Source organism: Phocoena phocoena, chromosome 4 (genome assembly GCF_963924675.1).
Source record: "Phocoena phocoena chromosome 4, mPhoPho1.1, whole genome shotgun sequence".
Lineage (NCBI taxonomy): Eukaryota > Metazoa > Chordata > Mammalia > Artiodactyla > Phocoenidae > Phocoena > Phocoena phocoena.
Genome location: NC_089222.1, coordinates 67,405,610 through 67,693,967, shown reverse-complemented (window position 1 = coordinate 67,693,967; position 288,358 = coordinate 67,405,610). Strand labels below are relative to the sequence as shown.

General features: G+C 39.8%; 1 protein-coding gene and 1 pseudogene across 1 annotated transcript; one reads left to right on the top strand and one right to left on the bottom strand.

Annotated features, from left to right (window-relative positions):
• The first annotated feature begins 102,030 nt into the window (after positions 1-102,030).
• On the top strand, positions 102,031-109,299 carry LOC136121994 (abasic site processing protein HMCES pseudogene; annotated as a pseudogene).
• A 3,628-nt stretch (positions 109,300-112,927) lies between these two features.
• Positions 112,928-223,558, bottom strand: TPRG1 (tumor protein p63 regulated 1). The gene is given in 5 exon segments (XM_065875833.1): positions 112,928-113,140; positions 125,483-125,636; positions 185,808-185,984; positions 214,146-214,237; positions 223,337-223,558. Coding segments are annotated over 5 exon segments (858 nt in total).
• Between the last annotated feature and the right edge of the window lie 64,800 nt (positions 223,559-288,358).

Genomic DNA, 288,358 nt, shown 5'->3' with positions numbered 1-288,358 from the left:
ATGGATTAAGGACCTAAACGTAAGGCCAGACACTATAAAACTCTTACAGGAAAACATAGGCAGAACACTCTATGACATAAATCACAACAAGATCCTTTTTGACTTACCTCCTAGAGAAATGGAAATAAGAACAAAAATAAACAAATGGAACCTAAAGAAACTTAAAAGCTTTTGCAAGGCAAAGGAAGCTATATACAAAACGAAAAGACAACCTTCAGAATGGGAGAAAATATTTGCAAATGAAGCAACTGACAAAGGATTAATCTCCAAAATATATAAGCAGCTCATGCAGCTTAATATCAAAAAAACAAACAACCCACTCCAAAAATGGGCAGTAGACATTTCTCCAAAGAAGATATACAGATTGCCAACAAACACATGAAAGGATGCTCCATATCACTAATCATTAGAGAAATGCAAATCAAAACTACAGTGAGGTATCACCTCACACCGGTCAAAATGGCCATCATCAAAAAATCAACAAAGTAAATGCTGGAGAGGGTGTGGAGAAAAGGGAACCCTCTTGCTCTGTTGGTGGGAAGGTAAATTGATACAGCCACGATAGAGAATAGTATGGAGGTTCCTTAAAAAACTGGAAATAGAACCACCATATGACCCACAATCTCACTACTGGGCATATACTCTGAGAAAACCATAGTTCAAAAAGAATCATGTACCACAACGTTCATTGCAGCACTATTTACAATAGCCAGGACATGAAAGCAACGTAACTGTCCATCGACAGATGAATGGATGAAGAAGATGTGGCACATATGTACAATGGAACATTACTCAGCTATAAAAAGAAATGAAACTGCATTATTTTTAGTGAGGTGGATGGACCTAGAGTCTGTCATACAGAGTGAAGTAAGTCAGAAAGAGAAAAACAAATACTGCATGCTAACCCATATATATGGAATCTAAAAGGAAAAAAAAATGCTTCTGAAGAACCTAGTGGCAGGACAGGAATAAAGACACGGATGTAGAGAATGGACTTGAAGATACGGGGACGGGAAAGGGTAAGCTGGGATGAAGTGAGAGAGTGGCATGGACATATACATTACCAAATATGCAATAGATAGCTAGTGGGAAGCAGCCACATAGCACAGGGAGATCAGCTTAGTGCTTTGTGACCACCTAGAGGGGTGGGATAGGGAGGGTGGGAGGGAGACGCAAGAGGGAGGAGGTATGGGGATATATGTATATGTATGGCTGATTCACTTTGTTATAAAGCAGAAAGTAACACACCATTGTAGAGCAATTATACTCCAATAAAGATGTTAAAAAATAAAGATTTCAAGGTAATTTATAATTAATAGTAGTTATGTACATATTACAGGCATTTACAATTTGGAAATCATGTTAACATCCATTATTTTCAAGATTAACAATAACCCTGTTAATTACACAGGTCAAGAATGATAAATTTGATGGGGAAACTGAGACCGAGAAGGATAAACTGTTCCCCTCAAGGACACATAGCAAGTTATTTTCTCCATGTCTATGTCAAATGGATTTTTCATATTAACCTTAATTCTAAAGCTCCTTCATTTGAAATTTTCCAGTACATTTTACTTTAGTTTTAGTAGCCAGAGCAGGGTTGCATGCCACTCCAAACCAATTACTGGCAAAAGGGAAAGACACTAGCAAAAGCCTTAGCCTTAAACTAATAAAGGTTCACCCTTAGATTATTATTGAAGATTGGGAGCCACATTTCTTGAGTACATTGCTACTGCAATCCCCAACAGAAGCAAATTTTGTTAACAGAAAAGAAATAGAAAAAAACCTGCTATATGGGCAAGCTAACAGTGTCTTCCACAGCAACCATACTGTACTTTTATTTCATTTAAACCATTCCTTTGTGCTAGATGATGTCAGGTAGAAAAAAGAGTCCATGAGGCAAATGCTGTTCTCTGAGTATGTTGATGAGGAGAAGATGTCCACCATTCCCTCAACTGCTTCAATTTTGGTCAACTTATTTTAGCTCCTTTGAGCATACATACCAGAAAATACATGTTAGTGCAGCTAGAATTTTGCATGAAATGAGAGACATTACACTCATTTAGCTCAGTTAAATTTCATCATCTGATTGTGAATTCTTTGAGGGCAGGAATTTTCTTCACCATTTTGTTCCCAGAGTCTTAGTCAGTGCCTTCTACATAATATGTGCTCAACTTGCATTCTAAGTTGTTAAATCTTGTTATTTCATACCGTTTCTCATCATCTTCTTGTCTCCACTGAAACTCTCCCCTCTAGACACTTTGTTCCTCCATAAAATGTGAAAAGTAATAACCAATACTTATCTAGTATTGATTTTGTGCCAAGCACTATTCTATTTTATTTGTAGTATGTATAGTCCCCTAGTTAAATTAATCAGAATAATCACTCAGAAAATCCCCAGCCACATCTAAGCTGAAAGTCATGAAGTCACATATTCCATGCAACCTTAATCTTGGAACTAGCAATCACAGAGAGAGGAAAACAGAGCACCCTACCAAAATATCTTATGTATAAATTTCCATCATAGTGAACAGATAGTACAGAAGAGAAATAAATGTTATTAAGATACCATTTACACCTAAATTCATAAGCCCTGGAACTCACCCCTTCACCCAGTGATTTGAGTCTAGAGAATTAAGTGGGTCAGGAAGTTACCTCACACCAGACACAGGACACCCATGGCTGTGGAAAGTCCCCTGAAGTCACCGGAACATACACAGAAGTGTGTGTCTATGGATCTAAATATAAAATGCTTCACTCACCTCGGCCCCCAAATCAGGCCTTATTTGTCAGTACTACCTTGGCTGGGTCTGGAGGGCAAAGGAAAGAAGAATATCTTGACCAGCTGATGCTTTGACAGATGCAGAAAAGGCATGTGTTCTCGAGATGTGGAGGAAGCTGGCATGGTGTGCCTGCATCTTTACCTTTGCTGCCCTCAGCGTCGTATTGGCAGATGAAGCCATACCGACTCAAGTGGCCTCTTTCTCCAGGAAGTTCTAAACACTTTCCGTTCTTATTTTTCTCTCTAGCACAATTGCTCCTTGTAAAAAGAACATGATGTCAATTTTTAAAATGGTAATTAGAGAAGAAAAAGGAACATAATCGCCACCACCGAGCATGATCATTCTAGCACTTAAAAAAAAATTCTTTAGTCTTTTCCCTATGCTTTTAAAAATGGAATTGTGTTTTGTCTCTAGTCTTTGTTCTGGATATAAAGCAGCAATATGGAGAAATCCCTCTGCTACATCTAGGGTAATTATAAAATGTGCTCAATCCAGGGCAATTTTGAGAATAAAAGGGGAGTTAAAATTATGAACATTTTTAAAATCTTTATTTATCGATCCATAAAATGTTATATGATAGCAATGTACTTACAAATAGTACTATTCAAAACCTATATTCAAAAATAAAACTGAAAAATTTTTTCACTAAAAAATTTAAGTTACATATATCCATGTACATTAAAACTGGAAAAAAGTCTTCCTATTAATTATCTGAATTCAGCAATCTAACTGAATGACCATTGTTTGTATATGTTCACAAACTTTACTAATTTTCTTAGTTACATCTGTTTCTAATGCCATGACACTGGTGTTTTTTGAAGAATACATTTTTTCAATAGATATTATTTTAATTTTTTCAGACATTTGACAAATATTTCTTTAAAGTCGCAATTTACAATTTTTTAGCTCCTTTGAACATACATACCAGAAAATACATGTTAGTGCAGCTAGAATTTTGCATGAAATGAGAGACATTACACTCATTTAGCTCAGTTAAATTTCATCATCTGATTGTGAATTCTTTGAGGGCAGGAATTTTCCCTCAAAATTTATGACAATAATTTGACATATTTGAAATTATGTCAGTTTCAACTGACTCTTTTCTATAGACATATTTTTAATTGAGAAAATACTCTCTTCATAGCAGCTGAAATATTTGATATACTCAGTGCAAAGTTTGTAAAATGGAAGATATTTTCTAATATAGTTTATATAAAAATATATAAATATTTCAGTCCAAATATCTTCAAAGATATTGTCTTTTGCCTCTGTTTAGAATACCTTTCTTTGATAAATATTTTTACAAGTCAAAACTCATTAAATAAGTTGTCTCTTTTTTCATTCATTTGAAAATTTCACCAAACCTCGATACTACCAAATAAAAGAACTTCTCTATTTTATTCTGCTCTAAAACAGAATATAAATTCATCTAATATAAACAGGAGCTTCATTAAAATCCTCTTTCTACAAGTTTACATATTCTAAAACACAAATAATTTCAAAATTAAATTTTTTACACAGTTTGAACTTTCATTTAATTTGTTTTCTCTCTTGCTTTCATAAGGATAAATTTCAACATCTTCCTGTTTGTAAACTTTATTTTCAATACTTATATTTATCTAAAATTTCAAAGCTGAAGTTTTATATTGCTTCATTCACTGAATACTTAGATCAAAAGTTTCCAATTGATTTTGAATGAAGTGCAAACAAAATGTATAGTCCTCATTTACAAATAGTTCAATTCTGTTGCAAAATAGATTTATCTGCAAAATAGATCTTAAATATTAAAATATTTCAAAAATCAATGGATGACAAGCAGAGCAAGGAGAAAAAGCTCAGATTTCCATGCTATCGTATTTTTTATATTCGAAGTCAGCTTCCTCACAAAACTCTCTGTCAAAAGAAGGGTACCTCAGTTTATTTAAACCTTTCTTCATTATCAGACATGGAGTCTACGTGGACCTTTTTGCCATTGTAAGCAGTATAGTAATGGACACGTCTGTGTCACCTTTGGCACGTTGACCTTCCTGGATCATCTCATCCTCATTGCTTGCACAATCTTGGAGATGGCCCTAGTCTGAAGGCTGGAGTTCTTTAGTGCTTTAAGCTCCATCATGCTCTGAATATGAAAGCAGGCCATTATCCCAATTGTCTTTGGGTTTCTCCCTGTTTATTTGGGTATTTCTAAAGGAACCCCTAGATCTCTTTGCACACGTCAATATAGTTGGTCCTTTGGATGGGGAAGAGAAACATGGTGCCTGATCTTGGTTTCTCTTCTTTCTCTTACAATCACTCAAACTAGAAGGAATGGGCTGGCCCCCCTTTCTCTTCCTTACATGACTAGTATCTTCCTTAAAAAGTAAGACCAAGTCTTTCAAGACTTAAAGTAGAAGGTGGGGGAATTCAGGAAACCTTTCTCTCTCTTAATAAGCCTTGCTTTAAATTTCATTACCTTTCTGTGGACATTTAATTCCTATTTTAGTTTGCCAGAAAGTGAATATTAACTTTCTCTCTCTCTTTCTTTGCATTCCTGTTATACCAACCCTAATTGCTCTCTGTACTTCCCCACTCTGCATCCCCATAAAAAGTAAAAGAGTGCTTCAGGCTGACTTGGGTTAAAGTCAGGTATATGAAAAGGCAAAAGAGACAAGCATATTCATATATTTCCAAAATGATCACCCTTTCTTACTAAAGAAACTACTTCATTACTAAAGAAACAATTAGTGGGTCAAAAATATGTGTACAAGAACACTGTCATCTGATAATATTGATAGGTTGAATTACAAAAGATTTCCTATTGCTACAAGCTATATATGAGAGCACTAGTTTCACTGTATCCTGGTAAGGATTATCATTTTGAAAAATTTTGCTAACTTAATAATTAAAGAATAATCAAGGGTTAATCTTTAGATTTTCTTAGTTTTATTCTAACTTCTTTAATTCTATAGGCAAGTAAACTTGAACTCATGAGAGACACAATAGCTTGTTCTAGGGATGGAAAATGGCAGGGCACTGAGAAAAACCAGGATTGAGAGATTTTTGTTACTGAGAGATCAACAGCTTTCAAATTTCACTCTCATTTGAAAGCAGGATTTGGTAACCTGGGCTACTACACTGGTTATTTAATGATACGATAATCTCTTAGATTTGCTTAGCTCTTTCAGGTTTCCAAAGTTGTGGCTGTTTTACATATATGATTTTAATATTCTATGAATGCTATGAAGTATTATTAATTCCATTTTACAGCCAAACTGAGACCCAGAAATCTTAAGTGCTTTGCTCAGAATGGATGGAAGGAGAAGTGAGGTATAATAGGAGGTCAGTCTGAACTGGGATTCTGCTTCTACCACTGACTGGTTCTATTACCTTGGAGAATTTCTTAGTATCCCCAAGCTGCTTCCTCGTCTGCCAATCAAAATTAACAAAGTTCACCTCAGGGTTGTAACAAGGGACAAATATCTCCATGCTCATAAAGGACTTTTGGTCCAGAGTTTGAAAGGTAAGAACCTTTTAATGAATGATCACTCTCATTCAATGATAGTGCAGTGCTCTTCCTCTTCTATTCCACTCCTTTTTTAAAAAAATAAATCTTTTCACATTTAGAACAATGTCTGACTAATTTACATCTTGTTGTGTCAAGGATCAGTAGAGATAAAGAAAGAGAAATTGAACTAAAAGGGATTTTACATTTGAATTTACCTAACAAAATAACAGAATCACAGAAAGCAAGAACTAAGAGAAGAATACGTATTAAGCCCTCTAACCACCTACAGAAACACAGGAGTGGCAGGGCATAGGACACTGGCACAGAGTGCCACAGGGAGTAAATTGCACGTCTGCATTTCTTTTAAAGCCCTGGTCTCTGAAATCATCCAAGGCTTTCAACACGACGTGCATTTTCTCCTTCTCCAACAGGGCTAGAAGAGCCCTAGGTCTTACCAATGAAAAATGAAGAGGGCTGCCAAAATTCCAGCCAATCCTGCACACTTACTGGGCATTACTGAGCTCCAGGACTCTGGGAGAGCCAGTTGAGAGAGGCACGGTCACTGCTCTCTCGTCTAGTGGTGGAAGAAGGCACACACACACACACACACACACACACACACACACACACGTAACCTGATTCCAAGACAGACTGATAAGTGTTATCTTAGATCAGTGGAGGAGACAGGTCACACGACTGGAATAGCATGAAGTCAGGCCCGAGTCTGAGGCCATGCTGTTGTTTAGGAAGCCTATCAGGTTCATCTTGCAGCTTGGCAGTGATCCAAAAACCCTGTAGCTTCTTGTCCTGGGTGTACTGGGTCATGGGATGCTTCTACCGCCTAAATGATCCTAGAATGCCTGGCATTATAGAAAAATGGCCTGCTCCAAGGTGACCTTTTTCTCCCCTAGCATGTCATAGGAGGTGCCAAACATCAGAGCTTCCAGGTTTCTATCCATTCAGGAAGTGAACAAAACCAAAAATATTTTTTGTTTCTTCTTTGACAATTATTTCCTCCAGCTTTGCCTTAACTGTTTGCACACCTGTCTCCCCGACGGGGCCCGTGAGGGGCTGGAATACAGAGCCCCTCTGACTCTCCTTGTGTCCCACAGCACCTAGAAAATGCATAATTGTATTAAATTCTCAATCCAGGTCAGTGGAATGAAATTCAGTCTTCCGCTATTCCTTCGACTCTTCCCCAATTTCCAACTTGTTGGCAACTTTTCCAAAATGCCCTCAAACTTAGAATTGAACATGAAAGAGAAAGAAAATGACTCCTTTCTCTACTAAATAAGATGTTGTGTTAAATAGATTGCAGAACAGCAAGGGTGGGGAGAGGAGTTCACTTGGCTGAAAAAAGGAAAGAGGACCTGACTGAAAGCCTGATGGTTTGAGCGCTACCCCTGGCTCTGCTAGACATCGGGCAAGCTGTTCCCCTCCTGGTCGCCTCAACTGACAAATGAGGGCCTAACAGGCTTATTGCTAAGAGTTTGTTTTTTTCGAATGACTTAACATTTTAATATGGTTCCTCTTTATACTATCTGCAACAAAAGTAATAACGGTATAATTTATAATTTACAAATCATTTATAGATGCATTATTCATATATATACATATATATATGTATATATATGAAACTGTGCTTTCAACTTTGTAATTCTATAATTGGGACTTGACCATATTGAAGAGAGAGCAAGGTGAGCTGAGGAATCTTCCTCTCCATGACCTCTCTGAAGCAGAGTTGACCTGTAGACCTTACTCTGGCTGAGATCAGATGCTTGTGGTCACACTCTGATCCAAACCAACTGCTGGGGCTTTGGGATGGACTAGTCATTGGTGTAAATGTAGCCAAGAAACCCACAAATCTGTGCTTGTATGTGTGCTGGCCAGATCCGCCCACCAGAGTTCAAGGGAAGCTTCAGGCAGAAGCCATTTCTTCCCTTTCTTCTTTACTCAGTTATCACTGCTCTCACGCACACTTATGGTTTCAATCACCACCTAACAATGATGGTAACCAACTCAGGTATTCTAACCTGAACTGGGGTTTCAGCTTCAACTCCCTTTCCTAAGTAACTAACCAACATCTGCAATGCATCCTTGAAGCTCAAGGTGATCTGCTCTGCCTTTACTCCCTTCCGTCACAGCAGTGCCTCTTCCCAACCTCCCTGGCTCTTCCAGCATCTGCCTTGTTAAGTTGGCTCAAAACTTACCGTTAAGCTCTGATTTCTTTTCTTGGACTTCCATTGCTAATCACTGGCTGAGTCTGGCATATTTTCCCCTTGCAATATCTACCCTGTAATATTTAGGTATCATCATTTCTTACTTAGAGAAATACTTAATTTTTTAAAGTAGTCTTCTGAGCTATTTCACCACGCACATGTTTTTTGTTTTTGTTTTGTTTTTTGTTTGTTTTCTAATCTTGCCACATTTCTAATCAGAAACATTCAGAGGCCTTCTATTGCCTACCACATAGGCCATATTTTTAACCCTGGTGTCCATAGTCTTCCGTGATCTAGCACCATTAGCTAGTCCAGTAAGTCAACGGTGCACCATTCTCCATGCATGCCTCCCCCATGCCTATACCTTTGTAACATTGTTAAGTTCAGCGTGCCCTGCCTTATTTCTCCTCACCATTCTTATTAAAACACAATGCCATCCTCCAAGGTGCAGCTTGAATGGCCCCTCTCCCATTATACCTTTCTCAGGCTGAATGTGTGTTCTTCATCTTCTGAACGCCGCCGTCTTTCTGCCTTTTTCCTGGAAAGAAAGCGTACTCATCTTATTCTGCTTTATTATTTGGTCTTTTGTGTACTTATTTGTCATTGCTCTTCTGCTGGACTCTCAATAATCAGAAAGCAAGCTTTATACTTCACTCACCAGCATGCTCTATGGTGAGCGAGAGGCAATTGGGCTGGAATAGAAGCAGACTGACATGGGTAGCACATAGTCAAGCAGAAAGAAACTGGATAGAAGATAAAGGGTCAGCTTCTGAGTTCCTGGTTTACTTGTGGGAGCACACTTCCGGAATTGTTTTTATTATTCCAGGCTGCATGTCAGTGGACATTATTGGCGAACATGACACACAAAATAGCTCAATACAGCCTATATTTGAATAGGGTTACAGTGAGCAATCAAAAAGGTAAGGAACAAGAAAGAGAAGAAAGAAATCAAGGGCCATCATGGTCTTTTACCTATGATTTCAGCTGGGAGGATACAGTTGTAACATGGCTACACTTCACTGACTCTCACAGATATGCTGTTTGTATGAAAATAAGAAAATGCTAGAACTGGGTGGAGATGAAGAAAAAATGAAATTTGGTGCAAGGGAGTAACTCACCCCAAACCACAAATTTCAGTCAGCTGCTAAACCTGGATTAGGACCACTTACCCAGTATCTAGTGTATCCTATATCTACTATCATTCTTTTAACTATCTTTTTACCAACCTAACTACACAAGAAGGCAGAAGGCCAAGTGTCTACATTTAAGTAGTATTGATCTTAGAGAAGTGGGTGACCAACTGGATCTCCAAAACTCACCCCAAGGTCTCCCTTCACTGTTGTCAAATTGTATGAGCTGTTTATATGTCTGTCTCCTGGGCAGGAACTGGAAAGTCCTGGAGGACAGAGTCCCTGTTTGTCTCATAACACCTAGAAGGTGCTTTGCCATATTAAATACCCAACAATGGTCAATTGAATTGATGTAACCTTCTACTGTTCCATAGCTCTTCCCCAGGTCCCAGCTTTCACTGTAGTCACTAAAGAGTCTCTGACTTGTGCTGGCCAGGTAGAATTCCTCTTGCAAAATAATTAATTTGTTCCCTGCATTCCTAATAGTCATTCAACCCCGCAACACAAGAATCTGGCTCCGTAAACCTAAAAGTCTGGCTTTGGAACAGGAAGCGAGCACACTGTGTCTAGCCAGCCTTCATTGCAGGGACAGCATGTGCTCTGGGGCAGGGCCTGACCCTCTACCCGGAAGCTGCACCCCAAGCCCCAGGACCAGGAGCATGGCCACCCGGTGCTAATCCTCTCGTTCCACCAGACAGGAAGATGGTTTAAGCTTTCTCTTGCACAGTGCACTGGAGGCGGAGGGGGCAAGCAGACAAAAAGAGTGGCTCATGTGTATTTCATCAGCCATAGCAGCAGCTCCTCAATATTTCTTGGCGAGAAGATGTTTGGCAGCTAAGGCAGTGCGTGCTCAGGCAGATTCCATTTACCAGGACACAGGAGCGCTCTTCAGTCTCCTCCTGCCCTCTTTCACCTCTCTTCTTTCTCCTGGCCCTAGGCAAGTGTTTTTTTCTATTGGGGGGGTAGGCAGGGGTAAATCAGATGTTAACAAGCAATGTCTATGGATTTAATTTCAATTAACGTGTACTTTTCTTCAATACCGAGTGCTCAACAGTAGATCTTTAGAAATAAGTACGCAATACATTCTCCTCCCTTTTAAGAATTTTTTTTCCCTAGACACAAAAGTAATGTGCAAGCTGTAGAAATTTTGGAACTTTTATTATATATGCATGTATATGTATACAGATATAAATATACATGTATATGTATACAGATATAAATATACATGTATATGTATATATATAAACATACCTGTTTACGCATACATACAAGTATACATGTATGTGTGTGTATGTATATACATACATAACATTTAATGGATCATTTGATATAAACACTTATAAATTTTTAATTAAATATATATTTAAAATATTTTTACGCTAGTAAATTCTCTTTCGCAGCATAATTATTTGGTCACATAGTACTACATTGTAGAGCTACAACAAAATTTGTGTTTCTACTCCATAGGTTCTATTTCTTGGTTACTACATACAACACAGGGATAAATACCTAGTACACTATCTTCTTCTGTCATGTGTATTCATGTTGATTTTCTTAGAATGTGTTCTCTTTCCACTTTGTGAGTCACGGCACTGAATCTGGATTTTCAAATTTAGCCAACTGATCCAAGATTGGACCATGAGAGGTTTGAGAAGCTCAGGAAGAGTGAAAAAAGGAAAGAACTGAAACTACAACCACCAGCTCTCTGGGCTCATTCCAGCCCACAGTCTACTGCTGCCAAAATTCCTGCTCATTAAACAAACTACCCCGAGACTCTCTCAGACTTTAATTGATCCGCAGTTTCACTCATCCCTTTAATTACAGTCCTAGAGCACACAGAGACCCATGTGGATCAGTACATGAGCCCTGTCAAGTTCAGCCAGCATAGTTCAACAGGTGAAGGCAATTAAAGGCATTCCATTCTTTACTTTTATCCATATATGGACTTTGGCAGGGCCCCAAATAACCAATCCAGAGCAAAGCTCAACACAATTTTAGCCACTTTCCTTAATCTTGCAACTACTATAATACCATTCTCTTAGCCTTTTATTGCATAGATCAACTTAATCTCCTTCTCAGTAGAAGAATCTTTCCTCATAAAAGAGAGTAAAATGGGGAAGGGGAGTAGAGGATTCTATTTGGTGGACTAGGGTGAAGAAATGAATGTTAGTGAACATTCACTTACATTCAGTTCACATTCAAATAGTGAACTATCTGACAAGAGGATTGGTCCTCCATTACAGAAAGACAAGGATTATTGAGTTTTGGTGCCTTGTCTCTGTTGATTCAAATTGGGGGGGACACACCCCAGATCTTTAATGTCATAAACATCATTTTATTTAATAGATGTAGGCAAGGAAAGCCCTATGGAGGGTGCAAACACACTTGACTAACCTCCAGAAATTTATAATCTAGTTAGATAAATGATAGACTTACACATAAAATGGTGAATAAGCAGTTATTAAGGGAATTATATAAGCAGCAAGTGTCAACATCTTTTAAAATAGAAAGATAACGTTTCTTGTGGGGTTGGTCAGGGAGGGTTTCAGGAAGGGAAATGGTAGGAAACTGGACTTTGAAATTTTTTTCCTTCTTTGTTGTTTAAGTAGAGTTGCTAGGGGATATCAAAATGGAGTTGCCAGGATTATCTTGAGGTAACATTACTCTGTAAAATGAACTTGGACTCCATTTAGTTTTCTTATTTCACATACGTTTGGTAAGTATCTAAGATGAGTGATAAGATAGGTCAAATTCTAGTGATATGACGATTCATAGACATGAAGCTATTCAAGTTACTGTGAAGGAAAGACAATTGTTTTTGTATCCTATTTTACAGTTTACAAATCTTATTCACACATATTATTTCAAGCTCAATAAAAATGTTGTACGGTTGGTATCACTATCTCTATCTTACCCATGAAAACAAAACATACCACATCAAGAAAACCCTCAAGACCAAATAAACAAACAAAAAAACTAAGTCAGGGTTTGTCACTTGCTCTAGATTACACAAGGCTCCAAATAATTTTATTTATCCTATACTATAGCTACTGCTGCAGAATGTTTTGTATAAACAAAATAAACTTTGGTTTTTTTTTTTTTTTTTTTTTTTTTTTTTTATGCGTTACGCGGGCCTCTCACTGTTGTGGCCTCTCCCGTTGCGGAGCACAGGCTCCGGACGCGCAGGCTCAGCGGCCATGGCTCACGGGCCCAGCTAAACTTTGGTTTTTGATCAACCATGATTAGTTATTCAGCTTAGTAACTGCACTGATCATTTTTATAGTTTATTCCTTAGATATTTGTCTTTTCCTTACTTTAGAAAGTCATTATTCCAGAAATTAGATAACAGAGATCCTAGCATCTGAGAATAAATTGTCTGCTTTCTATGACGTTTACTAAAAGTCGAGGAGTTAGTTTAGCTCATTAGTCATCCTTGCAAAATTTTCCATGTATTTTCATTAAATTTTGTATTGAAACATTCATTTAAATTTATTTTTTCTAGATTTTATAACTTCAAAGAAGTTTTAATCTCCTACTATTTTGATATTAAAATATATTGATACATTTTATTTACTATATATTATATACTTTAATAAATTATTAATAATACAATATATAAAGAGATTATTATAATATCCTAATGTTTGTTGTAAGGTATAATGTGAGTAATTTTCTTTTAAAAATACATTTTTATTAATGTCTGATAGAAATCAACTGACTATAAATGTATTTTCCATATTTATATTAAAACTTGAACAAGATCTATGATATCCAAAGATCTTGCAATTGCTATAAAATTTAGGGACAGACAGCCACACAACTTTTAGGAAATGTTTTTGGAGAAACAATTGTGCACCAGGTATCGTGCTCAGTGCTTTTGTACACCTTGTTGCCTTTAATTCTCAAAACTAGCCTCTAAATTTGAAGTACTAGTCCCTATTTTACGCATGAGGATATGCTCTCAGAAACATTATTTGTAAGCTCAGCCAAGATCACATATCTGACAAGTGAAGGAACCAGGATATGTCCAAATGAATGACTTTTATCCAAGGACTGGGAAGTGGGAAAAGAAGGCATCCAAGACATTATTTTCTTTTACTGCTCAAGCTGGTCACCATGACCAGTCTAACACTAGGAATGAAATGTTAGCAAACCCCATCTATTAGCTTATTTGCTAATAGAACTCAGTTGTGGAATTGCATTATGGAAAAAGCAGTAAGTCCATAGCTACTGTAACAAACTTCATTTTTCTTCCTTATGGATTTGCTTTAACTCTGCAACTGATTTGCTTTAACTTTGTGACTTTTCTCATGCAAATGACCTCATCATCCTGGCCACCAGTAATCTCCTCTCACCTTCACAATTTCCATGCCCACAATGTACTCATCTTCAATAAAAACAATGCCCTAACAGAAGGTACTTGTGAGAATTTCATTGCAAATAATATTGCTGCCCGAAAAAATAACAACTTGTAATAACTTTAATGAAAAAGAATCTGAAAAAGAATATATAACTGAATCACTTTCCTGTAAACCTGAAACTAACACAACATTGTAAATCGATTATACTTCAATACATTTTTTAATTAAAAAAATGACTGAACGTAAGGGATTCTTGCAGACATTATTGATAACAATCCTCACAAAATACTTATGACATGACACTAGAGGAAGTGATAGCTACCATTTATTAAGCATACACTATGCATTTCAGGCAATTCTCTTTTAATTGTCACAGCTGGGTATCACCAAACAGATAAAGAAAGAAAGCTGAATTTGAGCTGAAAAGTAACTGCCCCAAAGTCATACAACTAGTCAGTGGTAGAACCACGCAATGTCTGATCCTAAAGTTAGGCCACCACTTATTTTTTATAAGAACTTAAGGCAAGGCTATTGCTTAATTTTTCCAAATTTCAAGTTCCTCCCCTTTAAAGGAGGGTGGGTAATAGCTGTCCTGTCTACTCTACAGGCTGTTTGAGGACCTCAAAGGAGTTAACAGATGGAAGTAAGAATACTTTCCACAAAATATAATGCAGTACAGAAATACTTGGTTTTGTCAGTCTGTCTAATGCATCTCTCCTTTTAAAAAAAAAAGAATAGATATTTATTAAGTACTTATTTACAGTAGGAAAGTTCTAGGCTTTGGAACTATGCTCAAATATCGACCAAATATATAATGCTCTATATAATAAAAAAAGTTTGAAGTTAAGCCAAACATGGAGAAGTAAGAGTGAAGTCTAATGCAGTTATGGAGGTTTGGTTCAGAATATCTATTCCTATTTTCTTCTTGCGTGATCTCTCTTTTCTGTGGAGAACATAAAGCTAAAAAAGTTTTCCTAATTCATTTTCAGCTGGTGACCCAAGTTTGATTCAGGTTCCATACCAGATGTAATCACATGAGACTTGAAATTTGAACTGAGATAAAAGGGATATTGAGCATGTGTTTTTTCAATATGCATTATAGCAAATAGGGCATGGCTCTGATGCCTAACTCTGTCCCTGAGGCTTGCTGATTTAACAAAAATGGCTTCTTGATAGTAGAAAAGGTGGCATGATGGGGAACTCTGAAACTCTAGTGGCAGTTTCCAACTTTGCACAGGAGGTTCCCTGATTGGACCACAATGATGCTGTTCTAGAATCAGTAACTCTAGCTACTTTAGCAGCTCAGATTGAGGCATTCCTACATTCATATATGTAATAAGGGTGCCTCCTGATTTGACAAGCAGCTTCCTGATCATGGCAGGAGAAGCAGCTCTTTTGACAGCCTGGCTCTGCCGTATAGATTAGAGAATAGATTCTGGAATCTCATCCTACAATTTTTTTATCCAACTATTTAGTAATTCTGTAAGCTATCTGACATGCTATAATAAATTCTTTTATTCAACTCATTTATAGTGAAATCTGTTTTCTGCATCACAATACTGACCAATAGAAACCCTAAAGAGTATATATGGAACACATAAAAGGATAATTTTTAAAGGCGCTTTTTTAAAGTAAATCAAGTCATTAAGTTGAACAATAGTTGACCCTGACAATAGGTCTCCCATGGTGATTCCTCTCCTTTTCACTGCCAGTTATTTCCTGCTTCCTTCTCTCTATTCCTCATCTGTTGTCTTGCCATTCAGAGGAAAGGTGAGATAGACTGTACTTAAACTTGTAGCATCTACAAGGAAATGTTCTTTTGAAATGCAATGTCATATTTCTAAGTTGCATTGTTTGATTCCTCCTCAATTTGCTGCAATGATTTTCATTCAAATCAAATTCATTTTTCACTTTATCATCAAGAGTACATTCTCTTAAAAACCCTTCCTGCTAATGTATCTCTCATATAATTGAAGAGGGGCTTTGATGAGTAGAGACATTGTTTTTCTTGGATACAGCCATGTACCTTTCAAAGCAGTATTGGGGCTGCAGTTTCGTTTCAAGCTCAGTGTAAGGATAAACAGCAATGCATAATCAGATCTGTCCCATCCCACTCGCAGTGGCTAATCTTAAATGAGGTGGTGGTATTGTTCCAGACTAAAGGCACCCAGTGTTTCCCACACCTTAATTTAATTCTGTACAGTTAACTGCATCCTCATAGGAGATGGCGTTTTAAAGAAACACTTCTCGTATAATTTGAAAATACTAAGGTGGCCTGGGCTGTTAGAAAGTGTGCTATAAGACTCAAAAGTTAAATTCTGTACATGGCTTTGCTACTAATTAGTTGTATAAACATAGACTTGTCATCTTCCTTAGTCTCAATTTTTTCATCTATAAAATGAGAAGACTGAACTGGATAATTTTTGTGTCGTGTTATTTAGCCATCATTTGTTGGAACCTACCAAATGCCAAGTCATATGCTTAGAGCTGATGTTATAGAGATGGATGGCACTATGATCCCAGCTTCAAGGACTGTGACATCTGGTAGGGAGACAGACATAAACCAATAATAATAACTCAATATGATGACCTCTAACGGCTCTTCCAGTTATGAGTCAAATGAAAGTTTCCCTTTTCTTCATAACGTGTGTGTGTGTGTGTGTGTGTGTGTGTGTGTGTGTGTGTAAGCTCATGCACATGCTCACACAGGAGCAAATCAATTGCAGAAAAGATCAAGCAGAGATAGACTTTACATGGATGATTGTCAGTTAAGGAAGGGCTATCACAGAAGGCATAAGAATAATCCTATTTACTCTTTGGATTTTATTTAGTTACTTTTCCATATGGAATGAGGCAATCTGTGGGAGGTTCATAGAAGGCTGGATGAAATTGAGTTATCAGAGTGAAAAAATGTGTCCACTTAGTTTCATAATTATTAAGTCATTCCTGAAGTCACCTGGATTCTCATGTTCTGGGATGTCTTCCACCATCAAAGCAACCCAGGACGTGACTTTCTTTGGTTTCCTGATATGCAGGAAGGAAATTTGAGGATTCTCTGATAATAATCATATAGGAGGGTATCAAGTCCCAGGACTCAAACTCAGAACATCTGAGTACTGTGTCTGCTATTTACTAAATACATGTCTGGTCTAAAAAATGACCATAGACAAGTCAATTGACCCATCTTGGCACTTTTTCCTTTGTAATTGAAAAGTGGTGACCACTTTTGTCTACCTCATAGGAGGACTGGGACATTCAGAATGCTTGCAGTCTTTAAAGAGGTTCACAAATGTTAGATGAGGCTATATATTTTGTGAGATAAAATGGGAAAGAGTGGTGAGTGTTGGGAATGGGAAGTTTCAATAAATAACATATCCATATCCGTTCAGAGCTATCAGAGCCTTGGAGATAACTTGGTCCGTATTCTCATTTTGCAGTTGAAGAACAAGAGCCCTTTCAAGGAAGTGAGACCTGTACGTATTCTACTTGCACATATTCCAGCCAAGTACTAAGAATTAGAAGTAACAATTAATCATACAGATATTTCATGAGTTCAGGAACGTTTAGGACATTGACCGTTTCAACAATTTTTGTTTTGTGCTTTGATATTTCTACATTGAGTACCTTTCATATTCTACTAATTCGCTGGGCTATTCCTTTCTAGATTGTGTTTCTGCTCTAAAAGTATACTCTTTCAAGACAAGCTATTGCTCAGGGCAATGAGGCATTAATTTTTGAAGCTTCAAATCTGTAAATAGTGTTTTGGAACTATCTAGGCTTCTGAATTCTGATGACTTTAAGCGTTTGCTCTTGGAAGAGTGCTATCTTGGCTTTGTTTAGGGAAAGAGTCTGCCTCTACACCAAATCAGGCATTTCCAACCTGCCCTTATTCACTCTAGTCATTCATAGACAATTTTAAGATAGAAAAGTTGCAGCGGTTGTTAGGAGACAATCATCCCTGGGTCTTTCCACATTTCTGTACTTCCTCTGAGCAGAGACACTAACAACTCCATTCCAGAATATATCGTCAAGGGTGTTCATGTGGTGAAGAGCCTTGGAAGAGAGTGAGAGTGCCTCTTTTTCAAAAAGGGGAAGGCAGGTTTATAGGTCATTATGAAATATTCAAGTTCACTAAACTCAGGACTCTTCTCCTATAATGTACCTAAGTATGTCCAGGTGTTACCTGGCACTTTTTTGGCTGTCCCTTAGGACGTGGGCCTCAGGGAACCTGTACAAAATTGCTGACGCTCAGGCTGCTTCTCTTGCCATGAGTAAGAACCTGTCCTTTGCTGCTGACCAAATAGGTTTATGTCTTCTACCAGCACCCATAAACTGGGGCAGGCTAACTTAATAGCTTGCAAGTAAAATCTCAGACCCTTTCCAGTTCTCAATAGTAGTTATGGTGACTCATTCATGAACATGACTTCCATCAGAAAGAATTAATTGAATCCCATTCCTCTTTGATAAAAACGGGTTCACAAATATGCATGTGATGCCAAACTAGCCGAGGCAATGTGTGGGGGACTATGGGAGAAGTCTTCGAGAGAGAAAGCCAAACGTGATCCTTGTAAACCTTACAGCAATCTTACTTCAACCCTGGGAATGACAAAAACCACACGTGGAAAAATGCGGACACAAAATCGCAGAGATAAGGAACCATCCCTGACTTAAGGAGCTGAAGTCAAGTCACCTAACTGCTACTATGTTGGAGAACATATTTTCTTATTGTTTAAGGTACTTTGCTTCAGGTTCTTCTGCTTCCTCTTAACCAGATGCCCTCTGCTAATATGGCAGTCCATGAGCAATATCTCACAGTACTGAATCACAGTACATTTCCTCTTTGACCCACTAAAATGAGACTTCTGCTCCCACCCCTATGCTGACATAGATCTCCAAGTACTTTATTTTGTTTTAATTTTTGTTATGATATACACAGAGAAGAGAACATAAAACTTATAAGTACAATTTAAAAATTAAAAATAAAGCAAACCCAAACCACCACCCATGTTGGGTAATAAAATACTGACAAAAGCTGACACAGGGACCTCTTCACAAGCACAGTCCCTCTCTGCCCCACTAGAGATGACCATTCTTCAAAATTTGCTCATAAACATTTTTTCTGCTTTTCTTTATAGTTTCACCCTGTACAAATGCATCCCTAATCAATTAATTTAGCTTTGCCTGTTTTTGAACTTTATATAAATGGAATTGTACTCTACATATTATTTTTTGTCTAGCTTCTATGTGACACAATTTGTTGTGTAAAGCTTCCATTCATTTTTTGCTTGCATTGTTGCTCAGCATTCCATTTCATGAGTATGCCACTATTTATTTATCTATGCTATGGTTGGCATTTAAGTTGTTTTTATTTGGGGCAGAGAATAAAAATTCTGACATCTACATTCTTGTAAAGATATCTTAGTACCTATCTCCAAGACACCTTCTAGGTTATATACATAGAGGGGAATTTCTGGATCATAAAATGTGTATATTTTCTATTTTACTGTATAGTGGCAAACTTTCTTTTTAACGCCATACCAATGTATCCTCCCACTTAAAGTATATGAGAGTGTCCATTACAATATATTCTTGAAACACTTGGTGTTGTTAAACTTTTGAGTTTTTCCTAAACAATTGAGAAGGTAATCTTGTTATGTTTTTAATTTGCATTTTTCTGATTATGAAGGAAGTTAAAGATCTTGGTATATCTTTATAGGTCATTTGGCTGTATTCTGTTGTGATTTGCATGTTCAAGTGTTTTGCCCATTTCTTTATTGTGTTGTCTGCTTTTTCAAGTTTATTTGTAGGAGCTCTTTACATATTCTGGGTCAGACACTGTGGTGCAATATTTCCTTCCAACATCTGTGCTTCCTTTTATTTCTTTATGCTGTTTGAATGATATAAGTTCAAAATTTTAATACAGATTCATCACTTTTTCCTCTATGATTACTACTTCCAGGGGACTGGTTTAAGAAATCTTAAATCTTTGTGAGGTCACAAACACATTCTATGTTCTCATGGAAAAGCTTAAAACTTTGACGTCTACACTTAAGGTTTTAATCTGCATGAAATTCATTTTGTACATGTTGTGTAATAAAAGCCTTTGTCTCAGCACCATTTGTTATTCACTTACCTGTGATGCTATCTCTGTTATAAATCAAGTGTCCATTTACGTGGAGATCCATTTCTGAATTCCTCACACAGTTCATCCAAAAGATGATGAGGTCATCACTCAACATAAAAGACAAAGCTGTGTTTTTTATTTACTAGAGTAGGGGAGACATCTGTGCTCAGTGCTTTTGGAAACTGTGGACTTTCAGAAATGTAAGCACATTGGAAAGTGCGGACTTTCAGAAATGTAAGTACATTGACATAATCTGGAAATGTGTGCTTAACTCATGTAAGACTGCTATTGACAGATTGGCATTCAGAGGCGGGTTTATTAGAGTATGTACGTCACTGATTGGCTGACTTCCAAATGAGAAGGATGATATCAAATTGGTTCTCTTACGAAGGTGTGCTCACTAGGCAAGTTATTGTTGTTTATTTGGACAAGCTCGGAATTGGTTCTTGTTATGGCTACCGAATAATCAACCTTTTCCTTCATGGAAACTTTTTAAAACATCAGTTCCTTTGTTCTATTTGTCTAACCAGGTACCAATATAACACTGTGTTAATTACTGTAAATTTAGATGAGTCTCAATATCTGGTACCACAAGTTCTCCCACTTCATTCTTTGTTTCTTCAAGAGTGCCTTGAGTATTGTCTATTTTACTTATGTATAAATTATAGAAAATGCTTTTTAAAATTATACACACACAAATTTGTGATGTTGCTTTTATTCTATTGAAACTCCAGATCAATTGTAGAAAACTGACATCTCTACGTTATTGGCTCTTCTAATCCAAGGATATGGTGTATTTTTTTTTTCATTTGTTGATATCTTCCTTCACGTCACTCAAAAATTTTTAGGTTTTCTTCATCTTGTGCATCTTTTGCTAGCTTTATTAGCAGGTACATCCTATTATTTCATAGTACAGTGAATGGCATATTTATTTCTTAACTGCTTGCTTCTGGTAGTGTTTTGCAATTGATTTGTGTACATTGATTTTGTAACTAGCAACGTTGTTAACTTTTCTTACTTATTTTCATTATTTGGGGAGATTTGCCATGTACACAATAATGTATCCAGTCTTGTTTCTTCCTTTCCCATTCTTTTAACTTTTATCTCTTTATCTTGTCTTTTGCTTCACTGGCTGAGACCTCTGGTACAATGTTGAATAGAAGTTGTGAGAAGCAGAATTGCCCTGGCCACATTTTGGACTACATTTCCAAGCTTCTCTCTGTAATTACAGGTGGACATATGACTGAATCTTTATCAATGGAATTTGGGGAAAAATTGTGGCATGCTACTTCCAGGATTTATCCATCAAATAATTACATGTAATATTTCAATTTCCCCCTCTCTTTTTCTATTTGCTAGAGGGAGAAGGCTCTGAGAACCTACAGGAGAGCAAGCTACAAGATGAAAGGAGCCTAGGTACTTGAATGCCATATAGATTGTCACCTAATCAGGATACTCATGCTGCATTGTCAGATAATGAGGACTGAATTTTATTAAGTTACTTAGCTTTTGGATTTTATTTGGTATATGAACTAGAAAGCATCGCCTTAATTACATACATTTAGTTTATTAATTTCAGCCTTTCTTCCTTTCTAAAATATGCATTTTAAGGCTAAAAGTTTCTTTCTAAATACTGCTTTAGTCACATTCCACAAGTTTTAGTATGTAATGTAGTATTTTCATTTGCTTAGTTCAAAATATTTTCTAGTTTCCATTTAATGTCTTCTTTAATTTCTAATATAGAAATGCACTTTTCATTTCAAACATGGATATTTTCAAGTTATCTTTAAAGTCTGTATTTCTAGCTTAATTATATTGTCTTCAATGTTCTGTATATATTGAATCCTCAAACAATTGTTAAAACCTACTACCCAAATTAAGGTCAATTTGTATAAGCAGCTATAAGAATAGGTACCAGAAAGAGTGTTCTGCAGTCATCAGATGCAATGTTCTACATGTCCTTTAGGTCTAGTTTGTAACAATAGTGCTTAACTATACTCTCTCCTTACTGAGTTTTGATCTGATTTGCTTGATCTACCAATTACTCAGAGAAATTTGTTAAAATCTCCCACTGTGATTGTGGAATTCTTTTATTGCTCTTACAACTCTGTTGGTTTTTTGCTTTCTACATCTTGAAGCTGTGTTATTAGCTGAATATAAATTAAAAATTGTAATTTCCTACTAATTAAAATGCCTTATCATTATAAAATGACTCTCTTTTACTTTAATAATGTTTTTTCCTTATACTTTATTGTCTGATATTAATATAATTTTCTTTCAGTTAGTAATTTCATAGTATATCTTTTTCCATTCTTTTAGTTTCAAGATTTCTGTGTCTTTATGTTACATACATAATTTTTAAAGAGTATTAATTATATATTTTTCTAATATAATATACCTTTATGTTTAATTATACAATTTAATCCATTTAAATTTCAGTGTTTTACTAATACACTTTACTATCTTCCTTCATCCTTTCCATTAAATACTTTCTCTCTTCTTTTTGGCTTTCCATTGGAATTTTTTCTAATTATCTTTCGCTATTGACTTGTTTGGAAGTCATGCATTCTATTACTATTTTTCAGTGGCTATTGAGAAAAATTAAAACATAATTAATATATCAAAGTCTACATTTAATTAATACACTTACCCTTTTTCTGAATAGTTTAGGACCTTAAAACTTTCTTTACCATACCCATGACTTATATGCTGCTGTTTTAGTGTATGTTAATTGTCTTTTATTTAACTCCATGATAATTTATTTCCCTAGATCTCACTGTTGCAATTCTTCTGCACTCTGGCGAAGATGAAATGTCTCACTATAGGGCATCATGTGATCATGCAGCCAGAGCTGTCCGTCATAAGCTGGGTTTCATCAGACTCACAAATCATATGGTCAGGTAGACCTAATAATGGTCCATCATAACATGGAGATTGTACACTTGTGATTAGACACAAGCAAGGCTAGAGGGCATGACTAAGTCACATGAGCGAGTAGCTCAGAAGCCCATGCTATTTATCACGGTTGCACCAACACTTCTTCTTCCACTGACACCTCTGGTTGCATGGGAATTTTTCCGACCATCTCATAGAAAAGGGGAAAATATGAGCTTGGTTTATGGATAGGTTGGTTCCATATGTGGATGCCACCTGAAAATGGAAAGCATCTGCACTAAAGCTCCACTCCAGAGTAACCCTGAAAGCTAGCTGTAAGTAGAAATCTTTCTAATGGACAGAGCTTGGGGCTACTATACCTAGTCATCAGCATTGTGTGGAAAACAAGTAGTCTGCGGAAAGAGTATATACATATTCACAGTCAGTAGTAAATGGTCTGGTTGACTGATCAGAGCCTTGGATAGAGAAAGATTGGAAAATCAAGACCAGGAAGTCTGGGGAAGAAGCTTGTGGATGGACATATGAGAAAGGACAACAAGCGTAAAGAACTTTGCATTGCATGTTAATGCCCACCAGAGAGCACCTGTCATAGAAGAGTCAATAAACAACCAAGTAGACCAAATCACCTGGCCAGAGGATATCAGCCAGAGGCATTCATTGTCCTCTACCTGCTCTGCTCAGTGACACCATGGGTTCATGGGGGAAATAAAAGGGCCATGGAAGTAAGCTTGGAAGCAATGGATGGACCCAATAGTATGGGGTCTCCCTTACCAAGTCTGATCTAACTACTGCTACTGCCTAGTACCCAACATTCCAGAAGAGAAGATCAAAGCTGAACTCCAAATATAACTGCATCTCTTGAGGAGACCAAATCATCACTTGGTCGTAAGTAATTCCAACTTGGAAAAGGCAGAATTTCATAATGGTTGGAACTGACAAATGTGCAGGAATATATTTTTCTTTTCCTGCCTGTAGGGGCCTCACTGACATCACTAACAAGGGTTTACAGAGCATCCAATATACTGATACATGATCTTATCAAGCAACAACCCATGAAGGAACAAAGGATCCATATTTGCAGCAAGTGCAGTGCAGTAATCGGTACACAATCAGTGGTCCTATGGATACTGCACGACCCAAACACTGCTGGCATGATGAAACAATGACATGTTCTTTTGAGGATATGGCTCATACACCAGCTTAGAGGTGATACCTGTGAGATTGCACTGGCATCCTTCAGGAAGTGTGTACACATATGAACGGCTATTACATGGTACTGTCTCTAGTAGGTAGAATATAGGAGTATAGGAACCATAGGGTGAAAATAAGAGTGTCCTCGTTGCCAGTGACACACCCGAGGAATTCATGCTTTATGTCTCTGCAACACTAATCTTTCTAAGTCTAAAGATCCTCTTTAGTGTCAGGCAAGGGGTTATCTGAAAGAATTGGTAGACAAAGAAGATACTATCTCTCACAGTTTACAGTGATGGAGAGAGAGAGGGAAATTAAAATATTGCTAGTATAATAGTACAGGTTATTATGAAAACACAGAGAAGAGGATTCTAAGTCAAATATATATATTGGTGGGCAAGGATGAGGTAGGGATTGAAAGAGAACTAGGAAAGGCAGAAAAGACTTCCAGGGAGAGGTGGTGATTGAATTGGATTGTGTAGAAAGAAAAGGCACTTAAACATGTAGATGTGAAGATGAGAGTCATACGGGCAAATAACAGAGAAACTTACCTGAGGACAAGGAGATGTACAGATTTCCATTGCAGTAAGTGGAATAGAGTTTGAAAGGGAAAGGGATGTGCCAGAAGGTTAAGCTGCAGAGGAACACAGAAGTCAGAGCAGAAGCCTTTAATGCCAAAGGTGCCTGGGGGTAATAGAAAGCCATCAAAGGGTTTTAATCAGGAGAAGGAGGTGGTTCCCTGTGCACTGAGCAAATTGAACTGAGAACATCCATTCACGCATGTCTTGTTCTCATCCCGCTCAGAAAACAATAACCCTCCCTTTGACAAGGAACCCATATCTTCAAAAGATTTATAAACTTCTGGAGAAATTCCAGTGTAATACTTCAAGTTCAGAACCAACTGTTCTTTTGAGAGAGAGAGAGAGGAGAGGAAGAGAGAAGAGAGAAAACTGCCCTTTTGAGAGTGTGTGTTTTTTTACTTTTTGGAGGGGGGAAGAGATTACTTCAGATTTTTGGATAATCACGCCCTGATTACAGAGGCAGAGGGTATAATTACTTCAGTAATGAGTTGTTTTAGGAACTAGGATTTCCATTAAGAAAAGAGGATAAGAAAAGCTACAAGAAAATTCCTCCTGAGCTGGAACACTGTGTTTTTAGTTTTGCAAAGAGTCACGAATGAGTTACATCAAGGGCGACACTTTGCTAAGAGATTACTCTCAGGAAATAAATTAATTAATTAATCAGTTCACTAAAATGCACTTGCTAATTGGCCCTCAGTTAAAACTGACTCCATCTGGGGAGCCATTAAGGAACATCTCCCTCATGGAGAATACTTTCTCATTGCCTTCGGGGTTTCAAAGTTAAAGCCCTGATGCGTTAGAAACCTTGTTCCATGGAATATATGCTCCTCTGTGTGGGCCAGCCTCCCTTTGGACTTTTTATATTTATCACTAATTAGTCCTTTCTTGGCATTCGTGTAGCACTTTTTCACAACCAATCTTTTCATCTGTCTCAACTCGCAGGATTGTAAACACACTAGTCAATAAGACTGCGGATTGCAGGAAGCATGGAATTTTAGTCGGAGGGACTTTGAATTCCAATCCTGTCACTTGCTAGTGGCCCAAGACAATGGAACCTCTCTGGGGCTCAGTTTGCCCACCTGTGAATTGTAGACACGAGGCCCCTGATGGAATGTTCTTACTGAGTTCCTTTGACAAATGATTCTCAACGCAAGCCAGACATTAGCATCACTTGAGAAGCTTTTTGAAAAGAACTTTGACAGGGTCCCATCTTCAGAGATTCTGCTTTAATGGACCAGGGCATTAGTATTTTTCAAAAACTCCTCAAGTGATTCAAACATACAATACAGCAGACACCCACTACCTTCAAACAGGCCATCCCAGCCACACACAGGGAAACAGCGCAGAATAAAACGGGCGTCAGGCTTCACTGCACGGTGCTCTTCACCCTGACCTAGTGAAGAGAGCAGAGGGGTGGGCTCAAGGCTCTCTTTCACCTGTCTGTTGGTGGCATTCGAATGGCTCAGCAATAGGAAGGAGAGAAGAGTCTCCATTTCAGACTAGCAAAGCATTATTCACCTGAGAAGAGAGTATGAGAACAGAGTCAGGGTGGATGAAGTCTGATCCCTTTACTCCCTGTGTAGTGGTAGAACCTGGGAAGAATGCAAATGAAATACAGACTCCTGAGTCTCTCCACAAAATTCCTAATTCAGTAGGTCTGTAGATGGGCTCTGTAATTTGCAGTTCTAACAAGTTCTCAAGTGAAGGTGAGGCTCTTGGTCCGGGGACCACACTTTGAGGTCCACTCTTCTGTGGCACTAGTACAGCAAGCTCCTTCCAAATGGGTTATCAAGGATCAGATATGTTTGCTTCCAAATCTCTTTATGATTCTCTTCTTTTTGACATGCTTTAATTAAATATTAGGTAAATAATGAAATACAAATATAAATAAAAGAGTTCTGTTTTTCTCTGAATACTAAGTAGCATATTTTGGAAATACCCCATAAAGAGGGTCACTTTAAAAAAATGTCAGGTTAGGTGCCTGTCAGGTGAAAGATTGGGGGTGGCAGGTAGGGAGAGAGACTTATAAAACTCTTTAATTTCTGCATTCAGGGTGTTTCACAGGTGTTTTATAATTTCTTTGTTACACTGTAAAGATATTGAAACTACAAAAAGCCCCAGCACTACATCAAAATATGATCAATTAAATGTGTATGTACATACATTAAATTTAAAAACAGTGTTTCTGAAAAACCTTCTGAAAAGATGTGCCTAATATTTTTATTCTCTTTAATTCATACCTTTTCTTTATTCTTATTCATGTAATTAATTCAGAAATCAACTGACCAATTATTGATACCTATAATAACTAAACTCAGATCATACTAATTTTTTGCCTGAATAGGAATTATGGAGATTTCTCTTCATTTTAAGGCAAATAGAAACATAAATTAACTTGGAAGGTATGAATGGATTCTGCAGCAAAAGAGAAAAAGTGACCATGTTGTGAGGATTTGGAACACACACACACACACACACACACACACAAGCATATGGTGTATCTCTGTATCTCTGTCTACATCACAAATATTGTTACGTAGGTTTTTTTAAAAGATAAATAACTTCTTTTTCCTTTAGCCAATATTTAATTACATTAAAGACTTTTATAATTTCTACATTTTATATTTGTTTAACATAGTGCAGTTTCTCTTTTAAAATATTATTATTAATATTATTATAAATGATCCTTAAAGACTTCATTCAGAAAGCATTTTATTTCTTGTATTCAAAGTAGGATATATAAAAAATTAAAGAAAAAATAAAGGTGCCTTAAACTACATGGAGGGAAAATAAACTTAGAACAAAAGGGGAAACAAAGTTAGCTCTCAAACATGGAAATAGGTTCCTCTCGCTAGTAATCAGAAAAGGCAATTTAAAATGAGACAGTTTTGAGCTACCAAATTAAAAAACGTTTTCATGACAATTCATAAGATCATCCAATGTGCAGTGAAATTGGCACTCCTGTCAATTACAGTTTGAACTCTTGGGGAAGTAAATTTCAATGATGTTTGAAAATACCCATTCATAATTCTTTATATTTTGGGAAAATCATCCTAAATAATTTAGTAATAAATGTGGATTTATGAAGGGAAACCTAGCTGTGTACCCAATATTCATGTTTCCTTTCCATAGGGTGGAGTTGTCACTAGAAAGTGAATTCCCAGCCGTTTTGCATTTAGATGAGCCATATGGCTATCTTCCAGTGAACAAAATGGGGGTAGATTTAATCTAAGCTACTCCCATTACTGTCCAGACTTTCTAGGTTCCAAGCTTACATTTCCTCATGACTAACACTTTGTGCTTCAGTCTCCTCATCTGTAAATTGTGTTTTATAATAGTGGCTACCTCATAGGGTTAAGCATTAAAAATAAGTTAATACATACTAAATTCTTAGAGCAGTGTCAGGAGACCAGCAGCCCAGAGAAGTAAAAGCATTACCAAATGCATCAAGAATGTCAATATAAGGTGTCAGCCCAGAGCAGATGTTGTCTGCCTTGGTCCATAGGGAATGGGCCATGGGTCTCAAACTGAAGGAGACTCAGACTGCCCAGAGTACGCCCTCCCTTCTCCTGAAAAGTCAGGACAGCAGTGTTGAGATCATTAGGCAGTGTTCCCAGTGGTGTGGAATCTGTGTTTCGATCCAGCAGACCCTCTCAAGTCCATCTGGTCACCATGGACCTGGGAACACCAGTCACCCTAGCCCCTTCAGGGAACCAAAACAAGGGTCATCTGGTTGCAGGTTTCTAGGGAGTTTGGGTGAGAATTCATGTAAGGTCTCTGGAGGTGAGATGTTATTTATATAAGTAAAGGTCTGTGGCTAGAATTGGGATAGGAAGACAGCTAAAGGAAACCGCAAGAAAATACCCCTATTGTCCTGAACATACATTAGCCTTGAAGTAACCAATATCTTTTTAAAAATTATTTATTTAACAACCACTTATATAGCACTTAGTATGCAAAAGGCATTAATCTAAGAATGCCACATACATTAACCCATGTTTTAATCTTCATAGCAAAGCAGTGGGGGATATTCTGTTATTACCCATATTTTGCTGATGAGTTTAGGTAACTTGCCTAAGGTCACAAAGATTGTAAATGATAAATCTGTAATTCAAACCCAGACAACTCCCCAGTCTTTTGTCTGAGTTGCTAAGCTCTCCTGCCTCTCTCATTATACCAGAGAGATGGCCATTAATGCTATTCTTAATACTACTTCATATTAGTGTAGGATAATTTTAAATTTACATAAAGCAGTTACAGTGATTAGCCACAGATTCTCACCATCATCCCAGGAAGTAGATAAGACTATTATTAATTCTCATTTTCCATAAGAAAAAATTGAGGTTCAGAAACGTTCAAAGAAACGTTCAGAAGAACACATATCTGAAATTCAGATCCTGGTTATTTGACTACTGATCCATTATTTTTTTCTCCACTCCACATCTCAGTTCTCTATTTTCCCTTAGGGAGAATTTAAAATCAGAATTTTTTTTTTTTTCCATTCCCTCCTATGTTGGCCCAGTGATTAAATCAAAGAGACGAACTTTTTTTTTTTTAAACCCAGAAACTTAAGCAATTCTCAAAATTACTAGGAATGTTTGATTTCAATCTTTTCAGGTAACCCATTTACTTATTAAGAGTCAGGAGGGCTTTTGAAGCTTGATACAATTGTACAGGATGACTGGGTAGAACATGGCAGTCACTTTTCCCCTTCATCTTCAGCCAGCACATTGAATTGCTTTTTTTGCCAGCTAGTAAGGCAGGCATGTTGGGACAGCGTAAAGGCAGGAACAGAAATATTGGTAGAGGAAACCCTGGGGCTGCAGGGAGAGGCCTGAGTTCAAGTCCCATATGAACTCACCATGCACTAGGGAAGCTTCAGCAAATCATTTACCCCTTTAGGCCTCATTTCTTTCATCGGTTGAGTATGGGTTTTGGCCCAGGTAACTGCTGAGATCCCTCCTAACTTCCCAGTTCCTTTGGTGGCTTTAGCTCTTTCTGGCTTTCCATGTGACTCTGGACATGTTGGGCCTCAACTGCTTATTTTGTAAACCAGGAGTCATGATATTTATCATGATCATCTCTCTGGACTGATGAATGAGTCTGAGAGGATGCTAAATACAAATGCCTTTAAATACAAAATATGCTTTAAAACAGGCAGATACTTACCACCATTAACTAAGTAGAAAAAAAGTTGCTTAATAATTCAGCAAATGAAAGCATTGCTACTGATCTTCATAAAGCCCTTAATGGGTTAAAGGTTTGGACATCTGGTGAAATACTATCCTCAGCTATTTAAGTGACATCTTTCTTGGGTCAAATTTCTCTCCTCTCTCCAGTCCATCTGCTCACAGCCTGTCATGATAAACACTTCGGAGTTACAAAGCAAAGAGTACACAGCAACAAGAGAGGGACAGCATCTTGGATCTTAACTAGACAATAATATCAGAGCAAAAACAGTACCCAGTCAACTACTTTTCATTGCCCCAGCTCCACCCCACGCTACCCACCTCTGCTCCCCACTCTTCTTTGCTTCATGTGTCACAGCCACATGTCAGGCTGGAAGGTAAGAAATCAAAGCCACCCATGAGTGACTAAAGAAGAGAGACAGGCTTAATGGGTAAGAATAATGCCAGGTTTAAAATCTAGGTGTCACTTGCCCTTGGTTCAATGAAAGTAGAATGTGTTGAGTGATTGATACTCCCTAGAATAGAATTATCCCGGTGTAGTGTGCTGGGGATCAGGGCACTTGGCTTACCCAGGCACTGTGGTGATTTGTTCTGAGACTTTAAGCAAAAAGTGCTGAATGTTCAGCCTCAGCTTCTTCGTTTGTAAAATCAGATGGTTTTTTGGTGGTAGCGATAAACAACGGTATCACTGTTTTCATTAGGCATGAATAGAGAAGTCTCTGACCGAGCTTGGCATGTAGTAGGTAGTAAACATTTTTTATTGACTGAATGTTTCATACTGGAAAGAGCCCTATACTAAGTCCTTGCATACCCAGCTGAAGACCTGGACCTCTCTTCAACTCTTCAGGAGCACTGAAGTTTCAGAGCAAGGACGTGTAATCATTATTGTTGGGGTTAATAGTCTTGGGGAACGATTTAAATGTTCTGTAATTCTCTCCTTGCTCTAATGTTCTGAAAGTCCATGCTACTGCTTTGAATATCTGATTACATTTAAAACCAAAAAGCTGTGTCATTCCATATGCATTCTGTGTGAGTAAGCACATTCCCAAAAGCTAGTTCCTCTAGCCTTGAAGTCACTAACATCAAAGTGACCTCAGTAACAAACAGATTACGATGCGACCATACAATGTTAATAGTGGTTATTTCATAATGATTCGATTTCAGATGGCAATGTAAAAAAAAAGTCTTTAACTCTAGTTTCTTATTCATCTCTCATGAACATGCATTCCCTATGCACTAAAAATGATAAAAGAGAGAGTGTTGTCCAGCCAGGAAGACAGGAAGGAATAATGTTAGCAAGAAGCAGAGCACAAGCTGGAAAGTGACCCAGCACTTACCATGGTAGGTACAAAAAATAGAGTTTTGCCTACGAATACCTTCTTTAGCAATAAGGTTATCTGTCTCTTCCCACTGGAAAAAAGGTGTATGTTCTATAACAATCCCATCTTTCTCTGGCTTTGCTTAAGTATCAGCTCTCTTCATTCATTCATTTGACCAACAACCATTACACTGTACCCACCATGGTCCAGGTGTTGTGCTAGGTGATCAGGACACATAAATGAAAATGATGGCTTCTATTTTCAAGGATATGAAGTAATGGAAATTGTCACACATTGCTGGTGGGAGAATAAATTGGCACACCCATTTTGGAAAAGCAGTGTGATTAGTTGTTACACTTCAAGACGTGATTTTATGTTTTAGGACCCAGCATTTTCACACCTAAATGTTCTTGAACAGATGCAAATATTGCCTGTGTGCACCTAGCAGTCATATGCAGGCCTGTACATAGCAGCATTGTAATAGAAAGGAATAAACTAGAAACAACTCAAATATACATGTGAATGAACTACAGCTGCATGAATCAATAGTAATGAATTTCAAAAACATAATGTCGCATAAAAAATAAATCACAGAAGACCATGTATGATATGGTTTCATTTATAGAGAGATCAAAAAGCTAAACCATATATAATTAGGGACACATGTATCTGTGGTTAAACTACAAAAGAAGCAAGAGAATAAAGAATAATTAACATTCAGGATAGTGGAAACCTCTGTAAGAGGAGAAACAAGATTCTTAATAGATGAAGACGACTGGGGGAATTTCAAAGATATTGGGAGTGTAATGGATCTATGAGTAATAACAGTGCTATTATTCTTTAAGCCGTATAAATATAATGTATATAGTCTTTGTATACATAATATTTTGATTTTAAAAATAAAGTGCACAAAAATGGGATGAAATACACCTCCCTGAAACAATCTTTTCTTTCAAAGCCCAAATCAAATATTTCCCCTTTGTGGAATCTCTCCTGACTTGATTGATATTTCCCCCTGCCTTTTGATTGCTTTTTCTATTTTTTAATTGTACTTGTCTTCCTACAGCTCTCAATTTCTACCTTATGTGAGCACACTTTAGGTAAAGATCTTATATCCTAGAGACTGCACACATCTTGAGTATAGTATCTGTGTCTCACTATCTCTGCTTCCCCACAGAAGCTCTCTTGGGAATCACCTGTGGTATAGTCCACAGAAATTGGGATTTTCCCTCAAGAGTTTTGAGTTCAAATCCTGACTTTATGACCTAAATCATATGAGATGTTGAACATCAGTTTCCACGTCCATGAAATGCTGATAATGTCCACCTATTAGCACCACAAATTCAGGATTTTTCTGAGAATTCATTGAGATACTGTTTGCTAAACTGCATTATAAAGCATTATATAAATGTTTATTCGGGCCCTTGAAATAGAAAGTTCTCAACAAATATTTGTGAAATGATTTTGATACAGTCTTACTTTATTATGTCCCAAGCCCCTACAGGGAAGAGACGGGTCTCACAAAGGGTGAAATAACTTGCTCAAGGAAGGTAGTGAGTCACTCAAGAATAACTCACTCAGGAATATTGACTTTTTCAGCATTGAACCTTCTAAGCTAGAAAAGGCTTTTGGTCACTTTGTTTCCCAATCTTTTACAACCAGGGAGCTGTCAAAGGCTACCACACTTTGAGGTCATGTAGCAATGTAAACTATACTCTAAGTCTAAGTCATGAAGAAGAGTGGTTATGAAGCTGATGCATGACAGATTTGATAGCAATTAAAATATCTGAACCTGCTTTTACCTTGAAATGAAGTCATTATTTATCAACAGTTTTCTTAAAATATAAAATTGGAAATTTTTAGACTCACTATTATAGACAGTGCTAAAAATGTTCACAAATTGACTTCCAGTTTGTTAAAAATATTTTAAAATATGTTCTAAAGGTGTTTATTAATGTTTTTCTAAACAAAATTGTTTAAAGAGAATAAATAGGCAAATTGGTTTTACTTCATTTTGGATCTTCGTATATTAAAATGACTACTTTGATTAGCATTTTCTTATTTCCAAAATTCTTTAGGATATATTGTTTTATTTAAACACCTGTGAAGTGAATATTATAAATCCCACTGGACACAAGATAAATCTGAGGACAGACACAGTAGACAGTAAGTGACAGACCCAGTTTCAAACCTAAGTTTACTGACTCAGGACCCCAGGCATTCTCCATACTATTACATACTATTCTCCATACTATTACTATTACGATTACATTACCCCAGGCATCCTCCATACCATTTACCTTCAACAGTTACCTTGGAGAGATCACCTCTCTGACACTCATGTATTTTCTTCAAATGTAAACTCTATGCCTAGCACACAGTAAGCATGCATTATGTACTTATTGAATAAACAAATTCTTTTTTTATTCAACATCTTCCAATTCCTACTATACGTATGACATTGCGTTAGGCACTAAGGCAGAATCACAGGCTATCCCTACCTTCACAAATATAGCATCACAAATATTTTCATCTTTTGTGTGCATCTACTGTAAGCAAGAAACTGCTCAGATAGTTAAAATTTTAAAGGTAAGACATAAGTTTTAGTTCTTCACCTAGAAGTTGGGCCCTTTGATTCCATTCTACAAAGGCAAAGATACCCGCTTAGCAGATATAAGTGGGAAATTATAAATAACATTCATGTCTTTCTTAAAATGTGACTGTTTATCAATATAAGTTGAAACATCTTATTGATCTTTATATCCTCCAAGTTTCTACCACCTTTTCTGGCACATAGTAGGTGTTTCATAAATATTTATTAAAGAAGTTTAAGTCTTGACAATTCCTATAAAATGGCAAAGCCAAGAAAAGAAACAAAGGGAATAGAGCTCTGTATGTGAGTGTGTGTAGTAAATTTTATCTTGAAGTAATTTTAGATTTAAAAAGAAGTTGAAAATATAGTAAAGAGTTCCCATATACCTCTCAACCAGTTTCTCCTAATGTTAATATCTTACATATCTGCCCAAACCAAGAAATTAACATAAATACCTTACTATCACTTAAATTTGAGATTTTTCTTGGATTTCATTAGTTTTTACACTAATCTCTTTGCTCTGTTCCAAGATTGAATCAAGGATATCACATTGCATCTAGGAATTTCTAGGTTCATCAACCCAAATAACAAGTTGAATCCTAATTAAATCATTCACATTTATCTAGAATAGAAACAAAGTAGCACAAGACCTGTGGGAAATGCCATCAAATAAAAAACAAAGATGAACAAAGAAAAACTGACCCCAAAGACACAAGAATGACACAGGAAATAGGAATAATGTTTATATTTGTAATTATATTGTTAGAGAGATTTGAGTAAATAGTTCACCTATTAAATAAGAATGAAGGCAAAAAAATATACCAGCAATCAAAGAATCAAAAAGGCCTGTTGGAGATTAAAAATTCATAGGAATAGAAGCTTAGAAAAGTATTTGAAGAATAGTTTGAGGGAAAAAATTCTTAGATTGCAAAGGTAAAGAAATAGGGATAGAAAATATGAAAAAAAAAATACAAGTGGCAGGGCAAAGCAATCAGGAAGCATGGTACTCATCAAAAAAGTTTCAGAAAGAGAAAAAAGAGAAATGATGGGAACATATTCTCAAAGAAATAACAGAATAATGTTTCACTGAAGTAAAAGTGGACACCAGTCTTCATACTTCAAGGGCTCAAAGTATAGAGAGAGCAGGGATGAATGAAATAATATACATACTACCTACCTCTTCAGAATTTGAGAATATCAAGGATAAGAGAAAATCTTAAAATCCCAAAAGCAGACAGAGGGAAAAGAAAGAAAAGTATACCTATGGAAGAAAGCATGAAACTGGTCTCAGACTTCGCATCATCTAGCTTTATAAACTAGAAAGTAGTGGAAAAATAGCTTCAAAACAGTGAGGGAAGATTATTTTAACATAGAATTCTCTATCCTGACAAGTTGTTAGTCCAAGTTTTTGTTACAAAATAAAGAGCTTTTCAGACGTGCAATAACACCGAAATTTGTTTCTTATACATCTAAGCAAGTCAACAGGTAACATACTCCAACAAAACAAGGAAATATTAAAGAGAGAAGAAAATATGGAATCTAAGAAAGAGAGGTTCTGATCTGGGAGGACAGTGAAGCTCCAGGATAATACCCTTGCAAGTAGGCACAGAGGACAGGCAGTCCTGATTGTAGTGGGGTGTCAGAGGGTCTGGGAGAGAGGATTTCAAGGAAAAAAAAAAAGGAAGAAAAAGGGAATTCCATGTAATTGACCATGTGATTAAGAGCCTGAAAAACTGTGGGGATATGGTGAAGCCATGCTATTGATTTTTAAAAATAAAGAGATGTTAATTAAAAAAAAGAGCTATGCAGAGTCATGGTACAAACATAAAATAAGTTAAAATGGACTATGATTTTGAGCAATTGATGGGGTATAAAAAAGCAAATCCAGTTAACACAGATTCTAAGAAAATTATACACCAAGTAACAAAAAAGGATCATTACATTAGATTTTTAGAAAAGGAAATTCATCCTAAAACACGTCAGCATATTTCACTCTGAAATGACCAAGATTTATCAAATCGTAATAGTGCTATCTGCTTATTGTAGTTACCTTTTAGAGTCAATGTATATATGAAGTAAAAAACTCATTATCTTTAACTTCAGAAGACAATGCAAATGCTAACCTTGAAAGTTATGGTCAACGGGAATTGAGAGCTAGAAGGGGAAGGTTGTGTAAAAATAAGGACAGGAATATTAATTTCCTTACTTTCCATAGCGAGCAGCTAAACAGCACGGTCTGAAGTTGCTGAAATGAGAAACAGAGGTGTAAATACTATACTTATAAGTAGTTTAACTTACATTTAAAGTTACAATCAATAGGAGAACTAAAAATAATATGAAAACAGTTTAAATATTGGGAAGAAACGAGAAATAGTGTAATAATGTTAAATTCTCATCTTGTAAAATTAGAGAGTCAAAAGATGTCACAGGACAGGAATAAAGACACAGACCTACTAGAGAATGGACTTGAGGATATGGGGAGGAGGAAGGGTAAGCTGTGACAAAGCGAGAGAGAGGCATGGACATATATACACTACCAAACGTAAGGTAGATAGCTAGTGGGAAGCAGCCGCATAGCACAGGGAGATCAGCTCAGTGCTCTGTGACCTCCTGGAGGGGTGGGATAGGGAGGGTGGGAGGGAGGGAGACCCAAGAGGCAAGAGATATGGGAACATATGTATATGTATAATTGATTCACTTTGTTATAAAGCAGAAACTAACACACCATTGTAAAGCAATTATACTCCAATAAAGATGTAAAAAAAAAAAAGATGTCACATAACATTTTCAAATAAAAATAATAGAGGTATAAGCACATCATTTAGTGTTTTGGAAGCAACCAGCAGATGAACTTAACCCATAAAAGGGGAAATGTCCTAGACAGTGTTAAAGGCTAAGACATTGGAAACGTTTGCGTATTTTATTTTTCATGATGTGCATATAATTTTTAAATATTATAAATATATGGCAATTGCAGAATTTTTTAAATTAAAAATCTTTTAAAATAAGTCCATAACATTTACAAAAGGATGTTAGTTGCAGTATATTCATAAAGTGTCAAATTGGATTTAAAAACCAATAGATCAATGGGAGAATATTGTATGGAGTTTAATATGGAGTTTAATGCAGCATTAAGAATAATTACGTGGGGACAACTGTACTGCCATGGGTGGATTTCTAACAAATGTAGTTGGTGAGAGGAAGGAAGCTACAGAATATGTTCAGTGTGATAACATGTATAAGAAGCATACGGTTCCATTTCTACAGATAGAAATGCATAAAGGATTTCAGGGAATAGGTCTGGAACTGACAGCAGTGTGGTGTGAATTATAAGGGGAACTTAAGTTTTACATAGTTTTGTTTTATTTTCTTTTCCCCTATGACTTTCATTCTTTTTTTAAACTCTGCACATTTTTCTACTTTTTATTGTGGGAAAGTAGAGAGACTAGTATAATGAACCCCCATGTATGCATCTTTCAGTTTTAATACGTATCAACTTAAAGCCAATCTTATTCTATCTCTACTCCTACCCATTTTCACTGTTTATAGATAATTTTGAAGAAAATCTCAGACATAATATTACCTGTAAATATTTTCATGTTACAAGATAATTATCCAGATTTTAAAAATTAATCATTTCATGTCATCAAATATCATGTTCAATATTCTGAAAGATTCATATGTGCACTTTTTTACAATTTGTTAAAGTCATTATGCTTGATTTTTTAACGTTTTAATTTGTGTCATGAAATATTTAAAAAACAAAAATATGGAAAATAATTAACAGGCATGCGTATACATACCAACCAGATTTATATGTTGTTATATTTTACCATTTTGGCTTCAGAATTTTCAAGAAATAAAAACATATTTTGGGGAGAAAAAATACAATCATTCTTTAAGAAATACAACATGTTTTCAAAGACAAAAAAATGCTAAGGAATAAAAAGTTCATGATACAAATTTATCCTATGCTTCCCTAAACTTCTATTTCCCCCTTCTTTCTCCCCAGAGATCATATCTGTTCTATTGTTAATATATATCCTTCCCATCATATGATTTATAAGTTTAATACATACATAAGCACATACAAATAATATCTTTTACTAATTTAAAAAACTTTAAATGGTACTATATTGTATGTATCCAATGATATCTTTTTTTTTTTTTTTTTTTTGCGGTACGCAGGCCTCTCACTGTTGTGGCCTCTCCCGTTGCAGAGCACAGGCTCCGGACGCGCAGGCTCAGCGGTCATGGCTCACGGGCCCAGCCGCTCCACAGCATGTGGGATCTTCCCGGACCGGGGCATGAACCCGTGTCCCCTGCATCGGCAGACAGACTCCCAACCACTGCGTCACCAGGGAAGCCCCATAATGATTATTCTTGAACATATTTCTTCAGGTGGATATGTGAGTGTTTCTCTAAGTAATATTCCTAGAAATGAGTTTCTCAGTCATAGAATACGGTATTTTCAAATTTATTTGATATTGTCAATTTGTGCTGCTAGTGATTTTCCCAATTTGTTCTCCCCCAGCAGTATATGAGCTTCCTCTTACCACACCCTCATCAATCTTTGATATTTTCCAAGTTTTCAATTTGCTAGTCTGAGGGATGTGAATTTCACTGTGATTTTAATGAACATTTCTCTGATTGCTAGAGGAGTTTCAGACACTTATTGACCTCTCAGGTTTCTCTTTCTTCAAAATTCCTATATTTAACATCTGGTCATATTTCTATTGGCTTATTTGACATTTTCCCATTAATTTTAGGAGTTCTTTATAAATTCTGGACACAGTTTTCATCATACATTATCATTTATTTGAGTTGCAAGAATTTTTTTTCCATCTTTGACTTGCTCTTATTCAGAGTCCTGTCGTAAAAAAAAAAAGTTTAAAATTTTAATGTAGTCAAAACTATCAACATTTTTCTCTTATGGTTTGTGCCTTCTGGGACTTGTTTATAAAATCCTTTCTAATTCCAATATCCCTAACATATTCTATAATTTCTTTAAAAATTTTTAGGGCTTCCCTGGTGGCGCAGTGGTTGAGAGTCCGCCTGCCGATGCAGGGGACACGGGTTCGTGCCCCGGTCGGGAGGATCCCACATGCCGCGGAGCGGCTGGGCCCGTGAGCCATGGCCGCTGAGCCTGTGCGTCCGGAGCCTGTGCTCCACAACGGGAGAGGCCACAGCAGTGAGAGCCCCGCGTACAGGGAAAAAAAAAAAAAAAAAAAAAAAAAAAAAATTTTAAAGTTCCAAGTTTCATATTTTGATTTTCATAATAAAAATATATTCATCTATTACTTCTATAATAATTAATAAAAAGATACAAAAGTAAAATTCATCCATAATTTTAGCCCTCAGAAACCAAGTGCTGTTAACATTTATACCACATAATTTCATTTCTGTACACATATCCTTTGTGATATAAGTAAGATGACACATTACCTATGTTTTTATACACTTTTTTTCATTGAACAACACTTACTAATATTTTTAGATGTATAATAATTCACAGGAGAGGTTGAGGCTGGAGTACTGGGAGATGCAAGGTTTGGAGAGGGAACCTGAGTGAAAATTTTCCTTTACAGTGTGCGTGTGGGATACAAGCAACCCAAACCATGTACACTAATTAGCTTTTTTTGTTTTTACGTAGCCTCTATGTGTCCCCCCACTGCAGAAACTTACATAGTCTTCTAGTGATTGTTACTCGTATTCTGCTTCCTCAATTAAATCATACACTCCTTTAGGTCAGAGACAGCTCTCACTCATCTTTGTATGACTAATTGGACCCAGCAAATATTAGGTGCTCAAGACATATGGAAAGGAAGGTGGTAAAGTGAACAGTGAATTAGGAATGAAGAGACCTAGATTCTATCTAGTTCAGTAAGTAGCTACCAAGAAGCGTCTTAAACAAATTTCTTCTGAAACCCAGTCTCTTCATCTGTAAATTGAGGGGAGGGGATTAGATCACCTTTAAGTTTCCCATTTCCTCTGACATTCCAGACTCTCTTGTTTCCTTAAAAAGGGAAGTATTCACAGGGCCCATAAATATTCTTTAAAAATTTATATTTCATGATACTATTAAGTAGCCCAGGCTTTCAACAACTTATGACATCTAACAGTAACAGGTGTTTACTTAAACACAGATGGAAATTGTGGTCCCTTAAGAGTGCCAATTTTTCAGTAGAGATGTCCTTGCAGGTTTGGATGGATGAGCTGTTTTCTGGTAAGTAGCCATCGGAATACCAGAGAGTGAGCTTAATGTAAGATACCCATTGGAGCTCTGTTACCACTGAGATTTCTGGCAGGATATAGGGCCATGTCATTTCCTGGCTCGTTTGCCTTTCCATCTGTCCCATGGACTCCAACCCACTAAAGGGAGTTTGTGATTACATCTCCCTCTAGTGACAAAAACTTTTGCATAGTGCAAAGTCTCCTGTGGCACATGAGAAAGAACATTTGGCTGGAAAAATATAAATGAAAAGAGAATGTACTGGTCATTTGATAATTCGAGGAACATTTTCTCACTGTTGCTCTGTGAGAGGAGCAAAGTTCATCATATATTTCGCTTTGCATTGAGAGAACTAACAGTCAGCAAGCTGTGGGTTTTTTTTTTTTGCATGTCTGAGAACCAAATAGTCAGGAGTCTGCCCCATTAATATAATGCACCAGACCAACCATCAACCAAAGTCTCTTATAAACATATAATAGGATAATCTCCAGTGCAAATATACACAAAAATAATCTCTCTTCTATTCATTCTATGTATAGTGGTCCACAAAACTGGTTTTGGTTGAAACAGCCATAGTATAATTTTTTATACTAAGGAACTAAAAATATCAGGAATACAAATTTTTACCCTAAAAATATACATTCATAAGAGAAATTCATAATAATAGTTAGCCAAGGTTAACTCAAAACCAATAGTTGGAGAAATGAGATAGACCAGACGGAAGGCAGTTCATCTTTTGGGACATGATTTCTCATAAGAAAGCTGGTAGAAATGGCCTCTTGTGTATTTGCACCATCCCTTCAGCAATAGTCCATTGTGATTCAAGGGAAAATATTAGGCAAACAAACAGCTATTTTGTTTTCTTCATATTTTGTTTGTGATAAGTGCTGTTGTGACTGTCCAGTACTTATCACAGACCAAATAAGGAGAAAATCTCCCCTGCATTGGCAAAGAACTTGCTTGTGGTCTCATAAGCAAGGGGCCAAACCAGTGACATCACCTCAAGACTCTAACCTCAGGATGTCTCACCTTTCACAGCAAATACCCTAATCCCTCTATTCAGTACAACTTCAGGTCAAGGGATTAGGATGTCCTGGCTCTTTAAGAATTTGCCATCACAAACAGATTCATTTCAGGAGCCTTCTTTTCATTGAAACTGTTATATCTGCAATGGAAGCTAGGAACTGGGCTCTGGGGAAGAAGGGATTTTCACCAGCTCCCTGGGAAGTCCCTCTGGTTTCTAAGTTCCATCTCTCAGTTCATTTTATGAAGCTCTTTATACAGCTGGTCCTGTAATTTTAAACCAACATGGTCAGTTTTTTTCACCATTGACCTTGCAGATGGACAACTGAAGAAGTCAAGTCTGTGATTGCTATACAGTTGTAGACACTGAATTGACCCAGGTGTCAGAAACTAATTGGTCAGAATTCTTAAGTTTACAGCACAGAAAACTAAGTCCTAAAGTGGATAAGACTTCCCAAAATCACACAGAAAGAGTAAGACTAGAAGCCAGATCTCAGGATTCCAAGGACTGAGTCTTTTGCATCTTGCCATACTGTTTTTGTTTTTTTTTTTTTCAAAACAGACCAGAGATCACATTTCCAAATAAACATAGATTTATTTTTGCCCATTCAAAATAGTCTTTTAAGAAGCTTATGGATATTTAAATAATGGTACATTTATGCAAAACATATTTAGAATTCATCTTTGGGCATTACACCTAGTCTATGGCACATTATTAATGATTTCCTTAGCTACCAGGCTGTTAGCTCATTAAACGCCCAGTCTTCAGTTTCGCCTGTATCTCCAACACTTAGCATATAATTGGTACACTGTAGCTCATCGCAAATATTTTTTGAATAAAACAGCTCATCACTGTTTATTATTTGATAAAATATTTAATTATTAGAAATATCCAATATCACAAAGAAAAAAATCATGAAATCATAAAATCAGTGGTTGGATGGATACTCTGTATCATATGATTGCGTCCCTGTCTCTCCCCTGCAGGGCTAGAGTAATTTGAGGGCAGAAACCATGTCTTATTCACCCAACATCTCACAGCACCACTGCCAATTCTTGCACAGAAAAAGAACTCGCATAGATAATCAATACATATTTAATGAATAATGGGGCAGCAGGTGGGAATTTGGATGAAGGTGGAGACCCATTGTTTCTAGGTTACTGCAACAAGAATGTAATGGTAATATTTCTTGGTTGGAATACAAAAAACTTGAGCTATTGCCAAAGTTCTAACCCTTAACTGGCCCCTTTGAATTGTGACCTTGGATGAAAAAGCATGGCAAGGACAATAGATTGTACCATAAACTGACATCTAAATGTCTTTAGCTGCCAATATCCTCATCCCAGAGTGTTTCAAAGATTTTTCTCTTTTTCAAAGATCTCATCTTGCTCCTTCAATGCAGTGTGTACACACTGCCAGCAGTACATTAAAGAAGGAGTACATATGACTACTGTAAGTTCTCTAATACTTAGGGCTGGCTGTGATCGGTGTTTGGAATTACATATATTATGCTTGGGAATAATGCAAAATGGGGTATTTTCTGGAAAAAAAACTATGCACATACATAAGTAGTCAAAGGCTGTGTAATAAATGCACTTGGGCAAAACCAGTGACACCTATCTACCCGAGGTTGTCCCTTTTTAAATCCACAGTTAAATGCTGAGGCTCAGGTGCATATTTTCATCTGATCCCATTTTCTTTTAGAAATGAGAGTTAAAGAACCTTCCCTTTTACCACACATTGTCCTGGGTAGAGTAGAAGTGAATTAATATTTGTGGTAAATAAACTTCAGGGCTCTGAGATCCCATGAAGCTTAATTAGATGTATAAAAAATAACTTTAAACTTGGGCGTAACTACTAGGGGACTTGGGCATTTTCCCACAATCCAAAATAATTTTTCTTTATAGAGGAATGTGCTTGAAATATTATGTTTCATTCCTTAAGGGGAATCGTCCCTATTTGGGATTCTTAATATATTCTAGTTTAACACGCAGGACTTATTTTTTACAAAGTGTGTTTTATCACTGAATCAGTTTGTGGAAGAGACCAAGAGCTGGTTGCATTCAGTCCCGCCCATATACAAATAAGACTGTTTGGTTGGCGAGGGAAGGAACTTTGTCTTCCATACTATTCTGTCCTTCTGCTGCTCCTGACCTAAATCTCCATCTAGAGTGGACGAGTTTATAATATTTCTTTATAAATATTCTGGCACATTAAAGTGAGTGTCTGTACATGGAGCAAGTTGGATGGAGATAAAGTGTAGGGCAGGATAACTCTTCTGTTGGACAGCTTGCTGGCTGTTGTCGTGTTCGCTGGATGCCAACATGAAAGACAGGTGAAAAAAATCCCTCAACCCAGGCAATGTACATTTCTCATTCCAGTGAAAACTGAGTGAGTGGCTGTGGCTCTGATGCTACTTCCATGTGGCTCCTGAGCCCCAGCCAGCAAAGGCTCTATCTTAAGTGAGTGCGATGGTGAGATTCGGAGGTCTTCAGCTGCTGATGCTGCTACCGTCTGTGCCACTCAAGATCAGTTTGGACCTACTGAGTTCCCCACTTACCACATCAGCACAGAATCTCTTTCCCCCTGACAACCCAAGGGATCTATTGAAGTCTCCAGAATGGGAAGCATCTCTCTTCTCCCTCACACCCTGTAGTATTCTCTATAATCTGATTTGAAGCATGTGAATCCTACCCAGACCCCTGAAATTAAGACTTTCAAAAGCCAAGGGCTAACTCTGTTTTTCTCTTTTATTTCTGCTATGTCATCTCTCCTTTGAGGCAATACAAAGAATGCCTACCTGGATGAATGGAGGAAACATTAGGAGTAAAAATCACATCATAATGCTTTAAAAATACGATCTCACAATAACTTGTACATGCATGGAGAGAGAAAAAAGGGATACAAGCCCAGAGAAATGCATTCATAGTTTGTTATTTTAAGACCATAGAGACAAATAGAGATCACCTTGTTTAATCCTTCCATTTATAGTGGGTAGAACCAAGGTCCACAGGAAGGAAATGCTTTGCTCAATGTGACAGTATAAGTTATTGGGAAAAAGTGGGATTTTGGACCCATTTCTTATCAATTTAGTTTACAGAAAAAAATACATACTTCAATGTTAGTCAAATCCATATTTTAATTCACATCTGAAAAAGATTTTTAATTAGTATATGAAATAAATTCTGTCATTTATTAGCATGTGTGATCTTTGGCAACCATTAAACATCTCCAAGGGTTATCTGTAAGTGGGGCTAGTATTATACTCTGTAGACTTGTTATAATTAAACTGTAGATAAAGTATCCAAATTTTTGGCATATACTAAATGCTCAATAATTCATAGCTGTGGTATGAAGTATGATGCTATACTATAACTTTCATATTTGTAGTTATAGATTATCATATGAACGTGTAGATGAAAGATGCTAGTTAGATGCTTAAATAAATAAACATCATTTATGCTTTTTGTGCTATAATAATGTGCTATATTGAAGGCTATAATATCCCTTAACAGGCAAGGTTAAACCAAAGTACTTTTGAACCTTTATTATTCACTTCCAAAAGTACGCATTCAATTAGAAACACTGAAGCATTTACAAATAGAATTTTCTGACCTTTTAGTTCAAACAGTTCAGCCAATCTGAATACAGGTCAGTCAAAAGATGTAGGATAAGAAAGCTAGATTAAAGGATTAGTATATTTTTTTCACACAAGAAACTGAGCCTTACAGAAGGGAAATGACTTCCCCAAGGTGGCAGAGCTAGTTCTTATAGAGCCAAGCTTAGAATCTCCAAATCCAGATATCTAAACTAGGTCACATTACCCCCTCTGTCCCATTTGTAATTTAAGAGTTAGGAAACATAAACCTCAAACCTAGAAGTAATCCAGACTCTTCCTCTGCCTTCATACTACACCTTACATCAACCATCAGAGGTACTATAAATTGCCTTATGTAACTCTTAAGATTCACTCCCACCAGTAAAGCGCAGGTTATGAGACAGATCTGACTGCCTCAAACTTCTTATCAATGGATTCCTTATTTCCATAAACTATTTTTTCTTATTTATAATGTTTTTTAAAATTACCTGTTATGGATATATTATTTTAAAACCTTTTTAAAGCCACCTTTTTTGCTTTATTAAATTCCCACAATTCTATTTCTTTGGTATTTTCTCATTTTTATTTGTCCAGATACTCAATTAAGAGAGAGAAAACAAAAAACAAAAAAAACGGGTTGCCTTACCGGAGTTTCAATCTAGTCCTAAAATAAAGGAGAGAGACTAATTTTCTGATTACTCCTTTTACTTAAACAAGTTGAAAAGATAAAAATAAACAAATGCTGGAGTGATTCAGGGATAATAAAGGAATTTTATCTAAACAATCCCAATCACAAAGACACAAAAATACTAAACACACAAAACATACGAAGGACAGTGAAAACTGCCTTTATCATAGACACACCTGAAATATGTTCTCAGACCAGTCATGTTCAATTTAATAATAGTTAATATAAGCTGTTGCTACAGTATTTTTTACTGTTTTTAAATTAAACCTCACCCATTTATAATCCATATAAACAGACTTAAAAACAAACCACAAAATTCTTAGCATCAGTTTCTTGGTCAAAATGCAGTAAAAGAACAAGTGAAAATGCCAACAGTGAAACCCAGGAACAAGTTCAAACATCATAGACACAGTTCTTGAGACTCTAAGAGTTGTATCCCATGGTTAAGAAAAAGGGATGCTTTTATAAATAAGAAAAATGCCTTCATCAGCATAAAGCATAGTCAAACATCATTATAACAAATGTTTTTGATGTGACACTAAAGAATAGGATTTGCAGGTAAGGGAGGGATCTGTGAGGCTGACTATTGTTTACATCTTCTAATTTGTCATAATATATTTTTGCTATGTGACTTTAGTCTTATCACACTTAACCTCCTTGAGTCTCCAGTCTCAAAACAAAATTAAAACAATAACCTACCTCACCTGTCATTTGGTGTAAATTGTGAAGAAAAAGCCCACAGAATTTTTTGACAGAATGAATGTAATGGTGAGAGAAAGAGAGTTGTCAAGAATAACTTTAAGGTATTTAGTCTTAGGGTCTGGAAGGATGGTGTGGCCATCATTTGAATTAGGGAAGCCTGTGGAGAGAGCGTCTGAGAGTCCACACTTCTCCAACAGACGTTACCCCAGCTCACTGATCACAGAAGTCAAGAAATTTGAAGGAATCAGAGTTCTTTACAATCCATTACTTAGCCCAGGCCTAGCACACCTGTGCTATGCTTTGTTGGATTCTATGGCAACAGATTTCTACAATTGGCTGCTCAGGTATTTCAATATGAAAAAAGCCTCTTTCTAAAAAAGATCTTTACTTCCCAATGAGGTTACCTGCAGAAAGGTGGTTCCCAGTTATCTAGATTATATACTCTATTTCATGAGATACTTGCATATCCTGATTATTTTATTGTTTAATACATTTTATATTAGTGGGAAAAACCATTTGGGATATATTAGATATCATATCTAAAATTAAAATGCAATACACTTTTAGACATAATCGGAAGATAAAATTGCAGCTGAAATGGAGGATATAGTGCTTGAGGGACCAAGGTCAAAGGTAATTTTAACATGATATTTTTCTATAAAAAATTTTAAGAACGCACAGCTCCCCCTGTCTGACAAAACCCTTCCTTTAGTAACTGTAGGGAAGCTAAATTATTCATCTTTTCTATTTGGAAGTCTAAAATGTATAAATAAAGAAATAGAAATTGTAGTCTATTATTTAGAATTAGAAAGGTATCTAGCTGGGTAATAGAAAATTAAGATCTATAAATTAGTGAGTCAATGGTGAGAGGGAGTATAATTTTCATAGGAGGGAGTCATTAAATACTGTGCCAGTTGGAGTCTGAGTAGAAAACAGATGGCACACCGTTGTTGAAGAGAGTTTAATGAACAGCAATTTACAAAACTATGGACCATGTTTAGGTAAAACAATCAGGGATGATAAAGTACCCAGATTACATCAAGGGGCAGGTGCAAGAAGCAATTGCCAATACCTGGCGTGACCTGTAGCTGTAAGGGAGGGTCCCTCCCAGGAGCTGTGGCTGACAGGAGTTATAGCCATAGATGGGAGCCACTTCCCAACCATCACCTGATGGAAAGCTAGCCAGCAAGACAAATACCCTCCCTTTGATCTCAAGACGATGCCTCCCATTGGCCAAACCCATTTGGAAGACTCAGGGAATGGGAGCCTAGACAGTGAGATCCAGAGGTCAGCCTCCTAGGTCACAGTGCAGGGTGGAAGATGATGGACAATGGATGCAGAGAAGCACAGAAAATTCCAGCTTGGATAATCTCTAAGAGGGGACGCACGAACATGTTAAAGTTGCCTGGGAAAACACATAGATGTTTACAAAGAAACATCATTATTTTTTAATAGAGAAAAGTTGAAAGAGTAGGGTTAAAAATAATTCTTACCACTCAAAATAACCATTGTTTATACATTATTTCAGATCTTTCTAGATAGACAGATAGGTAATCAAAATAAATAAATATGTAGGTAGACAGAAGGGTAGAAGATATTTAAAATTATATTACATCATAATTTCTTATAAAGAGCACTAAATATAATACTACTTGAATACAATGGAGGATACGTCTAAGATATTTAAAATGTAACTGAAGTGGAATTCAAGGATTTACTGATACATATTTTTTTACCACAAGCTTTATTAGTATAGGTGCCTTAGCACATTTTGCCGTGTTTTAAAATTTACACTTTATGTGACTTATTAAACTTTGCATTTATCATTTATTTATATTTTTATGGATTCATAGATGTGTATTTTATTCTAATGGCTAGAATCCAATCTTATTATTTATTGGGGTGCTTAAGTTGACCCAGATTTGGCCAGTGGGGGCCCCTTCAAACTAGCTTCTCTGTCCTTTTGACATGTACTCATCATTCTAAAAGTATCTCTTTACCCTTTCAGCCTTACAGAATGTTCCAGGCTCATCTCGTGCTTTCCCTGCCCAAGCTCTGGAAATAGCCATTCCTTCAAAGATCCCTGGTTTCTTTTAGTGGAGAATTATATTTCAAAACCAAGACTTAAGTGATATTATGCTCATTTATATAAGCATACCTCTGCTCCCAAGTCCTCTTAGTGAATAGAGCTAGGGAATGCACACACACATTCATTTATGCCTATGCTTATTTATATATCTATTAGTTAATTTATCTATGTATCTATTTATCTATCTAAACTGAAAACCATGAGTTCACATTGATGTCTTCAATTCTAACCTAACACCAACAGTTTCATTTTGTTTTTCCCTTTCCATATTTGCAATGCCCTTCTCTAACACTGAGGCACTTGGCTCCCATGATACTTAATAGTTTTGCTTATTTGATTAACCACTTATATGTTAAAAATCTTCCTCACTGCTGACACATGCCCCTACCTTCCACTGCCAGAACTCCAAAGTTCCATGTTGAGCTGTCCCTCTCCCCACACACAGAAACTTTCCTCACCCCTGCTGGGCTCCAGTGCCCTGTGCTGGGCTCCAAAATCTGCACTTGGACACCTCTCTCACACTAGTTGAGCTCTAAAATCTCACTCTGGGTCACCACAGTTTTTCCTCTCTTCCCAATTTTGATACCAAACTTTCTTTGGGCTGAATTTTTCAGGAAGAAATGGGAATAGAAAGAAGAATAAGAAAACTATTATTTTAAATACCTATGTTAGAAAGAAAAGGGAAGTAAAATCAATGAGCAAACTTTCCACCATTTAAAAAAATCTAGAAAAATAACAAATTTTAGAAATACTAAAAAAATTTTTTAAATAATTGTGAAAGGAGAGAAAACTAGCAATATCAGTAACAAAAGAGGAGACACTACAGGTGTCAAAAGATAATTAGGTGGTATCATAGATGACATTATATCAATAACTTTGACAACTTGGATATAAAGGACAAATTCCTTGATAAATACAACTTACCAAGATGAACACAGAAGAAATAAGAAATCTGACTGCTCATATACTTATTAAGGAAATTGAATTCTTGATCAAAAACCTTCCCACAAAGAGAATTCTGGTCAAAAATGGCTTCAAGATGAATTCTAACAAACAACTAAGGGAGAACTAATATTAATTCTGTAGAATATACAGAAGGAGGAAACACTTTCCAAATTATATGCATAATCCTAATGCAAAAACTTGACAAAGATATCACAAGAAAATAAAATTATAGAACAATATAACTTATGACCAAAAATTCAAAAATTTCTAACAAAATATTAGCAAGTTAAACTTAACAATATTTTTTAAAGACAAGAAATACATCGTGACTAAGTGATTTTTAACTCAGGAATAAAAGCCTGGTTTAATAAGAAAATCAATCAATGTAATTTATCACATAAATAGGACAAAGGGGGAAAATCATACATTATCTCAATAGGTGCAAAAAAGCAGTTAAGATAAAACTCTCAATATCCAGGAATAGAAGAAAATTTCGTCGATCTGACTATGGGCATCTAAAAATAACCTATAATTAACATTATTCTTAATTGTGAGGAACTTAAAGTGCTTTCATTCTTAAGAGTAGGAATAAGGAAAGGGTGTCCTGTTCCTCCTCAACCTTTGCCTTCAGATTTTTAGTGAGAGTCTTAAGCAGTGCAATAAGGCAAGGAAAATAAAAGAAAGGGTAAAAACTGAAAAAAGAAAGTGAAATAGGTGAAATAATGTTAATATTAAAAGCCCAATAAACTTCACAAAAAATACTGTTTGAATAAATGTATATACCAAGTTCACAGGAAACAAAGTTACTAGTCAAAAATCAATTGTCTTTCTATAAGTAAGCAACACATAATTGGAAATTGAAATTTTTAAAATACCATTTAGTATATCATCAAATCCATCAAATATATAGTTGTAAGTATAACAAGATATCAATGCTGAAAACTACAAAATATTGCTGAAATAAAAAAATTAAAACAAATAAAACCTGATGATATTAGAGAGATATACAATATTTATGAATTGGAAGACTGAATATTATTTATATCTTCCCTGTCAAAACTAATCTCTAACTTCACTGTAATCCCAATGAAACTTTCAGCAGGCTTTTTGAAGAAAGTAAGATGATTCTAAACTTTATATGAGAATGTAAATGATCTAGGATGACCAAAACAATTTCACATTTGTACACTGTAATATTTATAAGATCCAGAATCAGAAAGTGACAGTTCTCACAATGACAGAGTGACCTAAGGTAAGGGAAGCCAAGAAGAGGAACTCAAAAATAAAGATTAATAGCTATCTACTTACTGTGTTCCAGGCATTATTAGGACTTCGTATGTATTCTATCTTTTAATCCTCACAATAGCCCTATGAGGCAGGTATAATTAGGACCTCTACTTTATAGATGAAGCAGGTGGTGGAGCCAGAATACAAAGTAAGGGTTTTCAGACATGAATGAAAAGGAACAGACAAAAATGGCATTTACATTTTGTATCCAATATAAACAAGGTGAAACATTCTAAGCTTTCCAATGTATTATTAGTATTTCTAAATAAGAATGATGTTTCACTATAAAGTGACAACTTGCTCTTCATGGTGTAAACTAAAAATATTTCTTTCCAAAATTTTTGAAAATGGTTTAATGAACAATGTGTTGATGCAAAGATTTAATGACGACTTGAAAGTAGGAATAATATTAAGAGACGATAGGGTGGGGCTGAATCCCAAGCAATTATTCCCAGAAGTTATACAGTAAAGAGTATAAACATGGGCATTCTCAGAAGTCCATTTATGCTACAAGTATGGACACCTGAATTAAACAGTTTTGAAGGAACAAACCTTTATTACTAAAAAGGGTCATTCTCAGAAAATAAAAGACACCAACATGATGATACAAGGTTTTCCCTGTATCATTCATTAGAAAAACAAAAAAAAGAATATGAGTAACCTCCCTGTTTGCACTGGGAAACATTTTTTAAATATGTTATTAAATATTTATTCTAATAATATTTGTCGAGTTTTCCTATAGGGAGAAGAGATATAAAAACACAGCTATTGTGTTTGAGAAATTCATTTTAGTGAGTAAACAAATGTATGGGCCAGTAACTGAAACTATAGAGAAATCAGAACTGAGAAGATTGTGTAAATTGCCAAAGGATAAATGGATAGTGGAGGCCTGGGGAAGGGAGCAGTCAGGAATGGATGCAATGAGAAGAAATTTATGAAGAAAGTGTGATAAATCACTTGCGGGGCAAGGATAGTAAATACATTCTGGATAAGGTATCGCTGTAATCAGAGACATGGTGGCCTATAGAGTGTTCTGGAAACTGCAAGAAAGCCAATATGGCTAAATAAATGTGTGGTAGATGGGCAATCAGTGAGGCTCAGGGGGCAGAATGTGCAGGATTTTTACTTTTACCCTGAGGTTATAGAACTATGGAAGGTTTTACACATTGGGGTAATCTATTTGTAGTCTTATCAGTAATCTGGCCCAGGTTGCAGCCTGGATGATGATTAAAACGCTATTGCAATAGTTCACAGGGACAAATCTAAAGACATAGAAATGAGATCAAAAGATGAATTTGAGGACATTTAGGAAACAGGATCAATAGAAATGAACAAGGAAAGCAGAAGGAGAGGGGTCACTCCAGGCTGACTCAGGGGCTGGAGGCACACGTAGCGGGATGAACATGAGTGGTGCTAAAGGATGCCACCTTTGATTTGATCGTCCTTCCAATTATAGACTTCTAGAGCTAAATCGGGGCGGGGGGGCGGGCAAAGCATAAGATAAGTAGAACCCCAGTTTCTTAAAGTGAATTCCACCCATCCTTCTTTTGTGAATTAAGTTTTCATAAAATAAGAGCAATCCTGAATTTTCTAAGCTTTGACTTTCACCAAATGACAGGATGACCGCTACCAACTCTGGCAAGCCTAATTCTACCCAGAACCTGAGATGTCAAATTTCCTTGCCCTAAGGATTCAGATATGTAATTCCTTTCTAAACATTGTGCATGATTCACTCTGTCTAATGACGTGACAGTAGGTAAAAGAAAAAAAGAAGAGAAATTGCCACGGAACAACAAATAACGTGAGACCACGCAAATATATTGAATGCGAACACCTGCTATTCCACACGTAATGAGTTATTTTAGAAGTTTCAAGTTGAATAAGCACCAAAAGCCCCTGCGGAAACAGAAATATCTCCACCCAGAATGATCTCTCTTCTTACCACACTCTGGGACCGTGTTCTGTGCTGCTGAAAGTGAGCTAAGCACAGATATGACTGTGTACTGTTGGTGTTAGGTGCATATGGTCCAGGATGCCATGAACAAAATGAATCTCCTCCACTTGTCCTTCTTCCATCTCTACATTTGTTCACAGCCTGATCTCATCCACCATCTCAATCTAAGATCTGGAAATTCAGCCTCACACCCTATATCTGACCTCAGGTCAGTTCTCCAGGAAAGCCGCTGGCCCTGGGCCCCTTTTTACCTCTGAGGAATCCCAACACTGATTTGTGGTTTCTTGGGAAGGCCCAGGACTGAGGATCAAGGGACCTAAACTACTATCTCACCTCACTTCAAGTTTCCATTCTGTAAAGTGAAAACAATCATGACTCAGCCATCATAGTAGAAGCCAAATCAAATGATGTTGTAAAATGGCCCTTGTAAGCTTAAAATGCTATACACATGTGGGAGATTATAACTGTCATATAGCCTTTCTCAGCTAGCTTATACATTTTGTCTGAATTACATGAACAATGAACTTGGGTATCTTCTTTTGTATTAGGATAAATACACTGCCTTAACAGAGTGGCTATGAGAACAAAATGAGTACACATGTGGAGCATATGGCACAAGTCTTGGAAGCACTACACACTGAATAGAAAGTAGTACTCTTGGTAGCAGTACTGCTATTATTACCATTACTCCTATTGATCTGTTCCAGAGAAATCAGTATTTGATCCCAGCCTATTTACAGGGCACAAATGCAGCACTTGGTGGGGAATCTGCAGATAGATGGTGCAGAGGGAATGGTGAGTGACTTGCTTAGTGCTTTTGTTCTTTTTTTTTTGGCCGTGCCATGCGGGATCTTAGTTCCCTGACCAGAGATCTAACCTGTGCCCCCTGCATTGTGAGTCTCAACCACTGGACCACCAGGGAAGTCCCATGAGCTGCTTGTTTTAAGTGGCAGATGCAGACTAGATCGTGGCCCTTGCTTGGCACTAGTACAGCATTACCACTGTTAATAAATAGGGGTTGTGAGACTAAATTTTCTTAGAATCATGGAATGATTCTGGAAAGATTCATGGAACGAGGGCCAAGAGAGTATGTTGTGTGCATTTTGAATCATCACTGACAGTGAACTTGAGCTCCTGGTCCTTCCCCCGTGGATACAATTGCTACAGGCAAATATCATTATCCTTTCAGGTATGGAAAATACTTGGCTTGCCCTTTATTTCAGATCCTAGAATTTGAGAATTGGACAATACCACAGAAATCATTGAGCTTGACCCACTTACTTCCCAGATGATGAGACTAGGCCCAGAGAGAAGCGACTTACTGAAGGCTGTATACGTTACCAGTGGAGAAACCAGACCAAGTCTCCTGACTCTCAGCTAGGGCTTTCTTCCTCTTTTATTCCGCACTCAGTTAATTTGATCTCTGTTGGCCCCGACCACCTTGTTGTTGGTTTTCTGAGGTTGAGCACCTGGATGGTCTGTTATCCGAGTCTTGAACAGCAACCAAGCATGTGGATGGGCAGAGGTGGCTGACTCAGACTTCGGAACACTTTGAGCCTTAGGGGCCAAGGTACAGTGTAAAGGAAGGGTGTGTCAGTGTGACTGGGTGAATGAGAGGGGAGGAGAGTGGTTTCACCCTGCAGGGCTCCTGCTAATGAGTTCTGGGACATGCAGCAGCTTCGGTTACTCACCCAACTTAAGATATGCTTGGCCCAGGTAAACTGAGCCATGAATTACAGGGGCATCCCTCAGCATAAAACAAATAAAGAGATTTGCTTTTGCAGGGAAAATCATTATCATTTTTTCATGCATTCATCCATTTGTGCAAAAGATATTTATTGATTACCTACCACACGCCAGGAGATGTGCCAATATTCAGGTATTCAATGGCAAATTACATGATCCCTGTTCTCAGAAAGTGAGAGACGGCAGGTCAAGAGCTAAAGTTGATACAGCGAGATATATGCTGTAACAGCGGTAAGCACAAGGTGCGTGTGGAAGCTCCAGGGAGGACCGTCTTATGTGTGTTTGTGTTGTGCATGTGTGCGGTGCCCAGAAAGATTTCCCTGGAAGTGATGCTTGAGCTGAATCTTTAAGGATACAGAAGGAGTATAGCGTCAGAGTGTGAGACAGCATGGCTGTCCTAGGGAATTAGTAATTCCATATGTCCGAAGTACAGAATCAAACACAAGGATTATTAGAAGAGGCTTTTTTAAAAATTTATGTTATTCAAGTATAGTTGATTTACAATATTGTATTGATTTCTGCTGTACAGCAAGGAATTATACATATGTATATTCTTTTTCACATTCTTTTCCATTATGTTTTACCACTGGATATTGAATATAGTTCCCTGTGTTGTACGTTAGGACCTTGTTGTTTACCCATTATATATGTACTAGTTTGCATCTGCTAATCCCAAACACCCAATCCATCCCTCCCCCACCCCCCACCCCCTTGGCAACCACAAGTCTGTTCTCCATGTCTGTGAAGATGCTTGGCATGTAACTATCAACTCGCTGTAGAAATGTCCCATCTCACTTTGCTATCAAGCAAATGGAAGCTCAGGGAGACCAAGCCATTCTCCCAAGACTCAGCAGACGTCACGCACCAAACCACGATTAGACTGGACCTTCATTTCTCATGTGCCTCTTATCCTCAACTTAGAAGGTCATACTTGAAAAAATTATCTTCAAGTCCGCCTTAACATAGAGACTGAGCAGTAGTTTGGAACTGAGATCCAAATTTCCTGTGGAAACCATGGCATAAATGTTGGTTAGGGACCCAGGTTTATCTCACAAAAAGCTACTTAGTCTATGATGCACTTATAACACTGTACAGAACAGTTACAGTAACTGACTATGAAATGTAACCAAGTGTGTGTGGGAAAATGGACTTTAATTCAGAATGCTTGGAAACTCTCACCACCACCTTCCTGAAGTGGGAGATGGAGACTTCAAGATCATACTAACTGTGGGTCCAAGAGGACAGGGAGTGAGAATGCAAAGGGAGTATATGACCACAGGACACTAGGGACCTGGAAAATGTGGGACAGAGTGTCATTTCCAGAACAAATTCCCCATAGACATCTCTCAGTCCTGCAGTCTCCATAATCATCCTCTTCCTCTTCTTCAGGGAACCCTTCCATGATAGCACCTGAGGTGTAAGACCATGTTTTTCTCCTCTCTGATGTCCCATAGATGCTTTCCTTCCCTCCTGAAATAAGCACTAAAAATTTAGAAGTTTCATGAATGGCATTTGTTGCAAGAAACTATGGAAAACTGAGGAATAAAAAACCCTCCAATGTCCTTTATACTTTTTTCAAGTAGATCCTTTGGAGAAAATCAAAAGTGTATAATCAAACCCGCCTTCATTGTAAAGAGGTTAGGAATAATTCTTTGGCCAGGGATCTTGGGCCAGTCTAAGTTTAATGTCCAGTACACAAGTCCTTGGTAGATTTTATTTCATCTTACTTTGAACTTACTGAAAACAAAAAACAGAGGGACGGAAAGTCAGCATGTGGGTGCTTCTCTGTGTCTGGACTCCCCAGCCATCCTGTCACTATAGTCCTGCATGCTCAGAGACAGAAAAAGGGGCAGGGTGGAGAAAACAGAATAAAAAACATGGCAGCCCCTGATATTATAGTCCTTTTACCAGTTTTATCTTCCCACTCTAACAATGACAAAACCAAATATTTGCCTTATGCTTTAGTGTTTCCCAAAAATGTCTAAACACTTTAAAATATTAAGATACAGTTCTTTAAATGTGGATTGCAGACTGAGTTAATATAAATACTGGAAGGAATTCAGAGATGATCCCGTCCAACTTATTCATTCTACACATGAGGAAACCAAGGCACACAGAGAGAACTCAATTTGTTCAGGTTCACAAAGGGGACCAGAGGCAAAGGCAGTTAACTGAGCAGTTTCATATCCGTTATCTCATTTGTTATTCACGAAACTCTGGGTTTGCCCCAAATCAGTTTGGTTAAAGCGATTTACCTAAATCCACACAGTTAATGTGACAGCTGTAAACAGACCCCAGATTTCTTAGATTCCAATTCCAGTGCTTATAAGACTCCATAAAGATGGCCTTGTGGGATTCCCCTAGAAACATCTGACCGGTGGAATAGGTTAAGAACTTAAAAATAAATGATTGCTTTTGGGTAATCCCAGATAGCAAAATAAAAAAGCCCCGAAATCAAAACTGTAAACAGAACTCTTCTCAGAATGAGTGTTAAACGAACCATACCCACCTTTTTTTTGTTTTAAGGTAGTATTTTACATGGCCCATCACATAGCAATTCAGAACACTCTAAAATTTAGGATTTCTATACATTTTTTTTTTTTTTTTTTTGTGTTACACGGGCCTCTCACTGTTGCGGCCTCTCCCGTTGCGGAGCACAGGCTCCGGACGCGCAGGCTCAGCGGCCATGGCTCACGGGCCCAGCCGCTCCGCGGCATGTGGGATCTTCCCGGACCGGGGCACGAACCCACGTCCCCTTCATCGGCAGGCGGACTCTCAACCACTGTGCCACCAGGGAAGCCCTACATTTTTCATTTAAAGAAAATTCTCTCATACCTTAACCGCCATTGTTATTGTTATTGTTATTATTATTACCATTATTACCTCCTCTTTGTAGACGAGAAACTGAAGCTCACAATCTCAAAGGTAATAAATGAAAGCGTAAACCTAGGTTTTCTGTTTCTAAATCCAGTAGGTTAAACATTAATTCTGGCACGTTTCAAACCATTTCTTGTTGTATTTGCTTTAGTCTCATGGAGAAACACATTTGGGCACCCACAGTCCTGAATAGTACTTGTATATTTAAATGTCAGTTTGTTTCTAGGTAAATAGTGACCTATAAATTTGAGACCAATGGATCATTATGTGAAGGTTTTTGCTATAAACACTACTAGTACATATTGGTTTTCAAGATATATTCATAAGTACTCACCTACCAAATATAGGTTTCCAGTTAAATGTTTAATTTTCAATCTGTTTCTCAGGTTTACATATGAATTAATGAAAAACTAAAGTGTATAAATTTCTATACTGTATATTCCTCTGAACAACGAACATAAAAAAGGAGAAATGATGAAAAAATTTTCTTTAAAACTCTGAGTACTTTAGTGTCCCTTTTTAAATCTTTTTCTTGTTTAATTCCCTTTCACTTGGTCAATGTAAAGTTTTGTTAAATTTTATTTGTTTAATTAAGTTCATACTAACTTAGTGCAGAAAATGATTTTTTCTTTCCTTTGGTTCCAAGCAGGTAGATTTATTCTCAGTTGCCTGAGCAGATATATCCCTTGGTAAGTATATGCAATAGATAACAGTTCACAATCAGAACAGTTTTATCTTCCTGGATCCACATGATGAATCTGATAGCAATTCATTGTTATATAGCCTGAAAAAGTACCTTACCAGTGCTGAATATTGCAGTTCATTTCAACCATTGTGACTGAGAACTAGGCTAGGTTGTTTTGTGAAGGTTAAAATTCAACTTCATTCTGGAACTGCTCTCAGAATCAGGGAAGCCAGAATAGCACTCAGAACTCATTTTAACCATCATCAGACAGCAGCAAAGCAAACAATATTTACAAATGAAATTTAACTTTTACACAAAACAAAATCAACTTATAAGTTTAAAAACATATCTCCTAAAAGAAAAACTGTATTTTTATCAGTAACTTTAAAAAACTTAGTTATTTTTCCTGTTAGGGTGTTTTTATTTGCAATAACAGAAAACCAGTCAAAAGTAATTTAAACAATAAGGGGTTTTCTACCTCGTATAAATCCTGAGGTCAGTAGTTCCAGTGAAACCTAGCGGTTCTATGGGGTAAAATCATGATAATCTCACACCACTAACATCACTGCCATTAAAGAGAGCCAGAAGTGAATGTAATAAAAAAATGGTCAATGGAATATTACTCAGCCATAAAAAAGAACGAAATAGTGCCATTTGTAGCAATGTGGATGGATCTAGGGATTGTCATACTGAGTGAAGGAAGTCAGAGAAAGACAAATATCAAATGATATTTCTTACATGAGAAGTCTAAAACAAGGTACAAATGAACTTATCTACAAAACAGAAATAGAGTTACAGATGTAGAAAATAAACTTATGGTTATCAGAGGGTAAGGGCAGGGAGGGATAAATTGGGAGATTTGGATAGACATATACACACTACTATATGTAAAATAGATAACTATTAAGGACCTACTGTTACAGCACAGGGAACGCTACTCAGTACTCTGTAATGACCTATGTGGGAAAAGAATCTAAAAAAGAGTGGATATATGTGTATGTATAACTGATTCACTTTGCTGTACACCTGAAACTAACACAACATTGTAAATCAACTGTACTCTAATAAAATTTTTTTTAAAAATGGTCAATAATATGGCTTATTACAGGTAATTTAATATTTTAAATTGTAAGACATTATGATGATGACATTAAATGGTTTATTTATATCTTTATTAATGTGCATGTCCTAAAATATTTATGAAATTCCAATAACTCATTAGATTTCTGAAATTAAAAATTTGACTTCTAACAAATTTTAAAAGTCTGATGTCAGTTATCTTAATATTGATAAAAAGGATATGAGAGGTATACTTCAGAACTTTATTTTTTATAAAAAGAGTATTAATTAGTGATATTTATTTATGTAAGGATTATTTTAAATCCTTACCCACATACACACACAGCTTGACCTGTGTTATTTTGAATTCCTGGAATTTCTGTTAAGTGTAACTTTTTCTTAAACAAGGAAAGTGATTATGTTCCGAACTTAAAGAGATATTGAGTGAAAGTGAATCAAATGTGAACATGTACCTACCTCCTTCTGATCTTTTACACCCTTAGAAATCACTAAATGTATGTACACATGTGAGTATATATGTGAAAATTATAAATATAGAATTATATATTAAGTACTTGTACCTATTATATATATGAATTTTGAATCAATATAAATGAATTACAGTGCTGAAAACAAGGAAGATTCACCTCCATTTAACAGAAATTATACTAGATCATTGTTTTATATATATATATATATATATATATATATATATATATATATATATATACACATCTCACACACACACACAGAGGATTTGATTCCTGAGAAAATCACAGTTCAATATACTTAAAAGGGAGCACTGCTATAAAAGGTAGAAATGGCTTTGGATGTTTGTTTGTCAAGTTTAAAGGCAATAGATCCTTAAGAAGGGAAGTCTTGGGGCAACCTTCAGGATAACATTCAGAGAGATCTGCTCTTCACACCTCTCACTCCCCAGGCAATAGACAATAGAGAAAAATGTGCTTTCGTGCTAAGCAAAAGCAGTAATTATGAATGCTTAGACCTGAGACACAGGGTAGGACCTTGGATGACTGGTTACATTTAAAAGGAAGAGGAAATTCTCATATTCTCAATGCCAGCTATTGGTAAAACCTGACAAACAGCACGTTTCTCCCTCTTTTACAATTTTGAAGACAGGCTGGAAAACACAGAAATCATATTCTCAAAACATTAAACATTCTTAAATACAAAAACAAAGAGAAAAATTAGAATCATCAGTATCTGAGGAAAACCAATAACATGAGTAATGTTATTGAGTAATTAGTAGTATATATTAGTATAATAATTAGTAGTATAATAATCATTTAATATAATAGTATGCAATAATATGTGTTAACATTTATTATAAGTGCTTTACTTAAATTTAGCAGAAGCAATAGAAAGTGAAATTAATCTGAAGTTGCTGACTTTTTTGTGTTTCTTTGCTACAAGAAATATTATTTTGTAAAAAATTCTTCTAGATTTAAAACAATTAGTATAAAAAAACAGGTGAAGTCATTATGTTTTAACTATGCACTTTGAATGTAGACAGGATTGTGAATCCTTTGGCTAAAAAGATGAGCATATGAGAACTCTGACAATTACTGCATCAAATCCCTCCTCTCAGCTTATGGTTTCTATTAATTTTACACTGCTAATGTTTGTAAAATATACTTCTGTTATCATAATTAGCAAAATTGTTTTGCATTTTTTTCTGTTTTTAAGTGGAGTCACTTACTTAGTCATCTTTATTATTTTTTTAAATCATGCATTTTTCTTTTCTGTATTCTTTGAGTCATCCTTTAATTGACTAGATATTATTGTTAAGAAATGTTTTCCAAAAGGGCTCATGCATACTTATACTCCCTGGATTCTTTCATGTGAGAAAATGTCGACCTGTAACTGTCTTTATACAATGAATGAACCTTGACTAGTAGAATATCCTTTAGTCACAGTTTATTTCCTTAGATACCTGAAGACACTGCTCTGTTGTAATCCAGAATTGAATGTTGCTGGAGTAATGTCTGATTTTGGCCTGGATTTTTATATCTTGTAGACTTGTTTTCTCTAATTGGATGCTGGAACAATTCCTTTATTATTTTTCTTCAGATTTTTTCCCCTGTTTTCTTTCCTTTTCGGAGAGATAAAATATTACAGATATAATTTAGCTACTTATAATTTCCTTCCTGATTTGAATCCCATCCCCTATCTCCACAGAACCTCTATTTTGACTTTGTGTTTTATCAAATCTCTGTAGGCTGCTCTACTTTTACTGTCCAAATTCCATATTATGTTTTTGAGATATATCCGTACTAATATACATGGCTTTTGTTTATAAATATTAACTGCACAGTTTTTGCTGGGTATTGTATTGTTTCTAACTCATCACTAATGCAGCACTGCAATGCAATGAACATCCTAAAACACATCTCTCAGGGCATGAACACAAGAGCAATTCTTGGGGAGAAATTGAGGGGTCAAAGAATATATCTTCAGCTTTATTAGATATCTCTAAAATTGTTGTACAATCTTATTTTTCCACCAGCAGTGTAGAAGAATTTCCATCTTACCACTTACTCTTAAAATAGCATGTAACACATGGTGTTACCAAACCGAACTTGGGTCCACTGTCCCATGTGCAGTGAAGCCAATCTACTGACACTGGCTTGCAGTAAAGGAAAGTTCAGAGTTTATTGCAGGGCACCAAGCAAGGAGTCCAGGCAGCTATTGCTTAAAAGGCTGAACTCCCAAATGGCTTTCAGGAAAAGGTTTTTAAAGACAGAGTTAGGTAAAGGGTTTTAGGGTGTGTGATCAGCTCATGGACTTTCTTCTCGTTGGTGATGGTGAGATAATCAGGAGTCAACATCATCAACCTCCTGGTTTCAACTGGTCTGGGTTCTAGGTGCTTGTGGGCAGCATATAGTTAACTTCTTCCACCTGGTGGGGGCTTTAGTAGCTGTCAAACAGCTCAAAGGATATGGCTCAGGATATGGTCTATCTATAGACCTTGAGGAGGAACTAAAAGTCCTTGACTTTGTTTAATGGCTAAACTATTATTATTTTGTCTTGATTGTTTTCCTTTGTTGCTGCATTTTCTCACTTCTCTGATTAAATTTATCCTTTGAAACTCGGAGAAAGCTTAGGAGGCTAAAGTTTTTCTACAAACAAGAGGCAGGAAGAAGAGACAGGGGATTCTGTCCCAGGAAGGCTCCATAGGGTCCTGCTCAGTTACAATGGTAAAATACCATATAAGTTTTACTGTTATTGAGATTGAGATAATATCTACTTCATAATATGAATTAAGTTGCTTTTTCTATATATTCTCTATTTTATATATGTATTTATGTATGTATAGATATAGACATAGATATAGATATATATACACACATATTCCTTGAATGTGTGGTAAAAATCAACATTAAAAACATGACCTCTGTATATTCTGAAGGGAATACTTGATTATCAAACTAATTTTTATAATTACTATTCATTTAATGCATTTATTATTTTTGTTAAGTCAAATTTAAAATTAATATTTTTCTAGAAAACAGTCATCTCTTCTTTTTATTCCTAAGATTTATTGACCATTTAAAATTATTTATTAAAATTTAATACAAATTAGTGAATATTTATCCAATCCATTCTCTTTTCTCTCTTTTTGTTGATTAGTTTGGATAGAGGTTTATGCAATTAAAATTAGTTAATTTTTGTTTGTTTAAATAATTGGCCTTTGATTTTGTTTTTACTTTTTTAAAAATTATTTTTGGCTCTTACCATTTGCATTTTTTTCCTCCAAATTTCTTTATTTTTGCACAGTTCCTCTTTTGTACTTTCTTCAGTTGAATATGAGTTGCTCATTAACTCATGACTTATTTTAGAGTGTGTTTCTTTATTTGAAAACGTGTTATTGTGGAGTGTCGGTGTGAGCATTCTTTTATGTAGCTGATGTCTAATTTAAATCCACTTTGGTTCAAGAACATGGTATTGATTCTCTGAAACTTGGTGAAACTCCCTTTGTGACTGACTGCTTGGATATTTAGATCAGCTAGTTAATTTTGTCTTCAAATCTTCCATATTCAGCGCTAAATCTTATTCGATTGGTAGATCGGTTGCTGACATGTGTGTTAAAAATTTTCAGCGATTATGAATTTGTCCAATTCATTTTGTGAACTTTGTATTTTGAGACAATATTCTTTATCGACTACAAGTTGATGATTGTCCTCTGTTCCTGGTAGATTGTAACATTTATCATTACCATTATTGCTATTATCATTATGCTGTTTCTGTTATTGCATCTTTCTTAATTCCACTGAACTAAAATAATTAATTTGCATTTTTGTCTTTTAGGAAATATCTACTGAATTATCTGACATATTTTAGCTTGCAGACTCATCAATGTTAGGAGTCCTCTTTCTTCATGAATTCCCAAAGGTGATAAAAAAGGATTTCATATTGCTCAGCAATTCAAAATCATGCTACTAATTAATTAACTGAGGGGGTCCATGAGAGATTGCATTGGATTAGGGGGATGGTAACAGTGGTGCTGCTGGTGTGTGTATACACATGCATGTGTGTATAAATACAACTTAGTGTTGGTGACTAGATAAATAAAACCTGGTGGACCTAAAAGCTTTTGAAGTATGGTGACATGTCATGCTATAAATCTTCACAATTTTAGAAAAAATTTGTTGTTACTGTTGTAGCAGGAAATCACAGCATAATTGTTTTCACACTCAATACAAATGAATTGGCATTAGTTGTCATAGAAAACACTCTTGAAAAGCCCCTTTTTAATCCATTGTAATCCTGTATGTGGTATTAATTTACTTAAATTCTTATTTCTAGACAGTTCAACAAACTTTAGTGATACCCTTGTTGGAGTCTCATGACTTCTAATGATTTTACTTTTTCTGGTATCAGTATGCACAGTGCCATCTAATTAATTAATTTGTTGACTATCCATACAGTGTTCATTTGGAACAGGACCCTGTCTAAGGCTCTGGAGAGAAAAAGACTAAAGGGCAACATTTTGTAGACTCATACTTTAGTAACAAGGATAAATATACAACAATGGTATTATATGAAAAATGTTATGGGAGCACAGAAGAGGTTGTAATGAATTCTGCTAAGGGTTGCTACAGAAGGGCATGGTGTGAGAAGACTTCAAAACGCAATGTCAGGGCTTCCCTGGTGGCGCAGTGGTTGAGACTCCGCCTGCCAATGCAGGGTACACGAGTTTGTGCCCCGGTCTGGGAAGATCCCATGCGCCTCAGGGCAGCTGGGCCCGTGAGCCATGGCCGCTGGGCCTGCGCGTCCGGAGCCTGTGCTCCGCAACTGGAGAGGCCACAACAGTGAGAGACCGGCGTAGCGCAAAAAAAAAAAAAAAAAGCAAAATGCAATGTCACAGGATCCAAAAGCTAAAGCATGAGAACATTTCATCAAGAGGTTAAGTGAAGGAAGTTCATTTCATCAGAATGAATGACTCAAGACCAAGGGAAGAGATGGGAACATGCCTGGTTTGATTGGGAAGAACAGGGAGTCTGGCATAGCTGGTGTATGAGGAGCAGCGTTAGAACAGTGGTTAATGCAACTGAATAAATTAATTAATTAAAATTATTACTATTATATCTAATAATTTTACGATGCTACTGTCTGCCAAGCTGCATTCTAAGTTCTTTACATATGATAATTCATTTAAGCCTCAAAACAACTCTATGAGATAGCTACTATTATTATCTCCATATTACGGATGAAGGAACTAAGTACAGAGAAGTTACCTTTGCCAAGGTCTCAGAGCAAGAAAATAGTAGGAGTGGAATTAAAATCCAGGTATTGGGCTCCAGAGCCAGAGTTCATACTATTCTACACATTTTAAGTAACTACACATGGAGGGAATTTTTGCAAGATCAGCTGCTATCATAAAAAAGCATACAGATTTCATTTATTTTTCTATTTCCGTGACATAAATGATTCCCCTGGGACAATAGTTATTTGTAAGTACCATCCAGATATAAAGGCAGAGGCAACACAGGTAGAAACTGACAAAAACCCTAGAGCCTGGCAAACCTAATATCATATTTTAGAATTATTTGTATTCATTACCAAAAGCTAAACCTTATAATGTGTGAAGGTAAGACAGTGTTAAAACAAGCCCTCAGGAGGAAAATCATAGTAGACATTGTCAGCTGCTCCTGTCACTCTGAAAATGCAAACTTGTGAATTATTTCAGGCCCTTACGCAGCCCTAAAGGTCTTATGGGCAAATGGTTTTATTTTAAAACAATTTAAAACACTTTAAGTTAATTTACCATTGTATTTCTGTGTTCTGGCCTAAAGTCAGCATCTTCCCAGTCCTAATTTGGTACCTAGTTGAATTCAAATTTTAAACTTAATGTTCCCAGTGAAGCTAACCCTGATTTCATTTACCTCCTTAGGGATTCAGACAAAGGTCCCCCCTGTTAATTTCCCATGCTTAGGTGTACTTCTGAAACATGCAAACAATGTATTTTTCCAAACAGGGATCTGGTTAACTTTGCCAAACTTAATTTTAAGAGACGCTTGAGTCCACTGACCTCACACCATTGGTCATTTCCTTTAAACTCAATGACTCCCTCTTCCATGGCAAGGTCCAAACCCCAGGACTAACTTCCAGCCTTGCCATGATTCTGGGTACATCAGTAAAACAGAGATTCCCCCCCCCCCCCAATTTTCTACATTCTCTTTCTTTAAAACTTTATTGATGCTTTTTTTCCACTCTGAAATATCTTTCCCAATTCTTCCTACCCCACGTTTCAGAAAAATTTACCCAAATTTCAAGGCCCAGGTCACATACAATTCGTCTCCCTGAACTGTGCTCTTTTTCAACTTTACATCCAAAACATTTATTTAAGGCTTCTAAGAAAGCTCTCAACAAAGCCCACTTGGAATTGTGTTACCTGATATAATTTTAAAATATGGGTGCTTCTCCCCCCCCCCAGATATGAGCACCACCCCCGACGATGATGACTCACATAGCTTTCATAGCATTCTGTATACAACAGATGCTCAGTAATAGTAGTTGGGATGAACAACAAAGACAGACATGTTGAAATCTGCAGCTTTATAGTTGAAGCTGGAAGGAGTAGTGAAAAAACCATAAACCAAAAAAACTCGTGTTCAAAGCAGGGCTCTACCTCTATCATTTGTAATATCAGACAAGTAACTCTCGGCCAAAGGAGAATGCATTAGATAATTTCTAAAATCCCTTCTAGTATTTGGAATTTGTCATTTTATGATTTCCCCAGTAATATTATATACACAGAACACTGACTACTTCTATCCTAACCCCTAATCCAGTTTGAGAAATTTTATTTTGGACTATGATCCGTGAAACTACATCATATGAGATCAACTAGTGAATCTACATGGTATATAGTTTGATATTCCCTGACATTCTTGGCCACCTGGAGGACAAAAAACAAAATAAAACCCTAAAAAAAACCGCTCTTAAAGAGAATTTGAATGTAGATTTAGAGGCAAAGCCTCGTTTCACTAAAGAAGAATCTCAGCTCCAGGAAGGTAAATTATTTTCACTTGTCACACAAATAGTTATGAGCAGAGCACAGGCTTCAGCCCAGAGTTCTTACCTCCCTGGAAGAGCTTTTCCTATAGGAATTTAGAATTTAAATATTTAACTGACTTAAAGGGCTGAGATAAAGGTAATGAAGAAGAAAAATAGAGAAACAAGGATGTGTTTAGAGCTTCATCCGGGGTCCTAAAATGTGGTGGAATTAATCACTGGGTTTCTGAAAGGCGCTGTAATTGTAGTGTATATGAATTGCAGTTCAAACATGCAGGTGGGAAAAATTTTCATTTTCTTTATTTGTGGGTAATTGAACATACTGTATATGCTGTATTCCCGTTCTACCAGGAGGTAGAAACTTAATCTTGGTCACTTAAGGGATCCTCTCTTTGTCCCAGGTTTTCAGTTCAGTTCCAAAGGATTTATTTTATGCTGAGGCATTAGGAGACATCTGGTCCTCTACTGCCATCTAACCATTCACTGAGATACCCACCATGAATTTGATTCATGTCCCTAGGTCCACACAGGTCACTGCTCAGTCATCCCTCATTCTCATGGCCGAGAGGTCTGGTTCTCTTCCTGTGTTTCCTTGGTCACCTTCTGCTGCTTCTGGGCCACATTCGGCCATAGGAAACTCTGTGAGGCCAAGGTTCTATTTGCACACACCATACACTCAGTTCCACACTGGGTTTTGCTTCTTGCCCAGGCTTTCCTGGGAAGTAAGGCACAGCCCTCTCAGCTCTCTAATTCTACAAATCTATATGAGGATTTGAGTATCCTTCTCAAGGTTTCAATTTGGGATAAAAAAAAAGGGGCAGAATAGCTTTTTCAGGATCTCATAATATCTACATGTTCATTGCTTTGTAACCCAGTTCTCTCCCCAACCTAGGAAATATTTTCTTCTTTTTTTAGACTTTTTAATAATAAAAGGTTGCAAATATATACAAAAATAGAGAAAATATCATGACCCCCATGTATCCATTACCCAGATTTAGCAATCATCTACCCCAAACCAATCCTATCTTATCTATACTCCCACCCATTCCCCACCAAGGTTATTTTGAAGAAAATCCCAGACACCATATTATTTCATTTGTAAACATTTAGGCAATCTCTGAATGATGAGAATTCTTTTAAAAAGCAAGACATAATCCTATCAGCACACAAAAAATAATTCCCTAGTATCATCAAATATCTACTTACTATTCATATATTTCACACTTAAAGTGTCTAATAAGTATTTTGCTTTTGAACCAATTTGAGATCCAGACAAGAAGGGTTTATTGCTACTGATTGATACATCTTATAAATCTATTTTTATCTAATAGGTATGGCTCCATCAATCTTCACACACATCCCTTCCCAAAAAGCAAACAAACAGAAACCTTTTCTTGAAAAAAAAAACAGGTCTTTGTCCTATATATTTTCAAGAAATCTTTATCTGGACTCCAGGTGGGGAAACTCCAGCCCCTGCCCCACCCCTTCCCCTCACATAGACATATTCATCAGATATCCTCTTCAATCTATTTTTCAAGCTTTTTTCCCTGTATTAGTGCATGATACATAAACCCCGAATTGGAGTGGCTTGACACAATAGAAATATATTTCTTCAAGTTTAAACAGGTGTTGCTGATCATCTGAACAGTGGCTCTCTTCCATGCAATGAAACAGGGCTCCATGGTGTCTAACACAACACTCTTGAGTTTGCCAAGCATGTCCTCTCATTCCAGTCAACTAGCCAGCAAGGAAAGAAAAGGAACATGGATTATCCCATGTAGAGGTATTTGTTTTTTTTAATGCTCCCAGCCTGGATATGGTGCACATCACTTCCATTCGTATTCCATGGCAACACCTAACTGCAAAGGAGGCTGGAAAATAACAATGAGCTGTGTGCTATAGGAGGAAGACGATATGGGGTGAGTATAAAATCAGCTGGTCTCTGCCCCTGCTCAAGAGCTATACTTCTAAAGCTCAAAAGCCAAAATTACAGCTCTGCCACCTCTTTCCTCAATTAATGCATTTAGATTTACCTAGTTTGGCTGGGTAGCATCATGGCATTAAAGGGAGTACCAGGGTTAAGGAAGAAAGATATCGGTTATCATTTCAATTTTTTTTTCCTGCCACTCAACATAGTATTTTTAAAGACAGGCTTGTAGTAGGGTCTGATTGAGTTGGAATCCTTGATCTACCCCTATCTAGTTGTGTAAACTTGGTCAATTTAATTCCTCTGAGCTTCGCTTCCCACATTTATAAAATGACACCGTTCCTTATTTCATAGGCTTGTGGTAAAAATGAAAGAGCATAAACAAAGATTTTAATACAATGCCTGATATAAGGTCGAAGCCCAATAACTGACAAGTAGTAATAATAAAGCAAATGATGAATTTTTCTGTAACTATAAGTCATTCCTCATTACTTTAAGCCTGGTTCTATAGATCAAGCCTCTACACAGGTACATCTCATTTTCTGAATGTAGTCTTCAAAATCTACCTGAAAAGTTTTGAATGCCTATCTCCTCATCATGAATACGAATAACCACAAACATCAGAAGCAGCAGAGTTCCAGAACGCTATAAAAATTTGTCAGTCTAAATAGTGTATGTGCTTGATTCACATTTTAAATGGATTATTTCCTTTAAAAATGATGGAATAATTTTTGTTGTTTTTATTCTGTTTTGTTTTGTTTTGCTTTGGACTTGTCAGCTTTTTGCCTTGAGCAATCTTCACAGCTGAATCTCCAAATGCCTGGAAATGAGAATTTGTCAAGGTAGCTGTTGCTCTTCTGCCCTGTCAGGCTGAGGGATCCAGCTGGAAATAAGAGCAGCTGCTCTTGGTGCCCTAGTTTAGGACACTTCAAACACAGCTTTAGCTTTATCCCGTTTTAAGTCCAGACATTTCAAGATCCCATGGAATGGGACACGACCCATATACTTTATATTTGGATGCACTTTTACTGAAGATAGACTGCAGGGGTGGGGGGAGGGGAATGAAGGGATGTAGTGAGAGCCTACTGATGCCAGGTCAATGATATCTGTATTTTTAGAGTACCTTTCATTTCCAAGAATGTGTCCACTATAGCTCAGTATTCTCAGTCACATCAGGCCCTCAAAATTTAGTTTTTTATTTAAAAAATAAAAAAACAGATAGTGGTATTTCACTTGAGTTGAAAAAAATGTGAATCTGGTTGGGAATTGGACCTGTCCACCTTTGTGGTTACTCACCTAAAAGAGACCCTTCCTTCCTAGGGTGGAAGGGAGTCACCATTTCACTGCCGTGCTAACAGCCTATTTTTACGTTCAGGAAGTAGAGTTATTGCAGAATCACGAGAATTAGACATGGAAAGAATTCATGAAGCAATCCATTCCAACGGAGGGCCGCTTAAGAATTTTTAGTCTGTTCTCCAATGAGGTGCAGGCCATCACATTCCTCTGTGTGCTGAGCTGATTTTACCCAAGGCTAAACTTCTGTCACTTTCATAAATAAAAGTATAGAGGTGTTAATGGTCTATTTACAGTTAGTTTTAAGTGGACTTGGCTTCCCATGAAAGAGACTATGTTTCTATAGCCATTTTCTTTCACAGGATAGTTACCTTTGGATAAACAAAATCCAAAATCCCCATACACTGCATTCTATATAAAATACTTAAAGTACTTAATGAACAATGAGACACCAATTAAAATTTGCAAGACATGAAATACGCTTTAAGATAATGGGACTCACCTAGTCATTATCACCCTGAGTATCCATACAATAGCCAAATTTGAGTTATAGAGTCAGAATGTAAGAAAAAAATGAGATCTTTAAACCAGTCTCATAATTTTACTAAAGAAAAATGAAGACCTAGAGAAATCAAGGGACTTGCTTAAGGGCTCCCAAAAAATTATTGGTACGATTCTTCACTGATTAACAGACCAGGGATCTTTGCACTATAGAATACTACTGTCAACAATTGCTTAGGAACTCTGCAAATATCCGATTGAAATTTCCAAGAATCACTGGTCCCAAATAGCTTCGGCAAACTTTGGTACAACATCTGGTGCCCTAGAAGTCTCTCAAGAACTTATGATTAAATTAAGGTTGGGGTGAAATGGTTGGGCCTGGGAAAATTACCTGCTTGAAAATACTATTGACCTTAACTCAGTTACAGAAAATAGCCTCTTAGGACAGAAATCAACAGTGCAATATTTTAGTGCCATCTCTGCCTCGGAATTGTTGGGTGAGTTATGGTATTTACTGATCTTCTCTAAAATAAAGGTATTTAACTAAATCATTCCTAAAGCTCCTCTGAGAGCTCCACTAGTTCACCCAGCATAGCTGTTCTTGCCCAATAAGTATTTATTAAAAGAATTTAGCACATATGTTCAGTGAAAGATTCTTTCATCATGTAAAGTTCAGAGCATGTCTTACATTGGAAACAATGAATGAGGAAATGTTAACCAGGCGTATTGATTTATTTTACAAACAACTATACTCTATATAGTTTTTGTGAGGTTATGCCCTAGTGTTCTATAATAATAAATATACATGTTTAGTTCTGAGAGGCGTCAAAGACTTGAAAGATAATATCAAAAATAAGTAACCCCCCTATTGCAATGGCCTCTATTCACAGAGGAGTTTTTAGGGTGAGAATTTACCAACATGGAAAATATAAAATGAAGGGTAAGAAGTGAAGGCAGGAGAAAGACTAAAATATTGGGGAAATTCTTAAATTAAAAAGTTTCTGCAATGTAGCACAAGTCCTATGAAGGAAAGGTTACCGGCTTGCCATGGTCCAATAGCTCAACATTGCACAGAATGCCTGGAACTGGCCACTTCCTTACTCTTTTTTCAGCAAAATGTCTTCCAAATCATATTCTGAGATGTTTATCATCATGAAACTATGTTTGATTTATAATTTAAATGATCAATTGTATTCGTTTTACAGAAACGGGCATCACAGTCAATATTTCCAGAAGGCATTTATTCTACGTAAATTCTTATTCATAGGCGCTGTACATACTGAATTGTTTGATGTTAAGGAACAGAGTTATAATAAAATGAAGTCTAAATGTTTGTCAGACGGGAAACTTTTATAACTTAGAGATTGAGAGTAAACCGTGTGACTTCCTTTCCTGAAGCTTCCAGCTTTATGCCCCTCCTTGACATAGTACTGTCATCACATCACCTGGAACTCATGGTTGCACCCACTCTTTCACACACTTGACCTTCCCCCCTGAATCGCCTTTCAGGACAGGAAACATGCCTACCTTCATAAGCCCAGGTAAGTCCTATTTCTAAGACATATTAAATGTTCTTAAATTAATTAATGAAAATTAAGTTCTGTGTTTTGGTGACATTACCACACTCACTATCCATGTGAACAAAGTCCATGATCCTCTCTGATCCCAGATCCCAAATTTGAAGAAGGAGAATAACAGTTATTACTTGGCCACCTTATAGGGGGATTGTATCTATCAAATGGAAAAAAGGGTGTGATTGTGTGCTGTAATTGTAATTGGCTCTAACAGATGAATTATTATTTAATGCAATTTTTCATGCTTTTTGGTGGTCACCACTTAGTAACAACAACAACAACAAAAAAAATTAAGGCACTAAAGAAGAGAAAATAAAGTTCACACAGTGTTGCACTTTGGGCATTAAGAAGGAGTTTTTTTCTTTAAACTACATGACAGTAACCACTTCCCAGAAAGGTTACCTACTAATGCAAGAAATCAGTGCAACTGAATGAAAAATTTTACCAGGCAGTATTCGTTATTCATTTCATCCATTAGGTCATTTCCCCACTGCTATCTGCATGACTCTGTGCCTTTCACCCTTCAGGTTGGTTTAGCTCAGAGCATGGATATGAAAGACAGAAGACAGCACAGACTCATAGAATCTGGTCACTTTCATTCTGCATCACACTGATTTTTCTTTCATATCTGTTACCTTTCCTGTATCTGGTCCAGTTCAGTGAAATAAATGCCTGCCAGGTTGCCTCTCTCAAATCTCCTTTAGACATATTACTTGCTGAATAAATCCTCGCTGGTTGATTTATTAACTTATAATGCTCTCCTTGTCCTAGTCTCTTTGCCTCAAAACCCACAACTTTCTTATTTTGCAGTTACCCCAGTGAAAGATTGGAAACCCCCTAGAACCCGACCTGGGATCGCTATGCACAGTATGTGGAATCAACATAGAGAAATCCAACATTCAAGGGAGTCTTCACATTTTTATTACTTAGACTCACTGAGGGCAGGAAGTTACCAAGTGTACTATTTTCAATTTAAGGATGAGAAAGAGAGAGAGAAAGAGAGAGAGAGAGAAAAGAGAGAGAAAGAGAGAGGGAGAGCTCATTGTTCAAGGTCACTCAGCTTATTAGTAGGAGAGCTGGAATTAGGATTGTAGTTTCCGGACTCCTGATTTAGAGCTCTTTCCACTGAACAATTCCATCTCCTTTACTAGTGCTAAAGTTTTAAATACTCAGAATTGTTCAATACCTTTAAATTGTTGAGTGTAAATTCCAAGGACTGTTAGCTTCATTCCTCCTGGGGTCACCCTGACACACAGGCCTAAGCCAGCCATTTTCAGAGCAATCCAGGGACCAAGGAAGGTATCTGTGTTATTGAGTGTGGGTACATTAGTGACTACAAGTAGCTGAAGTTTTAAGGACTCTTCAGGATCGCATTTCCCGGCAAGTTGCACTGCAGTGACCCAGACACAACACTGACAGCTGTAGAGTAAATAAATAAAAACAGAGTATTTTGATCCGAGTGTGGAGGAGGGGCCAGTGAGAAGCTGGGAACAAGAGGAGAAAGAGGCAGACAGAATGAAGCAGCCACAGCTGGGAAAAGAACAGATGCTGGCCAGGAGAGAGGGAGAGCGCGAGAAGGGAGGAGACGGGAGATTAGGGTTCCGCCAATGTCAGAAATGTCGGAGCTCTTGGAAAGGGATACACATACTTGGGACAGGTGGGAAGTGTTTACATTAAAACCAGAATATCAAATGCCTTCCTAAATGCTAGCCAGATCATTAAAGACCCAAGTTGACCCAAAGGAAAAAGCTGAAGTCCTTACCCAGGGAGCCCATTACAGAGGGAGCTTCTAGAATTCTTTATATGCCATTCAAATTACTGGACATCAGCTGTGTGTGGCTGGATATCAACTGTGTGCATTAACTCATTATGCTGTAGGCCAGTGGTGTCAGCATCACTAAGGACATGGATAGAAATGCAATTTTGGGGACCCATTCAGATGTGTTGAATCAGAGAATTGGGGGGTAGGGCCCGAAATCTGTGTTTTAACCAACCTTCTGGGTGATTCTGATGCTCAAGATTGACAACCTCTGCTCTATTTGCCTGACTGCTCAGCTTCCTTGGGATTCTCCGTAAACCCATCACCCCAGGCAACAGGCCTCCCTGTGACCTCACACACGTTGTCTCTCTGGGTTCTGCAGGACCCATGCCCTGACATTAGCAAGCACAAGTCTCCCCAGAGGGGCAACAGAGGCAAGGGACCACACAGCCTGAACCTCCAACGGCTGGGCCAACAAACCAACTAAACCCACAGGACAAAACCCTAGAATCCGTGCATTGAGATTCTATTTAGTAAGTGGTATCTGACCAGAAATTGGCCCCATGCAAGGGCAGCAGGCTCAGTCTCCAGGCCATTTTAAACAGCCTCTGCAGTGTCTTTCGTTTAAAGAATACAAAACATTGTCCATTAAGTTAGGGAACTTGAGTGTCTAGAGGAAATTTGGAAATTTTGGTGGAAGGAAGCTCAGTTTAACATGAAGAAAAAATTATTCTCTATCCCTTGACATTATTTTCGGGCATTGGTGATGTTGTAGCTGGGGGTCAAGAGATCTAGCTTTCAGTGTTACCTCTTCTACTGATCTTTGATCCCTGAATAGTCACTTGTACTCTCTCATCCTTCTTTCCCCCTCCTATAAAATGAGGAGCTTGATTAGAGAGCATACTTAAGATCCTTTTTCAGCTCTCTTAGATAATATCTTTGTAGTGAAGCTGACTGGTTACTAGAGCCAATGAGAGCAATTAATTAGGTGAGGCTTCTAAGTCCAATTCTCTGTGTGGTCTGCAGGGCTTGGCTCAGTACAGTCCATTCTCCTTTAACAAACATGGGTTTCTAAAGGACTTTGGTGGTTCACTGTGTATGGATTGGCACCAAGAGACCGATCGCCACTTTGGACAGAATGACTCAAAGTACGTACTGCTTTATACCCAATAGTGTCAACCATAAGGACATCCCAAAATTATCATTAAAGAAACAGTCTTAGAGGTGGGCTAGGGAAGAGTTTCTCAGACCAGGAAACCATCTCCTGATTTCCTGGGACTTTTTCCACTAGGTTCTGCCTTATGTTAAATACCTCAACATATCTAAGACAGAGGGGTCTCACTTTGCCGAAAGACACATTTCTAAAATTATAGAATATCAGAACTAGAAATTCCTTAAAAAGGAAAGTGGGAGAAAATGACTATGTATTTAGTACTAATCCTGTACCAGAAACTGTGTTAGATGCTTTACCATGACTATTTACCACACTGAGGAACTCTAATCTTACCCTCCCCATTTCACCACTGGGAAACTGGAATTCTTAGAAGAGACGCCTGAGGTGATAGCTCACACTATGACTTAAAAGCAGACCTAGGACTAGATTCCCAGTCTGGTAACTCCTTAATCTGTTTTTTGTTCCCTTTCCTCATATACTGCCATCACCCCCCGACCAAGTTTCACTATCCTCCCAGAAAAATTTAGAGGTAATACAGAAGTAAGAAAACATGGGGCGGGGTGGGGGGGCTTCCCTGGTGGCGCAGTGGTTGAGGGTCAGCCTGCCGATGCAGGGGACACGGGTTCGTGCCCCGGTCCGGGAGGATCCCACATGCCGCAGAGGGGCTGGGCCCGTGAGCCATGGCCGCTGACCGTGCGCGTCCGGAGCCTGTGCTCCGCAACAGGAGAGACCACATCAGTGAGAGGTCCTCGCACCGCAAAAACAAACAAACAAACAAAAGAAAACATGGGAAAGAAAAAATCCTTTTGATTTTTTTCACTCCTACTGCCCACTATAAAAACAGCTGCCTTTTAAAACTTGGGAACAATGAAATTCCCAAGGATAGTTAAGGACTAGCTCAAAAGAGCACCTGGGCAATTGCTTCAGTGTAAGAAATTCTAGTGTGGATTTCCAGAAAGACTTTCTCTTGCAGAGTTTGGGAATCACAGCAGCCACAGTTTGTAGATGTGGTGTCGTAGTAATAGAAACACGTGCCGATTATTTACTGTGTGTCAGCCACCGTGGCATTACCTAATTTAACCCTCAGAGTCATCCACTGAGGGGAGGATGCCTTTACAGAATGAGGAAACTGAGATCTAGCAAAGAGACACAACATGTCTGAATGTTCAGAGGCAACAGCAACATGTGAACAAACTTTGTTTAATTGTAGATCCTGAGCTTCTAAGCATTATTCTACACTCCCCTTGGGAATAGATGGTGTTAGTTAACACCTATGTTGTCCTTCAGGGTTTACAAATGTTAATACCGTCCGTCTTATTTAATCCTCATAAAAATGTGGGAAGGTGTCATGGAGGGAACTATTAAACTCCATGGAAGGGATGAAAACACGGAAGCCCTGTAAAGTTAAGGAACTGGTCTCAGATTTTACAGGTGGAAAGTACAGAAACAGAACTTCTGAGTCGTAGCCCATTGCATTTTCCCTCACATCATAATGACAGACCCTAGCTAACCAAGAAGGGGATCGTGGAAATGTATGACCAAGCTTCAGTCCAAGGCATTGCTTAGTGGGCTAAAGGTCAATCCCACTTGCCCCTGGGGAAGACAGGAAAGGTTGGGGAAGAGCCCAGAGGTCATGGCAGTGATGTAATATGCACTCAGTGCTTGTTCCTCTCACTACCAAATCCCAGGTTATTCCTCTAAATACGAGGCGGAAATGAGAGCGGAAATCATGGAAGATGGCTATTCTTCCTGATAACCAGCAAGCCTCTCTCCTTCTTTGTCCTTTTATTTTTCTGTCTGTAAATGGACCAGAGGATCTTTAAGCTCTGACATCTGCTGATTCCACTGGCCCCGGGCAGTCAGCTTCGAGTGGGAGTTACGAATACTCTGCTTTCCCCTGTGTTACAGGGTCGTGGCTGCCATTCCTGTTGGTTCCCCAACTCCAAGTGCCACTCCCCCCTTCTGGCTGTCTGTGCTGAATGCGTTCTCATCACGCTTTTTGGCAAAATGTGCCTTATGGTCTGATGAGTCCACATCACACATTAAAGTACATTTCAAAAACAGAATATAAATAATCATATTCGGTTTAATCTTTAACTGACAATGATTTTTATACAAAGAGAAAAGTCCCTTTTCTATAAGCAAATTTTACAGATGCTGGACATCTCACCCCCAAAAACAAAACAAACAAAACATATATATACATTAAAAAAAAAGAAAAGAAGGGATTATGTGACACAGTTCTTGACTTATTCAAATGCTGGTTTAATTGGAAAGTTTTCATTGATTTTTAATGGAATGTAAAATTATTTTGCAATTACTCCATTGCTGCTTTAAAATATGTGGAGTCTTACTTTTTCCCCCATATGTCCCTATTTATTGGCCATCAAAACTCTGTATTTTACATTTGTAAACACACAGAGATTTTGACGTGCATACTATTACAAAATGATAAGCTATAAATGCGTACGCACTAATGAAAAGTTCTAAGGGCAAGAGTTGATTATTAACCTTTTCTCTTCTTTGACCTTAGGCAAGACTTTTAATATCTCTGGTCCTCTGTCTCCATGTCTGTCAACTGGAAATAATAAGCTCCACCTTGCCTTCTTCACTACATCACAGAATTTGTATAAAGATTAAAAGAAATCATTTATATTAAAAAATTTGGAAAACTATATGGCATTGCACCTGTGAGGCATTTTTACTGTGATTATACTCATTTCTCTTTTTTAACCTCCTCCTCAAGTGCTACTCCATACAATGTGAATCTACTATCATATTACAGATGTTGCGCTCTTGAGCTGTTTTTATAGCCTAGGAATATATGACCATTTAGCTTGATGATCATATAAACCTTTTCATTATTTATTTTCTTAGTTACCTGTAATTTGTTACTGTTATGTCCTTGTTTCAAAACTTGGGCATGCCAGGTGCCAAGTCTTATTAAGAAGACGCAAGGTATAATATTGTATTTATTTGTTAATGATTAAAATAGTCATGTTTCTTTTCTTTCATTTTTCTATTGTTTTATGATGCTTTTGTTTTTCAATTGGAAATATCACATTCGATATTTTAATCTGAATATTTGTTCAAGGTATCCGATACGGCAACACCCAGAACCTAATAGTAAAGTTGTTGCTACGTCAAAGACATTTTTTTTTTTCTTTTTGTAAGGATTAAAAGAGTCAGAAATCACTGTGGGACACTTTAGATGTCTGCCTGTCACAGCCATCTTAAATCTACTGAATTAGCAATTACACATACATATACACGCACAAAAGGCAACAAAATTTAAATTGTTTTACTTATACAGTGGTGGCAGCTGTAAGATTTGGGGAAAAGTCTTCATTTCTCTGAGCCTCAGTTTCTTATCATTAAAATGAGGTTAGTAATACTCCCTTTACATGTCTTATAGGTAGTTGTGGGGAACAGTTATAACAGTGGTTATGAGTGAAATTGATAAATGGTAGAAAGTGACCAGAACAGAGAGAATGTGTTTCTCGAATTTGTTGGCCCTGATGATGTTTGCAGGTACAGCTAAGCCAGGGACCAGGATCAACATTCACAGTCCATGAATCATCACTCAAATCCTCAGTCATAAAGTGAAAGGCAAGTCTAAGCTATCATTTGATTTGTTGTGGTTTTATGCCCTTTAAAGCCACGCCTACCTATATAAGAACCAAGAACTTATGAGAAATTCATTTGAAACCTTTGTTCTATTGGGTACAGCAAAGTGGGGCCCAACCCTTTCATGATGAACCCAGGTTCATTTAGTTAACGGCTTCCATCTGGTTTCCAAACTTGCCCTTACGTAACCCCGGTGAGTCCTAACTCAGCCTCAAACATTAATGAAGACAGAAACCTCGCACATCAGGGCAAAAAACCCTTGTTCTTACAAACCGCCGATCAGCACAGCTTGAGCGTCCAAAGCTACACAAAAGATACTAGTGTTTCAGGGGTTTAACGAGCCAGTGGAGTCATCCAGATCTCACCCTGAGCTCATTACCATAACCCAGTTTAAGAGCACAGAGACCACAAAATTGCTGTGTGTGCCGAAGCGGGTAATGCAGTAATCCTCAGCTCCTGGATTATCGTAGGGCCAGGGAAATGTTAAAAAGCACAAGGCCTCGGGTAGCCTCTAGGGGAACTACTGGAATGTTGTTTATCTTCAGACCGCAACAACTGGTCCAGTATTTCACAACAGGAAGGTCTGTCCTGGGGCTCAGACGTTGAAGGCTTAGAGAAACAAGGCCTGAAATAACCCCCACTTCTCTTCTACCTTCTATCTCCCCACCCTCTGGGACCCCTCTCCCACCCAACAGTTCAGATGAAAAAAAAAAAAAAAAAAGCACAGCCAGGGCTGAGACCTTGAAATAGATACAGCTTTCTGAGCAACTTGCAGTTAATTTAATACTCTGGCTGGGAAGGGACACAGCCTGATCCAACAGGATTTTAGGTGACAGGGGAACTAGAAACTATGCCTTTTTCTTTTATAGTCTTAACCCCTTAGTTTATAAAACTCAGCCTTCCTTCTACAGCATCTATGTTTTCAGAAGTTCAGATATATTCTCTTAGATCTCTTATATGACAGAAAGGAGAAACTGATCATGATTCAAGTTCCAAAATGATAGTCAATGCCTGGTAACTTCATCTTAGCTCCACGTGATTTGAGAAATTCATTTTTCAAATTCATAATAAGTATCTCTGTGACCTTGGACGAATCAGTTAACCTCTCTGAGACAGTGCGTGAACATTCAGAGGGCAGATGACAAGAGTTTATATTCAGGCCCATGAAATGGAGAGGTTGCATGAGCTTTGCTAGTTCAGGATCCAGGGATCTCTGAATCTCTCTGACAGCATAGAACTCAGAAAAAATTTCGGTGGTTTTATTATTTAAAGAAATGGGAGCAGACTGTTGTTGAGAAAGGAATCTTTATACACCAGACCATGAGGAGGTTCCTGAGCTCTTTGGGAGTTACAGTAGCGACCCATTGGTCTCTAATATTTATGATCGAGTCTCATCACTTCAACTGCTTTTGCACAAACTACTTCAACTCGGCTCTTCTTTTCTGTGATGGAGAGAAGGAAGAAAGCTGGATTCAAGATAAATCTTCTTCTGCAGAAGCACTAGACCTCAAGACAGATGACTAAATGATAATTGTTTAAGAAAAATGTAACTACTTCATATCCAACTCCTTCTTGGTTACATTTAACCCTTAGCATTCTGGCAGGTCAAAGTGTACCTACTTCTGGTATACCTACCACGTCCAGTCTTAGGCATAAAAGATGAACCATACTCACATTGTGCACTCAAGAAAAGTACAGAGAGAATACATAGGTAAAAAAAAATCAACTCTCGCATCAGGCTAAGTGAAGAACAGAGCAAGCAACAAGTTATGGCTATGGGATGCAGAGAAAACACAATTAACTCTGGCTGTGGATGTCAAGAAGGCCGCCGTGAAATCAGTACCACTTGACCTGAATCTCAGAGAATATGGGGGAGAGCTCATTTCAAGCTGAAGTCAAAGCAGCAGCAAAAGCAAAAAAAGTGTGAAACTATGAGTGACACATAAGGGAAGCAGTGAGCGATTAGGGAGGCCATAATGGGTTATTGACTACATCCTCCCATCCTTCCAGAAGGACTCCCACTTTCAAACTGCTCTTTATGGCACCTATGAGGTGGAAAAATTCTTTTCCAGAGCAGCATAGTGAGGAAGTTAAAAACACAGGCCGGGGGGTCCAACTGCCTTGTTCTAAAGCTAGCTCTGTCACTTACCATTGTGCTACTCTGATCTGGTTGGATGACCTCTCTGGACATCAGGTTCTTCTTCTATAAAATGGGAATAATAACATTACCTGCTGTGAGGTTTAAATATAAAAGTGATGTAAAATTCTTGGCACAGTGCCTGGCACATAGTGAGGATTCAGTGTTACTGTTTTTGTTGTTACTTGCCTATTTTAGTTCTCTTATTAAATAGGTATACTTAAAAACCAAAGAATGATCCATTCCTATTCTTGGCCCAGAATTTAGACTAATGTTTTGCACAAAAAAGAGGACTTCTATAAACACTTAAATAAATGAATGAATGAATGAACTCATGTATAATAAGTGAAAGATCAAATTTCAGATCTAGACTTTCCTATCACCAGGATCTGACTTTGGCTCATGTCATTGAGCTATACACTGTCTTAAACTTTACTGTTTTATAGATGCTAGTAGATATTCTGGATGTGGTGATGTGCACTTGGGTGGATAGCTGGAGAGATGCCAAGACATAGATAGGGAATTCCTTGGACCCAGTGCTCTGCCATTGCCTGGTCTTTCTCTCTGAAAGATATTTACTTGGTTTGTGACTAAATGCCATCAACTGTAAGATAAAAATAATTACAGTGACCACTTAGTAGGGCAAAATCATTAGATGACTCAAAAAAAAAACACAACCTCTCTGAAAAGGCATTTGGCTAAAACCTAGCCAGATAACGAGGTGTCCCAGGATGTCAGAGAGAATTGCAAGAACAATACCATTTTAAACAAGCCACTTTAACAAACTCCCCGGGTACTTTCTTACATTCTGAACAAATTCAGAATTAAGGATGAAAAAGTAAAACCAAAGTTTGCAGCTATGGGGTAATAAAAACTTTCCAATGTTAAAAAGAATACGCATATCAATACATAGAATATACAGATATCTAGTTCTTTTGGATGGGGAATTGGGTGCATTAAAAAAAAATGCATTCCTTCCTAAATTACCCTCAGGTCAGCTAAAAAAGTTTAGCACTAGGGAGGAGTAAAAGGTAAGGATGCAACAACAAAACAACAACAACAAAAACCACTGTGGAATGGCTGGAGATTCTAGAGGAATAAACGTAGAGAATTTAAAAAATATGCTTCATACCCATGGCCTTGCAGACTTGTGTGACTATTGGTATTTCTGTACAATAGATTCTAAAGAGTAGACTTGCTAAATAAAAAAAAGGATGGAAATTTAAAAACTAATAGGTGCTGTCAAATTCTCCTTTCAGACTATTGTAGCAAGTTATACTTTGTGCCTGGGGGCCCTGTCTTTGACATCCTGGCCAACAGAGTCTACTGAAAAAAGAATAAGCTGAAAATTGGAAACAATCCATCAATCCATCAACAGTTAATGGATCAACAGTTTTGGTGTAACCCTGTGGCGGACAACTACTGCACAATAAAAAGGGAAAAAAAGTCACTGATGTACACAGCATAATGATAAACTCAAAAGAATATATTAAATTAAAGAAATCATACAAAAATAATACATAAGATTCCATTTGTTTGAAATCCTAGAAAAAACAAAACTATTCATAGTGACAGGAACCCAAGGCTGGAAGGGAGAGTGGATTGTCTACGAAGTGGCAAGAGGAAACATTTTAGGTGGATGGAAATATTCTATATCTGACTGGGGTGGTGGTAACATGGGTGAATATATTGGTCAAAATGCTAAGTATATCTCAATAAATTCCATTAAAGTTTAAAAGAATAAGACAAAAAGAGGGAGGGTGTGAACCCCAGGATTCAAATGTGGTTCTGATTGTATCTGACCCTGGATTCTAGTGTTTTTTTCTCTGTCACAACATCTTCTTTTAGAATATTTTATTTTCACTTTATGCTCCTCTAAAAGTTGAAATCTCAATGGCCAGGGCACTCTTAGACTCTTCCAGGGCTGCCAAGCAAGTAAATTCACTTGGTCTGTAGTCTTTTACATCCAGTGTAAATTTCAAGGAGTCACGTTCTGTATGTATACAAGCGCTTGCTTCCCTGAGACATCCATACCATCCCTGGGCTACTGGAAGGCATTAGGGTGCCTTCTTGCCTCACTATCGTGTGCTTAGCTTGGCTTTGAGTCTCACTGAGCCCTTTCCCACCACGGAAAGCTTTGCACTTATCTCTTTTTACGATCTTTTGATTATATTCTCTTATGGTCCAAGGATTTTCCCCACAAAATTGAAATGACAGAAAATATAAACAGATTTCTAGATACACATGTTCCTACAAAACATTTTCACATGTCTTATCTCATTGGTTCTTCAGCAATCCTGTAAAATAGGAACATCTCCCATCACTTTCAGGATGTAATTCCAACTCTTTGCGTTAGCTCACAAAGTCCTTTAGCATCTGGTTCCCTCTCACCTGGCTTCCCTCATCTCTAACCCGCAATCCCCTACATCCATCCACCTTATCCTCCAGCCAGCCTGAGACACTAAGGCTTCCTATCCTTCCACGCCCCTAGACATTAATACATGTTACTCTTTCTGCCAATCACAATCTTCCATCTTTGCCTTTTTGCCTAAAACCTAATTACCTCTAAAAGTTGGCCTGTGTCAACCCTCTGAAGTCCACCACTGACTGCTCCCAGGACGCTACTGTAATGCAAAGCAGAGCATTCTTATTGTTGGTTTCCTGGATTCCCACTCCCACTGTGAGCTCCTGAAGGCCAGGACATTGCCTACTTTATCTTCTAGCCCCACAGTGACTAACATGACTGACACATAAGAAGTACTAAAAAAGCATTTGCTGAATGAATGGATGTGATGTGAAATTTCTGGACAAAAAGATGACTGTCCAATGTCTAAAGTCTGAATTACAGACTCAAAGGAGGAGACAAGATCCTGATTCTGAGCTCTACCCTGAGTTCTACACATGCCTTAGTGGCATGACTGTAGTCTTTTTGTTTGTCAGAAAAGTCCGAGGCCAACTTAAGGACACAGAGACTGTAATTTCGCTGTGTCGATCTCAGCTGAAACCAAGATATTTTGGCACGAGACAGTAATCACTTAACTGCCTTGCACCTAAGAACACTAATATTTTGGTCTTTCCAGACAGGCTCGGGAATGTGATTAGGAGCCATTTGAAAAATGACACCCCACAGTAAAATGGAGCTTTGTGGCCTCTTCCTCCATCTCAGCTTCTGATCCTTTAAAACCACCTTTAGAAACAATTATTTTCCTCTTCTTGTGTATGTTTATTAAAAAAATGAGAATAACAACTCTCTTCTCAAACTACTCTTAGCTGTCAAATTATCCAGTATTTATTTAGGCAATATTCAAGTCTCCGTATTTAGAATAAACCTGAAATCTTCCTATCCAACCAACTAATGAAAGTCTATGCTAGAAGATGTGGCCAGTCATTATACCTTGCCAAAGGCATACAAGCAGAAGATGACTTCGTGAGTTAGGTCCTTATTTTTGGTCTTCCCCGTATCCTGCTGAACCTTTGAGATCAATTTGTCTCTGTCGATGTTTTCACAGGGCCATCGTTAGCTAATAGAATCTCAGGTTTGGACTGGAACTTGTTGTTTGATCCTTTCTGTACAGTTCTCTGCCAAATGGCTCTGGAATTTCTGTTTGAAAACTCCCTCTAGAAAGAACTCACTAACTCCTAGGAACAGTTCATCCCATCTTTGAACAACACTGGCTACTTCACCTTGTGAAATCATTTTTCCTGGAGCTTCCATAACTTTAGTCCTACTCTAACCCTTAGAGCACAAGTATAATGCCTCCTCCATGCCAGCCCTTCAGATGTATGAAAATGATAAAGATAATTCCATTAAATCTTCTGCAAGTGACTCCCTCATAGGAAGTGGCTTGAGTCATGCTCCCTAAAGATTCCTGTCACTCGAAGGTCTGGTCCCTAAATCTAAGACCTGCCACCCACATATGTTCTGATGAAACACATAGAGCAGGACCATTGACTACCTCCGTCATCGCTTTACACGATCCCCACAGCTCTTCCCTTCATCTTATATTTTCCATTCTGCTTTCAAATTTCCCTTTCAGTTTATTATTTCATGAAGCTCGTACACTCATTATATTGTCCTTCCTTTACCCGTGCTATTAAAAAGTGTAGCACATATGGTATTTCCAATACAGAAAACACAGATACGCAAAGAAAACTGTAATACAGTACATTTGTATATAATCTTTATATATAGATATATATAAAGATATAAATCTTTATATATAGATATCTTATATAATTGAAATCCCAGTTCTGTCTGGTGGCAAAAGTTGTTAGTTTGTTATTTGACTTTGCTTTTTCCTGTCCATGAGATTTTTCCTGACCATGAGATTTTTCCAGATCCACAGGCTGCTATCTCTGAACGCTCCAAGTTGATGCCTGGAGCATTTCCCATACCTTCCATGCCACTCTGAGGCTGCAGACCCTTCTGAGGTACGTCTTTGTTCTTTTTTGCCCAGACATCATGCACCACCAATCCTTGTTCAGCGCCACTCCTCTGTGTTAGACAAAGTATCCTAGAACCTGCTAGAATCCAGACAGGAAGTAAGCTCCTGATCAATAGCTTAATAGAGATTAAGCTCTATTAATCTCAGATCACCTCACCTGGGGAAAGTGTAATACTTAACCACTCACCTCCCAGTTCTTTCAAGTGAACCACTGAGTAGGGGGGAGTCACTTTCTCAGGAACTTTCCTCAGCTTCTCACTAGTTTGTTCATCTCTCTTCCCCATCTCCAGATTTTTATCTAGCCACCATCGATATGAAAACCATTCTAGGCTTCCTTCTAGGCCAAAACCAATCCATGCCAGAACCTTCATTATGAATTTCTAAAAGAGCAAGACTCTGAAAAGTTCTACCGCATTTTCTCTGAACGTTTTCATTTCTGTCGTGGGCTTTGAAAAGCTTAATTTGAAGCTAAAAAATCAAGCCTTTCCCCCTATCTTGTTTCTGTACTTCTGCAGTAACAATTCACCTTGACAGCGTGAGGCTAAAGAGAATAGCCCCAGGATCCAAGAAATTGGAAGGAGGTAAAAATATCAATTAATATCTAAAAATCTTATTCAGCTTTCCAGAAAACAGAACGTTTGGGATTCCTTGCCAGGAAGGAAGGGTTAAAAAGCACTTATAATCCAGAATTCCCATATCCCCAACCTTTCAATCATCCAGGAGCTCCTGCTGCAGGGTCTTAAGAGACAGGCTCAGATGACCCTGCAGGGTATCTTATTCCTCCTACCTTATTAATCTCCTATCCAAGTGAAATCACAGAATGTATCCCTATCTGATTTATCTCCTGTCCAGTTAAAACGCATGTAAGTCACAAGAATTCCTTTTGGCCCTTAGAATCTCAGGTAGCTATTAGAGTCCCAGTGCAGAATCATGTCAGCAAATGGACAGGAGGCCATCCTAGGGACGGCCTACGAGGGGATATAGGCAGGCCCAGGATGCGGAGGAAGAGGGTGGCTGAGTCTGCTCAGAAGGCATCCGTATGTTGGTCTGCTAACCTGGAAAGTGGTGACATCTTCCTGGGTGAAAAAAGAGGGCACTATGAAAAAATGATCACCAGAATGGAGGGCTATTCCACCTCTACTCACGTGCAAGCCAAGGCAGATCTCCACCGTCAGAGTACCTTTAAAAAGTTTTTTAATTGAAGTTGATACATCATTCTTACTCAGTTCCTTATGGGTCAGTCAACTATTCAAATTATGCAGTGTTTTCTAGGTCCTAGTCTCAAAACCAGGTAAGCGCGGGAGTGTGTTGCCACACAGGAAACATCAGGGAAGTCCCAGGACCAGAGTCAGGCTAAGGTGAATGGTCAGAATGGGAAAGACAATATTATGGCTCCGACGAGGGGGAGCGATGCAGAAACTGGCGAAAAAGAAAAACCTCAGTGGCAAGAGGCTTGGAGAAGGAAGAATTAATCCGGGGTGTCATTTTTATTGCGTTTCTAGCACATCTTTCCTCTGCATCCCAATTCTACCATAATCCACTGTGAGCTCAGGTAATGCAAACTCATTTTCATATCAGCAAAAGGGATTAAGAAGGTAAATCTTCAGAGGGAGAAAATAACCACGATGTATTTTAAAGCTGAATGCAGTATAAATGATTTTGTATCCGCTCTTTTGTATTAATCATGCCTTAGCTCCCTGTCACGGCCATGAATAAATGAAATTTAACACATGTTGTTTGGTCCACAGTGGCCCAGAATCACCCTAGAAGCTGAAGATCAGCTGCAACCCCATTCCAGGAGCTCTTAGAGTATGAATGTGTAGGCCTTGGAGATAATCAAAATCAAAATTAAAAGACTTCCTCAGTCTTTTCAAGCTCCCTTTGATAAAAAAAAAAAAAAATCACACACCCACATTTAATTGCATTTGAAATTCAAGGTAAATTAAGTATTGTGACAAAAAGGCAAATCAGGTCAATGGAACAAAGTGTGCTGCTGTGTATTCATGGCACATGTCTCCCTTGAACTTTTACAGACCCTCCTTGGCGAACTAAGATATAGGTCAGTGATTGGTAAACTATGACCTGCAGCCTGCTTTTATATGGCCCATGAGTTAAGAATGGTTTTTACATTTTTAAATGGTGGTGAAAAAAAATCAAAAGAAGAATAATACTTCATGACATGTAAAAATTATATGAAATTCAAATTTCAGTGTCCTAGATGAAGTGTCACTGGAGCCCAGCCACACTCACCCTTACTGGCCGTGGCTTGCTTTTGTGCTATGGCAGCAGAGCAGAGTGTGTGCAAAAAAGATCATGTGGCCCCCAAGCCCTGAAATATCCACTATCTGGTCCTTTACAGAAAAAAAACAAAACTGTCTAGCCTTTGTAAACCAATGCTTTCTTTTAAAGATGAGAAAATTAAGGGCTTCCCTGGTGGCGAAGTGGTTGAGAGTCCGCCTGCCGATGCAGGGGACACGGGTTCGTGCCTCGGTCCGGGAAGATCCCATATGCCGCGGAGCGGCTGGGCCCGTGAGCCACGGCCGCTGAGCTTGCACGTCCGGAGCCTGTGCTCCGCAACGGGAGAGGCCACGACAGTGAGAGGCCCGCGTACCGCAAAAAAAAAAAAAAAAAAAAGATGAGAAAATTAAAACCGAAGGAGAAGAAAGTTCTCAAGGTCGCCCGCCTGGTATTCGGCAGAGACATCTCCAGAATCAACTCATCTAAACTCCATGTGGGATCCTTTCTCATTATACCAAGTGGCCTGGGGTAGAGACGAGGGGGGCTGTCCCCAGGATTACAGACAGCAAGCCCGTGACTGAACAGGCTGTAGGAACCAGAGCCATGGTTTCAAGAGCTCAGGAGCATACGTGAATAATGTGTTTCCTAAGGAGAAGAGAAGAAAAAACAAGACAAAACCACACTGAAACTAATTATGAAGGTGCGTAGCAAACTCGTTTTGGCCCAGCACATGCTGTACTGTGAGATCTGGCCATCTAACCCGGTCTGGACTGAATGCCGCATGCCTTTCGGTTCCAGGCCCCATCCAGTGCTTGTACTTACTCTTACTTTGCTGCTTCCATTTAAGAACCCTCAGAAACAGCGATGTGAAATGCTTCATGTAAGGGAAGGCACTGGGAATAAACAGAAAAGAGAATCTGGGAGTGAGGGAGAGAGTTGAGCTTGGTTTTCTGCTGGAGGCTACATTTTTATTTTTTTCCGACTGGCACGCGTCTTCTTTGTTTTGAATAATGGAGATAATTATACATTCAAGGGATCACACTCTAAACCCCCCAAACGATTAAGAAATCTTATGGCAGGCAATCATGAGAAAATGTAAGGGAGGATTACCCAGAGAGACAATGCAAATCATACATCTTCAAGTGCCTCGCTTAGCACAGAGACCTAATCACCATTCTCCTCTCTTTCCCATGGCTGAATTGTTTATATTCCAGGCCTCTCTCAGGGCACAGCAATGTTCTTTCCTAAACCCTGCTCATGTGTAGTCAAAGGTTCAGATGGGTCCCTCTTGGGAAACTGCTACCTCGGTGATTTTGATTCTGACCTGTAAGCTCCCATTTACCAGCAACTGGGAATAGAACAAAAGCTTGCATTATGTTCAGGCTGCAAGATTCTTTATCTAGGGAGAAAGGAATCCTGTGTATCATTTGCTCAATTCAACAAATATTTATTGGGCAGCAACCACAAAGCAGACATTACTCTAAAAGCTGGGATAAAACAGTGGAAAAAATATAATCCCTGACCTAATGGGTCTATATCTAGTCAAGCCAGATAGATATAGACAAGGAAATAGGAAAATCAAACGTGTGTCATGAAGGATATGAAAAAAGTAAGTCCAGATTGTTCAGGGGTTGCCTGGGTGGAGCAAATCAATTCGAAGAGTACATGGAATTAACAAGGAAAAGAGCTTAGAGGGAGCATCTGTCAGGTGGAGGGGACAAATGTGAAGCCCTGCAGATGAGAGAGGTCATGGATTGTTGACAAAATTAGGGTGGGACTGATCAAACCTTGGGAAGGGGAACAGCAGACACGTGGATAAGGAGGGAAGATGACCAAGCATGGGGCTGGGAATGTCAGCTGATGACAACCAGGAAGGGTCTTGTGAGCCTTATCCTGAGGATGTGGAAGGCAGGCATTTGGAAGGCAATGCAGAGTCTCAAAAGTGTTTTAATGACAGTGGGGGATCGGATCAGATTTATCTTCTTACCATACTTTGCTGTCCAGGGATTACATATCTGACTCACTATGCCCTCAGTTGTATGGTGTAACAATAATAAGAAGAAGAAGAGCTCATACATATTGTGTTAATATGTGCCTGGGATTGTGTTAAGAACTTTACCTGAATTATATGATTTACTCCTTACAACAGTCCTATGAAATAGACATTACTATTATCTGTAACTGACAAATGAGGAAACTGAGGCACAGAGGTTGAGTAGCATGCCCAAGAGTGTACAGTTCTTAAGGTGAGGAGCTGGAATTGAAAGCCAATGCAGTCTACCTCCAAAGCTCAGACTAAACATGGGCCTGTGAGTGAAAAAATCAAATACAACTTCCAGCTCTGATTCTCAGTGTGATCGTGGGCTTTCACTCTCTGGTTTCCTTGTCTTTAAATAAGAAGAATGAGCTACATAACTTTCAATCCTCTTTCTCTTGTCTAATATCAAGATACTGTATTTCTCTTAGATGTCAGCAGAAAAGCAATAGTTCAGGGTAGTCATTTGACTCTTAACTGTTCTTAAGGCAAGAAATAGTTACAAGAAATCAACCCCTGTAGAAGATTTATGATCTCTCTCGGGGATAATTCCAAATCTTTCTTCCTCTCCCCTCACTCTCTCAGTCTTCTTTCCCAAGGTTTGTGATGGAAATCCAGTGACAGAGTGATTTCCATAAACACGTGTTGATTGTCAGTGGATCAGAAAATACACTATCACTGGAACTTCCCCCCCACACGTCACTGTCATCAGGTTTTGTCTTCTTTGTGGTCCATCGACAGTGACAATAATCCAGGCTCTGTTTTCTCTCTGTCAATTACACTTTAAGCTGGTCAGGGTGAGACTTATCATTAAAGAAAAATCAACAGCTCTGAAAAAGCAGGTGTTAAAAGTTAACAAAAGGATTGAATATTCATAATGGCTAAATCGTGTTTGTTGGATTTGGCATGGCCAACGGGTACCTTTTCCTGAATTTGCACCACCATCCATAATATAGAATGGAAGTCGTGACTGGCAAAAAAAAAAACGGTTAGAGAAAGGTAGAGGACCATCCTATTTTAGTGTCTTCAGGATGCCAGGGGACTATCCATGCTCGGTTGGCTTTTGATACTGGAAACATAACTCAGTGGTCTCAGCTTCAGAATTCTTAGACTTTGTGGAACCACAGGTCTAAAATCTTGGCAAGCCTGAGTCATGGCTTCAGTCTCTGTCTCCTTCAAAAAAAATCTGAAGAGCAAGTGATTTATGGTATTTCTTCTTCTAGAAGAGCTCTCCAACCCCTGGCCACTGAATGGACTTTGAAATATGCCCACAGGGATCCTTTATCCACAGACCATCTCTGAGTGCTTATTATTCACTTTACTAGTGTAGAAGCTCTTTAATCATTGTCTCTGCATTTGCTTTAATCTAGAAACTGTCAATTTATTAGCTCATAATGTGCCTGAAGCTTTTCACCATCTTCCTGGAGAAAGACTTGTATAAATCCAGGAGATGACTCTAAAGAAGTCAGATTGATATGAGATAAGGATATGAAGAGACAAAATAATATAGCAATTAGAGTACAGAACTAAAGTTTATTTATGAAAAGAAGCATTCTATATTTTGTTTCAAGAAGAGTAAAATCATTTTTAACTCCACCCAGTGATAACTGATGAGTGAGTAAAAGAATTATTTATTATAAACACGAAATTATCCATCACAAAGGATTTTCAGCACCAAAGTCTTAGGAAGTTACCCAGAGTGCACACTGGAGGGATACTCCTGAAAATGAAAGTGGTTAAGAAATCAAAGACCATGAGCTACAAATATATATATATATATACAGATATAATATATATGTATATATATATATATACACACACATATAATATATATATGTATATATATATATTTCTGAGGTTGAAAAATCTCAAATGTGTGTGTATATACATATGTGTATGCGTGTATGTGTGTTTTCATGGAGAATAATCAGAGCATCAAGAAAAATAATGTTCAGGACACAAAGATAAGTAAGGAGCCCAGCACAGCACAAGAGCAAAGCAGTATAGAGTAGCACATGCTATAGAGAAAATAGCAAAAAGAGTCTAGAGAGAAGGGACTGAAAGAATGACTCCACCTTGAAATAAAACTGTGGAATACTTGGCTTCCAGACGACCTAAAGACTGATCACAGCTAGTCTAATAGCTATGATCACTATGAACTCTACCTATGACATTCCTGATCTGTTGCTGTTTGTCTTCCATCTTTCTCCCAGAGTGGTTTTATTATCAAGTAAAATGTTTGCTTCTTTCTTTTTCCTGACAGAAGAGACCTTTACAATTACCTAGTCCACTTCATTCACTCTACAAATGAGGAAACCAGGACCCCGAGAGGTTAAAGTGAATTGCTCAGCCACCTAGATGGAGAGTACCATAGACAGGACTAAAATCCTGAATCTTCTAATTCCCAAACCACACTTCATTGCAAGAGCCCATTCTTCCTCTGAAATAATTACCACTTTCCTCTTCATCATAGTGGTAATTTCTGCAAAGGCACAGAAATACTGTGGGTGATTCTCAAATATCAGATGTTTAAATTAGCATTTGGGAACAATATATCTACATAGAATTACTGGAAGTTGAAAGGAAGATAAAATCATCACCTTTACTTTTAAGAGGGTCCCAACACAATCTTCCAGCATACTTGCTTAAAATTGGTTCTTCCCTCCCTATCAATTAGCCATCTTGTTTTTATTTTCTTACCAGAGATAGAATTTAATGATTCAAAGGATCTTGGAGATCACCTAGACTTACTTTCTTATCTTATAAATGAGAAAGCTGAGGTTCAAAAAGGATGCCTTACCAAATCACAAAATATTTGAATTTGAAGAAGTAACAATATTTAGTCAACTTTTTTTTTAATTTAGAGAAATAGGAGAAGTACTTAACTATTATAACACCTGTATTTCTCACTACCTATAATTAATAATTCTCCATATTTTGCTATATTTCTTTCAAATACTTTATATAAGAAATAAAGCTATGCAGATACAGTTGAAATACATTTTTCCCAACCCCTAGTCTTACTGACATCCTTATCAACCCAAGGACAGCCAATATTAGAAATTTGTGAATCCTTGTGATCTACTTTGTATAATTTAACATACACATATAGATATCAACTGACAATGTATATTCCCAGCTAGTGCCAGGGGATTAGGGATATTAAATCAAAACCATTCTGATTTTGATTGTGTGTTATTCTTCCTAGAAATATTTAATAGAAAACTACTGTAAGACAACAAAATTGCAAACAGTTTCAATCTAATAGACCCGTTTAACAGGTCAGAGAGGTTAAGTGACTTGCCCCAAGTGACACAATGTCACCATCCAACTAGAACTCAAGATGTTTTCCCCCTACACCCATCTCCACTTATCTTTTCACTAGAAAACCCCATCTGATTGTCTCTTTCCCCTTAAGTCCTCTGGATGTTTTTCTTCATCATTTTCAGAAAGCCGCATTTCTCTCCCTTACCTCCCTTCAGAAAAGAAACAATTCTGGGGTTGAGAAATCTCATACCAGAAACAATATACTCTTTAACTTCACACTTTGTTCTGAACAGCAGGGCAGCCAGGCAGACACCAGGCTCACACACCATTATGAATCTGTCAGCAATTAGAATTCTAAACCCTATTCGGTTTTTACTTGCTTCAATCAACTTGTCACTGCAGTGAGGATTATCTACTTTCTCAACATAAACATCAACAGAAATGAGTGCAATGGCTTGCGTCCTTGGCGACGGCACCACCAGGGAGAATGTTAAATAGAACATTCTGCAGACAGGAGGGATCTGGGGCCTTAATGGGCCATAATTAGAGGGGCAGAGCCTACACTAGCCTTTGTGTAAGGCTTCAGAATTCCCCTCCTTAGGATGGGGAGACATCTTGGGACATGCAAGGAGACTGCTGTTGTCTGCTTCTCCCTTCTCTGTTTCCTGAGCTAGAGAAAGAAAGGGAAAAGAAGAAAATGTATCCCTGCAATGTCTTTACTCAAAACCAAAGGACCTTGGGAGTCATGCCATTCAACCCCCTTATTTAAAGGATTAGGAAGCTGAGATCCAGAGAGGGAAGGCTGTGGCCAAGGTCGAACTCATGAGCCCAGTGTCCTGACTCCCAGTGCTGAACCCTGCTCCCTTCAGGGGGAGTAGAAAAGTTCTGAGTCATAAGCCACGTTCTAACCCAAATATCCAATGATGCAAAAGACCAAGCTACACAGTGCCACGATATGAGGACAGGGCAAGCCCACGGTGCCAGGGTCACCGAGAGAAGAGATTCACTCCACCTCAAATCCATTGTGAAGACAGAGAGTGTGTAAGTACACAAGTAGCAATTAATTTGATTCCTTTCAACAAGTTATTTTTTTAAGGATTATCTAAGGAACTTAGAGTTAGGTGGGTCAAGACAAAGAAAGCTTGGTATCTTCTACTACTAAAAAGAGCTAAATTATGTATACTAACTTATTTAATCTTCATAACAACTTTACGAGGTTAGTACTATTATTTTAGTCTTTATGTTACAGATGAAGAAACTGAAGTATGAACGGTTGGGTACCTTGTTCATGTTTATGCATATGGTAACGGCAAAACTAAGATTGGAACCTAGATGGACTGGGTCCAGAGGCCCCACTCTTAACCACAAGAGTAGGGTGACAAACCATCCTGATTTCCTGGGACTGTCCCCATTTTAGCAATCAAAGTCCCGTATCCCAGGAAACCCCTCAGTCCTGGACAAACTGGGACAGTTGATCACCCTACGCATAACTATACTGACTCTGTGGTTTGTCAACGATTCAACCCAAGCCTCAAAAAATGGTCCAGTTATATCCGTCTTCAAGCCTTGGGAGGCTGAACTCACAGGGAAGAGCTTAAATATTCATAGGTGCCAAGTACTCTTCTGAGCAGTGTGGAGGCTTTATGTTATTTAAATTCTCACAAGCACCCTAGAGGAGGTATATGGATAAGAAAACAAAGGATCCGAGAGGATTGGATCAGTTGCCTAAGATCTTAGTGTTAGCAAGTAGAAAGCTAAGATCTGAACCGAGGCAAGGAGGAAGATCTTAGGACTTCTTTAGAGAGAAATAGCTAAAATGAGGGAGTCTCAAAATCTGAAAGTCCTACCTACTTGGTGTTTTTTTCTGGATGTGGGAATTCACACCTAGGAAATTTGATATAACTCTGTGAGAATTCCCTCTTTCTGAGTAGAGTTTTGTGCCCCCTCCTCCTTCTGACTCAGCCATGGGATATAGCATCAGCTGACCACAAGTTGGCAACAACACCCTCAATGCCCTCCCCATCTCCATGCTGTGTCCACACTACTTCTCCCTCTTTGATGATCACCCCCCTGCCATTTTGTGCATGTAAAATTCTTACCCATCCTTTAAGACCTGGTCATATACTACCGTCCCCAAAAGCCTTCCTTGGACTTAGTCTAAATTAATCTTTCTCTCTTCCTCTTTCCCTTAGCCATCTTAAACCTTTTAAAAATAGGTATCCCAATCTGCCTTATTCTACAGTCACAGTGTGCAAGGGTGGGAGAGGGCCATGCCTGGCTCTCTTGCTGTGTTAGGGACTCCACCTCAGCATTATCTTATTTCCTCTCTCGGTAGTTCACAGGACAAGAGACAGCACCTGCACACAGCCCGTAGTTTGATAGCTTCTTGAATGAATATATGTATACATCAGTGTGTTTAGTTATGAACTATGATGTTTGTATGTGGAGATTTGGATAAGGAAAACGATATCTAGGATGTTTGTGTATGTCAGGGGATAATTTCTTTGGCACTTCTAGGCTCGGTTTTACTCCCAAATAAACGATTAAGGCAATTGGCTCAATGTTTGTAGTAGGTACCTAAGTCTATAAAACGTACCTAAAGTATCTTTGCAAAATTATTTAGAGTTAAGAATAACGATTATTAAATGGTCTAATAGAAATAAATACAGGGTAAGGAGTTAGTTTCCACTCTCTCGGTAATGACCCAAACTCACTGCATAAACTTTGGTCCTCTTTTTGCCCAAACTGTAGGATGATGGTGGTAGAATTACATGATTTCTAGGATCTCTTCCAACTCTACATGCCTATAATCCAGTAATTCTAATAATTAGAGCAAGTCTTCCCCCACAGGGACATTCTGTTTCCTACTGTAGCCTTGGCATTCAGAACATTCTGGGTGAGTAGTAGAATCAATAACAAAGTCAAGGACCAGTCAAAGCCACTGAGGGAGAAAAGGGTGTTCTGTTTGAAGAAAGGAAGCCAGAGATTCTGGAGGGACATGATGTGTGAAATGCAGGCTTGGGGTTAATGAGTTTGAGGCGTGAAAACCCAAGCTTCAGGCCGCATTCTCTGGCAGTGTTGAGCAGGGCATGTCTCCATGCCCTCTGTGGCCGAGTTCTATTTTAGAACGTACTCGAGCTTGAATCCTCTTAACACAGCTGTGACTGTCTGTTAAATTTTAGGCATGGTTCTCCATTCAAGCAAGTGGCTCTTGGTCTTACATTGACAGACCTGCGGAAAAGCAGCTAGAGGAGGACAGACCTGGAAACTGTCAGAGAATTGATTGGTAGCGAAAGAGGTGTATTTATTGAGATTGAGATGTAGTCAGCGTAGCCCAACGGACCAGGGTAGAGAGAAGATTGTTCTATGAAGGTCAGAAGCAAATGGGATGGGGAAGTCTCGCTGGACAGCCCCACCCACCAAGAAATGTTTCATTCAGCATTTGAGAGCCCCTTAAGCCTCCTTAGCCATTAACGTTCCTTTCTAGCTAAGACACACCTCTTGAGACCTTAACCCATGGAAAAAATGAGAGCACAGTTGAGTCGTTTCACCATGCTCCCACCCTTCTCCCTTCTGGAATCCCTTCCAGGGCCCAAAGTGCCGAGCTGTCAAGTCCTGCCCTGAATGCTTTGGTTAAGTGGATGCCCAACCCAACTGAGGAAGCTGTGTCAGGGCTGGGTTAAGCCCTCCAGCTGCTGGAAAGAGCAGAAGTGGTCACCATGGAAACAAGCCCCTCATCAATCTTGTAGTGACTCACAAGATCACTGGGATGCACAGGGGACTAGAGTCCCTGGAAAGACAACATCTTTTTCCTTGAGAAGAGATGACTGCATTCTTGAAAACCAAGGCAGCTGCTTCTAAAACGGAGTGAAAATAGCCAGGGTTGCTTCTGCCTCCTGAATTTAGGCCTAGATGATATGTGCCCTGAGACTGTGAAGGCAGGAAGGTCCCCATTTGTGTGAATTTTGCTACTGCAGCCAGTTCTATTTGACACAATTCAATGTCAGAGGGAGAAGAGAACTGGGTGTTACCTAGTCAAACTCTTATTTTTTAAAGGAATGACTGAGGGGCCAGGGGGTGAATAACTTGTCCAAGGTCCATATTATGAATCAGTGGGAAAGCCAGGACTAGAATCAAGACTTTGCACTCCAAATCTGTTACTCCTTCCACAATCCTAGGGTCAGAGTGGATTTTTTGTGAAGCTAATAAAGATTAAATTTCAAAATACCTCCCTTAATGGGTCCATTCTGAGGCTGTGAGAGGGGCCCTAGCAATATACGCCCATGGCCATTTTTCTTTCCTTTTATTCCTTCATTTTCAAAAGTAAATTTTATTTAACTGAAATTGGTTTAAAGTGCTGTTCCTTTCCATTTTGTCTCCCCCCTTATCACTCGTCCCCTCCAGTTGGGTGTCAGAATGACCATAGGCATTTGTGAGATATGGTTAAAGGGACGTTGAGGTAGATTAGCATTGAGCTGTGGTTAAGCAGGTAGGATAAAATTATACGGTTCCCACTCACTTTCACAAAGAGTTAAGTTATCCGTTATCTTGATTGAAGACTGGCCTCTACTTCTGTAACCAACTAGCAACAAGATTCAAAGAAAGGGCAAGACCAAAGTTCAGCTCCTATGAAGATACAAATGGTCCCTCAAGCGTCTGGCACAGGAAACATGAGGGTAGTGGAGAAGAACAACGGTTAAAATATGTAGAGCCGGGAGGCAGCCCGTGAAAATTCTTCCAAATCTCATATCTCATATGTGGAAGAAACTTGATGAATATTTTGCACTATCAACAATGAATTGTAAAGCTGAATGAAACTTTTCAAAACTATTAATAATAATTTTATGAAAATATACTTCAATAAACTGAAGAAAAAATGAATGAACAATTCTCCTTATGGAAAATGCTTTTTTTTCTGTGTAAAAAGCACAATTTATCGCTTTTAGTATATCCACAGAGGTGTGCATCCATAGCCATCAATGATTTTAGAATATTTTCTTCATCCCAGAAAGAAACCTGGTACCCTTTAGCTGTCACTCCCACCCTCCCCACCACCAGCCCTGGGCAGCCACTGATCTACTTTCTGTCTCTGTGGATTTACCTCTTCTGAACATTCATGCACATGGAATCATACAACATGTGGTCTTTTCTGACTGGCTCCTCCCACTCAGCATCATGTTTTCAAGGTTCATTCATGGTGTTATTTGCAGCAGTGTTTCATTCCTTTTTATGGCTAAATAATACTCCATGGTGTGGATTACTCAAGCCCGTCTTCCTTGGTTATCCTTGGAGAGACCAAGGTGGATGGTCTGAGGGAACCTCACTCTTGGACCCCAGACCCCCTCAGGTGGAACAGCCTTTGAGGATCAAATGCGGAAGGAGACACAGATCTTTTTTTTTACTTTCTTTTTTTTTTTTTTGGCCGAGCCGCTCGGCATGCAGGATCTTAGCTGACCGCAGTGGAAGCACGGAGTCCTAACCACTAGACCGCAAGAGAATTCCCTTTTTTTTTTAACTTTCTTAAAAAACAATCTGTATAAGTGAAATAGGTACCAAAATCTCGGCATTATCATTTTACTCTGCTGTTGCGGCCCACGCTGTTGACTTCTGGCTTAGGACCCAAGGCCACCTGCTCCCCTTGTCGTAGGAAGAGGTAGTCAAATAATATGCAGTCACAATGAGTATGAACAAAGTATTATTATATAAGTGTGCTAATTAACAAAGGTATTATGTTATTTTCTGAATTTTTAATTTTGTAGTAAATTTCAGGTTTGTAATATCTATATTTTTTAATATTGATTGGGATGATATTTGATTGAGATGTATTGTGCCATTCAAAAACATTCATTTTTGTGCCTAATTTTGTATTTATAGTATTACAGTCTTTTTTTCTCAAAGAGCGCCCCCCTTGTCATATAAGCTGCATAAAATCTGGATCTCTCTCCTGCCTGAGATACCTCTTTAATGAGTTTGCATTAATCACAGTGTCCTGAAAATGACAGTAAATATCCTGGGTCGGTTTTGTGGATCAGGAACCCATTACTACTGCACCATCATGCTATCACGATCCTCATTGGGATTTAGCAATTTAGAAGAGTGTTCGGAGTCATCTGCGTTGTGCACGAGAGCAGTTCCCAGTGCCAATTCATTGGGGTCAGTTTCACTGCCGGTAACGGAAGTAAAGCCTCATAAGACTTCACTATTACTCATCAGTGTTATGTTTGTCTACACCTATCTCCCAAGTAACCAAACCACTTAATCTCATTTCCTTTTACCACATTCAATTCATCTTCCAAATAAGCACACTTGCAAAATATGTCTGGGGGACAGGTTATTCTACCCCATTTTAAAGAAGGAGAAGACTCAATGATAGGGGTGAGTTACTGACATTCAAATTACTCAATTCCATCTCTAATATGTTCTCTACTTAAAGAGTTGCTGTGAGGGGCAAATAAAATAATGAGCATGAAATATCCTAACCCGGACACTGGCACATGAGTGCTCGGTAAATGTTAGTTTAATGTTGTATGATTCTTTACCGATAGGTAAGCATTTGCCAACTTGGGTTCATGATGTACCCAGATGCCTGGAGGTATTTCTGCAGTTCCTTGAAAGAAAATGTGGCCACAGAACACAAGCTTCAAATTTCTCCGCTCCAAAATGAACCATGGATTTTAAACCTAAAGCAAGAAACCCAACCCATTACTTTTTTGCAAACTTGAGTGGTCAGGGAACTTTACTGAGAAAGATTTGCAAGGTGATATGTCATCAGAAAACTTAACTTGACTGTCAACTTCCCTACTTCCAGTTGCGTGACCTTGGTCAAGTCATTCTATTTATTTCCATTTCAATTTCTTTATCCGCAAAACAAGGATATTAATAACTTATAAGCCTGTAAGAAAATCATAAGATACTATATGGTAAATTTGGAGACATATAGACAATGAGTTATTATTTTTGCACCAGCAAAGTAAAACGGAGAACTAAAGCAAAGCATAGATAATTTGTCTCACGTTCCTCCTTCCACAAGCCTCATCACTTCTTTTCTCAGAATTACCAAGTGCAGACAAGTGTGACACACTTCATATGATTCCAGAACAGAATGTAAATGTTTATAACCTGGATAAGATAGAAGTAAATGCCTATTTGACAAAAGGCAAAAAATAAGAGTGGCTGGAGAAATCTAGAGTTATCTCACCAACATCTTTATTTTCACAGAGGGGAGATGAAATAGAAACTAATATTGATAGAGAAATAGAAGTGAAAATGTATTATTTAAGTAACAAATTTTATCAATAGAAAAGTGAAAATAAACAGGTAGAGAGGAAAGAGAAGTGTGAAGGATAGTATATGTGAACTAAGTCTGGTCCTTTCATAGAAGGCAGTCAACAGATAATATCTGATATTGATGAATCAGTATAGAGAAATAGAAGGTCACTATCGGCAGAACCAGAAAGAAAGGCTCTTAAGTTACCACTAAGCTGGAAGTGGGAAGAGGTGAGTTGGGAAGCTGTTGGTTTCCAACACAACTCTTTGGTATCATTGGATTTTCTTTACCATTTAATAAAATATGAGAGGGGAAAAAAAACCTCAAAAAGACATGTGTTCTTTTTTATCTTTGGTGCCATCAATATAAGCTCAGATATTCAATATTGCTATTATTAAGTATTTCATTTTCAGCATGTTTTTCTTTATTCCTATACCTGTGCTATTCAATAGGATAGCCACTAGACACTTTTGGCCACATGAAGTTAAATTCGTTAAAATAAAATAGAATTTCAGTTCCTAAGTTTCATCTGCCATATTTCACAACAAATGGCTACTGTGTTGAACAGCATAGAATTCTGGAATTTTCCATCACTGCAGAAAGTTCTATATCCTCACTCTAAGCAATTTCATCCACACTGAAGGTTTCAGCTACCACTCATTCTTGGATGACTCCCTGGCCTTTATCTCAAGCCAAAGATCTTGCCTCCTGAGCAACATACCTTCACATGTACCTGTTGATGAGACATGAATATTTTCACTTATGTCCCACAGCCCTTCATACTAAACTTATCCAAATCTGAACACGTTGTATTTCCTGTGGAAGTCATTTTGACTTCCTACGTTCTCCACCTCTCCTGTCGGAATCATCATCTGAAAAGTCACTAGAATCAGTTGGCTACTGTCTACTGCTTGCAGCTCACTTTCCCTGAAGCTGATGGTAGCCTGGGAGAGCCTCAGCTCATCTCTTCTTCCTGACACACTCCTTCTGGCCAGAATACCTACCAGGTCATCATGTTCTGCTTATTCTAGGTGTGGCCTACACTTCTGGTAAATTAGCTCCATTCTAAAGCTGTCAAGCTCCTGGCTGGTGCTCCGGGCATCACTCAGCTAGTCTTCTTTATGATTTTTTTTTTAACCCCAGGAAAATGCCATTCCTCACTTTCTGTAGTGATGACACATTCTGAGTGTTGCTATGTATTTTTGATTTAACCACAACAAAGTCTGGGAATAAAAAGACTTGGTAAAATCAATATATTATTTCTTTTTAAAGTCAGGGAGAAGGCCTAAGTGGGTCTGCTGCTCTATAAAACCAGACTACAAAAAGGCAGTGTTTTCCTGGAAACTTAAACAAGTGCTACTGACATGGATTGAAACCCAAATGCCTATGAGATCAGCATCATAAAACACATTTACCAATTACCTAGGTAACTGTGTGTGGTGGAGGAGAAACGTGGATAACTTCAAGGAGCTGATAATCAGGCTGAAACATAGTTCAACAGCTATCTTAAATATGTCAGGTTGAGGATTCAGTGAGATGACCAGCTCAATATCTCTTCCAACCTTGTTTTAGTAGGCTTTTTTTTTTTTTTTTTTTTTTTACTGCAGAAGTTAGAAAACTAAACATTACAATTCTCAGATTCCTTTGTAGCTAGATTCTGGATATGATTAAGTTCTAGGTTAATCCAGGTCTTCTACCAATGAGTACAGAACCTTGGCCAAGTTTCTTAGCCTCTTTGTACTTTTACTTTCCCCATTTCAAGATGGAGGTTTGACATTAATATTATATTGAGAGATTCATTCGAGGATTCATTGATGTAATGAATGCAAAGATATTAGCACCCTGCTTGGTACCTACAGACACTCAATAAATTCTTGCAATCACTATTAAGAGGAACAAACAGGATGCTCTTCCCACGTCGTACTTCAGAGTAAGTAAGGAGGATGGGGGCAGAAGTTGTCGTATTCATTTTGCTGGTACAGATCTAGCAGATGGAAAGAGGCTCTGAAGCCAACAGTTCCAGGAAAAAACTCCTGGTTATTGAATTACAGCTAAGGGGCTGTGCTCCTGGTACCTGCTATCGTGATAGCAGCCTCCTGATTGCCTAGCTTCTTGTGTACGGCAGAGATAACTAATCCTTGGGTGTGCCAGTTTTGCAATGTTGTTCTGGGAATCACTTCCAGAGTCCCAGCCTGTGCCTCCAGCCTTTGTAACGATGTTGTAAATACTTAATTCCATATATTAAAACACTTTGTGTTTAAAATTGTGAAATGGTTTCTATTACGTGGAAATGTACCCAACCTGATATAGGCAAAATGGAAGACGGCATCATGTCTCTACCACTAGGAAGCAGTGGTGGCTCTGTGAGACAACGTGTGAGAGTAACTGGATCACACCCCTACTCCAGACATGTTTCCTCAGTTATAAACTAGAAAGTAGTCTTGAAGCAGAACATGGAAAGGGAATTCCATTTCCTCTGCCCACTAGGAGGCATGTTCTTCAGCATCGTCTTTCAGGACCACCATGGAGAAGATGTCACAGCCGTCCACTTCCAGGTGATGCAGCAAATCATGCAGAGCCAGCTATGAATCAGGCTCATTTTTCCTGCCTCAGTCTACTGATTGTAGGGAACTCTCCATGAAGCCATAGGTGTAGGTTGAGAGAGAAGAAAATGTAGTAGGAGTAGGTACCATTGTTCACTTACTCACGCAGCTTGCTTGGCCCTCTGGACCTACTTGAGCCTTAGCAGGTATATGTCACCTCCAACTGATAAGACAGAACTGCTGTGCATGCCTAAACTTAAGACTTGGTGGGTCAGACTACATCCAGCTCATTACAGGCAGCTTAGGCTGCACTGCAACTTGATGGTGTGTGGTCAAGTGTTCAGTCTCTACTAGGGCCCAGGAGCAATCCAAAAGGAATACTGTTATCTAGAAGAATGGCATATCTTTGCTTAATATCCTAAGGTCTATCCAGTGATTCATCTGGAGGGGCTAGCCAAAGCTTCCCTGCAGCATTTCTATTTGCCACAGAGATTTTAAGCACCACTGGATCTACTGGGGATATAGCCCAAGTGACAGAGTAGCTTTCACAGCAGACTGGACCAGTTGCAGAGCCTTTTCCTTTTCTGTCCCCTACTCAAAACTAGCAGCCTTTGGGATTACTTGATCAGTAGGTTCAAATAGCAGACCCGAAGGAGATAACTGTTGCCTCTATAATCTGAGGAATCCCATTAAGCATGGTGGCTTTTTCTCAGTGCTAAGAAGGCAGAAATTTGTCATTTCCCTTAGGAGGTGTATCTTAACATGTCCCAGACCACTGACACCCTGGAAAAATCACCAATGTGACTTTCAGTGATATCAGCCTCAGAATTTGGAGAGATTTGTGTCACACAAGTTTTGGAATACTTTCTACTTCCTGTTCACCTGGTTAGGTCATTACATGATAGCATCAGGAAAACAGACCAATGCCATGTCTTACAGAACAGAGAGGTGATCAAGTTTCCTATTGACTAGAATATGACATAGGTTTAGAAGGTTGATGCACATTGCTGGTCCTAACACCTGGCAGTAAACTGCCACTGATGATTCTTAATATCAAGTAAAAAAAAAAAAAAATTGCCAGATCTATAACTGGCAATACCAGGTGCCAGGGAATTTATTGTCTCACTCAAGCAAAAAAAAAAACAACAAAAAAAAAAACACAATTGGATCAACAATTGTAGTCAGTCAGCACGAGATTAAATGTACAATAATCTATTCTCATTCTGCATTGTTTCTAGACTTATAACCAAATTCAGCTTCTAACAAATAAGTTAAAAAAAATACTATTCATGAGAAGGTGCAATGTGCCCCTAAAGAATTTTGAGGTTTTGCCAATTCATACTAACAGAAAACATGTATGGGAACCGATTCAAAGCGTATTAGATCTAGGTGGCAGCGATATCAGGTTGGGACAAACAAAATGTTATTGATTAGAGGGCGCCAGGATAAGATTCTGAATTCAATGTGCTTGAGTCACTCAAAACGGCTCCAACGGGGGACCTGGCGCAGGGTGCGCAGAGAGACACGCGGGGGCGGGGCCTGATGTGGAGGGACCCACAGTGTGAAGGTGGCGCGGAGGGTATGCAGGCGGATGTACTGCCACCTGCCCAGGGAGGCCCTCACCAGGGCCTGCGCCTACAGGGACCGCCAGGGACCCGGACCGGTACTGCCCCTCGTACACGAGCCTGCAGTCCAGCGGCCCAGGGCTCCTGTCCCGGGTGCACTTGGAGACTCAATTGAGCATATCGTTGCTGCCACGCGATGGGGCTTGGTCCCGTCTTGGTTCAAAGGAACGGATCCTTCCAAGCTGCAGTTCAACACTCCCAGCTGTTGTAGTGACACCATAATGGAGAAACGGTCCTTCAAGGTGCCTCTGGGAAAAGGAAGACCCTGTGTTGTTTTAGCAGATGGATTCTGTGAGTGGCAGCCATGTCAGGCAAGAAGTCAGAGGCAACCCTACTTCATCTACTTCCCCCAAATCAGAACAAAGGTCAGAGAGCGTGGGTGCTGCATAGGGACCTGAGGACTGGGAGAAAGTCTGGGACAGCTGGAGGCTGCTGACAGTGGCCGGGATCTTTGACTGCTGGCGGGGTGGGGATTGGAGGGGGTTCTTGTATTTTTACACCATCATCACAGTGGGTTCCTGCAAAGGCTTGAACGTCATCCACCCCAGGAGGCCTGCCATATTAGATGGAGAGGAGGCAGTCTCTAAGTGGCTGGACTTTGGTGAGGTCTTAGCTCAAGAAGCTCTGAAGTTTAGCCACCCCACAGAGAACACCGCCTTCCATCCAGTCTCTTCCTTGGTGAACGACTCCCGAAACAGCACTCCTGAGTATCTGCTTCCTGTCCACTTACTGGTCAAAAAGGAGCAGCAGCCAGAAGACCCCAAAACACTCCAAAAGGTAGAGTCAGTTGTGCCCCAGTGGTCCAGCTGGTTCCCGCAGAGGAGCCTCCCCCGCCCCGTACCCCCCAAGAGAGGCGGGGCAGGACTCCTTGAGCGACGCCTGAAGCGGAAGAAGGAGGGGCGGGGTTGCTTGGGAGGAGGTAGCACAGTGTTAAAGAGTTGTGGTTTCTTGGGGGAGTGGCTGTCCTGGTTGAGACCAGGAAGCCCCCAGTGGGGTGTGTGGGCAGCCTGGGAAGAAGAATGGCCACCGCCATCAATTCCTGGTGGGAGGGGAGGAGCTCTTGTGCCTACCGCCGTGTCCTGGTAGGACCGGTGGGCTTTCTCTCAGAGCCTGACCCTGCTGGCTGTTCTCAGCCTGACCTGACCTGGTGCTGTTGCAGAGGCTGTTTTCTGCTCAGCCTTTGGGCTTTTTCAGTCTTCTTTTGGAATTAAGTTCTTAAAACACTGTATTTTTTCTGAATAAATTATATTTGATAAACTGTCTACATTTCAGAAAATGCTGCTGGTGGGAGGAATTCCAGATCTCACTGTTTTCTCCTGGCATCAGACCTAGGGAATGATTTTGTAACAAATGTGGGGCACTGGGATTTTCTGTGGACAAAACTGCTTTTTTGGAAACAATAAAAAGGCTTGGTGGGAGAAAAAATGGCTCCAATAATTTGCTTGGTTAATTGACTGAAAGGTGTACCCAGAGGAAGGGTATACTGAATGAAGTTGAAATGCTAGAAGGAGGTATCCAAAGGCTTAGGGAGATTGTGATGCTCAAGTGTATTTATTATGTAAGAGCTTCTCAGTTTCCCTCTAACTATATCCCCTCAGAAGATTCAGAGACACTTCCTTCACCAAGGCCAAGAGAAATACATTCGTGAGGGGAAACCCAACATTCTTAAACAGCTTCATTGTGGCTAGTCTCCATAGGCCAAAAATGACAGTGGGAATTATTGCCATTGAATTGGGCAATCTGCATTCAATGAAGATAATAGTATTGTGGTGAAACGGAGCAAGACCTTATGGTCCTTTCTCCCCCACGTCCTCTGCCTGCCTTTTGTCTGTAGAAAAACTTTAGCCAAAGAAGAACTTTAATCAGAGAAGTGAGAAAGTGCAGAAACAAAGGAAAATAGTCAAACAGGACAATATAATAATAGTTTAGTCAGTAAGCAAAGTCAAGGACCTTTAGCTCCTCCTCAAGGGCTATAGATAATACTCTGAGCCATATCCTTTGAGCTGTTTTGTAGAGACTGAAACCCCTACCAGCTGGAAGAAGTTAACTACATGATGAGCAGACTGTAGCCATGACATTAAGCTGCCACAATTCCGAGAATTGGCCTCAAGGAAATGGGAAGAAACTGACTCTGGAACTGAAGACTAATTGTACTTTGAACAATCAAGATGATGCCGGTCAGACCACCGCACGATCAAGCTCAAGACGACTGTCAGAGCTAGCTGTGCTGTTGCTGCATGTAGCCCCCTCCCTCTGCCTATACACCCCTGAATCTCCCCTTCAAAGGTCTTGCCCACTGGTTGTCAGCATGGGGAAGCTGGCCTTTGGACATGAGTCCACACTCCCCTCCAACCCCATTGTTAGCCCCTGAAATAAAGCAAATTTCCTCTCCACCAACCTTGTCTTTTTATTGGCTTTAGAGTGGCAAGCAGCTGGACCCCACTTTCAGTAACAGTGGGGTGGTAGATGCTGATTCAAGTCAGCCTTCTGTTTACTCTTGCTTACACAGACCAAATAAAACTTGGGTGGACTGCCCATCTCTTTTTGCTCTGAGGACAAAATGATCAGCTGACCAATACCAAAGATCTCTATGGGGCTTCCCTGGTGGCGCAGTGGTTGAGAGTCCCCCTGCCGATGCAGGGGACACGGGTTCGTGCCCCGGTCCGGGAAGATCCCACATGCCGCGGAGCGGCTGGGCCCGTGAGCCATGGCCGCTGAGCCTGCGCGTCCGGAGCCTGTGCTCCACAACGCAAGAGGCCACAACAGTGAGAAGCCCGCGTACCGCAAAAAAAAAAAAAAGATCTCTATGGAGTAAACTGTTCTGATTACTGTACTTCTTTGGCTCAGCTGCCCATCATGGTAACAATTCCCACTTTGTCCTCTAGACTGAAGACAGAAAAAAATCCCACTTAAAAATAATGTTGGTTGCCCGATACTATAGAAAAATAAGTCTGACACTGATTCAGGATAAAATATTAAATACATACTTTAGAAAAAATGTAACAAATAAATTTAAAAGTCAAAAGAGAAAAGCAGTGATTACTAGGAGCTAATCCAGGTTCGTTACAATTAATCCATACTAAAGTGGCCTCATTGGTTCCTTCAATGATATTATTAAATCAGAAAAATAATGTTATATATTATATATAGTATGAAGTTGACCATAAGCTTCATGTGAACAAATAGTATAATAAAGAAAACCTGGATTTCATTAATAACAGTACATTGGCAAGTGAAGAACAGCTACATTCTAACCTGCACTGGTCAGCCTATATTTGAATTGCCATGCCAGTGTCGAATACAATATTTTAAAAGAAATGTTAACCAAACAGAATCGTCCACGAACAAGGAGGAGTTCAACAGGGGCTATGGATAATCCAGCACATGAAGAACGGTTGTGGTAACCGGGGGTCTGTGTCAAAAAACAAAAATAAAACTACTTTGTTGGGACAGCACCAGTTAGCTGCCTTTATTTGAAGTGTGGCCATACGAAATAGGAAATTGATTTACCCGGGGTAACTTCAAAGGAAGATCAAGGACCAAATAGGTAACTTTCCAGGGAGGAAGGTTTGGATGTAATATTTAGAAAAACCTTTAACTCGCTGCATTTGCTTGGCAGTAGAACTAGCTGCTGTAGAAAGCAAGGGATTCTCTGCCCTGGTAATGATTTTGCAGAAGCTGAGCCTGCATCTACTGTGTGTTTTGGTTGAGGGCATTCCTGCAATAGGTAGGAGGTTAAACTAGATGACCTTTAGGGTCCCTTCCAATCTGTTTCAATAATTCCATAAAGAGTGAGCAGGGAATATAAAAGGAAGGAAAAGTAGTTCCTGAGATGCATGAGGTAGGCATTGTGGACAGGATGTGAGAGACGAGGTGGTAATTCAGAGAAATTGATCTCAACATACTCTCTACCCATAATGTAACATCACAGTCTCTCATATCTACCTAAAAACATGAGAGTTAATTAAACTGGACCTATTGTTTTCTCACCTCAAAGTAACTTATGATACACCGATTTAGATGACAACTGTGAAACACTGATTTGGATGATATGCCTTTCCCTGGGAATGGGGATATATGGAAAGAGCAGTGCCTAGGAGCAGGAAAATGGAAGCTTTAGAGTTTCATCCCAGTATTGCCCAAAACTCACCATCTGCTTTTTGAGGGATTTCTTGCAAATTCCATTTAGCTTCACTGAAAAGGAGACTTTGAGTTTACTACGAACTTTTAAAAATTGAGTGTAAAATAGCTCATCAGATACAAGATCTAGGCTCACAAGCAACCTCCTGACTTCGCCTCTCAGATTTCATACTGCAGCCCTGAAATGAAACACAGCTCGCGTTTTTTTGTCTTGGGTTTTGAGGTTAAAGGGAGGATTTCGCAGAGGATATCATAATTCCTCCCTGTGGCTATAGAATTATCCTAAGGGGTTGCTACAACTGAGTGGAGTAAGGTAAGTACTGATCAAGTCTCAGTCTCTCCCAAGGCCTTAAACTGAGTTCTTCCTTAAACTGAGGAACTGGTATCTCTGAGGAACTGGTATCTGTAAGAAAATCAGGAGGCCTGGTCCCCGAACTGCCTTCAGAGCACATTGTGGGAGGTGCAGACCAAAGGTGAGTTTACACATCAGTGACTAAAGTTTCCTGCCACTAAGCATAAGAAGTCACTCATGAGCAGCGTCCCTAAACCACAGCTACAGGATGTGGGCACAAGCCCTCGTACAGTTGTTGGCCAAAAGCCAATGAACATTCATCCCTGTGCAAACACTCCGGCTTTGTTGTTGTTGTTAACCTTTGAAAACCACAGGCATTCATCTCTCTCTTTCTTCCCCTTGGCAGGAGTCATCTTCTTTTCTCCAACTTGGTCTCCTGCGTGTAAAGAATTTCTGAGGAGCTTTTAAGCCTGAATTTAATACTTTTGCCCTCCCCTCTTTTGCCCCACAAAATGCCAGGCAGAGGTAAGGCTGCCTTACAAAATATCTGCTGGCTTCCGCAGCTTTGTTTGGGCTTTTAAATCAGATAGGACATCAGAGAGCTCCATGAGTGACCTTAGCCTTTAAGAAAATACAGGTAATTTCTGGAAATTCCCCCTGAACAACGGTGACCTATTGTTTTCTCACGTCAGAATGAACACAGAAACTATGATACGCTGATTTAGATGACGTGCCTTTTCCTGGGAATGGAGGTATACGGAAAGAGCAGTGGAGCTGGAATTGGAGATTGGAAGCTTTAGAGTTTAATCCCCATACTGCCAAAAGTTCGCCATCTGCTTTTTGAGACATTTCTTTCCAGTTTCCAGGCCTTTGCTCTGTGTTCTGTGAAACGAAAGCATGAGATTAGATGGTTTCTTTGCTTCCTTAGCCCCAGGGCTCTATGAATCGGGCTTCCTTAGTAATGCTTCAGCAAAGGGACAATGAGAAGGGGGTGCAAGGCAAAAGATCCTCATAAATTGGCTTCTCTTTTCTGCCTTAGAGGCTGGTCAAATGTCAGCCTCCAAGAAGGCCCTACTGCCCACTGGGAGGCCAGACGTGGTGATTCATGGCAGCTCCCTTTCCTGTCAAGTGTTAGAGAATCCATCAACCTTGGTTCTGTAACCCCAATGCCCCACATCCAGGTACTGAAACACAAGCTGAACCTACTCCAGCATGGGAATGTTATTTTTAAATAAAAGAGATGGCAGATGGATGTTCCAGAATCTAAATCAACAGGAGAACTTTCTAACCATCAGAGCTGCCCAAGATGTATCAGAAGACTATGAGCAATCTGCCAATAGAATTGTTCAAATAGTTTCTGAACAGAGATTTATTGGAGATTTTCTAGTAGGGTTTCTTGAATAGACAAAGATCAGATAGAGAAAATGGCCAACCATGACATTTTTATGATGATATGCTTTGTACTTAATGCCTCTTGTATCAAATCTTATTCCCAGTCAGACCTAGGATGCCCCTTTGAGAGACGTTATTGGTATAGTTCAGATGATAGCCTGAAGGAAAAGCCCAGGTATACATATAGGTCTCCTGGTTTGTGGGTTGTGGTTACTTGTCAAGCTCATGGACAAGGAACCCAAGTGAGAATACCATGTGTCAAATGGGAAAGAGGTGGTCGGCAGGTCCATGGTGACCAAAAAACAACTCCCAGAAGAGCTGAATTTAGTTCCCTTGGATGGTGTCCCAGTTTCTGCTGCCAAAGTGACATTGCACTACGGGCAGATACTCAATGAGTTTTATTTAATAAAATAATTTAACCTCATTTCATGGAATCATCACAAGGTCTTTATGAAGTAGACAAAAGAGATAGCATCGTCTCCATTTTACAGATGAGGAAATTAAACCTTAGGAAAGTTCAGGTAATTTTCCAGGGTCTCACATGATTGATTCAACTCTTTCCAAAAAAAAGGATGTATTACCTAATCATCGACAACAATTATTTGGAGAATCATAAATTCTCTGGTTTTAAATGATTTAATCAATCATCCCTTTAACAATCCCTTTCACAATATCCACTTTATCTAGTCCCTACTAGTACACATCAAGTGATGGGAGACTCTTCCAAGGAGCAAAGCTTCCCATCTTTGGACATTTTTAACTATAAGAAGTTCTTTCTTGTCTTAAACTGCCATTCAAATCCCTGAATCCTCTCATCCTCTGGTCATAATCCTGCCTTCTAGATCCCATTTATCAGTGTCTGGAATATCCCACAGGACAATCTGTGTGAAATGTGAAGACAATTCTTATGTCATCTCTGAGATCACTCTTCTCCACACTAAACAACCTTGGTACCCTATTGGTACAGACTGACCTCAGGGCTAAGAGATATTTCCCTCCTCTCATCTTTTCTGATTTGCCCCATTGATGATGCTGCATTGTGTCCTTTCGAAGGTCATTTGGGAACAGTCCAGCCTAGGTTACAAGGGGAATAAATATGCAGAAAGAAGTCACTTGTCAGACTGATCCTTAAATGGTAACTCAAGAGAATGTGCTGGACATTTTGGAGGCTTCTGTCAACAAACGCCACTACCTTGAGGCAAATGGGGATTTTCGGGCAGTGGTGTTATAATAATTTGCCAATTGTGCCTGCTTCAGAACCACTGCCAAAACAATCCAACGACTTTTCATTCCACTACTGTTGACAGGACAGCTAAGGATTTCAACATTTCCTTTTACAGTCTGAAGAGAAGTTCCCTGCCTTGGGGACTATACCAATATTTGCCGTCATGAGGGGGAAAAAAGTGGGTGCTGGGAAGTGGAAAGAGAGGGAGAGAACTACTAATGGAAGTAAACAAAGATAAAAACAAAATAAAATGAGGGTTATTCAAAGTTTGGATTTTGAATGCCTCCATCAAATTGATGTTTGTGAAATATCAGAGGAAATCTTTGAAATCGAGGAAGTGAGCATTTTGAAGAAAAGACTTTAGACTTCACACAAGCACCCCCTTCCCCCTTCCCACCCCCCAAAAAACAGCTGGAATTTTTAACTTGAATACCAGCCAAGGTGTCTCAACTTTGGTTCTTCGGACAGGCAAAGAGCTAATTATAATAATGTTTACACTGCTCAACATTAAAAGTTTCTTTTCAAAATAAATTAAAAATACAATAAAATTGAAAAAAAAATTTAGAGATGAAAACAGATGAGATGACATCCTGAGTTCTTCACAATTAGACCTAAGTCAAGGAGCGACAAAGAGGAAATATGAGAGAAAAGAAAATAGAAACAGAATGAGCTAGAAGAGTATTTTTGGAAACATTCTTCTTAAACTCCTGTGGGATCCATAGACATTCCACAGAGGCACTTCTGAGACCCAAAAAAGAGGAGATCAGTGGCATTCTCATCTCTGTTTCAATCATAGTGGTCCTACTTCTATCTGTTTTACATATTGGGCAACTGAAACAGATTTCATTAGAAGGAAAGGTCTGCTGTTAAAAAAACAAAACATATGAGCAAACAAAAAAAAAAAACCCTGCAAAAGGAAATGAGCCATTGAAAGTTCTTGAACAGGGAATGATATGATCAAATTGTGCTTTAGGAGTCTGGCAACCAAGTATAAAATGGATTAGAAGAGGGTCAGCCTTGAAGCAGGGATACCAATTAAAAGTGTATAACAAATATCCAGGTAAACAGAATTTAAAACATGATCTAATAACATACCTGTGAGAATGGAAAGGAGAAGGAGTATATGAACAGTTTTGAAAGAAGAATGAACTTTAAGTTTGACATCTGGGCATTGGGCACAATCTAAGTCACATACAGATGTGGTACTTCTATGGTCTGAACGTTTATGCCCCCCCCCCAAATTTATATGTTTAAATCCTAAAGCCCATTGTGATGGTATTAAACAGGGGGCCTTAGCTTATGAGGGCAGAGCCCTCATGAATGAGATGAATGCCCTTATAAAAGAAGCACAAGAGAACACTCTTGCCCCTTTACCTTGTAAGGATATAACAAGAAATCTGAGCCCCAGAAGAGGGCCCTCACCTGACCAGGCTGGCACCCTAATCTCAGAATTGCAGCCTCCAGAACCGTAAGAAATAAATTTATGTTGTTTATAAGCCACCCAGCACGTAGTATTTTTGTTATAGCAGCCCAGACAAAGACAGATACTATATGGAATGTATCTGGCAAGAAGTTGAAAGACATCAAAACTGATGGATTTCAGGGATGATGACTGGGGCCATTAAAATCCCATACAGAAATCCGAGATTTTGAAGATGCTGAGTGTAAGTGGTCATTGGAACACTGATATAGAGATCAGCAGACAGAAGTGCAAAACTGAGTCTTAAACACCAGGGATGAGAATATGGATTTGGAAGTCATCCCCATAAAAAAAGGTAGCTAAAATAATATAGATTGAGACCCCAGTGAGAGGGAAGATCAGGATCAGAGGGCTGAAAATAAAGACCCAGAACAAGCCTACATTTAGAGGACAGAGAAACAAGAACCCAGAGGGTCCTCCCCAAGTTTATGATCAGGTGTTCATTTGTCATTCATTTGCCAACATTATTTGATGGGCTCAGGAGCATTTATTTTCTGGTTTGAAGAAATTTGATTATCCTTATGTAAGGTCTGAAGTGTGCATTTATCAATCTAATCAAGCTTTTAGGTCCCCTAAGATACTGAATCTTCAAAATCATGTAATACTATTTAACAATAACTAATTGTTTCAGTCCAAAAATACGGTGGGCTGAAACAGAATCTGCAGTAATGATGTAGCTATGGATGATGTACTTATCCCCCAAAAAGAGTGTCAAAAACCAACACTCCCCGGGCAAGGGAATAGCCAAGTTTGTTGCAGTTTCCAGTGAATGACATCAGACCCGTGTAGGTCTCAATCAAAATGGGTTCAGTTAACACCATCAATCCCTTTCCTCTTCCAGATCCAGTGGAATCCCTGTGGGCATTCTGGATAGCTGGAACAAGCTTAGACATGAACCCGGACGACTAAAGAGGAGAAGGCACAGAGTTAGTGAATGCAGAGTAGGTCCAGAGACACCCCGTCCCCAGCCAGTGCTCACAATGGTTGACCACTCTCCTGGAGCTGCAGTTATTCTTGCTTCTTTTTTTTTTTTGCGATACGCGGACCTCTCATTGTTGCGGCCTCTCCCGTTGCGGAGCACAGGCTCCGGACGCGCAGGCTCAGCGGCCATGGCTCACGGGCCCAGCCACTCCGCGGCATGTGGGCTCTTCCCGGACCGGGGCACGAACCCGTGTCCCCTGCATCGGCAGGCGGACTCTCAACCACTGCGCCACCAGGGAAGCCCTACTCTTACTTCTTAAACAGAAATCGTATCTCAGAATTGTTAACATTGCTTCTGTTAGTCTTTTAATAAATTAATCCGTTAATAATGTACATAATAAAATTAGCTGCCACATCTTATTTTTCATTATTCGTAACTTGTACAACATTAAGTAGTCAGTTTAACAAATATTTGCTGATAGTTTATTATGGATCGGACACCAGTCGGGTACTGCTGAAGATTCAAAGACAAGGGAGATATAGTCTCTGCCCTCACAGAAGTGACACTATAATAACATAGAAAATGAACTTGTGATGATCGCACAAAGTCCACGAAAATAAACAGCGAAAAGAGGCGCGTGATGCTAAAGAAACACAAAAGAGGGAGAAATCGTATGTGGTTAGAGGATTAGGAATGACTTCAAAAGGAAACTCTTGAGACAATCCTTTAAGGGTTAATAGGGTTTCAATGGGTGAAATGAGGTTAGGGAGGGCCTATCTGTCAGCGGCTGTTCTTTCCAAGCCAGCATCCTTTCCTCCATTTGAGACTCTCCTTCCAATAAGAGCACCTCGATTTTCCTTTGGAGAACCACATTCTTCCATTTATTCCAAATAGCTTAAGCGGAGCTGACTTTAGTACATGACTCAGTCCTAACCAATCAGAGGAATCCATTCCTCTGGTCGGGGAGATTGATTCAGGTATGGGCACATGACCAATGTGGCTGTGAAACTGATAGCATCCAAGCCTGGACGTATTCATGGTCATTTTGTCCACACAGTGAGAACCTGACAGACTGAAACCAACAAAAGGGAAAGAACTAAGACATGGAGAGAGAGTAATTCTTCACACAGCCATTTGGGTTACTGGATCAGCCTATCCTGAACTTTAAGTTAAATGAGTGAAAAAAAATTCCTTCTTTTGGTCAAATCAAGTTGAATTGGGTTAAGAGGAGGGTAATTCAGGGAGCACTGCAAACAGAGATATAAAGAAGGAAATGAATTAGGAAAGCTCATATGTTTGTATTTCCAATAAGCTCTTTTATATCCATTGTTTCATTCCAGTATAAGCCTACCGGGTAAGTAAGAGAAGGTATCATCATTCCCGTGTTGGAAATCAAGACTAATAGAAGGTAAATGATTTGTCCAGAATTACTCCACTTTCTGCACCATGGTAAAAAGGAACATGAGGAATAAGGGCCTACTCACAGTAAGATCCAAATATGTTTCCTAGGCAACTGGCTTACAAGTCTAAATTAAAACTTTTAGAGTATATTCCAATATCAATCTAAATTATTAAGCATGTTCAATAAAGACACCATTGTTTTTCCTTTTCTCCATGAGGAGGCCCATCTTGGCTTTGAGGGACTAATACAGAATGACGATTCAATGAAGAATGAGAAGGCTGTAGTCTTTCCCCATAATCCCGTTTTCAATATAGGTTTTATCCTGGATTCTTAATTTTATACCAAATTGCCCTTGGGCAACCACTTCTCCATTGGAGGCTTAGTTTCCCTGTTGGTAAGAAAAAGAATCTAAAATTTAGAATATGTCCATCACTACTATTTGACCTAACCTATAAGGAAAAAAAAGAAAGAAAAGCCATGCAAATAAAACTGCTGATTTACTTGCTCTGTGACATTGTAAATTCTCTTCCGCTTTTCGAGCCTCAGTTTGCTCTTTTGAAAAGATGCATTTAAATCTATGGTTTTGGGATAATATCAGAAGTTAAAAAAATAGTGACTTTATGATAAGCAACACAAAGTTTGCTAGAGTGCCTCAGTATCTGTGGGTTTTCAAAATAAACTAAGGTACTTGTCCCTCTACTTTAGTTCAAGTAATATTTACCGAATTAGATAATGTCAAACAGTCTGTTAAAAAACAGACTCACTTCTAAATATCACTGACTAAAGAATCCAACAGACAGGTAGGATTTTGCTAGTTTTCCATGAGCCTATAGTGACAAAGACAGACAGAAGTTACCTCTTATTACTAGTTCCCAGTCCTAGCATCCTCTTTGAGACCTTAGAATGGATCTAAATATTAGCATCATTGAATGAAACAAACTATAGTCATGTAGCCTGGAGATTCTGGAAAGGAGGACATCATCCCTTACAGCAAACTCCACCAGCTCTTTAGCTGATTGGATAAGAAAGCCAGAAAGGGAACTTCCCTAGTGGTGCAGTGGTTAAGAATCCACTCGCCAATGCAGGGGACACGGGTTTGACCCCTGGTCCGAGAAGATGCTACATGCCGCAGAGCAACTAAGCCCATGCGCCAAAACTACTGAGCCTGTGCTCTAGAGCCTGCGAGCTACAACTACTGAGCCTGCATGCCACAACTACTGAAGCCTGCATGCCTAAAGCCTGTGTTCCACAACAAGATAAGCCACCACAATAAGAAGCCCACACACCGCAATGTAGGGTGGTCCCTGCTTGCTGCAACTAGAGAAAGCCCGCGCGCAGCAACAAAAGACCCAATGCAGCCAAAAATAAATAAATAAAATTTATAAAAAATAAGAAAATACATCATCAGTATCTTAAAAAAAAAAAAAGTCAGAAAGAAGTGTTCTTTCTTAAGTTTCCAGGAGAGAAAAGCAAAATCGGAAGAATAAATTAATAACATGGAATAATCAAGGTCAGAAGTGACCTTAGGTTTATAGATTCCAGCCACTCATCTACTGTTTAATTTGCCTACACTCATCCTCTCCAAGAAGCCACACCCCTCTACATGGACATACCCAGTGATATGGAACTCACTGTAATCTAACCATGTCCATTCTATCACTGCATATAGTGGGAGAAAAGTATGTTCCCTTGCCCTATCTGTTACTGATGATTAGATTAGACTTTGGAAAAATCATTTAATCTCCCTGAGCCTTAGTTTACACATCTGAAAATGGGAAAATAATAATAATGATAACGATGGTAAATACGAACCTCATTAGACCCAAGTGCATTGCTCAAAACTATTTTTAAAGCATACTATTTATAGATATAAATATTATCACTTACAAGCAAGAACGATTTTAGCTTCCTTAGTCCTATTCCCTTCAGTTTCAGACTTTGAAGGCCATTTCTTTAATATGCACGATAGACTCCAGAAAGCACTTTTGTAAAAACCTGTGATATGCACTATTTTAAAATAATGGAAGCTCCCTAGATGCCAAAGGCTATATTAAATTCCACTCAGAAACCATGACTTCAAAAAATATGGGTTGAGCATCAAAGTACCTCTTCCAAGATATTTATCAATTATAAAGGGAAAAATACTAACTTTACAAAGGAGCAATATAGCATACCCCATCTTAGACAAGTGATCGAGGTTAACATCACTGGTAATAAGACATACAGGCATTGTGAGCCTGCAATAGGAGGTAGTGAAAGGACACATCATTTCTGCAGTATCTGTGCCCCCCCAAAATCGAATTCAATACAATCCAATCATGAGAAAGCATCAGGCAAACTCACAGTGAGAACATTCTACAAAATAACCGACCAGTATTCTTCAAAATCACCAAGGTCATGAAAATAAAGGAAAGACTGTGAAACAGAATAAAGAGACAGAATAATTAAATGTAATATGGGATCCTGGAGCAGACAGAGGACATTAGGAAAAACAAAACAGAAAACTGATGAAATTTAAATAAGGTCTGTAGTTTAGTTAATAGTATTGTACCAATGTTTAATTTCCAGGTTTTGATATCTATATTATAGTTATGTAAGTTGCTAGAAGCATTTGAATGAAATCCTAATATTTAGGAAAGAATTTACGTTCCTCATTTTCAAAAGGGATAGAGAAAAAATCAGACTCAATAATTTTCATAACTTGTTCCTTAGAACACTAGATTTCTTCATAGGTTGGGTGACCATATAATTTATCATCCAAACCAGGATTCTTTTGAAAAGAAAGAAAGTGCTATTATTAATAGTGTTCAAACAACAGATACCTGAGGATCTGGGGAGAAGATATGGAAGAAAAGGTAGAAGGTAAGCTTCAGTCCCTATAATCACATCAATCAGAGCTGCTCGATTTTTATAGGTTTTATGTATTTGGGTTCTGAGTAAGATCTTATTTTTAAAAGTCTTTCCCTTTAAAAAATTTTTTTAAAAAACCCACTGTATTAAGCTTGCCTAAGAATCTCTAGCTCTGACAGTCTGTTCAATCCACAAAGATCTATAGTGCTCATTTTTCTTAACCAAGAAAAACTAAAGAACCAAAAATGAGTTTTGAAAAAACTCATTTTTCAAAACCAAGCTCAAATCCTATCTCTTCCACAATGCTCTGCCAAATACTCAAGGCAAAAATTATTTTTAATTCTGTTGCATTTCATGTATGCATCTCAAATATTTCATCCAGTTTTCTAAGAATTAAAGTCAGAAGTATGGCTGTCCATCTATACAACTAATCCAAGATTTCTCTACCTTGGAACTACTGCTGTTTTGGACCAAATAATTCTTTGCTGCAGGGGAGTATGTCCTCTGTATTTTAGGAAGTTAAGCAGCATCCCTAGCTTTACCCACCAGATACCAGTGGCACCACAACCCTGGGTATGGCAACCAACAGTGTTGCCCAGATATTGCCAATGTGCCCCAGGGGTAAAATCGTCTCCTGTTGAGAACCACTGAACTAAAGGAAGTATATAGCATGATGTAACATGAGTATTAAGATAAAACAGATCTGCTCTTACGTTGCAGATATGGCCCTCTCTAGCTGTGTGACCTTGGGCAAGTTACCTAACCTCTCTGAATTTTATAGTTTCCTTTCTATAAAATAAGGCTATTAATACCATCAAATTCATAGGGTGGTTACACAGATTAAACTAACTTTAATAAACAAAGGGTTTGTAATAAGCTCTACATGTGTGTGCCCACATGCTAATGTCTTTCAGGAAGGGTTGGGGAAGGTGAATAAGATAAGGCTGGAATTTGGAGTCATATTGCAAAAGCATTAAAGGAAGCCTTATTGCCAATAATGAATATTGTCAATAAATCATTAACTACATCATCACTGTCATCGCCGAACAATGATTTCCTGAAGTCCAAAGTGCAATTCATCAATTCACCTCAACATTTCCGTGGTCAACACTCTCTGACTGTCAGGATGCCTTTTCACAGATCAATATATATCAGTTTGGGTTACTGGATGCCTCCCCAGAGTCCTCATCATAAGCTTTATTTCATGAGAATTCTCTGCGGCCTCAGAATCAAAGTGCTGGAAAGAAAAAGTTGACACTATTTCATACTCAGTGAACTTGGCATTTCATTCGAGTCAGATGCACTTCATTTCCAGTCATTTCTGTGAGCGCTTTGTAAAGAGGAGGGGCTGTGAAGACAGAGGGACAAGCTGTGCATTGAAGGAGGCAGACAAAAGGCCAAGTCCCCAAGCTGGCTCTCGAGCATTTCAAGCACCTGAACTCAATCTGTGTGACAGGAACGCGATGTCATTTGATACGAATGCCACCAGCCACATACTTTTCTCTAAAAGCTTTTATACACCCACCCCTGGCTCTCTCTTTTATTCCAGTCTCAAAAACAGAGGGTCAAGTTTTAACAACTCCGGTTACATAGGGTCTGTGTGCTGGTTAGGGTAAAGTATAGCTGTGTGTGTGTGTGTGTGTGTGTGTGTGTGTGTGTGTGCGTGTAATGTTCTTCTTGACTTTACAGCGATTATTTACCAGCTGAGTGACTGGGCCCCTGGTTTGCTTCAGATGCTGTCTGCCAGCAGTTCACTGTCCAGAGGCTCAGTTTTCCTTATTACAACCATCACTTGCTTCCTGTTTACACTGGGTAAAGAGACCAGGTTTCATGCCTGCAGGCCCACGTTCTTTAGCTGAGCAGATTTTCCAAGCCTTCAGGCTACAGGTTTCAGCCACCCCATGCAGCAAGCGAAGCATGTTGGAGTAAAACGTCCATCCAACACCCAGCAACGGAAACCCCTTGGGAAGCCACACAGCTGAACAGAAGATAAACAGATGTTTATATCACCCTTGCACATATTACTTGGAATTATCTTTATAGAGACACCGTGACTGTGGGTATGTTCAGGCATATAGACGGAAAAAGGACGATGCGGCAAAAGCTTTTTTTCCTACAAAAGGGTTGTTTCTACAAATCCTAACTTCCATCTTCATCCTGTTCCATTTTCCCAACCCTCCCCGTGCACACGCGCACGCACACACACACACACACACACACTTTAAACTCTAGCTTAAGTGAACGACTCTTTGTCCAAGAACATACACCTCTGTAATTTGCAGCTTCTAATCATGTTTCTTTTATTTAAAATGTCTTTCCCCACCTGCTTTGATGCTTAAATCAGTCTTACCTTGAGTTTCACATCAAATGTTATCACATTTCTTAACTTTGGGACTTAACTGTTCTCTCTGCTGGGCTCTGATAAAAACTTTGAATCTCTCTATCAACAGTATTTGCACATTAAATTATAATTTGTTAATTACCTTTTTTGCCTTCTTCCTCTACACTATAAATGTCTGGGGGCAAAATCTGATTTATTCTTCTTGCTATCCCAATAATTATCTACAGCATTGCTCAGCATGTAGTATTCAATGCCAGGTAGGTATTCAGTAAATATTTGTTAGGGAATTCCCTGGCAGTCCAGTGATTAGGACTCAGCGCTTTCACTGCCAGGGCACGTGTTCAGTCCCTGGTCAGGGTACTAAGATTCCAAAAGCCGTGCGGCCAAAAAAAATTAAAATAAAAAATATATAAATAATTAAATATTTGTTGAATTAATGTAGCAGGAAACCAAGGGGTTAAGAATATAAAGTTACATTTGATTGCTAAAACATTGGTTCACTTTCATAATTCCCTTGAAAATAAGGAGAAAGATGCCAGACAAAAGTAAAAAGGGTTGGTCTGTAAATCACTTTGATTAAGCTGTAGAGCATCCATGATCCATTCACTATTATTCTACAGCTCTGGGTTCAATCACTAGTTCCTCTCAGCAAGACTCCACACAGTCTAAGAATCCAGCAAGACAACGTGAAACCAAGGGCAGTCATCAATTAGATCCCTTGAACTAAAACTTGCTTAATAAATACTATTCTGTAACCTGCCTTCATCGACTAAGCGCTCTTTAATTGTTCCTGCAAATTGCATGCCCTCCAAGCTTCATGTAGGTTAGAGAATATATCGCAAGATTCCTTTAACTGCCCCCTATAGATAACACCTCTAACTTATGGGTGGCCAGAGAAATGGTGGCTTGAGTTGTTTTTCAGGAACATGGAGCTAGTCTTGTCCAGTTCAAATTGGTCGAGACCACCGACCGTTCCACTGTGTAAGTGTCCAGAGGAAGACCTTTTGATGTCAGAAGGCCAAAAACTCCACCCTCAGATTATACCAACAGCATCATTTTCTGAATAAGCATCCTAAGAAGAAGAATGTAACTCCGATACGCCTGCAGGGAACACAGATTACCTCAGTGTTTTCTTGCCTCCGATCACCTTTCCCCATGCCTCAGACCACCCTGTTTCTTTATCCTATAAATATCCCAAGCCCCTTGTCTTTGTGGAGGCTGACTTGATATCTGTTCATCCATCTCCTTGCTTGGCTGCCTTGTGAATAAACCCTTTCTCTGCTGAAAACCTCGGCACCTAAGCGTTTGGCTTGCTGCCCATTGGGCAAACAAAACTGATTCTGTTACAAATGGTTAAAAGAGGAAAGATAATGCTAAAAGTTGCAAATATAAAGTGGATGAAACAATTGAGAATAATTAACTTTGGTTGTAAAGTATCATATCATATCATAGCAATGACTATAAACACACACACACACACACACAGAGTTCTTTCTGGTTTTTAACTATTTCCCTGATCATTTGCAAATTGTTTGCATGTGGAAATAGTTATTATTATAATACCTCAGTCAATTCACTTAGTCACTCTAAGTACCTTCACTTTTAAAGTGGAGATAGCATCCCGCCCTCAAAGGGTTTTTGTTACTTGAATTACATGAACACGTGCAAATTGTAATCAATAAATATAAAGTGTAATTACATAACTGATGAGATCATTTTATGTCTTATAATATAAAATCAATACCAACAATATTATTTCCTATTTTCACAACTGTTTTATATGAGTAATGCAAAGTATGTGCATGCACAAGTTGAAAAAAGTTGGTAAGACTTGGAGATAAGCAAGAATGTCTGGAAAGAAGCCATTTGACCATCACACTTACCGGAAGTAGAAGTGATATAGAGTTAGTGAGATGGGTAAAAGAAGTAATGTATTTTGACCTAGTATTTCATAAATTTGACAGTGATTTTTTTTATATCAGTGATGAAGGACTTAGAGATAGTATAAATTTGAATTTGAATGCAATTTTTTCCATTAATTCCTCTTCCTCAGGTACTTTTCTGACCAATCAACCCCATCACTCAGCTTCGACCCGGTGTTGTGTGGTATGAAACCTATATAAACAGCTCAACTTTCTCTCCTGAGCTTTGGACAGACCTAAATTTCTAACTGCCTGGCAACCAACTCAACCCCACATTCCATGGACCTTTCAAACTCAGCATTTCTTCAATTGAACCTTTAAACCTACTCTTTTTTCAGTTTTCCTCGTTCAAATTAATGGACTCATCACCTACCCAAACCAGACCATGTCATCTTTGATTTCTTCCTCTCCTTCACCTACCATATCATGCCAGTTACCGTCTTCCATTGATACCCTGAATATCTCAAAATCTCTTCACCTTCTCTCCATTCCTAGCACTCCTAACTTAGTTTAGGTTCTTATACCTATCATCTGAGCCAATACAATTATGGTGGGAAATGTACAAGATTAAACTCCAGCTAAACTGTCTCTAAGGTACTCCACGTACCTTCAACTATCTCCAATTCTCTTCATCTGATCCAAACTCTGTTTCAGTTTTTTAGCACTTATTTAAAAATCTTTGCATTTTTATCTGCATCCTCTATTAAGCAATGCCTTCCACAAAGGGAAGAATCTTGTCTCATTTATGTTTGTATTCTTAACAACAATCAGAATAGCTGCACATTTTAGGTACCAGAAAACATTTGTTAAATAGAGAGAGTCCAGGTTCTGTAGAAGAAAACACTCTGAGTAAAAACAACCAAAAAAATGAATTTTATAAAAGTACTTTTAAAAATAAGTTATTCAATTAGATTGTAAATAATTTGAAATTCTTGACTGTGGATATCTCAGCTGTACATGATTCCCTCTCCCCTGCCATAATAGGTTTGCTAAATTGAATTAAATTGCTTCAAGTGTTTTACTTAGTTATGCATTTCCCCCGTGTTCTTCTACTTTTTCCTATTTCATTCATAGGGGAAATGAAAAAAATAGTTTAAATCACCCTTTTAAAATCTTATTATGTCAAAATATTCATACAAAAGATTCTATATCCCCAGAATTACTGTTCTTCTTATTTATACTTTTACATTAATAAAACTGAATATTAATCAAAGCCAATTTTGGAAAATGTCCTGAACACAAATAACTTTGTGACATAAAAACCAACAGCAAAAGAAAAACCAAGACACAAAGAACTGGATCAGAGTAGTCATCATCTCATATCCCAGACTGAGATCACTTGTTTTCTTAGGGAGCTGGGACTCGGGGTGGCCTTTAACTGAGAAATGGCTTGGCAAATAAAAGTTCCAGACTGTTTTCAGGAACGAAATAAAGACTTTAAAACAATAATTTAATGAGAAAAGCCTTAAAGAAAATACACTTAACAGATTCAAAAAGTAGTTTGATTGACTGGAAACCAACCAACTAACTAACCAACCACTCATGGTGCTCATATCCATGCATGCATGTGCACACATACTCACACACACACCTGTTGTTCTTTCTTCCATCCAAGGAGAGCTATATGAACATCAAGTTTCCCCTTTAGCCTTGGCTGATAGGAAGTCTTGGGCAAAACTTAATGCTCCAGTCTGCTAATTGTGTTCATGGGCATTTGGGGAACAGTTATTCCATTCCCCCTTTTTTTCCATTCTCCTTTTGATATTTTATTTTTTAGCTTCCTTTTAAATTATTTAATTTTATTTCTCTATGGCAGAAAAACAATAAAGCACTATCAAGTATTAGAGTAATGCAGTGGCATATCTCTGTAGTTCATACAATTTCTTTTTTAATCCTTTACCCTGAATTTCTTCCAGCAGAGGACACTGAGAGAACAAGTGCTTTAAACACACCAGATACGAGAAATAAGAGAAGACTTTGCCCAGGAAGTGATGGACATAATAACCCAGGCAGTTGGTATTTATTTTTGACTTAAAATAGAAAGAATTACTACTACTTCAAAATATATATTAAATTAATTATTAGAACCAGTTTTCCTTTAAAGGCAGGAAATAGCTTTGGAAACATACATTATTAAGTTCTTTCAGTTGGATTAACAAGTGTTAAAAAAAAAAAGAAACAGATAAATGACTGCACTTTTAATAAGAAAGAGAAAAAGAACAGGAATTTGGGGAAGAACAAGAGCAGGATAGAGAGAAAAGGAGAGGAGATTATGAAGCGACATATCTGAGCATTATTATTAATAAGGTCTTTTAACAATAAGGAGAACAGATATTCCATTTGAATTTGGGGGCATTATTGTGATGTAAACTCCCACTCTATCTCCCAGAAGTCCTCAGTGAGTCTACTCTCACATAAATGCCTTTGTGTCAGTGTTATGTTCTTTCTGGTTTTCATTTCGGTTTTTTGTTATTGTTGATTTTGGGTGGCTAAGAGTCAGGCTAGGGGCTGATGTTGATGCCTGGGTTGAGGTATTGCGAACTAGGAGTATAACAGGGAGACTAGCAAAACGATCCATACAAAGAACTAATTTAGCGCCTGCAAGAGCTTGGTGTCAGAGGCAAACCTGGAGACCAGAAGCCCCTGAGGACATCTGCATAAATCTTGAGAGGACAACTGAGCTTCGCTGAGAGCAGAATTGGATTCAAGCCAACTTCACCTACACGTTAGGGGGAATGGAGGCCCCATCTAGCCTCTAACCACATACATTTTGCCTCAGATCCTTTTTCATAAAATAGGGAACTTACCAATTAAAAATATTTGTTTATACATATACATATTCACTTGTATGAATAAATGTGTTTAAAATAAGGCAAGAAATGCAATGTATGCCATCCAACCACAGAAGGACTTTAGATGTAGACTGTCATGTTTTGAATTTATAGCAAATAAAGTTATGCTATTCTGAAGTGAATGACAGCATATAAAGATAAACTTAGAGAGAACAGAGAAGGCAAGAATTTCTAGGCCGTAAGCACACTGTTATGTGTACATCTGGTTTTGTCGAAAGTATACAGGTTGCTCATTCACTGCATTTACAGCTCCAGCTGTTTTACTTCCTGACTACTTAGAGTGTCCAAGGACTGCTTAAGTCTCCCTAGGGAAGATGAAACAATAGTAGAAGGGGATCTCCCTGCCACTGATGAATTTTAAATTTACTCGGGGAGATGAAATTTAAAGGCATTAAAAATAACTCTTAATTGATTTACGGAACATTTATATATGCTTTATCCCATTTAACCTTACAATGGCCCAGTGAGGTTGAGAGGAAAGGCAGTTGTTCACTGTGTCCGTTTTAGAGATGAGATTACCAAGTCCCAGAAAAAAAAAGTGACTTAAACATGACCACCGAGCCATATCTGACTTCATAGTTCACACTATTCCACATTCCTTCTTTGAATAAAATAATTCAAATTTAATTAGACACAGAAAATTTTATGTACCCTGTAAGCAATAAACACAGACAAACAATACTACTGCAATTTTAAAACAATATTACACTACAATTTTTGCTCAGAGATTAGCAAAGAGGAAACAGCAGTGGTATGGTTACTATAAATATTGCTATATATATTTTTTCAAATATAAAACAGCTCTACTGTTTACTGAAAAAGTCCTATAAACTTTTATAGTTTTTATCTATATAAACCCCAGGTTGTACCTTATTTTTTTTTTAACAATACATGGTTTAAAAGCACATAGCTTCACCAACAAAGCTAATTGGAGAGTGATGCCCAAGCCGTCTCCTACCTTTCAGATTTCGAGAAACTTCTCACTGGTGTATTTCACAGGGTGCTCAGTGAAGGTAGCATAAGGCACCTCAGTGGACCACGGGTTCCAACCGGATAATAGTGACTGCTGCTCTGGACTTCCCCGGTAGATCCTAAGGCCTTCTCCTTGTCTCCTGCAAGAAAGGAGTTTTGCTTTAGATTAGCCATTTTCATTAGATTAAAACAAATAGAAAAGTGTGGGAAGGGAAGGTAATGCCCCAGTCAGCCTTTCTATTGATGCTGAGATAATTGGCTGACCAACTAGTTAAATTGTTCCAGGGAATTCAGGAGGTGAGAAGAAAGTGTGGATTTGGTTTCAAACATGATGAGTTCAAGATGTTGTTGAGAATTCTGTGGGTAAATGCCTGGTTGGAAATGTGACTCTGGTGCTCTGGACAGAGGCCATGGCTGGAAATATAGTTACTGAACTCATGCCAATATTCTGGTGGTCAAAGTTAAAAGAGGAAGGAAGAAGGAAAGGTCAAGTGGTGGGACAGGAACTGAAACATGGAAGACATCATCAACATGGGAGACAGTTTCGAGGAGAAGGAAGATGACTACAACTACAGTATCCACTAAGCAGTAAACTCAAGCAAGAAATGACTGAGAAAAGAACTGGGACTTCCCAAGAACTGGGAAGAACTGGGACCTTCCCAAGAGGGTATGCCTGATCTTTAAGAGGGTTGATGACCAATTCAAAATACCCTGTGACCTCAGCTTCTATGTCTCATGGTTCTCTATTCTCTGCACACATTCCTTCTACCAAAATTGCAGCAACAAACACGTCAGAGCTCATAGGAAGACTATGCCTGGTCACAGTCCTGACCCACATTTTGTAGGAGGCAGTAACCATCTGTTATAGCGCAAGCCTGGTCATCTGGTAAACCCAAGTACAGAGCAAGAGAAAGTCAGCTTGGGAGTGGTGATGGGAGGAAAGTTGTGGCAGGGGAATGTGGCCACACTGGATAACAAATTTGTAATTTCTGCGGCCTCTGCTTTTGCATGTACCCATCAGAATTTATGGTTTATGGTTTTAGACATCTCTGAATGCAAAAGAGGTCCCTGGAGATTAAGCCTAGCTCAGGTGCTTTGTATTCAACAAGCTTTAAAACTAAGTTGCCTGTGATTCTAAGCAGACCCATGGAATATCACAGAGCTCTCGTTTCTTCTAGAAATTAAATCCTGGGATCTAGAAGGAAAAACCAGACCTCAAGGGAAAACCAGAGCTCAATTGTGATGCCTTCACAAAGCTGTCGCTTCCTGTATTAAAGACAGGATTCCTCTGGGAATGTCACTGTGGTTTCTGAATGTTTATCCGTGTAGAAATGTCGATAAACACAATCTCACACGTACGCATATAACACCCCAACGGGCTGATTCCTCGGCTTCTTCTTTCAGAAGGGAAGTAAGAAAAGAGCCTGTCTCATTCTGCTGCTCAGTTCTCAGATTCTTGATGATTATATTTGAAGGCTGATACCCACCTTTTTTGTACTTAATCCTTTGCCAAGGAAGGGGAAAAAAGAAAAAGAAGAGAGAGGAAAATACAAACATCATAAATACCTCTAAAGTTCCCTTTCTAACCCTTCATTTTCTCAGCTGCTATACTGACATTTATCTTCCCCCCCTGTACTTTCCTTCATTCTTTTTTTTTTTTTTTCCACTGGCCTGGTAATAAGCCCTAAGCTCAATGAATATTCTATGCATGCTAGTTAATGGAGCATTCTGGCTTGAGTCCCTCAAAACAACTTGCACGATACAATTATTTACGCTTCATATGTCAATTTATGTGCTGGGTGCAATTTTGCTTTTATTCAAAGGCAATGAAAATCTTCCAGGATAGCTTTCCTGGTAAATACAGTTTATATCTTTCACTTTAGGGAAACCTCAAATGAAGTTTAAGCATGAAATTCAAGAGGGGCCCTACTTCTAAATAATTAATCAATTTGAGTGTGGCAATGCCCTTTCTCAGAGATGTAGTATATTTCTAAACATACAAGCTCAGCCAACCTTCTCTCCTGAGCTCTAAAGGCGATAGATGGGAAGAGAAATCTACAACCATGCAGTCTCTCCAAAGGTAAAACTAAGGTGGTATTTCTCAGCAAAACTTTTAGTACTAGAGTCGTATAAAAATCTATCATATTCTGTCAAATGTCTCCTTAGGGCAACTGCAGACAATATGGTTCCCTTTATGACTGGGAATGCTTTATTAAACTGTTACTCGTGCTTACCATGAGAGTGGTCATCCGAGGTGACAAGAGTAGAGTAAAAAATGCAGTGAACAGGAGGTCAGGGAGTGCTGTGTTAGTCTTGGTTTTGACACTTAATGCTGTATGACTATGCGACTATAGGCAAGCTCATTTCTCTTTCTGAATCTCAGTTTCCCCATATGTCCTTCAGGGTGTCTCGATGTGGTGATATTCCATGACTTCGGTAACTGTGTAAATGGTGTGGACAGCTATGGTCATGATGCTGCTAGCATTCACCCTGTCAAGGACATACAGGATCCATAAGAAGCCTCTGGATTATGGCTTCTGTAATTTAGGGGTATCAAAATAGCCTCCTTAAGTAGAACAGATCTTCTGCTGCAAAGCCTACACCCAGTATTATCTCATCACTCCTCGGAAACTTTAGCACCTACCACGCTATTTTACAAACATGGAAAAGCACATATCAGCCACCATGTGGTGGAAGAGTAATTTAAGGTTTATAAACTGTAGAATGTCAGAGCTAGAAGGGCTTTTGGAAGCTATAGCCCAGTGTCTTCTTTCTGGAGATGAGTGGAGATGAGAAAATTGAGACTCGGGAAGGACTAAAACTTTACCAAAGCATCGCAGCAGGCGGGGCTGAGCTGGTGAGAGCCCTGGTCTCTCAAGACTTCAGTTAGGGTTCTTTTCACCATCCTGGGCTATAGTCACAAAATACGTTCAAAGTTAAGCTCCTGCCATTACACAACATAGCCGGCTTTATTTCCAATAGACACAGAGTTAAAAGAATTGCCCTACGGAGCCTGCCATGATCTGTGGGCAAAAAACCTGCCCAGGGATCCTAGCTAAAGGTCAGAAAGAAAATCTCTGTCTCAAAAGGAACTGTAAATTTTTATATACTCTCAACAATAGCAATTATGAGATTATAGGAAAATAGGTTAGCACTAGAAGGGTAGGGGGAAATTACAAAAATGTTATGTTGTCAGGGTAAGAAGATTGGGTCTTTCTCGCTGAGCTGCTTTGGTCAAATTAATCAATGTGGGAGTATAGTCCCAGGTAAAGAATGCCAAAATCAAATTATTTAGCAAAGAAAGACTTTTGGTAGCTCTCTTCCCAATATCATACTCTGAGTGTAAACCCTGGCTTTCGCTAGCTCTGTGCCTTTGGGCATTTCACACCACCTCTCTCATCTTCAGGTAACAACAATTTCGTGAGGGACAAGAGGATAATGGATGAAAAAATGTTTTGTATGCTGGAAGGCTCTGTCCGACTGAGCAAATGTTAAGTCCCTATTATGTACCATAACGCTTACTGGGTACTGTTAGAGCCTTTATATATTTTTTCATTTTATTCAACACTTATAAGCAATTTTTAAATGTTTTTGATAGAAATAGATGAAGTTAACAGGACATAAGATAAAAAGTACGACCAGGTTTAAGCAGATCATCAAGTCAAGAACCACTAGTGGAAGAGAATAAAAAGAGGGAGGATAAACACCATGATCTCTGGACATAGACAAAACCAGAGGAGCAAATCTTTAGCACAGAGGAGGTGCTGGAATCTTCTATGTTCTGCTTCACCTATTAATCCCTTTCTTTCATCTGATTCTGAGTCCCAGGGTATTTCTTATGCATTCAGCTTCTGTTTCCCATCAATGTATTGATGTATATAATTTCCTACTTAAACTTAAATCCATCAGAGAGACTCTCATTCACCTTAAAACACCCTTTCAATTCTCTGTTCTTCAGACTGAATAAGCCTAGTTCTGTAAAACTTTTATAATAGGTTAAAAATGATCTTTTAAATCACCTTAGAGCTGGTTCTCTGAAACATTCCTAGTTGTCTATCTTCAATTCCACCATTTAATTAGCACATTTTCTGTGCAGTGTGTTATCTCGAGTAGAGAAATGCATAAGGCCCAATCCCTGAACTCCAGTTGCCCATGCTCTAATGATCTCTGGGCCTGTTTTACTATTATCTGCTTCCCAGGCCTAAACAGGTACACATAGAAACCTGACAGTCCCATTACGGAAGTAGAGGAGCTCATCTATTGCAACTTATTTTGTTCGCACTTTCTATCCTCAAAGACACCAACTGGATCTGGCCTCCATTGTCACAGTAGTGGAAGCAAGAAGGTTAATGTACCCTTCACTTCTGATAAATTTCAAAACCTCACAGAAAGGTATAGAAGTAAAAGAAATGATCCATTAGGACTCATAAGAACTTGGTAGAGAAAGAGGGTTTATAGTAATAGCTGGAGATTTTTAGGGTCCTAGACTGTCTGAGTTGGAAGGCCCCTTAGAGGTGTGTTTCTAATTCTTTCATTTTATAGATATATAAACTGAGGACCAGAATTTTCAAAGACCAGAGTTCTTCCTTTAGTCATGTTAATTACACGTTTTACTCAGTGATTCAGATGCAAAATTCTACTCAAATACAGTTGCTGGCGGGGTGGAAGGCCCAAGCAATTACTACTTTAAACCATCACAGCAGCCCAGTAGAAGATTTGCTTCCTACCCCAGAAAAGCAAAGCCATGTTGAAGCGATGAGGCTTATACAGAAGAAGCTATCAAACAAGTGCCAAAGGACCAATCACGGAAAATAAATACGGTTTAACAACACAAAGAGGAGCTCAAGTTCAATGAAGGGAAAACTTTCTTCAATTACAAACTTTGTGAGACAAAAGTTATTTTTGTCAGACTCCTCTCCTTGAAGTCATTTTTAGCTGAAGTAGAAAAATATGCCAGCCGGTCACCAGTCTGGGTTCATTTGCTCATTCCACACATTTTTCTTTCTTCGGAGAGAAGCCATGCATCCTTTTGCACAGTGTGAGATAGCCAACATCTTTTCCCACGCCCCCCTCTCCTTCCATCCTGGCCTTCACAGATGCTGTGCTGAGGTATAAACTACCTGTTCAAAGAAGCAAATGAGGAGTCTAGCTCCCCGGAAGGAGCAATGGCAGCTTCCATTACTACATCCATCCGCTGCCCCTCCTTTCTACTCATTCTGGACTCTCAAAGCTCCACCACAGAATTAAAAACATAGCTCCAGGCAGCAAACCGAGATTTATGAGGAAGCACAGACATTAACGCTTGCTCTAAACGCAGGGCGTGTGCTTGTAAGTATGGGTGAGCAAACAGAGGGAGGCCGCACTGGAGGAAGGAGGAGGGCGGGCAGCCGGGGGAGAGAGCAGTTCAGAACAGCACAGTGTATTTTCTAAGTTGCTCCTTTTCCCTACCTCCCAGCCTGTATTGTTGAAAGGTGGGCCTTCTAGGCCCATGAAACGTTAGTCCCTTGCTTATTTAACCTGGACAAAAGGGGGGACTGGGTTGGCACCCTGGAGGGTATTCAGTGCTCCTCTGTTCAATGAATGACCTCAGAGGAAACATTTTCCATGACAAGAACCCAAAAGACGCTGGCACAGAGTCAGACAATAAGATTTGCAGAACGTGTTTACATTCTCTCCGTGTCCCCAGGCTGTTCCAAACCCAAGGCAGGTGCTGCCTTTATCTGCTCTCTTTGCTCACCTGGCTCCCTCCCAGAAGTTTCCAGGGCCTTGGACTCAGTGAGATTAACCATTTACTGGCATGGGTAACCAAGAAACTCTGTGAGTTATATTCCTCGAGGAAGAGGCAAGTGATAAAGTTAAAAACAGATCAGCGGTGTCTATAAAGAGAGAATTCAGGGGCAGTGTCGTGCCAGAGGTGGAACTCTGAGTGGCATTTAGGAAACCTGCATTCAACGGATTGATCTGCCACCAATTTGCCGACTTACTTGAACCATTTTCTTCTCTCTGGGCTCCAAGGGTCCTCTGTGAAACCAGGTAGTTGAACTAGATCATCTCTAAGATCCTTTTCTGTCCCAATAAATTAATATCTGTGCAGAAAGACCAAGATAATGTGCATTAATAATGTATATTATTAGACAAAAAGCCAAAGGATAACTTAATGGCTAAGAGAAATTCTCAGACGGCTGCTGAGACCTGACCCTTCTCCTCCTAGAAGAAGAAGAAATCATCTTAAATGGCAGAATAAAAGACCTAGGGTGAAAACAAAAGCAGAACTCAGAGAAAGTGAGGGTGAATAATTACAAAAAGGGAAACAGAAAAAATGTATGGAAGCTCCGGGGCTGAGAGTCCTTAAAGGAGAAGTTGATCTGCTTGGGAAACTTTAGATGTGCTTGTCCTTGAGGTGGTCACATTCAGGGTTGAGGTGAAGAAGACTGAGGTCCAAACCAAAGGATGACCTTTGATGAGCTAAGATTTCATGGCTTACAGTGCTGTTGTTGCGTGTGTGTGTGTGTGTGTGTGTGTGTGTGTGTGTGTGCTCACAGCAAATACTTAGAATAAAGTAAAAAACATGGACACTTATAGTGCCAGGTACATAGCAATCACTTAATAAGTCCTTCTTTAATGATGATAGATGAATAAATAAATTCACAGACCAAGTTAGGATGCCTACGAGTTTGAATGCCATATGAGTCCATCCTTAGAATGTTACATGTTATGGCAGTATGTTTCCTGAACTGGCAGTCACTAAAACCTGGGTCTAATCCTAGCACCAATGCTAACTTTCTGTGTGGCTTAGAGCTGGGCACACTATCTCTGGATCTTCATTTCCCTTTGCTATGCTTACACAGTGTTTGTGTCCTCCCAAACGTTATATGTTGAAATCCTAATGCCCAAGATGATGGAATTAGGGAGTGAAGCCTTTGGGAGGTGATTAGGTCATGAGGGCAGAGTTCTCATGAATAGGATTAGTGCCCTTATGAAAGAGATCCCAGAGAGGTCCCTCACCCCTTCCGCTATTTGAGGACACAGAGAGAAGGCACCATACTTGAAGCAGAAAGCAGGCCTTCACTAGACGCTGAGTCTGCTGGCACCTTGATCTTGGACTTCCCAGATTCCAGAATTGTGTGAGAGAAATTTTGGTTGTTTATAAGCTACTCAGTCTTTGATGTTTTGTTACAGCAGCCCCAAAAGACTAAGACATCCTTCTTATAAAATACTAAAGGCTCTAGATTAGTTACCCTCTAGAAGACACTCAACTATGCACATATCCAGCATTTCTGACCAGAAAGAGCCAAGGATCATCTACTATGGGGTTTCACTTAAATGACATACAGAAATTTTTTATTTTCCAGAAGTTGTACGAATGGATTATTTGGATGGATATCATTTTAAAACTTACATTCTTACTTTCTTAAACAGTTTATATTAAAAATAACTAATTCTTTTATGGCTTAATAAAAATCATCACAAACCCCAGACTTTAAGACATGGAAGGGATTTATTATTCATGTATGTCCTATGTCCTTCACCCATTAACTTTGCCAAAACAGAGACAGAAATTTAGAAGAGTACCTAGATTAATACTTAAACCTCCACACTTCTTTCCCATCCTCTCACGTTTTCCTTTAAGAAAGCCAACTGTTGTATATGAAGAGTAAGGCTATTACTCAAGTTCTAAAACATTCTTGACTGCTAACTTTATTAGTTCTTATAACAGCTCTCTCTTCTCTCACCATCAGGCCGTCATTTCCTGCTGCTATCAACACTCCTGACTCCAGAGCTCTTCTTTCTAATTTGCTATTTCTATACTCTTACTGACAGGTTAACTAGGAATGTGTTACTATTGGAGTCATGGGCAAATAACTAAACAAACAAACAAACAAACAAAAAAACCCTTCTCAGTCCCTTTCCTAAAGGGAAGTGTGTCCATTTTATAGCAAAAGCTTTGGTTTCACAGATGCCACTTAAATGGAAAGCTAATCCCATAAGGTTGAGGGTAAATAAGTTTTAGATAAAGGAGAAGAAACTGTATGGTCCTTTTAGTCTTGGCCACCTAAACGCTCATGTTTTAGAAGGTCATTTGGAGCTCCATGCTTGTCAGAATGAAACAAATTGTGATCCCAGGATTAAAAATGATAACCTGCTTGCCACTGATGAAGATAACATGAAATTTTGTCATCCTTAGAGACATACCCTGGTAGACTGGCATTATGATATTCTGTACAAGGAGCCTCCTATTCTGATCCTTCCTTCAAACCTTTTAGAGTGTAACTCCCACAATATTTAACAATTGCTTTGAGTGTCAACATTATGAGCAAATCCCTATTAACATTCCTCTATAAAGCCCAGAGAAATTGCTCTGGATAAAATTGTAAATAAGACTTAGAGGTTGGAACAATCCCTTAGAGTTGAATCAAAGAAGGTTTCATTTATTTAACACATGTTTAATGATCTTCAACCCTGTACCAAGTACCATGCAAAGAGCTTGAAGAACATATAACAAGTCTTCAAGAAACTCAGAGCAGTCTAATGGTTTTGTAAAGTAGATGGTCTTTTAGCTGGGGTTTGATGGACATGAGGTCTTTGATAAGTCAAGGTGATTGAAAAAGAATAGCGTTAAGTGCACTGAAGGCAGAGGAAATCATGAGAGCAAAGACTCATTTGGGTTGGGGTTGGGGAGAGAAACAGAGAAATTCAGTGTATGTGTCATGATTTGTATTTTTATGATGCTCTTATCTATTTCCAGTTTGACTACATACGAGTCAGCAGCGTAGTAGGAGACAGGCCAGAAGAAGGCTACATAAGTGGTAAGATTGAGGTTAGGTGGTTGATCAGGACTGTGAAAGGTCTGGAGCAGCCTAATCCTAACACAGAAGCTAAGATGGGACTTCCCTGGTGGTCCAGCGGTTAAGACTCCATGCTCCCAATGCATGGGGCCCTGGTTCGATCCCTGGTCAGGGAACTAGATCCCACATGCCACAACAAAGATCCCGTGTGCCGCAACTAATGACCCAGTGCAGCCAAATAAGTAAATAAATATTTTTTAAAAAGAAGAAGAAGAAAAAGCTAATGAGAAGCTACTGGAGAATCAGTGGGGAGTGTTTTAATTAAGTGAGAAAATATGTCCCTGACAGCCACACTCAAAACTACAAAAAATATCAAAAACAACAACAATGATAACAACCCAAACAGAAATGAGCAGAAGACCTAAACAGACATTTCTCCAAAGAAGACATACAGATGGCCAGCAGGCGCATGAAAAGATGCTCAACGTCACTAATCATTACAGAAATGCAGATCAAAACTACCATGAGGTATCACCTCACTCCAGTCAGAATGGCCATCCTCAAAAAATCTACAAATAATACATGCTGGAGAGGGTGTGGAGAAAAAGGAACCCTCCTACACTTTTGTTGGGAATGTAGATTGGTGCAGCCACTATGGAGAACAGTATGGAGGTACTTAAAAAACTAAAAATAGAGTTACCATGGGATCCAGCAATCCCACTCCTGGGTCTATATCTGGAGAAAATTATAATTCAAAAAGATGCACGCACCCCAATGTTCATAGCAGTGCTATTTATGACAGCCAAGACGTGGAAGCAGCCTAAGTGTCCATCAACAGATGAATAGATAAAGAAGATGTGAGATACACACACACACTCACACACACACATGCACACACCGGAATATTATTCAGCCATGGAAAAGAACGAAATAATGCCATTTGCAGCAATACGGATGGACCTAGAGATTATCATACTCAGTGAAGTAAGTCAGACAAAGACAAATATCATATGATATCACTTATATGTGGAATCTAAAAAAATGATACAAATGAACTCATTTACAAAACAGAAACAGACTCACAGACATAGAAAACAATCTTATGGTTACCAAAGGGGAAGGGTGCGGGATAAACTAGGAGTTTAGGATTAACAGATACACACTACTATATATAAAATAAATAAAACAATAAGTATCTACTGTATAGCATAGGGAACTATACTCAATATCTTGTAATAACCTATGATGGAAAAGAATCTGAAAAAGAATAGATTTGTATATATAGGTACAACTGAATCACTTTGCTGTACAGCAGAAAGTAGCACAACATTTTTACAATATAAAAATGTTATAATATATATAACAACTATATTTCAATCAATCAATCAATTAAAAAAGAGACATTTATCCCAACCGGTCGTTCATTCCCCAGTGAGTCAATGTAAAGACAGTCATTTTGTTTGTTTGATTGTTTTAACATCTTTATTGGAGTATAATTGCTTTACAATGTTGTGTTAGTTTCTGCTGTATAACAAAGTGAATCAGCTATACATATACATATATCCCCATATCCCCTCCCTCTTGCAGCTCCCTCCCACCCTCCCTATCCCACCCCTCTAGGTGGACACAGGGAGGGGGAAGGGTAAACTGGACAAAGTGAGAAAGACAGTCATTTTGGAGCTCACATTTTCATTTGTACTCTCTCTTCATCTAAATTAACCCACCCTCTGCCTTTCTGCACAGTACTGATCCAGCCAGCTCAGAAACTTAAAGGCACTTACAGATGCCTAACAAATTCGAAACACTTGCCCAGCCTGACATTCAAGCCCTCAAACAGCAGAGTCCTAGCATTCATTTCCAATATTCAAAGCCAGAACTCCTCAAGCCTCCAACCGAACAATTCAACTTGCTGAGCCTATCTTACAGCATGTGTGATCATTTCACCAACATGAAAGTATTCTGAATATTTGTCTTATATCATCAGATGAACTGGAACTGTTCAAGAATAGACTCTATGTCCAAACCATGGCCATTGCCTTCACAATATCCACCTCGTGATGGCCAGCCAGTTTTGAAATGAATAGACCCGTGGTCTTTACTGCTAAAAATACAAATCACAACACAACAGAAATATTCATCCCTCAGACTAGATTGATCTGGCCGCTGCTTTTTCCTTTCATTAGTCTACATTTCTGAATTTTAGTTTTAAAAATGAGCTCTTGAATTGTTTTTTGTTTGTTTAAGGGAGATTGGGGAATCCATCCATTCCGAGGTATACATAAAATGAGATTTTTAGAGAAATGCCCAGAACAGAAGGGGTTGTACTTTTGTGTGCAGGTAGTCTATCTGTGATCCTGCTCTGAAAGCACTGTGCTGCTGAAGCTGGCATGCCAGTTCCATATTGGGATCCTTCTGTGCCAAGAGGCTGTCATGTATACAGAGGAGAGGTTAACTCTTGCAGAGCTACCAAGAAAAAATGCCACACAATAAAGGAAACAATTTTGAGGCAACTCCCTCTATTATCAATTGGTATATTTGGCAAATTGCATTGGCTTCAGGTTTGTGTAAGTTTTTGTTCCTTTCTTAAAAGGAAGTTACTTTTAAGCACCCCCAAATAACCAAGTTTCAACAAGCACAGAGTAGCTAAGTTAAAAAAAAAAACAAACAGCTTCTTCTGAGAAAAACATTTTTTGAATCTTATCTGTTTCATTTCTTCTCAAGAGGGGTTGAGAGTAGATTGTCTGGAATACATAAAAGGGCAATTAGATAGACCAGTTATTGCAAACTCCTGGCCCACCTCTCCATGGCCCTTTGGGAAACAACCAGGGTTGCCCAGAAAGGCAATGGGCAGAGAAGACTGACTCACAGAGCAGAAACCCAGATCCTCTCCTAACACTGCCCCTTGGATCATGCTCCGATGGCTGCAAACGTTTTGCTTTTTCCAGTTTGGGGGAACTGAAACAGAATAAATTTCAAGAGACTGAATGTCATATACTTATTTATTTTTCCCTTTAAGTTTATGAAAACACTTCTTCGGGAAGTTTATTTATGGTATTTAATACAGTACCTTTTGTGGACAAAGCAAAAATGTCCATCTCTAACTCCCACACAAAAATGTAGTCACAATGAACATCACGTTCCCTCTTGGTCACGGTCCACGTGAGCCGTTTAAACTGTTCAGCAAGAATTGGGTGTTCAGTGGCCCCTTCCATCCCTGCCCAAAAGGAATATACTCTGCCTATCACAAGTGAAACTCAGACAACAAAAAGACCCCATGGCATTTAATGAGGTACTTTGAAGTACTAAAAGAAGTCATAAAGTTTAGAGGATACAGACCTGGGTTCAAATTTCAGTGTCTTCATTTACTACATGGTCTGGGGAAGTCACGTTAATCCTCATAGTCTGTTACCGGGTTTGCAAAATGAAGATAAGAATGCCTACCTTGCAGAACTATTGTAGGGTTATATGTAGAGTGCCTGGTACTTCTCAAAACAGGTTTAAAGGACTCCTTTAGCAGAGCTCTGTAAATTAAATCAAAAGAAGAGTCTGAAATCTCTTGCCCTCCTGCTAGTTTCTTTTGCATTTTTGCAAAATCTGCCAAATCATAATTTGATGGGGGAGGGTGTGTGACAAAGAAGGAACATGGTGTAAAATACTAAGCTATGTACAAAGTTAAGAAATTCCAGACATTTCCTGAAATAGAACTGATTTACCTACATTCCACAGTGTATATTTGCTTTGAGGTAAGTGAGGTAGGGTTTACTTGGGGTTTTTGATTTATCTTCATGTTGAAATAGTATTGTTTTGCATACATATGAGCTTGGTTTTATGATTTTGTTTTTACTTAAGATTTACCTCTACCACAGAGCTTTATATTTCCACCCAGGCCCAGAGCAACAATACAGATAGAGAACCGAGATCCTCCCTCTTACTTCAATCCTTGTTTTCTCTCTGTCAGTGTGGCAGCTTTGCATACATGAGTGAGAACAATTAGCCCATCTCTCCAACTTCCATCCATAGGTGTGCTTCCTAAATGGTCATCTCTTGGTCACCGCTCAGGCCTAAGTACATGTCCATTGGCAGCATGGTATGCTCTTGGGAGGACAAACCCACTGAAGAGCCCTGAAAGCAGGTGTGAGGCCACTTGGGCCAAGAATTCTAGCATCTCAGGTACCCAGAGCATGGTCTAAAACAATGCTTGACAAATTGTAATACATATTTGAATCACCTGGGGAACTCGTTAAAACACAGATTCTGATTCAGTTGTTGGAGTGGACCCCGAGGTTCTGGACTATACTTCTAATAAGCTCCCAGGTGATCCTAATACCACCGGTCCTAGTAAGAAGTAGCTGGGAGGGAGGGACATGGGCTATGGGTGGGCATAGCCCTTTGGCCCTAAATGCTCCTCACTCTGTAGGGATGGGCACAGCTAGATAAGGATCAAAGGAGGGCTATCTACAGTGAGGACCTAGGGCAGGGGTCTTGGTTGGCTGGTGGAAGGCACAATGGTTTGTACATAATTGCAAGGCAGGTATGTAAGAGAAGAGGGTTCTTCTGGTAATCTATTATAGTTCAAGGCAAAATCCAAATGCTAAAATTGAGACAGTTTTCCTACCATATAATGGAATTATCAAACAGAAACCCTCAAGAAAATTCATTTTTCATCAAGAAAATTGACTTGTATTAGGTTTGCTTGAAGATTATTCAAATGTTGACAGTGATACAACTTTCTATCATAGAATCTCCCTCTGTGTATGTGTGTGTGTTTTAAAGCAACAAAAATGACAACAAACACCTAGTTCCTTCAACCATTGCTCACTTGACAAGGTCAAAAATCCCTGATCAGCCGAGTTACCCTCTTCTGAATATGTTCCAGTTTCTCAATGCCCTTATTAAAGTATGTGGCCAAGAAAAGAAAACAATACTCCAACAGTGATTCAGGCGCTGTGGAATACACTATGACAGCCCGCTCCTTTTTTCTAGAGGCTGTATATCTGCTAATTTATCCAACAACAACATGAGCTGTGCTGGTGACTTACCACACGGCTGACTTACCGGGAGTTTACTATCAAGTACAGTTTCTAATTCCTGAGTCTTTTTCACACCTGCTGCTGCTAAAATATCTTGTGAAAAGTTGATTTTTCAAATTGACTTTTGGAGAAAGTAGACATGGAAAATATAACTCATAGTTAAATTCCACCTTTGGCACCTGATCTTTCATAAAGAAGTTTTTGATCAGAAACTATACGGCAGAACAAACAAGCCCTTCCGATGACTTATGTAGGCTAAAAGCTCAAGGCAAAAGCAAAAGGAATTCAACATGCTATATCATGGCAAGACAGGCATTGAATTCCCAGCTTATCATACGATGTACCTCCATTTTAGAACAAATTCTTGAACTAAGGGAGATAGAACCCCAAACAGGTGACACTGATAGATAGATAGATAGATTGATAGATAGGTCTCCTATCTCCTAACCTGGCCAAAGGTTAAGAAATGACTTAAGTGTTAAAAACAAAAGAGATAGTTTAAAAATGAAACCAAATAGATCACCTTCCCACAACATAATCAGGAAGTGGCAAAACATTTCAGTGTCTGGCAAAATTAATTCCATTTGTATTATGAGCATTATCCAAAATGTTGTAAGAGCCACAAAGACAGTTTGAGCATCGTCTTTAATTAACCCTGCATCATGCCTAATACAGTAGCATGCACCCTTGGGAACTTCTAATCATTGAAATTAAAATCTGCACATACATGAATCCCCTAAAGATGCTTCCGGTCCAACTACAGCCTTCTTCTACCATATCCCCACATATTTCTACAGACAGCAGAGAAGAAATGAGTCTCAGAGTATCAAAGTTGCTTCTTCACAATAATGTAAAGGACAAAGAGACCAAGGCCCTTTTCGTAATCAGAGTGATGCCCAATAGAGTTTATGTTAACTAAGTACTGAATACTAAACAAAGATGAATTTCCATTTAAAGCCATAGAGACGATGGAGTTTTAAAGATGTAAAGGATTGAACTCTATCTTAGCAACAATAATATTCATTCAGCAAACGTGGGCTCAGTGGGACCAAATACTGCCCTAACAGCATTCACTGGTCCAAACACTGCCCCAGCAGCATTCACTGGAGATAAGCCAGGGAAGTCCTCTGCATTAGGCTGTTCACAGTCTACTGGGAAAGACACACGTGGTCTAAGAAAGAAGGGAGGAGAAAACCATGAAAAGAAAAGCAAAAAGGGAGATTTCACCACTGACTTAACAATCAGTGAATACTGAAAGAAGTAGCGATTGGAACATGAAGGTATAAGAAGAAGTGGATACCCATAGATGAGAAAGGTCATTCTAAATAGAAAGACATGATACGAAGGCATGAATGTGGGAAAGTGTTGGAGTTTTTCTACTTCTCACCCTAGGCAAGATGAATATTGAGAAGTGTCAATATTAATATTGCACTTAAGTCATGAACCAGTTGCTCCCTGTGCTAAAATAAGGGAGAAATTCTCTCTCTCCACTGCCCCCATTGTGTGTGTGTGTGTGTGTGTGTGTGTGTGTGTGTGTGTGAGGTGAGTGATTGGGGATGATACAGAAAAGGGGAACATTCATGTTCTGCGTGGAAGCATGTAGTGCGTACATAGTGAGCTCTCTCTGGTAAGTCATGGCCTGGTACGATAAGAAACATGGCTGCCATTTATTAATCAGACCGTTTACATTCATTGCCTGTACACCTTATAGCAATCTTTCAAAGCAGATATCATTTTCTAGATTTATGAGGAAATTGAAATGCAAACTATTCAAAAAGCCTAGTTGAAAGTAGTGAATTATTGTCTTTGGTCTATTTGACCTTAAGGCCTATGTATTTCCCCCTAAGATACACAGCCTACTCTTCATCTCTCCAAAGCGGGTAGAGGCAGGCTGGCAGTAGATTTTACCCAGCCAAACTCCCTGCAAAAATCGTGTAAGATGCAGAGTCTTTCAGTAATGTTAGTTTATCATTCTAGTTCTACCTTTGCTCAGTCTCCCCCACTCAAGAAGTAAAATGGGTCCCAAGCACAAATTTTACTGTCTCATATGGTGATATTATGCCATCAATCTGATTATTACATTATTTAGAATTAGTTCCAAGAAAAGCTTGCTTTTTTCTTTTTCTTTTTTGTTTGTTTGTTTGTTTTGTTTTTCCCATCTGTAGGATCTTAAACATCACTGTTGCAGAAGCAACACAGTCTGAACACTGGATCCCAAATCTTCTTCACACTAATCCTTCTCTACAAACTTAAACTTCAGTTAAAATCACCAGTCAGTCCCCTGTGGGCAGAACCAGCTGGTGGGAAGGTTAAACTGACAGGGAGACATTCACATATTTCATATATCCAGCTACCCCGTTGTACTTAGAATACTGCATCATATTCCCAGAAGAAATTGTCAAACATTACACAGAAAATGTTGAGTGTTCCAGTGTGACCTAAGCCTAGTATACATGGGAGAAGAAGTCAACCCAGAGGTTGGACAAATAGACTGGAGTCAGGTAATAAAACATATTGAAAACTCGGCTAATGAGTTTGTCCCTATATTGTAAGATATGATCCTATAAACAGCTGGGGGCTGAGGAAAGCTTTTCATAAGAGTAGAGATATGAAGTTGACCACAGCTTTGATTTAAAGAAGATTAAGTGGTAAAAACTTGAGAGGCAGGTTGGATTTGGGAGAGTAAAAAGTAAATGAGATCATTTAGGAGCCTCTGTGTGAAGGAATCACAAGACCTGGACCAAGGCAGTAAGAAAAATATTAAAATTTAAAAAAAAAAGAACTACAAAGCTACAGTAATCAAGACAGTATGGTACTGGCACAAAAACAGAAATACAGATCAATGGAACAGGATAGAAAGCCCAGAGATAAACCCACACACATATGGTCACCTTACCTTTGATAAAGGAGGCAAGTATACACAATGGAGAAAAGAGAGCCTCTTCAAAAAGTGGTGCTGGGAAAACTGGACAGCTACATGTAAAAGAATGAAATTAGAACATTCCCTAACACCATACACAAAAATAAACTCAAAATGGATTAAAGACCTAAATGTAAGGCCAGACACTATCAAACTCTTAGAGGAAAACATAGGCAGAACACTCTATGACGTAAATCAGAGCAAGATCCTTTTTGACCCACCTCCTAAAGAAATGAAAATAAAAACAAAAATAAACAAATGGGACCTAATGAAACTTAAAAGCTTTTGCACAGCAAAGGAAACCATAAACAAGACCAAAAGACAACCCTCAGAATGGGAGAAAATATTTGCAAATGAAGCAACTGACAAAGGATTAATCTCCAAAATTTACAAGCAGCCCATGCAGCTCAACATCAAAAAAACAAACAACCCAATCCAAACACGGGCAGAAGACCTAAATAGACATTTCTCCAAAGAAGATACACAGACTGCCAACAAACACATGAAAGAATGCTCAACATCATTAATCGTTAGAGAAATGCAAATGAAAACTACAATGAGATATCATCTCGCACCAGTCAGAATGGCCGTCATCAAAAAATCTACAAACAATAAATGCTGGAGAGGGTGTGAAGAAAAGGGAACGCTCTTGCACTGTTGGTGGGAATGTAAATTGATACAGCCACTATGGAGAACAGTATGGAGGTTCCTTAAAACACTAATAATAGAACTACCATACAACCCAGCAATCCCACTACTGGGCATATACCCTAAGAAAACCATAATTCAAAAAGAGTCATGTACCACAATGTTCATTGCAGCTCTATTTACAATAGCCAGGACATGGAAGCAACCTAAGTGTCCATCGACAGATGAATGGATAAAGAAGATGTGGCACATATATACAATGGAATACTACTCAGCCATAAAAAGAAACGAAACTGAGTTATCTGTAGTGAGGTGGATGGACCTAGAGCCTGTCATACAGAGTGAAGTAAGTCAGAAAGAGAAAAACAAATACCACATGCTAACACATATATATGGAATCTAAAAAAAAAAAAAAGTTCTAGGGGCAAGACAGAAAGAAAGATGCAGACCTACTAGAGAATGGACTTGAGGACATGGGGAGGGGGAAGGGTAAGCTGGGACAAAGTGAGAGAGTGGCATGGACATATATACACTACCAAACGTAAAACAGATAGCTACTGGGAAGCTGCTGCATAGCACAGGGAGGTCAGCTCAGTGCTTTGTGACCACCTAGAGGGGTGGGATAGGGAGGGTGGGAGGGAGACACAAGAGGGAGGGGATATGGGGATATATGTATATGTATAGCTGATTCACTTTGTTATAAAGCAGAAACTAACACACCATTGTAAAGCGATTATACTCCAATAAAGATGTTAAAAATAAAAAAAAGTTAAATAGGTAAAACTGTTCTATTATGGAGATTGTCAATTTTTTTTAAAAAAAAGAAGGAAAGTAAAATCCACTATGTTCCACTTATAAAAAGTGCTCCTAAAACAAAACCACACATAAAGACTGAGTATAAAGTGATAGAAAAAGATATGCCTTGCAAATTATTGCACAAAGTATATTAGCAATATTAATATTAGTCAAATAGAATTTGAATAAAAGAACATTAAGAGAAATAATTTTTTTAAATACTAATAAAGAACAATCATCAGACACACAAAAAAGAGGTAAACTTCAGAGTCAAAGCTAATAGGTTCTTGACTTCAAGTTGGAAATATCCTTGAAAAATTGTTTAGTGCACCCTTCTCTCAGCTTTTCGATGGCCCTGAAGTTTTCATTCTCAGTGAGTGAGAAGACAGTTGTGCCCTTAACCAGAAGAGTCAGTGCAGGTCTGGGAGGAATATGGGTTTATTCCCCATCCTGCTGAGTTTGAAGAGTCTGTGTTGTAGCAAACCCACCCTTGACATTTCTTTGCTCCCTTTCCTGCCACATCTTTCCCCACCTTCCCTCAGCCAAACCCTCACCAGGAATGAAAGAGCTCTTCAATTATCCAGGCCCCAGATCTGGAGGCCCTAGGTTTTACGTGCAGAGGGTCAAAGGAAAGTGGCTGGTTCCTGCAGGCACTTTGCCACCAGGGCTCTTCCCCGTGTGCGAAGGTGAGGATAGAAGATGGGGGCCTCCCATCCACACAGCCCAGGCCTCCAACTCTGTGGAAATTGGGAGCCAATCTAGGGACACTGCCAGAGGAGCTGCCACAACACCTCATTTATAACCTGGGGAAAAACAAAACAGATATGGGTGTCACAGAATCTCTTCTCACAGTCTGGCTTCAAGTCGCCAACTTTAAAGAAAAGAAATTCCTAAAGAATGACATAAACCAATTAGAGAGAGCTGCCTACACCGAGCCCAAGCTCTGAAACCGAGGCCGCAGGTTCCTATTAGGCGGAGTGATCTGAACAAGGACCAAAAGAAGCAGGCGCGGGACCCCGGGATGCCTGAATTCTGGCCTGTCCCAGGAGAAAGCCAGACACTCCACACTGCGCAGGCTACTGCCTTCCGTCTCCTCACTGCTAAGGATGTCTTTGCAAACAGTGCTTCACAGCCTCCCGTCTATGATAACCTGGCAGGCTTCCCTGTTCTTTGCCACGTAGCGTTTAATTAGACTATCTTGTAAGAGCCTGTCACCAAAGGACATGTGGGAAAGAATTGAGATTTGGATAATTAGTCACCTTAAAGCATTCACTTAGTTTTGCAAATGTGTATATTTTATTCCACATAGAATTATTCTCCAGCCTAAAACTACGATAAGTTTGAAGAGTAGGAAAGAAGAGGTTAGGGTGGTGGTAGATATATATTAATTGATCACCTATCATATGCCATGATCTTTATGTTATTTCTTTTAATCCCTCACAACTCCGTGAGCTGTGTGTTATTATTATCATATTTCATAGATAAGGAAACTGAGATTCAGGGAGGTGAAGGAAGTTTTCCAAAGTCACCCAGGTAGCAAGTAGAGGGGACGTACACCAGCTCCAAAGTGTGGTAGTGTTGCCAACCTAATATAATTGCTATTTTTACATAAAATTTAATGAGGAGTAAAAAACAAGCAGCAAGTACAGAGAAGCAAAAAAGCAAAAAATAAGGAAAATTACATCTAATCCCACGACCCAGAGATAATCCCTCTTAATATTCTGTTGTAAATCCTGCAATTGCAAAAGTTTTAACTCGCTTTTTGGAGCTCCTACACTGATGCTGCAGAAAGCTTTCAAACAAATTACATCTTTTTGCTATATTCAGAATCATCAAGCAAAAACAAAAAAGACGTCTTTAGAGTTTTTAAAAAGTGAATTTGAGAAGTAGTCAACAAGGCCTCCGATGTCCTTGAACACCACTTGGTATGCGGAAAATTCAAAGGCATCGGTGTTCTTTTAGTATCCGTCTTCCAGAAGCTCCCCCAAAGGGCAGCCATGGATGAGTAGAGGCATAAACTGGAACTCTGCGAGGTCTCTGCAACAGCAGCAGATGGATCCACTGTATCCTCCATAAGCTTGTTTTGTGACCGTGGCCATAAAACAATGCTCCCGGCTACAATTTGTCCATCTCCCAGTTGGTGTTTGTCACTCTCACCCTGCTTAATGATCAGGATTGTTTTCAGGAGTTAATGAGATAAATATTTATGAAAGCCCTTTGAAATAAACAAAGCACTATGCAAATGAAAGATAATTGTCAAAATCTCTAATAATTAAGGACTTGAATTCTGAGATGAAGATTTTGCCAAGGGGTTAAGGGAGTCGTGATACTACTCCTTTAAAACCCTAAACAATAAATTAGTGGCAAAACCATAATCAAAATGCTACCATAATAAAATCATACCTTTTCATAGGTGTAGAATATAAGTAGTAATAATAATGATCATGATAATGATGACTAATACCTATTCCCCTTGGCATCATCTTTTCAAACACTTTGTAAATGATTTGCATGGCTTTCTCATTTAATCCTCAGCATAACCTTTGTGGAGATATATTATTATCTCCATTTCACAGCTAGGGAAACTCCACTAAAATTTACAAGGTGTTTTTATATATAAACAGATCACCTAATTTGACTCATATCCCTACTATCATTTCTATTTTTTGGATGATGAAACTATGACTCAGAAAGTCAATTTACCTAAAGTCACAAAATTTGTAGAAGTCAGATCTTGGTCTATAACTGGGTCTATCTAGGGTTTTATCAACTAAATTTTGACTGCCTCAGTGTTCAGTCACACAATCATCAAAAACTTCCTCATCCAGTTAACTCCCCAAATACCCCAAGGTTGGCCCCTGCACCCACTATTTTAAGAGGGGGTTTACCTGACTTAGTTCCAGCCCATATAACTCCAAAGACATCTGCAAAGGTTTTCCAAAATGACCACGTCCCCAACTTCTTCTCTACCTAAAGCAGTCTGCAGTCAAACATAGCCATTCCTCTCTGCCCTGGAATCATTCAGAGAGCTTTTCTTCACAAAACCTTATTCCTTCCAAAGAGATCCAACCTCTCTTTAATCAATGCTCCCCCCTGAACTGCTGATTCCACTGATGACAAATAATATATCTATTTGTTTATTTATCTCTAACATGGCTTAAGATATAGTTTTCTACATTAGGGTGCTCAATGGAAAAAACCTTCAAGTCACCTTTCATACCTCTTTATCAATTCATCATCAAGACTCTAGCTGTAAGACATGGACGAATTTAGACCAAAGGAAAGTACATGCAATGTGTGTGAGTGTTGGTGGCGGTGGTCGAGCGGTTTAGAACAGTTCAAGAGGAAGGAACCAGGTGAGCCCATTTATTGACAGAGGAAAGACGGGACATGTATGGGAAACATTGATATGTCTGATTCGACGAGGTTTTGAATTATATAAAGGGAACTTAGGAATGGACAGACCAGAAAAGTAGGTTGGGACCATATTGCAAAGATCTTTTGAGTCAAGCTATGAAGGTGTATATTACTACTTCTCACATTTTGCAGTGGAATATCATCCGTGCTGTAGGGTCAAAGCCACTCACTACAAACACAACATTTATCTGCAATCTCTTGCTTTGTTTTGTCATTAAAATCATGTAATTCTGTTTCCTACTGCATCTAATTTGCACGGATTGATTTTATCAAGAACTAATATTCTAAAATTTAAACCATTTAACGTTGATCAAAATTTAGACTTCAGGAGGATAAGGCATGTTTATCCTGTGGCTTCTCATAGCCCCTAGCACAACTCTCTGTTGCCTGAGATTTTCTGTAATCCAGTTTATGAAGCATAAGGAGAAAATGGAGCAACACCGGTGGAACTTTGAGCAGAGAGATAAATTGATCAGAGTGCTATTTGAAGAAGATAATCTGGTAGCGCTAAATTGCATGAATTTAAGGACTAGTGGACAGTGGAGGCAGGAAAATCTAATCATCTTACAGTGCTTAATATTTATTCAGTGCAGTGTTAAGACATTTAAATAGTCTCAATTAATCCTCACAATCCTATAAATACAAAATAGCATCATCTCCATTTTATGGATGAAGAAACCAAAAGAAAGAGAATATAAAAGATATTCTGAAGAGTCTCTAGTAGGTAAATGGGTGAACATGAACTTAAGCCAGCGCAGAAAGTCGGGAGAGTCCAGGCTCTTAACCGCCGCATTGAAGCAGTCAGGAAACAGTCATAATCATTAAAATGAAAATGAAAGATAAAGACCCAGAAGAGGACCTGACACTGCAAATGGAAAGGGTTAGGTTTAAGAAATGCAGCAAAGATAAACTTGACAGTATGTAACAACCTGATTAGATTGGCGGAAATAAGAAGAAAAAGTCAAAGATGAGTGATTTTTCAAGGCTGGATAACTGGGAAGATAATGAGGCCATCCTCGTAAATAAAGGCCTGCAGAAGAGAAACAGGTTTGTTGGGGGAGCATGAGATGGGGGGGCGGGGGCGGGCAGAGATGATGTGTTGAGCTTGAGATGCCTGTGAGGCACACAGGTGGAGACAGCCAAGGGGAAGAAATGCAGGTGTGGAGTGCCTCCCATCACTGGGCCTCCACATTTGCTGAAGGTCCAAAGCAGCTATCGTCAGCCTAGGTTTTCAGTCTTAGGCCTACCCTGTACGTTGGCGAGAGACACAGGATAAAATCTGCCATAAATGCTTGGAATTGAAAACAAGAAAAAAGGCTCACTCACAGACACAGGCACCCAGAAACTCGACCACCTCATAATAAGCTGGAGTCTTTTCCAAAACCATCTTAAGCTGCTTATTTTCCAAACTCAAAGTATTAGGCACACGAATCAGTGGCTTGAGGATAGATGCAGTGACATCTGAGTACTTCCTTCCTTCCCTGCAGCAAGCTGCCCTTGTAAAGGTGAATTTGCTCCTGCATATGCTAATGAAGTCTATTTAGGAATTTTGAAAGTGCAGGTTGGCTCAAAATGATTTCCACTGCTCAGGGTTGGGCCTAAAAGGGCCCCTGGCCCTGCTGAGGTGGAAAGAGAAAAGAAAGGCAAAAGGGGACAATGGAGAAGAGTCCAAGGTGGGCAGAAAAAAGAGGAGATGAAATACAGAACCCCCAGGGTCCTTTACACAGCTGGCTCTGGTTGTCAGTTACTAGGGATTTATGGTCATGGAGTAGACTGGGTTTGCCCTTCCTAAAAATAAGCATAAACCCAAAATTATATGGTAAATAGTATGTAGCTTTTCATAGTAGTTTTTTATACTATACTTATCTTTCCTTTCCTCCTACAATGTATGTTGACCTTTGGAATTATGTTCTTACTTCTCGCTGCCATCTCATTACAGATTCCAGAAAGAACTAAACAGAGTATATATAAACTTTGCTATCTCGTTTTTTCACAGACAGCAGCATCTGCTTGTTACACACAGTATATTACGTACTTTTTAAGATAAAAGTGTAGTAGCAACATTATTTGTCCAAAGCCAAAAACTCTGAAACTAGTTTTATTATTTAGCTGAACTTTGGACATGTACACACACACATTTTGCACATCGTTCTCTCTTCTTCTCTCTCTCTCCTCTGTCACCGTTTTTAATATAAACTGTTTGTTAAAAATCAAAATGCTAATTTCCATGAGTATAGAGTTAGGTGATATAGCCCTATTTCATCATTGTGAACTCAGTTCTCTAAATCTTTCCCCATACTCCCAACTAATTTTTTTCTTCAAAAATCAGACCTTAAGTTGGGGAAATTTTTACAAAGATGAACACGTTTGAGTTATGCTTTCAAGATTTGACTTTGCATTGAAAATGCTGATATATTAAACACTCATTACAAACCCTGGTGATTTTTCTGGGCGACACTAACTCAGCATCTTCAACCAGACTGACATTGGTAATGACAGATATTGTGATGCCCATAGCACTTAGAACAGTAAAGCAACACCAGAAGCTCTGAACACTTCCCCTCTGAAATCGTCAGTACCCAGAGCAAATTGCTCAGATATTAGAAACGCTTTCCTGGAAAAATCACAATCACAATGCCCTCTGAGCTGCCTGGAGTGCGGGGGATCTAAAGTATTTCTTGTTTCTTTTCTCGTCTCATCTGTTGGCTTCCACTTTCCCTCTCACTGGTGCTCATAGCCGAAGTCTATCATCACAGTACTAGCAGATGACCACTTAAAACAAGCATTTTCAGCGAAGTTTCTAGTCATGTCCTTTTTAGAGAATCTTAAGCATTTGATGGTATCTATAGGAAAATTATTTACTTATTTATTACTAAAATCAAATAAAACATTACTCTTATTTGAATTCTAGAAAAATATACAAAAAATTAAACAGTACCAAAAAAGTTTTAAAATGAGTAAATAATTCACCCTCTGGCACAGAGAGTTCTAAGATCTGGTACTCAATGACATGTATATTCACTTTTTACAAGTTTATTGAGCACTGACCATGAAGACAGCCTTGGTAGAAGTGTATAAAAGAAAGTTAAGGCCCAGCCCAACCAGCAACTGCTCACAGTGGAGCTATAGAAGAGTTAAGACATGAAGTTACACAAGGAACCTTGTTGGAGTCAGAGAAGACGGCAATTAACATGGTTGGAGCTGAGCCTTCCCTCATGGAAAATAAGATTCTCAGACAAATTAAAATCCATGATCACATTTCATATGGATACACGTTATATGTCCAGCACTATACTGCGTGCTCGGAAGGCCACAGAACAAGCATTAGATGTGTTCCTTCTCCCAATGTCTTGCTTTCAAATTGGATAGAGAAAACAATTGAGAGCAATTAAGGCTCAACTCTGTGATACATAGCAGGTTCTTTGGGCCTCTATTTGCATCAAATTCTGTTGACCAGCTAACCAAAAGTCATTTACAACCTCCTTTTCCTTTGCCATCTAAATCTAAAAAATCTAAAAGCTAAAATACTTGATTTCTCTGCTTAGGAATGGGACACTCTTCTGGACAATGAGATACAGGTAGAATTCCCCAAGGAAGACTTTCTGTCCAAAACGAAAAGGCAAAGCCTCACCAGGAGAACATTCTTTGCCTCTCCCTCCTTCCCCTTTTCTCTTGTATGACGTACAGAAGTGAGGCCAGGAGGTGCAGTGCCATCTTGCCCATGAGGTGACAAGCATGAATACCATGGTCTTCAGGTGAAGGACGACAGAATGGGAAGATGAAAGGACGCTTAATTCTTGATGGCCTCAGTGAGCCATCATGGATGCCAGCCCTGAACTTTTAAGTGTTTAAGCCACTGTTAGTCTTAATAGCTACAAAACAATCCCTACAACGAAACCACTCAAACTCACCTAGTGAAAAGAAAGAATTTATTATAAGGATACAGAGATCTCTCCCCAAACCTGGTAGAGAAATGCAGCCTGGCTTCCTAAGAAGTAGAGAACAGAAAGTAGAAAGCTGCCCAGGAACCCAGACAGCTATTCCATCTCCCTCTATCCCAGGCCACATAATCTGTGATGTCTATGTGCATAACAGATTCTGTGTAGCCTCATCATTATTCTCTCTTTGGAAAAAGACCAGATGTTTCCTCTGCCTCCATGCACATGGCTGGCCTCCAAATCTAAGGTTACACGTATTTTCTCATCCTACTCACAACCCCAATTCCTAATCCCCACTTAGCGTCTCTCAGACCCAACTCCAAATACCTGGGTGGGAGAATATGAGTGCTCCTGCTTGGGAGAGGTATCTGCTCCCATGGCCTGGTTGTAAGGTAGCACAGAATGAACATTTATTCATTTAGTTGCAGTCAGTTATTACTTATTGAGCTCCTACTCTAGGCTGGAGCTGTTTTAGACACCGGGGATACAGCAGTGAACAAAAGCAAGTCTTAGCTCTTGTGGAGCTCACCTTCTGGCTCATGAAGACATGAGGAAAAATAAAGCAGTATAAAGTAAAAGATCAATACAACAGGGAAAATTATTTTTTTCTATAGGGTGATCTGGGTTCCGGAAAGGTGACATTTAAACATAGATCTAAAGAAAATAAGGGATCGATCCACATGATACCTGGGGAGTGATGCTCTCGGCAGAGAACAGCAAATGCAAAGACCCTGAAATCAGAGCATTTGCTTGGCATTTTTTAAGAAACACCAAGGAAGCCAGCATATTTTCAGCAGAGGGAGGTAGGGTGCGAGTTGTAGCAAATATAAGTCAAGTAAGGGATCAGACTATGACTTCTGGAATCTCACCTTTGAGAGCAGGGCCCCCATGCAAACCAGACTGATATGGACTGGACAACAGCCCTCAAAATATCTAATACAAACTGGTATAAATGGACTAGAGTACTTAGAAAAGATAAATCATCATGTGTGGAAAGTCAGAGAAGTCTCTATGGAGAAAGTACAGGCAGAATTGAATAAAGGGTAGATCATGGGCTGTGGAATCAGAAAGACCTGAGTTCAAATCCTACCTGGACCACTAGAACTGCAGGACCTTGGACAAGTGAATTACCCTCTTTGACTCTCAGGTAAAACAGAGTTAATACCCACCTTAAAGGATTGTTGTGAGAATGAAATGTTAAATTATGCACAGTGCCTCTGATATTTACATGCAGAAAGTCTATGAAGAAAGAGTTCTATGATCAAAGAACTTTGGGAAACACTTCTCTCTTCTAGACATTCTCAATGAACGTTAGTCTAATAACATTCTGGACGTGCATCAGGAAGAAATCCTTGACTTCACGCAGGCTGATATGTCTTCATTTACTTGGAGCACTGAACACCTCTCTTACGTGTGTGATTCCATGGAACACATCAGGCCTGATGTCCTGGAAGGACGCTTCCCTCTCTGACAGAGAAAAGCTGCAGTGGCTCACTAAGTGGAGCCCTGCAGCACCGCAGACCCACCTTCCACAGGTCTGCTGGGTCCTGCCAGGTATTGGAGAGAAAGATTCACAAATCAAAGTCCACCAACATTTTCCAAACTACTTGTAACACCCTTCTTCTCCCGACAAAGTGACAACCAGTATTACAGAAGAACGATAAAGTCCATTCTTAAGGAAAAGTGGGGAATTTGAAAGGGAAGGAAAAAATGAGGACAGAGGACAGGGAGAACATTTTCTTCCTGAAGTTAATGGGACAACATTGATCCAGAGCTTGGGAACATGAGTGGCACCACGTTGAATACCTGCCGTTGTATTAATAATATCTGTGTATCCTTCTTCTGTTAAATGTCCTTGCTCTGCCCTACTTTTTTTTTGCTGTACGCAGGCCTCTCACTGCTGTGGCCTCTCCCGTTGCGGAGCACAGGCTCCGGATGTGCAGGCTCAGTGGCCATGGCTCACGGGCCCAGCCGCTCGGCGGCATGTGGGATCTTCCCGGACCGGGGCACGAACCCCTGTCCCCTGCATCGGCAGGCGGACTCTCAACCACTGTTCCACCAGGGAAGCCCCCTCTGCCCTGCTTTTAATACAATTCTGGTCATAGGAGAAGGGAGAAAGTCTCCAGTCATCTTGTTTATTGCAAAACATAAAAATGGCAGAGTTCAAAGTGTCAGTCCCTCTCTCCAGATGTTTGATTTATTTAAACACAAAAGTCAGGTTTAGATCCTGGCCCTGCTAGTTTCTAGCTCTGTGATCTAGACAAGTCACTTAATCTCCCCATGCCTTACTTTTCCTGTTTTTAAATGAAACATTTGGGCTGGAGGCAGTGACAATTCCTTGTCATGCTCAGTTTTAACAGGTGTTTATGGAAGCAGTGACTGACTGGTCACTGCTAACCATTCTCCATCATGAAAATACCTTCCCTCTTGGCTTTCATGACTCCATCCAATATTATTTTTAAGGATATTGTTGAAAACATCAATTTCATAGTCAGTAAACTCTAACTGTATCCGGTTACTCTGTAGTAAAATATATTTTTAAAAAATAAAGCACTCTATTTTCATAGCATTCAAATTGCCAAGTCATATTATAAGAAAATCATATTTTGTTTATTAATTTTCATTATTGATATAAAATAAATGATTCATTGTCTTTTTGAAAGAAAAACCAGAATAAAACCTAAGAGTCACATAAGAGACATTCCCAGTCTTAAATGCTGAAGGAAGCCGAATACCTATTTAATGGATCTGAAAATGATTAGCAGTCCATAAGATCTAAGATGTCCCATTACTTTAAATAATAGGCACAAACATGAGGCACAAATAACTGAGGTTTGATATAAAAATGAAAATGAATGGTTGAGGAACGCCAAAGCCTTTAATTAATACATAAACCTCTGGTAATTTAAATTATGGGCAAGGTAACTCAGACCCAATATACTAATTCACCTTGAGAGTGGGTCGACTTAAAGTTTCCTTTTTATATATGCATGGTTTACTCAGTAATAATAATGAAAGACAACCACAAAATTCCACATATACAGCATCACTCCCTCTGAACCAGCCCCAGCATGCCAGGTTGCAGAGCTCTTAAACCCACACACCAAGAGTTTAACTTGAGCTTGGCTGGAGGACTTGGACAAGACTTTCACTCTTTAGACACAGAAAATATTCATTATCATCAAATCTGTCATTATCTTCCCATCCCCCCTCCACATCCTCATCTCACCTATCTGAGCCTTTTTCCCTCCAGCCAGCAAAATGAAAAGCAGTGATTTGCTGAGTGGATTGTGGTTTCACTCAAAAAGAAAAGGGGCCAGCTGTGTATACCTATTCGAAGTAATCAAAACAAGGAGATGGGAAAGATATTCTTTGAAGTGCCCCAAGGCGATTTTGTAGAAAATCCAGAAAATATGATTTCTTTAGAACAGCTACAAAAGAAAGGCAGAGAAGAAGAGGAGAAAGGGAGACAGGAAGACAGAGACTGAAACAGAGAGAGACAGAGGGAGGGAGGGAGAGAGGAGATGACTGAGAGGGAGTTGGGGAGAGTGAACTGACAAGAGAAGAATAAAGAGAAAGAATAAGAGAGAGGAAAGAAATCAAAGGAGAAAAGAGGCAGAAACAAAATGAGGCTCGAAACCACGTGTTTAATGCCCTCTCCCCGACTCTCTCTGACTTTTGAACTGCATGTCCAGGCAGATAAAGGTGTGCAGAAGCAGCAAACAGAATTGGCCTGGCATCCTGAAAGAATACACAAACGCCTACAAGATATGACTTCAGGAGCGCCTGGATGACCCACTGCCCAAAATAACACCATTCATCCACCGGCTGATGCCTAAAATTCCACTTTTCAGGCTTCATTTATTTTGGAAAGCTCTATGATGCCTACTGACATTGCCCTGGGTTAGGGAACTCTTTCAGCCTGCTGGCAACCATTTCTAATCTTCTTGTAGGTGACTTTCAAAATCTTTCCTGGGTGCTGCTTTGGACCTGGGGGGTAAGAAGAAAATATATGACACTAGTAGATACCTGAGCAGGCAAAAGAGTCAAACCAGAAAGCTACAGTCATGGAGGACAAAAATTAGCCTGCTCAACTAGCGCTCAATCCTTGTGAAACCCAGGCTTACAATGAACATTAAGTCTGTATTTAGAAATTAAGGATGATGAAAAAATACCAATTATTATACATTTTGACTTTATAAAGTTATATATGGTCCTCCCAGACACTTACTTATGTAAGAAGCAGTATTGTTTAGTGTTTAGGAGTAGAGAATTTGGGGCCAGACTCCTAGGTTTGAACCCAGATCTACCACTTATTAACTGTGTTGCATTGGACCCATTACTTAACCTCTCTGTTCATTAGTTTCCTCATCCGTAAAATGAGGTTAACCGTATTTACCTCATAGGATATATGTAAATGTATGTAAAGACCTTATAATAGCACCTGGTTCATAGAAAGTCCTATTACATGTTAGCTGTTGTGTCTGAATTGGGTCATACGCTTATCCCTAAAGCCTTCGCTGACAAGAGAGGGAGCTCACCAATCACTCATCTCAAGTCCTGGAGAGCCCCTTCTCTGAATCACATGCTTCTCAGAAGAAAATCAATACACAAATAAAACTAGTTCTGGCTAGAATGGAAGAAGGGGGTAAGTGATTGCTGGGTAGGCAATCAACAGTGGCTGCTACATGTGTTGTATCCATTCATCCTTATTACAACCCTATAATACAATTGCGTCATCCCCATATCACAGAGAAGCTAAGACTCAGAGGGGTTAACTGGCCTAAGGTAATGGAAGTAGCTATGAGAGGTCTGGTGCTTTAAACCAGGCTGTTTGCAAGTCCTGTGTTCTCTCCATCATGATCATCAGATCCACTTTAATGGAAGATCCAAGGCTTCTCCAAGTCTCCATTTGTATAGCTTTCCCTTAGCCCTAAGGAGCTGCGTGCGGAAAGGATTGATGCCCTCGTCTCTATTCTAAAACTTAGGAGAGTGGAGAAATGGAGGAAGTGGGTAAGAAGGACATAAAAAAGAGCCACACGTTCTTCAGCTATTATTATTAATACATATATTAAATGAACTGTGTTTGAGTCTCAGCTCACTCAAGACACTCATGCTCTTTTTTTTTTCTAAAAGTTTGAAAGGCATTAGAAGTATCTTAAGTGCTTACAAATAAGAAAGAAATGATATGAATTCTGATGCACTTTTGATAGACCTTGACTCGTTTTTCTAATATTTTCCATGAAAATAGGTTTTATGGAGTTTTCTTCTTCATGAATTCGTTTTTGTATTTTACATTTTGCCAAGAAATCATCTGTTTCCTTTCAGATGTCAAATATTTCCCCATGGAACCGTTTGTAGTATTCTCTTATGATTATTTTAATCTTTTCTCCAGAAGTGGTTATACTCTTTTCTCTTTCCTAATTTTATCTATTTCTGTCTAAAATTAGTGATTTTAGTACCTAATTCTCTGTTTTCATATTAGCGACAGCTTTATCTTCCTTGTTTTGCCTTAAAATGAATCAGGTTTTAGATGATTTGTGTATTTATTGCGCTACTTTCTACTGTTTTTTTTTTAATTTCTATTTTCTCATTTCTTTTCATTTTACTTTAGTGTTCTTTCTCTGTTTTATAAATATGAGAACTAAGTAATTTTTAGATAGTTTCTCTTCTGTAATGAACGTATGAAAAACTTTGCTGAGTAGACCATGTTTCCTTTTAGAATTTACTATATCGCATAGGCTATGATATATTTTTTCCTAACTAATTTATCATTTCAAGTATGATTCGCATACTTATTAAAAAAAATTTCTCCTATACTCTGCTAGGCTAGAGGGACCCAAAGCTAAGTAGAACCCAGCTCACCACCTGAAATATCTTCAAGTCTAGCATGGTGATAGTCCTGTAAACAGCTGATGCTGCTGATATAGGATTTATATTAACAGCAAAATCCCTAAATAGCAAAAGAGAAGGTTATTAATATCACTACTCCCTTCTGTCCTCTGCAATAGGAATCCCATCCAACCACAGAGATCACAGGAAGTGGCTGCAGATCCTGTTCAGAGATTTTCCAGATAAAAACCTGTGGTTTAATAGAATATTCAGACTATTCTAACTCCTTGTTTAGAGACCTCTTCTTCTAATTGCTCTGCCTATTTGAAGGACTGGACCCAGTCTACCCTTTTATTCATAAGTTCCCCCTCTGTAACTTTCCGTAAACACTTCACTAAAGAGGGAATCACCTTTCTGCACTGTTCCATTCAAAGTCACGATATACAGGTTGATAATGTCTCTAGACACAATGTGAAGTAGCAGTTGGGGGATTCTGCTTCAGTGTGATGAATCAGCTTATGTCATTTCTCCTCCAGACTGGACAGCTTCCTTTGTTCCTGTAATTGATTCAGTGAGGTTACTCACGCTACCTTTCATTGAGGACTTACTATGTGCCAGATATCGCATTAAATACTTTATATACATCATCTAATTTAATCCTTACAACAGCCCTTTAGACAGGTAAAAATAGGACTACTTCACAGATGAGGAAAATAAAACTCAGAGAGGTTGAATAACGTACACAAGTTAGTAAGAATTCTTCCAAGTAGAAAGTGGCAAAGCTACGATTTAAATGTTGGTCCACCTAACTCCAAAGGCAGTGCTCTTAGCCACTAGGCTATACCTTCCTCTTCCTGCACCCTAATCATGTTGCATAATATATTAGAGAACATTCTCGATTTCCTGAAATCGGCGGATTTACCAGGTGTGCCCTCTGCCTTCAACTGAATCACGCACAGGAATGTTGAACAGGACACAACAAGGCCTTGCTATAAGCCGCCAAGGACTATCCTCCATAACGCTAACTGCCCACCCTCTGGGGTAGGGATTGACAAACTAGGGCCTGTGGCTAAATCTGACCCACGGCCTGTAATTACTTTAAAAAGCTTTATTGGAACACGGCCACATCCACTCATTTATCTATTGTCTGCGGTTGCTTTCATTCTGTAACAGCAAAGCTGAGCAGTGTGATAGACACTGTATGGTCCATAAAGTCTTATATATTTGCTATCTATTCCTTTAGTAAGAGAAAGTTTGCTGGCTTCCAGCCTAGAACATACCTGACCTCAGATATATCCTGAAAGGTTTGACCTGTGGAATTCTATTATTTTATGCTACGTACACACTTCCCAAGAACACTGAGCAGCGCTTGGCACTTTTCTCCTTCCATGATGCCATATCCAACTTGATGGAATGGGCACATGGACTATAATTGAGACAGAGGGAAACAGGCATTCCTCAGAGCATCATTTACCACGTTACTGAGATGGGACATTATGGATCTGGATGAACTACTTGCTCAGTCTGTAAATTAATCCACTTCCCAGCATCAGCTTCTGACACCCCATGCTGGGCGAGAAGACCCAAGACTCCTCCTGGCCTCTGGACCCCTGCTGCTCTCCCCACTCAGGGGAGTGGTGACCACTACCCAAATGCTTGCCTTGAGAACACTCGTTCTGATGATCCAGACGATAGATTTCCCAGGCCCCTCGCTCTTCCTGAGCCTTCGTGTCACAGCACCATTTTAACTCCACAAAGACAGAACACCATGCAAAGAAAAGGCACCAAGCCTAAATCAGCCAGCAGGGGTGCGAGGAAGGGCATAGTGATGGAGGACTTTGACAGAGGGGAACTTCCTCTGTGAAGAGGGTCGATCAGCCTGGAGACACAAAGCCTGAGAAATCACATGTTCACAAATCAGAAACACATGTATGGATATGAAGAACTAGGCTTCCATTTGGCTACAGAGGCAAAAGAAGCACTGATGGGGCAGATTTGGCAAAATAGGAGAAGTTTCTCCGATGATAGCTCATTAAAAAATGCAACACGCTGCCTCAAGAGGTTGTGAGTTCCCAACTTCTGAGCATGTCAGAGCAGACACCTCTTTCCCTCTGCCAGTTAATGGCGATTCCCACATAGACTGTGACATTGGACTAGGAAAGCTGGAAACCACTCTAATTCGTGGATTGATGCTACCCAGCTCCTCAGTGCATTTGTTTTGAGGTTGCCTATACATCGTTTTCCAACAATTGGTCTCCCTGAACGATTAAGTGGCTTTCAGCACTTCAATCCATGAACTTTCACGTAGTCTTCTATATTCTGCCCACTGGGCAAACATGTGCTGAGGGCAGAGCACAGACATGTGCAGAGCCCCAGTAAGTGGTACATTTTGATTTGGGGAGGCTTGAGTTACAAGTTAAAAAAAGAAGATGTGGAACGTATATACAATGGAATATTACTCAGCCATTAAAAAGAATGAAATAATGCCATTTGCAGCAACATGGATGGACCTAGAGAATGTCATACTGAGCGAAGTAAGTCAGACAAAGAAAGAGAAATATCGTATGATATCCCTTATATGCGGAATCTAGAAAGAAATGACCCAAATTAACTTATTTACAAAATAGAAACAGACTCACAGACTTCGAGAACGAAATTATGGTTAACAAGGGGGAAGGATAGGGGGAAGGGATAGTTAGGGAGTTTGGGATCAACATGTACACACTGCGATATTTAAAATGCATAACCAACGAGGACGTACCGTATAGCACAGGAAACTCTGTTCAATGTTATGTGGCAGCCTGGATGGGAGGGGAGTCTGGGGGAGAATGGATACATGTAATGTATGGCTGAGTCCCTTTTCTGTGTACCTGAAACTATCACAACATTGTTAATTGGCTATACTCCAACATAAAATTTTAAAAAGCTTGTTTCTAATAGAATAGAACTGTGTTGTATTCTTAACTTCATCCTACTATCTGCATTCCTTCTTCCACCAGACTATCAGACAACCCAAATCAATTCTTCTCCTTACTTTGAATTAACCCTTTTTCTGCAACATGTATAGGGGTTTTGAAATTCCCCTAAGATTGCAGAGTAGGAGGTGTTGTGTTTGCATATATCTGTGTTTAAGCTGCCCCTTCAGAGCAAGATAACAATACTGGGGACAAAAGCAGCATCTTACACTCCCATCTTACACTCAAGGTCTTGAAAGCCCTCGGAGGGCTGGGAACTGTAGGGGAAGCTGCCTTGGGGGCAGAAAGCCACAAGGCTACATGTTTCACACAGACCTCCTGTCCCATGTTATTTCCTCTATACCTTTCTGTTGCCAAACCACCACAGTGTAGCTAATTCCTCCTCCAGCAGCATCTCCCCCAGCCCTGCAATTACAGTGGAGACAGAGATGGAGTTGCAAACGAAGTAATAAGGAGGCAAGGAGAGGAGGCCACCATGATTCACCCCTAAAGCATGTGGGGTCATTAAATATATATATGCGGTCCAGTAATCAATAATTTTCCCCACTACGTTAAAAGAAAAGGGGAAAAAGAAATGAAAATTAGGTGTTTGGAGAAAACCCTGCCTCTGTTGGTTTCTTCCCCAGGAAGAAGTTTGCTTAAGGGGGCAGGTATATGTTCCAAGAAGAACGCCAAACCTGTCATCATAAATAATCCCAAGGTATTATTTAGAACATCCATAAGCCAAGCCAAGGAATTGTTAATAATATCTGGTTTCTACACTTTACAGTTAATATACACAATCTTTTTGCCCTAGACAACAGCACTTTAAAATGTACTTGAGGCAACATTTGGCCACTTGTCCTATGTCCTGAAATTTTCCAGGAGGGAAGAAAGAGAAACTATGACATCATAACCCAAGAATTTTGCTCATGGCCCAGTTTTACGGAATTTGCTTTTTCTGCTTTTCAGTAGTCACTCAACACTGAATTCCACACATTCCCCTGAAACCAGCTTCTCATGACTGCTACTTTCCCTAACAATAATAGCATCATCTTCCTCACCTCTCAGACTGCCAATCATTGTTTTTAACTCCTTTTCTCATTCTCTTCCACTTCCGCCATTCCTACCCCCATCCCCACTTCCAGCATCAAATCATGATCTACTGCTGCTGCTTCTTTCATAGGGGTCACCACCTCCTCATCCTCACGGCCATCTCAATGGTCCAGGCTCATCCTCTCTTACCTATTCTGTTGCAGCAGCCTCCTAACTGGCCTCCCTCTCTTCCCCATCCTTCTTTCCCCATCCCTCCCACTCAAATCTCTCTTCCCTGTGTTCCTTGTGTTAACAATCATATAAATTGTTCCAAGGGTCTTATTGGAGCAGAATTTCTCATTTCTTCCACCTAGATGACTCCCATCCAATCCTTAAGGTTTACTGCCTTTAAGAAACTTCCCATAATCCCCTAGTTATGTGAACAAGATATCCCTCTTGGTACTCATACCTGTATCAAAATAATTGTATTTGCCTCTCCTCCCTGCAGACTTTGAGGTTTGAGATTGTCTATTTTCTTTCTTTGAATTGTCAATCGTTTACATACTGCCTGACCTATACAGAGCACTTCAAAAAATTTTTGTTAAATGGATGCACTTCCTCATTTAAAATTCAGTAGTAGCTCCATTTCCACCAAGAAAATACAAACACTTTACACTGGCATTCAAATCCTCCCTCCTTTATCTGGCCCCATCTCTAAGCTCATCATTCCCTATGCCTTCATTATACTCCAGCAAAACTGCATCTACTCACTCTTCTCTGAATTTCCCTGCTCTTTCCTGACCATATGGCTTTATTCTTGCTGTACCTTCCACCTGTACCACACTCTTCCCCTAACCCTCTCTTTACAACCCAGCTCACCACCAATATTCTAGCTCCCTCCTTCAAAGTCATGTCATAAAGTATTTCTTTTAAGCTCCCCAAATACAGCCTCAGCTGTATGAATCCTCTCTTTGGTGCCAACTTCATTCCAATGGCAAAGCTTACTGCACCTTAAAGCATAGCTGTCCGTATACTCAAATTAGCTATTGCAAAATGCATCCTTCATAGCAGAGACCATGTTACTTAGCTCTATATCACTACAACACCTGATATAGTGACATGCACATATTCATACCCAATGCATGCTTATTCTAGTTGAAAAGATTGTTTGAACCTGGTTTGAAATATTACTTTTACGCATGCTACTGGGTGTCTGAGCCAAGTTATCGAGTAGAAGCTTGATCTGGGGGAGATCAGTCGAAAAGGAAAAGGCCTCAGGCCTCCCTGTAGGTGATGCGTTTTCTATTCTCTTCTTCCTAGAGCAATCAAAAGGCATAAATATGTGCAGTGCCTTAACCTTAGTAAATTTTTGATAAATGAATGGTTTTGTGGCTTACAATCATTACAGTAAATAATAAACTTCACTTTTATACATATATCAAAATTCACTAAATTCCCAAGATATGCTCTTGGGAAGACTTAGTGTCTTGTATTTGTTTTAGAAGAAGCATAGATGAAAATTAAATGTAAGGTAGGAATTGATAGCTCTTCATATGTTTTCAAATATGATCAAAATTAGTCAACTCTCTCCAAATGTTTTTAAATCAATGAGAAACCTATTGCCAAGTTGAGGGACAAGTCTTATTTCCTTTAGAAAAAAAATCAAATAAGAGGAGGTAGAAAATCCTGAGGATTCTTTTGCAAAAATTTGACTCAGTGGTGGAAGTTTACTGAAATTTCATTAGAAAATCTATACCCTGACAACATGGTCTTAGAGAATTCTAGTACTACTACCTAAGTCCCATGCCTTAATTACTAATCTCCCTACCACACATGTGAGAGTCATTCAAAATCCAAAATTCAGTGACTCCACTGTCTCTTTGAGTCCATGTCCTGATTTAAGTCCTGCATAATATAAAAAACCTCCCAAGAAAGATTGGCATTGACCTTGAAATTTACCCAGACTGGCCAAAAAAAACAGCAATTATATTTTTTCCTATTCCAAAGAAAATAATATTTTATGTAATGGGACTTGGAGACTGGATTCCATATCCCATCATTAAGAGATTTCCCTCCAGTGATTGTGAGATGTTCCATTCACCCAATATTTTCATTTTATTTTAGTTCCAAGAGCTTATCAGAGCTTGGCTGAAGCATGTGGGAGTAATGCCTATCTCAGCTCTAAAAGACTTCTCAGACCCCTGAGTCTGGTCCACTAGCTCTTTCTCTGAAAATCCCTCCAAGGATCAGTGAAAAAAATTGGAATGGAAGAATTTAAAAAATAAAGGATTTGAGATATCAAGGCATTTGGGGTACAAAATAACTTGTCATCAGGCCATCTCCAACATAAATTTTTTCATTGTCCTTCAGACAAATGCAACATTATTTCCACACAGGAGTGGGCAGACATTGCCTTAGTCATCTTTTTTTGTGCCGGTCAAGGGAAAGATCCCAGGGGCAACTTCCAATTTGCCTGGACACGTTTAAAATTTCTGTGGGTTTCTCTAAGTGTGCTTTTAAATTTAATGCTTTTTAATTTAGTGCTGGGAACTGTTCAGGCACAAGCTAAGGGTCACCCCCATGTAGGCACATAGTATGGAAGAGGGGGGCTCAGTGAGACTTGATACAGGGACCAGATACAGGGAGAATTAAGTGCTAATTTTCTACTCTAGGCTAACCAGTGAGGAACAGAAATAAAGAGGAGGGAAGTACTGGGAGATTCATCAGAGGAGTGCATCAACTGTTTATTTTAAAACGTCCAGGACTAGTAACATGAAATGGTGCTATCTGCGTCCTCTACTACAGGACATGGGCTGATGTGTTCCATGTCTCACAGGGACAATGGTAGCAAAACTGGGATTAGAACTCAAGTCTCCTGAGCCTTTCTGTAACTTCCAAAATTACACTGCCGGTCACATCCTAGAAGTGTTAACATGCAGAGGATAGAGATGAAGGATTTCAAACTCTTTTGGGTATCTTTCCTGCCCTCCTGCTCTGAGTAAGATGCACTCCTCTGTGTCTCCACGTTTTAAAGCAGCCATTGTTACATCATACTGCAATTGACATTGTACTTGTCTAGCTCTTCAGCTACACTATAAGCCCCTGAAAAAAAGATGTCATATTTTGCCTTTCCAGAGCTCAGCACAGTGTTTGACATATAATAGGAACTAAGTAGTTGTTGAGTTAATGAACTGACGTTTGATTCTGTGTAGCTACAGAGGACAATACTAGGACCAACAGGTGATAGCTTCAAGAGGAGCTTATTTCAACTCACTAGAAGAAAGACCATTCTAACCAGAGCCTCCCAGAGTGGGACAGACAAGGCGAGAAATAGTGAATCCTCTTTTACCAGAAGCCTGAAAACAGAGGCTGGATAACCACCTGTCAGGTTTACCGGAGAGAAGATATCTGCTTTGGGTGGTCTCCAATTTAGTGATTCTGTGATTCCATTCCATTCCAGATCCTAGGCCTTCTCATTTTTCTGAGACAAGAGTCTCTAGTGCCATCTTCCTGTAACCTGGGGTACTTTGTAAAGGTCTATCCTTGCCTGAGCTGACTAGTGAACTTACTTGCTGATCTTATTTAGTATTGGGGCTCTGCAGTTAATATCAAAACAAAAACCAAGAACAAAAATAACCAAAAACCCACCCAATTTAGCAGGAGAAGTCTATGGTTAGGAAGCCGCTAAGACTTGCGCTATTAGGGTTGATCTGAGTTAGAAGAATGACACTTGCTCACATCCCACTAGAGCACAATACAGTCATAATAAACAGGGGTCTCAATATATACCAGTAGAAGAAGTACAGACAAACTAAATCTGAAAACTTATCAGAACCTTATAGACCACCTGAACTAAAATGCTCAGGTATAGTCCTCAAGAGGAGACATTTATAATCACATAGCTAGTGCCTGGTCGAGTTGGCACAAAATTCCGCTGATTATAAGGCCAGAATTCTTTTCATTACCCGATGCTGTGAAGCCCACTATAATATAACACTTAATTATACAGGTTCAGAAATACAAGTCAAAGCAGATCCCAATGTGATAAGAGATGCTAAAACTACATATGGGAAAAGCATGCTATAACATGGTTAATCTATGACGTAAATAAATTATAAACGGATTGATGGCACTGTATTTTTCCTACCAAGGACTGAGTTGTACTCCTGTATCATGTAGTTCATCTGTGCTGTAAACTCTAAAACACATGATCTCATTAGAATCCAAACCAAATAAGAGACATTGGGGCATCAGGCTAGATAAGAAAGACAAAGTATACAAGCACTAGGCTTTTGAATATACTAGCTTATTTAGACTAACCGACTACCCGTAGTTATAATTATCTCTATTTTTAAAGATGAGACTGGGGCTCAGAGACATCAACTGTTTAACCTCTTGTCACACTGCCAGTAAATAAGAGAGTCAGGATTCAAATCCGTATTTATTTGGTTCTCAAGCCCAAGCTCCTGTCCCAAGGGATCGGGACACCCCAGTCACCCATGACTCTGTAAATGAGTTTGATTTAAATAAATAACTTTCCCTCTTTTGGACTTAGATCATCTCTAAGGCCCATTCTAGTTCCAGAAGTTCTCTGATGCAACCTCCAATATTCAAGATTTGAAAGAAGTTCTTATATATATATATTCTATCCAAAAATAAATAATGTAAAACATAAGCATGAACAATAGCGAAGATATCTAGATTGCTTTCTTTGTTATTTTCTGCTAGGACTCATTTAGCTAAGTTTGTCTGAATGTTGGCACAAACTGAGGGCCTTCAGTAAAGAAGCAACACATTCAGTTTCTTTACGTGCATGATGGGCAAACTTAAGTGAGACATATACTCTGTGCAGAGCTCTGTAACCAGCTGCAGCTTACACAGGCGTCATCATAAAGGCAGGCTGGAGTCAGCTTGTGTTGAAAGATGAGAGCCACCAAATGGATGGAGACCATCTCAGTTCTATGCATTAAGGCAAAGGTGAACGGTCCCTCTACCTTTGGTCCAATTGATCTTAGAGGGCAGCCCATGTAGAGAAAATAACCCATCTCTTCAAGGCACTGTGGTTTAGTGAAAAAGCCCCAGCCTAGGGATCAGGAGACCCAGCACTGCACTATTTACTGAGGACTTTGCCAAGATGACTTCACCTTCAAGTGAGTCTCAGTTTATTCACTTATAAAATTCAAAATTAACCAACCCGCCTGCATTTATTATGAGATCGCACATGCACGTGTGTGTGTGACAGAGAGAGAGAGAGGAGAATCAAATCAAATAATGAGTGTGCAAGGTGTCTTGCAGATTCCAGGACACTAACATACGGGGAACAGACATCACTATTCTCTCTCTAGCCAAAATTTTGCCTGACCCATTGATTCACCCACCTCAGAAACAGAGGTGAGATGTCTGCTGTTGGCTTTATTTTTTCAGCACTCCCACAGTAGGAAAAGTCTAGGTTTTGGTGTCATAGGGATCTGTGTTTCATCCCAGGTAAAGTGCTGGATGGCTTTGTGACCTTCAGCATGGTTCAGATAATTTTTCTTTTCTTCAGTTTTCTCATCTGTAATATGGGGATAATAACACCTTGCCAATGGTGATATATGAATTCACAATGACATATCTAAAGAGCCTAAGGCAGTGCCTGGTCCATGGCAGCTGTTCAGTAAATTGTAGTGGCTACCATAATTATTTACCACCCTTTTCAAAGGACCAGTGACAAACAATGGGAAAGGAAAGCTTCTTCCTTTACCTGCCAACCCCAGCCCTACTAGCCCTTCCAGCTGTATCACTCACTTGCTATGCGGACTAGGGCATACACTTGGTGCTCAATGAGCCTCGGAATGATTTTGCCATTCTGCTTTTTACATAGGCCACCACTTCAGCACTTCTGCTGCCACCCAGCAACTGCCCAGGGAAACTGCATAGATTTTAAGAAAATTAGGATTTAAAGAGATGGTTATTTGAAAATTCTAAGAAGCAATGAGGGGAAACCTTTTTTTGAAAGACTCTTCCCAACAATGACAATTGACAAAGGCACAAGGGATTAAATGCTGAGATCAGGTCAAATTTAAAACTACTTCCATATAGTATAATTTCTATAAAACCACCTGAACCTTTTTTTTCACCTTAGTATATCACTCTTGTTATTATTTTTAAGAGCAATAACAGTTTCATATTATAGAATTTTGGTTTTGAAAGGCACCTGGAAGATCACAGACTGCTCTCATCACTCTACAGATGCTTAAAAAACAGTCCAGGGCTTCCCTGGTGGCACAGTGGTTGAGAGTCCGCCTGCCTATGCAGGGGACACGGGTTCGTGCCCCAGTCCGGGAAGATCCCACATGCCGCAGAACTGCTGAGCCTGTGCGTCCGGAGACTGTGCTCCGCAACGGGAGAGGCCACAACAGTGAGAGGCCCGTGTACCGGAAAAAAAAAAAAAAAACAGTCCAGAGAAGAGAGAAGATATTCAAGTGTAATGTCAGGGAGCTCATTCATGGAAAGTCGAAACTCTTATTCTACATCTTCTATCTACCTGGCCAATGAGTCATTCTCTAGATGTTTCTAAAAAGCAGATTCCCTGTTTTCTGATGACATAAGGAGAAGAACACCTAAAATGCTGGAATTTACAGACTTAAGTCAATGAACAACCTCCTTGGTTGTTTCTCCATCTTTAAGCTCTACTCTCAGCTTTGCCATTGGGGGTCTGGACCACAGTCCCCTAAGACCACAGTTTACATCTATAAAATGAGGAAGATCGACCCAGATACTCTAAATTTCTTTCCAACTTCAAAAACCTATATTTCTTGTCACTCATTCTCATTTATTGAATTATAATAATAGCACATTGAAAGAATTTAAACACATCATAAATAGCAGTTTTTTCTGCAATAAATCAGAAGAAACAAATCTTGAACTTTGACTCTGCCAAGTGTCCCCCAGTCCCCATGTCATTCCTCCAGATGGATTCTCACCAAAACAGACCCTACATAGCCCGGGGGCTCAGCCCCATCTGTTAAACTAGCCTCTTCTCACTTGTATTTTAGCTGGTACACATGGGTAAGGTTTCTTCTTTCTGACATGATCTATGTCAGTGGATCCCCTAATGAAAGGCATCCAAAGTGTTAAAAACAAAAAAAATATATTTTTAAAATAAAATAATAAATAATACATCACTAGTGATTAAGTTTTGATTCAGAAAATCATGGGGAGGGTCACAGCTTGTGACCTTGATGCCACATGTTGTCATGGAGAATATGTGTTTAAGATGGATCTTGAGAGGAGGATCCAAAAAATGAACTTTGATCCAAAACATTGGTGTGATCATCTCTTTACTTGTGTTTTTGCTTATGCCTGGTTTTTTTGCTGTGTGTTTTCATTTGTGTTCTGTTTTGAGTTCTTAAAAGAAAAAACATGAGGATGTTAACTGGGGAATTTCTAAGGACAGATGATTCCCAAAAAAGTTATAAGATTTAATTGCTGAGTCCTAATAGTCTCATTCAGTGAAAATGGAAAGAAAATACATAAACTAAAAGGATTCTCTCCACAGAGAGACCAGAAAAAGCTAAATTGGTGGGGCCTGAAAAACCAACATTCAGACATTGATTACACAGAGCAATAGCAAAGGCAAGAGTGACTTACGTCTGAAAGATCCAAATTCCCTAGCTTCCCAGACTCTGTAATTGGATTCCAGAAAGAACCAGGCTCTTTTTCAGAGAACTGACTTCTCTCTTTAAAGCCAAATCCCTAACTTGGATTCCATTTGTTCTTCAGAGTCCTGCCATTATGACACTGAAGACCAGAAGCATTTCCCCCAGAGAAATGTAGTGTCTCTAACACTGCTGGGTTTTCTTGTAATTCAGAGCGACAGAGTTCAGAGAACCTCAAAGTGGATGCCCTCACACTAAGTGTATAGTGAGTACAGAAAACATTTTAGGGTGGTTCTCAAACATTTCCTAGCAGGGGTGGGACCCTGCCCTCTGCAGGAATTCCTAGGCAATAACTTCCTAAGGAGGTATTTCTCATTTAAATATAACTTCCTGGCAACCAAATATTTATCTAGAAGAATGGCCCTGTCCAATCAGGCACCTGGGTTCAGTCCATTACTCAAAAATAACAGTATTGTGGCATTTGGGGAACGCCTCCTCTCAGAGATTTGCCAAGAAATAGCTCAGCAAAACCCCACCATCCTTGTCAACACGTCTCCCAGGGCATTATGAGTGAGTGGACAGCACCGCACCCAAGATCAAATCCAGGGCATTCTTGGCACAGATTTCCAAAGGCAAAGTCAAGAGCATGTGTGACAAAATCCTTGCCTGTTGCCCAGTTCATCGCAGTACATGATGTAAGTTGATACTTGCTGAATATGTTAGGTCCATAAACCCCAAGGCAATTCTGTTTCCAGATTTCATCGTCATCCAAGCAAATCTCAATGACTTTTCTCCATTGGAGTCTGAGGCCATTAATCAGTGTTGCCTTCACGAGAATGATACTCAGATTCTCATTTATGACTTCTCCTTTCCACACTTAGGTCAAGCATCCAACACTTCTCACCAGGACTGACTCAAAGATCCAATCATATTTTTCTCAGTGCTCCAATCCATCCCACACACCACTAACTGGTGTAGTCAGGTACTCACCAGTCACTGAGTACACAGTAATGTGCCTGCCACATACTAATGTACTATAGGCTGTAGGGACACGAGAGAGGCAGAAAACCTCTCTGCAATGAAACCTTTATGACTCCCACTAGCCAATCAAAATATATACAACCTCCTTATTCTGCCATTTGCCATTCTCCGTGAACAGGCTTTCCTCTCCCCCTCCTCTCTCCCACCACTCTCCCTACACTCCAGCCACCCAGGAGGCTAGTCATGGTTTCTGAAGCAATGTTTTATACTTTTGTATCATCACATCTTTTGATAACACTCTTCCCCTAGTCTATGAGGCACCTTACTGCTCTCTACCAAAATTCATCAGTCTGTCTCTTTAGCAAAAATTCCCAACCTTAAAAAGAAATAATTGGGGCTTCCCTGGTGGCGCAGTGGTTGAGGGTCCGCCTGCCGATGCAGGGGACACGGGTTCGTGCCCCGGTCCGGGAGGATCCCACATGCCGCGGAGCGGCTGGGCCTGTGAGCCATGGCCGCTGAGCCTGCGCGTCCGGAACCTGCGCTCCACAACGGGAGAGGCCACAACAGTGAGAGGCCCGCGTACCGCAAAAAAAAAAAAAAAAGAAAAGAAAAGAAATAATTGCTTCATCATTGTTCCCATAATACATTGCTTCTGTCTTTCACTCAGGGTTTGTCATGTTATGTTTTGTTCTGTGAAAATTAGTTTTCTATATATTTACTCTCCCTGTTCCCAACTACAGCTCAGACTGAGGGCAAGACCAATATATAATTCATCTTTCTTTTCCTACAGAGACTACTAGGCACTGTCTTCCATTTGTCAAATCATCACATTAAAACTATTACAATTAAAGCTTGTTTCCAGAATCTAGGTGCAGCAATATCCAATTTACTGTGGAGGAGAAAAAAATGCAACGGCAACACACAAAGGCTATAACTATATGAAGTAGCTGAAACAACTTTTTAACTAAAAAGTCAAAGATTATTAATTACTTAATGTTCTTAATTATAAGTCAGGTTTTACGCTAGAACCAGCTTCCTCTGCCTGCTGCCACTTCACCAAATGGTAAAAAAATATATAACCCTAGTTGTTTCAGGTGGCCATGTACTGGGTTTCAGGCCACTTCTCCATGCATACCTGTAGAGTCGTCCCTTCTTATACTTGCCTCCTGCTTGGTCTAAACTGAGGGCTACCATCTTGTTCCTAGGAGCATTTTAACATGAACTTTCCCTGCTCCCAGAAAGACCCCATCTCCCATTAACAGGGCTTAGGCTTTCTCAAACCAGCTCATCAAGTTCCTACTTCCATCAGAAAACAGGCTCCAGTAACAGGCCTTGAGTTGAGTGAATAATTAAAATTTCTTTCCTGTGAAACTTACAGCATAGACCTGTAGTCCTAACTGTCCCATCAGTGACTCAGTAACTTTTCAGGTAGTGTCTCTCTATTAGCATTTTGTAATACTTTAAAGGATACTTGTAGAGTGCCACGTTCCTAATTTTAAAAAAAAAAGAAAAGAAAAAAAGCAGAGCATATTGGAAAGCAAAAAGAAAGTAATGTGTCTGGAGCACCTAGAACAGTCATCAGCTTGGCACTTCTCAAGTGTTCTCATTTAATCTTCACAACTCTATGTGGTAGATATTTATTAACCCCAAAATATGAACTATATGGCTGGGTCCAGGGAGTTTGGACTAAGAGAAGAGCAGGGAGGTAAAAAAGAGGAGAAAGAAGAAGAATGTGTCAGTTGAAGCTGGAAAAAAAAAATGTATCAAACACCAACTCTGGCCTATATTCTCTCCACTGGTTCCATCTTTCCCTGGGGTCTGCAAAATGAATGCACAAAAGTTCAAGTTCTGCCACCAATGTTAAACACTTTCCCAAAACAAAAACTGTCGTTGGTCACAATATTCCTTGACTGCTGACAAGGAGTTCTTACTGTTCTCATTTCACAAGAGCAATGGTGGAAAGAAGGTTATAAAATCATTGGTCCACAAGATGGCAGAGACCTTAAAGGTTGTCTAATTTCATCCCTTTCATGTTACATGGGGGTAGAGCAAGGCTCTGAGAGGGGAAACAACTTTCTTTCAAGGACACATAGAACACTGAAGACACAATAGGGATAAAAATTCAGATTTTCTTATTCCCAGCCCAGCAGAATCTCCATGGTGCATTTCTAAGTAGTCACATTCATTTGACTTGGATTGACGAAGGCTAGTCCCCTTCAGTAGCAGAGCAAATAGCTAAAAAGAGAGACCTCCCCAGCCCCCACCCTGCCTCTCCATGCCTACACCCATTCCATCCACCTCCCAACACCTTGCTGCCTCGATTTCTTAACGTGAAACCCTCCTCAAGAAATCACATGAACTTCCCAGGTCTCTTAGTTGGGAGTAAAATGCCATAGCATCAAGGTGCACATCTGATTTTAATCCCCCAAATCTGTTTCCATCATCACTGATAAAGCCTTGTGTTTATATACCTTTCCCCAAGAAGCCCAGCGTGATTTATGAACATTATCGCATTACACAATAAGTAATTATTCTAAGAGATAAGTGGGCAATTTGATTCATTTTATACACTGAATCAGACCCATTTTCCAGCAGTTCCAGAAACGGTCCTACAGTTTACAGCAAGGGCTTTCAAACTAGTTTTACCTGTGAACCCATTCCCTCTAGGGAATGCCAATGCAAGTGACAGATACAAGCTGAATTACTCTAATTCTTCCAAAAGCCATAGCTCATCAACAATTAAATATAAAACTCATCTCCACATCGGTGTCCCTTGGGCCCTCATGTTGGCCTGTTTTGAGCTCCTCAGAGGTGCCAGGCTCTCTCCCTCCTTTATACAAACTCTTCTCTCTCCCTGGACCGCTCTCCATAACTTCCTTCACCTTGTCAACACCTACTCATTCTTTCAGTCCGAGTTCCAGAAGCCCTTCCTCAGAGAAATCTTCCTTCATCTTCACCCTCCGATTTAGGTCTAAATCCTGTAATAAATGCTCTGATCGCCCTCATGCAGTGGGCTACCTGTCCCATAGCCTCCAGTGTCTACCTCCTGACATGCATGGCCTCGTGTGGCATCCACCCCTTGAGCATAAGCTGGATTTAGCAACTTGCCTCCAGTGAACAGAACATGGCGGAGGTGATAAACTGTCCCTTCCAAGATTAGGTTACCTAAAGACGGTGGCTTCTGTCTTGCTTAATCTCTCTCTTTCCCTCTCACTTCCTCCCTTGTTCCCTGTGAGGGAGGCCAGCAGCCATGTTGTCAGTAGGCTTAGAGAAAGGCTCACACAGCAGGAACCTATCTCTCTGGCCATCAAGGACTTCAGCCTGCTGACAACCACATGAGTGAGCTTGAGATGTCACGGCCCCAGTGACCTGAACCACAGGACTCAGCTAAGCCACACCCACAGTCCTGACCCAGAAACAGAGAAATAATAAATGATTTTTTTTTTTTTTTTTTTTTTTTTTGCGGTACGCGGGCCTCTCACTGTTGTGGCCTCTCCCGTTGCGGAGCACAGGCCCCGGACGCGCAGGCCCAGCGGCCATGGCCCACGGGTCCAGCCGCTCCGCGGCATGTGGGATCTTCCCGGACCGGGGCACGAACCCGCGTCCCCTGCATCGGCAGGCGGACTCTCAACCACTGCGCCACCAGGGAAGCCCAATAAATGATTTTTATTTTACGCTACCAAGTTTTGAAGTCGTTACTTAGCGATCTATAATTCACATACCGCATATAGCTCTTCTTCAAAGCACTTTCACTGTTGAAATTTTATACTTATTGGTGTGACAATTCGACTGTCCCCTTGACTGTGAACTCCGTGAGGGCCGAAACTCTTTAGCACAATGGCATCACAGTGCCCAGCCCAGCATCTGGTAATGGCAAATGCTCGGTAAATGTCAGTGGCGTGAAGAGTTTATTCCAACCATCAACTTTTCCCCTAGCCAAGCAGGCCCCCAAATAATAAGCGTCTTCCACTTGTAGGCTCACAGCTCCTTCCCTCACTCCCCCTCCCATACAAAGAACACCTGATTCGGTCATGACCTGCCAGAGCTTCTACTGCAGCCAAATCTTCTCACATCCATGGTCTCCTTTTCTCATCCACTGACCCAGTTCAGATTATTATAATTTCCCAACCCTACCCTCAGAGAATCTGAGAATCTCTCCCTTAGCCTGCCCCTTTCTCCAATATCTGTTTCCTCCAAACCATCTCCTATATTGTTGCTCCCCAATCTTCCCAAAGAAAAATGCCGATTGTTTTAGCTCATCCCCTAAAACCTTCAACGTCTCAGATCCTAAGATGATTAAAACCTAAACACCTCATATTACAAATATCATATGATATCACTTATATGTGGAATCAGAAAAAAGGGTACAAATGAACTTATTTACAAAACAGAAGTAGAGTCACAGATGTAGAAAACAAACTTATGGTTACCAGGGGATGGGGGGGGGATAAATTGGCAGATTGGGACTGACATATATGCACTACTATACATAAAATAGATAACTAATAAGAACATGCTGTATAGCAGAGGGAACTCCACTCAATACTCTGTAATGGCCTATACAGGAAAAGAATCTAAAAAAAAAAACAGAGTGGATATATGTATATGTATACTGATTTATTTTGCTGAAACTAACACAACATTGTAAATCAACTATACTCCAATAAAAGTTTAAAAGAATAAAAAGAAACACGTCATATAATTATCCAAAACCATTCAAAAGCTTCCACCATGCCTTCTCAAGAGCTGGCATGATCACACTAGTTGGGCATTTGTCTGCTTATGCCTGAACTACTCCTCACTCTCTGCCCCAATTCTGCTCATCCTATAAAGACCTGCTCAAGTTCCACCTCCTCTCTAAGACCTTCCCATATCTCCCAGGAGAAATTCTCTCTCCCTCTCCTGTGCCCATGGCACTGCTGGCTTTCCACTGGAGCAGTAATCAAAGCCTGGTTAAAGCATTAGATCATATGTGTCTGTCTTCCCATGAGACCATAAACATGCTGGGGACAGAATCCAGGTCTCATCACCTTGTCATCATCATGCCTGCTACATGGCCAGAGCTCAGGAAGGACTCAGTGAATGTAATCGAGTTACCACTTTGAAAGAACAGACACGTAGGGAGCGCTTTTTATTTTCAGAACGCTGCTGGGAGGGCAGATGACTAAGTCAGTGGCTTTTTTTTTTTTTCTTTTTTTAAGCAAAGAGACCACAAACCACCTTTGAAGCCAAGAAAAAGATGTGATTGGAGGGAAATGAATTGCTACCTTTAATCCTCCAGGGAGTTTGGAAAAACAACAAAATGCCGCTTCCACCAGATCATTTCTTTTTAATTAAAAGTTAGTTGGATTCCTTTGGAGCACTCAATTTTCTGGTCAACAAAAAGTAACCAATGCTACCCACACCCCTTCCCCTGTCCTTCCACCGCCACTCCTGGAGTTAGGCAACCCTTGGGGGTGGCAAACACTTTAGCTGTTTGCTCCATGCTCATAATTAGATTGTCTAGACAGGAGATGTTGCTGGAGCAATAGGAAAATATTTTACAAGGCGTTCCGCAGAACCACACTTTATAACAGTGATTAGGACGCACTGACAGACGCGAAGCCAGCAGAATCAGCCTGGACCACGAGCTGGTTTCACCCAGAGCAGAGGAGAGGCCCCTTTGAAGCTCTCATCTGACAAACGTATGCCAAATTAGAACTCTGGGGGCACGGAGCAGCTCGTTGGCCTTTGGATCTCAGGGAGCAAGGTTGAGGTGATGGGTTAATGTCTGGGATGCCCTCCTCTCTCATGCCTTCTTCCTGCTGATACCAAGTCAACAGGGACAGCTCCTAGCCCCTGCTTTCACCAGCGTCTCTACGGACAGGATGAGGGGTGACCACCTCAAGCAATTTCCGAGCCTCTCTCCTGCAGCATTGCTATCCCTTGTATCTTGCAGAATGCAAATTTTCAACGGCATGGAGAGATAAATGTGTAATGCCTACTCTTGCAGGAAGGCATTTCTAGGCCTGACCTTCCCACTCAGCTTTTGTTGGCATATCAATGTGACAGCAACAATATTTTCCAGCAGAAAATCTTAGACCTTTTTCACAGGAGTAATTGATTAGGTAAAATCATTCAGCCCTCTAAGATGAATGACTTGGGGAAATTGCTACATAAATAGAGTACCACAAAAGCATAGGATTTCAAGATCAAAAAAAAAATTAAAAAAGGAAAAAAAATTTAGAGATTTAGGGATAAATTAGGAATTTGGAATTAACGTATACACACTACTATGCATAAATAGGTAAGCAACAAGGACCTACTGTATAGCATAGGGAACTATATTCAGTATTTTGTAATAACCTATAAGGGAAAAGAATCTGGAAAAGAGTACACGTGTGTGTGTACATGTGTGCATATATATATATATATATATATATATATATGAATGACTGAATCGCTTTGCTGTACACCTGAAACTAACACAACATTGTAAATGCTAGGAGTTGCCCCCTGTTGACTTAGTATCAGCATGAGGAAGACATGAAAGAGGAGGGCGTCCCAGACATTATACTTCATAAAAATAATTCAGAGATTTTATAAGTGAGGAAACTGAAATTCAGCCAGGGGAGGAGACTTTCCTGATTAAGAAAGTAGATCAGGACCCAGATCCCTGAATCCTCAATCAGTGTCTTTCTCCCAAACCTATTATAGAAGCTTACGTCCTTCAAGTGCTTATTACATACCAGATATTTTTCTAAATATTTTATATGTATTATCTCATTTAATCTTCAACATGGACTGAGGTAGATACTATTACCCTCTCCAGTTTCCAGGTGAAGAGACTGAGGCACAGATTGTTGTGTGACTTGCTCTAGGTCACCCAGAAGCAGATCTAGGATTGGCTCCCAGGCAGCCTGACTTCAGAACCTGCTCTCTAAGCTCTAAACTACTTATACTCTACCTCCTGATTACAGACTTCAGATAGGAACAGAGGTCATGAAATGGGGCCCATTTATCCTCAAAAATTACAATGCATTTGAGGACCAGTAGGAAATAGGTGCATGACAAAGGGAGGAGTTGAAATCAGAGGATCTCATGTTCAAGACCCCACCATCATGTTATCTGTTTGATTACATACAAGTCACTTGACCACTCAGTTTCCTCATCATTATCTCTTGTGGGCATATTTTTAAAAATGGGAGAGTTAGCAAGTAAATATGGATTTTTAGAACTCTTTAAGTAACAATTATTTTAACACCTTACAATTTACAAAACACTTTTATATCCTTTATTTAAATCTATAATGACCTATGAGTTAGGCCTGACAGGGATTTTTATTATTGACATTTTATAGATCGGAAATTGAGAGCCCAGGAATTAAAATGAATTGTCTAAATTCAAGCAGTAAGAAAATTGCTGTGGCTAAAATTGGTCATAGCTTTAACCTAATGGTTAATCTCATAGAAACGAAGTCTTCCTCTCCCTCCTCCACTTTTCTGGGAGGTTATAGACACAACAGGATTACAAAAATTAAATTTTAATTAAAATCTGGGAATGAATCCAATTATGATAGAAATAAGATATAGGGTTCTCATCTCAGATAAGGAACAATAAAGGCTATGTACTAGCAACTAATTAAGCTAGTTACTCTGTAAGATAAACCAGACCTTTTACCATTTCCTGGTTTTGTGTCTGGTGAATGTTCTAACCCGAAGAGAATCTTCCTTCATCTCACAGATAAATGATCCATAGCCTGTAGTTGTCTCTTCCCATCACACTCTCACTTCATATTAAGCCAAAGGCAAATCAGTGAATAAAACAGAACAACTCTGTTTTGTAAGTACCAATACATGGGATACACTGGCACAGGTTCTGCTAAGTTCCAATAGTCCTCTTCACAGCTTCTTAAGAGAAGCAGAAGCTACATTAACAGGCGAGGTTATCTTCACCCAGAGAGACAGAGAGGAGGAAAGGAGAGGACAGAGGATGCAAAAACAGAAGCAAGATCACAGACAGAGAAAGAAGAGAGGGAAGGGACAAGGAGGGGAGGGGAGGAGAGGGGAGGGGAGAGAAGAAAAGGAGATAAAATATTATTTATTAAAGGAAAAGAACACTGGACAGGAAGTTAGAAGAACTGATTTTGAAGCCCAACTCTAATACTAAATAGCTGATGGTGCAATGAATCCCTGGACCCCTCTCGGTCTCACTTCTCTCATCTCTAAAATGCAGTCAGTCCATGCTATTTATTCTTGCTGTTGAAGGTCAAATGGCACGAGGGAGGTAAGGGCTCTTGGTAAACAGTATCAGCATTGCCTTCTGCAGCCAGCAGGTGCTAATGTTAAGTCACTGCATTTTCTTATAACAAGGGAATTTGCTCACTCTGTTCAGGCTTTCCTCTGAATTCAGTTTATGATTATTTAGCAGGTGATTTTCCCTTGCCTCTTCCTCCTTTCCCTGCCTGATGAACTCTGACTTATAATGGTGACTTAATGCCCAACCAAGAAGGGCTAACTGACTTGGAAATAAAGATAAAGATTAAATTAATCTACTTAGTTCCATGTTAACAAAAGCTTTCATCTGGGAGAAAAATCAGAACTTGTTAACACCTGATATCTAAAAGGCATATTACAAAGTGCTTTCAAATTATCTCATTAGAGCTGTACAATAAGACTATTAATGAAACAGAATGACAGTATGAATGACCTTTTGAAAGATGAGGAAACAAAGTTAACAGTTGTAAAATTAGGACTGAAATCCAAGACTCTATCCCCTATTCGGAACTCTACTATGGAGGTTTGCTAAAAAAAAATGAGCAGAACTTTAAAAACCACCCTTTCATCACACCATGTTTCTACACCTGGGGGGGGGCCAGAATAAGCATTTTAATTTTTAACAGCATGCTAGCTGCTGGGACAGGCTTTCTTACTCTAACCCAGGATGAAAATCTGAATAAAGCCACACAAGTTAATTAGGAGGCCCAGAAATACACCAACTCTCTATGGTAATAACTGGGTGCCTCATGGAAATCAAATAAAACAAGCCATAAAAAATGAAATTTGTCTGGTAAAACTAATGAAAGAAGGGAGGTGAAGGATGAGAGAATGTGAGAATAGTATGAATATGTAGATTTCTTATGTTTCACCATGGAGCTTTAATATACACTGCTGAAGATGGCATATCAAGTGGAAGCATATTCTTTAAATAAATAACCATGATATAACTAATAACAATAATTATAAGCAACTTTAAAGAATGAATGATAGAGAAGTATAAAAAGAAGATGAAAAAGTGGGTTGTTAAGGTAAATGAGTTTATCTTAGGAAGTAAATAGATAATATTCAAAAAAAGATAGAATTAAGATTACTATAAATTACACTAATAGTCACTAGTAGAAAAAGACTCTAAACTTTCTTGCTTAAAGAAAAATATGCTCAATGGAAAACAAAGGAAATATAGAAAATATGGTAATATATTTAGAAAAATGCAATAATACAAAAATCAAGGTGGCAGAACTAAGACTGTAACTGTCACATTAATATGTATAAACAGGTTAATCTTACCAATTAAAAGAAAAGACCCTCAGATTGGATCACAAAGTAAAATTCAATCATATGCTGCATACAAGAACACATCAAAAAATAAAGAAACCCCAAAAGTTTACAGTAAAAAACAGGCAGAAATATATGAAGAAAATTCAAATAAAAAGGGCATAAGGTTTGCAATATTCAGCAGACAAGCCCAAAAGCAAGGAAGACATTAAAGGAGATAAACTTTATAATGACAAAGATTATAATCTAAAATAAGGATTCAACATCTATAAATGTTCCTACGTCAAACAAGACAATACGAACATATATAATGTTAAGTCACAAAGTTAAACAAAAAAAAAGCATAATAGTTAAGGAAAATTTAATTCTCCTCTCTCAGTCTATGAGAGATCAAGTAGCCAAAAAAACTTAATTAATGAATAATAGGCAAAGACAAACAAGACACAAAGAACGTAATGATAATGGATCTAAAAGTACCATTTATCGAATTCTATACAAAGAAAGCAGAGACTGCACATTCAAGTATTTATGAAATGTTGATATAAATTAACAATTGAAATGTAAAAATATTCAGTAAATCCCAAGGAGTAGAAATAGTAGAGAAGACATTTTCTAAACACAGTATAATATTAAAACTAGAAATTAATAGCAGAACTCAAGGGAGTAGGCACATTATAGTCAAACTTCTGAAAACTAAGATAAAGGTAACATTTGAAAGCAGCTAGAGAATACACAGAAGAATAGCAGGTCAAATGACTGTGGACTTCTGTCCAGAAATTATGGAGGCCAGAAAACAGTGGAACAACATCTTGCGGATGCTGAAAGAAAAAAATGTCAAGTCAGAATTCTCTAACTAGAGGAAATATTCTTTAAGAATAAAGGCGAAATAAAGACCTCCCCCAAAATAAAAAATAAGAAATTTTATCATAGTAGATTACACTACAAGGAATGCTAAAAAGTAATTTTTCATGTGTAAGGAATATGACCTCAAAGAGAAACTTGAATCTTCTGGAACAAACGAAGAGCATCAGAAATGAAAACATGTGCATATAAAAGATAACTTTATTTTCTAATTTCTTTGAAATACATATGATTTCTTAAAGCAAAATTTATAATGTTATCTTGTGGGGTTTAAAATGCACATGAAAGTAATATGCATGACAACTGCAATGTAAAAGGCAGTGAGGAGGGGATATAAATGGAGCTACATGTATATTGTATACATATACTTTAATTTTCTGTGTATTATAATGTTCTGACATCTTTCTGGCAAGGAAGAGACTGCCCCTCTTAGGGGTAGCCAACTCTTAGAGATAGCAAAATGCCCAACACATGGACTTTGATATGCAAATTAAACAATCCAGAGGCATACCTCCTCTATCTGGCCCATACTTCCCATAAGGCAATATTCTTTTGCCTTAGCTAAGAACCAGGTACCAGGCAACCAGGAACCACCTGCAGTTTAAAGTCTATCAAAATTATTCATACTGGCCAATCATAAACTGGTTACCCTGCCCTGCCTTGCCTTTCCTGAGGAAACTCTAAAAAAGATCATGGCCTAAGTTGTCCCCCAGCTCCTGCCCCTCTGCTTCTTGATGGACACTGTGTCTTCCCTTATGGCCCTACATGGCATATGGTGACTCCCTTTCTGTGACTTGTGAGTATAATAAACTTCTTCCTTCAAAGCCTCATTCTTGTTACCTCCTGTGACTACACTGACTTTATCATGCCACTTCCAACATTTACATTCTTAGAACAATGTATTTACAAGGTTTCTATGTTTTAAGTGTAGTGTTATAATATTTAGTGTTATAATATTAACTCTAAGTGCATGGTGAAAAGTATTTATATTATAATTTCTAGAACAGTGGTTCTCAATTCAGAGTGATTTTACCCCCAGGGCACGTTTGGCAATGTCTGGGGATATTTTCGATTGTCATAACACAGAGGCACGGTGCTATTAGCACCCAGTGGGTAGAGGCCAGTGTTGCTGCTAAACATCCAACAGTGCTCAGAACAGATTCCCACGCCAAAGAATGATCCTGATCAAAGTGTACATAGTGCTGAGGTTGAGAAAATCTGCCTAAAGCAACTACAAAATTATGTAAAATGTTATAGCTAAAAAGCTTATATATATTGTATTGGGTTGGCCAAAAACTTTGTTCAGGTTTTCTGTAAGATCTTATGGAAAACCCCGAACGAACTTTCTGGCCAACCCAACATATAATTATGAAGAATTATATATATGTAATTATATATATAATTTGAAGAAAATTTATATACTTACAAAGAAGGTTGAAAAAAGTACAAAGAAATAAAAAGTAGAGGGGGGAAAGAGAAAACAAGTAATAGGTATCCTTAACTTCAATCATATCAAAATTACTAAATTACAAAAGGAAATAAACACTCTAATTAAAAGGCAGAGATGATCAGAACAGATTAAAAGTATGACCCAATTATGTGATCTCTACAAGAAATGCACTTTGAATACAAAGAGAGATAGTAAATGGATGAAAAAATATATACTATGTAAAAATAAGTATAAAAATGATAGAGTGGCTATAATAATATGAGATACAAAATAGATTTCTAGACAGAGTATTGCCAGAGATAAAAAGCAACATTTCATAATGAAAAAAGGCTCAATTCATCAAAACGACATACCAATCATGAATGTGTGTGCATCTAACATAGACTCTCAAAATACATGAAGCAAAAAATAATAAAATTAAAGAGACAAGAGAAAATCTCACAATAATAGCAGATTTTAACATTCCCCTCTCAGTAACCAATAAAAAAAAAAACTAGACAAAAATCAGTAAACCCATAATCTAAACAACATTATCAAACTCAATGAATTAATTGATATCTATAGAAAACTAAACACAAAATTCTTTTCACATGCACATGATACATTCAGAAAGATGTACTATATATTTGTGTCAATAAAAATGTCTCAATACATTTACAAGGATTAAAGTCAAAGACAGTATATTCTCTAAGTTAAAACTCAGTAACGTTAAAATATCTAGGAAAACCCAAAATATTTGGAAATTTTCCAGTACACTTTCTAAAGCATCCATGGGTCGAAGAAGAAATCACAAGGAAAATTAGAAAATCTTTCTAACTGAATGATAGTATAAACACAACATACCCAAATCTGTGAGATGTAGGGAAAGCAGTGTGTAGAAGGAAATTTATAGATTTAAATGCTCACGTTAGAGACAAAGAAAGGCCTAAAATCAATGCCCTCAGGTTCCACATTAAGAAGTTAAAAAAAGAAAAAGAGAAGTAAACCAAAAAGTAAGTAGAAGAAAGAAAAACATAAAAGAAATAGTAGAAATCACCTACATAGAATCAATCGTGAAAATTGGCAAAGTGAAAAGCATGTTCTTGCTAAAACCAAAAAAAAAAAAATCAATAGGTTCATCAACAGAAAAAATAAAGAGAGAGAATGCAGATCACGAAAATTAAGACATTAAATGGATAATAATGGAATATTAACAACTATATGCTTTCAAATAAAACAACTTAAACAACAAATTCCTTGAAAAATATAATTTACCAAAACTAACACAGAAGAAAGAAATACGAGTAACTCAATATTTATAAAACAAATTAACTTTATTATCTAAAACTATCCCACAGAGAAATCTCAGGCTCAGAAAATTTCCTTTGTAAGTTCTATCAAACATTCAAGGAAGAGATAACACCAGTTATACACAAAAATCTTTTAGAAAATAAAAGAGAAGGGAACACTATCCAGCTTGTTTTATGAGGCCAGCATAACACAAATACCTGGCAAAGACACTACAAAAGAATGAAAATAATACATTAATATCCTCATGAACATAGACACAAAACTCTTTAATAAAACATTAGCAAGCTGAATTCAACAATGTATAGAAAAGATAATACACCATGACTAAATGTGCTTATTTTAAGACTGAAAGGTTGATTTAACATTCGAAAATCCTATTAACAATAGGATTTTTTTAAATTAGGCAAGCTGATGGAAAACTAAATATGCATAAATAAATAAATTCTTGTAAAAACTTAATAAGAGGGGAGTAACTCTACCAGATATTAAAATGTAATAAAATGTTATAATAATTAAAATCATTTTGTATTCTAGTAAACAGATGAATGGATAATCCAGAAATAAACGCAAATACACATGGTAAAATATATATTGCTAAAGGAGAGCATTGAATAAATGATGTTGAGAAATCTAGCCTGCCATCTGGTTAAAAAAATACAGTTGATTGCTTACCTTTTTTCTTACTTAAGGTAAATTCCAGATGAAACATAAATTTAACTATTTTTTAAAATAAATTGTAAAAACTTTAGAAGAAAAGGTGGAAATATATTTTATAATTTCAGTGTGGAGAAAACCTTTCTCAAAAAGAAATAAACTCAGAAGTCTTGAAAGATTGATACATTTGACAACCTAAAACTCAAAGACAGTAAAACATAGCATTATAAAGTTAAAAGAGATATGACAAATGGGAAAAAATATTTGCAATATATATGGCAGAAACAGGACCAAGTTCTTTGATATATAAGGAGCCCTTACAAATCAGTAAGAGAAAAATCAATATCTCAATAGAAAAAATATGGGCTCTGATGAAAAATAGGCAGTTCACAGAAAAAGAAATAAAATTACTTTCTAACCTAAGATAAACACCCTCAACTTCCTTCAAATTCTAGTGATGGAAATTAGAACAAAAATAAGACATTTTTCTTTATTTCCCTGGCAAAGAAAAAGAGTTTCATAATACACGATATTGGTGAGAGTGTGTGAAAAAGGATGCTCACACACTGAGGGAGCATGAACTGGCATCACCTGTTTAGAAGGCAATTTGGCAGCAGCTGTCAGTTGAAATTCACATGACTTTTGACCTAATAATTCCGCTTGCAGAAATTTACATTACAGATACATTTGCACATATGTGCAAAGTCCTGTAGACAAGGATATTTATAGCAGCTTTGTTTGTAGTAGAAAAGATAAAAATAAATATCCATGACTAAGGGGCTGGATAGATAGATTAGACTTGAAATGGAATATTCTGCACTATTAAAAAGACTGAAGTTAATCTTTCCATGATTACATAATAAAGTCTCCAAGGAATATTGTTGGGTAAAATAGCTTGAGGCAGGACATTTTATAGTATGTGTACCCGCTGGGTAAAATAATTTGTGATAAATGTATGTGTATATCAATATTACAAATATGTGTAAACCCACACATATACATACAAAGACATTTTTATTCTTATATATTTGCAGATTATTTCTCAAAAAAAAATAATAAAACACGAAACTGCTAACTATCACCTTTGAAAATAATTCTGGAAAACTGAAAGTCTGGGTTAGGAGAGATATCCTGACAATAAATAAGTTTTTGCGATATTTAAATAGATGTTTACCATGTGCCTATATTATTGAAAAATCCACCAGTTCAAAAAAGTCAGTGAACTAAATCAATCATTTCTAGCATCCATGAAAAGACCAAATAAGAAATAGGTTTCTGATATGATATGCTTTATGTAAGGAAACCCAATCACTTGATCGGCCTATACTTCTTTCAGCATTTTAGAAAGATTTTTCAGCCAGGTGCTTATAGAATGACAACAACAAAAGGTACCTGCCCTAAAAGAGCTCACAGTTCCATGGGAAGAGTTCACATTCAGAGGTTCAGAGGAAGGCAGCTGTCCTCCGGCTTAGATTTAAAATGTTGAAGAAAGTCAGTTCTTCCTGAGACCATAACAAGAATTTGCTCAGTTCAGCAACCCTCCTCTATAGACCTCACCAGGTCTCTTGGTAACTGTCAACCTCTCCGAGAGAGGTGATGTCCCCTCCTCCACTAAGCTTCCAGGAAAGATCCCAAAGAGACTTCTTTCAAGAAGTCTTATTAGCCATCTTGGGTTCTGTTCATTAAGCTTTGTAGAATAATTTCAATTCCCAAAGGCAACTGACAGCTGCTGGGGGTGAGGATGGCAGCAGGACCCCAAGAACAAGGCCCTCCAGTGGTTGCTGTTATAAAGCCACACTGGTGTATTTGGCCGCACCTCTCCCTGGAATGTTTCAGACCTGCTTGACCCTGTGTGGTAGGCATTACCTTTGTAGAAAAAGTTGCAGGAACATTGTACAGCAAGGAAGGGTAGAAATGGTCAATTGCTTGGGGCTAGAAGCCACAGGTTAAAATGTCACGAATGAAGGCACCAAGGTGTCTAGAACCAGACTGCCTTAATTAAAAGCGCTGGGTATTTTGCAGGTGACAGCACTCTTAGGAGACAGGGGGGCATTCAGGCTTACCTCACAGATGGGAGTGGTACTGTATGGTGTTTACTCTACAGAACTTTTTCCTACCTTCATTCCTTTGGTTGCTCTCTCTTCCTTCTGCTTGGAATATTCTTAAGCTTTTGTTCTTCGGCTGACTCCTACCCCATGTCAAATATTGGTTCAAGCTCTTCTCCAGGAGAGCTTCTCTAATCTCTGCCACAGGAATTAGGTGAAAACCGCTTCCTCCATGTCCCCACAGCTCTTTCCACTTTCCACTTTACATTCAACCATTTACTTGTCAGGTACTCATATTAAAGTACAAATGTACTTAAAATTGTATCTCTGGTGTCTGACATGGAGTGGAAACTCAAGGATTGTTTGATGAATTCGGCTACAGCGTCACTGTTCTCCCCTGGATTCTCCCAGCTTACAGCACTGAACTGAACGTGGTGATTGTTTCCCCTGCCTGCCCCACACCCACTGCACCACTTTCCTGAGTCTAAGACATCATACTCACTTGTCCAGTGACATTGTAGGGAAGGAAAACTTGCCCAGGCAGATGCCATAGACAGCACTCAGGGGAATCCACTGCAACTGCACACAGCTGAGCATGATGAAGTCGTATTTGCAGATCAAGAGAACCCTGTCTGTGACCAGCAAAATCCTCTCCTTCTCATTGTTCCAGCGGTCTATCCTGTAAAACATCACCACAGAGAACAAAAGTTATTTGCATAATCTTTCCAAGTTGAAAATAATGGAATTGTCTGAAACATATCTACTGACACAGAAAATAATGAGGTTTGATCACCTCGGAAGAAAGAGAAGCTGAAGAATGCCATTCCTTCTCTCTCATTCCAGCCCCGTGACTAAGGGAGGAGGGAAGTGGAGGATCACAGGGAAAGGTTTTGTTCGTTTTATTTTTTGGTTTTTTTGGCTGTGTTTGGTCTAGGTTGCTGCGCGCGGGCTTTCTCTAGTTGCGGCGAGCGGGGCTGCTCTTTGTTGCGGTGCGCGGGCTTCTCATTGTGGTGGCTTCCCTTGTTGCGGAGCACGGGCTCTAGACACGCGGGCTTCAGTAGTTGTGGCATGTGGGCTCAGTAGTTGTGGCACACGGGCTTAGTTGCTTCGCGGCATGTGGGATCTTCCCAGACCAGGGTTCGAACCTGTGTCCCCTGCATTGGCAGGTGGATTCTTAACCACTGTGCCACCAGGGAAGTCCACAGGGAGAGGTTTTACGGCCACAGAGCTCAGAGATGATTAGCCTTGACAGGATCCATTAGGGGAATAGCAAGATTGTATCATGTTGGCAGTCAACTGATTCACGCTCCTCCATGTCTTCCCAGTTCTCTAGAAAGCCTTTATGGAGCACATCTTCCTCAAAGCACACCAAAAATAATCTTTGTTCTAACTCAACCTGTATGTCTCACTAGGCATTAGTTTATGCTAATCTCCAAAGGTCGCATTGCTGACTGAAGATAAAATGGAGACTTGGGGCTTCCCTGGTGGCGCAGTGGTTGAGAGTCCACCTGCCGATGCAGGGGACATGGGTTCGTGCCCCAGTCTGGGAGGATCCCACATGCCACGGAGCGGCTGGGCCCGTGAGCCATGGCCGCTGAGCCTGCGCGTCCGGAGCCTGTGCTCCGCAACGGGAGAGGCCACAACAGTGAGAGGCCCACGTACCACAAAATAGAAAAAAAAAAAAAAAAAATGGAGACTTGAATATAGGTCCAGTGACCTCCACCCAAGCCATCACTATTTCAAGCTCATTCTGTCATTTTCTTATGGTATATACATAGTGAAACAAGTGAACTGAGATTCTTACAAGCCAAAGACAAAGCAGACACTGGATAAGTGTTTACTGAATTGATTTGCTTCAGATTTGAGAGCCTTTCAGGATATGCATGGAAAATTCTGAGAGTTAAGAATCTCTCCAACAGAGAGAACAGAGAGAACCAGAAGCAATGGCTTCTGGTTAAAAGAAAGGGAGCATGGTCTGAAATTCTCCTCACTCTCAACGCTTTTGCTGTCTGTCTGCTACAGCCTTTGTATATAGCACTGCACGACTTATATGATAACCGTTTCAGTGCATGTTTTGTCTTCCCTAAGAGACAGAAAAGGATGATTTGTGACTGATTCATATCTGAACCCCCACTACACAGAGTCAATCTAATGTAAAAATTAGGACTGGGTACCCTGCTCCCATCCATTCTCACACAGCAACCAGAGTGCTATTCTTCAAATACAAAAGGAATGATGTTACTCCCCTGTTCACTCTATTAAATGACATCTTTTTGATTTCAGAATCAAATCCAGATTACATAACATGGACTACAGGTCCCTGTATGGTCTGGCCTCTGCCCAGCACCATCTCATAGCAGGCTGAGAAAACTCATTGTTCAAGTCACGGTTCAAATGCCTCACTCAAAGGAGATTTCTTAAACTCCGATATAAACTTGTCCCCCTATTACATTTTCTCAAAGCTTTCTGCTCCTTTTCCATTTTCAGCACTTCTCATAGTTTGTAAGAAGGAACGATATGTTAAACGTTTAGTAACTGGTACCACATGAACACTGACAAATCAGAATGGACATCAAAGTACAGAGGGTAGGGCAATGCCAGTGAGTGTCATCTGAGGATCATCCCTATGTGTGTGTGTGTCGTGTCTGTGTGTGTGTGTGTTCCATGAGGGCCGTGACTGTGCCTGCGGGGCTATTTACTCTGTTCCTGTCAAACAGCCTGCTCTAAATAAATATCCGTTGAGTGGTAAAGGAGTGCCAATCATAATCATTTTGGAGGCCTTTGGGCTGGGTGAGTAACTGGGGATGAAAACTTCCAGCTAACTAACTGTAAGATTGGCTATTGAGCCTGTCTGTAGCTTACGTTCCTTATCTGTGAAATGGAGACAGTACTCATCTCCTAAGTTTGGAGAGAGGATTAAGGGACATGATTCTCAATCGGTGGTTTGTAAATGAGCTGTTATTATCATTGTCAGGGACCTAAGTGTCCTTGGGTAACCCCAATATGTGCCATTCCTCAATGTAGTCTAAAGACAGGCGAGACAAAATTAAAAGTTTAATCAACAGGAAGAGGAACAGGAAGAGACGTGAAGGAGAGAAAAAGGGAGATGAAGGAGGAAGAAATAGGGAGAAATAGAAGGAAAGAAAGAAAGATGAGATCATGCCTTATTATATGCTGGCCCTTATGCTTGTACAAGTATTAGCTCTACATCTCCCCACCACCCTTTCACATTGAAAGTCACTCAGCTAGAATATGGTAGTAGTGTTAGTGATGTAGGGTCAAGAGATCTGGTTTAAATCTTGGTCCTATGGTTTCCATCCGCTCTAACAATGCTGCAATATTCAACTTCTACTCCACCAAGAGAAGGAAAGAATTCTTGATAATCTGTTTAACATTCTCCGTCTTAGTCAGAAAGAGACGAGGATTCTGAAATGTTTTATCAGATATCTACATAAATTTCTCTAAATAGATTGTATCTACTTAGCAGCAAGTTATAAGCTGCTGCCTAATAAACCAGACTTGTTTTTAGTCTAAAAAATCCTCAGATTTTAGTTTAATGGTTTTACTGAAAATGTCAGCACTCCATAATGAGATTTATTTTAAAAGGTAGAGGATGGATTCAGGAAAAAAAAAAAAAGAGAGAGAATTCTTTTTAGGAACAGAGTGCTCTGCTGTGACACAGACTCTGCATAATTTACATGTCGGAAAAGTCTGAATCCAAGTAAACACACAGGCTTATACATAGTTTGGGGCCACCATCTCTAGCTTCTGGGCGGTATATTTATTTATTTAGACTTCAATCACACCTTTTTCCCCAGAGAACTCTTGGAGAAAACATTGAATTTTATATTCCTAATATTAATATAAGTTTGGCGGTAATATTCAGAACAAATATAGGAGTAGAAATAACAATAACATATTGTGTTTGTGTAGTCCACGGACATTCACAAAGCTCTTGAATATCAATGCTTTTGTTTAATCCTCCCAACGATCTTTTGGACTAGAATCTATTACCCTCATTTTAAGGATAAGAAACTAAGGTCCAGAGACCCTTAAAATGACTTGCCCAATGCTTTACACCTAGCAAGTAGTAGTTCAAGGCCCTGAAATAAGTATGGAGACAGCAAATCCAGGCATAGTGTTTGCTTTCTCCATGGGACCACTCACCCCCAAATAGAGGACCCTTCAGTGTGGTGTGCAAGTGTGGTAAGAGTTATCTCTGGAAGGAGCTGATGTGATGACCTATACCACTCCTGAAAATGTTATCTCTGGGAAACAAAGCAAACATCTATGACTGTCCCCTCCAAACTCTGACCTCTTCCAGTGTTCCTATCTTGGGAGGAAACCCTTCTTCCATCCGGTTATGTATGCTAGAGACTTAGGAGTCTTTCGGGACGCATCCTATTTCTTCACCTCACATGCCAAGTCCTAAACATTCTACTACCCAGACATCTCTCAAAACCATCCACTTCTCTCCAGCTAGACTTTCACTATCTTAATCCAGTCTTCCCACATCTCCTGCCTGGACTCGTGCAGTCCCCTTCTCACTGGGCTTGGGCAACTAGCCACCTGGACCTGGTTTATCTACAGAAACTTTATTTCCCTCCCAGCCTCATACCACACTGCAATGAGGTAGACCTTTTTAAAAACAAATCTGGGGCTTCCCTGGTGGCACAGTGGTTAGGAATCCACCTGCCAATGCGGGGCACACGGGTTTGAGCCCTGGTCCCGGAAGATCCCACATGCCGCAGAGCAACTAAGCCCGTGTGCCACAACTACTGAGCCTGCGTTCTAGAGCCCACGAGCCACAACTACTGAGCCCACGTGCCGCAACTACTGGAGCCCGCACACCTAGAGCCCGTGCTCCACAACAAGAGAAGCCACCGCAATGAGAAGCCCGCACACTGCAACGAAGGGTAGCCCCTGCTCGCCACAACTAGAGAAATCCCTCACGCAGCAACCAAGACCCAATGCAGCCAAAAGTAAATAAATAAAAAAATAAATAAAAACAAATCTGTCTGTCCTTTACCTCCCAACCCTGGCTTCAAACACTTCAACAGTTCCCCATAGCTCTTACAAGAAATGACAATTTTCACCTGGTCTAAGAGGCTCTGTAGGGTCAGGCCTTACCTATTTCTTCAACGACATTTCAGACCTCTGCACTCCCTTCTCTTTGATCTACTTTCAGTTTCTTGGACTCAACGACGCCCACTCCTGCTGAAGGGACTTTGCACGTGCTGTTCCCTCTGCCGGTCAGGTTCTTCTTGATCTTCTTTACTTAATTAACTCCTACAGTGCTGAGCTCAATTACTCCTTACTCTGGAAAGCTTTCCCAGACCTCCAGGACTACTTGTCTTCTTTCTAATATATACTTTCATAGAACTTCACATCTCTCCTTCACAGCACTTCTCCCAGATGCAATTTTATAGTTATTTCTGTGATTACCTAATTCATGTCAGTCTTCTCTCCTATACTCTAAACATCACAAAGAGAGAGTCAGTTCTTAGCATGGTGTCACCACTGTAGTAGGTGTCCAGAAACTATTTCTGAAATGAATTGGTGAAGAATTAACAATTCTTGTGCAGTGCAACCTATACGCTTTGCCTCATGCCGCTTGAAGAATCCTATCCACAGTTGTACAAATTGAAATACTCCCCCATAAAATAGCACATTTAAAAAAAAAAAAGTAATATTGGGAAAATGTTCATACCAAAAGAGTGAGAAAGAGGAGGATACAAAATGGTACCTTCAGTGTACTTCCAATTTTGTAACAACAGCAAAATATATAGATCAAAATGTTAACGCTGATTATATCTGAGTGCTGGGATTTCAAGAGACTTTCATTTGTTCTCATGCTTTTATTAGCCAAAGTTTAATTTTTTATGATAAACTTTCTACTTTTATGATAAAAGAGATATATCTTTTAAAATTTTTATTGAAATACAGTTGATTTACAATGTTGTGCTAGTTTCAGGTATACAGCAAAGTGATTCAGCCATACACGCATATATAAATATATATATTCCTTTTTTACGTTCTCCTCCTTCATAGGTTACCACAAGATATTGAGCATAGTTCCCTGTGCTATACAGCAGGTCCCTGTGGGCTATTCATCTTATAAATGGTAGTGTGTGTATTTTAACCCCAAACTCCTAATTTATCCCCTTCCCACTATCCCCTTTGGTAACCATAAGTTTGTTTTCTATGTCTGCGAGTCTATTTCTGTTTTGTAAATAAGTTCATTTGTATCTTTTATTTTTTTTAGATTCCACACATAAGTTATATCATGTGATATTTGTCTTTGCTGCAAATGTTGTGAATTCATTCATTTTTATGGCTGAGTAATATTAAAAGAGATATTTTTTAAATAAAAAAATCACCTATCCTTCAGGTTCCCAGCTTAAATGCTATCTGTTTAATGGCACCTTCCCCTCACCTCCCTCGCCCCCAAGTAGATACCATCTCTCTTTCCGTTAAGTACACACAACCTTTATCAAGGTTTCAATTGTGGCCTTAGTCACAACTTTCTGTACTTCTCCTTCCGTCCCCCACACACATGATGGAAGACCCTATGGTGTAGAGTCAGTGACTGAGCCCTATCTGGGTCTCCTCACTGCGCCCAGCATAGAGCCAAAGAGAGAGCAAGGTCTTAGTAAATGAACAGAGCATGGAATAAAAAATTAGAATCATAAGATTCATCTCCACAGTGATGAGAGCCTGTCTCTCCTGGCAGAGAATTTGCTACATTCTCCTACCACTGCTGTTCCTCAGCACTGGCTGCATTTCGCGTCTTTGATGGGAAGGGGCCTAGACCTCCTGGTGGAAACAGGGAACCTAGTTGCTCCAGGAGATTTGCAGTTTCCTGGTACTACAACAGTTTGACCAGCAGAGGGCAACAGCGAACCACCAATGACAGGTGGGACCCATCCGAGCAAGTTTCCAGGACCCCCCACCCCATTACTCAAACCATCCCAGATGCTTTGCCAGTCGCCCCAGCCCTACTCCTAACAATACTCTCAGTTGCTCTTTTAAGTCTGTGTCAAATCAGTTTATGGTTTGGAAATGATTTTTCTCCCCCAAATATATTCTTCCAATATTATTCCCCCAAATATGCACACACATGTATGCACACACACACACACACACACACCACTAAGACATCATCTCTGATATTGAATAGAGTGATTATACCTGATTTACAAATCAATCTTCTTTCCTGTGCCCCTCTAGCCTCTTAGAATAACCAGCCCTTGAAAGAGGAAGACAGCTCCTTGGCTAGCCAAGAATCAGCAACTCAGGAGGAAAACACTGAATCATTCATTCCACACATATTCCCTGAGCACCCACTGTGTTCCAGGCCCTGAAGAGAATCCAGTTTGGGTTTACAATTCAAACACAAACAGATGAAAAATGCATGGCATCGAAGCAGAGCAATTTGCCTCCCCCTGAGTTAAGTGAAGTCTTATAAAACATTTAGCTAAATAACCCACATGCAGTTCTTTCAATCATTTGGTTAATCTCTCCCTGAGCCTCTCCAATGTGTTTAAAATAGGGGACCCTCCAAGTAAACACAGTATTCTAATAAAAACCCGATGTCCACAAACCTTCCCTGTTCCCGTCCCCTGACTTGACTTCCTGTGGTTCATTTTTTTTCCCACTACCCCATGCAGCCGGCCATGTACCTGGCCCCGCACTTAGCTACTGGGAATACTGAGAAAAACATTCAACTCTCAAGGAATACACAGTTCTCTAAGATGTGAGGTGAAATCACCTAAGGAAGAGTTAATGGGTATGATGAGACTGGATAATGAGAACACAAGTCCACAGACTCAGGTGTCTGGATTCCCAGCCCATTGCCCACAGGGCTGAGGAAAAAGGAACCCTAGGTATCTATTTGATGTCCTTAAAGAAGACTCTCTTATCAGCTTTTCATTTCCTGCTGTTTGGTGAAGATCTCAGTGTTGGAAAAGCACGAGTTGCAAAGTACGGATGATTCTCTGGAGGTACGCTAAAAAGGCCTCAGGAATATTTATTCATTTCTCCAACACGTCTTTAACATGTACCACTCAGTATAGGACAAAGTGTCCCCGTAAAATATGGACAAGGATGAACCTGGAAACATCCACTTTTGTATCCACAGAACTACTTTTTGCCTGAGTAAGAGAAGTCCTACCATGAAATTTCATATTGCTCCAACTGAGTGCAGAAAAAAACAATGGTCAAATTTCCCCCTGGAAAACAAAGTCTGCAAGATGGGATCCATCACGTCTTATGAAACAGCAAGGAAGCCAGCGTGACCAAAGCAAAAGGAACAAGGAGGAGAGTGGAAGGAGATTTAAGCAGAAGCCACATCTCGTGCTGAAATAACCACAATTTCTTTGCAATTTGAGAATGTTTTCACGTTAAATGGTTATTATCCCCACTTCACAGGTGGAGGAACCAAGTCTTAATAAAGTGACATGCATCTAGTACCAATGACAGAGCCATGGTGAGAATCCAGCACTTCTGATGCCCCAAGCCCAGGCCATATACATTCCATCTAGCGGCTTCTCCCACATATCTTCCCCATGCAGCAGGCATTTGTGCTCTCCCCACCACAGTACCATCAATAAGAGGATATTTTAAAAGCTACACAAAAGAGAAGACTCTGGGCACACCCCATCCTTCTCTTTCCCACAAAACAACTAAATAGCTGTTGCATAGCTACTGGGCACACCAGGTTCTAATAAGAGGCCCACCCCCGAGGGACTCTCTCCTCCCCGCCTCCCCCAAATTCACTTTAGGGGATTCACTTGATCAGAAGCCAAAGAAGCTGCAGGAGAACAAGGACTAATTTTGAGGAGGCGACAGAGAGGGAAGAACAGAGGGATGGGATACAACAAATGCTCACATCTTGCCACCTCCCTTGTTTTATTCTCTTAAATGGGAGAGATATTTGCTTACTGTACTGTGTTAGTTACACCTCCTTGGGTACAGGAGACACATCCCACATCAGGCAAGTCCAGGAAGAGGACATGTGTTATAAAAATACTCTGAGGAATCCCACAGAAATCTACGAACAGGAACCATAGCACAGTTGGGATTTAGGAAACCTAGAAAGTCACAAGGAATGAAATGCACTCTCATGGGGCTGTCTCTCTCATGATGTCTGTGTATCGCTCCATGCATCTCATCTGTTTCCTCTTGACTGATGTGGCCTTCTGCTTACCGCCAGTGTTTGCTCCTCTTTAATTCCACCTTGCCTATGACCTTATTGTTTCCTTAGTCCTCACTATACATGAACTTGCAGAATCTGCTCTCGTAGCTAACTGGCCTCTGTTGCCCTAAATCTCCCAGTGCAGACTCTCAAGATAAGGGATTCTGTTAGCCCAACTCATTCCTCTGAGTTGTCTTTTTGAGTCTCACATCAGCTAACCGATTAGCCCCCATTTGTCCAATCAGCTCTGGCCAGGGTCTTAAGTTATATAGTAGAAAATAGGATTTGCCAGTGAGAAGCACTTTATTCTTCTTTTTTAGAATTGTTTTAACTATTCTAATTCCTTTGTCTTTCCATAAAAATTTTAGAATAGTGACTTCCCTGGTGGCACAGTGGTTAAGAGTCCGCCTGCCAATGCAGGGGACACAGGTTCGAGCCCTGGTCCAGGAAGACCCCACATGCCACGGAGCAACTAAGCCCTTGTGCCACAACTACTGAGCCTGCACTCTAGAGCCCGCGAACCACAACTACTGAGCCTGCATGCCACAACTACTGAAGCCTGCGCACCTAGAGCCCATGCTCCACAACAAGAGAAGCCACTGCAATGAGAAGCCTGTGAACTGCAACTAGAGAAAGCCCACGTGCAGCAACGAAGACCCAATGCAACCATAAATAAAGAAATATTTTAAAAATAAAACAGGCAAACTGAAAAAAATTTTTAGAATAGTTTTGTCCATACCTACAAAAATCCTGCTGAGACTGAAAGGAATTATGTTGAACCTGTATGTCAAATTTGTGGAAAATTGACATCTTTACTATATTGATTCTTCCAATCTATGAACATGGGATTTAGATCTTTGTTTCTTTCATCAGCAGTTTGTAGCTTTCAGTGTGTAAGTCCTATACATATTTTGTTAGATTTACACTTAAATATTTTTCTTTTTTTGAGTGATTATAAATGTTATTATATTTTTGTTTGTACCTCCTCAATGCTAGTGTATAGAAATATAATTGATTTTTTATTTTTAAAAAATTATTACTAAAATATTTTTTGTATGTTTATCGTGTACCCTGCAAACTTGCTAAATTCATCTAATAGTTCTGGAAACTTTTTGGTAGATTCCTTGGAATTTTCAACATAGACTATCATGCCATCTACAATTAGGAACAGTTTTTATTCCTTGCTGTTTGACCTGTATGCATTTTATTTACTTTTCTTGCCTTGTTACACTGGCTAGAACTTCCAGGACTATGTTGAATATTGGTAGTGAGAGTGGACGCCTGCCTTGTCCCCAATTTTAGGGGGAAAACATTGTCTTTTCCCAATAGCATGATGTTAATTATTATAGGTTTGATATAGATGTTCTTTATCAAATTGAAAAGGTTCCTCTCTGTTATTTTCTGAGGGATTTTGTCATGAATGGGTATGTTGAATTTTGTCAAATGCTTTTTCTGCATCTATTGATCTGATCATATGATTTTTCTTCTTTAGCCTGTTAATATGGTGGATTACATGGATTAATTTTCTAATATTGACCTAGCCTTGCATCACTGGAATAAACCCCACTTGGTCATGGTGCATAATTATTTTTTTTATATTGCTGAATTCTATTTGCCAAAGTTTTGTTAAGAATTTTTAAATCTATATTCATGAGGGGTATTGGTCTGTAGTTCTATTTTTGTACTGGCTTTGTCTGGATTTAGTATCAAGTTAATACTGGCTTCATAGAATGAGCTGGGAAGTATTCCTTTCTCTTCTATTTTCTGGAAAAGATTATGTAAATTGGTGTTCATTCTTCTCTAAATGCTTAATAGAATCCTCCAGTAGAACCATCCAGGCCTAGATGTTTCTTTTGGGGAAGGTTTTTTTATTTTTTTTTTTTTGCGATACGCGGGCCCCTCACTGCTGTGGCCCCTCCCATTGCGGAGCACAGGCTCCAGGCTCCAGACGCACAGGCTCAGCGGCCATGGCCCATGGGCCCAGCCGCTCCGCGGCATGTGGTATCTTCCCAGACCGGGGCACGAACCCGTGTCCCCTGCATCGGCAGGCAGACTCTCAACCACTATGCCACCAAGGAAGCCCTGGGGAAGGTTTTAATTACAAATTTAATTTCCTAATTGTTATAAGGCTACTTAAATTATCTATTTCATCTTGAGTGTGTGTATTGAGGAAAGGGTTCATTTCATCTAAGTTGTCAAATTTATGTGTGTAGAGTTGTTGGCTATAATTCCTCATTATCTCTCTGGTGTTTGTCGGGTCTGTGTGATACCCTGTTTTATTCCTAATATTCGTAATTTATGACGTTTTTTGTTTTTTGGGTCATCCTTGCTAGCAGTTTGTCAGCTTTATTGAAATTTTCAGAGAACCAGCTTTTTGCTTCTTTAATTTTTCCCATTGTTTTTGTTTTTTATTAACTTCTACTTTTATCTTTATTACTTCTTTCCTTCTCAGCTTTGGGTTTGTTCTTCTTTTTCTAATTTCTTGAAGCTGAGGCTTCTACTATTGACATAGGATGTTTCTTCAACTGATTTGAGCACTTTTGCTTTAATGCTGTAAATTTCTTTCTCAGGACGGCTGTAGCTGAATCCCACACAGCTATGGATATGTTTTGTCTTTATTTGCATTCAATTCAATGAACTTTTTAATTTCTTTGAAACTCTCTCTTTGACCTCAGGATTATCTACCCATATGTAGAAGTATGTTGTTCTGTTTCCAAGCATTTAGATATTTTTCTGGTATCTTTCTATTATTGATTTCTTGTTTGATTCCACTGTAATCAGAGAACATACCCTGTATGATTTCAATTCTTTTAAATTTGGTGACGTTTGCTTTGTAGTGCAAGATATGGTGGATCTTGGTATATGTTCTGTGGGTGTTTGAAAAGAACATGTATTCCGCTGTTACTTGGTGGAGAGTTCTATAAATGCTGATTGGGTCATAGTGTTGTTAAGTTCTTCTAAATCCTTGCTGAAGTTTTGCCCATTTTTTTATATCAGTTATTGAAAGAATGGTCTTGACGTCTCCAACTGTAATCATGGATTTGTCTATTTCTCCTTTCATTTCTATCAGTTTCATTTCAAAAATTTTGCAGCTCTATTATTTGGTGTATACACATTTAAGATTTCTCTGTCTTCTTGGATGAAAGGATTGACCCTTTCATCATTATACAGTTTCCTCTCAATTTCCCTGGTAAGTTTCCTTGCTCAGAAGATTACACTTTTACTAATTCACATAGCACAGCGTTTCAGAAGCCACAGCAATTCTTAAACTCGGTTGTTCTTTCTATGGAACATACTAGTGGAAGCAGAGGCTCTTTTCTCTTTCACATTGATTACTCTTCCTAAACCCAACCTACCTTCCCTACAACAGGGCATTTTGGGATAACCTAGGGACCCAATAGAGTGGAGACAATTTCCTCTTTGTGTATCAGGCAGCACGTTTATTCATAAGAGACTATAATAGTTGTCTGTACAACAGCTGTAGTGGCCTAAATGTGTTGATAGCCTCAATATTAAGGTTGAGGTCTTATTTGTTTTCTTTAATAAACCACACATTGGCAGTCCCCTAAATAATCAAGACTAAGTTTAAATTATTGGGCAACTATTTCCAGAATCTATTGCCTTTCTAATAATGTCAACACCCTATTTAACTCAAGACAGCAATGCCTATATAGTGGTCATGAAGGAAACAAAGGCAGTGGTGTGCTGTAAATGGTAAACACATTCTAAAGTAACAATAATCATAATGATGATGCCCTGATTTTATTTCCTTGGTATAAATTCTCCTGTCATGACTGATTTCAATATCCCAAGGTGAGGTCACTGGACCTGGAGTTGGAAGAGATGCACACAGCTGGCCATCATGAGTGGGAGAGCCGAGCACACACCACTGCATCAGGGAATGAAGAGGGGCCAGTGTAAGACAATGGGAAGTGACAAGGTGTTGGCAAACTGGAAGCACATACCTTAACTAAAAACATTCAAATTCAAATTTTGAAAAATACTTAGCAGGGTGGAAATGGCTTATGGATCTCCAATTTGTGACTCAAGAAAAAAATTTGATCCATGTTCCTTAGCCTGGTGTTCAAAATTCTTTCCTTTCTGGTTCCTTCCTGCCGTTCCAACTTCTTTCTAGTTCTCTGACTCTTGCTCATTAATCCAGCCATAGAGAACTGTCTGTGGTTCCCTGAGCCTGTCTCAGTTCCTCTGCACAGATTCTGCCCTCTTCCTGAGATGGTCTTTCTCATCATATCTTTTTTTGGAAATTTCTCTTCCTCCCTTGACCTATGTCAACAATACAGACACACTGAGTTCTGAGCTCCCACAGAATAATTTGTAAGACTGTGTATCGGCAAGTATCACACTGTGCTGTGACTTCCTTTACATGTCCTCCTTCCCCACAAGACTGAGAGTTCCTTGAAGACAGAAATTTTGCCTTACTTGTTTCTGTATTTTCATCACTTAGGGCAGAGTCCGGCTTATGTAAGGAGCTCAGTAAATACGTAAATGATTGTATAAATGGGTGAATATTATTATTAATAGTAATAACCATTATAAAAGCAAACTCTTAGGTGGCACATACTATGTGGCAAAAATTGGTATAAGCATTGTATATATTTTAAATAATTTAATTCTTAAATTAATATCCCTCTTTACATAGTCATTTTATAAATGATAAAACTGAGGCCCAGAGGATGTAAGAGACTAACATACCAACGTCACGTAGCTAATAAATGATGGAGCTGGGCATTTAGCTTCATCAGACTTTTTTTTCACCTCTTGGCTCTTCCTGACACCTCCTTAACTCGTAGCAGTCTTGGGAAAACAAACACTTCCAAGTACGTTTGTGACTGCAGCATCTAAATGCTCTCACTGTCCTGTAATTCAGGTTACTTAGGGACCATTAGCTATCTGGTTGAGGCTGTTGCCATGGAGGAATTTATAGAGAAAAGCAATGTGTTTAATTAAGTGGTTGTCGAAAACACCCACCCAGTATAAATGGATTCTGGCAACAGAGGTGCTTCTGTTGCTGCCAGAGTCCTGCCACAGGTCATTAACATCTTGATAGATTTGAGGCATTTTCAGCCTGAGTGCTTTCACCCAAGGATGGAGGAAGTCTCGTTGGGCTTTGAGCTGCTTGGAAGCCCAGGGTAATAGAGGCAGGACTCGATGGATGGACACTGCTAGTGTCAGTGAAGGGCTTCAAGCAATAGATAGCTCTATCAGAATTAGATGCAAGTCAAGTCCACGATCAGTTCTGAGCCCCCACCAAATACCAGACACTGTACTAAGTACTGGGAGGTGGGCCGAGATGGGCTTGGACAAAGGTGACTCCGAATCAGGCCCTGACTTAAGGAATGCTTTCCTCACAATGTACACGATGAACTATATTATGTTGTATAAGGTGAGCACAGAGAAGGGTATATAGGCAGTGAGAATCCACTGATATCCTCAGATCATGAGCGAGAGTGATCTAGACCGGTGCTTCTCAAACTTTAACGATAGGAATCAACTGGAGATCCTATGAAAATGCAGACTCAGGTTTAGCATGACTGGGGTGGGTCCTGAGGGTCGGCATTGCTAACAAGCTCCTAGGTGATGCTGCTGCTGCTGATTCCAAGACCACACTTTGAGGAGCAAAGTCTAGAATAAATGAAAGTATGCAAAAATGAGTGGGGTTGGGTAGGAGATACATTTCAGGTTGTTAATTTGTATATTACATTTATTATTCGTGACTAAAATGTTTAGCAATCCCCGATTCCTCAGTTTACTTGGGGTTTTGTTTTATGTGTGTCTTTATTTCTTAAATTATTAGTAGCAGTGTTTTTCATGACAAAAGTAGTTCAGCATTCCTAATTATACTGTGACAAGATAAAGTATGATTGACCTTAGTCCATCAATGGCAGCCACCATTCCCTACAAGTATCTGACTTTTTAGTTGATTCTGGGAAAAGACTAAATAAAGTCAAATGGACAACACAAGGCCAGAAAGATCTGGAGAGGAAAAGAGGAAAAGGTCTCTGAACCTGCCCAACGAATCAGTGTCCTCCTCCCTGAAAACAATAGACAATCAATGAAGAAACCAGACACAGGCACAAAGATCACTTAACCAATTTAAACCGTGGTGATGGCTGTGTCGGGAGATGAAAAAAATCACAAAAGGCAGCAAGAGCAGTAGAGTGAGAAGACAACTGGGCTGAGAGAGAGGTCCCGAGAAGTCAAGCTGTCCTGTGACCCTGAATAAGTGGTTGCCCTTAGATAGGTCGTTTAATCTCTGGGTTTCTTCAACCAGAAAATAAAACCAATAGTTCCTTCTTGCCTTCTTCCCTGGGTCTGTTTGAGGATCAAATGTGAGTGCAGGTGTGAAAGCAAACACAGGCATTGCTTTGGGGATCAGTGAACTCCAGTGGCACCCTGTGCCTGGGAAATCGTTTGGTCTCCTGTGCCTCAACATTGCTTCGCTTCCCAGATGCCTTTCTTTTTATTTAAACGTCTAGGATAGTTCTTTCCTCTGGGAAATCATTCTAAATTAAGCAGAGATGTCCTGCACAATTCCACTTACCCCACCAAGCCCAAGAAACAGAATTCTGAGTTTAACCATTGGGTTACAGTCTGAGAAGGGGCACACATGGAATCTGGGCACAGGAGCAAAAGACCATTTTAGCAAAAGTCAGGGCAGTATAATGCATTGGAGTTCCGTCTCTGCTACTTTAGAGCTGTGTTACTCTTCTTTTTCAAAAATTTTTATTGAAATATAGTTGATCTATAATGTGTTAGTTTCAGGTGTACAGTAAAGTGATTTAGTTATACAATACATACATATACATACATATTCTTTTTTTACATTCTCTTCCATTATAGGTTATTACAAGATACTGAGTATAGTTCCCTGTGCTATACAGTAGGTCTTTTTTGTTTATCTATTTTGTATGTGTTACTCTTCTGAGCTTTGATTTCCTCATCTGCAAATTGGAGTTCATGTTTCCTGCCTCAGACAACTGCTATGAAGATTGAATTAAATGAAGAAGAGTAATTTTTAAACTATAAAGTGCTACAGGAATATTACTTACTATTTTTTTAGCAAAAAATAAGTAGAGAATGCTTTATATATTTTCATTTCTCTTTCCAGTTATGGAATGTTACTCTGGCCCACTGGTAACTCTCCCTTACTTGGTGCTTCAATTTTAAAAAGATAATATAAACCTTTACATTTGTGTTGCCACTGACAGTTTAAAAGTAACTGTCTAATACTTTACAAAAACTACAAGATAACCAAGAAAAATACGAGGAAGAAACCCTAAGAAAAATGCCATTTAGAGATCATCAAAATTATATAAATTATACAAACATAATGGCAAATGCATGGAAAGCACTTATCGCAAGGTGCAGGTTAAGTGCTCAATAAATGTTATCTATTAATATTATAACAATCTTTGACAGAAGATTGCATGGAGAAAAGCTGGAATGATATATACCAAAAATTAACAGTAGCTGTGCTTCTTTCAAGAGCAGTGGATTTCTAATGGATTAAAGACTGTATTAAAACAAATACACTAATTTAAAAAAACAAAATGGAAAGCCCACTCAAGTTCACCTAGCTACAATGATAATAAGTAGCAGAGCCAAGAATCAAACCCAAGTCTTCTGATTCCAAATTCAGGACTCTTTCTATGACACCAGGCTGCTTCCTGACCTCACTTTCATTCTACTGTCTTTATGTCCGACACAGATAATTAGTCGGATTTCACCAAAGTCTGAGGATTAAAAACCTAGGTGGGTTTCAGGAAAGGTAGGCAATGAAACATGCTGAAAGTATTTGCCATGAAGATGAAGAGCAAGAGTTACTTGATCCCAGCCACTAGAGGCAAGTCCTCTCGTTCAGGAATAAGGGGGATGAGAACAACAACCCTCACCACCACTTCACACTAATGTGTGTGGAGGGAAGATCTCATCTCCTTCCGCCTTCTTAACCACCGCAGACAAAGACATCTTGAGTACATTTGACTGAAGAGCCACGTCATTGCCATCGTATCGCACTTTTCTGAGACTCCATAGAGTGTCAAGATGTTCTCCTTGGTATTGGCTTAATGGATCACTTCTAAAAGCGTATGCACTATTTATTGTAAAAGTCCTTTCCCAGAGGGCCAAGAAAGGCAGTACGAGGAGGAGATAAACATCATCCTGTCTTTACAGCTATAAAGTTATAAAATTCCTAAATGGGCTGGGCTGGGCTGGAAGCCTGAGTCTCACTTGAAGTCTCCTTACGGTATTCTTTTTTATTGAATTTTGAATTTTTAAATTTTATTTTACTTATTTATTTTTTATATAGCAGGTTCTTATTAATTATCTATTTTATACATATTAGTGTATATGGTACACTTTAAGAATACCTTAAGGTATTCTTAATGGTTTCAGCTAACTGGGATCTCGCTGGAGCTGATAGCATCTCTCCAGTTCTCCTTTTGGTCTCTCTGTCCATCCTCCTTGTATTCGCTACCCAAGTGCCTTCAAACTCATTTTTCTAATCTGCTAAATGATATATCTGTCTAAATTTAGAACATGTCAAAGAATTTAATCTGCACTAGTTTGGGTGATATCCCTTGGAAAATGCTTTGACTGACTTAATGTTATTTCATGCCCTTAGCACCTATAGAAGGCAGGCCTATATAAATATGTCAGGATTACTGTCCCTTTTAAAAACTAATGGAGATGGCATCTGTACACATATGTAGAACCATCTATTCAATACCACTATGAGGAGACACGATGGACACCTCAGACACATTTTTTTTCCCCACAACTTTATACAACAAGTTCTGTAAAAAGTGAATGACAAGACTGTTGGGAGGATTAAGTGAGACTGTGTGCACAGTTTCTCCTCCAGTGTTTGGCATATGGTGGTTTCTCAATAAGGTAGAGTTACCATGTCCTTCTTAACTTAGAATTGTGGCACAGACAGCCCATCAGTTTGCCAGGCCAAAGCCCAAGCATTACCCTGAACTCCTTCCTCCTAGATGATTAAACACAAAGATCCACAAAGCCCAGCTATGTCAGTTATCAGCTTATTGCTTCTCAGTTCCTGATACACACTTCAGTATATGCTCTATGATAAACATCAGATTCTCTTAAGCACTTCTGCTTTCAAGTGTGCCCCCATGTCACAATTTTGCAGTAGAGAGCACTAGAGGGATACAGAGGAAGAAGAGGCCTTTTGGAATTTCCAGCTCAGACTGGGAGTCAGCAGGTTGATGCGAGAACAGCCAATGGCCTCTGCCCCAGCCAGAACACAGACCCTCTGCAACCTTGCAACCTCTGCATGGCATTCATCTTTCCTCAGCCACCTGTCCAGACTTCATCCATTCACCAATGAAAAAGGTGACTTTTTGCTGAATTGGATAATAGTTTTTGAATTCTGGAAGAATATTTCATCAAATTTTTTGTGCTATGACAATATTATAGCCACAGACACGACTCACTTTTAAACTTAATCTGCATTGTTAACATACACTCTATTACTTTCTTAAGTTTAGACCATAAGCAAAACAATAAATCAAACTCTGACTACTAGTTTGCTTATTTCCACGGGATAATTGCAGCCACCGGGGCCAATTCCAAGCTACCAACCTGATATCACTGAACATCCAGTTGGTAGAGAGAGGCAGGAACACACTGTCATGTATTATTTCCACCACACAAATAGAATAGGCAAAAATAACCCCCAGAGCATACATAACAGCAAAGTGAAGTAAAATCATCAGAGGATGAGGCATTTTGAGTGTATTACCTTTGTTTTAAATTTATTTGGGGTGAAAGGTGAAAACCCACCAGACCAAACAAATGAAGAGGAAATAGGCAGTCTACCTGAAAAAGAATTCAGAGTAATGATAGTAAAGATAACCCAAAATCTTGGAAATAGAATGGAGAAAATTCAAGAAATGTTTAACAAGGATCTAGAAGAACTGAAGAGCAAACAAACAATGATGAACAACACAATAAATGAAATTAAAAATTCTCTAGAAGGAATCAATAGCAGAATAACTGAGGCAGAAGAGCAGATAGATGACCTGGAAGACAAAATAGTGAAAATAACTATGGCAGAGCAGAATAAAAAAAAAAGAATGAAAAAAATTGAGGACAGTCTCAGAGACCTCTGGGACAACATTAAACGCACCAACATTCAAATTATAGGGGTCCCAGAAGAAGAAGAGAAAAAAAAGGGGACTGAGAATATATTTGAAGAGATTATAGTCCGAAAATTTCCCTAATATGGGAAAGGAAAGAGTCAATCAAGTCAAGGAAGTGCAGAGACTCCCATCCAGGATAAATCCAAGGAGAAACACACCAAGACACATATTAATCAAACTATCAAAAATTAAATACAAAGAAAAAATATTAGAAGCAGAAAGGGAAAAACAACAAATAACATACAAGGGAATCCCCATAAGGTTAACAGCTGATCTTTCAGCAGGAACTCTGCAAGCCAGAAGGGAGTGGCAGGACATATTTAAAGTGATGAAAGGGAAAAAACTAAAACCAAGATTACTCGACCCAGCAAGGATCCCATTCAGATTTGATGGAGAAATTAAAACCTTTACAGACAAGAAAAAGCTAAGAGAATTCACCACCACCAAACCAGCTTTACAACAAATGCTAAAGGAACTTCTCTAAGCAGGAAACACAAGAGAAGGAAAAGACCTATAATAGCAAACCCAAAACAATTAAGAAAATGGAAATAGGAACATACATATCGATAACTACCTTAAATGAAAATGGATTAAATGCTGCAACCAAAAGACATAGACTGGCTGAATGGATACAAAAACAAGACCCATAATATATGCTGTCTACAAGAGACCCACTTCAGACCTAGGGACAGACTGAGAGTGAGGGGATGAAAAAAGATATTCCATGCAAATGGAAATCAAAAGAAAGCTGCAGTAGCAATTCTCATATCAGACAAAATACACTTTAAAATGAAGACTATTACAAGAGACAAAAAGGACAATACATAATGATCAAGGGGTCAATACAAAAAGAAGATATAACAATTTTAAATATTTATGCACCCAACATAGGAGCACCGCAATACATAAGGCAAATGCTAACAGCCATAAAAGGGGGAATTGACAGTAACACAATAATAGTAGGGGACTTTAACACCTCACTTTCACCAATGGAAAGATCATCCAAAATGAAAATAAATAAGGAAATACAAACTTTAAATGATACATTAAACAAGATGGACTTAATTGATATTTATAGGACATTCCATCCAAAAACAACAGAATACATTTTCTTCTCAAGTGCACATGGAACATTCTCCAGGATACATCATATCTTGGGTCACACATCAAGGCTTGGTAAATTTAAGAAAATTGAAATTGTATCAAGTATCTTTTCCGACCACAACGCTATGAGACTAGATATCAATTACAGGAAAAAATCTGTAACAAATACAAACACATGGAGGCTAAACAATACACTACTAAATAACCAAGAGATCACTGAAGAAATCAAACAGGAAATCAAAAAATACCTAGAAACAAATGACAATGAAAACACGATGACCCAAAACCTATGGGATGCAGCAAAAGCAGTTCTAAGAGGGAAGTTCATAGCAATACAATCCTACCTAAAGAAATAAGGAAAATCTCAAACAAACAACCTAACCTTACACCTAAAGCGATTACAGAAGGAAGAACAAAAAACCCCCCAAAGTTAGCAGAAGGAAAGAATTCATAAAGATCAGATCAGAAATAAATGAAAAAGAAATAAAGGAAACAATAGCAAAGATCAATAAATCTAAAAGATAGTTCTTTGAGAAGATAAACAAAATTGATAAACCATTAGCCAGACTCATCAAGAAATAAAGGGAGAAGATTCAAATCAATAAAATTAGAAATGAAAAAGGAGAAGTAACAACGGACACTGCAGAAACACAAAGTATCATGAGAGATTACTACAAGCAACTATATGCCAATAAAATGGACAACATGGAAGAAATGGACAAATTCTTAGAAAAGCACAACCTTCTGAGACTGAACCAGGAAGAAATCAAAAATATAAACAGACTAGTCTCAAACACTGAAATTGAAACCGTGATTAAAAATCTTCCAACAAACAAAAGCCCAGGACCAGATGGCTTCACAGGCAAATTCTATCAAATATTCAGAGAAGAGCTAACACCTGTCATTCTCAAACTCTTCCAAAATATAACAGAAGGAGGAACACTCCCAAACTTATTCTATGAAGCCACCATCACTCTGATACCAAAACTATACAAAGATGTCACAAAAAAAGAAAACTACAGGCCAATATCACTGATGAACATAGATGCAAAAATCCTCAACAAAATACTAGCAAACAGAATCCAACAGCACATTAAAAGGATCATACACCATGATCAAGTGGGGTTTATCCCAGGAATGCAAGTATTCTTCAATATACACAAATCAATCAATGTGATAAACCATATTAATGAATTGAAGGAGAAAAACCATATGATCATCTCAATAGATGCAGAAAAAGCTTTTGACAAAATTCAACACCCATTTATGATAAAAACCCTCCAGAAAGTAGGCATAGAGGGAACTTACCTCAACATAATAGAGGCTATATATGACAAACCCACAGCCAACATCATTCTCAATGGTGAAAAACTGAAAGCATTTCCACTAAGATCAGGAACAAGACAAGGTTGCCCACTCTTACCACTATTATTCAACATAGTTTTGGAAGTTTTAGTTACAGCAATCAGAGAAGAAGAAGAAATAAAAGGAATCCAAATTGGAAAGAGGAAATAAAACTGTCACTGTTTGCAGATGACATGATACTTTACATGGAAAATCCTAAAGATGCTACCAGAAAACTAGTAGAACTGATCAATGAATTTGGTAAAGTAGCAGGATACAAAATTAATGCACAGAAATCTCTTGCATTCCTATACACTAGTGATGAAAAACCTGATAGAGAAAGTAAGGAAACACTTCCTTTTATCACTGCAACAAAAAGAATAAAATACCTAGGAATAAACCTACCTAAGGAGACAAAACACCTGTATGCAGAAAACTGTAGGAAACTGATGAGAGAAATTAATGGTAGAAACAGATGGAGAGATATACCATGTTCGTGGATTGGAAAAATCAACATTGTGAAAGTGACTATACTACCCAAAGCAATCTACAGATTCAATGCAATCCCTATCAAACTACCAATGGCATTTTTCACAGAACTAGAAGAAAAAATTTCACAATTTGTATGGAAAAAAAAAAGACCCGAAATAGCCAAAGCAATCTTGGGGAAGAAAAATGGAGCTGGAGGAATCAGGCGCCCGGACTTCAGACTATACTACAAAGCTACAGTAATGAAGACAGTATGGTACTGGCACAAAAACAGAAATATAGATCAATGGAACAGGATAAAAAGCCCAGAGATAAACCCATGAACATACAGTCACATTATCTTTGATAAAGGAGGCAAAACTATACAATGGAGAAAAGACAGCCTCTTCAATGTGTGGTGCTGGGAAAACTGGACAACTACCTGTAAAAGAATGAAATTACAACAGTCCCTAACACCATACACAAAAATAAACTCAAAATGGATTAAAGACCTAAATGTAAGGCCAGACACTATCAAACTCCTAGAGGAAAACATAGGCAGAACGCTCAATGATGTAAATCACAGCAAGATCCTTTTTGTCCCACCTCCTAGAGAAATGGAAATAAAAACAAAAATAAACAAATGGGACCTAATGAAACTTCAAAGCTTTTGCACAGCAAAGGAAACCACAAACAAGGCAAAAAGGCAACCCTTAGAATGGCAGAAAATTTTTGCAAATGAAGCAACTTACAAAGGATTAATCTCCAAAATTCACAAACAGCTCGTCCAGCTCAATATCAAAAACACACAAAAAATAATTCAAAAATGGGTAGAAGACCTAAATAGATGTTTCTCCAAAGAAGACGTACATATTGCCAAGAAACACATGAAAGGATGCTCAACATCACTAACCATTAGAGAAATGCAAATCAAAACTACAGTGAGGTATCACCTCACACCAGTCAGAATGGCCATCATCAAAAAATCTACAAACAATAAATGCTGGGGAGCGTGTGGAGAAAAGGGAACCCTCTTGCACTGTTGGTGTGAATGTAAATTGATACAGCCACTATGGAGAACAGTATGGAGGTTCCTTAGAAAACTAAAAATAGGGCTTCCCTGGTGGCCTAGTGGTTGAGAGTCCTCCTGCCAATGCAGGGGACGTGGGTTCGTGTCCTGGTCCGGGAAGATCCCACATGCCACAGGGAGGCTGGGCCTGTGAGCCATGGCCGCTGAGCCTGCACGTCTGGAGCCTGTGCTCTGCAACGGGAGGGGCCACAACAGTGAGAGGCCCGCATACCACAAACAAACAAACAAAAAAACTAAAAATAGAACTACCATACGACCCAGCAATCCCACTACTGGGCATATACCCTGAGAAAACCATAATTCAAAAACAGTCACATACCACAATGTTCATTGCAGCTCTATTTGCAATATCCAGGATGTGAAAGCAACCTAAGTGTCCATTGACAGATGAATGGATAAAGAAGATGTGGCACATATATATACAATGGAATATTACTCAGCCATAAAAAGAAAAATAATTGGGTTATTTTGTAGTGAGGTGGATGGACCTAGAATCTGTCATACAGAGTGAAGTAAGTCATAAAGAGAAAAACAAATACCATATGCTAACACATATATATGGAATCTAAAAGAAAAAAAAAAGGTTCTGAAGAACCTAGTGGCAGGACAGGAATAAAGATACAGATTTAAAGAATGGACATGAGGACAAAGGGAGGGGGAAGGGTAAGCTGGGATGAAGTGAGAGAGTGGCATGGACATATGTACACTACCAAATGTAAAATAGACAGCCAGTGGGAAGCAGCTGCATGGCACAGGGAGATCAGCTCAGTGCTTTGTGTCCACCTAGGGGGGTAGGATAGGGAGGGAGGGAGGGAGACATAAGAGGGAGGGGATATGGGGATATATGTATACATATAGCTGATTCACTTTGTTATACAGCAGAAACTAACACACCATTGTAAAGCACTTATACTCCAATAAAGATGTTAAAAATAATAATAATAAATAAAATAAAATACAAAAAAATTTATTTGGGGGTGAAACTAATTTTATTTAATTTTACATATAATAATAACTTGTAAAACTATTTAATTTAAATTTAAGAATTAACAACTGACTGTCAAAATTCCTGAAATCCTACCATTCACCTCTTATGAGCACGTGTGAACCAGCTCCAGCATGCCACTGGATCAGACCTTCATGGATATTGCATAAGTATCTAATATGTCACCTAACCTCCCACCCATTCATTGATCCTCCACATTTCAAACACGTACGGGCCACAAACCCTGATCCACAATTTCAAATTCAACAAAGCTCTGAAAATTGCAGCCGTGGTGCAAACTCACTTTGCGGTAAAACCAGATCTGAACCAGATGACGATTTATTCTATTTTTAATATCACATGTTTCCCTGAAAAGATATTAATATGTTTGATTTGGGTGGGTTGTCCCAGACCTCCACTTGGGGCATAAAATAAACAACATATGCATTGTTTTACACTTCCAAAATATGAAAAATTCTCAGCTGATTCAAGGGTTTTGGATAAGGGATTGTGGACTTTCAGTGATGTTCATAAAATATAAATACAGAGCCTCACCCATCAGAGCCTCCGTATCACCTAAGGGATAAAATCGAAGTTCTTAAACATGATACACAAGGCCCATAAATCCTTTTCAAGTTTCCTCTCAATAGCTCCCACCTTGCCCTCCTATATCAAACTACTTCTAGGAGTCTGACCAACCATGACTAAAGATGGAGCTGGGCTTATTAGTTACCCCTCATCTACACTGTATATACTTGGGGAAAGAATCAGAACCCAGCTAACACAGGAGTGTGGTGGTCCATCTTTCTTGTTCTATCACTTATGGGATCTTCATCTGGCCACTTCATTTTCCCTCGTCTCCACCTCTCATCTATAAAATGGGAATCATACAACTAACAAGGATGTAGGGAAGGTAAAGCAAGTTCATGGACATGAAGATACGTTTACATGTGCTATATACTACATTAAAAGGTTTTTTACTATTCATCATTCTGAAACTGGAATACTGGTTTGAAAGCAGATATTCTTTAAACCACTGATGAGTAGCCAGGGATTTCTCATCTCCCCAGAAGGAGCTGAAAGTTGATGTACATGAAGCCCAGCCTTTTCTGTCACATACAAAAAAAGTGTTATGCTTGAAAAGAGTCTTGTGTGGTTGGTAAGGCTGGGGAAATAGGTCTATGTTACAGCCCCTGTAACTCTCAGGAACGGATGGGTCTTATTCCATTAGAAAAAGGAGGAAAGGGGACAAGAGCAGCCCAGGTTCTCACTTTTCTGGGCCTGTGTGTATATACATTTGTTTTGTTTAGTCTTGCTGTTGTTATTTTGGAGGTTTTGTTTTTTGTTTGATTGGTTTTGCTGTTGCTGTTTTTTGCTACACTACAAATAAACAGAGGACTTAAGTCTGAAAGGTCATTTAAAACCTATGCATGCCCCTCCTTTGACAAACAGCTTCCTATCTTCTGCTTGAACAGTCGCAGTGAATGGGAGCCCATTCATTCAGTCCAGATGCCTGAACATTTTCTTGACAACTGGTACCTCCTCCTTCCATTACGTGAAGGCAGTCTGAACCAGCTACAAAGAGTAACAGGAAAAGAAAAGAAACTGGCAATGTCTTACACTGGTAAAAACGACTGGAATCAGATCTTTTCTTGAAAGTAGATTTTGATGGAGGGTTGTGGGAGAAGTAAAAGAATTTTGAGAGAGAAGAATGACCAAAAAAGAACACAAAATCACTACCATTTAAAAAGGAGAAATGGGTTCCAATGTGCAAAGGAAGAAAGTCTGATAGCAAATAAGCAAATATGATTGCTTGAAATTCTACATGCAAAGGATACATGCCTCATTATTGTCCTTAATATAAATGGGTACCACAAGACAAAAGAGAAATAGAAAACTAGTTGCCAGAGATTTCTTCCCAACTTTCTGAACGTCCTATTAGGTTCAGAGGTAAGTACAAGGCTTGCGTCTTTGGGGCAAAGCTGTTCATATTTACCTGAAAACTGCTGGTGTTAGCAATCATCCTAGCTGATGTTAAATCAAGCACACAATTATAGTGCTAAACCTCAGTGCAGATCACACAATCAGATTTATCTTTCAAAAATTGGTATCTACAGGCCACTGCAATCACTGAGCAGAAACATTCAAACAAACAAAAAAAAAGTCAAACTTCTGTACAAATAAAACCAAACAAAACATGCACCCTTAAAGAAATTACTGATTCTATTATTTGAGAATTCAAAAGTAGCCACCACTGGATTTGAAAGACCATGTTTGTGCATTCTTTCTTATAAATGAGATACATTGTAGAAATGAAATGAGATATATTGTAGAAAAATAGTGAGATACATTGTAGAAACAAAATAGGTAAGTGTTTACTTCTGATGTGACCTTCAGAATTTATGTAGACATCTTGCTTAATCAAGGCAACCTTTTCTTTCTTTTTTTTTTTTTTGCGGTACGCGGGCCCCCCACCGCCGCAGCCTCTCGCGTTGCGGAGCACAGGCTCCGGACGCGCAGGCTCAGTGGCCATGGCTCACGGGCCCAGCCGCTCCATGGCATGTGGGATCTTCCCGGACCGGGGCACGAACCCGTGCCCCCCGCATCGGCAGGCAGACCCCCAACCACTGTGCCACCAGGGAAGCCCAAGGCAGCCTTTTCATTTGCACAAATCATATTTTACTCTGCAGATGGGAGGTGGAGAGTAGAGAATAAAATGTAAGTTGGTGAAAGTGAATAAATTAAAAGACTTTTCATTAAAGGTAACCCAGAGATGATAGAGATAGAGATGGACAAGATAGAAATAAAGGTAGAGGCTACCAATAACAACGTCAAAAAGTATTGCCTTTTACCAATAGTTAGTACTTGAGAACAGAGGAAGGACACTGATGTCCATTGAAAATCCACTATGTGCTAGGGACTTTGCTAAGAATTTTACAATGTTACCTTGTTTAGTCTTCATAACAACTTGTCAGGTATATATCATTATCTGCAGTTCATAGATGAAGACACAAATGCTCAGAACTTGTCAGCTTGGTTTTCAAAAATTCATTTTAATTCAATTTTTGGAACCCATTTGAAACAAAAATATGCTATGGTGGTCAGAAAGATGGATTCACAGGTTATTTGGTTTCTGCATTCCTTTGATTGAGGGATTTGTTCTGCTCGACTGGAAGGTTAAACATCCCAGTGTTGTCCTCCTAAAATTTATTCAAAGAAGATGTCCCTCCCAGAAGGGAAAGATAAAATGATTCTTCACTAAGGTGTAGAAATGACTGAGCTTTTCGGCTGGAACCTTTGGTGATTGTATCACCAAGAAAACTTACTGAACCAATTAAGTATTTCAAATGGAGTTCTAATTGCATTCTCCATTTAATATCGTGGATTCTGCAGAAGAAAAGAGATGCCTCTTACCCTTATTATGTGCATATTTTACTTATTACTATAAGGACTATGGCATTCCTAATATTCACCTGGTGGGTGAAAAAAAGGTCACACAGACACTAGAATGTCAGGGTAGGACAGAAAGTTAACCATCTTCATTGTGTCTTTGGCAATGAAAACCCCCGTAGCTAAGATAAGCCTTGAGGGTGAATGGAGCAGTCATTAAAATGACAAGCACTTAAGTGTTAGATTTGGTTTTTATCTTAACTCTGGACAGGTGGCCTTTCTTTTGAGGGCTTTTTATTTGCTTGTTTTGTTTTTTTTTAATTTTTATTTTATATTGGAGTATAGTTGATTAACAATGTTGTGTTAATTTCAGGTGTAGAGCAAAGGGATTCAGTTATACATGTACATGTATCTATTCTTTTTCAAATTCTTTTCCCATTTAGGTTATTACAGAATATTGAGCAGAGTTTCCTGTGTTATACAGTAGGTCCTTGTTGGTTATCAATTTTAAATATAGCAGTGTGGACATGTCAATCCCAAACTCCCAATCTATCCCTCCCCCACTCCAAGGTGGCCTGTCTTTATCCTGAATGATTTCCCTAGTTTTGTTGCTCATGTTATTGTACCCAACTTACCTAATGATAAAATTCACAATGTATATGTTGACCTCATTATTCCTCTTTCCCAACCTTCCTTTCCACTGTACCCAGAGTGGGATGGTTAGTAGCCTGATGTGGTTGGAGGGAGAGTGCTTACAAGAAACAGAGATTGGAACCAGAAAGATCAGTTAGGAGGCTAATACAATGGTCACTGAGAGCCCTGATGAGGGCCTGACCTAAGGTAGTCACAGTGATGGCTGAGTGAAGCAACTAGCCTGGAAAACAGTGGTAGAAGTCAAACCTGGTCATACCATCAGCCATGGGGCACCATGAAACTTTACTCTCCAGCTCGCTATGTCAATCAATTACCTCACTGTAAGCAGGAGAAATTCTTCCACTGGGCCATCTCCTATTCTATTATGGTGTTGTCAAAGAAAACGCTAGATTTCCACTGCCCTTCACTTAGTCATAACTACTCACTCTGTCGAGAGCCAGAAGCCTTGAATTTTCTCTCCAGAAGTCTTGGTAATGTGGCCTTTCAAGTCTTCTGTGGCAGTCTCAATGGCCCCTGGCTGAGTAGGAGAAAGAGAATACCTAGTTTAGAGAAGACTGAGTCCTCTTCATGCTTATGATTAATTACTATATCCCAGCAATTCCTCCAAAAAGTTGACCAGGAAAGATAATTCTTGGAGTTGCCTGTTTGTTGTAGGCACTGCCTGCTGGAGAGCTTAGTCTTAAACTCTGGTATTTACTAAGTTGCTCTCCTTGGGTGGGACAAAAGTGATCCAAGTCCTGTGAGATTTCTATAATCTTACTCACATTTTCTCATAGAAATGAAGATAGCCATTTTCAGAGCACCAGTTTTTCTAATAAACAAATGTGTATCAGGAAGTTCAATGCATTTAGCAATACATACATTTTTAAAATCTAACCTTTCTCTCTTCAAAGAGTACATGGTCATAAAACACAAAGGAGGAAAGCTTCTTCCAGTATTCTGACTATAGTTTTATCTGGCTCTGGGAAATGAATTTTTTGTCTCCTTACCTCTCTTTTTTTACCTTTATCCAAAAAGGAATTCCTACTACGAGCCTGCCTCTAGCTTAAAAATGGATTAACCCTGTCTTAATAATAAATTCATAGACCCTCTAGCTCAGTGATTCTTAAACTTCAGCACACATCAGGATCACCTGAAATGTGTCTTAAAACAGATTTCTGGGCACTGTCCCCAGAGTTTCTGATTCAGTAGTTCTGGGGTGGGCCTGAGAATTTACATTTCTAACAAGTTCCTGGGTGATGCTATTGGTGTGGGACTCTACTATAAGAACCATTGTTCTCTAGGCAGTTACTCTCAGCCTTGGTTACCCATCAGAATCACCGGCGGAGCTTTTGAAAATCCTAATGCCAGGGCTGTGCACCAGGCCAATATATCAGATACTCAGTGGACGGGATTCACCTAACAGTACATCAGGATTTTTTAAAGCATCCCAGATAACTCCAGTGTATAGCCAAAGTTGAGAACCACTACAGCCAAGGGCTTATCTATTATAAGCCATCCCATTTTATAAGTGTGAAAACAGGGGTCTGTGTAGGGAAGTATATAATTTGTCAAGTTCACTCAGCCAAGAAGTGACAGAGACAAGACAGGAAACCCAGACATTCCACTTCTAGGCCTACAGCACAGTGCTGGTCTCATGCCCAACCCTGGGACTAGTATGTTACAAGTCCCCATATCGTCTCTATATAATAGGGCTTTATGCTAGACACCTAATCTTCCATAAACATTAGCATTCCTAATCCTCCTAGCTTGAGACCTTTCTCTCCCAACAGGAAATGGGGATACTAGCCTGGCTAGGACCCATTCAAATATCTTCTCCCAGAGGTGAGGTGATTGTAGGATTTTGGTTTGCTTGTTTTCTCAAACTCTGATAAAAGGCTTTGAAAGACTATAGCCACAGAGTCCATCAGTTAAGAAAAATCTTATATGAGTCCACATGTAAAATACAGGAAAAGAATGGAGCTGCTTCAGATGAAGTGGTAGTAAATGGTACAGAACTTTAAGTACTTATCTGTCCTCTTCCCTTCCACTCATTCCACACAGCACAAGTCATCCAGGAAATGGATAGGACAACTACAGAGAATTGAGTGACCTGTGTTCATATTCCAGATATGTCATGAATAAATTCTGTGACCTACAGATAATTATTTAACTTTCCTTGGCTTCCATTTCTTTATCTATAAGACAACTGAGTAGACTGAACTAAAGCTTTCTGAGCCAAGCTGATGATCAAAACCTCCTGGAAATCTTTAAGAAAATATGACCATAGCCTTTTACACTGAGAGATTCTAATTTTCAATTGTCAGAAAGCTAGTATGGTACCCTGTGCTTGCTGAAACCTGTGTGTCACAAAATCAGTAAGTTCTGGGACACCAGTCAGATGTGCCTTGAGCTCCCACTGACACAGGAGATTGTGTCAACATCACTGGTTTCCAGTAATCCAGCTGGTAGGACTGGACTACCCTGCAGGGAAATTTCCTGATTCTGCGACAATTCTCCCATCATCCATCATCCTTGGCTTCCCGTGATACAGCCTGACTCTACTAGGCCCACTGGTCAAAGTTCTCTAAAAAATGATGCTTTCTTTGATGACTCATCATGGCTATTTTTCCTGTCTCTTTTCGTGTATTCACATAATTTCTGCTTCAAGCTAATATAACTTGGTAGTGAAACTAATACTTTTCAGAAGAAAAACATTATAAGTGGAATTGGAGAATAATGAAATAATCCTAAAATAAGCATTTTGTTGGATGCTTTTATGCCAGACACTTTGCCAAAAACATGTAAAGATGAATAAAAGAATGTAGAATTTTTCAAAACCTTACTTGTCTTCCCTATGGAAGGCAATTGGCAAAAGCTATCAAAATGATCTAATCTTCGATCCACACATTCCATTTCTGTGAAGTTATACTATAGATACTCTTGCATATGTACAAAATGACGTATGTATAAAGTGTCCTTTGCAGCCTAGTTTGTGGATAGCAAAAACTTGGAAATCATGCAAATATCTATCAATAGTAGAGTTGTTACCTATATTATGGGACATATCCATGCAATGAAATATGATAAATATGTAAAAAATGAAGAAACATGTACTAATCTTTGATTTCAAAATATGTTATTAAGTGAAAGGAAAAAAATGTTCAGAGGAAAGGGCAAATATGGCAACTTTTTTTGTGAAAAGGAGGAGAATGGGTAAGAATAAGTATTTGTGTTTGTACAGGCCTGAAGTCACTCTAGAAGGATACATAGAAAACGTTAACAGCGGTTCCCTACGGGTAGGGAAGGAACTTGGTAGATGGAGCCAGTGGATGGGTGTTGTTTGGCTATACACATTTTCAAAAGTAAAACATTAAAAATGAAGTGTATTCCTTATAGAACAGTTCGGAAGTCTCTGGAGTTCTGTCCGTGTCCTCACTACCTGAATTCTTACCTTCAGTAGAAATATCAGTTATGCCTCTATGGAACAGCTATGCATCGTATCCTGATAGAGTATTTTACTCTCCTCCATTTGTTATTATTGGTTACTATGATAAATTAACTTCAGCCTTTTAGTGTCAAAAATGAAATAAAGTGTGTGAACACTTTGACTTGTGTCCGGGACAAGGTTTTAATCTCAGCCTTTCTGCTGGCTGTGAGACCCATGTTAAGTCACCTTGTCATTCCATGCCTCGTTGTCAGCATTTGTTAGATGGATAAGATATCGTTAACTGTAACAGCTGTTAGGAAATGGTGAAAACATTTGGTAACACTGAAGAATAAAAGACTTCATTATCATTCTTCTTGTTAACATTAAATAGAAGGGAAATCATTGTACCAGGATTGGGGGATCAAATGGTTACTGAACAATTAGCTCTGAGACTCCTTGCACTCTAAGACTAATACGAAAGTATAGTGGAATGATATGTACTCATCACTCAACCAGAGAAAGCCTGGCAAGAGAGTACAAATACATTTCTAATTCTAAATTTTAAGAAAAAACCATTAGGGGGATCCTTGCTTATAAGTCACTACATAGCTTAATGGTCAATATTCTCTCTAATAGTCTAGCACTAAATATTTTCAATCAAAACAAACGTACTGGGCATCCCTGGTGGCGCAGTGGTTGAGAGTCCGCCTGCCGACGCAGGGGATGCGGGTTCGTGACGCGGTCCGGGAGGATCCCAAGTGCCGCGGAGCGGCTGGGCCCGTGAGCCATGGCCGCTGAGCCTGCGCGTCCGGAGCCTGTGCTCTGCAACCGGAGAGGCTACAACAGTGAGAGGCCTGCGTACCGCAAAAAAAAAAAACAAATGTACTGAGGAAAGTTCAAAGACATATGTATTTGTCTCCTTGTGTTTCCTCGAGCTAGAATAGCCCAGGGCCAGGAGCCACACAAACAATATTCGTGTCTGCTACTAATATTTTCCCATGTACTGGACCCCTTAGCTAGACAGTGAGAGGATGGGACAAGATAGAAAGGAATGCTCCTAGGGACTTAGACACAATCAGCTCTCCCTTGAGGGCGTCGTCATACCAAGAGTTTACTTTGTGGTATATTCATAAGGTAAGAAAACCAGCTGTGAATCGGATGTGATTTGTAAAGCCCAGACAAATTTGTCTCTCCCTGACAATGAAGGAAATGCTTCTTATTTCATGATTGTTAAGTGTCTGCCCTCAGATAGAAACATCAACTTTATTACCATCTTCAAAGGATTTCAGTGTAAGGAGGGGATTCAAGAAACATTTTGCCCAGTGAGATATATAATTTCTAAATCACAAAGAAGCTCACACAGACAATAACAATACAACTAATATATTTAGTTGTTCCCAGTACAAGAGCAAGACATGGGGAAGCGTGTAGTAAGAGAAGAGGGAAAAGGAGAGAGCATGAAAGTCAAATTAGTGTCATAAAGGCAGCAACATCTTGCCACACAATGGGAAGTCCCGAACCTGCTTATTAAAATCTTGTTGCTCACAATAGAACACAGGCTATAAGAAGGCCATGCGGAACCACTAATTAAATATTAAAAGATCAAAGAGTTTTAGTCCCATTAGTTTGTATGTAATTTACATTCTCAAGTATAAATTCAGAGATAATTCCCCATCTCTAATCGCTTTCAACTTTCTGATAAGGTTTCTGCAAATACAGAGTCCTACAGGAAGTTTAAATATATCTTTTTCCCCATGCGGATCAAGTATTGTTCCTTTCATAAGAAGTTGCTTTTGAATATCACTCTCCACGACTGAAGTGATTATCATAATATACCTCAAGTTATTAGCCTTGAGGGGTACTTTTGCTGAGAGAAGACAGTAGGCCATTTTTAGATATGTCTAAGCAATAATAGCAGATGAACAAAAATATGAGGAAAAGGTTATCCAAGCAGACTGATAGCAAGTGGTTCAGACCTTCATTACTGTGATTCCTCATTCATTGTCCAAGGCCAGAGGCAGTGGATGGGTAGTAGAAAGTTCCAGGAGTCTTGGGTTCCTGGCCTGCTATGACCCCTAAGTTGCTGGTTGCCTTTGGACAAGTCACATCTTCTTTATGTGTCTCAGGGGTGGGGTTGGATATTATATGAGGCCCCTCCTGGCTCTGAGAAAGAATGTTGCTAAGCTGTATCAGATGGACAAATTTGCAGTAAATAAATAATTGGCTGGAAGCCTGAGGGAAGAAAGCAACAACCAGAGTGACCCATAAAAGAACACAAGAGGTTGAAGGGACCAGATTGGCTTGTTTTATGACCAGGTATTCAGAGATGCGATCTAATGCACGATATTATGATGCTAAAAATGCCTTGTTTGTCTTAAATTGATCTATACTTTCATATCAGTCACATCTTTGCATATCCAGCTTGAAACTCATATACTGATCCTCCTTCTTATTATAGCATTGGGTGTCCACTCCTGGCAGCTGAGTAACTGAGTGCCATCCTGCCTCAGCAAGCCAAGGAATAACTTTCCTTTCCAGATATGAACAAGAACCGACATAAATATCCAGCAAAACTTACATAGATTGTACTACATCTCCATAGCGGGATATTACAGAGTGTTAAAAATGATGTTATGAAACTACAGTTATTGACATAATAAATATTTGGCATGTAATTCTATTCTTTTGCACAATAAAATGTACATGTAAGAAAAAGTAAAGTTATTCACCAAAATGTATAAAAGCACATTCATATATTTTGGTTAACTTTGAACTGTGGAATTATGGTGACTTTTGCTTGCCCACATTTTCCAATTTTTTTCAATAAACCACCTCCTGTGAAATTATTTTAGAACCCTGTAATAAAATAAAATGCATGGCCAAGGAATTTCTCCACTCAGTCACTTACTGCTTTTCTGAATTTGCAAGATATATCCTTAAAATTCTTACACCGTAATAAATTGACTTATTTTAAATCACTGCATGGGATCACAGAACTATGAATGGGAATTGGGGAACATTTGTTCTAACCCTAGCTTTGCTACTTACTAACCTCTTGGGCAAGTCAGTGCTCACTAACTGTTAGGACCTTGGGTGAGCCACTGCCCCTCTCTGGACCTTGGTTGCCTCTAAAAATTAGAGAATTGACTAGCAACTTGGTGTTCAAAGTGTGGTCTGTGGACAGAAAGCATGAGCATTGCCCGAGAGTTTATATAAATGCAGAATCTAAGGTCTCATCCCAGACCCATTGAATCACACCAGTATTTTAACAAGCTCTCCAGGTGATCCGTTTGCACGATAAAGAGTGAGAAGCATTGGACCATATCATCCTTAGATCTCATTTCAGCTCTAAGAAGCAAAACATTATGATGTATGCTTCATAGATCTGAGTCATTCAGAGCCCTGGCCTGATCTAATTATCCCTTGAGAAAATCAGTTAGCTTCCTTCATTTGAACCTCTTTCCTGCTACAGACCCTATAGGTCTACATTTGTATCTCACCTTAGGGGTCATGGTGAGGTCACGGGCATCTTAATATCATTCCTATTACCAATAACAGGAATGTGAATGCCAAGTCAGCAAAAAAGAGAAAGAAAGCATTTAGAATAGCAAGAGATGCCGTTTATGAAATGTTAATAGATGTGTCTTACACTGTACTAAGAACTCTTTAAAAATTAGCTTATTTAAACTCCCATATAAAACTGACATTTTATCCATACTTTGAAGATGAGAAAATTTATATATATGTATATACACACACACACACACACACACACACACACACACACACACACACACATATACATACATACAATGTCTCCTCCCATTTCCTCAGCTACCACCACATCAGCAGATTTGTGGTTTACAAGGTAGTAAAACTGGATCATTATTTATTCAAAATAATATTTATCATTGTTTCAGTCGAACCAACAATTGTATTTTCATTACCCTCACATGCATTAAAGCACGTTCATTATACTCACATGCTAAAAAAGAAAAAACCTCTTCATATTTTGTCTCTTGGTCTGAAGGAAAGTTAATGCTGACTGCTTGGGAATGTAGCCTTTACAGATACCTCCTAAAGAGTCCTCAGGTCTACTTCAGAGTCACTGATAAGATTAGAAGAAGGTTTTCCTTTCCCGAGCTCTTGAGAACTTAAAGTTACTTTCTATACACCTATTGGAGAAGATGTTCTTTACGTGAATCGTAGTCAATCACTGAAAATCTTTACCAGGGGGCCATACGTTCAATTGTACATTATGGCAGAAAGAGCACCGGACTTAGAGACAGAAGGTACAGAGTCTAGCTACAGCTCTTACACTAATATTACGCAACTTAGGTCACTTCACTCCTCTGAAACTTCAATATGTTTACCACTAAAACAAGAGTGATAAGCCCTTTCCTGCCTACCTCACAGTGCTTCTCCAGGGGACTGTATTTTATAAGCTACATAGAGCCACACAAATAAAAGCATCATGTAAATAAATAAATAAACAAACAAAAGCTCTGTTGTAGCTTTAGACTGTGTCAGTTTAGCTAAGCTAGAACTACATTTTCTAGAATCTCCTTTCCTGTCTGCTTCTAAACTAGTGTTGGCCACAAGAGACGTTTGTGTCAGATTTGAAAGGCAGAAGTGAAACATCAGTCATGATTCCTTATTGAAGATGAGGGCAGGACAATCAGGCCCAAGTGCAGCTCATGTTCACAGCTGCCAACCTCCTGTTTACTTGATGGCATGGGAGGGGGTGGGGAAGCCCCTGGACCTACAGCTCCTTTTGCTACAGTCAGACCTCCTCCCTCAGATCCTCCTTCCCTGAACTGGGTAAGTGTGCAGCTGGCTCGGTGGAGAAGAGCACTGGCTTCTCCTGAAAGTGACTCACATCTTCAAGTTCAAACTTGGTGGGAGACAAACACAGGTTCCATTTTTCCATGGTGGGAGCCGCTCGGTCAAAAGGAATTCCAGTTTGTCCATCCAGGTTCAGGTTATTCCCTATTTCCTATTCCTACTTCACAACAGCCAACTGGTTGATCTATAGCAACTTCAGACCCATCATCAGATGCAAAGACAACAGCTTTGCATAGACTTCTCAGGCAGCTCTCTTAATTGAACCAGCTTCCAATGATAAAGCCCTTATTCTATATCATTCATCACTGTTCTTCTCTCATCAAATCCTGTTCTTCTCTCATCATGACTATCAAAGAAAAGGCACACTTTAAGGGATGCTTTGATTTCTTCCCCAGCTATATCTTAAGCTTAACTTTGCATATTCAATAAAGTTCTTATACTTTGGAAAATAAACCATTTGCGTTCCCTATGCAAAAACACACAAACACACACGTAGTATAGAACATGCCAAAGCACTCTGCACATATGAGTCACTGAATATAGGTAATATAGGTATATATCTTCAAACACACACACACACACACACACACACACATTGAGTCTCTTTAGCTACAACTTTATCTTAACCAAAGATATATTTTCAAGGCTAACAAATCAGGGTTTGTTAGTTAAAGCATTATAAATAGTCTCAAACTCTTGGCCACCACTTATTTAGCAGTCGAGTTGAAAAAAGTTTTTTTTCAACAAAGAGATGTTCCATGTACACTTGAAGAATCTCTCCTGCCACAGTGCACAATCTGTAATGTTGCCCCCAGTTGATGGTAGCCTACAAGCTCACTGCTTTGATGCACAGGGAAGAAGCTCAGCTCCAAACTGCAGCTATAGGATTGGAATAAAGTGTTTGTCCCCGTAGTGTTATACCAGCATGCCCATGTAGACCCTTGAGGTTTAGCCCATGCTCAGCAACCCTTTCCACTCCATCACCCATGTCTTTTCCAGACTTACAACAAATACTCCCTCTGGGCTCCCAGCCTTATATTCTAGCCAGTCTGGTTCTCTCTCCATAGAGCATTAATTTATTGAGGTCAGGTCTAGCATGAATACAGGACTCAGGAGCCAAAGACTCATGGAGGCTGGAGGACCTGCTTCTCCTTGATAGTATCTGGCGGTCAAAAATAGACCCTTAACTTCTCCGAAATTCAGATCTTCCACCTATAAAATGGAGATAAGGATGACTACTTCACAGCTATTGTGACTATTACACAAGATAACGGACATGAAAACAGTTGGTAAAACATGTGGTATATGGAAGGATATTAGGATATTTTTAAGGAGAAGTTTTATGTAGTATTTAAGTTTTACCCGTGTAACGAAGTACTTCCGTGAGATATGAGGCTGCTGATAGGGACTGGGGTAGAGTGCTGATTCGGTCACACTTGGAGGCCTTGAAGTCTGCCTTGGCCCTGAGACAGTGCCTGGGTCACCCTCCTCCGTGGACAGCTGATCAGTCTCAGAGGTTTGGTCATCTCCCTCTTGCTTTGGAGACACAGGCTGCAATCCTTCAAAACTCCCAATGGTTGACATTTCTTCAGCCTGAAACAAAGGAAGAAACAATCTTCTCAGAAAAAAAAAAAAGTCGCCTGTGTCCTAGCTATGGTAAAACAGTGTATGATGAGCAAATGATTCTCCTGAAACTGACAAACCCACCACACATTAACTAAGCAGGGGCACTGATGGATGCAGTTCAATAACACAGACTCTACAATCCTCTGTGGACGTTTACCAGGGGAAAGAAGCAGACACCCTCTGGTCAGAGAAAAGGAGGCTGCAAGCATTTCCATTTTCCCCATCTTTATTCCCAGGCACAGGAAGCTGAACAAGGGAACAGCAGTATGAAATCATTATCAGACAATTTCTCTTCAAGTTTTCATAGCATTTTTGCTTGAAAACCTACTAGCCTGCAAGCTTATTTAAGAGTTAAAAGCAATGATATTGCACCTTCTTGTGTACTTCTTGGGTAGTAATAGGGCACGAAAGCACTTAGAACTGAGCATATTTTTAACCGCAAGATTGCAATTCTAAAAATGTGTCTTCAAGGATACACGGGGAATATAGCCAACTGTAAATGGAATATAATCTTTAAAAATTGTGAATCATTACATCGTACACCTGTAACTTATATAACATTGTACATCAACTATACTTCAGTAAAGGGAAATTTTAATAATAAATAAATAAAAATGTATCCTAAGGAAATAATTCAGACAAATGCAAAGACATAAATATAGAAGGTTGTACATTACAACACTGTGTCTAATAGGAGAAAAGTACATAATTTTATGTCTAATAGCAAAACATTGTGTATAATAGCAACATTACACACTCACACAACATTGCATCTAATACCAAAAAAATATAGTGAAACTAAGTATCCATCAGCAGAGAATTGGCTAAAAAAGACACGTTATACTGTACAGTGAATACAATGTAGTCATTACAAATGTGAGGATATATTTTTACCATGGAATGAAGTCCAAAAAAACAATTGTTAGTGGAAAAAATGTTATAAAATATTATGAATAATGTTATTCAAATTTGTTACAATAATTCAGAAAGAAAGAAGGAAGGAAGGAAGAAAGGGAGAAAGGGAGGGAGGGAAGGAAGGAATACTACCTGGACTTGCATATGTGTGGTAGGACAGATGTGTGGTAGGACAGAGGTTAGAAACAATCTAAAAGGAAATAAAATAAAGTATTAATACTGATTATCTCTGACAAATTAGTGGTTACCAGTGAGGAGAGGGAAAAAGGGAGGGGCAAGATAGGGGTGGGGGGAAGATGGCTGAAGAGTAAGACGCGGAGATCACCCTCCTCCCTACAGATACATCAGAAATACATCTACACGTGGAACAACTCCTACAGAACACCCACTGAACGCTGGCAGAAGACCTCAGACCTCCCAAAAGGCAAGAAACCCCCCACGTACCTGGGTAGGGCAAAAGAAAAAAGAATAAACACAGACAAAAGGATAGGGACGGGACCTGCACCAGTGTGAGGGAGCTGTGAAGGAGGAAAGTTTCTACACACTAGGAAGCCCCTTCGCGGGCGGAGACTGCGGGTGGCGGCGGGGGGGGGGGGGGGGGAAGCTTCGCAGCCGCGGAGGAGAGCGCAGCAGCAGGGGTGCGGAAGGCGAAGCGGAGAGATTCCCGCACAGAGGATCAGGGCCGACCAGCACTCACCAGGCCGAGAGGCTTGTCTGCTCACCCGCTGGGGCGGGCGGGGCTGGGAGCTAAGGCTTGGGCTTTGGTCGGAGCGCAGGGAGAGGACTGGGGTTGGCGGCGTGAACACAGCCTGCAGGGGGTTAGTGCGCCACGGCTAGCCGCGAGGGAGTCCGGGTAAAAGTCTGGACCTGCCGAAGAGGCAAGAGACTTTTTCTTCCCTCTTTGTTTCCTGGTGCGCGAGGGGAGGGGATTAAGAGCGCTGCTTAAAGGAGCTCCAGAGACGGGCACGAGCCGCGGCTAAAAGCGCGGACCCGAGAGACAGGCATGAGACGCTAAGGCTGCTGCTGCCGCCACCAAGAAGCCTGTGTGAGAGCACAGGTCACTATCCACACCCCCCTTCCGGGGAGCCTGTGCAGCCTGCCACTGCCAGGGTTCCGGGATCCAGGGACAACTCCCCCGGAAGAACGCACGGCGCGCCTCAGGCTGGTGCAATGTCACGCTGGCCTCTGCCGCCGCAGGCCTGCCCCGCACTCCATGCCCCTCCCTCCTCCCGGCCTGAGTGAGCCAGAGCCCCCGAACCAGCGGCTCCTTTAACCCCGTCCTGTCTGAGCGAAGAACAGACGCCCTCCGGCGACCTACACGCAGGGGCAGGGCCAAATGCAAAGCTGAGCCCCTGTGAGCTCGGAGAACAAAGAAGAGAAAGGGAAATCTCTCCCAGCAGCCTCAGAAGCAGCGGATTAAAGCTCCACAATCAACTTGATGTACCCTGCATCTGTGGAATACATGAATAGACAACGAATCATCCCAAATTAAGGAGGTGGACTTTAAGAGAGCAAGATTTATGCTTTTTTCCCGTTTTCCTCTTTTTGTGAGTGTGTATGTGTATGCTTCTGTGTGAGATTTTGCCTGTATAGCTTTGCTTCCACCATTTGTCCTAGGGTTCTATCTGTCCATCTTTTTTTAAATTTTTTTCTCTTAATAATTATTTTTTTAATTTTAATAACTATTATATTTTATCTTACTTTATTTTATTTTACTTTATCATCTTTCTTTCTATTTTTCCTTCCTTCCCTCCTTCCTTCCTTCCTTCCTCCCTCCCTCCCTCCTTTCTTTCTTTCTTTCTTTCCTTCTTTCTACTTCTACTAATTCTTTCTTTCTACTTTTTCTCCCTTTTATTCTGAGCCGTGTGGATGAAAGGCTCTTGGTGCTGCAGCCAGGAGTCAGTGCTGTGCCTCTGAGGTGGGAGAGCCAACTTCAGGACACTGGTCCACAAGAGACCTCCCACCTCCACATAATATCAAACGGCGAAAATCTCCCAGAGATCTCCATCTCAACACCAGCACCCAGTTTCACTCAACGACCAGCAAGCTACAGTGCTGGACATCCTATGCCAAACAACTAGCAAGACAGGAACACAACCCCACCCATTAGCAGAGAGGCTGCCTAAAATCACAATAAGTCCACAGACACCCCAAAACACACCACCAGACGTGGACCTGCCCACCAGAAAGACAAGATCCAGCCTCATCCACCAGAACACAGGCACTAGTCCCCTCCACCAGGAAGCCTACACAACCCACTGAACCAACCTTAGCCACTGGGGACAGACACCAAAAACAACGGGAACTATGAACCTGCAGCATGCAAAAAGGAGACCCCAAACACAGTAAGATAAGCAAAATGAGAAGACAGAAAAACACACAGCAGATGAAGGAGCAAGATAAAAACCCACCAGACCTAACAAATGAAGGGGAAATAGGCAGTCCACCTGAAAAAGAATTCAGAATAATGATAGTAAAGATGATCCAAAATCTTGGAAATAGAAGAGACAAAATGCAAGAAACATTTAACAAGGACCTAGCAGAACTAAAGGTGAAACATGCAATGATGAACAACACAATAAATGAAATGAAAAATACTCTAGAAGGGATCAATAGCAGAATAACTGAGGCAGAAGAACAGATAAGTGACCTAGAAGATAAAATAGTGGAAATAACTACTGCAGAGCAGAATAAAGAAAAAAGAATGAAAAGAACTGAGGACAGTCTCAGAGACCTCTGGGACAACATTAAATGCAACAACATTCGAATTATAGGGGTTCCAGAAGAAGAAGAGAAAAAGAAAGGGACTGAGAAAATATTTGAAGAGATTACAGTTGAAAACTTCCCTAATATGGGAAAGGAAAGAGTCAATCAAGTCAAGGAAGTGCGGAGATTCCCATCCAGGATAAATCCAAGGAGAAATACGCCAAGACACATATTAATCAAACTGTCGAAAATTAAATACAAAGAAAACATATTAAAAACAGCAAGGGAAAAACAACAAATAACACACAAGGGAATCCCCATAAGGTTAACAGCTGATCTTTCAGCAGAAACTCTGCAAGCCAGAAGGGAATGGCAGGACATATTTAAAGTGATGAAGGAGAAAAACCTGCAACCAAGATTACTGTACCCAGCAAGGATCTCATTCAGATTTGATGGAGAAATTAAAACCTTTACAGACAAGCAAAAGCTGAGAGAGTTCAGCACGACTAAACCAGCTTTACAACAACTGCTAAAGGAACTTCTCTAGGCAAGAAACACAAGAGAAGGAAAAGACCTACAATAACGAACCCAAAACAATTAAGAAAATGGGAATAGGAACATACATATCGATAATTACCTTAAATGTAAATGGACTAAATGCTCCCACCAAAAGACAAAGATTGGCTGAATGGATACAAAAACAAGATCCATATATTTGCTGTCTACAAGAGACCCACTTCAGACCTAGAGACACATACAGACTGAAAGTGAGGGGATGAAAAAAGATATTCCATGCAAATGGAAATCAAAAGAAATCTGCAGTAGCAACTCTCATATCAGACAAAATAGACTCTAAAATAAAGACTATTAGAAGAGACAAAGAAGGACACTACATAATGATAAAGGGATCGATCCAAGAAGAAGATATAACAATTGTAAATATTTATGCACCCAACATAGAAGCACCTCAATACATTAGGCAAATAACAGCCATAAAAGGGGAAATCAACAGTAACACATTCATGGTAGGGGACTTTAACACCCCACTTTCACCAATGGACAGATCATCCAAAATGAAAATAAATAAGGAAACACAAGCTATAAATGATACATTAAACAAGATGGACTTAATTGATATTTATAGGACATTCCATCCAAAAGCAACAGAATACACATTTTTCTCAAGTGCTCATGGAACATTCTCCAGGATAGATCATATCTTGGGTCACAAATCAAGCCTTGGTATATTTAAGAAAATTGAAATTGTATCAAGTATCTTTTCCGACCACAACGCTATGAGACTAGATATCAAGTACAGGAAAAGATATGTAAAAAATACAAACACATGGAAGCTAAACAATACACTACTTAATAACGAAGTGATCACTGAAGAAATCAAAGAGGAAATAAAAAAATACCTAGAAACAAATGACAGTGGAGACATGACAACCCAAAATCTATGGGATGCAGCAAAAGCAGCTCTAAGAGGGAAGTTTATAGCAATACAATCCTACCTTAAGAAACAGGAAATATCTCGAATAAACAACCTAACCTTGCACCTAAAGCAATTAGAGAAAGAAGAAAAAAAAACCAAAGTTAGCAGAAGGAAAGAAATCATAAAAATCAGATCAGAAATAAATGAAAAAGAAATGAAGGAAATGATAGCAAAGATCAATAAAACTAAAATCTGTTTCTTTGAGAAGATAAACAAAATTGATAAACCATTAGCCAGACTCATCAAGAAAAAAAGGAGGGGCTTCCCTGGTGGCGCAGTGGTTGAGAGTCCGCCTGCCGACGCAGGGGACACAGGTTCGTGCCCCGGTCCGGGAAGATCCCACATACCGCGGAGCAGCTGGGTCCTTGAGCCATGGCCGCTGAGCCTGCGTGTCCAGAGCCTGTGCTCCGCGATGGGAGAGGCCACAACAGTGAGAGGCCCGCGTACCGCAAAAAAAAAAAAAAAAAAAAAGGAGAAGACTCAAATCAACAGCATTAGAAATGAAAAAGGAGAAGTAACAACTGACACTGCAGAAATACAAAAGATCATGAGAGATTACTACAAGCAACTCTATGCCAATAAAATGGACAACCTGGAAGAAATGGACAAATTCTTAGAAATGCACAACCTGCCAAGACTGAATCAGAAATAGAAAATATGAACAGACCAATCACAAGCACTGAAATGGAAACTGTGATTAAAAATCTTCCAACAAACAAAAGCCCAGGACCAGATGGCTTCACAGGCGAATTCCGTCAAACATTTAGAGAAGAGCTAACACCTATCTTTCTCAAACTTTTCCAAAATATAGCAGAGGGAGGAACACTCCCAGACTCATTCTACGAGGCCACCATCACCCTGATACCAAAACCAGACAGGGATGTCACAAAGAAAGAAAACTACAGGCCAATATCACTGATGAACATAGATGCAAAAATCCTCAACAAAATACTAGCAAACAGAATCCAACAGCACATTAAAAGGATCATACACCATGATCAAGTGGGGTTTATCCCAGGAATGCAAGGATTCTTCAATATACGCAAATCAAACAATGTGATACACCATATTAACAAATTGAAGGAGAAAAACCATATGATCATCTCAATAGATGCAGAGAAAGCTTTCAACAAAATTCAACACCCATTTATGATCAAAACCTTGCAGAAAGTAGGCATAGAGGGAACTTTCCTCAACATAATAAAGGCCATATATGACAAACCCACAGCCAACATCATCCTCAATGGTGAAAAACTGAAAGCATTTCCACTAAGATCAGGAACAAGACAAGGTTGCCCACTCTCACCACTATTATGCAACATAGTTTTGGAAGTTTTAGCCATAGCAATCAGAGAAGAAAAGGAAATAAAAGGAATCAAAATCAGAAAAGAAGAAGTAAAGCTGTCACTGTTTGCAGATGACATGATACTATACATAGAGAATCCTAAAGATGCTACCATAAAACTATTAGAGCTAATCAATGAATTTGGTAAAGTAGCAGGATACAAAATTAATGCACAGAAATCTCTAGCATTCCTATACACTAATGATGAAAAATCTGATAGAGAACGTAAGGAAACACTTCCATTTACCATTGCAACCAAAAGAATAATATATCTAGGAATAAACCTACCTAAGGAGACAAAAGACCTGCATGCAGAAAATTATGACACTGATGAAAGAAATTAAAGATGATACAAATAGATGGAGAGATATACCATGTTCTTGGATTGGAAGAAAAAACATTGTGAAAATGACTCTACTACCCAAAGCAATCTACAGATTCAATGCAATCCCTATCAAACTACCACTGGCATTTTTCACAGAACTAGAACAAAAATTTCACAATTTGTATGGAAACACAAAAGACCCCGAATGGCCAAAGCAATCTTGAGAATGAAAAATGGAGCTGGAGGAATCAGGCTCCCTGGCTTCAGACTATACTACAAAGCTACAATAATCAAGACAGTATGGTGCTGGCACAGAAACAGAAAGATAGATTAATGGAACAGGATAGAAAGCCCAGAGATAAACCCACACACATATGGTCCCCTTATCTTTGATAAAGGAGGCAGTAATGTACAGTGGAGAAAGAACAGCCTCTTCAATAAGTGGTGCTGGGAAAACTGGATAGGTACATATAAAAGTATGCGATTAGATCACTCCCTGACACCATACACAAAAATAAGCTCAAAATGGATTAAAGACCTAAATGTAATGCCAGAGACTATCAAACTCATAGAGCAAAACATAGGCAGAACACTCTATGACATAAATCACAGCAAGATCCTTCTTGACCCACCTCCTAGAGAAATGGAAATTAAAACAAAAATAAACAAACGGGACCTAATGAAACGTCAAAGTTTTTGCACAGCAAAGGAAACCATAACCAAGACCAAAAGACAACCCTCAGAATGGGAGAAGATATTTGCAAATGAAGCAACTGACAAAGGATTAATCTCCAAAATTTATAAGCAGCTCATGCAGCTCAATCACAAAAAAACAAATAACCCAATCCAAAAATGGGCAGAAGACCTAAATAGACATTTCTCCAAAGAAGATATCCAGACTGCCAACAAACACATGAAAGAATGCTCAACATCATTAATCTTTAGAGAAATGCAAATCAAAACTACAATGAGATATCATCTCACACCAGTCAGAATGGCCATCATCAAAAAACTAGAAACAATAAATGCTGGAGAGGGTGTGGAGAAAACGGAACCCTCTTGCACTGTTGGTTGGAATGTAAATTGATACAGCCACTGTGGAGAACAGTATGGGGGTTCCTTAAAAAACTACAAATAGATCTACCATATGACCCAGCAATCCCGCTACTGGGCATATACCCTGAGAAAACCATAATTCAAAGAGAGTCATGTACCAAAATGTTCATTGCAGCTCTATTTACAATAGCCCGGAGATGGAAACAACCTAAGTGTCCATCATCGGATGAATGGATAAAGAAGATGTGGCACGTATATATAATGGAATATTACTCAGCCATAAAAAGAAACGAAATGAGGCGGATAGACCTAGAGTGTGTCATACAGAGTGAAGTAAGTCAGAAAGAGAAAAACAAATACCGTATGCTAACACATATATATGGAATTTAAGAAAAGAAAAATGTCATGAAGAACCTAGGGGTAAGACAGGAATAAAGACACAGACCTACTAGAGAATGGACTTGAGGATATGGGGAGGGGGAAGGGTGAGCTGTGACAAAGTGAGAGAGAGGCATGGACATATATACACTACCAAACGTAAAATAGATAGCTAGTGGGAAGCAGCCGCATAGCACAGGGAGATCATCTCCGTGCTTTGTGACCGCCTGGAGGCGTGGGATAGGGAGGGTGGGAAGGAGGGAGACGGAAGAGGGAAGAGATATGGGAACATATGTATATGTATAACTGATTCACTTTGTTATAAAGCAGAAACTAAGACACCATTGTAAAGCAATTATACTCCAATAATAAAAAAAAAAAGATAGGGGTAGGGGATTAAGAGGTACCAGCTTCTATGCATAAAATAAATAAGCTATGAGGGTATATTGTTTAGCACAGGGAATGTGGTATTGTATTTTATAATAACTATAAATGGATTATAATCTTTAAAAATTATGAATCACTATGTTGTACACCTGAAACATAATATTGTACACCAACTCTACCTCAATTAAAAAATCAATGATTATCTCTGGGTGATAGGGTTACAGGTGATTTTTATTTTCTGTTTTCATAAGTCTCTGGATGCTTACAATGACTATATCTGACTTAAAATAAATAGAAACACAATAGATTTATTTATATTTTGTAAATATAAAGAAGTAACACAAAGCAAAACAAAATAGAAGGTACATGCTAGCTTAGCAAAAAGTGCCCTCAGTCAAGTGGCCATTCTCAAGCGGAGACCACATAGTTATGGCTACAGCACGCACACCACCAATGCTACAAGGTAGGAGGGTCTCACACACAGCATCACAGTGGGACTGGAAATGCCATCTTAGTGTCAAGTTTGCCTCAGAGTTCTTAATCAGACAAATTCCATTCCTTTGTTCTTGTGAAATACCAGAAAGTGAGAAATGGCCCCTACCCATGGCAAGTTTGCATTATTGAAACTGGGAATAATTCAAGTATTCAAGAGAGCTAAAAATAGTATGAGCATATAATTTATTGCCTAACCCTGGACACTTTTGAGCATGAAAAAAGTGTTATTAACAATCATGCCAGGATTATAGGAGTAAACCAGCATTGTCTCAGGAAAATGTAAACATACACAGTCACCCCGAGGGGCTTCAGTGGAGGGAAAACACAGCTGGTTAGGGACTCACGAGTGAAAAACCCTCTGTAGATCATACTACAGGTTATTTCCTCTGATTCTCCCAGCAACCCTAGAAGGATGGTTTTATCTCCATCTCTCTGGGGATCCCAGAATTGGTGGGACACCCTCCCCCCAGGGCACACTTGGATAGTAGTGACAGCACACAGCCTTCCACTCAGGACTCCCAACCACGATTGGAGTCCAACAAGCCCACCATGATGCACACTGTCTTACAACAGAAAGGACCTCGCTGAGTTTTCAGATGATTTTTTAAAGTTATTAGCCTGTGGGAAATACAAGGGCACGCATGGAAAAGCAAGAGAAACTTACTGTGTGTGTGTGAGAGAGAGAGAGCATTGAGGCACTGCGGCCTCCCTAGCAACTGCATGCTCTATTTTTGCAGGTCTGCCGCCTCTATTACAGTGGCTGTTGGGAGGATGTGTGTTTCTAGAGTTCCCTGTAACCTGTGAAGGAAGGTGTGTGCCTTTGGAGAAGGAAAGCCTGCGTCTGCATTTGCAGAATTCTGTGAACTGGAGCCTAACAACAGACATCTGTGAAAGGCTCCAGTGCCTGGAAAACAGAGGGAGGATTTAATTAGCATCACTTCCTCTCCCTCAGGCTGTCTTCTCTGGAAATACTTGGAGAAGGGAAGTGAAGCACTTGGAGACTGAGATTTTGAGGTCCAGGAAGAAGGAAACTCTCGGCTCCAGTTAAATTCTGACAGTCATGAAGCGTAGAAAAACTGAGCCCAGCCACCTCAGTGCAGAATGATTCCAGCTCTGTTGCAGTCACGGGGGCATCTTTGCGAGCACAATGAAAGTAACTTCTTCAACAACCTCCCGGATATGAGAGGAGTGCCATGCGTCGAAGCAGCCCCCAACGGTCCTCAGCGCCACCTGCCCAGACAATGTTTATTCCCAATTCAATAAAACACATCCTCCTATCTCTGCTTAACCAGACTATATACATTGAAATACTAAAAGCTTGCACCTGGATGAATTACATCTTGCCTCAGACCCATCTAGAGCCATTTAGATTTGAAAAGGATCATCATTCCCTAAGATTGCCCAGTAAATTTATCTTAGCATGTGGTGCTCAAGAAAGTAAAGGCAGTATAATTTCTAAAGGAAGCAAAGGGTCAAGGCTTAGCAAAGAATTATGTCCATACTTTTTGACCTCATCTTCTCATTTGAGGGAATTCATGTAATGAAAGTTATCCTAAAAACAGAAAAGCCTACAACACTGCGCTACTTGCATATTCTAGGCAGTAATGAAAAATTGGGAACCAGCTAAACACCCAATGGCCAAGGAATTGCTAAGCTACCCAATTGATATTGAGCAGACATTTAAAATATGTGTTGCAGCAGCTGGAGTAAAGGATGTATCTTCTTGGGTCAAGAAAAGCAAAAAACAGAGATTTTCTCTGGGATGATTGAATAATCTTTACATTGGTAAAGACCAGAAGGGAAATACTTGGATTTATTGATAGATTGATCATAAATGAATATTTGGGTTTTTTTTAACGTTATATCATGTTAGTTCTGCTTTAGTAATAAAAAATAAAATATATGAATAAATGTGTTGATTCACAAACTCAGGAGAGCTTCCTGGGTGAAATCTGAAACTGACCCCCGTACAGAAAGGCCAAAAGAGACCGAAGAAAGAAGCAGACCACTCCAGATTGGTAGGTGGCAGGGTTCATAAGCAAGGGAACTTACATACCAGGCTTGTCTTGGGTGGCCTCAAGGTGAGTAGATCTCCACACCTGCCCGCCAGAATCTTAAAAGCGTATAGAGAGGCCTTAACTGGATCCAGTCATGTATTCAGTCCAGATGGTCTCAATATCACACTGCTCTCTCAAGGCTGTGTCCTCAAAAAGAGCTGCCACGGTGGGAATGGTGGGTGAAATGTACACGTACATTGCATGGACAGGGCAGGGGTGAGGAACCGCCCATTGCCCAGTCCACTTGCCGGTCAGCTAGCAACCATGTCCTCTGGATGACCTCCTCCAACAATGCCAAATAAATACATAAAGAAGTGCTACCCTTTCTTTGGTCAGATAATAAGAATTCTACATTTCTCAGCTTCCAGCAAATTCATAGCTAAATTTAATATTGTATTGCAGTAAATAACTTATTTCTGGATCCTCGTCTAAGTATACCTGCCTCCCTTTGTACCTGCTTTCATGTATCTATCTGGGACTTTTTCTAAGAATATTTCAGAGGCATATAGGGCATAAATGATAGCTAGAGAATTATTGTCCAGTCCAACCCCTTCATTCTGCAAATTTCGGAACACGGATGTAAAAGTCTTGCCCAGGGTGACACAGCTAAATAGAATCAAAACACAGAATCAGACTCTGGGACTCTAGTTCACTGCTTCAAGTTGTAGCATTTAGAAGAAAAGCAGAGAAGCAGTTATCAGACTTACACATTGGTAAACTGAAGACACTTTTGCCAAATGCCTGCAGTCTGTCAGCCTTGCTTTGCTTTGGGATGGAAGATACAGCTCCCGTGAAGCAGGGGTTCTCTCCAGCTTTTCCCCCACCCAACACTGCAGGTGAAGTTTCCTCCTTCACCTGGCATCAGGCTGACTTATCCTTAGGCACAGGAAGCACAGTGTCTGGGTCCACAAAACTTTTAGCGGCTCGGGAAATGTTTTAATGTATTTTAAAATCAGAAGAGAAAAATGAAATTTTAAGGTCAAAAAAATGTTGTTTTTTTTCTCATATCAGAGAAAAGATGAAATTCGTAGGCCACCCCAAATCTATTACATTTTGCCTAAAAACCAAAATAGATTAATTAAGTAATTAATAAGAAACTGAACTATGTACAGTTATAGAAACATAAATTTTAATAGTGATATTATTTTGGTAGAGACATTCACAAAGGCAAAAGAGGTTTAGGCCCATAGAAGTCATAATGTGGACCTGACTTGAATCTGTATCCCACAACTCACATTCCCTGCTTAATATTCCATTCTGGGGCTCCATACTAGACCATCAGAGCCAGAAACATCCCCACACTCTAGCACTTTCCAATCTCCTTATAAAACCGTGGGTAATCGTTAGTCAAATCCATTTCCCCTGCCTTCACTAATCAAGGTTGTTTAAGATTTTGCGTGTCCTCTGAGCAGCACGTAGCCTAAGTAAGATGTTTGCCGGAGGTGTTTTCCAGGAACTTGGAGTCAGTTGTGGCTAGTTCGAGCTGAGTTATTTAGGACTGGAGAGGACGACTGACCCTGCAACTGGGCATGTGTAAGTGTCCATCTGCTTTCTGACATTTTGATGCCAGAGAGCCAAGACTCCACTCTCAGATCATGCTAAGCGCCTCCATTTGTGAACATGAAAGGCCTGTAGGCTAGTTATATCTGCACAGAATGTCTGTCAATTACTGCACCTTTTTCCAATCATTTTTCCCCACACTCCCCGCGCTCTCCACACCTCAGACCACCCCGCTTCTTTGTTCTTTATCGCGTAAATACTCAGAGCCCCTCGCCTTCAGGGAGGCAGATGTGAGACTGGCTTGGCTGCCTTATGAATAAGCCTTCTCTTTGCTGCAAAGCTCGGCGCATCAGCATTTTGACTTGCTGTGCTTCTGTCAATATGGACGCGGTCCGGTAACACTTACCCTGGAAAACTCTGTTCTACTATGCACTGAAAGATTTCTGTCCTTGTAGACAAACTGTACAATCTTGAGATAACTATTTTTGCTTTCTTAAAATCAAAGGGAGATCCAGCATAGTCAACCTCCAATGAATATGTGTTTCCCGGAGAAGTAGATGAATAACTACCCTGAGAACTTCTATTAATCAGCTTGAGTGGCCACAACCCCAGCCAGAGGCAAAGAAAGGTGGAGTCTGGGGATTTTTTCCCCCTCTCTCAAGAGTTTAATATAGCACAGTTTGGACATAACAAAAAGCATCATATTTCTGATCAAGAAAGCAGGACTGACATTACATAGAGATACTGGTAAAAACTCGGGGCTGTTTCATGGTGAACCCCTTCTTAGGGCAATGTACTCTCCATTTCCACAACACGATCTTTCCTCTTTGTCCATCTAGTTTTAAAAAGTCCTTCCCGGCTCCCTGCTCTCTCTGCCACTCTGGAGAGCCCGTGCGGCCAGTCTCAACCTTGCTTTCTTTACTTTCCATGCCTGTCTCCTAAGAGCTCCATTAAGTCTCCCTGAGATTGATTGATTGATTGATTATTTATTTATTTATTTAGTGGTACGCCGGCCTCTCACTGTTGTGGCCTCTCCCGTTGCGGAGCACAGGCTCCGGACACGCAGGTTCAGCGGCCGTGGCTCACAGGCCCAGCTGCTCCGCGGCATGTGGGGTCTTCCCAGACCGGGGCACGAACCCGTGTCCCCTGCATCGGCAGGCGGACTCTCAACCACTGCGCCACCAGGGAAGCCCCAAGTCTATGATTTGTTACCAAGAAATGCTCCCCTCTTGCAGGTGAGGTAGTGCTGGGCTGGGGAGGAAGTGTGAGCCTTAGTTCCTGTGGCTTGGGTTGCATTCAAAGATGTCAACTGTGTTTTTCTGATGGTGACTCCTCTACCCACATGAAGGGGTTAACTTTCTCGAGGCACAGCCCCCAAATAAAAATCTGCTTTTAGTTTTGGCATTTCGTAAAGGTAATTTATGTGTGCAGCCTTTCCTGGGTCTCTCTGTGAGAACAGCTGAGGGATGTGCAGTGGATACACAACAGAACTCTAACACCTCGAAACTCTGTGCCAGTTGAGATAAGAAAATTGGCAAACAATTCTTCACAATTTCACATTTGTACATTAGTGATAACATGCCAGCAGGGCTGCTCTGTGTCCTGAGGGAAAGTGGAATTTATGGAGGGTCTCTTCCCTCCCAGCTTCTCTTCTGCCAGGCGGGGCCCTCTGCTCTGCTACCTGGGCTTTCACTCAGTAGACGGGGTTGGGAGAATGAGGGGAGAATACAGGCCCCGGATAAAGAAGTGTGGGCCCCCACTCCCTCCCTCCCTCACTGGGTAACCCTGGGCAATTGCTTCCCCCCTTTTGCAAAGCAGTTCTTCATCTACAAAATGAGGGGCCAGCCTTTACGGTTGGCAAATGTGTACTCCTGAAAATGACTCACTCATTTCAATCAAAACAGACCCGCTTATCTGTTTCTGTACTTCCTCTGAAGCTTTCATTTGCCGGGGGAAATGTATTGAAGTCTGAAGTTGTTGGACTAAATTATTCCTTCCAGCTCAATCACTCCAAAAGATTTCATTTTTCTCCAGTGCCCAGAAGATTCCAGATCTAAGCCTACAGAGGCCATTCAATATGGTTTCCCCATCCCGTCTCCTGCTGAGCAGGTTAGTTCCTTGTGATGCAAATGCTGTGAGGTCAAAGGAGGAGGATTGTGCTGGCAGTCGTGAATTCAGGCACCCACTGTGGAAATTCTGGGGTGTTTGGCCTCTGACTTACCTCTAATGCAAGTGGATATCCCCAGCGACCAGAGATGTTAGGGACACCCACAGTGGAACACTGGATACCCCACCATGCACCATGGCTAGAGACATCAATAACTATTCTTGCATTTAAGAAGGGAAAAATTTAGAGGTTTGCTGAGCTTCTCACACAAAACATTAATTTTTAGAGGGGTTTCCTCAAAAATATATGGAAAAGAATTGATTAAGATAAGGATATTGGCTAGAGAACTTGGTGAGATTATAGATTCCTTGAAATTAACTTTGCCCATTTCCATGAACACTTCCACTACTCACCCAGTCCAGGTTACAATGACGCTGGAGTTCCTGACTCCTGTAGTGTTTGTCACACTGTTCTGTAGTCACCATTTACTTTGCTCTCCTGGCTTCACTCCTGGGCTGTGAGCAACTCTGGAGCAGGGACTGTGCTACCTTCATCTCTAGAGACAGCACTTGGCATGGGATGATCCAGAACAGGCACTTAGAACAAGTTCTCAAATGCATGAATGGATGCCTTGCTTGTTTCTCTGTTAGGTCTGAGATCTGAGGGCAAGTCTTATGTCTGATCCGTTGTTGTTTGCACATTACCTCATGCGTCATCCATGAGTGCTCAGTAAATGCTTGTGCACTGAGTAATGAAGCCCTTTGTGGGGCATGAATGGAAATAGCTCTGTACACGTGCAGTTACACTCAGACACACATCGAAACACATTCCACACTCTTTCATCTACAGAAGCTCATAGTCTAGTGGAGGTGATGGAAACGTAAGTGGATAACTGCAGACCGATATGATAGAGCCGGAATACAAGAATGTGTACAAATACAATGGAAACAGAAGATGGGAGTAACAGGGGTGAGTGGAGAGAGAGACTGGAGAGGGTGGAAAGTTAGAGCTATGGAGAAAGGTGTCTCAGAGCTGACTGCATGTTAGAGGATGGATGAGGACATTCCTGGCAAAGGTGCAAAGGTGTGAGGTGTGAGGAGAAGGGTGTGTTCAAAGGATGGTGGGTAATATGGTGCGTGTAATTCAGGTGTCAGCTGCCCACATCCAGCCCCTACCCCCTTGAAGAGCTGGTAACACTTGGTTAAAACTTCGGCTCTCTGACAGGATGAAACTCTGGAATCCTCCTCATGCATCCTCTGTATTCCCTTCTCTCTGCTGTCACACCTCCATCCCTGCTGGTATAGGTCCCCCACCGTCAACCCAGATGCAGTGTCTGGGCTCAGCATGCTAAGATTCCACTTGCTTCAATAACTTCATGAGATTAACAATTTCCTTAAAGATTTAGAGCAGTTGTGGAGAGGTGAGTCACATTGTGTATGGTCCAAATTTGCCCCATTCACTTGTTTCTTCTCTGTCCAGGATAACAATTTCTGTTTTGTGTGTGTTTTCGTTATTTGAAACACTTATCTATTTTATCCACATGACCTGATCTCTCAGGTTCTCCCCTCCACATCCCAGAATAAATGGAATTCCCCCACCAAGATGAATTCTGGAGGTAAGTATTAATATAAACCTGTACAAGGATTTGTGAGTCAGGGAGATGTGTCTGAAAAAGTAGAAGGCGTCCAACCTATAAGCCAGACATCAAGGGTAATGACTTATCTCAGGCGGTAGCAGAAGCATCTACTTTGCAGCTGGCCTCGGGCAGAGAGGGGCCAGGAAAGTGGTGGCGTTCTCCTCCTGGGGAAGAGAATAATTAAGGCTAAATCAACAGCCTCCCTACATGCCCCAAAGAAAGAAGAAGCATGCGAGGAACTGACCAGGTTAAAGATATTGGTCCCAACAATGTACTTTGGGGGTCTTGTAAGCACTCAAATATTTTTTTTTCCTGTACAAGTGAAAATGAAAGGAGCAAAGAAATGAAAAGAATCAACCAAGGCCAACAATTCAGCTTGCAGCGGCTCCATTTTTTTCTCTCTCTAAAGTAATAAGATCCCTGATTTTGAATCTGCTGATCCAGAAACTAGATGGTGACAATGCCTAGAAATTAGAGCCCGCCTCTTTCCCAGTTATTGAGACGTCCCAGGGGAGTGTGTGGATTATGCTACCAGGGATTACTACTTACCCAGCATTAATCCTGGTGCCAGGGAGAGGGGCACTAGCCCACATTCCTCAACCAGGTGTTCCTGTCTGGGAGCTCTGTTTCAGGAAGTCGTCCCAGAGCCTGCATTTCCTGCTAGGCCAACTATGACTTCTCACGTACAGGTTTCATGAAATTCAGGGAAAGACATTCATCCAAATGCTAACAACAGTCTTTTTCTCCCCCAAATAAAAACTACAGCCTTTATTATATTAATGACGTTTTCATTATAAACATTTTTATTGAAGTAGGACATGCATTCCAAAAGTCATAAGTGTGCAGATCAACGAAGTATCATAAAAATAAACACACGCATGGACCCATCACATAGGTCAAGAAACACCACATTACTGGCACCCTGACACGATTATTTTTCTCAAAGTGAATATTCAGTTGGTTTAATGGAATCACTGCCAGACAGTTGACATCTAACTCAACACCCTCGGTTTACAAATAAGAAACCAGATGCTCCCATGGGATCAGGGAAGTGACCACCTCAGGTCACAAAGCAAGTTAGAGGAAGTACCAGGGTTTCAGGGCCCTCTTTCCTGTTTTCATTGCCTTCAATTCCTAGGAAGCCTTAGCTGGCCTGTGAAGCAAGAGGAACTTGCTTGGTGACTCCTTTCTCCAGGAGTCTGAGGTCAGCCCTCTCCTGTCCCCATGAAGCCAGGCTCTGAGGACCTGTCCTGAAGACACTGCTCTGAAACCTACACAGATCATTGCTTTCCTCTGTCAGAGTGCCTGGCATACTTCCAACACAAGGTAAACTGTTAAGTGAATTAATGAAGAGACACTTCCTGTTATCAACAGATGCTCTTCAAATCCTCCCTCTTCTTTTTCCATTACCAGACTGGTCATTTGGACCCATGTCCTGTGAGATGGCCTTCCTCTTTTCTAAAGAAGTTATCACATGGTTGGTGAGTGACCACTAACTGCGTCACAGGAAGAACAACAGAGGGAACTGGAGAAACTGAGTTGAGAAGAGAGAAAATGTGGAGGACTCTGATCATTCTCTTTGGATATCTAAAAGCTTCCCAGGAGGAAAAGAGCACATTTATTTCATTTGACCTTAGAAAGTCCAAGAAGGATGAATGGATCTCTTGTTTTTCATGACCAAGTTTCTCGAAAAAAATGGTCCATTCTTGCTGTCTCTCATTTGATCTCATCCACCCCTTAATCCACAGATTTTAGCACATCTTTGAAATATTCTCAGCAAAGCTCTCATGACTTAAGCCAATACTTTCCACTCTTTATCTCCCTTGATCTCTTTTGCACTGCTGATTGCTGACTCGTGCTTCTTGAAATTCTTGTTTCCTTCTGTTCCTCGTCATGGCAGATTCCCAGTTTTTGTTTTTTTTTTCTACTTCCTTGCTCACGGCTTATAGTTTCCTTCATGGAAACTATACCTCCATGCCTCTCATGTTGATGTTTGCCAGAAATCACTCTGTATGCTCTCACTAAGCTATCTCCTTTGTTCTCATTGTTTAACCACAGTTTGTAGATCTATGACTCCCATATCTACAACTACAGTCAGATCTCTCTTCCAAGCCCCAAATCCATCTACACAACTGTCTACTAGATCTGTCCTCTTTGCTGGCCCACAGGTAATTCTTCCTGTCCAAAGATGAACTTATCATCTTCTTACCTCCCCCATAAACACGCTCCCCCTTTTTGTTCCAAGCTCAGTGAAGGAGATCACAGCTATACAGTTGCCCAGGCCAGAGAGCTGCCTGATTCCCTCTTCTTGCCCAATACTGATCAATCAGCTGCTTAGTCCCACAGTTTTTAATTCCTTAGTAGCTACTGAATTCTCTACTTTGCTCCACTCCTTGCCACAGCCTTCGTTCATCTCTTGAGGATCACCATAAAGGTCTTCTAACTGATTTCTCTCCAATATTACTCTCTCAAATGTATCCAGCACACAGAGGGAAGACGCGTCTTCCTAAAATACAAACTGTATCGTGTCACTAGCCACTTACCCTTCAATGAATCCCCACTGCCCTCTAAATAAAATCTGACTCCTGAGCATGGTAGGCAAGACCTTCATGATCTGAACTCCTACTAACCTGTAGAGATTCATGTCTCACCAAGTCTTTTCCTTCCTTTATCTTCTCCCTCTTCTTCTCCCATCTTCCTCACCCCACCACGCACTTATATCCTATGCTTCAGCTGTACTACTCTACCTGTAGACTCATAAATTCACCAACCTCCTGCTCATTTCCTTTACCTGATTAACTCCCATTTCCCTTTCTTGTCTCAGCTTAGAAAGCAGCTATAGGCTTCCTTGGCCAGTCTCATCTCATGACTTACATGCCTCTCCACTGTTTCTCCTTGTAGACCGTATTTATCATTACAACAGAACTTATCATACAGTACCTGTCAACTTGCCTTAATTTTCACAGCCTCCTCACTAGTACATAAGATCCCTGATGATAGGGATAGGATTTTGCGTTTTTTTCACTACAGTATCCTTAGCACCGAGTGGAGCACATAGAAAGCATTCATTATGTATCAACTGAACAAATGGATCAATAATAAACATCCGTACTCCATGGAGGGCCCGTGGCGGAAAATACAAAGGAGATTCATCTTAGAGAGTCTCTCTCCTCAGATGTGATGGAATGGGACCTGACAAGTGATGATTGGAAACCCTTTCTTCTAGACCAAGCTCCAAGCTCACCAGTTCCTTCAAGTTTAGCATAAACGGCAATTTAGAAATGCAATTTGACCTGTGCTCTCCACAGGCGCCATGATCTTTTATCAACCAGTTCTTTAGTCATTGCCTGTAATTGGTCTCCATGAGGAGATCGTGAGCTCCGTGAGGGAAGGAACCATGCCCTCATTTGTCCTCTTGGATGCTCACAGGATGCTGGACCCTGTGTTTGGCACACTGAGCTCAGTCACAGAGGATGTCACAGAAGATATCTATACCACAAGAGACAAAGAACAAGGAAAAACTCACTTCTGCCTGAAACTACCCTGTGGGGTAAATGGCAAATATGAGAGCCTCTCCTAAGAGCTGGATGGAGGGAGTAGAGGAGAGTTTATCTGAAAACCAAAGGGCAATACTTGTTGGGGAGCAGGCATTTGAAAGGGGTGGGAAAACACCAGAAAGCAGAGTGTCTAGGGTCACAAAAACAATACTGCTACCTTCTCATCTTGTGGGTCACCATCCCTGAAGGACAGTCTGTGGTTTAATAATGAAGCGTACACTGAGTTCCTAAAATGCTGAATGCTAAACAAGACACCTAATTGGACAAGATAAGTAATATAAGAAAGTGTTAGAGGAATATTCTAAGGCAACTTTGACCCTTTTTCACTCCTACTAGGCGAGAATGTAAACACCGGACATTCAGTCTGTTCCACAAGGTGCAAGAAGATCTAAATAGGTCTAGAGAGTTCCACCAGAGAGAGAGAAAAGGCAAGAGAACTAGAGCAAAGGGGTAGCTCTCATGAAAATAATGAAGGCCAGGATACAAGTATAGAGAAACCAAAGCAGTTCAGATTCATTACAAGATGATTTAAGAAAAGTGCACAGTTCAGAATGCTAAAGAATAAAAATTAAATAGATAGATAGTATATATAGAGAGTATGCATATATAGTATATAGAGAGAGTATATATATAGTATATATATATTATAGATATAGATATAGATAGATAGATAGTATATATAGAGAGTATGCATATATAGTATATAGAGAGAGTATATATATAGTATATATATATTATAGATATAGATAGATAGTATATATAGAGAGTATGCATATATAGTATATAGAGAGAGTATATATATAGTATATATATATTATAGATATAGATATAGATATAGATAGATAGTATATATAGAGAGTATGCATATATAGTATATAGAGAGAGTATATATATAGTATATATATATTATAGATATAGATATAGATATAGATAGATAGATAGTATATATAGAGAGTATGCATATATAGTATATAGAGAGAGTATATATATAGTATATATATATTATAGATATAGATATAGATATAGATAGATAGTATATATAGAGAGTATGCATATATAGTATATAGAGAGAGTATATATATAGTATATATATATTATAGATATAGATATAGATAGATAGTATATATAGAGAATATGCATATATAGTATATAGAGAGAGTATATATATAGTATATATATATTATAGATATAGATATAGATAGATAGATAGTATATATAGAGAGTATGCATATATAGTATATAGAGAGAGTATATATATAGTATATATATATTATAGATATAGATATAGATATAGATAGTATATATAGAGAGTATGCATATATAGTATATAGAGAGAGTATATATATAGTATATATATATTATAGATATAGATATAGATATAGATAGATAGATAGTATATATAGAGAGTATGCATATATAGTATATAGAGAGAGTATATATATAGTATATATATATTATAGATATAGATATAGATAGATAGATAGTATATATAGAGAGTATGCATATATAGTATATAGAGAGAGTATATATATAGTATATATATATTAGCTTGCTGAAGGTAGTTAGATAAGAGACACAGGTGAAGAACAGTAACATCCGTCAAAAAAGGCCTTTTCTTGTTTCTGTATTTCAGCAAGAAAACAAAACAAAAATATGTGTCTAAGAAAATAGAATTATATACACCTATAAGTGCATAATTTTAGAAAGTAAGGATAAATGTATATTTATGTGTGACCTGCTACAACTACTATTAAAGCAAAGAGCAACATTAGCCAGAATAAATAGTAAATGCACTGAGAAAATGAAAATGCTACCTTGATAACTCTGATTTCCTTGGTTCTGTGAATGTGTATCTCAAGGCCGGCTAACTCGGGAGAGATGATGTTTGGTTTTCGTTTTTTGTTTTTTTGCGGTACACGGGCCTCTCACTGTTGTGGCCTCTCCCGTTGCGGAGCACAGGTTCCGGACACGCAGGCTCAGCGGCCATGGCTCACGGGCCCAGCCGCTCCGCGGCATGTGGGATCTTCCCGGACCGGGACACGAACCCACGTCCCCTGCATCGGCAGGCGGACTCTCAACCACTGCGCCACCAGGGAAGCCCTGATGTTTCTGTAAATGTATGACTTTACTCAGAGTGATCAAGATAGGGGTAGCATATGGACCAGGGAAAACAAACATTATTAAGTGTGGTCAGTAACGTCATCTTCATATACTAAGTGTATGCATATGTCCTAGTAATACCTCTCAACTTCTTTATCTGCAAAAATGTGCATGGAGACACCTACCCTGCTTATTTTCTGAGATTTTTTTGTAAAGATCAAATAAAAAAGTTGTGAAAGTACTTTGTAAATGATGGAGTGCCTCGATCTTGCATCTTTTGAAGAGCCATTAGTATATCATCATAGAAGGAGAAGGCAATAAAATAATATTTGAGCAGTGCTATTTGCAGTCTCTGAAAGATGCCAAAGGGAGAGTGGCACTGCCCAAAGGTTTTAGGGAAGGTCAATTCTATATTGACTGAGTTGAAATTACTGGCAAGATGTGGGGGTGATGGTGAGGAGAGGCAAGGTACTGAGACCAGGGCTGTGCCAAACCTTCCCAGGATGCCATCTTCCCACCCAGCCCTGGGGAACAAATGGAAACCAAAGTCCACAGGGCCAGAATTTGATGCTGCCCAAGTTACTTGCACACATACTTCCTGAGTCAATTCCTCCTCTAGTGTACCTTTTCAGAATACAAAAGCAGTGAAAAAACATCTGTGGCTTTATGTCCTATTTGTGATGGAGAAATTCAACTGAATGGATAAGTTTGACCACTCCTTAAAGCTTCTCTTTTGAGATAAGTGTCACCAAAGTAGGTTAGTTCACAGTATAACTGTTTGGCTGTATCTCTGCATCTACGAACTTCAACTGTGACACTGCATGGTATTTAAAGAGATCAAGGAACCATCTCCAAAATACATTCCCTGTTATCTGTAAGGGAAGTTCCATCTTCCTTTCTTTTTTCTTTTTTTTTTTTGCGGTACGCGGGCCTCTCACTGCTGTGGCCCCTCCCGCCGCGGAGCACAGGCTCCGGACGCGCAGGCTCAGCGGCCATGGCTCACGGGCCCAGCCGCTCCACAGCATGTGGGATCCTCCCTGACCGGGGCACGAACCCGTGTTCCCCACATCGGCAGGCGGACTCCCAACCACTGCGCCACCAGGGAAGCCCCCATCTTCCTTTCTTAATGAGTTGGGACCAATCTACAATAACCAGTACTATTCCTAGTTAATGTTATTCATTACTTCTCTTGCAATCCCCTGAAAATAGGTAATGCCAGGTTCCAAATACCATCAATGTTTGACTGTGAAACTCTGTAATTCTCCTACCAAAGCCCAGTCAGTGGATAAACTTATTAGAAAATGCTACAGAGAGAGCTAAAACCAGCTCTCCTGTTGGGAGTGACAATGTAGAATCTTGAATTTAGGAAGGACCTTAGATAGTTCAACATCATATCCAGTAGGTATCTCTAAGCTGGTCACTTTGGTTTTCTAATAACGTTACCTATCTATAGATTTAGGTCTCATGACAAAGGAAGTGGGATTAATCAGTACATCGTTAGAAACTGTGATGGTATATTTTAACATATGAAATAGAGAGATCATTTAAAACAAGTGATATATCTAGCTATTTTTTTTAATTCATCATCTTCTAGTGGCAAATCTAAGTGCATTCTTTATGCCAATGCCCTTTTGAAAATAGCGATACTATTTTATAATTTATTTTAATAGCTAAACCACCTAAATGTAGTTTAGATAAAATATTATGTAGCTGTTATAATTAACATTGTACAAATACAATAGGAAAACATCCACAGTATATTTTTGAAAGTTATAAAATAGGACATAGAATGATCTTAGTTTTTATCAAAACAAAATATCATTATGTATAACTAATGTATTACAAGAATATCCACAAAAATGTTAACATAGGTTTTCTCTGGGTAATTTAGATTTTAGTGTTTTTTTTTACTTAATTATATTTTCTAATTTCCTACAATGAAAATATCATAAAGAAGATAAAATAAGAAAAAAGTATTGGCACTAGTCAGAACATTGAAAACATAAAGGTTTTTTAAGCATTCACAATTTCATCACAAATTACCTATTCTCCAGTACAAGGGGAAAAAATAGTTTCATACAGTAAATACACCAAAATTTAGCCCTCAGAAATTTTCCAAAAATTAAAGTCAAAAGAAGACTAAAATTCATATCCAAATAAAGACTTTCCTATACACAGATAACTGTATTTTTGGGCAATGACTTTTACCTGCCCACTAATATGCAAAAGCTGCATTCAGGAAATAAAATCAAAGAAGTTTTGAGAGATGGTGACAGATAGTGTCTCTTGGGCAAGTTTTATCACAAGAATTTATGAAACTGCTATGTGGGCCGAGAAGTTACAAACTCTTTATGTAAATTATGTAATGGAAAAAGGTGGGAGAAATATTGTCTTAGAGAGATAAGTCCAATGCACCTCCAGTGAACAGATCCTCTGAGAACAAAGCCCTTAGTTACAGAGGGACTGGACAGAATAATTTGGCAGAAGTTCTAGTTTTCCCAGCAAAAGGTCATAGCAAGTTATGAGGAGTTGGACAGGAAAGGGGTGGCAGTGACCCTGTTTTAAAGAGTAACCTTGGGGAGGCATAGTTGGGGTGCTGTGGAGGGGAGCCATTCCATACCACCCTAACCTTGACCTAGGCCAGCTTCAAAAACATTGGTCTGAAACGAACTAGAGGAAAATAATTTTCCTTTTTCCTCCTGTGTTACGTCAAAAGAATTAGAAGTCATGGTATAGCCCATCTTTCTTTGAAAAAAGGTCAAGAAAAAATGCCTGGCCAAGGGAATCCATATCCCAAAACATAGCCCTAAATTTCTTTCAAGCCTGCTAACTCTTCCATGACTCTTCTGACATCAGTGCTTCTCCTTGAATACATTCTCTCTCTTAGTAGATATGACATTACTTAAATTGAACAGGGTTTTTTTCTTTCTTTCCCTTTCATGCTTCTATTTTCTTCAACTTTTGCAAAACTTTAATTATTGTTTGTTTTCCATTGTTAAGCTTCAATCCTAATTGAAGCTTAGCGGAGCTCCATTGGCCTGAGGCGACCCAGCACTGGAGACTACACGGCTCTTTGGTGGGGCTAACGGCGGACTCTGGGAGGGCTCACGCCAAGGATTACTTCCCAGAACTTCTGCTGCCACTGTCCTCGTCCCCCGTCCCCGTGGTGAGTCACAGCCACACCCCACCTCTGCAAGAGACCCTCCAACACTAGCAGGTAGGTCTGGTTCAGTCTCCTGTGGGGTCACTGCTCCCTCCCCCTGGGTCCTGATGCGCACACTGTGTAGTGTGTGCCCTCTAAGAGTGGAGTCTCTGTTTCCCCCAATACTGTCATCGAATCCCGCTAGCCTTCAAAGTCTGATTCTCCAGGAATTCCTCCTCCCGTTGCCGGACCCACAGGCTGGGAAGCCTGACGTGGGGCTCAGAACCTTCACTCCAGTGGGTGGACTTCTGCTGTACAATTGTCCTCCAGTTTGTGAGTCACCCACCCAGCGGTTATGAGATTTGATTTTATTGTGATTGCGCCCCTCCTACTGTGTCATTGCAGCTTCTCCTTTGTCTTTGGATGTGGGGTATCTTTTCTGGTGAGTTCTAGTGTCTTCCTGTGATGACTGTTCAGCAGTTAGCTATGATTCCGGTGCTGTCGCAAGAGGGAGTGAGCGCACATCCTTCTACTGCGCCATCTTGAACCGATCCAAACAGACCCTCAGCTGAGCTCCATTGGGAGCTCAGCCAATCAGTAGGAGGGGCTAAGCCACGCAGTTTAGCTTCCCCCACTGGAACCTGAAAGATGCCTTTATTTTTTATTTAAACACAACTTTGTGGGCTATGTGTCAAGATCACTCACCTACAACTCAAAGACACAATAATGTTTGGAGAATTAATGAAGCCAACCTTTCCACAAGTTAATGGATAAGGAACAGTAAAGACATAAATTGATTCATTTCATGTAATCAATTCCTGTATCAGGAAGTAGGCTGGCATAGCAGAGAAAGCTTTGGAGTCAGACAGACCTGGGCTTCAATCCAGACTCCACAACTTACCAGCTGCCTGATGTTGGGTAGCAATTTAAACATTTTGAGCTTCAGTTTTCTCAAACGTGAAATGGATCCAATATTTACCTTGTAGGACAGTGTAAGAATTAGGGGAGCTAACGGATCTAAAGGCCTACCTAACAAAGTACTTAAAATATAGTGGGGTTTCAAAACATAGTTTTAAAGGTTTGAGGAAAAGGATGGATAGAAGGAGTCTAATAATCAACTGAATCTATGTGAGAGAAACTTGAACAACTGGGAGAAGACACTATGCTAACTAGTGATGGTGGAAAATGCCTTAAAGTGATAGGAGTCAGGAAATCTGGGTTCAGATGTAACATTTCTTCTCTCTGGGCATCATTTTTTCACCTGTACTAAGAGGGTATGAACCACTTGACTCCCACATTTCCTTCTAGCTCTGGTAGTCTAGGACTCCACACAGACCTGATGGGGAGTCTCCATTCTAAATCAAGGTGGAGAGCTAAGAGGTCATCTGCAAAGCAGGTCAAATACCAACAATAATAAGGCTGGAATATTTCTAATTGTATCACCTTTATCCCACTACAAATCAAAACTTTCTAGTCCTTGGTTGTATGTTTAAAGAAAATTGCATCTTTAAGAGCATCCTGGAAAAGAAATCAATAAGAACAAGAGACCAAGTTACTAGCTTGTTTTTGTTTTTGAATTTAACAGGCAAGGAACACTGAATGGTAAGAACTTCTCGTTTGGTTTCGTTAGCTGATTCCTCCAACCTATGAGAACGGCACTTCAGAGAGGACTGACCTTTCTAGGCTGGGACATCATCCAGCTAGACCTGGTCCACCCAGAGTAAAATTCTCCCTCCCACCCACCCAATTACAACATTGTGAGTAAAGCCTCTTTACCAGTCTCTGAAATAACCCAGTCACAGCTTCCTGGATCCCTGAATATCATAAAGGCTTCCACTCAGGGTTCATTTCATTTAGAACAAAGGATTTTATCTTTGTCAATTGACTACAAGACTACAAAGAAGAATCAAAACTGGATCTTCCTGCATGGAGTTCAGAACTTAGAAGAGGAGCTCATGATTTAAGCATCAATCCTAAATTAGAGGTACTTATTGTATTACACTATATGTACACACTCATAGTGGAATATTATGCAACCCTCAGAGATGGTATTTTTTAAGACAATTAAATGACAGAAAAATATTCACAGAATAATGCTAAGTGAAAAGTAGGGTCCTAAGCTACACATACCCTATGGTTTTATTTTCAAAACCACAAGTATATACAAATAGGCAAATAAAGATACTAGAAATTAACATATTGAAGTGTTAAAAGGAGTTTATCTTTAGGAGAGGGAGGTTGTAAAAGATCTCATAGAATAATTCTGTAGACAAATATTAATTGTCACAAAAAGATATATTATTATGAAGCAGAAATGCAGCTTATAAAATAATATTAAAAATCACCCACACATACATCGGCAGCACATGCACCAAAATGTTATAAATGATTATTTCTGCATGACTAGCTTATGGATGATTTTTACATTGTTTTTACATCTTTCTAAATTTTCCAATTTTTTTTTTGGCACTGAGCATACATAATACTTATGATTGAGGGAAAATATATTCAAGGAAGTATACCAAGTGAATATAAGAATTATAGGGCTATGGCTACAAAAGAAATTAATTGAAATAGAATAAAAATCAAAGACCCCAAAAAGTGGTGGGTAAAGAAACAGTCATACAAGAAATCTCATCAAAGGTAATGTGACACAAGGAGCTTGGAAGGACTCCATCCTAGTCAAAGATGACTATACCTGTGGGCTATGGAAACACAGTTGTTTTTAAAGTCCATCTAATAATCGTTCAGCCCTACCTCCTTAAAGAAGGTTTCCCTAGCTACCAGAACTCATTTGCGACAGATGGACCTTCTCAACAAGATGAAGATGAAACATACACCATGAAGGTAAATGTCCTTTCCCTCTAGGGCACTCTAAACTCCTCTAGGTCAGAAACCACCCTCTGTGTTGCTTGATATCCCACCCCACTGTCAACACTGAGTGTTTTGAACAGAACAGATATTCATGGTGCACACCACATGGGGTATGGCAGAAGGACAAGGATAGAGGAGCAAGAGAGACCCGGAGGTAATCAACCAAGCACTACCAACCACTGGATATATAGCCTTCATAACAATAGTATGGAGAGATTTTAGTGACTTGACAATGAGGAAACGGTGATAACACAGGCAAAGAACTACTGCATTGATAAATGTTAATTTATTTATAGGGATGGATGTTAATGATCCATTGGACCCATTTAACTTTTCTTATTACATTATTGGCCATACATAAAAGCAAAAGAAGGAAAAGAAATCTTTCCTTAAATCGACCGTGCAGAGAAAATGAAAGTAAATCATTTTGATGTATATCCTTTAAGACTTCTTCTACATCTATGACAGATAATGTTATTTTTTCTACTTCAAAAACTGAGTTATGCTGTAAACATCGTTTCAAAAGCTGCCCTTTACACTTAACATATTGACAGGGATGCTGACACTGACAACGGTAGCGATGTTTATTAACCACTTACTATGTACCGAACACTGGGCTTTAATTGCATTGGCTCATTTCACACTCACCATAGCCCTGTGCTCCAGGTATTACAACGATCCTTATTCTCCAGATTAGTCTACTGAAACTCTGAAAGGTTGAGGAACTTGCTCAAGTTTGCACAGTCAGTGATAAGAGCTTTACGCTGATCAAATATCTCTCAGATTTCAAGCCCCTATTTTCCACCACTGTGCTACACTACTCAGTTCATGAATAATTTTCTACAACAGCACATTAGTGACTGTGTAGGGTTCCATTATATAATCATCCATATTTATTTAACGCACCCCTTATTTTTACTTGTTCATGTTGCTTTTTTTCCCCCTTTGCTCTTATAATGACCATGCACTGAAGATCCGTGTAGGTACAGATTTTCATAATCCTTAATTTTTTCCTCTGCATAAATTCCTAGAAATGGAAATGCTGGGTCAAAGAGTTTGTAGATTTAAGGTTCTTGGTATATATGGCCAAACTGCCCCTCCCAGCAATGTTGTAGCAGCTTAAGTCTTAGCAGACTATGAAGCTAATTTATATGTGGAATCATTTAAAAAAAAAAAAAAAGCTCATAGATACAGACAACAGATTGGTGATGCTGGGGGTAGAGGGTGGGGGGGTGGGGGTAAATGGGTAAAAGGGATCAAAAGATATAAACTTCCAGTTATAAAATGAATAAGTCTTGGGGATGTAATGTACAGTATGGTGACTATAGTTAATAACACTCTATTGCATATTTGAAAGTTATTAAGAGAGTAGATCGTAAAAGTTCCTACCGCAAGAAAAAAATGTGTAACTATGTGTGGTAATGAATGGTAACTGGACTTACTGTGGTGATCAATTCCCAGTATATACAAATATTAAATCAACATATTGTGCACCAGAAACTAATATAATGTTAGATGTCAATTTTACCTCAATATTTTAAAGAATTTTTAAAAGAATATGAAGCCCACTTTTCTGCAGGTCAGGAGAGGGTTTCATAATTTAAAAATATATATTTGGCAATAAATAGTTTTAAATAGCCCAATATTTGTTTAAATTTGCAATGCTTTTTTGCTTTTAGTTGTGAGATTGAAAGGTTAGGGGAGTGTATGTTTGAACATTTTTATTAGTTTCATCTCCTTCGTCTTATTGATCCACAAGACTTCTTCATTTATTAAATACATTAACAATCAAACAAATGTTTATGACATCAACAGCTGTTAATGACTGTACTGGCACTCCTGAGGGTTATAGGCATGAGTAATGATGATGTGAAAATTTCAAAACGGACACATCCATTATACAGGTTTATGTATCCCTAACTATAGAGCAAAATGAACCACACCCGCTAGCTTCCAAATTAGAGATTTGATTTGCCTCATTCATTAATTCTGTTTATAAGGATATCTTAACTTGGATACTCTACTTTTTTCTTATATGACTTAGGTTAACCTCCATCGTGAAGCTCTACATGGTACAAATTGTTTCATTTAATTTAATATTTCAAACATATTTGGGGGGGACTTTCTCTGTGCCAATCACTGTGCCAGAGAAGAGAGAGAGAGGTAGAAAGCAGAAGAAAACCTGCAAATATAATTTCTTTCTCTTTTTAAGGAGCACGCTGTTGGTGAAAGAATTAGATCGCAAATAGATGCTGGATCTAGATGGCTGGATAAAGCCTAGACAGTAATCTGTACAAACTACAGTGGGAGAATTCTAGGGGCATCAAAGAATCACACTAAGCTATCTAGATACATTTGGATCGAAGAGCTCTTGCACAAGGCAAAACAGGCGCCAAGGACCCAGTATGACCTGCTGCTGAAAGATAACAGCTATATTTTATGTTTCCTTTTGGTGCCATCAGTGATGGGAGAGAACACTGGCCAGCAGGCAGGAGGGTGGGGGGCTGAGGGGGAGAGGGGACAAATGGTATGCAAAGTTTTTTATTCTAGACATTGATGACAAATTGACATTATAATGGAATAATCATAGTTCAGGTATACAAAAATGGAATGGAGTGGCCATTGAGGATCTGGTCTCAGACATGTCCCTGTCACCACTGAGAACTTGAATTTTTCTTAACCCAAGGACACCACCAGCATGTTCAGAACAACAGCCAACAGCCGCAACTTTATGGTGTCAAGGTCCTGCTTTGTAACTATCAACCATTTCAGATCCCAACCAATCCTTACTTAACAAGCTTCTCACTTCTTGCCAGCTGCGATTCTACTTCTTGACAAACAACTTGTGTAACTCAATAGTCTTGCAGCTTTTGCCTTTATAAGCTTCCTCTATTTCGCTGTCCAGCGGTCCTAACAAACCCAAAGTAAACGTCTCTTTATTTCAAGCAGGTCTCCTTTTCTGCAGTTTTGGTTAACAACCTGCATTGTCCAGGGCTGGATCAAATAATATGTGTTTCACTGTATCCCTGTTTAGGGACTAGCAATATCCTGACCCTGAAATGTGTGGTTGGGGCTCCATGTAAACAGAAAGAACTTTAACAGTGTATCAATCTCAAGTGGACAGAAAGCAGACAGCATTAAGAATGTATCATGAATGTCAGGGAGCAGATAGAAATTCACTACTAGAGGAAGAGATTGATGTGAGAATCAGTCCAAGATTACCTGCCCAAGAAAGTGCATTCCCACCCCACCGGCAGATGGTTCAACCTGAAGCCCTGTGTTGACCATATTTGAAAGGCTCTTTCCTAATATTGCCAGTTTCCATTGATGCAGATGCTGAGTTCTAGTTCCCTCCTAGGGTCCCAAACATCCTGCATCTGGTATAACAAACAGCACATGCAGCTCAGGAGACATACCTGAGAAGTGTGAATTCCTGGGATTTAGGAAAGGCCCTTAAATAATAACAAAGTGAAAGTTCTCTAGAACTTCATAGAGAGTTCTAAAGCTATAAGTGACCTCCAAAATTATCTGTTTAATATGAGGCAGTGGCAGTGAAGAGAAAGGGGAATTCGACTTTTTGAACCCAGGTGTGAATCCCATCTGGTATTAATTTGCTCTGTGATTCAGAGCAGATGACTTCAACCCCCTAAGCCTTATTTTCCTTCCCTGAAAAAAAAAAAAAAAAAGTAAGCAATAACCCTTACCAGGACTACTTACAGGGGTAGGAGAGAGAAAATAAAATACTCTGTGGATCAATCAAGTTACAATCTCTATAAATAAAGTTCATTTCCATCATCTTCCAAAAGTAAGCTCGTGCTGTTCCTTCCAAAAACCTGCTCCTCTCATGGTCTTCTGCGACCCAAATGAAGGCCACTCCTTCCTACCAGTTGCTCAAAAAAATCTTGGAGTCATCCTTGTCTCCTTCCCGTCTCCTTCCTCCCCATTAAATCAATCAAACACAGGTCGAAACACTTCTCACCACCTCCACCACTACCCGCGTGTCCAATCTTCCACAGCAATCATCTGGACGCTAAGGAGAAGTCAAAGTACCTAAAACTTGCAATTGAAAGGAGTCTTAAAGGGCATCTAGGTATAGTCCCCAAAATGACAGAGCTAATGCTTCTACTTAGGGGTGCCCAGCACCATTCACTACATGTAGTGGGCAGTGAAAGAGTTACAGCCCCAGAGACTACTGGCTGCCTGGCCTTGTGCACACCGCATCATCTTTCTGAGCCTCAGTTTCTCTATTTTGAATAAGGTAATTGGTTAAGTGATTTCTTCAAGACCCTTACAGCCAGAAAGACACTTAAGAATATATAGAAGGCTGCTAAAAATTACATAACATTGCAACCCACTGCATTGTGGTGGGCCCACGGGGATGAATATTAGTACTGTCATAACAAACTCAAACAGACACACACACACACGCACACACACACACACACACACAAAGGAAACATTTCCTTCCACAACTAAGAAAGATACAACCTTTAGCGCATGAAGAAAAAAAATGATAGCTAAAATTAGCATCTTAAAAAAATAAACTACATAATCACTGAAGATGAGATTTTCTTAAAACTCTAGAACAATGAGATATAATGATAGCTGTCATAAGAGAGGAAATTGTAGGAGTCAATCTGAAAGGATTTGGGGATGTTTCCCCCCCCACCCCCATTGAGATTTGTTTTTCCACATACCACAGTAAGACAGAAAAGCTAAAATATTTCCCCAGGGCTGTTTTGATCGGTGCCTCATAACACTGCTGTTGACATTAAGAAATCGTCATTCACGTTGACTGATTTGTGTATATTGAAGAATCCTTGCATTCCTGGGATAAACCCCACTTGATCATGGTGTATGATCCTTTTAATGTGCTGTTGGATTCTGTTTGCTAGTATTTTGTTGAGGATTTTTGCATCTATGTTCATCAGTGATATTGGCCTGTAGTTTTCTTTCTTTGAGACATCTTTGTCTGGTTTTGGTATCAGGGTGATGGTGGCCTCATAGAATGCGTTTGGGAGTGTTCCTCCCTCTGCTATATTTTGGAAGAGTTTGAGAAAGATAGGTGTTAGCTCTTCTCTAAATGTTTGATAGAATTCGTCTGTGAAGCCAGCTGGTCCTGGGCTTTTGTTTGTTGGAAGATTTTTAATCACAGTTTCCATTTCAGTGCTTGTGATTGGTCTGTTCATATTTTCTATTTCTTCCTCATTCAGTCTTGGCAGGTTGTGCATTTCTAAGAATTTGTCCATTTCTTCCAGGTTGTCCATTTTATTGGCATGGAGTTGATTGTAGTAATCTCTCATGATCTTTTGTATTTCTGCAGTGTCATTTGTTACTTCTCCTTTTTCATTTCTCATTCTATTGATTTGAGTCTTCTCCCTTTTTTTCTTGATGAGTCTGGCTAATGGTTTCTCAATTTTGTTTATCTTCTCAAAGAACCAGCTTTTAGTTTTATTGATCTTTGCTATCATTTCCTTCATTTCTTTTTCATTTATTTCTGATCTGATCTTTATGATTTCTTTCCTTCTGCTAACTCTGGGGTTTTTTGGTTCTTCTTTCTCTAATTGCTTTCGGTATAAGGTTAGGTTGTTTGTTCGAGATGTTTCCTGTTTCTTAAGGTAGGACTGTATTGCTGTAAACTTCAGCCCCAAATGAAAGCCAAAGCATGTGTCAGGCTCCACGTAGCGATATTCTCCAATTTGCATAACAGTGTTCAGTTAACAAGGCCGCCTTACGTACATATTCTCATCCATTCTCTAAAAATAGTCCATTTGATGAAGCCTAGATATCACTAGAAAAATCTCTCTCAGATGAATTCAAAATATTCCTCTCAATCTGCCTGAAAGAAAAGAACACCTTTTGTTTGCCATTTGACAGTTCAGGAAGCCCTTTCACTTCTCTTGGCTTTTAGAGAAAAGGTGTGACCTGCTTGGGGGGAGGCGGGGTGCAGTGGGTGTAGTAGAGAGGGAGCGAGAAGGAGGCATCAGATCTAATCTTGGCCTTGGTCTGCAGATCAAACTTGAACAAATCACTTCCATTCACTGAGCCTCAGTTCCTAAGCCACTGAATAGAGACAGTTCTTACAGGGCAGTTAAGATCAAAATCAATAGAGAGAGAAGTATGTCAAGGGATTTTATAGGCTGAAAATGCTGGTCTACAAATCTCATGAACCCTGAGCAGTAAGGAATAGAGCACTTTTCATCGGGTCATGGAGAATATGAGTCTAGATGGAACTACAAGGCAGTAGTGGAGGGGACGCGAGACACAAGTTGGGGACAAGAGGAATCAGCTCATAGAGAGGAGCCCCATCTCTTTGTAGAACCAGTGACAAGCCACCTGGCCTTACCTGAGTAGACTCTGGCCAGTCCTCAAGGATCTTCCTCTCTTCTTGGACAAAGGGGGCCAGACCACAGACAGTGGCCAGTGGAGATGTGATTGGCTCAGAGGAAGCCAAACAAGAGGGTTTTTCGTGCTGTCACCCCACTCGGTCTGAATCTTGCCTCACCCAGAGGGCTGAGAGGGATGTGCTCAACCTCCAACAAAGGGTCAAATGAAAGGACTGGAGGTATTTACAGGGAGGAACTCCACCTGTCAGAGATGGGGAACTGGGTTTGTGGGTGGAGCTTTTCTTGTTCTACAATGACACACCTCTCTCTCCTGTCCACTCCTTCAAGAAGTCCTGGATTTTTCTGCCCACTCCCTCTTTGATTGACCTCTTATGATGGTGTGGGCAGAAGCAGCCTGCTGTCCATTCCTCCCTGGCATCTGTATGCTTCCCATTCACAGTAAGAAAGCTTAAGCCTGAAGACTATCCTCCTTTTATTAACATTAATGATGAGTTGGGTTTTTGGCTATTTGTGATTTTGAGTATCGTCATCACTTTCACATCAGCAGAGGAGAGGCATGTAGAGCAGTATGTCTATAAGAACAAACACAAGCTCTCCGGTCAGTATTCCTATTAGAGTATCTTCCACATGACACTCTTTTCCACTTAAGTGGATGTCCCTCTCACTAGACTATGAGCTCCTTGAAGGCAAGGACCACATCTTATTCTCCCATAGATTCCCCACAATGCCCAGTATGTGGCAAGCAGCAAATAAATGCATATTGAATGAATGGTGATCAATTAATATCTAGTCAGTGAATCCTGATCTGCCATTTAATGGCTTTGCAACTTATGGCAAGTCCTATTTTTACCATTCTGAGCTGATATTTCTGTAAATTGAGGATATCATTCCTCCTTCAGGGATGTGGATGGAATTTGAAAGGCAGCCTATGAAAACGAATGTAGGATAAGATTTGACATGGCAACAATGGCTAGAAAATGTAGTTGAATCTGAGATTTTGAAACCCAAATGAGAGTTTACTACTTAGAGAGTCATTATAAAGTAAAATATGAACTGTGAAGAGAATCACAGGTCCACGTGTCTTTTTTACAAGTCTCCACAATATCTATGATGTAATCAGTTTATGCTTTCATGCAGCAAGTAGTTAACTGAGCAAGGACCTTGGCCATTCTCAGTTCTCAGAGCAGACAAGAATCGGAAAATGAACTAGACACAGCCTCTGACATGAGGAGTCAGGAAGATGAAATATGTAGAAAATGATGAACACCTCAGATAGGATCAGAACAAGCACTGTGGTGAGTCACAGGAAAGAGCAATCCAGGGAGGCTTCACAGAGGAAGAGGCAGCCTTCACTCTGGGCTGTTAAGAAGAGCTGGCATTTCAACAAGTACAGACAATGGAGTTGGATATAAATGTTAACTGTGGGATGGACTGAGCCACTGTTCCCTGATCTCACTGATTTTTGTCCTCCTTAATATAGACTCCAGGATGAAAAGAGTCTCACATAACTGGTTTGTAGGTCACACCACTTACACACCACAAAACTACAGGGCCATTAGAAGTAATTGCGAGACAAATACTGTTCCCACTGAGCTCCAGGTGTCTTTATGATGGCTCAGGATGGAGGCAAAAGGCAGAGAGGAGCAGAGAGATGCTGGATCCCAGCCCGGTCATTTAGGAGGGGGACCAACCAATGCATTGCTGTTGAAGTTATTGCTGCATTGAGTTAGTTTAAAGGGCAAGATGCTCTGTGAAAAGACACCATGTGTCCACGTGGCGGCTATCTAATTATCACTAGGTTTCCAGGGGCTGCTGAACCCTCCTCCCAGCTCCTGCTGCACTCCTGTCACATTGCAGCCTGCGGTAACTGGAGCAGGAAACAATATACATCCAGGAAGGACAACAAGCAGAAGAAAGAACGTCACACAGAAAACATGGGCTCTGGTCCCTCATCCACCGCTCAAGGAGATCGACAGCAAGTAGCTTAGTCTTCGCCAAGCCTCAGTTTCCTCTTCTGTGCAATAAGAATTATAATACAGACCCCACCCACCTCCCTGGGTGAGATTCTGGAGGTAACGCCAGCTTTGTAAATGCTAATATTTAGGCATGAATGGGCAGTGCTATTATGATGGAACATATGATGACATGTGGGATTTGCCTCATGTCTACTGTTCCCAGTTGTATCACAAGGTATGTACAGATCTCCTGGTGGATGAGAACATAATCAACAGCTGAGGAGCACAGAATCACAGAAAAATTTTACTAGATAGGCACTTAGAGATCATTTCTCTTGGAGTGTTGCTTCTTCTCTCTTTTGCAACAGCCTTTACAATCGATTCCCCTTCCTCCGCTATTTCAATCCTGTGCTCCCTGGGAGAGAATGTTAAGTTGTTCCTTATCTGGGTTAGGAAACACTGGTTTATTAGACCTCCTCCTCTCCTGCCAGTTTTCAGACGGAGATGGAGTAACACCCTGATGCGCACTCAACTAGCTCTCATCCTGGCCTCCGCAGGGCTATTCTCTTACATACGTCCCGGGGGCAGCAGATGGACAGGAGAAAGCATGAGGAGGCATGGATCCTCACCACATCTGAACCAGAACCACCTTTTCCACCCTAGCTTTCCCCCCCACCCCCAGTGCAGAGGATTGGTACATAGCCATGCATCACTGAGGATAAATAGATTCTGTCTATAAGAATCCCACATCCCTACTCCCCAGCGATGTGCCCTCCCCAGGAGTCTTTTAGGAAAAAGGAGCACAGTGACGATAAATAGATCCAGGCGGCAGTTGTTGAAGCAAACAGGAACCAGCAGGCCGATTATCAACTGAGGAATGTAAGTGGTGTGACTTTCTCCTTCTCCTGAGTTCCAATAGCACACAGCAGGCATCGCTAGTATTACTCCTATTGTGGTTAGTTTTCTCCCCTCATACAGAGCTGTCTACTTTCTGTAAAGGTAGGGGCGATCTCGTAAACATTCTTTTCAGGATCTAGCATGGTACAGGAGCTAGAGGTACCATCCACTAAGGAAACAGAGGTGCTCAAGAGATGCCTGATAGATGGAAGGATGAATAAATGCACGAATATGTGATCTACTCTGCTCCCCTTCCTGGCTCCAGGAGGTCTTGATGCCTGAGAGATGACAAGCAGGAGAAAGAAGCAATAAGTTCCCCCATGATTTTGACATGGAACTAAATTCAGTCCAAAGCATCTTTTTTCCTCTCTCTATTTACTCTGGACAATCTGTCCCTTATCAGATGAGCTCAAGGCTGGTTGGAAATATGCGTATTTTATTTGAAAATATCATCTTCTTCCAGTTTTGTTTTGCTGTACAGACATTTGTCTGCTTTGCTGTGTGTTGCACATCAGATAGGATTCAGACAAACTGCTTTGGCTTCCTAAACTGTTTTGTTTTCTCCATTCAACTATCATTTATCTCATTTCCCTTCCTGCATCTCGCTCTGACTCTCAAGTTCCAATTTAACCCACAATGAGAGAGCACAATTTTGTTGTTACTCAGCTTCAGGCTGAGAAAGGGCACGGAAACTAGAAGGTCTGAGTTTAGTCCCCATTTGTCACTCACCAGCAGTGTGACCTTCCAGGAATCTCCTTTCCTATCTTGGCGTGCTTCTCCTTTGCAAAATAAAGTCTGCTCTTGACTGCCACAGAATCTAAGGGCCATCGCTTGAAACTCTCGGGGCACCAGGCCACAGTCACCCTTGTGCCATTTTCCACATTCAGTGCAGCTGGGGAAGACTTCTCGTCACTTCTGGCTTTGGTTCGAGGCAATGGTCTGGGGTCTACTGGCCGAGTCAAGCCCCTCCCTCTCCACCCCACTCCCTGAGCCACCCTCCCGCAGGGCAGCTTCGGGCCTGCAGTCTGAACATTGTACACAGCCCGGCTTACCGAAGGGCCCCATGTTTGGTTTTGCTCTGCTGTCACCATCTTGAGAGCCTTTATAATTTTTGAACAAGGGGCCTGCATTTTCATCTTGCACTGAGGTCACAAACTATGTAGTCAGTCCTGCCCCTCCTCTTCCACCCCCAGCCCCCCAAAGCAAGAAAACTAAGAATCGTTAGGAAGAGGGCAACAATGGGGCAGCTTTGCCAGGCAGGAATGGCCCTGAAGGGATCATCCCAATGCAGAGCCTTGCCATGGACCTCCCTTCCTTATACATAGAAAACCAGAAGGTGGAACTGGCCATAAGCTTCATCTGTATCAACCTTCTCCCTCTTGGGAGGCTTGGGGGCCTGACTCATGCCGGGGTGTCTCACCATTCCTGCTAAGCACTGGGCTCCTCCCTGCTCTTAGGGCTCAGGTGGAAACGTGGGCTGCCCTGGAGTGGATGTGGAAACCATCCAAACACCACCTGACATGGCAGAGCTGGGCAGGATCTCAGAGAAGAACCCAGACAGCCATCACAACCCAACTTCCTTTATCAGTGAAACAAACCGCAGCAGATTAGAGAAAGGACTGACCCAAGTTCACACTGTGAGTCAGTTTCCCAGGCTGCTCTTGTCATTAATTCTCTTTTAGATCCTTCCCCTTTCTATGTAGCTGGGATCCACAGTGGGGGAAAAGATACTATTCTTCGGTCACACAGATAACATAGTCCCACACCCAGTGCAGAGACCAGCAGGTCAAATTAAATCAAAGATGATCCTGATATCTTAAAACTGCAGCAAGATGAAATGATTACCATTGGGTCTCTTCTCCTATCCCAAGTTCTTCTGAGAGCCTGAGTCATTTCACATGTCTCAGCGGGAAAGAAATCAAAGGAGGAGGGGAAGCTTGACAAAATTTAAACATGTAAATAAATAGAGTAATGTAAGCTACAATGCAAATAAGACATGCTTTTGAAACACTGAGACTCCAAGGAAAATAGGAAGGGCACTAGTTAGGATAAAAGGTATCGTATATCTGTGTAGGTATGGAGAGTTCCTTCTGGGTCCTAGTTCACTAACTCTCTCCGGGTGTTCCTGGGGAAATACATCTTTGAGAATGTTTCTCTCTCTGGCCTTTGGCTTCCTGGTCAACCACATGAAGAAGATCAGACACACTCAAAGTGAAGTCCCTTCGAGGGCTGGCATTCTACGGTTCTAAGTATCAACTGTTATCACCTCCATGTCAGTGTCATGACCAAAAGACTGATCTTCAGAGTAAGATTACATTCTAGAACCTAAGTTGGTGTGGCAAAATAATGAAGACAGCAAAAGAATTCAATTCAAAAAGTTGAGCTCTGACTATAGGAAGTGACCCAGAGAAGAAACTGCTACAGAATTCTCCTGATGCCAAAGGGGATACAACTCTGAGTGACAAAAGCATATTGGAGTGGGTTGGGCCCCCAGATCAAGCCTTGGGCAATAAGGCTCCCACTCCCAAGTGACTCGGCTTGGACTGACACCCCCCGCCCAAGCACAGTCACGTGCACAGTCATTCTGTTCTGTTGGGACATGTGAAGATGAAGGGAACAGTGGCCTCTAAGGCCAAGGCCATATTACTGAGGGACTTCAACACTAGGCCAAGAAATTTGTTCTTAATTTTCATCTTTATTATGTTTTGAGGACCATATTCCCTGATTGTCTTGACAGTTGATGAGTTCCTGTGAGATGTGACAGCCTCAGACAGCCTCCCCAATCCCGTGGGGAAGGGGGGGGAGTGTCCCTTTTGTCTCACTTCATCCCTTACCCAGCCACACTCCTGCAACGTGAGGGATCTGGCACGTCGGAAACATTCTGTGACGTCTGAACCAAAGCCAGAGCTGCAGTGTGGGCTTCATGACTCCAGCCTCAGGCCATACCTTCAGCTCAGGGCATCCTTTAGTGCCGGGTCCAGGAAAGACAACCCTGAAGATATCTGATGTGCGGGCAGTCCGCACCACTGGCTCGAGAACTTTTCACTAAAAAATGCATATTCTCGGGTCCCATTCTTGATTTGCTAGGTGAGAACCCCTGGGGTGGGCCCAGGAATCTCCATGTTAAGAAGATCTGCCAGAGAGCTGTTCTGCACACGAAAGCTTGTGAAGTAGAGTGTTAGACTTTCTCAATCTACTACAAGAAAATTTCAAAATGGAACAGCCTGTGAAAAACTCAGGGGCAGGAGCTTCGAGGCTGAATCCATCTGCCCGCAAGGAGATGGTGAAACCCACGCAGCTGGGCGGTGGGCAGAGTGGAGTGTGTGATAAAGTTAGAAGACAAATAATTTGTCTGTAGATGACCCACAGCCCTTTTATTTCTGTCTTGCTCCTGACTCCAGGATGCTAGAGGTCTTAGGTGAACTTTGAGTTTCAACACTCTCCATCCCAAATTCATAGCTGGATTCCTGTTCTCTCACTGCCTTATTATACACAAGAGAGGTGCTTGCTTAGCAACGATAATAAGAATTAAAGATGCAAGGGACAGGGGCCAGAGCCACCCACATGATGGGAAGGTTCACAAGAGAGAAAGCTCTAGTGAAAGGAAGGAGTTTGGCCATCCGTGCTTCTAGAGAGGCTCTCTGCCACGTTCAGGTGTGGGGTCAGTGAGGACAGGCTCCCACTCTCTAGAGTTTTCTTAAAGCACCCAGGTGACGTGGGACTGCAGAGGGAACCTGCCACACAACATGCCATATCCGTTTTCAGAGGGTGTCAACACCCTCCTTCCCACACCTGCTGTTCCCAAATATCACAACCTGATTTTTTTCTCCAACCTCCTGTCTTGATGATGATGATTAAATATTCATGGGATGCTGTGCCAGCATACTTTGTGAAATTTCAGATACCTTTTTTTAAATGGAAGCTTTTTTTTTTTTCTTTCAGATGATCCCAATTTTGAAGAGAGGTAAAAAGAAGGACAAATGCCAGTGACTCAAAAACTAGAAACTGAACCAAAAAATCTAGTATCCTAAGTTTTCACAAATGTGTACGAAGCCCACAGCATCCCACTTTAAGAAGAAGAGGAAAGCACAGAATCTAGAAAACAGAGACATCCAGGAGTTGTTCGTACTACAAAAGAATTTTTCATTTTAGCGTGGGGTCCACTTACGTCGCAAAATCCCCAGCTCTGAGTAAAATACAAGTAAATTTATTCCTGTCTGTATATATTTATCATTTAGTTCTCACGCAAAAAGAAGTTCAACTTATTTGAAAATAAATGTATATTTTTTAGAAGCAGAGTCTGTTAGCTAAAAGCATCATCTTACCCAGTTGTTTTCAGAATGAGATTCAGGGGGCCCTGGGTCAACCAAGATGCCTTGGGGGCCACCATGAGACATAGGCTGAGCCCAAAAGGGTAGAGCTGGGGGGTGACCATCCCAAGTCACCCAGCACGACGCCACTCCCCCCAGGGTATGTACTAGAGGTACTTATAGGATTTAATTTTTAAGAAGTTGGGCGGAGGTCTCAGTAGTACACAGAAACCTAATTCCTTAATCTTACATTTTGGGAAACTAACACAGAGAAGTGACTTCCCCAAAGTCATATATTTTAGCTTCAGTCCAGTATTTCCTTTTACACTGTACCTTATTGCCCCACAGAATTTGATTAAAGAAGCTTGTTCATCTCCTAGAAAAGTTAGGGCTTAAGCCTGAAATCCATCATTAAAATAACCAATCATAACGCCCAGCTCAGAAATAATCATCAACCGAAGGTAAATTGCAAAACATTTTCTTGTTGAACAAGCCTGACATTCTCAAAGGTCTCCAGATGAGCTGGATAATGTCAGTGTTGATCACAGCTCCGTCTTGAATCACAACACAGATAACTTGAGCTAGCACCTTCTAAAATGTTATTCAAAATAGCAACTAAAGTAAGGCGCCGTCAAGTTGAATCAGTGCCTCAGTGAGAAGAAGTCACTCAGAGGAAGATGTATTCATAAGAACCTTATGTTGGATCAACGTGTGTCCTATATTCATTTATTTCTAATTATTTAACAAATACCTATGTAGTTGCTTGCTATGTGCCGGGAACTGCTGTAAGCGACTTACAAATATTAATTATTTCATCCCCACAAAAACGCTGTGAGGAAGGTACTATGTATCATTGCCATTTTACAGGTGGGAGAGCTGCTCCCCAGGAGACTAAGTAACCCTTAGTTACCACGATCACACAGCTGTTCAGAGTGACGAGTCTCAGAGACGGTCTCCTAGGTCACATTCAACACAAGGGGTACTAGATCACCATCAGGATTATTTCCCCAACCTCCTCCGAAGTTACTCCAAGACCTCCAAAAAGCAGAACCAATTAGAATCTGTGCCATTAATTTCATTATTAACATTCAGCTGATAATATCATCTAATATCAAGGCCTTGTAGTCTGCCAGCACTGCGTTAATATACTTATAGGCATGACAAGTCTATTAGGGAGACAGCATCTTTAGACCCATTTTGCAGCTGAGGGAAGAGGCATAGAAAGGTTATGAAATAGGCCCAAAATTATGGGAACCTAAAAGGTAGAGTTGGAATTCAAAAGCAGATTTATCTCATCACGTGATGTGTGTTCTAGTAGCGTTCTTTAACTGACTCCTGCAGATTTGTTTGTTTTGCCCAGAGTGTTTTTACAATTTTTTTTGAATGAGATGCTGAAATCTACTAACTGAGAAATTTCCATGAAAAATCCAGAGTTGGTAGAGGCTTCCCTCTTTAGAGGAGGCATATGCCCTTTCCAGGAAGTCGTGGTTTCCCATCTTTGGACACCCAGCTGGCTTCGTGCCGGTATGTTTCTAGCCTGGCTCCGTGAAGCACTTAAGCTTAAGCTGCTGGGCAGGATACTCCGGGAGGCTCCCTGTGGCAAGTGATCCTTGGCAGACCCTCAGAGTTTTTCAAACTTGAGAAATGTATGGACAGGTTTTACAAGGAAAAGAACAAAACAATAGTGGTGCGAACCTCTGAAATACATCAACAATCTCTGAGTTGCCAGAGACCTATTCAAAAATCACTATGTTAAAATAAAATTGCTCTGACCTACGCAAATATTTGCAACTGCAAATTATCACTGCATAGCATAAAAATTGATACAGCTTGTCATTTTCATTACCATTGAAATAATACAAAATATAAAAGCTTCTATAGCATAATGCTTTCAAAGGTCATCAACCATGGTGGAGCATGTATCAGTCCTTCGTTTCTTTTAGGGCTAAATAATATTCTACTGTATGGCTATGCCAGATTTTGTTTATCCATTCATCCATCTGTGTTTGTCAGAGGCTGGGGGAAGGGGAGAGTAGGGAGTGGCAGCTTAATAGTTATGGATTTCCTTTTGGGGTGATGGAGAAGTTCTGAAACCAAATAGATGATGGTTGCAACAACATGTAAATGCATTTGATAGTTAAATGGTAATTTTATGTTATGTGAATTTTACAGCAATTTAAAAAAAACTTTAATAGCATACGAACCTTCCAAGAAAACTGACTTCAAGGAAGCAGTAATCAAGGTTAACTTATTTAGGTTCTTTATTTAATAGACTTACACGTACTCTGATCTCTTTTAAAATAGAAACCAGCATCACTGATATGAACCATCAGAATCCCATTGTCTTTACTTTAAATTCATCTGGTCAGTTCCCCTACTTGTATCTTATATTCACAGCATCCTGGATTAATCTGTTTTCAAACGATTCCCAAGGCTTTCCCACCTCTGAGTCCTTACTGTCTGCTTGACTTAGAACTTGGAATGCTGCCATACTAGCCATCAAAGACCCAGATAAATACCACTACCTGGCCATTGCTAGAGCCAGATGTAAACATCACTTCTGATACAACCCACTGTACCTTTCTTGTCCTCTCAAAATAGCTCTTAGTGTTTCCTCATTGCAAATCAAAATGAGTACAAAATTAGTATCCTGTCATTAAAGACTCTTAACAATAACGCATCACCTTTATTCCCCATTATGTCCCTTTATATATCACATCTTCCATCCAAACCAAACTGTCACCATTCCCCAAATGTGTCTCATGTGCTTCTACACCCAAGCCTTTTCTCAGGATGTTCCCTCTGCCTGGAGCCCCTCCCCATCACCTCCCCCTAGAGGAAGTCTTCATAGCCCGAGACTTTCTCAACTGACCTTCTCCACCGAGTTTCCTCCAATTGTCACCAACCTGCCACTGCTCAGGTGCTACCTGCCTCGACTTTTACCCTCCACATTCTTTCACCTCTTTTCCAGCACATACAGTCTCTGTCTCATTATATAATTATTTCTGGACTCTGCCATTCCCTAATCTGGGAGCTCTTTGAGAGAAGAACTGTCACTTTAATCACAGTAAGTCCTGTCATCCCTGGCATATAATAGGTGCTCAATTAACATTTATTTCATGGAAAGGAATGGTATAAAATGGAACAAATAAAAGGCGAAAAAAACCAGATAAAGACCTAGGCACAATCATTTAGACCTAGTGCCAGGGGCTTTTGATCCTAGAGAATGAAATATTTTGTACAGTCGTGGCACCTGAAAAAAAGTAGTTGGTGAGGGGAGGCAGGCAGATGTGGATAAGAAGGACAAAAGGAAGAACTTACTATTTATTAAGCTAGGGAGCCAAGTACTCTGTTGGGCAGTTGGCATATTTGTATCGTTTGGCTCTCACAAGATCCCTGCATTCGATGGCTGAAGAAAGCTAGGAGAAGTAAGAGTGAATGCATATGTCCATGCCACTCTCTCACGTCGTCCCAGCTTACCATATGTACACTACCAAATGTAAAATGGATGGCTAGTGGGAAGCAGCCGCATAGCACAGGGAGATCAGCTCGGTGCTTTGTGACCACCTAGAGGGGTGGGATAGGGAGGGTGGGAGGGAGGGAGATGCAAGAGGGAAGAGATATGGGGACATATGTATATGTATAACTGATTCACTTTGTTGTAAAGCAGGAAAAAAAAAAAAAAAAAAAAGAGTGAAGGAATTAGTGGCTCACGGCCACACAGGCAGTCTGATTCTAATGCAGGTGCTATTCCCGAAGCATGTGGTTTCTCATAACAAAAGAAAGGGGAGAGGGGCTTCCCTGGTGGCTCAGTGGTTGAGAGTCTGCCTGCCAATGCAGGGGACACGGGTTCGTGCCCTGGTCCGGGAAGATCCCACATGCCACGGAGCGGCTGGGCCCGTGAGCCATGGCCGCTGAGCCTGCGCGTCCAGAGCCTGTGCTCCACAACGGGAGAGGCCACAACAGTGAGAGGCCCGCGTACCACAAAAAAAAAAAAAAAAAGGGGAGAAAGACCACCGTGCCTATTCCCTCTAATCTTGCCCTCCATACTGATCTTCTACTAGATTACGTCAGCAGTCATATGTAATAAAAAATTAACGATAGGGCTTCCCTGGTGGCGCAGCGGTTGAGAGTCCGCCTGCCGATGCAGGGGACGCGGGTTCATGCCCCGGTCCGGGAGGATCCCACATGCTGCGGAGTGGCTGGGCCCGTGAGCCATGGCCGCTGAGCCTGCGCGTCCGGAGCCTGTGCTCCGCAACGGGAGAGGCCGCAACAATGAGAGGTCCGCGTATCGCAAAAAAAAAAAAAAAAAAAACTTAACAATAAAAGCTAATACATGTACATGTCTACCACGTACTCAGTGAATAGGTACTTCACACACATTGTCCTAAAATTTCCTGATCATCCCATGAGGTAGGTATTACAAATATCATTACAGGGAAGGAAACTGAAGTTCAGTGATGTGTCCATGGTCATGCCACAGTGCAAAGCCGAAGATCCCACCCGGATCTCTATGAGGTACCCTTCCAGTTAAAGCTCATTTCCTCTACTCCATAGATTCTAGTCATAAGGGATTTAAACACAAAAACAGAAACAAAAACCACCCTAGAGGGAATCATTGCTTTGAATATGAAGCACACAAGAATTTTCCATTTGGTGATCTACATTTTTATCCCCCAGAGAAGAATATACAGGGAAACAGTTCTGGTGGGTGAAGAGGGTGGGGCAACGCCAGCATCCCAACACTTCCTCTGAGCTTTTACCTTTCACTGGAGTTCTTTTATTTTGATTCCTATTGCCACCGCCAAGCTAAGTACCCATCTCCCGGGGCTGGGGAGGCAAAGGAGGATGAGAGAGAAATACTTTCCCTCTTTTCCACTTCACTCAAGGTAAACATAATCTTTCTCCTTGTTTTTCTTAGCACAACTGAGACAGGCTGACATATTCAAGATGAAAATTTACCAAACACTGAGAAAAACCTAAAAGTAAACAAAGAAAATAACAATACAAAATAGACGACTGATCTTAAGACTTCTAATTAAAGAAGGGGTTTACTGAGCACCCAAGTCTATTGTATTCCGCCAACCAAAGATTATCGTAAATAATATACCAGCACCTTGCATGGGGTCCCCACCCGCTTGATGCCCATGTGGGATTATCTTTCCACCGTGAAGAAGAAATTGCCCAATCAAATCCCCAGAGTCAACTCACAGACTGCCTAGGGTCCTTCCACTCAATTTTATTTTTCTTTCAGAAAATTCAACTCATAGATCATTTGTCAAGAGGTGCTAACTGACATCCCAGACATCTGTAAGTCCCAGTGAGGTCTGTAGCCCATCTCAGTTCAGGCTGACAACTCCACCCACTTCCTTCTCAGCAACGTCTACCCCTCCACCCATCTGCCCACCCAACCACCAGAGAGGTGTCCCTTTGGAATTTGAATTTTAGAATGTATTATGACATGAAGCGGAGAGCGGCAATGTCTGAGAAGGCCACCTCCTACACTCTTCTGCAATGCTTACAAGACTGATGACTGAATCTGTATAGCTCAAACTCCACAAAGAAACTTCCCATCAAAGCATCACCTACCACAACAGACTTTACCCCAAAGTTACGGGCATGAACCTGCAGGACCTGAGAAAAACAGAAGTCCTGTTTCTCACTGCCCATCCCACATTGCCTTCCTAAGACCAAGAACAACATAGAAGATAATTTAAAAACACCAGCCACTGAATCAAATCATTCCTGTGTGGGACTCGGGGCTGACTTCAAGTCATTGATAATAACAATGACAAGAACACGTGAATAACAATATCGGTTATGAGCAAACGCAGCTGCCTTATGCTAGTGCATCGCTCCATGGTCTATGAAAGCTTCCCATCGTTCATCTCTGTTAGGCTTGCCGTCAGTTCTAAGAAATCACCAGGACTGGGGATATAACTCTGTCCTTCTATCTTCCCAGCCCTCCTCCTGCAGAATCATCTCTCACTTTCCCCTGGTCTCTCCCTCTCTATGACCTTGACACACCATGCTGGCTTATGCTTCTCTAATTTTGTCCATCCTATTTCCTCTACCTGAAATACCACCTCCATCTCTTCCGTTACCTGATGAAATATGCCACCTTCGGAGACCTATTCCTTGGGTAACTTCTGTAATTCTCAGAGTTGGTTCTTCCCTTGCTTATCTCTTTATCGGAAAAGCTGGAAAGAAACTTTATCTTTGTTTAAGTGCATTGCTCAGATTAATTACCATTTAAAATATTTTTTAAAGAGTCTACTTTGATTCAACATTGAAGCAAAAAGTCATGAGCACAGAATGGCACAGACCCAGGGTAGCAGGGTGTAAATGTGGTGTGAGTGGAGTACATTTTTATCATTATAAGAATAATTACCAGCTACTCTGAAGAAAACTTTGGAGGCAATAAGCTTTATTGTCTTCACAGCTTTCACAATAATTCTTCTTAAGAAGAAATTTGCCTTTGTCTAGGGCAAAAAGAAAAAAAATACCTTGATAAGCTCTTGAGATAGAAAATGTGTTTTTGCGGACAGCTTCAGAGAAGTGGGCAAACCTCTGCAGTGAAAATGAGAGTAATTTGGTTTTATTCCTCAGAAGAGGGAATGAGAGAAGAAGCCAACAGAGCTGTGAAAAGAAGGAAAACAGAGAGAACCCAACAAGATGGGTGCAAACTGAACTAAATAAATGGAGGCCAGTGTAATTCCACGTTGGTGGGAAGGATGGTTTAAGAAAGCTGATGCCTGCTCTTCCCATTTGATGGTATTAAAAGGCTTTAGGTCCACTTGATTTCTGGGAGCCTCAGTTTCCACAGCTGTCCAAAGAGAATAATAATGAAACCTAGTTCACAAGGGCTGTTTGGTGGACTGAGTGATACAAATTAGTAAGAACAGTTTGAAAACCAGGAAATAATGATGGTTACTATTTCCTACATGAGATGGTTTGAGGGACCCTCCCGTGGTGATGGTGAATAACTATGACGTCGTCATTCAATATCTTTTCCATCACAAAAGGTTTGGGCAGAGTCTTTGTTTTATAAATGTAATCCCTGAGAACAGAAAGAGTGATGTAACATTAATAAAGTCCCGCAGTAAATAGACAATATCCTTTTAATCCATTTGCTTATTTATTTGAGCTTTTATTAGTCTCTATAGTACACATTGCACAATACATGGCACTAGTAATTCAGTCTTTGGTGGTGTTAGACAGATCAGGTTCCCCACGGCCAGAAAGGAGAGAAGATGGTGGAATTTATGAGAACTCCTGTCACGTAGACCCAGCAGGCTCCAACTCATCAACCTGGTCCAGGGAAGCAGAGGCGGGCAGGTTCACAAAGCAGATCTGCCCGTCCTCCTGGGATGCAGCAGGAGGGTGTTTTGTTTTGTGTCTTATTTTCATGGAAACGTCCTCCCTAAAGGTAAAGGATTTCTGCCACACTCTCTAAACAGTCTAATCCCTTCCTTCTTTGCTTTTTCTCTTCTTCCTCGTCTTTCACCAAAAGCATCATTAGGCAAACCAGAACAGAAGGTGGCCGGAACCTGCCCTGTGTGTCTGCCTCGGAGAGCTCCGAGCCAGAAGGAAGGTGCCCCTCACCGAGTCCCTGGCATTTGATGTCCAGTCTGGAAAGGAAGTGTGGCCATCTGCCTTGGACTCTATTGAATAGATAGAGCCTCACAGCTCAGTCCTGTGGACATGTGAATCGCGGACCACTTGGAACAGAAACAAGCCCTCTGATGCAGCCTAAGAAATGATCACTCCAGGGTCAGAATAAAGCCCAGTGGGACGGCAGGGGAGAGAAGATGAGAGAAGCAGGTCAGTGCCTGCTCCTCAGAATGCAAGACAGAACCAGGGCTGGCTGAAAGCTCGTTCAAGCTTCTAAGACACACCGCTGATATTGGTGAGAACCAGAGAACCAGGTTCAAGGAGCCTTGTGGAAAACATTGGCTCTGCAACTCTCAATTTACAGATGAGGAAACTGAAGCTGAAGATGAGAGAGGGACAGCAGGTGAGTAGCAGAGCCAGAGCCAGAGCCAGAGTCAGAGGGGCCTGTCACTCCCCTCACTACTCTAATAGGACTCTGGTCACTGGCTGAGGATAGCCAGAGAAGGGCAGTGTTGTAGGCGGCTCTTTCAGTGATGCTCTGTGAAAGGAATCTATCCCACAGCCTGAGAACCCCATCAGCAGACCATCAACAGGCCTCCAGATAATACAGTTTACGTCAAAACGACTTTTATTTCCTGAGTGTTTTCTCGGCTGTGCCTTAAAATAAAATATATGTGTCTAATCTCATCCAGCTCTGTGCTACCTGCTGGCATCAGAGAACAGTGAGGGAGTGCTGATAGAGAGAAGCCACAACAGAGAGTGTGAAGCTCTGCCGGGAAATTAGGGGAAGGGTGATGGCAGTGGAGAAACCCATCTGACCAACTGAGCTGGGTGCATCTCCCATGAATGTCATCCTGGCTCAGCTCTTTCGCATAGTAAGAGGAGAAAGGGCACAGCCAGATGGACCTGGTCTCACTGTCACAGAGCAGGTCTTCCCCATCACAATAAAGGACACCCTTCCAGTGACTCCATCACAGACTCTTAAAGTTATCCCCGACTTTCTTTTTCTCCCATTTTGCATCCATTCCATCAGTAAACACTGTTGGTTCTAACTCTATAATATAGTGTATATTTCTTCCCTGTTGCTGCTATAACAAATTACCACAAATGTACTGGCTTAAAAACACAACACAGTTTCTTTTGTCTTATAGCTTTGGAGGCCAGAAGTCTGCAAGGCTGTATTCTTTTTAGAAGCGTTAGGGGAAAACCTTTTCTTTGACTTTTCAGAGAAGCTTTTGGAAGCCAGCTCTATTCCTTGTCTCATGGCCCCTTCCTCCATCATCCAGGCCAGCATGATGGTGTAACATCTTCTCTCTCTCCTTCTCTTATCCTCACATTGTTTTTTCTTTCTTACTCAGCTGCATCCCTCTTATAAAGACCCTCGTGATTACACTGGGCTCATCCAATAACCCAGAATAATCTCCCCACCGCAAGGTCTTTAAACATACCTGTAACATCCTGTTTGCCATAAGGCTCTAGGGATTAGAACAAGGACATGTTTGGGGACCATTATATAGCCTCCCACAGAGCCCAACTCAGATTATTTTCTCAGCGACCTTAGCCTCCATTATCACTCACCTGGTCTATTGCAGTAACATCCTAACCAGTTTCCCTGCTTTTGCCATCCTTCTACCAACACTGCCCTCCCCCACCCCCAGCCCTACACACAGGAGTTCTTCTAGAAACAGCAGTCAGAGTGATTTATTTGAAATGTAAGTCAGATCACGTCAGCTCTCTGCTCCATACATTTTCTGACCTCCAAACCCCCTGTGGTCTAGCCCAGTTACCTCCTCTGGCCACTCTATTCCTTGCTCGCTCTGCCTCTAACACACTGGCTTTCATGCAGGTCCTTGAGCTTGTCAGGTGTACCCGTGCCTCATAGCGGTTTGCACCTGCTGTTCACTCTGCCTGAGAACACTCCTCTCCAGACCCTCACATGCCCACCCCCTTATCTCTTTCAGGTCTTTGATGAAATGTCACTGTCTTAGCGAGACCTACCTTGACTGCCCAACTTAAAATGGCAAAATCTTCACAATAAGGCCACTTCCCTCCTCTCCTTCCCTGAGTCATATTTCTTTCTAGTATTTATATTGATCTGATATACTGCAGGATTTACCTATCTATTATTTTCTGCCTCTATCACCCCCAGCACACACAGACATGTACACTACATGAGGGCAGGGATTCTTGACGATTTTGCTCACAGCTGAAACCCTAGCACCTAGAAGAGTACCTAACACGCAGTAGGCACTCCACAAATATTTGATGAATAAATGATTGAAGGTTCTTAACCTCTCTAAATCAGTGAATGAAGTTACTCCTCTAAACCTCAGTTTTCATACCTATAAAATGGGAGTAACAATAGCCGTTTTGCAAGTTTCTCAGGAGGTGTTTTGCACATGCCTTCCATTTTCTGTCCAGCATCCAACCTTTCTTCCTATTTCTGAAGAATATCCCATGATGTGAGTCATGGATAAGATGAAGAGCCTTCTTCCCATCCAAGAAAAACAAAAGAGTTTCCCTCTCTTTATTTCCAGACATTTGGTAAATGGACATATGATCTAGATTTGGCCAACAGATGCTTCTAACCAGAGGGCCGGCTTTGGAGGCATGATGGGATTTACTCACAGAGGCTCTGGTCCAGTCCAGTGGCATCTAGACATGGTGCTGTCTTAGCTAGTCAGTTATGGCTGAAAGATCCTCACTGCACTGAGGGTCTTCTAAGACGTGATCCTCTTGGCCCTCTTAAGACTGCGTTGGCTTCTGCCAATGGTCCAAATCTAGTCCCCCTCCCTCTCCTCAAATCAGTCAGCCCTCCGTAGCTTCCAATCAGTTCTTCTTTTGCCTACGCTAGTCAGAGATTTTTTTGCCTGCAGCCAAGCCCCTGTAGTAGACTCAGGGGGGAGATGTGGAATCGATGCTACTGGTGCCCCATCCAGATCCCGCCTGCCACCCGGTGCACCCATCTTACAGCCCCTGAAGACAGTGCAGTAACAGTTTACACACATGATGTTCAAAGAACCACCCTGGGCTAATGGAAGCTGACTCCCCAGAGACACTTGCGAGGTTATCCCATCCCTCACCCCTTATGTTCAATGACTGACTGATCCAGGAGTCAAGAAGCCCAGACCTCTTGCTTCAGGCTGGAACCACTCTCCTGTGTGAATTATACTCCAGACCTGCCCTGAATCAGAACAAGCCTTGATGTCACCTGAGATCACATTGTTGCTTGGTCCTTCCCTTCCCTCTCCTTCCCTTTCCTCATTCCCTTGGTGACATTTTTCTGCAGAGCATACCCTCAATTCACCATGTGCACCCAAACCCCTTCTCAGTTTCTGATTCTAAGGAACCTGAATTAAGACAGATCTTGACTGATAACCAGATGAAGAGAACTAAAATATTTACTTGAAACAACCCTAGCCAGTGCTTGGCATGTAAATGCCCAATCAGTGCTAATGACGATACCTGGCACAGTCTGGCAATGGTAAACTCATTATCTGATATAACCTCCAACTCCATCTATATTGTGCTCTGTCAGAAGAAATATTTTCCTTTAGTTAAAAGATGTTTCCCTATATATGTCCTGTTCCTTTGTCCTATTTCTCTCCTCTAGAGTGATCCGAGACACACCTGATACCACATCCATAAGATAGCTGTGTAAATACCAGTGTGGCAATCCTAGTTCTTCTAAGGTGTTCTCTTCACCGAACGAACATTCCCAGTCAAGCAGACACAACTGCCCCACCATCACACAGTCCTCTGTAAAGGAAACTGCCCTTGTACCGCCTTCACTGAGTGATGGGATCTCCCTCTGGGTTTAGAGTAGTTATGTTCATAGGCTAGAACCTGCTTCTGGCCAACGCTGTTTAGACCAGGAAGTGCCCATGACCTAAGGGTTGCCAAAATATAGGCTAATCAACAACTATGGAATGACTTGAAGAAAACAATCTACCCAGCCAGGGGTTATGGTAATTAACCACAGTAATCAGATCATGTCTCACCAGACTTTATAACGTGGACTAAATGACGAAGCTTGGTAGCATGGAGAGAAAAGGATAGATTCTGAGAGAAGCAGACACGACAGCAGCCGGGCTGCACTGAAGACGAAGCGTAGGATCAAAGCAGGTGTGCCTTCCTTCCCACAGTCCTTAGAGCAGGTCTAAGTCAGTCTGTTGGATCCAGATCGCCTTCCCTTTCCAGGCGCTGGGTGAGGCCCGATGGTTAAGATCCACCTGGCTTCCAGTGAACCCAGAGGCCTGTTTTCACATGTATGCACCCTTAAAATTAATCCTCCATCGCTTGATCTAACTGGAGTGACTTTCCCTTTGTCACAACCAAGGGAACTTAACACCCTCAGTTACTAAGTACAAAGTAGTACCCTATTCTAAAGGCCTTTGCAGTGCAGTGGTTTTAGCTATATTTCGGGTCAGTTTTGACTCCACAGAACATCTCCAACGTACCTACATTACAAAGTGAGAAGACTGTTACTGGATATCAGCTCTCCCTCTCAAGTCAAATCAGTTTCTTTAGCATTGGTGAGTGCCTAATAATACAGGAAGTGCAAAACCCACCTGCTCTCCTGAATGCTCGAACCTATTGCACCCCAAGGACGAGCAGCGCTAAGGGACTCGTTTTGGAGGCATGCTTGCCATTTGAATTATCTGTGCTGATCTTCGCCCAGACATCTTGAGAAGCGAACGGGAGCCAACACTGGACTTTCACTAATTGAAAATTACTCAGCAGTTTCAATCAAAACGTTGGGGTTGTTTTGGTACCTGAGACAAAACCAACGAAATCCAAGGCACTGTCAGAGATGGAAGGTCCTGGAGAGTCAATGTCCTTATTTCACAGGTGGGAGAACTGAGGCCCTAAGGTGAGTGACTTCCCCAGGGTCACGTATGCAGGAGCTGGGAGAGCCAGGGCTCTAATACAGACGTCAGAACCTCCAGCCCCGCCTCTCTCCATCAACATCCACTCCTCCCTGCCCTCAGGGAGCTACAAAGGAAGCTGAACAACCCCAATGCATGAGTAGCACTGCATTGTGTTTACTTATTGATTTTCATTTGAAATTATTCCAGAAAAAAAAAAGGGGGGGGGGCATCCGGTCTTAAGGAAACTCTACTGAGGGTCCACATGTCTTCTGTAACCATATGGGTTCTTATATTGAAAATCCATTGAAAAAGTAGTTATTGATCATGTACTGTGAGCCAGGTCCCAATCCAAGCACTGAAGGCTTCTTCCTTCGAGGAGTTCAGAGTTTAACAAAGGGAGACAAGCATCAAAACCAACAGTTACAACTGAGTGAGGTCAGTGAGCAGTGGATATTCATACGAAATCTAGGACAGTGCGCAAAGACCCTCCGGCCTCGCCTCGCTGCTCATCAAGGGCTATAGGCTAAGTTACGTTTCCACTTTCTCTAATAAAACATAGAACGGCCCCAACCCATTCACTCCAAAGTGTAATATTCACTCGGTTAATGTTTACTGAACTTGGCACTGGGTGCATAAAAGGACGCTGGCCAATGTGTCCTCAGGAAAATAACAATTAACTTAAGTAATACAGGCAAGAGTCTATGCTAAAGTACCTGTTCAACCATGTGGAAAATTCTGTGTACATAATCAAGTCCTGGGAAAAGTCTGAATGGAAGTTAACATCTTTTTGTGAAAGCTTCCAAGAAAAGGTGGGGGCCTGAGTTGGAAAGATGTGGCAGATGTCAGCTGCCAGATGGCAAGAAGGAGGCAGTTCCGGACACAAGCCTGAAACAGAGAAGCTAGTGTGGGAAGCTGAGAGCAAACTGACCCCATCGTGCAGAAAGAGTGGGCAAGGCGTGAGGAAAGACAAGGAGCAAGAGAAGGAATGAGAGGAAGTGCTGTAGGGTGGGTGGCATTTGTGTTTTGAATCTGAAAGTGTAGATCTGAAAGGGTAGAAGGATAACCACATCAGGGGAACAAAGCAGCTTTTGGCCATCAAGGGAACAGTCACTATTGATCAATTAGCCTGAAATCCATCTCCTTGTGGCAAATGCCATCCAGAGGCTACGCATCTTTACAGAACAGAAAGACCTGCAGCTCTCCATAATTCAGCCACTCATCAAAAGGCTCTTGAATACTTTCCCAGAGTGCAGTTCTTAGAATGAAAGCAACAAGTTGCACGACATTAGTGAGAGCCAAAAGATTCCTTCTCAAAACTCCTTCATAGATGGTCTGTGGGCTGAGGATGGAACATATGCTGTAGGTACTGAATGTGAGTTAATGTATTGGGCAGTAGACAAACGATGCTTAATAGATACTGCGGAGATGACTGGTCTCTAGTCACCTTCCTACAGATGCCCTCTTATAACGGGAGCCAGGGACCGGGTGATATAGGTTTAGTGTTTAAGAAATTTAATTTACTCATAAAATGGGGGTTACCATAAAATGGGGTTTTCAGAACCGTAAGCAACCCTAGTAAAAGACACAGGAAAGAAGTCAACCTGAAAAGAGTACACACTGCATGGTTTCAGCTATATGACTTTCTGGAAAGGCAAAACTTTGGAGACAGTAAAAAGGTCAGTGGTTACCAGGGAGTGGGGAAAGGGATGAATAGGCAGAACACAGAGTATTTTTAGGGCAGTGAAACACTAATGTGAACTGTGCACATTGGTTGATTATGATGTGTCAATGGAGGTTCACCGGTTGTAACAAACGTACCCCTCTGGTGAGGGATGTTGATAATGGGGGAGGTTATACATGTGTTGGGGCAGGGAGTATATGAGAAATGTCTGCACCTTCTTCTTAATTTTGCTAAAACTGCTCTAAAAAAAAAAGAGAATTTTTAAAAATCAAAAATAAGTAACACATTTTTTTGATTAATTTAAAAGATAGGAAAAGATCTAGAACCTAGTATATGAAGACCCATGTCATAGGAGGGAAGGATGTAGTTACCTCCAAAACCAGGCAGAGGTGATCATGTTAGCTAAGGGACCCTCCACAGTGGTAGGTATCAAACCATGTTTTGCTGGGCGTTAATATTGCCCCAGAGCATCCATATACACCAAGGATGGAAGATGGGAGACAATTCTTCAGGCTCTGGACTGTCACTTCTGCTTCGATCTGAATATCTATGGCTTCACCTCGTTCACATAATGGATTTCCATAGAAGATTTCAAATAAACAAGAGGGTCCAGATGCTTAAAATCATACGCACAGACACTTGTCTATATTATTTACCAACGAAATCTGATCCCATCTTTTCCTGCTAACTCATCTTGAGTGGACTCATTCCCTTGCTCAAACATTCAAGGTCCTTCGTGGTCTGGCCTCAAACTTCTTCCAGCTTTTTGTCTATAGCTTCTTTCCCACGTTCCTTACTTACCAACCAGACTACCTAACAACTTACACTTTACACTCCTAAAATGGTGCTTTTTAAGTTAAAATTACTTGCTAACATGTCAAGTGCTTCCATTAGACTGGGAACTCCTCAAAGGCAGGAACCGTGTTTTGTTCATTACTGCTTCGTAACAAAGGGGAGAACAGCCTGGCCCCTTCCAAGCTTTCGTTGAGTAAACCTTCTCATTCAAATTGCAGTGACCAGCAGTTCCCACCAGATGGCAGTGTGTGGATACCAATCAGAAGGGAGGGGAAGGGTTTAGGGCAAGTTGCCTTTCATCTCTGCCCTTGCAGACCGACAAGCAAATCTCTGCAGACATCAGGGCTTGTGACTGGGCAGGAGAATTCACATCGCTGAATCAGAACCTCAGGCGGCCGTTGCATTCCCTCGATACTGCCTCTCTCTGCAAACGTTCCTCCTGGAGGCTAGGAAAGGATTATGCTGCTGTGTTCTAGGAAGGACAGAGGAACTTGGAGTTGAGTTTGATCGTCACAGGCACAAGGTGACCATCTTTTCAGCACTTAGGAAAAATGGCCACCAACACCCACTGATTGCTGCCATCTGTCGAGGTTCTTTAACCTCCTGCCCACCCCCGTCTGCCAGACGCAGGCAGCAAGCAGAAGTCAGCCAAACTTGCAGGCTGACTTCTGAAAACAGTGTCTTCCTGGGGTTCCTGCCTTCTCCACTTGAGAGTACTGGGATGGTCAGCTCAGCGGACCTGAGGTGCTCTGAGCATAGAGCACCTCCCCTCTTTACCTGGGGACCCTGTGCTCTGCTCTGGAGCTTCTCAGAAGCAAAGGGCTCCCAAATGGAAGACATCCCCAGTCCAAATGAAAAGCAATGAGAAACATCTCCAAAGAAGGTCCCAGACTAAAAACGCCCAGGGGCAAAAGGGGCCTCACCTTCTCACGTCCTTCTGTTTCTGTGAGTCTCTCTCCTCACTACAGTCCTGGAAGGCAGGAGCCTTCCCTTCTTGCTACTTTGAAAGCTTCTACGTTGTTTCTGCCATCATCCTAGATGTTCTAGCTCCTCTAAACACATCCTATTCTTACAGACCTCTCCTCTCTCACGGCTAGAGCAGAATTTATAATGGGATGTGAGTCAGGAAGACTCTGGACAGTTCAGCTTCTTTTAACCATGCAAGGCTCTCACTTCTAAGGGGGGTCTCTCTGGAGATGGGACTCACTGGCTGACTCTGCCCCGCCCTGGGCGACATGCCTCATTCAGTGAATAGCAGGGTGGCTAACACTCAGGCTTTGGAGTCAGCAGACCTGGGTCAATTCTGGCCATGCCACGTCCTAACTGTGTGACCATGGGTGAATTGTGGAGCCTCTCCAAATCCTTGCTTCTTCATCTATAGAATGGGGAGAGTATCTACATAGCTCAGAGGGATGTTGTGCTAGTTAAATGACATGTAAAAGTGTTTAGCACAGTACCAGTTCAAGGTGCACTAAATAAATGCTAGCAATCACTACAAGCATTAACAGGAATACCCTGCAGAAGACACAGCTCCCTAGGACTAATTCTTGGTGTTACACTCAGCACAGCTTCAGAAACATCTAAAGAATCCAAAAACTCTTCATAAATCATGTCAGGACCCATCCCTTAGAAGAGAGCCGTTTTGCTTTTATTTATTTAGTCTCCCATTCAATAAGATCTAACTGAGTCTATAAGCTGGGGCAAGCTCGGGGGAGGCCATGAAGATACCCGTTTGTACGAGGCATGGTCTCTGTCCTCAAGGAGCTCACAGCGCATGGAGAAGCCCACCCATAAGCAATTATAGTGTAGTGGGATCCGTGCTCTAACCTGGGTATGCACGTGATACAGCAGATGCAGAGGGAAGGAGCCTGAGACCTGATGACAAGGCATTGCCATCCTTCATGCTCTAACCCTTGCCTTCCTGTCAGCGTCTGCTCCCAGAAATAACTGTCTCGCTGATGATACATTATGATGTCTCAGACATCTAAACTTGGCACTGACCATGCTCTCTTATGGAATGCCCGCCTGCCTGGAAAACACCTACCAATCCTCCAAGTTTCTGCCTAAAGGTGGCATCCTGTGAGAAGTCTTCCTCAGTCCCCCCATGGAGACTTAGGGGCTTCCTCTCCCCAAGTAGCTGTGGTCTCACTGAAAATGGGACCCACATACTTCCACTTTGGCCCTCAGCACTTGACTCAGTGGCCAGTGCACAACTAGCATTCAGCAATGGTGATGCACAAATGAAACCTGCTTCCATGCTCCCCACGCCATCCCGCCCCTTGCAACTAGCACTGGCCTTATTTCAGCCAGTCCAGGGAAACCCAGCTCGCCGAATAGAAGGTCCACCGTCCGTCAAATCACCTGGATCCATTATAGGAATGCTCGATTGCCACAGAAAGTTTTCTAATGTCATCTGAAGTTTCTTTCCTACTAACGCCCACCAGTTTGGGCCTGGTTTTTCTCTTTAGAACAATGCAGAATAAATACGTTCCTATTCTCTTCAACACGGCAGCCCTTCAAATAAATGAAGATATCAGAAAAATATAATATCAGTATAAAACCCTTTGTGCTTTTCCTCTTCAAACACACACAGCTAATTAAGCCATCATTAACATACATTATTTAAGTGCCTAACATACGCTGAGCTCTTCTTAGAAGCTTTTTTTTTTTTTTCATAGAGATATATTCACGTTTGGTCCAATTTCTTCTTAAGCAAGAAAATGGTGAATGGTAGACAAATTTACGAGTGGTTACCTCTGGAGGGGAGATGAGGAAATGGAATAGGAGGCTCCCTTCTCCCCAAAGAAAAATAATCAGTTATTACATCCCCAGAGAGTATTCACTGGATTTTTTCTCTCTCTCACACACACACTGTACTTTATTTTTACAAGAGACAAATAAACTCACACCAAGCATTGTAAATGGGTGACAACAACAAAAGCAACAATGATCGCAATTACCAAACACGAAACACCCTCATAATACGTCATAATATTGACATTCAGTCCAGGAATCCTCCGCTAGAACAGCTCCTTTATTTTGCAGTGAAACTTGATTTGTATATTTTTTGCCTCTGAGTCCTTGTGGGTTCTTAGAAGGCTTGAGTGTCATAAATTTCGTCCTGATACCTCCAATACCACCAGCATACACATACCTAAGTTTTGATTTATTTCATCATGTTGGTTTCAGTCCCATGTTCTAGAGGTTCTAGATCATTTTAGATACTAAAGCTTCATTATTGTTATTAATATTGCATTAATTTATTAAAAATACATGCCAAGCATAATATTAGGCTTCTTTTTAGATACTCATATTGAACTGAAAGGGCAAGCAACTATATTGCTTCTTTATAGGTAATGAGACTGAACCATCAGAGATTAACCCCTGTTCAATGTTACCTTGCTGATAAGGGTCAGAGACAAGAGACAAGGTCAACCCAGTCTTCTTCCAAGACCAGGCCTCCTTCCACTGTATGTACAAGGCCATCTCTTTGTGCCAGTCTGTGGCATTTGCTTTTCATTTTAGTTTGTTGTCATCTGCAAATTTGGACATTTCTCCTTCTAGAGAACCTTTCAAGTCATGAATAAAAAATATTGAAAAAAGCCTTTGGTCCTCGCCAGGGATCTCTTTCTAGCCGACACGGAGCTGTTAGCAACCCTTAAGAGACATTTTTGTTACCTAACTGTGAAACCAGTGAATACATGACACAATCCTGCTCATATGTCACCATCTTATGCAAAATCACATCACAGGAAACCGTGTGAAGTCCGTTGCTAAAACTTCCTCATCCTGCTGATTCACCAATTTAGCGGCACAATAAGAAGAGAAAATGTGGTGTGTCTAGCATGACCCGTTAGTGGTACACTTGCATGAACTTCTAGTGATCAGTGCCTTTTCTTCAAAATGCCCACAGATCAGCTGTGTAATGATCTGTTTCAAAATTTCAGCAGGAACCTAGATAAAACTCATTACTTCCTGGCTTCAGCGTTTAGTCCTGTATTAGGATGCCAAGTGAACCCCTTTATTCAAAGGGGAAACCCTTATGAACTTGTCAAAATGTTACCTGTTCCCAGGGCTATTGAGAAACATCACCAGTTACGTCAAATGCTCAGTTTGACAGCAGAACCTCCTGCTTCTTCATTTTGGTGCGTGATGTCACATCTGTATTTCATGTCCCTTTTTCTTTCATTGCCTATTTGTCACCTGGCAGAGTGTCTGGCTAAATTTCCCTAACCCCCAGATTGAAGGCTAAAAGCTCTTTAAAATGGTAGGAATAAATGGCTGCCTATGAGGTATGCGGATCTCAGAAGTCCACTTACAGGAAACAGCTTTCTTGCCCCACGTGTGTTAAATCCAGGAGGATGTGGGTGAGGTCAGATTGTCCATCATGGTATCCCCAGTGCCAGGAGCATAGTAAGTGCTCAAAGAAGTATTCTTTACAGCAAGTGGGGAGAAGATACAGTAGCTGCAGACCAAAGAATAAAAATACGAAAGTACGTATACCTTTAGGAGAGGAAACTCAAAGTTTCGAACTCATACTAAAATATGTGTGATTGATCTGAGAGACTTCCTAGAAACCAGGTCTCGTTGGAAGACTGCAGGAAGACTTCCCGAAGATTCCTAAAGGAGGATGGGAAAGCTGCGGAGAGAGGAAAGGGAAGGGAAAAGTAGAAGGGCCGGGGAGCTGCAGTGGAAGCAGTAGAATAAGCTATAATGTTGGAGACAGAGGTCCAGGGTTTAAGCCTCCAGTGTCCACTGCTGGCTGTCTGCCCTTGACTAAACCTCACACCTTAACAGAGCCTCCATCCTAAGTGATGTGACAGAAATAAGAAGTCACATCTCACAGAAGCGCTGTCTAATGAGATAAAGAATATGAAAGCATTGTATCAAATCAGTGCCACCGACACCCAAATCTGTGTTGGGGTCAGCCTGAATAGAAGAGCAGTGGATCACAAGAATAGAGCTAGGATGGATTAAGAGACTGCCGTCTAACTGTGCGCTCTCAGGCAAACCTAAAATGTTCCTGACTTAGGACAAACGCTGATCCCCACCGGGTTGAGAAGCCAGTGCTTACGCAGTATTGGAGCAGCTGAGAGACAAAGCCATACACATCCCCATCCAGCTCTGGGTCCTCTAGTCCACTGAAACTCAGTACATCCTAAATTGAATTTAGAATCTTTCACAGAGAATCAGTCATCCCTATTTCTGTTACTGATAGAACGGTACCTCAAGCCACTTGAGCCTGAAATCTGTGGCTTCATCATCAACCCTCTACCAGCCTAAGGGCGGGGCGGGGGGGGGTGGTAGGGATGGAGAGAACTGATGCAGATAACTGTCATCCTGAGACATCTTTTCTCTGCTCTGAGCCCCATTATTCTCATCTGTTGAATGGAGACGACTCCACCTGCCCCACTTGATTTCAGCATTCTATGAGAATCAGTGATTAATGTGAAAGCTTTTTGAAAACTGTAAAATGCTCTGAAAAAAAATAAAGATGTTCTTAATATTTGCAATAGTTAAAACTAAACCCGCAAGACTGCCTTTGTCTAGCTTGTACGCAGAAAACTGAGTCCAAAAGACTGCTATTTACTAATACCAAAAGATATTGTCACAAACAATTCATGCTACCACTTGTCTAACTGTTCTACTTGTCGTCTAGCTAAATAGCTTGAATCTACAGAGTTCTGATGCCGAAAGGATTAAGGAAATCATTACCACATTAAAAGTGCAAAAAAATTTTTTAATATATTAATGAGGTGGTGGGAAGCGGGCTGAGAGTAAAGTTAAGTTTGGAAGTGTTGGCTTTCCCTAATTAAATGGAGCTAATGAGTTTCTCCACTGAGCCTCAGTGCTGGGCTAAACAGTCGAACAAGCCTCAGATTTCTGTGATCTCAATAAGAAATGGCCAACTGGCAGCTGAAAATAACCTGCGTCATGGGGTGACTCATCCTTCACACCTTCGGGTGAAACCTTTGCGGCAGAAGGCAGCAAGTCGCAAGCACATGCAGGGCTCAAGTCAGATCCTCTGGGTCTTCAGAAAACGCAGATTCCTCATGACAAGGGACCTTAGCATCATGTCACGACGACGTACAGAGAATCACAAAGTGAAAGCTACCCTAGACCACGGATCAGAACAAAGTGGCAAAGAGGAGATGGAATTTAATTTAAATGACATTCATTGAGCCTGGAGGTGCGGAGTAGGATACAGAGATATAAAAGGCATAGCCCTGCCCTCCTCCTACAAGCTTTCGAACAAGTTGAGGAAATAGATATGATTTTTAAAAATTAAAGGACAAGGGGCTTCCCTGGTGGCGCAGTGGTTGAGAGTCCGCCTGCCGATGCAGGGGACACGGGTTCATGCCCCGATCCGGGAAGATCTCACATGCCGCAGAGCGGCTGGGCCCATGGGCCATGGCCGCTGAGCCTGCGCCTCTGGAGCCTGTGCTCCGCAACGGGAGAGGCCACAGCGGTGAGAGGCCCGCGTACCGAAAAAAAAAAAAAAAAAAAATTAAAAGACAATTTAGAGCATCCTTGGGGCTTCCATGGTGACTCCAGATATAAGCAATCCCTCAGCATAGTTTATGAAGCCATTTATGACATGGCCCCGCCTCCCTCTCCATTTCTGGCCATGCCCTGAATTTCTCGCCAGCACACGCAAGGGGCATGGATGGAGCTTCTCTCAGACCTGGAGTGCCCTTTCAGACCCCTCTGTGTGTGTGTGTGTGTGTGTGTGTGTGTGTGTGTGTGTGTGTATGTGTGTGCTGCCCCTTTTGCCTGAAATGCACTGTTTTTCCCTCTGGCCTTGGAGAACCATCCTTAGTGAGGCCACATGGTCGAAGCCCTTCCCGGTCACCCCTTCTGGTCACTCTGTTTCTCCCAGTTCCTCAAACTCTCTGTGCTCATTCGCCTGTGGGACTTTGCGCATGCACTTTCCTGTCTCTCCCATTCTTGTTCCTACTCAGCTCTCAGGTGTCCACTTAAATACAGCATAGAGAAGCATTCCCTTATGCCCCACTGCATCTAAATCAGGGCCCTATCTTATTGTCAGCTAGAATCCTGTTTTCTTCCTTCATTACACATATGGAAGCTTTGACGTGAGTAACAAATAATAAATTGTGGCTTAATCTGTCTGCCAGCTTCCTTGTGGCAGGAATGGATTGTTTACCACTACATCCCTAGTGCCTAGCACTGTGTCTGGCAAACAAATAATTTTTTTTTTTTTTTTTTTTTTTGGCGGTATGCGGGCCTCTCACTATTGTGGCCACTCCCATTGCGTAGCACAGGCACCGGACGCGCAGGCTCAGCGGCCATGGCTCACGGGTCCAGCCGCTCCGCGGCATGTGGGATCTTCCCAGACCAGGACACGAACCTGTGTCCCCTGCGTCGGCAGGCAGACTCTCAACCACTGCGCCACCAGGGAATTTTTAAGAGACTAAATGAATCAATGAATGAATGAGTAGAATTTCTTCCCCCATGTCCCGATCCTCCAAAGTACTCTTCAAACGTTGAAAGAATATTATGTCCCAGGTCTCTGGTGTTTCATACACCTTCTGTGCCTGTGATTCCCGCTTGGAACACATCCAGTAAAATGTATACAACTTCCTATTTACAGAATAGTTGCACAACGAGAGCATCAACTACCTTGAAATAATGATTTTTCTCCACAAAATGATGCAAAGACCTGGAGGCATGAAGCTTCCCTCCCCCACTGAATTTAAAGCATCATGTGATGTATTGAAAATTGGTATCTTTGAACTTCCCAAGGAGACGTCTATTCTGTAAAGCTTGATGTAGTCTGGCAAAACATCACTCATCACCAGATAGGACCCAGCAGATAACATGCCCCCTCCAAATACTGTGCTCGTTGTGACATGGACACACCCCAAGCAAGTCCGAGAAGAGCGGCCAGGCTGCAAGGGGGGCTCAAAGCTGCACCAGAACAGATGAACCGGTTTGCAGGGCAGAAATTGAGACACAGACGTAGAGAACAAACGTATGGACACCAAGGGAGGGAAAGCCGCCGGGGGGTGGGGGGGGATGAATTGGGAGATTGGGATTGACATGTATATACTGATGTGTATAAAATGAATGACTAATAAGAACCTGCTGTATAAAAAAATAAATTTAATTTAATTTAAAAATTAAAAAAAAAAAAGATGCACCAGAATAGGAAGCTGAAGGTATAAGAGGTGCTGCATGAGAGTGGAGAATGT